A 264339-nucleotide genomic window follows, 5' to 3' on the forward strand; every position below is an offset into this window, starting at 1 on the left:
AGTTTGCGTTACACAGATCCTATACCTGAAACTAATACTACTACATTTATTGGCTCAAGAATAACATTACATTTATTGGCTCAAGAATAACATTTTAAATGTTAGAACAAATTACTCGCAATGTATACTGTGTAATTTATACTATAAAAATCATGGCAGAATCCCTTTAAAAACCTAAGCAATACAATTGTGGGGGTAAGACTGATGGAGATATTGTTTGAAGTAATAAAAAAACCTGGGTACAGACGCTGTGTCATCTTCTTTTCTTATGGACACTGCTACTGTTTCAAGTAATGCAGAGTAATGCAGTCACATTTGTAGTTGTGCTGTTGAGATCATTCTTACTGAGATGCTTTCTTTAACTGAGGTTTCCTCTGTACATCATGTTTTACTTTAGCAAAACAGCATGAAAAGTAATTGCAGATATTTGCATTCGAGAGATAAAAATGTGGGTTCTTCAATATGTTTCATAAGTAATGACTGCTGTTGGATGATTATGATAAGCTATCTCATCTCTTCAAAGACTTTTGACAGATTGTCAAGCATTACATTAAAATATTTTACAAATAGCTTCAGTGGTAGGCTATTGCACAAAATACTGTTCAACATAGATTTGTGTTCAATCATTGTATTCCCAGAGCATGCAAATACTGTAGATTATTGCATGTTCAAGAGTGATTGATCATAAACAGCATATAGAAAGAACATCTGAATTACACAGACTAGATACACTGATTATCTAAATGTAAGCTTTGCTGTTAGGTAGGCTAAACCTAACAAACAAGGAGAGAATAAGAAGAAAGGGTCAGTTTCCTCCACTAGTGACTAAAATGTCAATTACTTTATTGTTTGTTTTCCTCCCTTGAAATACTATTAATGAAAGGCAACATGTCCTCTATCAATTTCACCTATTAATTTGCAATTTTGCAAATTAATGCCCATGCCCGATGGAAGCTGGAGACTGTATGGAGAGCTGATCAGCACCATGGAGAGGCAGTATTACTGTGATCCACATTGCTGCTCAGAAAGTTTTTGTATTTGATAAAGCAGGGAGCCTCTAGCTTCCCCATACATCACTGAGCCACAGACATAGCAACGTCTGTATATGTCATTCTGATCATTTATCTGGGTTTGCTGCTTGTTAAACAGTTACAGCTTCAATTTATTTCATAAAGCATGCTATAGCAGTCACATACATTCTCTGATCGCAGCAAGGCATACAGTACATTCTGTCACTGTTCCAACAGACATTTTCTCCAAACAGGGACCTGGTTCCAAGCCTTACTGTAATTTCACAAGTAATATATATTTTAAAGTGAATTATAACTCATAATTTGTAAATATCTTCTGCAGAACTGTATTCTATGTAGACGTGTGGAGTGTTTAAAGGAGAAGGAAAGGTTAAAACTAAGTAAGCCTTATCAGAAAGGTCCATCTAAATATACCAGTAAACCCCCAAAGTAATGTTGCTCTAAGTCCCCTGTCAAAAGAAACACTGCATTTCTTTCCTTCTATTGTGTACACATGGGCTTCTGTATCAGACTTCCTGCCTTCAGCTTAAACCTCATTGCCCTGGGCAAGAGCATGCTCAGTTTGCTCCTCTCCCCCCACCCCTCCCTTCTCTGCTGTAATCTGAGCCCAGAGCAGGGAGAGACTCAGGCAGGAAGTGATGTCACACCACATTAATACTGCAGCTCCTATTCTAAACAAACAGAGAGTTTCTAGAGCTGTTTACTCAGGTATGGTAAAACATTCTACAGAATAAATATAGCATTCTAGCTTGCACTATTGCAGCTAATCTATTGGCAATAAAATGCCTCCGTATCTTTCCTTCTCCTTTAAGCTATGGCCTTGTTTGAGTGCAGGTAAACGGCATATGGTCACCCATGACTACATTGTTATTGGTAAATAAATACACATTATTATATAATATTATATGATATTATTATATTATATCATGAATGCCTAGCCTGAGGCCGTTGGGGGTGGAGGTTGCTGATGGCTGGACAGTAGCTCAAGGGCTGAACTAGAGCCTGCCTAATTTGTGCTTTTTTTTTGTTAACGTTTATCCTTCATTCTTCCAGCATAACTCTAACTCAGAAATGAAGCTGTTTAGCACAGTATAATAAGTGTGTACAGCAAATAAAAGAAACACAGCCAGGGATTTGGAATCTTGAAAGCAGCTAGAACAGTAATCAGAACAAATCTTCATTTATTATTAATGATGTGCCTTATATTAATTACCAATTCTGGTTATAGAGTCTGAAGGGTGCCTTAATAATATTTGCTATACTTTACTTCTCTTTCCTGATCACTGTCTTTGGTCCTGTTATATATTTCAGTTTTGTTCCTTGGTCCCAGCTTAGCTTCTTATTATCAGGCCCAGAGCTTTCTGGATAACAGGTTTACGTTAAACAGATCCTATACCTGAAACTATTACAACAACTATTACTACTACATTTATTGGTTCAAGAATAACATTTTAATGTTAGAACAGTATGTATACTGTGTAATTTATACTATAAAAATCATGGCAGAATCCCTTTAAAAACCTAAGCAACACAATTGTCTGGTAAGACTGATGGAGATATTGTTTGAAGTAATAAAAAACCTGGGTACAGACCCTGCGTCATCTTCTTTTCTTATGAACACTGCTACTGTTTCAAGTAATGCAGTCACATTTGTAGTTATGCTGTTGAGATCATTCTTACTGAGATGCTTTCTTAAGTTTCTTCTGTACATCATATTTTACTTTAGCAAAGCAGCATGAGAAATAATTGCAGATATTTGCATTAGAGAGATAAAAATGTCTCTTTCCTGATCACTGTCTTTGGTCCTGTTATATATTTCAGTTTGTCCCTTGGTCCCAGCTTAGCTTCTTATTATCAGGCCCAGATTTGTGGCAAGGCCCAAACCAAGGGCAGCAAATTTTTATGGGTGGCGTGCTGCACAGCCGCATCTATAATGCACACCAGGACATGCGGAGCGGAAAGCAGAGGACACTACCAGATCAGTGAAATTGCGCATGGGTTAGGGAGGAGGGGCGCAGGAGGCAAGTCCTACGGCTCATATTTTGGAAATCTGTCACTGCTTATTATAGGTTGGGGTTCTTTGTTCTTATAGTTTCTCATTCTGACCTGGTTACTGCGGTGTCTCATTCTGTCCTAGTTACTATGCTGTTTATACTCTATTCTTGTCACTGGCATTCTTATGCCTGCTGTTCTTGTCCAGTCTTGTTTCAATCCCACCTATTCTCATACCTGTATAATTGCCTTCCTGATCTCTAATTCCTATTGTAAATTATGCCTTCCCCTGTCCCATTCTTCTCCACATGGCTCACCTTTGCAACTCTGTTTACCTGTTAATTTAATTCTGCTTCCCAGCAACTTGGCTTATAATTTGACTCTGATAGTTCTGCCTGCCCTGAACTTGATTTCAGTTCTGCTCATTTTCTGACAGACCTGAAATGTAGCTTGTCAAACAAATCTGGCATTGTGTCTATCAGTGGGAAACAAAACAGCTAGTGAATAACCCAGCTGTAGCAAAATTAGGAAATAGAAAGTACAGTTTCAGTTTCCAAGGCTGGAGTAAGTCCAATATCCTTGTATTTTCCTGCATTTTAGATTTCATGTATTTGTGGATTGCTATAAGCAGTTTATGGTTGCCTGCAGCAAAATGACAGATGTCTGTGCCAGTTTACCTTGGTTACAGAATTATATATGAAGGCTCAGACTTTAATTTTAAAAACCAATCAATTTAAAATCAACTTGCAATAAGCATTCACCTGCTAAGTGAATATATTTTGCCCCTGAATTTAATTTTAATTTTGAATATAATCTAGTAACTGTGGTTTTATGGAATGTAGGTCAGCAAGGATAAACAGCATTGAAACTCTTCGCTGGGACTTTGATATCTTAACTGACACAATGAGCACGGTTGAAAGACACTACAAATACTTGAAATTGCTAACAAATCAACACTGTGTACCCATCATTCCTCTCATTTTGTGGAGTTTTACAGACGAATTGTTATGGACAAATTTGTCCCGTATCCCTTTGCTGAAAATTTGCAAAACGTGAAAATTCACCAGTTCGCAGTTGCCGTGAAACAGAAAATTGCTCCAACTGCGCATGCAGCGCCACGCCGTTCTGATTTCATTTTCACATTGTGTTTATTATTTTCCATAAACAAGACAATAATAGAGCAGTACATATACAAAATCCAAAATATTGAATATAGAAGTACCGGTATATATAATAGCAAGTAATGAACAAACTAAGAGCAATAAATTTGCCAAAATTTCCACGCCGGTTTCATTCCGAAGATTTCCAAAGAGAAGAAGATGACGCCCGTGAACTCTGATGATTGCATCTGCACCGAGGGGTAAGTAAAACATTAGGGGAATTTGCCTGGGGTAATACTTAGACTGGGGGAGTAGGGAGGGGAGTCTATGTAGGGTAGGGGGTAGGAGTTTTTTAACGTTAGAGTTGAATTTCCAAGACCTCTATTTTTTTCTGGTTGAGGTTTTTTGGGCAAAAAGACTAATTTTTAGAGAGAAAAAAAAATTAAATTTGAAGATGTCATAATCTGCACTGGGTGGTTCGTGCATCAAAATCTGAAAAATTTGTACGATTCAAGTTTTCACACGCTTTTCTTGAGTTTTTTCCTGACCCGACTTTTTTGAGTTATTTTATTGATAAATAAGATAAAATCATGGATGGGAGTTTAGTTGAGCTTGGTTTAATAAAAATATATGAGATAAATTCGAGTTTTAGTAAATAACCCCCTCAATTCTTGAATTTACCGTTCCCAGACACAATAATTTAAACAGTTGTACTTTTGTGGCTACTTCCTGCATGCAGTGCTCTTAGTATGTCACAAACTGTTCAAAAGTTCTAAAAACCTGGGAGCTCAGCATGCTGCATGGCACACTTGCACCACTGAGGGCTAACACTGTCTGTTATGGCCTAGTCTACATTTTGACTATAACTGTTGCTCTCAAGCATACAAAGCCCTCATGATGCATTATGAAACAAGTATTATATGCATGCCAGCGCTAAACTCTATACACAATTCTGATTGATACCTGATATTGATGCTGAGAGCTCTTTGTGTGGTTAAATAGCCACATGTGGGGAAGAATGTTTTTGTGTTGGTTTAATTGTATTAATTATAATTATATTAGGTGTCAGCTCAAAAGTTAATGAGTGACAGACATATGACATGGAATGCTGCAGTGCTGACAATTATTTATTACTTTTCTCATTATCTTCTACTGATACAGTATGAAAAGCAAAACATATATATATATCTTGTGGTATGGTGACAAAAAGGACCCTAGTTTCCTGGGGAAAAGTAATTGATGGCATGTAGTGTTGTTAGCAGAGAAACACTTTGGGGGCAGGTTTACTAACCCTGCGAAAATTCGCCAGCGTCCACTTCAGCACAACACTTCGCCAGGTGATAATTACTCAGACAACGCTAATTCAGTAGAATGCAAAGTTTTGTCGTGGGCGACGAACGCTGGCAACTTTTCTCTAGCTTTACTTCGGCAATACAAGTATTTGATAGTGAAGATGCGCTAGCATTCATTTCTGCCTAGCGAAACTTCACTAGGGATCTTTTGATCAGGTCAATTTGCATAGGGCAGGAAATTTAAAGTTGAATGGACGTCTTTGTGTTATATGTTGCAGCAAATACATTACATTTCCACTGTTAATTATACATGTCCAGTGATCCTTAATAAAGACAATAGAGTTGTTATAATGCCCTACACATGAGCCCACTGTAAAGTTAATGTTCCATATGGTAGAAAATGTATGGAGAAAACCAGTTACCAAAAAAAGTTTTTTAAGGACTTTTGCAGTCTATCACTCTGAAATAAGGAAAAGACGCCAGCGTTTTTTGAAATTTGATGCATTTTTCACTCACAAAATATGATGTAAGTGACAAAATATTGAGGAAGATCTATGTACTCCAATGCACTTCGCCTGGTCTGAGCTGGTGAAGGCAAGTCTGGTGAAAGAAGTAACGTTCAGTAAAATCTGCACTTTAGTAAATTTGCAGAGTAACGTCCATTCATCAGAGTGAATTGTCGCCTTGCAATAGAGTGCGAATAACCACTAGTGCCTGTCTCTTGTCACCTGTGCCCATTAGTAAATTGCTGATGTCCCTGCGGGCGGTAATGCTAGCGAATTGATGCTAGCGTTAGCCACTTCGACCTTTAGTAAATCTGCCCCATAATCTCTCTGTGGGGTAATTGGTGATCTGGAGCTGGCCTTACTGGGAATCTGCAAGAGAAGGGTGGGATGGATTGCCAAATCCATAGGCCAGGTTTTTAGGAGGCCCTAGGCCTATTTAGTAGTCCTAACGCTGAGCAGCAGGTGTGTATGAGACTGTCAGGGAACCGGGAGTTCCCTCTGGGGAGTAGTCCGGATTTAGGAGGAAGCCCCTCAGGAGGGATCAGGATCGCGGTATCCAGCGATTCAGCAGAAGGGGTAATCGAGTTCAGGCAACAGGTCACAAGGCAGGCAGAATACAAACAAAGTCCAAAGTCCAGGAAGGGGGTCAATAACAAGAGATCAATCAGGAATATCCTCAGGGATAACAAGAGCAGAAACAGGAAACCCAGGAATCTTCACAGGAACGAGATCCTATTTTCGGGCGCCATCTTGGCGCCTCAGGCGTCCTTTTAAAGGGGTTTTTTGGCGCCCTTGCGTCGGCGTCAGCACGTCTGCGACCGACGCGCTGCGCCTGCGTCCGTCGCGCCGTTGTGACGTCTTCGCGCCTGCGCACTTGCGCGCAGGCGTCTCTGCGCCGGCGCCGCTACCCACGTGGCGGCCATGGGCGCCGCCATTTTGGGAGCGGCGTCGGAAGTGATAGCTGCGCCGCCCGGAGCTCCTGGTCCTGCTCCGGGCGGCGATCGTGACAGTGACAGACTGCTAATGTGCTCAGTGTCGAAAGGAAGGAAAAGCATTTATTTTATGTTAGCCAGGAGGCTGTATGTTTCTGTTGAACTGTTATTTCTTCTACGGTTACTTTCCCCCTGCGAGGGAAATCCTGCAGCTGCTGAAAAATAAACACGGCAGGAAGCCCTACAACCAATCCTGGTGTGTGGAGTTGAGTGTACCCCCCACTATACACAGTGTAAATATATATTTAAATTATACATGGTCCCAATAAGGAAGTCAAAGTTTAACAATATTTATTTGAACTTGTCCAACAAGAAATAATAACATTATTATGTACAAGCACACTGCAAACATAGAAAAAAAGAAAGCATACTTTTTTTCTAACGCTAATATATATATATATATATATATATATATATATATATATATATATATATATATATATATATATATATATATATATATATATATATACACACACACACACACACACACACACACACACACACACACACACACACACACACACACAGGGAATGGCAATCAATCTTTTCGCACCACATGCTCTTCGGTAATTATTCCTCCTCCACCTTGACCTATATGTTAGCTGAAGGTGAATATCCTCCATAATCAGCATATGTATGAGATAATTATCCATGTCCCACAGGTACTTCTGTTGGATGATAAGCACTAAAATTCACAGAAGATTTGATAAATAAGGTCTACGGTAACATTTATTTTTGCGCTGACAGGATAAGTCTGGTTAGCTTCCATAAATCAGCTTGAGAGAGCCCTCTTGTTTCCTTCTGATTGCGCATGATGGGTTTTTATCAGTCACCTGGGTGTCATTGCTGTTACACAAGGTGAAGAAGAGACATTCTGCAAAGTGCAAATGCACAGGCTGACTGGCAGTACAGAGAATGGGCTAACAACTGATTGCACTTGCTCACATAAAGTCATAATTAGTTCCCATGCAAACTTTCATTGGACATACAGATCCCCTCCTTTTTTATAGTAGTTCATTCCTAATCAAGTATATGGACTATATATACATGTATATGGTTAAAAGGCCTCAGATCAGAAATTTAGCTGTTTGGGGACTTTTTATGTCATTAGGCCACTATTATTGACTTCAGCAAAGCTGTGAAATAACAGTAGTGATAGAAACGTGGTTCTCTCAACAATAGCAATTCTTAATTCTCCCTTAGGGAATAATAGGAGTTACCCAGGTCAAGCTAGGGAAATGCTTTTAACAAATCATGGCTGAAATGGATAGCAAAGTTCTTTAAACAGACCTCATATGATCTTTTAAAACATCTGGTAAAAACAGCAGAAAACTGCTGGATATTTAAAAAAAAAAAAAAAAAAAGTGATACCTGAAAAGTTTTTCTATGTAATTCATGACTGTTTTGGATTCAGTATGTTTATAGTAGGAAATATCCAAGGTGCCACATTTTCATGATATCACTCTGTACAGGTAATGGGCATGATTTACAGGAGAACTAAACTCTAAAAATGAATTTCACTAGAAATCAGGCGCTAGAAATTACATCATCCCCTAGTATCCGCCCCCAATATTAAGCCCAACCGCCCACTCCCCAGTTGCTTGAGCAGCGGTAGGTAGGAGAGAAGCTGGGGAAGAGGAATTTCTACTAACCATAGCGGAAGCAGACCCCTCAGCCCTACCCCCCTGGATAAAGCATAAAAACAAACGTATCCAGCATTACCAGCAGGAGCCCTGACTGGTAATGTTGAGCTTGAGCTGATGAAAATTCTGAATTTTGAATGGTTGATGTGTATGACTGGGCAATAAATACCACGTTTAGGATGGAAAAGGCTGAAGTCTTATTTAGCTGGCTCAATACTGACTTAGATATAGATATTGAAAGCAACGTTTTATTTTGAAACTATATGTAATAATAGATTTCATGCAAGATGTGCCAAATTTCCAAGCACAGAAATGGTGAACACAGGGTGGCATTGAGAAGAACAACAGCACAGCGGGAACACCTGAGACAAATGGGTGCCCATCATAATGGCAGAAGTGATTTAGTTTAGATACTGTTTCAGTTTGAATTTAAAATATGTAGGCTTGGGATACTTATAGATAAGTATTGCTGCAGCAGAATCTAGGAATACTTTGGTCAGACAAAACAATACCAGTCTGCACAGCCACAGCATGAATGAATGTAGGATATATAGCAGCTAACACTCATACTCAATTCAAATGTGCATACCAGTAAAAGAAATATACATAGAAGATAATGTTCTGTGCAAATCCTTTGTTTCTATACTTTATTTTCTATTTAAAAAAGTAAAGTACATTGAACAGATGTTTAAAGCACCAGTGACCAAGAGACAGGTATAACAAATTTGCAATACAATTTTATTATAAATATTTTCATCAATTTCAATAATTTATTATAAAGAAAGGTAAAAAAAATGCAAAATACGTTTTTGTACATCAAACTTAGTATGAGTTTAAATAACAAATTAAGAGCTTTCTACGACACACATAAATAACCTTTTACCAATTTCTGTATCCCAGGAAATGGAATTATGCTTTCCTTGCCTATGTGATAAAGGAAAACACAAATGTGTTAATGTTTCTGTACAATAACAGCTGTCTTTATGTTATTTATATTTCTTTTTGCCATGCTGCAGGCAACAATAAAAAAATACAACACTGTTAAGATAAAAATATGATTGATATGCTACCTCATCATCAGAGGCTCAAGGGGCTTCTTAGTTCCCCATACCTGGCAGTAGCTGCTGTTGCTTCTACATTTAGACAGTCTGAAACATTAATTCACTGTGAGTTTGGCTCATTCTATGAAGGTTGTGCAAAAGTCATGTTTCCAAACACATGTAATCTAAGTGTAAACTAACCCTAAAAAGTTTTTTAAATAATAATAGTAAAAAAAAGCTGGTTGAGAGTGTTGCTCCATTAAATAATGGTACCAGTATGGTTGTAACAGATACAGAAAAGGCAAATGTGTTAAATCAGTTCTTTTCTTCAGTGTATACAATAGAGGAGTCTGGGTTCACAGGCTCACTTTAAAACTGCAGTGATGGTTCAGCTCAATCTACTCAGTGGCTGACTCAGGGTATGATTCAAAAAGCTTTAATACATATTAATGTAAACAAGGCTCCAGGGTCTGAATGCATACACCCCCGGGTTCTAAGAGAGCTTAGTTCAGTTTAGACCAGCCCTTATTTCTGATTTTCTCAGATTCACTGTCATCTGGTATGGTGCCTATGGATTGGAGAAAAGCTGATGTTATTCCAATATTTAAAAAGGGATTACGATCTCAGCCTGGCAATTATAGGCCAGTAAGCTTGACATCTGTGGTGGGCAAATTATTTGAAGGCTTGTTAAGGGATCACATTCAAAATTTTGTCCTAATGAATGGCATTATGAGGAACAATCAGCATGACTTTATGAAGGATAGGTCATGTCAGACAAATTTGATTGCATTTTATGATGTAGTAAGTAAGATTCTGGACAGTAGGGGGGCAGTAGATGTGATCTATTTGGATTTTGCCAAAGCACTGTGCCCCACAAACGACTGCTTTCTAAACTAAGGTCTGTTGGGCTTAATGAAGTCGTTTGCACGTGGATAGGAAACTGGCTACAGGATCAGGTACAGAGGGTGGTTGTTAATGGGACATTCTCTACTTGGAGTACGATTCTTAGTGGGATCCTCCAGGGCTCAGTATTGGGTCCTTTTATTTAACTTGTTCATTAATGACTTAGGGGAGGGTGTTGTAAGTAATGTATCAGTGTTTGCAGATGATACAAAATTATCCAGCCCAATTAATTCCATCCAGGATGTGGCATCCTTGGAACATGATCTTGACAAACTGGCAATCTGGGCAGCTAAGTGGCAAATGTTGATAAATGTAAGGTCATGCACCTGGGATGTAAAAATATCCAATCCACTTATACCCTTAATGGGACTGCACTAGGCAAAACCATTATGGAAAAGGACCTTGGAGTCCTTGTAGATCAGTGATCCCCAACCAGTAGCTCGTGAGCAACATGTTGCTCTCCAACCCTTTGGATGTTGCTCTCTGTGTCCTCAAAGCAGATGCTTATTTTGGAATTCCAAGCTTGGAAGCAAGTTTTAATTGCATAAAAACTAAGTATAGTACCAAATAGAGCCTCTTGTAGGCTGCTAGTCCACATAGGGGCTACCAAATAGCCAATCACAGCCCTTATTTGGCACCCCAAGGGACTATTTTATGCTTGTGTTGCTCTCCAATTCTTTTTACATTTGAATGTGGCTCACGGGTAAAAAAAGGTTGGGGACCTCTGTTGTAGATGATAAACTAATCTAGAATATGCCATACAATTTTGGTCTCCATCACTCAAACAGGACATTATTGTTTTAGAGAGGGTACAGAGAAGGGCAACTAAGCTGATAAAAGGTATTGAAAATCTTAGCTATGAGGAAAGACTGGCCAAATTGGGGATGTTCACGCTGAAGAAGAGGCGCTTAAGGGGTGATATGATAACTATGTATAAATATATAAGGGGATCATATAATAATCTCTCTAATGCTTTATTTACCAGCAGGTCTTTCCAGCTGACACGAGGTCACCCATTCTGATTAGAAGAAAAGAGGTTCCGCCTAAATATTCGGAAGGGGTTTTTTACAGTGAGAGCTGTGAAGATGTGGAATTCTCTCCCTGAATCAGTTGTACAGGCTGATAAATTAGATAGCTTTAAGAAGGGGTTGGATGGCTTTTTAGCAAGTGAGGGAATACAGGGTTATGGGAAATAGCTCATAGTCCAAGTTGATCCAGGGACTAGTCCGATTGCCATTTTGGAGTCAGGAAGGAATTTTTCCCACTCTGAGGCAAATTGGAGAGGCTTCAGATGGGTTTTTTGCCTTCCTCTGGATCTACTGGCCGATAGGTAGTTTATAAAAAGAAAAAAAAAAGGTTGAACTTGATGGACATGTGTCTTTATTCAACCTTACTTACCATGTTACTTTGTTACTATGTATGTAATATTAACGTACAGACTATCAGATATGAAACTGTTAATATTGCATTGTATTAAATACAAATTACTCCTGGGTACACTTGCATATCTGTTTACTGTCTGCCTGGATATAGACAGATGGAGTAAAATGTATTGGATATATAATTATAAATATCCTATTAACACACATGTCTTGCTATTAGGGCAGTAGGAAAAGTTCTTTACGGTATATACAGCAGAGAAACAAAGTTGAATGTCACCTGTCCCCTGTATGAATATCTTCTGTATTCTGCTATATTACTTAACCTAAATATTTATAATTACATAGCAGCCCATCTTCAGTGCATTCAGGATAGCTGTCTAAAGTTATACTTATCTGTGGGATTTGCATGGCTTCCATTAAAGTACTGTATACAGGACATTTCTCAAGCTCTCTTGTTTATCTGTACTTTATCAGTACATTTGCTTTTTAGATGGGGTCAGTCACCCCTGTTTGAAAGCTGGAAAGAGTCAGAATAAAAAGGCAAAAACTATAAAAATTAAATAATGAAGACCAATTTAAAAGTTGCTTAAAATTAGCAATTCTATAAATAAATAACTCTATCTATCTATCTATCTATCTATCTATCTATCTATATATATATATATATATATATATATATATATATATATATATATATATACAAACACACACACTCTATGGGGCAAATTTACTAAATGTCGATGTGACTGACGCTGGCAAAAATTCACCATTTCGGTACTTTGCCGATTTACTAATGGTCGCTGACATAACTTTGCTAGCGAAGGAGATAGACTCTAGCAGTACTTCGCTCCCTTGCACCTGGCAAATTTGCGCTGTGGCGAATGGATGTAACTACGCAAATTCACTAAGATGCGGATTTTACTGAACGTTACCTCTTGCGCCAGACTTGCCTTCGCCACTTCAGACCAGACGAAGTGCAATAGAGCAGATAGAACTTCCTCAAAATATAGTTGAAAAAGTCCCATAAAACGCTGGCATCTTTTCCTTTTTTTCAGGGTGATAGGCTGCAAAAGAGCATAACATTTTTTTGGGGTAACTGGCTTCCCCCCCTACATTTCCTAACATATGGCACATAAACTATACACTGGGCTCATGTGTAGGGCATTATAACAACTTTATTTTCTTTTATTAAGGTTTCCCGGGCATGTGTAGTGTAATGTATTTGCTGCAACACATATGTCCATTGAACTTTAACTTCCGCTGTATGCAAATTATTCAAACTTCCCTTTGCTTGGTGATGGTAATGCTAGCGCAACTTTGCCAGCGTTCGGTGCCCTGGACGCAACTTTGAATTTTAGTGAATTTGCGTTGTCCTGGCGAATCAATACCTGGCAAAGTGTGTGTGCGCTGTTTGAGAAGCCATCTCTGAGAATTTTCGGAGGTTTGTAAATTTGCCCCTAAAAGTTAACTTAAAGGTGAACCACCCCATTAATGATATGGACTATGTAATGGAATATAAAATGGCTACAGATATACCTGTATACTTAATGATATGGAATATGGAATGGATATAGTGCTCTGCTAAGAAATATTTGTTGAAGAATATACAGTGCATTCGAAGTAAGAAAGCAATTACGGTATGTTATTGAGGAGCACATATGATGTCTGCCTCTGCAATTGCATGTAAAATTGTACATACCTGCTTTGTGCCACAGGCTCTTTAATGCCTTTATGGTTTGTGAAGCTTGTGACTGGAAAACCCCATTTACATATGTTGGTAAACCAAGTCAGTAAAACGCAAGGGTAATTCAAATCTAAGGGGCCAATTTATGCAACTTTTAGGTGCTGAACGTTTTCTTCATTTCAAAAGCCTGTTTGGGTAAAATGACAAAGACTGCCAAGGGTTTTCTGCACAAAACCCCACGTGATTTGTAAACTCATGCTGAGTTTCCGTAAAGATTGCTCATGCCAAAAGACACAAGCAATCTTAAGTTGGCCCCTAAATGTCCCACCTTATTATCAATATAATACTTTTTGTTAGAGGTTTTATTTTAAGCCTTAGACTTGGTAATTGTATGAGCTGTGCAATTCAAAATGTGCATCTGGAATGACCCAATTTGCAGGTTGACTTTGAACCTTTCAGGATAATAGGTGTTTAGTCATGGCAGTAGAATGAAAGTAATTGTACCTTCCTTTTCTTTGTTTAATATGTGTAATTGCTCGCTAGAAAATGTTCAGTTGCTTGTTGTTTTCCATTTGCTTCTTGCTTCTCTCCTCTGACAAGTACTAGGCTGTGCGTCTCTCTGGTACAGTCAGAGATCAGCCTAAATGCGCACTTAGATGATAATTAATGTAGTATACTTGGTATCTAAGCAGTTTCCGCTTCAGCTCACAGCAAGGTCTGGATGTAACCAAAATGCATTTTATTGCTATTATGATAATCTACTCTTTATTTTTACTTATATCAAGCCATGCAGAATAATTTAAAGAGCCCAGCTAAATTCCGATTTAACCCAAACTTGTATATGTTATGATCTGCAGTACTTGGCTACTATATTCATATTATGGAATTATTATTGAACTCAAACTATTATACCTGGTATGTGATCTAGTATCTAGAACTCTTGGGTCCTATGGGTTTTCTGGATAAGGGACCTTTCTCATCAGTTGTAGATATAAAATGGGTTCTGAGAGGATAAGAGAATAAAAAAGGGACTACTCCCAATTCCCTACATGAGAGTCAAAATCTTAGTTTTGGTTTAAAGTGGCAGTACAGGCCTTGTTCAACTTGAGCTCAGTGAATAGGGCTTGTGCTGAACATACCTTTTGCCTGTTGTATTAATTACAAAGTAATCTCTGGTTTTGTTATTTCTTGAGTTTAACAGGGCAATCATAGGAATCTCTGGAGTGACATCATTGATGGGGGGCTCGAATGGTGTAACTTGTGTCCTGCAGAAATAAGCAGTTATCCCTTATTGGATAGTGCCAGTAAGACTAATACAAGAAGTAGGATTGTTTGTTATGGCTTACTACTTGTGTTGCAAAACTTTTACATATAAACAGTTGGTATAGATGTTATATATGTTTATTGGGGGGTAATTGTGAAGGAACTGTCTCAGACTGAAGTCCACTGGGAGACCCTCTGGTGCTCAGTCACGCTAGTCTGACCACATATAACTCTCAATGCAAATAAGAGGCTGAGTGAAGTGAATAGAAAATAACCCCCATAATGGCTGTGTATAGTAACATGCCAGAGTGCTGCTCTAGCTGCCCGGCCTTTCTACCTCATTCAAGGGAAGCAGTTAAAGGAAAAGGCTAGAGTCGGTAAGTTACATATAGATGAGGATTCCTTGCAGCACGCGGTGTACCTGAGACTCACTGTAATAAGAAGGGAAATGGATAGCACTAGGGACAGGAAAACTGTTTTCAAGAATACCATTTGCACCAAACATTTGTGACTGCTCCTCTGAGGATTGATGCATTCTATTAGAGCGCCATTGGATTTTTTTTAAAAGCAAAATGTAACCTTTGTTAGCTTTGGAAGAATTTGGAACTTACAAAAAGATACTTTAAAATGCTTATAAATGCAATGTATGCACTTTGGCACACCAAAAATACCTATATTTAGGAGTTATGTCTGCATTACTTGAGTGTCAGAGGGAAGTCAAAGCTAATAAAGTGAAATCTGTAGGTGCAATAGATAGGACAGTGAACTTCTGAATCGTGTTTGACTGGCAAATAGTCATGTAACTATTGAGGAAGCAGGCCCTGATTTTGGTTTGGCGAGTAACTGCTAGTTATGTCTCTGCTCTGTTTTTGCGTACCAAGTGTATTCTGATAACTTCACCTCTATGCAGTGGTGTAGTACAACTATTTCTTTACCTGCCAAACTACCTTTTTCTTTACTTTTCCTGCTAACTTGGACTTAAGACAGCTAAATATACTGCAGGCCCATAATGGCAATCTGTGGATTCCGGCAAATGCCAGAGGGGCTGCTATAAAATGCCATAGACAGTCACTATTTAGTGGGCTGGTGGGGAGCTGTTTGGGCCTCTATGTACTTGAAATGGCAGGGCCTATTTTGAATCCCAGTCCAGACCTAATACACTGAGTTCTTTCATGCAATGTCACAAATCTGTGTTGGACAGTTACTTGGATAAAATAATGTGAGGTTTCATGTGGCGTTAACCATCTGGCTGAGAGTTGGCAGACTGGCATTGAATTCACTGCAGTGTTTGAAGTGATATTGTCCATCTGGCTTTGACTGCAGCTTAGCATCAAAATGTAAAAATGTGCAGGCGGCTAATAAAAAGAGACACATTGCCCCTCCCCCATCCACTAAAAATGTAGTGGGAATTTTAAGTTATGAACTTTTTTTAACTGAATCCCGATTTCACTGGGTTGTGGTTTTACATTCAATAAAATGTAAATGAATAACAGCTTTTGGGGCATACTTTATGTAAAATTAATGTAACATTTTTTTTATTAATATACTTTGTAGCCACAGGTTAGAATCAATAAGCAGAATGTGATTTGCCCAGATTTGGTATAATATGTCCATATTGGCACATTAAGTTGGGGACATTTTCATCTATCCAGAAAATGCTTGTACCGTAAATGATCCATTAAAAACTCGTTCAGCTTATGTTTTCCTCTTAAAAATTCTTTCAAATACAAGCAGAAATGTAGGACACATATTACCTTATCCAACGCTCTTTAAAAGCATTATGGTTGCAGTTGTTAATTAATTGTTGCTGTTGGGTTCTTTGGGTTAGTTAGTGTGCTTAGGGCTGTGTTGAGGCTTGTTTCGATTTTGGGCATGTCTTCGTTGGACGGTTATTTTAGTTGTAGCAGTGCTTTGACTTTGAGGTTTTGCTACTCTTTGATTGCTCCTCTTCTTTTCTATCTGTATGATGTAATTGTTATTTCCTTGGTTTTCTTTTTCATTACTGTTGCCTGGGTCACAGGTTTATGATGAGTTTTTTTATCTCTATCATTTTTGTGTCGCGTTCTCATCTATGCATGCACGATCCTTTTTTTCTTCTGCATTTCCCGATGGTTCTTCCTGCAGCTATTTTAGTTTTCTGATGTCCTGCTACTTCAGTTCAGTTTTAACGTATACACTTGGAAGTGACCTGCACATGAGCATACGCTTGATCTATATTGGCATTCAGTTCTCCTAGTTCGTGTTGAGGATCCATATTTTCTGAGAGATTGTCATATGTTGGCAGTCTTTGATCGCACTTGGATAATTCTGTTACTTATGACTTGTTGTTATAGAGCTATCTTGCGTTATTCAGAAGATCGCTGGTCTCACTTGGGAATAATTTTTTTTTTGGCATTTAAAATATTGGGAGTTGGTGCATCAAGCTATACTGTAAACCCTCGTGGATAGGCATCTGTATTTATTCTGTATTAGTAGTGGGGCTTTATACGGGTACAGGCATTTTTCCCTGGTGACTATAGGGAGAAGAATATGAGTCATACGCTCGAGAACACACATACTAGCGCTTCTGGCTCTCTCGTTCATACCCTTATGGGAGTGACCCTTATCTTCAAAATGGAACTTTTTGTGTCACTGCTGGTCTTTATCATCAATGCTCGTGCAGCATCGCAGGGCAAGTCGAACGGCACATTGAGTGTATTAAAAGGTACTATAGATTTTAGCTCGGAGGGGGGGGGTTATTCTTTCACTGTACAGAGTGCTGGTAAGGCCCCACCTAGAATATGCCATGCAGTTTTGGCCCCAGAGCTCAAATGGGATATTATGAATTAGAGTCCAAAGAAAGGCAATTAAGCTTTTAAAGGGTATAGAAAGTCTCAGTTCTTCTTAGAAGTTCAATCTTAATATTCAGAATGGGATTTTTATGGTAAAAACTTTGAAGTTGTGGAATTCTCTCCTGGAATCGTGGGGAGATTAACCTCAGAGAGGGAAAAATTCTTTCCTGACTCCAAGATCATAATCAGACCAGCCCCTGAATCAGCTTGTACTAAGAGGTATTTACAATAACACTGTATTTACTCACTTGCTAAAAACTTTTCAACAGAATACATGTTGCTGGGAGGGAGCTTGGAAGGGTGGAGGCAGTGGAGAGGGGTTAAAAATGGGCTAGGGGTTTGTTCTACTTTAAACCCAGCCTGTTATGCATCATTTTGTTTGGAGATAAAATAACCCAATTTGTGTTTAGTTACATGCTTGGGAGGAATCCATCCACCCAACACAGTTCTGTGAGATAGCCATTCTTGTTGGTTTATCTTGTGAATATCCCTTTGATGCTATAACTGAAATCTGAATCTGAAGAAGAAAATCATTGAAATATCTCAGAACAGCTACAAGGGGAAATAACTAAGATCCAATGGTGTACAAAACCTTTGAGACCACTAAAGACATAATACTAGTAAATAAAATATAACTGTAGAATGAGTGCCCTAATTAGTTTGTTTTTTTAAGGGAAGAGGGAATGAGTTTGCAAAAGAAAATAACAAATAGCACTAGAATATTTTTTCTTTAGAAAATGCACTTTCCCTGACTGAGGAAAAAAAACTTTGCATATGGATTCTATTCAATTGAGTGTGAAATTGCTTTGTGCCTGATCATTTCCAGGCAAAAGCAGCAATTCAAAAGCATCACCTCAGTGAAGCGAAACACCATCTTATTTTGTTTTAGACTGTTTAAAGTTTGGAAGGCCCTAAAATTGGTAAAGTGTTGTATTTTCTCTTTTTCATGAATATCCTTATTTAGAGATTTCATCAGTATACTAACTCCCACACAGCTTTCCCTAAGTTACAGTTTTCCTCTGTCCATTATAAAGGAAGCCCACAGCCAGTGTGATAGCAAATGCTGCTTATTTGGCAAGGGAGATGAGAATTAATAGGCAACTTGAGTCTCCTATAAATGTTTTATGTGAATGTAGAAACAAGCCAACTTATCTGTCCTATTCCACTTAACGCATGCCTTTGTACATCTATGTGTTTCACTGTTCTAGCCAGTCTCAGCCCATGTGTGGAGTTACATAGTTACATAGTTACATAGTTACATAGTTAAATTGGGTTGAAAAAAGACAAAGTCCATCAAGTTCAACCCCTCCAAATGAAAACCCAGCATCCATACACACCCTCCCTACTTTTGATTAAATTCTATATACCCATACCTATACTAACTATAGAGCTTAGTATCACAATAGCCTTTGATATTATGTCTGTCCAAAAAATCATCCAAGCCATTCTTAAAGGCATTAACTGAATCAGCCATCACAACATCACCCGGCAGTGCATTCCACAACCTCACTGTCCTGACTGTGAAGAACCCCCTACGTTGCTTCAAATGAAAGTTCTTTTCTAGTCTAAAGGGGTGGCCTCTGGTACGGTGATCCACTTTATGGGTAAAAATATTTGTCTATAATGTCCTCTAATGTACTTGTAAAATGTAATCATGTTCCCTTTGCAAGCGCCTTTTTTCCAGGGAAAATAACCCCAGCCTTGACAGTCTCCCCTACAGAGTCTACAGAGTTACCCGATAAGCAGGTGACCAGTGGCCTTAGGCTATAGCCACACCTGACTTTTTCTCTTCCTGCATTTATAAGCACAGCCATTCCACTCTTAACTGCTCACTTGTGTCTCTGCTGACAGATATTGTGTTGGCTTGCATGCAGACACACAAAGCAAATAATTGCAAAAACACGCATTTCCTTAACCCTTTAAGTGCCACAGAACGTAGAATCTACGTTCTGTGGATCAAAGGACCAAAGTGCCACAGATCGTAGATTCTACGTTCTGCAGCACTTCCGGGTTTGCGAGCGGAGGAGCGGCTGTTAGAGCCGCTCGCTCCGCTCCTTCACGATCCCCTGCCCCTAGACAACGAGCAGAGCAGGGGATCGTGTGGCCCCTGGGGCGCGATCGCCCAGGGGCCCCAAAGCAGCAGCAGGGACGCGTTTCCTATGCGTCCTGCTGCTGCCTGCGCCGCACTTCCGCCCAGCTCCGCCCCCACATGGCTGATGATCGTTGGAGCTGGAGATCTGCTGCGTGGGACCCTTTCTGATCGATCTGCAGCATCTACCCCAGGTAAGTGTAACATTTACACACACAAAAACACACAAACACACCAACACACACTTATTACAGTAATATACACTTACATTCACACTTACACACACTCACACATAGATTTTTGGGGATTGGGGGGGTCACACACACTCACAGCACCCATGTACACTTGCACACGCGCACATGCGCAAATAACATGCAATTTACCCGTTGTGCACACGCATATGTACATATATGGCTTTGTGGCTTTTTTTTTTTTTTTTCTTATCGCATCGTCTCTTTTTGGGCTAAAAAAAATGTTTTATTGCCGTTCCGAATAGCGTATTCGCTAACCGTACTGTGCAATAGCTTTTGTATGTTATTTTGGTGGTTATATTGCAATTTTGGGTATTTTGGTGCATTTTTAGCCATTTTATTGAATTTTTAGCCATTTTATTGCATTTTCAGCTCTGCATTTGTGTTGTTCACTTGTTTCTGCCCGTATAATCGATTTGGCCCAGCTAAAATATTCAAACGGTAATTCTGGTGGCCGATTACACTAGTGTGAAAAAAAAAAGCATTGATTTTTGTGGTTTTATTAGTTTTTGGTGATTTATTTGCATTTCACACTGTTCTGTGTTATTTTGTTTTGCCTATGTAAATTTTATCTACTATATATCCATTTGGGGGTCTCTGTGCGCCACATAGTTTGGTATATCTATGCATATTGGGCATCAAAGTGTTCAGTAGACCCCTGTCATTCATATTTAGGATGTTTTATGCTGATACGTTACGAAATGTGGGGCACATAATGGGGTAAAATTCAAGCTTTGTGACGATTTTCAGAAATTTGATAAAAACCGTTATGTTCAGCATTGCTTTGCAGTTTGGCAGTTTGCTGTAGAAACACTTATTTACCCATTTTGGATTCGTCAGAATGTGTACTTTCTGAAAATATATGGTTTTCTGGGGTCTCTGTACTGTTAGGGGGTCTAATGTCGCATAATACACACACCAGGTGCTTATATTGCAGCAGCCAGCGCGTCAGCTGTGAAAATGTCTATACATATTGTCATTTGGGGGTCTCTGTGCGCAACATAGTTTGGTATATCTATGCATATTGGGCATCAAAGTGTTCAGTAGACCCCTGGCGCTCATATTTAGGATGTTTTATGCTGATAAGCTACGAAATGTGGGGCATATAATGGGGTAGAATTCAAGCTTTGTGACGATTTTCAGAAATTTGATAAAAACCGTTATGTTCAGCATTGCTTTGCAGTTTGGCAGTTTGCAGTAGAAACACTTATTTACCCATATTGGATTCGTCAAAATGTGTACTTTCTGAAAATATATGGTTTTCTGGGGTCTCTGTGCTGTTAGGTGGTCTAATGTCGCATAATACACACACTGGGTGGTTATATTGCAGCAGCCAGCGCGTCAGCCGTGAAAATGTCTATACATATTGTCATTTGGGGGTCTCTGTGCGCCACATAGTTTGGTATATCTATGCATATTGGGCATCAAAGTGTTCAGTAGACCCCTGTCATTCATATTTAGGATGTTTTATGCTGATACGTTACGAAATGTGGGGCACATAATGGGGTAAAATTCAAGCTTTGTGACGATTTTCAGAAATTTGATAAAAACCGTTATGTTCAGCATTGCTTTGCAGTTTGGCAGTTTGCTGTAGAAACACTTATTTACCCATTTTGGATTCGTCAGAATGTGTACTTTCTGAAAATATATGGTTTTCTGGGGTCTCTGTACTGTTAGGGGGGTCTAATGTCGCATAATACACACACCAGGTGCTTATATTGCAGCAGCCAGCGCGTCAGCTGTGAAAATGTCTATACATATTGTCATTTGGGGGTCTCTGTGCGCAACATAGTTTGGTATATCTATGCATATTGGGCATCAAAGTGTTCAGTAGACCCCTGGCGCTCATATTTAGGATGTTTTATGCTGATAAGCTACGAAATGTGGGGCATATAATGGGGTAGAATTCAAGCTTTGTGACGATTTTCAGAAATTTGATAAAAACCGTTATGTTCAGCATTGCTTTGCAGTTTGGCAGTTTGCAGTAGAAACACTTATTTACCCATATTGGATTCGTCAAAATGTGTACTTTCTGAAAATATATGGTTTTCTGGGGTCTCTGTGCTGTTAGGTGGTCTAATGTCGCATAATACACACACTGGGTGGTTATATTGCAGCAGCCAGCGCGTCAGCCGTGAAAATGTCTATACATATTGTCATTTGGGGGTCTCTGTGCGCCACATAGTTTGGTATATCTATGCATATTGGGCATCAAAGTGTTCAGTAGACCCCATGCGCTCATATTTAGGATGTTTTATGCTGATAAGTTACGAAATGTGGGGCATATAATGGGGTAAAATTCAAGCTTTGTGACGATGTTCAGAAATTTGATAAAAACCGTTACGTTCAGCATTGCTTTGCAGTTTGACAGTTTGCAGTAGGAACACATATTTACCCATATTGGATTCGTCAAAATGTGTACTTTCTGAAAATATATGGTTTTCTGGGGTCTCTGTACTGTTAGGGGGGTCTAATGTCGCATATTACACACACCAGGTGCTTGTATTGCAGCAGCCAGCGCGCATCAGCCGTGAAAATGTATACACTATTGTCATTTGGGGGTCTCTGTGCGCCACATAGTTTGGTATATCTATGCATATTGGGCATCAAAGTGTTTAGTAGACCCCTGGCGTTCATATTCAGGATGTTTTATGCTGATAAGTTACGAAATGTGGGGCATATAATGGGGTAAAATTCAAGCTTTGGGACGATTTTCAGAAATTTGATAAAAACCGTTACGTTCAGCATTGCTTTGCAGTTTGACAGTATGCAGTAGGAACACATATTTACCCATATTGGATTCGTCAGAATGTGTACTTTCCGAAAATATATGGTTTTCTGGGGTCTCTGTACTGTTAGGGGGGTCTAATGTCGCATATTAGACACACCGGGTGCTTATATTGCAGCAGCCAGCGCGCGTCAGCCGTGAAAATGTATACACTATTGTCATTTGGGGGTCTCTGTGCGCCACATAGTTTGGTATATCTATGCATATTGGGCATCAAAGTGTTCAGTAGACCCCTGGCGTTCATATTCAGGATGTTTTATGCTGATAAGTTACGAAATGTGGGGCATATAATGGGGTAAAATTCAAGCTTTGTGACGATTTTCAGAAATTTGATAAAAACCGTTATGTTCAGCATTGCTTTGCAGTTTGGCAGTTTGCAGTAGAAACACTTATTTACCCATATTGGATTCGTCAGAATGTGTACTTTCTGAAAATATATGGTTTTCTGGGGTCTCTGTACTGTTAGGTGGTCTAATGTCGCATAATACACACACACCGGGTGGTTATATTGCTGCAGCCAGCGTGTCAGCCGTGAAAATGTCTATACATATTGTCATTTGTGGGTCTCTGTGCGCCACATAGTTTGGTATATCTATGCATTTTGGGCATCAAAGTGTTCAGTAGACCCCTGGCGCTCATATTTAGGATGTTTTATGCTGATAAGTTACGAAATGTGGGGCATATAATGGGATAAATTTCAAGCTTTGTGACGATTTTCAGAAATTTGATAAAAACTGTTACGTTCAGCATTGCTTTGCAGTTTGACAGTTTGCAGTAGGAACACATATTTACCCATTTTGGATTCGTCAGAATGTGTACTTTCTGAAAATATATGGTTTTCTGGGGTCTCTGTACTGTTAGGGGGGTCTAATGTCGCATATTACACACACCGGGTGCTTATATTGCAGCAGCCAGCGTGCGTCAGCCGTGAAAATGTATATACACTATTGTCATTTGGGGGTCTCTGTGCGCCACATAGTTTGGTATATCTATGCATATTGGGCATCAAAGTGTTCAGTAGACCCCTGGCGTTCATATTCAGGATGTTTTATGCTGATAAGTTACGAAATGTGGGGCATATAATGGGGTAAAATTCAAGCTTTGTGACGATTTTCAGAAATTTGATAAAAACCGTTACGTTCAGCATTGCTTTGCAGTTTGACAGTTTGCAGTAGGAACACATATTTACCCATATTGGATTCGTCAGAATGTGTACTTTCTGAAAATATATGGTTTTCTGGGGTCTCTGTACTGTTAGGTGGTCTAATGTCGCATAATACACACACCGGGTGGTTATATTGCAGCAGCCAGCGCGTCAGCCGTGAAAATGTCTATACATATTGTCATTTGGGGGTCTCTGTGCCCCACATAGTTTGGTATATCTATGCACATTGGGCATCAAACTGTTTAGTAGACCCCTATGTTTATATTTAGGATGCTTTATGCTGGTAATGATACATGGACAATACGATGCTGGAAAGTTGAAGCTTTGAGGCAATTTTCAGAATATTTTACCAAAACCGCCAAATTTGGCAAAGCCTTGCGACTCAGTAGTTTGGGGCAGAAAGGCATGGGTACCCATTTTAGATTCTGTATAATGTGTACTTTCCAAAAATATATGGGTTTGGGGGGTAAACATATATTTCTGTGTTTTTACCCCACAAAAATGCAGTCAATGTGTTGATTTTTCATTAGCTGAAGTTACCCACAGGACTATTTGTATGCGCTAACTTCATTTTGGGGCCTCTAACTGCCATATACTTTGGTAAACCTATGCACAGTGGGCACCAAACTGTTTGGAAGACCCCTGGCAATCATATTTAGGGTGTTTTTTTTTGGTGCGTAACGATACGTGGGTGATATGGTGCTGAGAAGTTGAAGCTTTGAGGCAATTTTCAGATATTTCACCAAAACCGACAATTGTGGGAAAGCCTTGCGACTCAGTAGTTTGGAGCAGAAAGGCATGGGTACCCATTTTAGATTCGGTAGAATGTGTACTTTCCAAAAATATATGGGTTTGGGGGGTAAACATATATTTCTGTGTTTTTACCCCACAAAAATGCAGTCAATGTGTTGATTTTTCATTAGCTGAAGTTACCCACAGGACTATTTGTATGCGCTAACTTCATTTTGGGGCCTCTAACTGCCATATACTTTGGTAAACCTATGCACAGTGGGCACCAAACTGTTTGGAGGACCCCTGGCAATCATATTTAGGGTGTTTTTTTTTGGTGCGTAACGATACATGGGTGATATGGTGCTGAGAAGTTGAAGCTTTGAGGCAATTTTCAGATATTTCACCAAAACCGACAATTGTGGGAAAGCCTTGCGACTCAGTAGTTTGGAGCAGAAAGGCATGGGTACCCATTTTAGATTCGGTAGAATGTGTACTTTCCAAAAATATATGGGTTTGGGGGTAAACATATATTTCTGTGTTTTTACCCCACAAAAATGCAGTCAATGTGTTGATTTTTCATTAGCTGAAGTTACCCACAGGACTATTTGTATGCGCTAACTTCATTTTGGGGCCTCTAACTGCCATATACTTTGGTAAACCTATGCACAGTGGGCACCAAACTGTTTGGAGGACCCCTGGCAATCATATTTAGGGTGTTTTTTTTTGGTGCGTAACGATACATGGGTGATATGGTGCTGAGAAGTTGAAGCTTTGAGGCAATTTTCAGATATTTCACCAAAACCGACAATTGTGGGAAAGCCTTGCGACTCAGTAGTTTGGAGCAGAAAGGCATGGGTACCCATTTTAGATTCGGTAGAATGTGTACTTTCCAAAAATATATGGGTTTGGGGGGTAAACATATATTTCTGTGTTTTTACCCCACAAAAATGCAGTCAATGTGTTGATTTTTCATTAGCTGAAGTTACCCACAGGACTATTTGTATGCGCTAACTTCATTTTGGGGCCTCTAACTGCCATATACTTTGGTAAACCTATGCACAGTGGGCACCAAACTGTTTGGAGGACCCCTGGCAATCATATTTAGGGTGTTTTTTTTTGGTGCGTAACGATACATGGGTGATATGGTGCTGAGAAGTTGAAGCTTTGAGGAAATTTTCAGATATTTCACCAAAACCGACAATTGTGGGAAAGCCTTGCGACTCAGTAGTTTGGAGCAGAAAGGCATGGGTACCCATTTTAGATTCGGTAGAATGTGTACTTTCCAAAAATATATGGGTTTGGGGGGTAAACATATATTTCTGTGTTTTTACCCCACAAAAATGCAGTCAATGTGTTGATTTTTCATTAGATGAAGTTACCCACAGGACTATTTGTATGCGCTAACTTCATTTTGAGGCCTCTAACTGCCAGATACTTTGGTAAACCTATGAACAATGGCCACCAAACTGTTTGGAGGAACCCTGGCAATCATATTTAGGGTGTTTTTTCTTGGTGCGTAACGATACATGGGTGATATGGTGCTGAGAAGTTGAAGCTTTGAGGCAATTTTCAGATATTTCACCAAAACCGACAATTGTGGGAAAGCCTTGCGACTCAGTAGTTTGGAACAGAAAGGCATGGGTACCCATTTTAGATTCTGTAGAATGTGAACTTTCCAAAAATATATGGGTTTTGGGGGGTAAACATATATTTCTGTGTTTTTACCCCACAAAAATGCAGTCAATGTGTTGATTTTTCATTAGCTGAAGTTACCCACGGGACTGTTTGTATGCGCTAACTTCATTTTGGGGCCTCTAAATGCCAGATACTTTGGTAAACTTATGAACAATGGCCACCAAAATGTTCAGAGGAACCCTGGCAATCATATTTAGGGTGCTTTTTCTTAGTACGTAATGATACATGGGTGATATGGTGCTGGGAAGTTGAAGTTTTGAGGCAATTTTCAGATATTTCACCAAAACCGACAATTTTGGGAAAGCCTTGCGACTCAGTAGTTTGGAGCAGAAAGGCATGGGTACCCATTTTAGATTCTGTAGAATGTGTTCTTTCCAAAAATATATGGGTTTGGGGGGTAAACATATATTTCTGTGTTTTTACCCCACAAAAAATGCAGTCAATGTGTTGATTTCTCAGTAGCTGAAGTAAAGTCCTGAACAATTTGGATGCGCTAACTTCATATTTGTGTCTCTAAATGCCAGATACTTTGGTAAACCTATGCATAATGGATATCAAACTGTTCAGTGGACCCCTGGCAATCATATTTCAGGTGCTTTTTCTTGGTACGTAATATAGTTTGGGATATGCGGAGCAGCAAAATAAAACCTTTGAAATGATTTTTCAAAATTTTGAATTTTATTTTGAAAAACCGCTATGTTCAGACAAGCTTTTCTGTTTGGTAGTTGGGAGTAGAGAGACATAGTTACCCATTTTGTAATCGGCAGAATGTGTACTTTTCAAAAATGTATGGTTTTCTGGGGTAAACCTATGGTTTCAGGATTTTTTGCCTTGGAATCTAAAGCATGCCGTTTTCTGCCTTAGTGCTTTCAAAATTCAGTAATATACTGCCGGGAGTTTTTGCTGTACAGAAATCCTAAATCTCCCTAAAACTATACATATCTGGTATTGGCACGTTCGAGAGACATAAGGCTTTCCAAATCAGTTGGATTTTCATCTGTAAAATGAAATATTTTTCTGGTATAAATTGATATACAATGAAAAATGGTAATTTTTCATTTTTTTTTGTTATTTAGCACTATAAATTTTTTTGCACAGGTGGAAATACATGAAAACTCAGGCAGATTTAGAAAGCTCAGTTTCTACCGAAAAAAACAATGTATAGTTTTCCTAGGTAAACTATAGGTTTCCCCTCAGAAAATGCCCCTAAAGTGAGAGAGCACAAAATGCTTAAAAACGGCTGGCATTTCGCGTAACCAAAATGTGAAATTCTGCTGGCACTTAAAGGGTTAAAATCTGCTCATTGTGTCTGCACCTAGTCTGTGCTGCAGTAAGGGGTGCTCCCCCAATGAGGCGAGTTGAGTAACTCGCCTCAGACGGCAAAGCCCCACTAGGTACCAGGGGTGGCAAAAATGCTGCTCCTGGTACTTTAAGCCTAATTTCCGGTTTTAAAACTGGAAATTTGGCTCTTCTTGCACAGATAGCGCAATTATGCTCTCTGCGCTAGTGTCCTGGCCCTCTCCACCGCCCTCATGGACCCCCAGACCAAAAAGGTGAGCGCACTGGGGGGGCGGCAGCAACATCTAGCTGCCTCAGGCAGCGGAACGGCCAGGATTGCGCCTAGACACAAGATAGTGTTAATGCCAGCAGATTTGCTGAATCTTGGAATAAGCCCTGTGTGGCATTAGCCTCAGAAAATAATTTTCAGAATTACATTTAATTCCATTTCATAATAATAATTTAACAAAGGAAATCTCATTTGTGTATAGATGTATTAAACCAATAAGGCAGAGAGGCTAACAGGCTATTTTAAAGCACAAATATAGTAAAACATATAATGAAGGGATATAAGGGTCAGACACTGGACAGCAGTGCAAGAGCACAAAAATGTGCCCCCTAGTGCTTATTCAAAGAAAAGTTCTATCGGAGGCCTGGCTATGCTCTGTGCCTTGCACCAGATTTGAAAAAGCAATTCACCTCATGAGTACTGCATTGCATGGCCAGGTAACACTGTAGTCATAATCAGTTTCTGCGCTCCAATTTGCAAAGAGTCTTGCAGCATCTCTTCTATGTGCAGGGCAGGGTGCAAACTGCACATAATAAATGACCCCTTATATGTATAGATCCAGCAAGTTTTTGCAGTACTGCTTTTTGCCACTAGCCAACCCTTCTTTAATCTCAGCAGCGCCATCAGTCTTGGGTATCCACTGGAATTATTACTGTTATTCTAAATCTAGGCTTTTATTTGTTCACTCTAATCCAAGTTCAGTTGGTTAGGTCACCATATAATTAATGTAAACTATACAATTACTCTATACTTTCTCAGCAGCAGCTCTAGAGAAATCCCAGCAAGTTCGTGATGCTACTGAACCTAACCCCTTAACCTAACCTGTCCTTTTCTAACTAAAACCAACCCGAGCTGTTGCACCTTCATTGCTTATATACCCAAGCTCCTCTGTGATGTCACTGAAGGGCAGGTGAGGACAGTTGAGCACAGTTTTGGTGGGGCCAATGACAGAGTTCTCTATCAGGACCTTGATAACCCATCTAAGTTTCCTTTGCTTTTAGTGCCAGCACATAGAGTTTTAGTGCTATGGGGGTATAACTGACTGAGCCATCAAATTCCATCTTTACAGCTGGATCACATCTGTATCCCTGTGCACAAATTATAATACAGAATTTGCCACCTGTGTTTTCAGTCAGCAGGAAGACAATTTGTGCACATTTCAAACCCTTTAGAAGAAGGACCTTTAAACAACAACTCGGAACTCAAAAGCAGACATAAATTCTAGGTATGCCCCTCCTGGATAAAAAATATGCCTAACTACAAAGATATACCTCAACAATCATTTAAAAGCGTCTGGCCTGCATATTACATATATAAAGTCCGGAAAAGTCCAAAAGTATATACAACATAGAAATCAAGTTATTAAAATGTGAACACCCAAAATAAGCCTCTGTTAATAAAACACGGGCATCTATGGGAAACACATAAGCCAGTGTATCATTTATTTAGATCAGCTCCAAGAAATAGAAAACAAGATTTCAAGAAATAAATACATTTACTCTGGAACTAGATAGACTTACAATTCTAAAAAACAGAACTCTTGAATAGTACACACTCAGAGTTTGTGCCCCTCTGTGTTTCACATTAAAAGATGGCATGGGCCTTGTTCGACCCCAGGTTCAATATACAGTAGCTTTAAAGTGGTTTGAGTAGCACGAATGTAATTATTACATTAGAGAATATATTATCCATTTTGTCCTTTTTGGTAAATTCAAATGGGGAAATGTAAGAAAAGGTACAAATTTTGCTGCTGGTGTAATCACCTATAGCAGTCAATCAGCAGGTAACATTTACTGGTCACCTGTTTTAAAGCAAGTATCTTATTTGATAACTGTGGGTTACTTACATTATCTAAACTTATTACCTTATTAACTTATTACAAATGGAGGTTGATGCTCCTTTCCCTGCTGTAGCACTAGTGTGGTGCAGAAATCACCCTTAGCCTACAATGGGAAGGCCATGTTTGTTCAACAAATTGGGACCTAGTTCAGTTAAGGTTAAAAACTAGCCTCCTCACATACTTCTAAGAATTTTCTTTTATCTATAGCAGGCTATTCCCTACTGAACCACCAGACTAATTGGGTTAATTATCACTGTGGCAGCACAACATAAAATTAACTTGTAAAAGAGGGAATGGGAATTAATCTGGCTTCATACTGGGTACACTTCAGGAAATCTAACTTTGTCAAAAGGCAAACTACAAAGTCCTCATGAGGTTGTAAATGGCGTCCTTTTGTATTGCCATGTATTACTTATTACTTATTTAGGGGATGTGGAGGGAGAGGGCCCATGTCTATATATAAGGTGTGCATGTCCTAATACAAACAGATTTTGAGATTCCTATTTCAAGAGATCTTATTATTAGTTCTGCTTATACTTTTGACAAAATCAAGTTTTCTAGGGGATGTTCTGTTTTTTAATAGTTTTTGTTCATTATTCTGCAAAAGTAATAGTGGCTTAATAGCCACCATACATTCCTAAATTATACATAGAAGCACAGTAGTGGAAATGGGAAAAACTACCTATACTAACAGTGTAAAATGCTTTAGTACTAGTTATTTTAAAATGCACCCATAAAAATGCATCCTCTTACCTTCCTCCTTCCTGAGCCCCTTCCTCCTTCCTGAGCCCCTTCCTAGTCACTTGTTTTGTATCTCTTGTGAAGGGGAAGGGCATTAACTTTGAAAAGTTGCAAAGAATAGAACATTTTATAATATACTGAAAGTTCCCTTAAAGGTAAATTGTCTCCAGGGGCAAAACTACCACTGGTTCAGCAGGTGCACGGTAATCATATTTTAGAGCCCACTAAGAATTGGAAGTTGGGATACTGTTTAATTTGTAATTGAATTGCAGTAAAACTGAGACTTACTTGTTTTAAAGCAGTAAACAACATGAAAATTAAGTTTTAACTTAAAATTATTTAAAATATTTAACAGAATAGACATGCTTTAATAGTGGGAATAGGGTTAATGGAATTTAATCATCTCTAAGGTTTGGTTTATACAATTTCAAGGGATTCTGTTATTTTTTATGGTATTGTTTTTTTTTATTACCAAATTACACTGTGTACATTGCACGTAATTCATTCTAACATTTAAAATGTTATTCTTGAACCAATAAATGTATTTTTTTGTTGTAATATTTGTGTGTAGGCAGCCATCTCAAGTCATTTTGCCTGGTCATGTATTTTCAGAAAGACCCATCACTTCACAATAGAACTACTTTCAGATAGGCTTTTGTTTCTCCTACTCAATCTAGTTGTAGGAGTCGCAACTTGGGTTAACTGGACTTGGGTTTTTACTACTGAGTGCTGTTCACATATCTGCCACTAAGTAGAACATTTCAAGCAATGCAGGTGTCAGGAAGCTGTTATCTTCCCATTGTTCTGCTGAAGGACTGTTGATGGTGATATCACTCCAACTTCCAGTGCAGCAAGAGTGACTGAAGTTTATCAGAGCACAAGTCACATGACTGGGGGCACCTAGAGAACTGACAACATCTATCCCCATGTCAGTTTTAAAATCAAATATTACAAAATCTGTTTGCTTTATTGAAAAATGGATGCAGGATGCAGGATTCTGCTGGAGGAGCACTATTAACTGATGCTTTTTGTAAAAAAACATGTTTTCCCATCCCTTTAAGCAGATCATACATGGGGCAATATTTCCCTACCAAACTGATAATTCTCAACAGTATTGCAAGATCACTGGTCTTGTACAAAGCCAAAGTCATTTCTTTTACCATCAGCTCTGTTTCTAATTTCATTGGCTTCAGAGCCCCTTCTCTTGTTAAGAGTTAAATGCTTAGCTCCACCTCACGTGGTTCACCAAGTAGGTGGCAGAATTAGTCCACAATCTCCTACAATGCTATGCTTGAATTTGAACCAGGAACCTCCTGGTTCCAAGCTACCTATCCCTAATACCTGAGCCAGGAAGGCATCAGAGAGATCCTGAATTTGGTATTATCTGCCTTCCCCAATGTGTTAATCAATGCCTAGCAGATTTTTTGACCATGTTTGAGCCTATTCTTCCCTATATAGACCTTCACTTTTTAAAATTTCTTTGGCATTGAAGCTGAGTCACTAGCTCTCACCACTCTAGTCTGTCCTTAGAGCTTGCTATTTCTGCCTCTGTCTTAATTTGTCTGATAATTCTAGGCTTGTTTGAGTATCCTAGCCTCTCCTGACTTTTCTTTAACTTTCTGATCCATCCGTCCTATCCTCTGCCAGCTCCACCTTCCTTATACCAATCTTTTCCCATTGGACTTCTGCTGCCCAAAGACTCACCAGCTTCCCAATCTTACTATCAGGGATTTCCTCCCAGTGCCTGGGATCCCCTTTATGAAGCCCTTATAACTGCTGACCAGCTAATGAATAAATGTCCCAGTGCTGAGCAGCATGTTTGCATTTTTCAGGCTAATATCTTATGTGTGTCAGAAACAAATGGCACCTGTTCCTTCAAAATTACAATGATTTCAAACTGCCCAATAGTTTCATATATTACCAGATAGACATTGCTGGGTTGAATTTAATAAGGATTTTTACAAAAACTGGCAAAGAAATTACTTTTAAAAGCTGGGTCTAAAAGATGTAGAAATCATAAAAAACAGATTTTTTTGTCCAACAAAAGAGAAATTGGAAATAAAATCCTATATGCATAGGATTTGCTTAAATTTGTCACTGGTTTCAAAAGGTTATTAATCAGTCAATGGGAAATAGAGGCAGTTGGCACTTCCCACTGCCAACATCCTAAATAGAGTTTGAAAGTTTTTCGGCTTGTTGGACTAAATTCCTAAAGAACAAGTGTCTATACAAGATGTTTAGTCATTTTCCTTGCAATATAGGAGTTTATCTGTATTGTATTAAAGCATTACCGATAGCTCTAGCAGTTAAGTGAAGATCAGATAAATCCACATGAAGGATTTTAGCTTGACATACAAACAGTATCTTCTAATATTATGGGTCAGGCAGCACTCATGTCACAGTAACAGTGAAGAAAACAGCAAACGAGCCACTTGTGCTCCCTTTATAAAGATTCTTCTTGTGATAAGCTGTTCAGCTTTTATGTTTAAGCATCTACTTTGTATGAATGCCATTATTGCATAATCTAGCCTGCAGTTTACTGTATATGCCATTCCCCCTGGTTAGTGCTTCCCTGAGCACTGAAGTGATGACCTGAAACATATATCAATGAAACTAAGGCTGTTAAAAATAAGGAGTTTTGTACTGTTTTTATGTCTCTTGGAGGTATCTATCAGATTTCATTTACACCAATCCAGGGATTTTTAGCAATGTTTTCCCCACTAACTTCCAGGATGAAGGTTGTATTCCTGTATGATTGCATGTTTGTTTTGAGTAGAATATTTCAGTCACAATCTTCGTTAGTCTCTGTAGACTGGGACAGTGAACCTCTTATAGTAGCTCTTGCTGAACTCTTGTTGAAGTACACCGCCCAGTGTACTTTGAGTTGGAGCTCACCAACAATGCTAGATGCAGTGTTGTCTGAAAGCTACCACATTGTGCAGTGTAATTATACTAAATGTAGAAGGCGCAACTATATTGCAATGATGTAATACAGAGAAATCTGGGAAGCCTCTAGGCAGTACAGGTGTGTAAAAATCCTTTGTACAGTTGCACCTGGCCAGCAGGCCTCCAATTCAACAGCAGTGTTCTAGAGAAATCAAACTGCTTACAGGTGTGAGATAACCCCTTTTGTTCAGCTCATTTTGCATTCCACACTGAATAAATCCTTAGGCCAGTTTAATCTCTGGGCTTCAGATGAAACGTGAATGAGCAATTAAGGCTGTACACGTCCCAACTAACCAATTTTGATATTACAGAACCCACATCTAATCTTACAAATGACTGATGCCTAAAGAGTGCTTGTGGTTTTATTGCAGTTTTCCCCACAGGACCACTTTAGGGAAACCAATTTTCAAACTCATTATATAACTGCCACAATTTCATCAGGCCAAAAATAATTTACTGCATTTCAGAATACCTTGCTTATTTTTTTCCCTTTCATGCTACGGAATCTGTGAATAATTACATTTCAGTCACTGTACTTCTGTATACAGTCCTTCAAAATGCCCACATTAGCATATAAAAAGTTATCCATTTGCTCAGGATCTACTGTTTAGCAGGACAAACTCTTTAGTCTTCTCCCTGACTATTGGAATGCATAACTTGCCTGCTCGTCTGTGACTTCAGGGACTCTCAGAAATTACCCGGGTTAATACAGCAGTGCACTCACATGCATACTTAATTTTTAAATGTTAAAATAAAAAGTCCAGTATTTAACAATCTCCTCTTTTTCTCATTAGCCAGATCATATGTAAGCCAAAAATACTTTCCCAGGTGTGTGTGTGTATGTATATATATATATATATATATATATATATATATATATATATATATATATATATATATATATATATGTGTGTGTGTGTGTATATATATATATATATATATATACATATGTATATACAGTATATATAGACAGCCATTTGATTTAAAAGTGATTTAAAAGATGTTGACATGTTTTGTAGGGAAGCTCTTCATTTAGACTAATAGTAAATATGTATGGACAACATTATTCAGCACCATGGACAAGGCTCTTTACGATTACATGAAAATACAGTGTCGGCTATGTATTCTATCATCTAGATGTCTTTAAATAAAAGGTGCATGTATATGCATAACATTAAAACTTGCACTCATACAGACTCCAAAACAATAATTAGAAATAATTATTTAACAGAAAAAATGAGTGATAGATTGAGTCTGTGATAGATTAAGAGATTTTACAAAAATCTATACATACGATTCAAAGTCTAATAATTATCAGGAATATATGTATGTTTATGCATTTGAGAGGGAACATGTGGCTTTTTCCTGTTGACATTTCAGGGCACACTGGGCCCTATCAAGCCTTGGCCTTAAACGTAATATAAGCATGGGATCTGTTATCCAGAATGCTTGGGACCTGGGGTTTTCCGGATGATGGATCTTTCTGTAATTTGGATCTTCATACCTTATGTCTACTAAAAAATCATGTAAACATTATATAAACCCAATAGGCTGGTTTTGCTTCCAATAAGGATTAATTATATCTTAGTTTGGATCAAGTACAAGGTACTGTTTTATTATTACAGAGAAAAAGGAAATCATTATTAAAAATTTGGATTATTTGGATAAAATGGAGTCTATGGGAGATGGCCATTCCATAATTTGGAGCTTTCTGGAAAATGGGTTTCTGGATAATGGGTCTCATATCTGTAACAAGTAAAATAGCTTCAATAACAAGTAAAATAGCTCCAGTAACATCTGCTATAGACTCCAATGTGATCAAATAATTGAAATGTACACAAATGTTTACCTTTTTCTTTTGTTAATAAAACAGTACCTTGTACATGATCTGGAATAATCCTTATTGGAGGTAAAACATTTATATTTTGTTTAATTACTATTTAAATTACTTTTTAGTAGGCTTGAATCGAAAATTACAGAAAGACTACTCATCCAGAAGTTCCAAGGCCCCAAGAATTCAGGATAAGAGGTCCCATACCTGAACCATACCTGAAATATAATTATACAGAAGTGTTCTAAAGCGCAAGATAAAGTTTAAATTGAATATTTCAACACAAAATGAGTTTATACAGGTATGGGATCCGTTATCCGAAAACCCGTCATCAAGAAAGTTCCAAATTATGGAAAGGCTGTCTCCCATAGACTCCATTATCAGTACATAATCCAAATTTTTAAAAATGATTTCCTTTTTCGCTGTAATAATAAAACATTACCTTGTACTTGATCAAAACTAAGATATAATTAATCCACATTAGAAGCAAAACCAGCCTATCGGGTTTATTTAATGTTTAAATTATTTTCTAATAGACTTAAGGTATGAAGATCCAAATTACAGAAAGATCCATTATCCGGAAAACCCTAGGTCCCAAGCATTCTGGATAATGGGTCCCATACCTGTAATATAGTTTGCATATACTCAACATCCTGGTTGTTTGAACCAGTCTCAGTGTCAGAGGAACAGCATAGTGTACTACTATCCAATAATTATATCTGCTTATCTAGTACCCTTTCTTACTGTACTGAATTTGGTGCACATGTGACATTTTCCCAATTTCAAAAAAATTCTGAATTATATTTAATTTTTTCATAGATCCATTGTTTTCTACGCAGAACAATACATGCATCATAGCTGGATAAATACTGGGATTAAATAATGGCTTGGTTCAGTTTTATGAGAAAATAATTAATTAATGTACAAATAAGTGATACTATTACACAACACTTGTGCCATAATAGACTTGTGTCATCAAGTGCAATGCCAAGACACTGTGTTCCGTTTGTTCCACTTTGCTGTACAGAAAAGAAATCCCATCGGTTGCAAGTGGATGATGCAAGTAGCAGATAACAGCATGGCTCACTGTTCAGGCTTTAGCTTGCCTGCCAGAGCAGCTGCCCATCCTAACACATCATTGCTTATCTTGGTGCAAGATGCTTTTATACAGCTAACATATCATTTCTTCTGCCGGATGAAACCTTAAGGAGTGAAGTAGGTTACAGTCATGTGCTATGATAGTTTGCCAGTGAGTGTAACTGTTGTGCATTATCTTATGTATGTTATGCTAATCCAGAGTATATACATTTTAAATGCATTACAGCATTTGTTCAATTTTTCTGTTTCGTTCTTTGCAACTATATAATTTTAGACTGAATATTGTACATTGGTCTTCAGTAATGTATAGAATGATTGTCATTACACAGTCATTATGAGTGTGTATTAAACACATTAAACTATTTATAAATGGTAATAATGTTCATCATTGTTAAAATATGCACTCATTATAAAGAATAATAGTTCTGCATAATAACTTGTTAACACCACCTGATTTTAACTACTTAATGAGAAGGGTATGGTATAATAACTGGGGGTGCCAAAGTGTTGGGCATCCCCACCCCTATGATTAAAATTGTTTACCTGAGGCCCTGGGCAGAATAAGATTGCTACCCTGTGCTTCTACAGAGGTATTTCAGGCCGGTGCAGTTTTCAGTGTACAGGAGCAACCAAGTGATTATACCCTTCCTTCTCCTTTAATCTGCAGGCCATCTACCTACAACAAACACAATTTGTTAGGTAGGTTTGAAATAAAGAAAATGGTACAGATATGGGACCTGTGATCAGAGTCCAAAGTGTACACCACTGTCTGTAGTAGTCCAACAGTAATTAGTAACTTGTTTCTATCAGTAGCCTTTCTGTATAGGTCTGTGATTAGTTGCTTTTGAATTGATCTCTACTGTATGGTAAGATGCATATCACATTAATATTATTTGTAATGTTGGCACCAATTTTATTATATATTTATGTGTAATGTGTTTGGCTTCAAAAGGTCGCGGGAGGGCAGTGCAGGGGTCTACTACAGACATTTCACTTGGTGTACACTTTGGACTCTGATCAAGGTGAACTTAATTGATACACAATTTGAACAATGTACATATTAAAAATTGAACTTTGAATATTTGCACACACCCAGTGACTATTACATGGACTGATTCTGGAGCATTTTGGTTGGCTAGGCTGTAGATCCTCACAGCAGTTGCTTGATAATTAATCAGAAGTTTTGTGGGTGGGGTTCTTGTATTTAAATATTGTATTGTATTGGTTGCATACTTTAATCTAAGAGGGCACAGACATTTTAGTAATACCAATATTCAGCTGGTTAAATCAGGTACACAGGAGTGTAAGTGTATGCCTAATTTCTGTCTCTCTTGCAGATGCAAATATTGTCCATGTGTGTACAGTTTACTAAGCTACACAATAATTGTGCACATCTAATTGTGGTAGGGACAAATCTGCTGAAATTCTTGAGAAACCAATGCATTGTGTATAAAAACATTGAACATTTTTCTTGTAGTTTTGCACTTTGCTAATAATAAATTAGCCCTAGAAGGGTTACATTGATGCATGATATAGCTGTTTACAGGGTACTGTTCCTTTAATTTAATTTTTTAGAATCTGCCATCTGCTACTTATTTAGAAAAAACTGTATCAATTGATTGGTATTGGGAAGGTAGTGACATCATTTTCAGTAAAAAAAAATTGGTGCCCAGAAATATATTGCATGGGTTGTGTCTCATTGTAATTTGGCTGAAAACAGGATAGGTATAATTTCCAAATAGAAAATAGAAAAGTTAGAAATCAAGTAAAGAGCATATGAGCCCTGCGTTCATAGAATTAGAATCTATGATGGATAACTCCAACCTCTTGCAATGGAAAGGGGTTTGTGTTTAGAGGAAAATGCTTACTTATTTCTGCTAGTGTCTTACAGCAAACTAGAAAATCAGTACAACAAACCAGAACTGTAACCTCATAAATCGGCATTGGGTTACTCACACTGCAAATGTGTAATTACATGACTATTAGGTTTTATTTTCCCCTTGCTTTACAGAGGGCTGTGTCTTGTTATTTGCAAAAGCTGTTAAGCACCTAACCCCACTGACATTTTGTGATGCACCTGTGGCATGCTTTCATTTTGGGCTGTCACAGGTGAGTATTACAGATCTCCAACCCTATGTTTTAAGTGCGGAGGAGCACATATTAACCTACTAGTACTAGTGCGCAGGAGTCTTACCTATAACATGAACGGTATTCAGCACTGTGGCTATCATTTCTGATTTGTAACTATGTGTTTGGTTATGATCATGGCGTTTGTTTGTTTTTCCTGTATTTTAATGCATTTTCTATCTATTAATCCTACAGTCCATAAACATGTTGGTAAGTTAATTGGCGACTGATGTAAGTGATCCTAGCGTCTTTTTGGCCCCTTAGGATTAAGCTGTGGCTTTTTAATGAACAAATTCACTATATAAAGAGCTTTGTAACCGGACTGCACAGCTTAAAGCTCAGGAGAACATTAAAATAAATTAGAAACCTCATTAAAGCGATCTTATATAAGTCTATATAAAACCTGCTTAACTGCTAGTTGATCCATATGAAGCCTCTCCAATTGCCTCAGAGGGGGAAAAAATTCCTTCCTGATTCTGATCAGACCAGTCCCTGGATCAACTTGTACTATGAGCTATCTTCCATAACCCTGTATTCCCTGCCTTGCTAAAAATCCATCCAACCCCTTCTTAAAGCTATCTAATGTATCATCCGTTGCAACTGATTCAGGGAGAGAATTCCACATCTTCACAGCTCTCACTGTAAAAAACCTCTTCTGAATATTTACATGGAACCATATTTAGACAGAAGCATGTCATTGTGCTTTACGTGAGATGGCATATAAGTGTATAACTAACAGCTGGTGTAGATTTTAGGATTGTAAACAAATCATTTTTTAATGCTATTAGAGTGCATTCCTGTGAAACAGACACAAAGGGCTAACATCTTAGTTGAGGGAGAATGTAATTAAAAATTGCAATCATTATTTGAAATGGCATCTTTGCGAATGTTTAACACTGCTTGCAATGTAAAATCATTCATTGGCGAATATTACATTGTGCATAATTGCTAATCAAAGGTTTAGCATTAACACTTGCTTTGGAGTTGTGTTAAATATTTTTGTTTGCAATTGCGAAATTTATTACATACACTGAGGATGTTTGCAAAAGCCATTTGGTCGCAAACTTTGCAATGAAGTCGTTGAGGTCTATAACCAGTCAAAAAGGATGCAAACATGGTCGCTAGCGTTTGCAATATCTTTGCACAGGTTTTTTGCGCTAGCGAAACATATTACATTCTCCCATTTGTCTTCTCTTTACTAGTGGCCTCTGTTTTTTTATATAACATTTCTTTTTATAATGACAATAAGGCTGATTTACTAACGTACTTGATAAATTCAAGCAGTGCAATTACTCATAGAAACCAATCAGAAATTTGTTTTGAACAGCCTACAACAAAATGGAAAATGAAAGGAAAGGTCTAAGGGGTTGCTATGAGTAACAGCACTATTGCAGCTGAACACCAGTAAATGTTGTTTTCTTCTTATTAAGTTCAAATTGTGGTGCTCACTGCAGAGATATAACTTATCACTCATATATGAAAACAGTTAAGTTATATTAAGACATACCCTAAAATCTATATGCCTCCTCCTACCCTGTGGATAACACAGCAGCCCACAGCACATGATTAAATACCTTAGGGCCCCCTAACAATAATTTTCAAATGCTAGCAAACCCCCAGAACTAATAGCAGGCTTATTTTCAACAGGCAGAGCAGGGCACACACAGGTAGAGCAGGGCACACATAGGCAGAGCATGGCACACAGGTAGCATAGGTAAGGCAGAGTATGGCACACACAGGGAGCATAGGGAAGCAGAGTATGGCACAGGGCAGGCAGAGTATGGCATGGGGCAGGCGGAGTATAACACGCCAAGCCAGAGTATGGCACACCAAGTCAGAATATGGCACAGGGCAGGCAGAGTATGGCACACAGGGAGCATAGGGAAGGCAGAGTATGGCACAGGGCAGGCAGAGTATGGCACACCTAGGCAGAGTATGGCACACCCAGTCAGAATATGGCACAGGGCAGGCAGAGTATGATTTAAACAATGCAGAGACACTTAAATCTCTGTATTAATACCAGAGGTTACACATGGTAAGCAGACACAGCAGGCAGATTTTCATGTGGGGGACCACACAACGGGGGGTTGCGGGTGCATGTGGCCCGCGGGCTGCCAGTTGGACAGCCCTATTGTATAGTATCAGCTGTGGCAACAAGTGGCTATCATTCTACTGCAGGCCAACTTGCGTGACTTTAAAAGAAGCATATAAGCCAGTCTTTTGTACAGCATGTTACAAGTTGCAATTTGCAGAATCTCACCTAAAGGTTTTCTGTGATTCATAAAGATCTAACTATGGGGCTAACTTTTTTGGCCATTGGGCAAGTTACTGACTATATGACTGTAGGTTGATGCTTGGCCCTGAAATACAATTTACAGCCCTGTGTGTAAATAGTACAGAATTGACAGTGGTTGAAGTTGCTCATAATAGATGGAGGAATAGAATGCTACATGCCAAAATCATGCACATGAAAATTTAACCACTGCCATTTGCAACACCACCCTCTTATAAAGCAATGTGCATAATTCTGAGAACGAAAAAAAAAAAAAAATTTTCTTGCCCATTCCATATCAGACTACAACTGCCTTTTAATCTATACATATCTCACTACAATTTCACATGTATACATAAATGTATAGAGAGACCCAGCAACCCACTGCAGAGGACAGCATTTTGAACCCCAAAGCATAGGATATGGGTTCCTCTAACACAATGGACTAAATAACCCTATGTGGTTCCAAACACAGCGTCATAAGTATTCCATAACACAGATGCCTCAGCATTTCATTATGCCATTCTCTACTATTCATGTGTCCCTTCTATCATTGGACATAGCAGATCATTTGATCAAATCTGAATTTTCTACCCTGATTACAATTTCAATGGGTACTTAGGAACTGATGATGTTTGCCAAGTATTAGCACTTACAGTAATTTAATTTAAATTTATACTGTCATAACTGGAACCTCTAAGCTATATCAATTCAATCAGAGAAGCATCAGTTTATCAAGAGTACATCTTTTTTTTTATTTGCATTTTTAATACAATACAAACTTTAAATAAAACTCTTAAAGAAGGAATATTTTTGCAAAAAAACACAATAAACTGTCTGGAATGCTGGGACTCCTGCTAAAATAGCACTTCTACCCTACTGAAGGTATGCCTCAGAGAAACAGATACTGACTGGTAGGAGTTAAGGGATAATGTTTTGAATAATTGTAACTATTATGTTTTCTTTATACCTAGATTAACATTACAATGGTATGTTCATTTCTTATTGAGATTTATTACATACATGTTCAGAATGTAAAACATATTTATTTTATTTAATTAATATAATGGTTTAAAACCACATCAAAGAATAGTACAGTTTACTGGATGTATAGTTTGTTCAAAAAAGATAGTGACTATCCTTTTATCCCTTTGGTCTGTTCTTTATTGAACTGGAAATTAAAACAATTGGATAAAATTGGGTTAACATATAACCTTTTAAAAATATACCTTATATGTATATGTTATGGATGTATATACTATAAACATTGCAGAAAACTAGAAAACATTGCAGTGACCAAACAGGGTAGAAAAAGCAGCATTACACATAATTATGGATATATATATATATATATATATATATATATATATATATATATATATATATATATATATATATATAGATATATATATATATATATAGATATATATATATATATGTATGTGTAATGCTTGTTCTACCCTGTTTGGTCACTGCAATGTTTTCTATACATTTTAGTATTACATATAATTAGAAATTTGTCTCCAACTTGCTTACATTAGGTTGCGGTAATGTTACCAAGCTACTAATAACCTAAGCAGTCATAATATTACTGGTTAGTTTTTCAGAGCTCCTGCTAGTGTTTTGCTGTACGTTTCTAATCAAACAGCTGAGTGGCCATTCACCTTGTTTGCAGGAAGGGGGTGCTCTAATTACCTTATAGACAAACCTTTCTTTTCAATGTCCAAAACGTTAGTGCAAACCAGGAGGAGAGATGTGTTATAATTAATTATTTATGGGCAGGTGGAAACTTTGTAAGTTATAAGCATAGTAAATATTTAGGTAGAAACTTAGAAGATATTATTGCATTCTAGCAGTATCAAGTAACTAAATGTTAAACTAGTCAGTTTTTTGGCTCTTGCTTTTAAACAGACAAATACTTGGCTATCTTTATGGCCCTGCACCATTCGTACACTAACATTTATCGGTTCTAGTTTAGGCTGCTTTTCAAGATTTTGACTATGGTCCCGTGGCAGTAATTTGAGGAAAGTCCATTGCTATTTTATCATGATAATGCCATAAAGCAAAGTTCATCCAGAATTGGTATGCCTAGATGGTAGTATAACAACTTGATTGACCTGCACAGAACACTAACCAACAACTAACAAAGTCCTTTAACCCAATTGAACATGTTATTGATTGAATTGCAATGCCATTGCAATTCAACTAATCAGTAGCCAATCTCACTAATGCTCTTGTAGCTCAATGGAAAAAAAGCCCTCCCTTAAAAGTAGATGTTGTCATAGTAGAAAACAGAGAATGATGTGTGAATGAGAAGCGATTGTGGTGGGAAAGCTTGTGATAGCAGTAATAGATAACTAAGTCTTAAAACAGATAAATTGTCGTTTTGTCTCTTGCTGTTCCAATTCAATAAAACTCCTAGGATGCTTGGAATTGTGTTTTTCGGCAACTGGGGTCTGGGAGGTGTAAATATCTCACATATATAGCTAAAGCAGAGATTAACTAACATTTAAGCAGCATTAAGACTGTGCACTCTGAATGAAATTGTATCAGTTACTGTATTTGACAGACTGTATAGTAATCCAACATTGTCCCTGCTACGTGAGGCACTTGCTATGTACGCATCACTTCCTGTTTTGTTTATCTCCTGCTGACCAGAGAATAATGAGCACAGACACAAACAGCCTGTGTTCAGTCATGGATATCAAGGTGTGGGAAATGATACGTGGCTCAGCCTAGGACATTTTCCAAATAGATCAATTTGAAATTTGCCCACCCAGCTGCGAAAATGACTAATATTTTCATTGTTTATTATAGGTGTGAGGTAATGAACCATTTTGTATGGTCAGATTAAATTGTTTTGCTTTTGATTTCCTCTAAATTGCCTTTTTTGGTGATGTGTTACATTTTGTTTTTCCCACATTCAGTTGTAAGATGAGAACATTTGGTTAACAATAAAAACCATAATAAATGAAACGACTCGCCAATTCATTACACCTGCCTGCCAGTTACAGCAAGTAACATAAATAATTAAGAATAGGGACTGTTATCAAATGCACACATTCTGTGTATGAACAATTAATCCCAGCATGCACAGCTAGCAGCTTCAGAGAATGCAGTGTCTGCTAGTCAGCATCCCCAGAGAATCAGATCTCTCTGTTTAAAAGAGATCATTTTTTTTCTTTTACTGTATTAATATACCTTCATTCTTTACACTATAATGATGTGTTTTGCTGTAATGCAAATGTGGGGAGTACAATGAGACATTTCCAGCATTTCAACCACAGGAATCACCTCAGCATGCCACAAGGCAGTGCATTTGTTATGTTGTGATATATGCAAGCTTCCTCATTCAGAACTGGAGGATTGCTGCAAGCGCATGTCACTTGACTGAGAGCAGCAAGCAATATGCAGCCACTGTCAGTACAGGCTGTCCTATTTATATAAGTGTTTTCAGTTGTGCTATGCATGTGTGGTCACACAGAAAGGCTCTCAAAGGGAGGAATGTTTACATCGTAGCGGAATGTAAGAAGGCATCCCATCACATTACAGATGCTAAGGATCCTTTCTCCTTTGGTAAGAGCTCGATTTCTTTGATTGTTTTAGAAAATTCAAGGGGTTTTCTTTTTACTGCTAGGCAAAGAAAAGGTCTGGCTGGAAGGAGCAGTGACATAGCGTACGAGGTATAAGCCTCCATACTGCAAACTTTAACAAAGAGGGCACTGCCGCCAAGATAAAATATTAATATAGGACAGTAATGAGAAATCATTAACACAATGCTGTGGATTTCATGGATTTCTTAAACAAAAATGTGTTCCCCGTACTCGTTGCTGTACACCACAGAGGTGAAATCATTATTGTGGGTGCTTGCTGCAGACACGACAGACATTTAATACAAGGACATTGCAAGATGTCAAAAGTTCACACAGTGTGCCATTTATTTAGTGTCGCGTGCCACAACAAATCATTTATGAGGCAGTTAATTGCTGGGAACAGTAACGTGTTTGTGTGGCTTTTTTTTTTTTTTTTTTTGAAGATCAGTGCCTCTTGAAGAAATTGCTGTAGATGAAAGGGGATGGCATATTTAATTAGACAATTTGATGGCATGTTACAAATAAAGCTAGCACAGGATGTAAAATAAACATTCCCCTCTAATTAGCAATTGTAAGAGCTGCATGAGACCAATTCTCTTGGCAGCTGATGCTGTTATAACGTCTCCCTAATAACCTAGGGAAACTGACATAGCAGGTGTAAATAGAGACTGTTCGCTAAATGGCAAGCTATAAGTCAGTGATAGGGGGCCTCCGGCAAGCCAGCTGTTACAGAACCAGGGCTCCCAGCATCCTAAAAACACTAAAGCTGGGGGTATGGGGGTGGGATGCTGGGAGTTGTAGAGCTGAAGGTCCCCTGACTGAAAGGTTGCATTCAAGGTGAAACAAGATGACAATGTGACTCCCTTATTTGTAAAAAAAAAAATAGGAAATAATAACAACATAATACACTGTTTTGACTTGCACTTTTAAACAATGCTTTTTGGGAAATAATACAAAAAGAATTATTTTACAGTAAGGTTGTATACTGTAAGTATACTGTATACTGTACAGTGTAAACTGATTGAAATACTCATATGTTGATTATTATTTAGCATTTTAACGCACATACCATCCTATGTAGAATGTGGCATTATAATACTGAAACATTAGCTTAGGGAAAAGATGAGAAAATATACAGTACTACAGTTCCATAATGATGTTCCCTTGAGTGGATCTTCAGAGTGTCCACTGCTAAGTGCTCTGCATTGATGTTTGTTTCTACAAATAAATATTGCTAACGTGTTTCCTAATTTGCTGGACAATTTAGTGCTTCTGAGATGGGGTCACTGGGTAAAAGGGAGAAAAATATCACAGTAGATTTCTTTTTCGAGAGTGCTGAGTGGGCTCAGGAAAGGAGATACACACTCATTTGTCTTATAGGGATTTGTCAATTTACCGGAGTGTACTGTATATCCTATGATCATCAAAAAATCTGCTCAGCAATGTTGTACCAAACCTTAGATTGTAAGTTCTTGTAAACAGGTGCCTCTGTGACACTTTCTAAGTTTTAAGTATACATTTTATTATTTAATACTTTTAATAAGTCTCATATGTCTTATAATATTTTTGCAAAATGCTAAGTGTCTTGCTACTGTTGTATAAATAAATGTTAATAATGTTAATATTATATATCAGTTATGGTAAGCAAAATACTAAATACGGGCATGGACCAGAATGCTTGAGACCTGTGGTATTCTGAAAAAGGAATCTTTCCGTAATTTGGATCTCCATACTTAGTCTACTAAAAAAAATATTTAAACGATAAGTAAACCCAATAGAATAGTTTTGCCTCCAATAAGGTTTAAGTACAGTACATCTTAGTTTGGATCGTTATCCAAACTAAATATTATTACAGTTAAAACAGAAATAATTTTTAAAAATGTGAATTATTTCATTAAAATGTAGTCTATGGAAGATGGCAGTCCCATCATTTGGAGCTTTCTGGAAAATAGGTTTCCACATATCCCATACCTGTATAAGCCATTAAGTCCTTATTTACATGGGTAGTTTTGTTGCAAAAGCTACCAATCATATGTAAATGAAATTTTCTTTTCTGGTAACTTTACTTTTGCTGGTAAGTGCAATGGTAATATCCTATCCAAGCATGTACAATATAATCAACATAATTTTTTGCACTGCCTTCCCTATTTTAAAGAATGTAAGCAGGTCTCTGCGGGGCAACACTAAGGGTAACATGTTTGCTTTTGCACGTCTGTCTGGGGTATAGGTAAATGACCCCTAATTTTATGTCTAAACTTCTTGTGAACATTTGTGAACATAGACAAAACAAATTGTTGAGCTTATTGGAAATTTAGGAAGAACACATACCCTTAATCATTCTGATTCAGGCAGGACCGCCCAAAATTGTAGCCCTCTTAAGTGGTGTGGTTCTGGTCTGTGTATAAGCATGGCCTGGGTGGATAGGGGATATATGGCCTAAATTGTAGTATTTTTAAAAAAGGAGGCACAGTATGTGCTTGCAATGACTCTACACAAATTTATTTTTGAATTACTTGAATTAACACAAAAGTTTTTTATTAATCCAGATCATCCTATCCAGTACGTAGCAGTAGTATAAACCAATTTAGCTTGTCCAGTTTTTCTATGGAATGGGTCAAAAGGCCAAATAGTTAGTGGTCAAATCATATTACAGCAACAGTATCACACACAAAGATGTATGAAGCTTGGGCAGTCTTGGAGAGTTGCATATAGCCCATTGGTCTACAGTTGGACAGCAGTGAATATTAATGAATGTAGCTCATTACAGATTATAAATATTTTGGTGGTAAAAGAACCGTTACTTGATAGTTGTCAATCGCTAGTCAAGAGTTGAGTTAAGGCAAAAGGACTTGTTGCCTGATTTATATGGAGTCAATATTTTTATTACACATTGTACATACAGAATAAATGTGTTAGTGATATGGCCAAGATAGCGTTTAATTAGGGTTTTTATGTGTAAAAACTGGTTATTAAGCAGTAGGGTACATACAATAATATCTGCAATATATTTTCTCCAGAATAGGAGACAAACATAAGGATTTTAGATATAAAAATACATATCATACAAGGTATGTTTCCCCTGAATTGCATCACCTCTTCTTTTAACAACTTAGCACATGCAGTGATTTCCACTACAGAATTGTGTCTGTTTTTAATGCAGTGGACCTGAAGATCACGCCATCCAATATTGGCTTTGGGCCTTGTCCCTTGCATGCAGGGATTTCAACAGAGTCTCTAACATTTTTTAATGTTATTAAAAAATTGTATGTACTGTAGATGATTTTAAAATCCTTTGCAATTTTATGTTGATTGTTATTGTTATATTGTTGTGATATTTATCCACGCACCTTTCCCTGCTGGGAACTCCGGGCGGGGGCAGACCAATTACATCATAGGGGTGGGGTGGTGACATTGTGGGTGGGGCAGTGGCCAGAGCCATGCCATTTTGATTGGCCTATCACCACGTCCATTTTAGGGAATCCTGACCGCTTTTTTAAAATTAGGATTAACGAAAACCGGGCTGGCCAGGTCAAAACTGGACAGGTGCAACCCTAGTCCGCACAGTGTTTCCCAGAGTTGTATACCCCTCCCTATCTTTACTTCCGAGAGACCCAGACTCGAATAGAAGCAATTTTTAGCATTATACAACTTTTGCAGTCCCTGCCCTAACTTTTTTGAAATGTGTTGCTGGCATGAAATTCCAAAAGAACATATATTATTCAGAAAACAACAACATTTCTCAGTTTCAATATTTGATATGCTTTGTATTATTTGCAATTATTTATAGGGGTTAGATTTATATTTTACACAATGTCCCAACTTTTTTGAAAATGGGTTGTAATGAATATAATTTATATAATATATTTTTCATTGTTTATTGAATAATAATGCACAAAAAATACATATGTTTCAGTCACATGATAGCTTAATATTATGATAACTTATAATTAACATTATCACATAAACTAGAACTGTTTTGTTGATCACCATACATCAAGGGTCAATATTATAATGATGTCAATAACAGGGCAATCCAGGAGGCAAACTTCCATTAACATGAGAAAATGATAAATGATATAGCCACAACCCCTCAATTTACCATAATGGTCACCATGCCCCCAAATTGTCGCTAAGGAGTTTATAAAGGCCCCTGAATCAATAGATGATGGATGTAAGATAGATACGGTGTCAAGAAGATCCATCCTTAAACCTCCAAAGAGGTCTCGCTTGCAACCTGAATGGGCAACTCAAACTAGGCAAAGCAGGAAGAGCCTTAAAGCACAACCCATCTCGGAGGAGGTTGACACAGACACCTGAAGACGCAATAGATGCCTGTACGAGATACAGGGCCAACCAAAAAGCCTAACTTAAGGCGAAAGAGACGTTTTAACTATCCCGTGAGCTAGAGAGCTCGACTATAACCAAGAATATTCCCAACCCCCCCCCCCAACCCCTTGAAGCTCGAAAAAGTCTATGCTTATCATTGAACATTTTGACCCGCAACAGAAGACCAACAGAGGTCAGAGAGCTTCCCCCCCACCAGGATCCAATACCTCTGCAGTATTGTTGTAAATATGTTGCATTTTACATGCTAATGTTTTTGTCTCTCGCTTATGTTTCCTATCTCTTTTCTTGCTATTTCTATAAACTCTCCCCCACCCCCAATCCCCCACTCCCTAGGGGCCAAGAAAGACCACATGATCTCAGTCCAGACTGTCAGCGGAGAAGCCTCGAAGGTCCATCCTCTAGTCTCCTGCGAGAACAGACTGCCAAGAAATGTACAATCAAGGGTGAGTCCAGTCTAATTCAGCACTACTTCTACTCATCAACATGGGGATAAAGATAGTTTCACAAAATGTAAATGGCCTCAATAGTCCACAGAAGAGACTTAAGCTGACACAATGGAGTAGACAACATAATATAGATATTCTATTACTGCAAGAGACACACCTTACGAGCCACAAACAAATGGCTATTAACCTGAAACAATTCCCTACACAAATATACGCCTCAAACGATGTGAAGAAAAATGGAGTAGCCATATGGATAAATAAAAAATTGCCGCATGTGTTAATGAATCAACACTCAGACCCACTAGGTCGCTATCTAATCCTCAACATTAAGATATATGAGCAAACTTACACCATAATCAGTGCTTACAGTCCGAATAGACGTCAATCAAGGTTTTATAATAGTCTTTTCAAAAAAATAAACAAAGAAAAGATGGGCCACATAATACTTGGAGGAGACTTCAATACCTCTCTACAATATGAGTTAGACACGAAAGCCTCAAGACAGACCACACAACCACAAGAAGCAATTAAACAAGCCAAAGCCTTGCAAAAACACTTAACACAGGGGCTGTTATATGATGTTTGGAGAGTGCAACACGGAACTGAACGGGACTACACATTTTACTCTCATCCTCATTCTAAATATTCCCGCATTGACTACTTTTTTGTGGATAAGCATCTTCTTCAAGCTATCCAACAGTCGGCTATAGGGTCAAGCACCTGGGCAGACCACTCCCCAATTGAGATATCACTAGATACTACCCAAAGGATTAGGCAACAATACCAATGGCGACTGAATGATTCATTACTTCAAAATAAAACTAACATCGAGGACTGTAGGAGGACCCTAAGTGACTACTTTCTTAGTAACACGACCCCACAAATAGAACAATCCACACTATGGTGTGCGCATAAAGCAGTCATTAGAGGGCAACTTATAAGAATTGCCTCTACTACAAAAAAGAACAGGGAAAACACCCTTAGTCAGCTGTCGGCTCAACTGCTAGACCTAGAAACCCGAAACAAACAACAACCAAACCAAGCCTCAACAAAACGAATAGTAGAATTGAGACATCAAATTCAAGGTATCGGAAACAAAAAAGTGGAATGGCAACTGCAACGATTAAAACTACACAGATATACAAAAGGCAACAAAGCAACAAAATTACTAGCTAACCAACTAAAACAGAAGCAAACTAACCAATCAATAGCACAAATAACCACCTCAGACGGCAAATCCTTTACAAATCCTAAGGACATAGCAGACCAATTTGCAGACTATTATTCTTCCTTGTATAATCTAAAACAAGATAAAACCACCCCACAACCCACCAAAGAAGCGATACAAAAGTTCCTCACAGCAGCAAACTTACCCCAAATACAGAAAGATCAACTGAACCAGATGAATGTTAACATTACTGCAGAGGAAATAAAGGAAGCTATTAGAGCCACCCCCATAGGGAAGGCTCCTGGCCCGGATGGTTTCACAGCCGCATATTACGAAACCTTTCGAGACATTCTGGTACCACACCTCACAAATCTCTTTAACCATGTCTTTCAAGGAGGCACCTTCCCGGAGGAAATGTTAGCGGCTACAATAACAACGATCCACAAGCCAGGGAAAAACCCGACAGCATGTGGAAACTACAGACCTATATCCTTACTAAACACAGACCTGAAACTATACGCCAAAGTTATTGCTAATAGAATAGCGAAAATACTGCCCTCCTTACTTCACTTGGATCAAACAGGATTTATCAAGGGCAGGCAGGGCCCAGATAACACAAGGAAAATGTTGTCACTTATTGCAGTAACGGAGAGAAGGAAGGACCCAACTATACTGTTTAGCTTAGATGCCGAAAAGGCCTTCGACAGAGTCGAATGGACTTATCTGGACTCTGCTTTACAATCTTATGGCCTACTAGGTCCAATTAAACATGCCATACTATCCCTATACACCAAACCCTCTGCGAAAGTAAATAACATGGGATTCCTATCTAAATCATTTCCAATTACTAACGGAACGAGGCAAGGCTGCCCATTATCGCCTCTCATCTTTAACCTTACGTTGGAACCCCTTGCCAGGACAATCAGAGACTCAGTGTCTGTTAAGGGCATACAGGTGGCGAGCATACAGCACAAACTCGCAATGTTTGCAGACGACATTATTTTAACACTAACAGATCCGGAGCCGTCACTAGAAGCTGTCACACAAATTCTCAGAACCTTCAGCTCTATTTCCTACTATAAACTTAATGAGTCAAAATCACATATTTTGCCGATAGGACTGACAAAAGAGAGCATACGCAAATTGCAAGCCAGATACACTTACCAATGGCAATCCCACTCCATAAACTATCTAGGTGTTGAACTAGCCAGTAACGCAACCAAAACGTATGAGGCGAACTATCCCAAACTATTAACAGAGGTACAGGAACAGTTACAGAAATGGTCTCCTCTATACACATCATGGCTGGGTAGGATCGCAACGATCAAGATGATGATATTGCCTAAATTCATCTATCTATACAGGACTTTACCGATAGCGGTTCCACAAACCTATTTTCGCAAAGCACAAAGAACCATTCAAGACTTTATCTGGGCTAACCGGAAACCTAGGATTAAACAAAAATTTATGCAACGAGGAATACAAGATGGAGGCTTCGGAGTTCCCTGTCTAGAAAAATATTACCACGCCACGGTACTGGACCAAATGAGAGCCTGGAACCTTGCAATTAAAGAACTACATTGGCTCCAACTGGAACAAGACTCCATATCTCCCCTCAAGCTTAAAGGACTCATATGGACTAAGAACATGAATGAAGCAGTAGGGCAACGCACAGCAAACCATACCACTCGAACAGCAATGAATATCTGGGCTAGGATTTCTAAAAAGGACCCACTCTTACATTATCCAGCACACCAGGCGGGAGTGGAGATGCTAGAAACAAACATCCCAAACCTTAACTTGCAAAACTGGAGAAATGCAAACCTAACCACGATAGGCCAACTATACGATGGCACCCTCATCAAAACCTATGAACAGATAACCAAGGAATACAACCTGCCAGCGCACGATTTCTACAAATACCTCCAGATAAAGCACCTATTGGGAACCACCAGAACGCCAAGCAGCACTAAACACATGCCATTTGAACCATTACTTACTCGCAACCCACGTAGCCCCAAGGGCATAGCACGAATTTACAAACTGCTCACAGAAGACGATATGGAAGTTAAACCGAAGCATTTCGAGAAATGGGAACAAGATCTCCAAATTACAATACCCACGCCACACTGGATAAAAATGCTCAACACAGCGTACAAACTCTCAAAATGCACGAATCATATTGAAAACTCGAGAAAACTGTTCTACAGATGGTACAAAACTCCAACCACTCTCAATCAATACTATCCAAATGTCCCTAAAGCTTGCTGGAGAGACTGCAAGAGAGACGGCAACCTACTACATATTTGGTGGCAGTGCCCAAAAATCAAAGATCTGTGGCTATCCAAGGAACGAATCCTGGAACAGGCAACGCACTTAAGAATGAAGCTAACTCCATCGCTTGCGTTGCTAAATTATAAACTCGACGAGTTTCCGAAACAAATACAGCACCTGATCTTTCACATATTGACGGCGACCAGACTCTTGATACCCAGATACTGGAAAACGACAGAAGTACCAAGCAAAAGGGAACTAATGATACTAATAGACTCAAACCTTACATATGAACAAATGGCGCTTGGATCCAACAGGCAATTACAACTTAGCTCAATCTCAATGCAAATGTGGAAGAGGTGGAAAGATGCATATTTCTTTCAAGACCAGACATGAGACTATTTCTTCCAGCAAGATCATGTATAGATGGACATAGGCCTATACCCTGAAAAGACAGAAGGAAGATTGGATGACCAACTGACCTCATAAATGTAGCATGGCCTAGTCTGACTCTATTTGCCCCCCCCCCTTTTTTCCCTCCCCAACCTTCCTCTTTGTTTTTCTTCTTTTTTTTTCTCTTCTCTTTTTCCCCTTCTTCTTCTGTCGACTTTCTTCTACTCTTTGCTCTTCTATCTTAACAGCCTCTGGTTGGACGTTAGTTCAGTAACGAATCAATCCTAATAACTGTTTCCTCTTTTATACCAATGCCTGACTGATGTCTACTGTGAGGTTGTTTATGAAAATGTTAAAACAATAAAAACCTTTGAATTACAAAAAAAAAAAGAAGATCCATCCTGAATGACATAAATGTCCATTACCATTATCACCACAAAACCTGCTTTTGACTGTGCATAGAACCATGCAGAGAACCCAACATTGATTAAATCCAATCCCAAAATTAAGGGAATATGTCATGTGGCTCTATGCCTTATGGGGCAGATTTATCAAGGGTCGAATTTCAAATTCATGGGAGCTCTTTAAAACTCCCATAAACTCGCATTTAATCGAAATTCAATCAATCGATATTTATCAGAAAAAATCTAAGTTTCTAAACTCAGGTGAATTGAATCGACCTGAAAACTCAAATCAAATTCGATTAGCGTTGTAAAAACTCGATTTGAGTTTTTTCACTGAAAAAAACTTGAATGTCAGGAAGGCTGCAAACAACTCCAAATTGGTCCCAGAACATCTCTCATTGACTAAAACAGCAATTCAGCAGGTTTTAGGTGGTAAATAGTCGAATTTGAGTTCTTAAAGGGCAAGAGTACGATAAATCTAGAAAATCTAATTCGAATGTTAATTTTAACAATTACCTAGTCGTATTTGACAGTTTTGCCCATAAAAAGACTCGAGAATTCGAAATTTGAAATTCGAATTTTCACTTCGACCCTTGATAAATCTGCCCATATATGTATGTCATTTGTGTAAATTGTGTCTTCTTTCAAAGCATATGCTTTTGACATTCTCCCTAAGTGATCTCTGAAATGCTTCAGGGAGTGACCCCACAGATGCTACACATACAGGGGCATATTTATTAGCATTGGAGATAAACATCACAGGTGATGTTGCTCATAGTATCCAATCTGCAATTAGATTTGAACAGTCACCTACAAGTTAAAAAAACACAAAAGCAGAGATCTGATTGGCTGCTGTTGGCAACATCAATGGTGATGTTTGTCTCCAATGTTAATAAATACGCCTCATATAACTTACAGTAAGTGAATAGTACAAGGATCTTACAGATCTTGCAAAAGTGAATGTCTGCAAAAGTATGTCTTGTTTATAGTAGGCCAACAAGCTGCTGAAATGCTTTATATATAAATATATATTTATATAGCTGTAGCCCAGCTTAAGTTTCAGTCTTGTGTATACCCTTTAGTGTGTTCCTGTAAGCTGCTGGTGAGTCTACAATTGCAATTAGAATTAATGTGCCCTTTCTGTTACATCTGTTCCTTCTTTGCAAATGCATGAAAACTAGCTGGGTTTCTAATATAGATTATTTTGTGCTCAATCATTTTCACATTACATCTGCTATTATGAATTAAAAGTAAGAAACAGAACAATGCTAAAGTCTCCCTAGTAATAACATTGCAGTTCCCTAATTAGTAGCATATTCGTCTGGGTTTCTAAAATCAGAAGGTTTTTTTAGTGCCAAAAGATTTCACTATTTGAATTTTTCTGACAAAATGTGTAATTTATATTGAGCTGGATGTGTTAGCAGAAATGTGGAATCAATCAACAAAGATAGCAGGGTGCAAAGTAGGAGCTATAGCCTAGGAGGTGTGATCAGGGGCCCATCTAGCTTTTTTTAAATTCTTCCAAAACTGTTAATATTTTTTTGCTCTGGGTTCAGTGTGCACCTGGGACTGGGAGAAGATAGAAGGCAGGCAAGGCACATGCATGCACCCAGATACGAGCAGATCCAGACATGCATGCACCCGAACATCACCGCAGTGACACCACTGGCATGCACCAAACCCGCTTTGGCATAGAGGAGCATGCGTGTTTGGATCTGCACGCATTTGTGTGTATGGGAGTAGCCTGGAAATGGGGCTCTGCAGAAAGTATAGCCTGGGGCCTCACACATTAATCCACCAACGGTGCAAAGGCTGCCTTTGATGCAGTGGTGCAGTGTAATTACAGCATTACAACAATTAACAGACTAAAACAAAACATTTTCGTTTCCTAAAAAGTTTACTTGATGCCAGTTGTGGATTTGATTAATGAATAATTGATGCTGACTTTATTAGAGGTAAAAAGGTCCTCCAGGATCCAAAATTGTCCAAAAGTAATGTAAGGGCTACTCTTAGGGGGTTATTTGCTAAACTCCGAATGCCAAAAACCAGAAAAATTTGTGTTTTTTTAGTATAAAATTTGAATCTTTAGTTGGAAAAAAACCCACAAATTTTTCGGGATTCATTATACCCCAAGGATGGAAAAATTCCCAAATATTTCTGCACTGGGTTTTGTGCAATAATCTGAAGATTTCATGGTTTTTGGGCAAAAATCTGAAAAAAATCTGAGTTTTCAGGTGATAAATCCGAAAAATTCATACAATTAATTTTTTCACAATTTCTTTTTTCCGAAACAACATTTTTCTGAAAAGTGTATTAATAAATAAGGAGAAAAAACCAGTGCGGAGTTTTTTCAGCAAATATTGAGATAAATTTGGATAAATGGGTCTCCCGTCTGCATATTTTTTGTAGGCTACTTTCGCGTTTACAGACTGAACTCCACATTGGTGGTTGGATTTATTATTAGCTGTACTTGTGTATGTAAGCTAGTAATATTCAATCTATAAATGGTACTTTTTGGTTAAACAACAACATAGTTACTTAGGGGCACATTTACAAAGCTTGAGTGAAGGATTCGAATTAAAAAAACTTCGAATTTCGAAGTGTTTTTTTGGCTACTTCGACCATCGAATGGGCTAGTTCGACCTTCGACTACTACTTCGACTTCGAATCGAACGATTCGAACTAAAAATCGTTCGACTATTCGACTATTCGATAATCGAAGTACTGTCTCTTTAAGAAAAACTTCGACCCCCTAGTTCGGCAGCTAAAAGCTACCGAACTCAATGTTAGCCTATGGGGAAGGTCCCCATAGGCTTGCCTGCGTTTTTTTGATCGAAGGATATTCGTTCGATCGTTGGATTAAAATCCTTCGAATCTTTCGATTCGAAGGATTTAATCGTTCGATCGAACGAATAATCCTTCGATCGTTCGATCGCAGGATTTGCGCTAAATCAATCGACTTCGATATTCGAAGTCGAACGATTTTAGTTCCTGGTCGAATATCGATGGTTAATTAACCCTCGATATTCGACCCTTAGTAAATCTGCCCCTTAGTGTAGTAGTAGTTACAATTGCCAGATTTTTGTGAGTTAAAAATCACAGGCAAGTTTTTAAAAAAATTGGGAACTTTCTTTCTTTCTTTCTTTCTTTCTTTCTTTCTTTCTTTCTTTCTTTCTTTCTTTCTTTCTTTCTTTCTTTCCTGTTATAATGGACAATATAGGTAAGGAGTGAAGGAGATTTGCAGGTACAGACGTGGGCAATAAATGTGATATGTCATAGGGCTCATTTATTTAAGTGTGGCAAGGTGCTGAGTTCAAAGAACAAATGCAAAGCTCCATATTTTGCCCACTATGCACCTTTGTTTTTTTGGACTCACACATGGGCTACAGATATTTGTGTCTGACTTTCAATCCATCTGGTTGCCCCTTACCTGCACATCATTCACAAAGCACTTAGAAAGTGCCTGTTAATGCAAGACATACCTGGAATGCTGTAGCTCTGCAAATGGATAGGTACAAGTGGTTTGTATATTGTTGGCTGATGGGTGCATTTTTACATGCTTTTGTAGTGCTGATGTCACTTGTGCCCATTAGTTGTAAATGGAAATGTTTTAATCTGCTTTATCTGTTAAGAAGATTTTGTTTAAGAATTTAGTGATTATTTTTCAGCCAACTGAAGACCAAAGTGTCATGTTTTCACAGACTTCATTCCAGTGTCATACAAGGACAAGAAATGAGTAGAGTAGCTGTAAGTGTCTCAAACATAATGAGATTTTACTTTCTTACTCATGAGCTAAATTTAATTTCTTTTTCACATCGGTTTCTGCTAAAATCTTCTTTTAAACTTTTCTGATTCCTTTACTTTGGTTCTTGTTATGGGTAAGAGGTGTTAATGTCTGCCCTATATAAATATTCTGCTTTATACTAAATGGGGGTCTAGAAGTTGTGCACTTTTAAATTTATGGAAATATTAGGGGGGATATAAAGAACGTGTTAGCTTGGGCTTAGAATGGCTCATCAGACATGGCTATCTCTCATAATCATTTCCCTAAATGGGATACAAGATGGTGTTTCTTCTTGGCTATGATGTAGACCAGGGGTCCCCAACCTTTTTTTACCTGTGAGACACATGTAAAAAGAGTTGGGGAGCAACATAAGATGAGGAGGTGCCAAATAAAGGCTGTGATTGGCTATTTGGTAGCCCCTATGTGGACTGGCAGCCTACAAGAGGCTCTACTTGGCACTATACTTAGGTTTTTATTGAATTAAAACTTGCTGAATTCAAAAATAAGCACCTGCTTTGAGGACACTGAGAGCAACATCCAAAAGGTTGGAGAGCAACATGTTGCTCGCGAGCTACTGGTTGGGGATCACTGATGTAGACAATGCAAAATGATGAGCTTGAATGTTTGCAGATTCCATTTCCAGGACTAAATTCAAAAACTTCCTCTTTACTGATTTTTGAAATGACCTCCACTTTACACTTATTTAAACTCCAGAAATCACCCATATAATCTTTTCCTGCAGAGCTTCTTTTTATGTTGAATGAATATATAAACCTGTCTCCTCTCAGTCTAAAAATAACATACAATCAGCTTTATAGTCTAACAGATGACAGTCAGTTAATGCAATATAAAATAGTATATTGACAGAGCATAATTCATTGTGAAATTTGCTCTGGGAAATGCAAGCAGAAGTCTCTTTCATTTGAGCGAATCAAATAAATCAGACTGTATGAAAACTACTTGCTATTAGGCCTAGTAATCATAGGAGCAATGAGTGAACTATTTCTGCACCTCTGCCAGAGAAACACTCAGTTAGAGCATTTGAATTAACCCATGTCACTTAGTGATGTACTGTCAATGTTAACTATTCATTACACTCTCTGCACTGTATTTCTTTTTATCAGTGCATATTTTAAGTCCTGAAGATGAAATGGAGCTAATGGATTGCAATCATTCTTGTTTTTGTCATCCAGCCTTGAGTACTGCAATTTTAAATTGAACCTAAAAAGTATACTGCATCATGGTCCATGGGGGAAGGGGGCTTTTTGTCCTTTATTTGTTTATTTAAAAAAAAAGTGTAGTCACTAGTCTGTTACAATGGGAATAGTCAGCAACCAGCAACTATTTACTATTTTACTATTTACTTGTTAAGAGAATAGTGACAACATTAAGTGAGAAATGGTAGGGAGGTTTGATCTAAGAGGGTTTCTGAACAGTCAGAGCAAAGTCAGACAAAAGTCTTATACTTTCACATCTTAATATTTTCATTAGGCAAAGTACAATTCAAAAGTATTTTGTTGCTATTCTGGTAATTTTATAATGTTTGGTTTTTCTTTTTCCCATGTAAAAAGGTGCAAATTCATCTATAGCAATACCTAGATAGCAACCAATCAGTAGGTAGTGTTTAACGGTACCTGTTTCAAAACAAATACTCTTATTGGTTTGTATTGTTACTGCATCTGAGCAAACATTGTGCTATTTATTACAGTCATATGACATTATGGAGTTTATTTACTGAAATCCAAATTTATGTCATATTTTATAAAAAAAAAAAAAAACACACAAGCAAACTCCCATGCTCCATTTGACCTTATTTATTAATAAAATAACCTGAATTAATTGAATTGCAGAAAAACTTGATAAAATCGAGCGAAACCCAAAACAATCCAATTTATTGTATTTTTTTTTTTTTTTTTTGAGTTTTTCCCCCAAACCCCCAGAAAAAGTCGGATTTTTGGGCTAAATCCTCCAAAGACCACAATAACTTAAATTTGGGATAGGTTCCACTCCCATCGACTTATACAGGACCTTGAAAGGTCTGAGATGGCAGATTTTCAGATTCAGGCTTTTTGCAGAATTGGGGTATAATAAATCTCAAAAACTTCAAGGTTTTTTATACCTCAAAAAATTTGAGTTTTGCCCCAAAAAGCCCGACCAGAAAAATTAGAGGTTTAATAAATAATCTCCTATAAATTTTGTTACAGTATGGTTTATCCTTTTTACCAGGATTATATTCCTCTGTGCTCTATTTGAAATTTCCCTTAGCCATTGCATGGTCAGCAATAGAAGCACATGGTCAGCAATATCAAAAATAAATTATAAATCCAGGAAGAGAAGAATAATGAAGAATAATGAAATGTCATTTGGCTTTGGCAACCTAAAGAATGTTTGTAGCTGTATGTTAGGCTATCTCAGTAGGAATTACATATGGTCCAAACAATTTGTGGGATGACCATAGTTAATAATCGGAAACTAGAAAAAGTCCAAGGAAGCAGTAAGTAAACTTAAAGGGTTCTCTGTGTTTTCCTTGCTGCCTCCTTGTTCTAATTCCATTAGAAATAATACCCAGGGCCAGATTTAAAAACTGTGCACCCGTAGGCTGCCGGGCTGCTCACACCCTCCAGCAAGCATTTCCCTCTAGCTGCTCACACCACCCTCCAACCACCACTGCCATCACCTGTTCCTACGCAATTTTCTTCACTGGGGACTGGACGGGTTGAAAATTTAAATGCCTGTCAAAATATTACGCCCAGTCCCCATGCAAGCCCCAGACTTCTGACAAATGTGTGTCTGATAATACCCCAACCTGCTCTACTACAGCAGGACTATCCCCTTGGAGCTTCTAACATGAAATGCGACAAGTGAATTTAGTCTGAAACATCGATTTAAGTGCAAGAGATCCTACAGATACATTTAGAAATGAAATAAAGGGTAAGCTTGCTAAATAAAGCAGCATAAGGTTTAATAGTAGAGTACAAACGAAAAGTTAAAGTTCTGCTTTCTTATATTGATTGTTCTTCTAGATCCCTGGCGATCCATTAGTTTTTGAAAACCCAAATTGAAAACCCAATTGCTCCCGGCACATTTATTTTTTAATTAATTACAGTCAATATCAAATATTATAGATTTACTTAAAATTCTTTTAATTAAGAGTCATATTTGACCACTGCATCAGAGATCCTTCAAGATATTCCCTACAAAGTCATTTACAAGTAGGCACATTAATAATAATGTAATTTCCTTAGAGGCTGTGATTGTCTACATCAATGGAATGGGTTACAGAAGAAGCAGTGGAGAAAGCCATTTCACTTACAGTTCAAATAAATGTGTCAATAAATGTGTTAATAGGTTATGAGAGCTTCATAAATATACCCAGCCTTGTTATGATTCAGAGGCCTTGGGATCATTTTGTAGTTAAGGGCATTGATTTTTATAAGGTTGTCAAATGAATCACTAATATTTTATCTTCACAGCTTTATCTGACGAGATTAGGCACTGTAGTTAAGAATGTAGTGCAGAGATATAGTAAAGTAAGTATATTGATCACCCAAGGTAAAATGCACTCCGTTATTTATTGAACAATGACAGAAGGAGTTCAATGTCCATGCTTTAGGATTAAAAGCACAAGTGTGGCTATATGACTTACATTTTTTTAACTGTCATAGTATAAAGTCCAAAGAACCACACTTAGATCAGTTTGTAATGGGGTACACTTCCAAAACAGGTTTGTTTCTTAAGGAATTTGGGAATGGTGTCATGGAGAATATTGTACTATTAAACACTGTCATGGAAGGAAATCAGTGGTGAATAATGCTTACAACGGGAAGCATATAAAGTTATGGGAGCTGATAGCCAGGTGTTTTTCCTGATAAGGGATCTTTTCATAATTTGGATCTTCATGCTTTAAGTCTACTAAAAATCATTGAAACTTTAACTCAATAGGATTGTTTTGCCTCCAATAAGGGGTTATTATATGTTAATTGTGATCAAGTACAAGGTACTGTTTTATTATTACAGAGAAAAAAGGAAATCATTTTAAAACTATTTTGCATTGTTTGATTAAAATGGAATCTGCAGGAGATGATCTTCCCGTAATTTGGATTAAATGTTTGCAGAAAATGGATCCCATACTTGTATTGTAAATACAGTTTTTAAAAAAGAAATCTAATGCTTGATATTAACCTCATAACTGAACGTATGCATTCAATATCTATGTGCTATTGATGGCTGATATCACTTCCAGTTGATATATCTTTTATTCTGTATCATTCTGAACTCGATTCTCAGTGACACACACACTTAAGCAGCACTGCTCTAGAAGCTTGTACAGGTATGGGATCCATTATCCAGAAACCCATTATCCAGAAAGCTCCGAATTACAGTAAGATCATCTCCCATAGACTCAATTTTATCCAAATAGTCCAACTTTTGAAAAATGAGTTCCTTTTTCTCTGTAATAATAAAACAGTACATTGTGCTTGATCCAAACTAAGATATAATTAATCCTTATTAGAAGCAACATCAGCCTTTTGGGTTTATATAATGTTCACATGATTTTCTAATAAACTTAAGATATGAAGATCTAAATTACGGAAAGATCCATTTTCGGGAAAACCCCAGGTCCGAGCATTCTTGACAACGGGTCCCATACCTGTACATATATTGATTATAAATATTTATGTTATTGAATTATGCTAGAACTTTACTAAGCCATGCAGAGAACACAGTATAAATGTCCAGTATCTGATCAGAAATTCCATATATATGGATATGTATATTATATATATATATATATATATATATATACATATAAAGCCATATACTGTGGAAAATATTGTATTTGTGGATTCTGGTAACCATTGTGTTAGCTATAGTTCTAACTATCTTTCTGTAAGGATCGAATTTCGAAGTGATAAATACTTCGAAATTCGACCATCGAATGGCTTTACTTCGACTATGAATATCGAAGTCGAAGTTTTTTTCACCAAATATGACTGTTTTGCGGTCAAAGTAAAAATCGTTTGAGATCCTTCGAATCGAACAATTTTTCTTCAACTTCAAAAAACTTAGAAAACTGCTCTAGAAGGTCCCCATATGCTAACATAGCACTTCGGCAGGTGTAATTTGGCAAAGTATTTTTTAAAGAGACCGCACTTCGATTATCGAATGGTCGAATATTCGAACGATTTTACTTCAAATCGAAGTCGTAGTATCCTATTCGATGGTCGAAGTTTTACTTTGAATTTCAAATTTTTTTACTTCGAAAATTCCCTCGAATTCACTTCGACCCTTGATAAATCTGCCCCCAGGTGTAATTTATGATAGACCAGGGGAAAAGTGCAGAGCACTAAGTGGCTCCTGCCAAAAGGAATGTGATAAGGATAGGGCCCCGTTAAGTCTGAACAGGTGGGTAGGGGGCACACCAACTTACCTCCTTTCTCGTGCCCCTCGTGAATGCAGGCAGTGTGATATTCGTCAGGTCAGCTCAGGCCTTAGAAACAGTGTAGAGACCTGCAGCAACTTTGCAATAGCACACTGCCTCAGAAATGTGTAAATTACCCTTATTATCTGTTATGTTAATACAGTTTGTTGTGTACCATTAAACAATACATTACTATTAATATTTATGCAACTATTATAGCCATATTTTCTATATAAGCACCTGAGGGCCCACACCTATAAAAAAAGGACTTGAAAAAAACTTTAGTTACTTTGGCTAAAACTAAGGTATACAGTCATATGAAAAGGTTTGGGTACCCTTCTTAATTCTTTGGAGTTATGTTTATCATTGGCTAAGCTTTCAAAGTAGCAACTTCCTTTTAATATATAACACGCCTTATGGAAACAGTAGTATTTCAGCAGTGACATAAAGTTTATTGGATTAACAGAAAATATGCAATATGCATCATAACAAAATTAGACAGGTGCATAAATTTGGGAACCTCTGAGATAGCTTTTTGTAGCCTTCCCCTAAACCCCCCTAAGGAAAGTCAAACAGAAGCACAGCTTGCAATTGGCCACCTTAAATACTTTTTCATATGATTGGACACATCTGCCTATGAAGTTCAAGGCTTAACAAGCTAATCCAACCAATTTGGTGTTGCCAGTTATCAGTATTGAGCAGTTACATGCATTCAAATTAGCAAAGTTACAAAGGTACTCACTTTTTTGCACAGCCAGTTTTTCACATTTGATTTAATTTCATACAACTGAATACTGCGTCACTAAAAATCTTTATTCAGAAAACACCCCAGTTCCTGGGAAATTATAAACATATCACTGTTGTCTTTTTTGTTGAAAGTGGAGCGGAGAGGGGTTCCCAAACTGTTTCATATGACTGTAGTCTCACTATTGCCACAGACTTGCACATGTACCAAACGCCTAGAGAAGGGGGTGGGCTGTGGTTTAATGTCTTGGGCAGCAACTGCTTACATTCAGCTATGTCAGTCTCTTTATAATGCCACTCCAGCTTTGGTCTGTTTCAGGTAGGCAATAGATCTAGCCAGGGAGCAATGTGCTTAATCTTTACCAAGTTCTTACACTGTACTGTGAAAAATATTACAACAAAGAGACCGTTGCAGAATGTTTTATGGCATGTTCAGCTGTGCAGTACTTATTCAAAATGATTGAGAGTAATAACATACATATACATTAATTGCATTAATATTATTTTATCTTTTGTAGTAGAAGAGAGGTTATTTGATTTTGATATTTGCCCCTTTTTAAATATAACTATTCCCTGATCCCATTTGTTCCTAATACAATTACAATTAAATAAAAACATAACGATAATAAACGTTCAAATATAATATTCAGGGAATTCAGTTAGCATCCATGTTAACTGGAAGTGCTTTGAGCCTGCTAATGGGACTAGGCCTATGGTTTGGGTCCTTATGTAGACAAAACGTGTGCCTTCAGTGTCAGATATGGTTTCTCTATAGTAGAATTAACTGAAAAACCAACTGTTTGGGTGCAGGGAATAATAATGAAAAATAGTAGTTCACTAATATTTTAATCATCTTTTAGCCTCCATAATGGGAAAAACAATGCTTTCTTGTGACTTCATATGGAAAAAGACATGAGCAATTCCCTCAGCTCAAGTCAGTCACAATTAAATACATACAACTGGTATATGTAAATAGTAAGTCCACCAATTAAGGCCATGTATGATTATTTGGAGACAAAGCTGTCCAGTACTTTGTTTAGTTTTTCAAATTTACAATCTGACTGACCACAAATATAGATTTGTTGTTGACAAACTTTTTTGTTTGATTGTTTGACAAATTATCACCATATTTAACATGAATCATATCTCAAATAATTGTGAGAGAAAGTACCAAAACCACTGAAGTGACAATTATTTGTTACACGCCTAGAGCAAAATATTTATTGTGCAGAATATTCATCAGGCAGTATCAATGGATACTAACAGATCAACATGATATGATATCATGTTATGTTCATTCCAGCCATATAAACAAATGCTTATACGGTTACATACTACTATAAACTGTATTCATGTAGGTTTGGTAGTGTTAAATAAGTTCATATAGAAGTTATATATTATTTTTAAACGTGGCTTATTGCTTTATTTGTATGTTATTGAGTTCCTGTTCCAGCAACTATACTGTATAATAGCGTTTATCTCAGAAAATATAAAAACAGCCAGACTGTGTGCAGATACACAGAATATTTATATTTATTGCCATGCATTAAATAAAGCTTTAAGTCTTTACTGAGGTACTCTGAGAGGACTGACATGTTTATGTACGCCATGTTTGAAAGCAGCAATAAAATCTATTTGGATACACATTAGTCTTTGTGTTACAGTAGCGTTACATTATCTCAAGTGGAAGATGCTACCCGATACTGTAGAATCAATATGTATTTCCATTTACTTTTGTAGTGGATGGCACTAGGCAGAAACCTATTTAAGCTGCACTTTAGCATTTGAACTTAATATTATTTTTCTTTTTCCATTTTAGTTCTCCTGCAGTAACTTAAATGTACCTTGTGTAACTATGAAGTTGGTAGAATACCTCTTTGTATATAATGTATTCCATTCCCAAAGTTCAAGCATTCCATTGTAAAGGTAAAGCATACTTAATCTCACTCACATACTGTCAGTTTATGCTGTCAGATTTGTACCACAACCTTTTTACTAAATACTGAATCCACTACAAAAGATTGTGCAAACTTGCACAATTATGCAAATGACAAGACTGAATCATCCATGGACAAAACATGTCTGCCTTCAGTTGGTCAGTGATTCTAAGTAATTCTATTTCAGATAAATACTTTGGGGTTAATGAAATAAAAAGTCTTACATTTTCCCATATATGGTAAACCACAACACCCAAACAGCTGATCAGTGCATGCCACTTGTTGATTGGCTCCTATGGGTTAATAGACAAGTAGCAAACTTAAGGCCATATACCAAAGTGCTGGGTATTGATAACCCTATTTTGTATTCACTTGTATGTGTTTGAGTTATCTCTGGGATTATCTGTACTCTTTATGCAATAGGAATGGAATTTCCTTGTAAATGTTTTCTCAGTGATTATTAACAATCCACTTAAATGGATACTGTCATGGGAAAAAAATGAATCAGATAATAGTGCTGCTCCAGCAGAATTCTGCACTGAAATCCATTTCTCAAAAGAGCAAACAGATTTTTTTATATATTTAATTTTGAAATCTGACATGGGGCTAGAAATTTTGTCAATTTCCCAGCTGCCCCTGGTCATGTGACTTGTGCCTGCACTTTAGGAGAGAAATGCTTTCTGGCAGGCTGCTGTTTTTCCTTCTCAATGTAACTGAATGTGTCTCAGTGAGACATGGGTTTTTACTATTAAGTGCTGTTCTTAGATCTACCAGGCAGCTGTTATCTTGTGTTAGGGAGCTGTTATCTGGTTACCTTGCCATTGTTCTTTTGTTTGGCTGCTGGGGGGGGGAAAGGGAGGGGGGTGATATCACTCCAACTTGCAGTACAGCAGTAAAGAGTGATTGAAGTTTATCAGAGCACAAGTCACATGACTTTGGGCAGCTGGGAAATTGACAATATGTCTAGCCCCATGTCAGATTTCAAAATTGAATATAAAAAAATCTGTTTGCTCTTTTGAGAAATGGATTCAGTGCAAAATTCTGCTGGAGCAGCAATATTAATTGATTCATTTTGAAAAAAAAATTTTTTCCTATGACAGTATCCCTTTAAATTAGCACGTAAATATAAATATATAGAACTTAACTATTTTCTCAAAATTCAAAGGGTATACCACTGTGGACTGATGTATGAGTAGCTATCGCTTATACATTTGTGCCTGGAACATAAATTTACAAACATGATGTGAGTGATGTAAAAGAGAGAAGTGTAACAGGGCATTTTGGCTGAAGCAAAGTAATTTATTGGACGTAGCATAAAAAGCTGCAGGAAAAGACATCCATCTCAACTCAGAGTTATGTCAGAGACTGATATCTGTTCTCAGCTTATGCCTGGAGGAAAACTCTTTAAACAAGCCTTCCGTGTATTTTATCTGTCCAAGACCTGGTCTAGTTATTGTATTTTTGTAACATGATTACATTCAATTATCCTGACAGTTGCTTCTCTGAAAAACCCTAAACCCTTAGGTGTCTGTTTATAAAGGAAAACATGCACACACACAATCTGAGATTAACGCAACTGTTATATTTCAATTAATGCCCAATTATCTAGCATTGTAATAATCCTTTTATTTCTTTTTCATAACAAGTACATTTTTTTAATGGAATTGTCCCGATCATGTTACAAGGTACAAATTCATGATCAAGTTACAAATTCATCAGTGTGTGACATCTTCTTCTAAGTGCACATAAGGGTTGAATTTCATTAGGGAAAGCAATTCATCCTCAGCAACATAACGCTGGCATCCATAAAAGCGTGCTGGAATCCATTAACACTGTATTTTTCAATCAGTCATCATTTTTATGGAGTTCTAAAATGGAACTGGCACCAATAAATTGGGGAATGAGAAGACAGAAATAACAATGGGGAGAAAAGAATCACAGTAAAAAAGAGAAATGCAATGTCGTTTATATGTCGTGCTAGTTCTGTAAATGGTAAACAGTAACTGAAATTAAGAGGCTATCAAACCTATATGTTTTGCTGTAAAACAGATTTGTGTTGCTTTGGCTTTTAAAGGGATAGTTTACTTTAAATTAACTTTTAGTGATCTAGACAGCCCTTTTTAAAGGCAATTTGCAGTTAGTCTTTATTTTTTTATTTGTGGTTTGTGAAATATTTGCATTACTCGTTTAATAGTTCCCAGGCTTCGAATTGTACATACTAGCTGGTTGCTATAGTAAAATTACCTAGCAACCAGACAGAATGGAAGCTGAATAGGGGAGGGACTGAGAAGAAATATAAGCAATGGAAAGTAACAATAGCAAGAAAATAATCCTCAAAGTCTGTTTTATTTTTTTTTGGTTGATGGGGTCAGAGCCTTTTCATTTGCAGGCTGGAAATAGGCAGACAATGACTGATAATTTAGTAAGCATATAAAATAAATAATGAAGATCAAGTTAAAAGTTCCTTAGAAGAGGCCCAAGCTCTATAATATATTAAACGTTCATTACACTGGATTACACTTCTTGAATCAGACAAATGAAAATTCCATAAAAGCTTACCAAATAACAAGCCAAATATATTTTTGAGCAATGTATTGAAATGCATGATACAATTGTAATCAGTTTAGGTCAATAAAGGGCATATTTTCTTGCTTCAATTGGACCTGTCATTAATCTTAATGTATCCTAATGTTGATGCTCACAGATCTCTTTCACAAATAGATTTCATTATTTTATTATAGTTTGTGAGACATAAATGGTTGTACTTTCTCAGCCTAACCATTTTTTATACTGAAAGTAACTCAACCATGCTGCAACATGTTGACTAATGCTGGAATCCGCCTGTTAAAGCAGCTAAAATCTATCCGTGACTTAATTAGAAATTAATAAGAAATGGAGGACAGATTTAACCTGGCATTTATGTAGACCCCACAACTGTATTCTTTCTAGCTTTGGAGACCAGACCTTGTTAATGGAGCAAAATGATTCTGTCGCTTTTACCCTTGTATGCTACTGAAGTGGTGCAAAAAACTATAAAAAAAAAATGAATTGTCCAGTATAAAATATTTCAGAAATTCTCAGGACCCTTCTTATACAAATACTTTGGTATTGTCAACTATTCTTTAAATTGTACCAGTGCAGAAAATAGTTTTGATTAGAATACTACAAGTTAGAAAATGAAAGCAAAGATCCGATTGACTAATGTTAAAAAAGTGACTATACTGCCCATTTAAGTAAAGCTTGTTCAGAAGATTTCCAGACCCTGTCTATAAGAGAAATACCCAACTCATCAAATGTTATTAAGTTACACCTCTCAAAAGTTAATAGATCAAAATACATGTGGTTAAAATTATCATCTTCTCTTTGTTCTGAATTTCAACCATGGCAAAAGCACGCAAGACATAACAAAAAGTGAGCTAGAATTCCCAGTAGTAGGAAAGCTTTTAAGCACTAGATAAGAACCATAGACATTTTACTTGTGAGTACAAAACCAAAATGGGGAATAAGCATAGATGTCAGCTATACAGTATTTGCATCTTTCAGATGACATTCAAACTAAGCATGGCATTCATCAGAGCGCATCAAAATTAAATCACGTCTTCTATAGATAGGTCACATGAGATTTCTCCCCTTCCAGCTTGCTGCTTTACTTGGATAACCTCCACATTTCCTTCCCTTATGATCACAATCACTCAGATGTGCAGCGACACAATTCATTCCCCATGCATTTTTCATGTTCAGGAGGTGCGCGTGTGTCAAATCAGTGAGAGGAAGGGATTGATTAGGGAGCAGTTTGATGACTTTGGATGATTAACAGAGATCAGAATACAAAGCACAGCTGTAAAAAATTCAGTGCTGCACATAGTTTTAACAGCACTTCAGGGAATGGAGATAAAGATTCACCACCAACAAAACATTTTAAACAACTGTTAATAATTACTCCTGAACAATCCTGTAATCTTAAATATGATTATTTTGTTAATGATGTATTTTATGTTAAATGTAACAGAATAGATTCAAATGCAATGTTTATTATGATAATTATATGTTTTGTTATTTTAATCTAAGTAGGGTTTCCATTTTTGCAGATCCTAAAAAGGCTTTGTTTTAAAAATGGTACATTTTATACAGCAGTCAGAGACACCACCGCAAATCAGAGTGCTTCAGAGATTCTGCTAGCACTTTGATTGAACTGTAATCTCTAAATGACTGTTTTTTTTTCTATTTTGCTTCTGTAACTTTGCAACCAGGGAGGTTCAGAACATGCTGATCCTGTCTAATGATTTTTATTTTGTTCCTGAAAAAATTCAATTATCTGTTCTGTGTGCTAGGAAAATACAGGAACATCCAGCGACCACAATTTGCCCTGACTGCCAGGGATGGCATTAATCAGATTCATGTTCTTACTATCTTTGCCATCTGTCTTCATTCTCTAGATTTGTAGCACTGAATTTTATACTATACTAGCTTGTGATATTGTTACCTACTTTTCTGCTTTCTTTCTGACAGTGGATATGAACAAGATAAAAATGTGCTTCGTACAAAGGACTTGGAAAGAAGGACTCAAGAAGTACAGCAAAGTGAGGCTATTTTCTCTACAAATTACCCCCTCTTCAGTCAACCCTATAAGGTAAAAGTTAATTGTTTGAAAAATGCATAGCTGTACATGCATAGCAAGCTTTTGTAGAGGTAAATTAGCATACTCTGTATCAGAATCTCCTGGAACAGTTTCAGGATTGCCTAGATTATCACAGAAGGACTACTTCAGCACTGTGGGAAGTGGACAGCTACTGGAATGACATGTTCCTTTTATTAGTTTTTCTCTATGGTGCATTTATAAAATTATTATGATTGCTATTTCTTAACCACTACTATTCCATTGATTTCAATCACTTTCTTTGAAACTCAGATATAAAATACACATTAAGCTGGCCATAGATGCAAAGATCCGATCGTACGAATCATCGTACGATCGGACTTTCCCATCTCCCGACCCGCCACTAACCATTCAGATCAAAGTTTTACCAGTCAGATTAGTAAAAGAACAGATCAGCAATGTTCTGCCCCTGACAGCAATCGTACGATATCTATGTCCAACCAAAGCTAGTGACAGTCTCCCACTGAAAATCGTACGATCGTCAATACACGCAGAGATATTATCGGCAGCCGACAGAAATTTTCTAACCTGTCTGATCGCCCAACCGACCGATCTCCGCCGGACGAAAAATGTCGGGACTCTCCACACACGTTCTGAAAATCGTACGAATCCTCGATTCGTACGAATCCTCGATTCGTACGATCAGATCTTTGTGTCTATGGCCAGCTTAAAGCTCTTTCTGCTTTTCAAAAACAAATTGTTTATACATCATGTTATAGCAGGGAAAGTAGCATCAATGTGGCTGATGGTGCATGTATGGGGTTTTGGCACTTTTAGATGTTGAAGCACTGCAACTTTTTGTATATTCCAGGTCTTCTTGGCCTCCTTCTTTAATTGTGTCACTGGTAGCTGGTTCTATGAATTTCTTTCCAGTGTAAATACAACACTAAAATGAATAAGAATTTATATATACATGGGATACACATTTAACAAACACAAATTCATTCTGTTTTGCTAAAAGCCCCGTTGTGCAGAAATGACAAATGTAACTATTTACTTAAAGTGACCCTCAAAATGAGGAGACCCCTCATGTTTTTTTGCATGCATGGCATTAAAAAAACAAGTTTGAATTTACTATATTCAGCAGTAAAAGCAAATTGTAGTAAATCCTCACACTCTCACTGTTTATATAATGAAGAAAACAGGATGTATCATGCATTCAGTATGGATGGAGCAAAAACGGTTTGCCAACTAGTATTCTAGTTCTTTATGTTCGACGGTTGTTTGGATGCTCTGTGTAGAGGATTTTTATGCTTAATTAACATTTTTGTGAAGCTTGAGATGAGCACCATAAAGGATGTTGTTTTGAGATGCACTGATTAGTAAACATAGCTTTCCTTTCTGCAAGCTCGGGTGCTTTAAAATTCAATAGATTGCTGCCTGGTAGGACAGATGGGTGCCTTAAGGTGGCCATACACGGGCCGATAAAAGCTGCCGACAGACCGAGTCGGCAGCTTATTGGCCCGTGTATGGGGGCCCCCGACGGGCTTCCCCGATCGAGATCTGGCCGAAAGTCGGCAAGATCTCGATCGGATGGGGTTAAAAATCCCGTCGGATCGCGGCCGCATCTGTTCGTTGATGCGGTCCCGCGATCCGACCGCCCGTTTGCGAACGTGAAGGATCCGATCGTTGGGCCCTAGGGCCCACGATCGGATCAGCCCGATATTGCCCACCTCAAGGTGGGCATATCGGAGGGAGATCCGCTCGTTTGGCGACATCGCCAAACGAGCGGATCTATCCGTGTATGGCCACCTTTACAGACACTCAAAAAAGTCTCTAACCAATGTACTGTACTTGACATAAGCTATAGAAGAAATATCTAGTAGAAGTAAATCTAAACAATGGGACTTGAAACGGAAAATCCTCAGCATTTAAACTCTTCCAATAATCCAATCACAATGGTGCAGTGTAACTATCCAGAGAGGTGACAACTGAAATTTACATAGGTTGGGAATGCTGTGTAGTTACTGTGATAGAATTACCAATGTATCATGTAACTCAAAAAAAACAGGTCATGAGATTTGCGTCAACAGAGGGTCAAAGTTTTTTGAAACTGCCAAGGTAAAGATGTTAGAACAGCATTGTATGTAGCAAAAAGGTGGTGTCGAAGGCCTCCGCCTCTGTTTAGGGATGGTTTCTCTACCTTAACGTGAAATAACTTTTATGCCTCATCCAGGGCCGCCATTAGAAATCATGGGGCCCGTACAACAAAATGTTCAGGGCCCCCTGGGCCCCACCCAAACCCCCAAGCCCCACCCCAGATCCCACCCACTCCACACTACAGTTAAAAGACCACACAGACATCAGTGCTAAAAAAGGTAACCCGTACACACACACAAGTTACAAAAAGCTATTGATGGTCAGGCCACCTTATAATCTAAAAAAAAACTGTAGTGCCAGGGCCCCCCATAAAATTTTTTTTTAGAAAAATTGGTGGCCAGGGCCCCCCTACAAGTTAAAAAAATAATTGGTGATCAGGGCCCCCCTACAAGTTAAAAAAAAGTTGGTGTTCAGGGCCCCCCTATAAGTTAAAAAAAAAAACATTGGCACCAGGGCCCCCCATAAAATTTTTTTTTTAAAAAAAAACATTGGTGATCAGGGGGCCCCCTGCAAGTGAAAAAAAAATTAGCCAGACCCCCCCCAAATTTTTTAAAAAATTGCTTGCCATGCTTCACTTACTTGATTAGCCGGGCCCCCCTGCTTTCAGCGTGCTGCACAGCAGCTCTGTGCATGAAGCTTTTCTCCTATTAAGATTTTCTCCTATTAAGGGGATCCAATCCCAATGCAGATTTACTGGGACTTATTCTTAAAAGACCAATGAGGTTAAAGGAAATCTTAATAGGAGAAAAGCTTTGTGCACAGAGCTGCTATGCAGCACACTGAAAGCAGGGGGGCCTGGCTAATCAAGTAAGTGAAGCATGGCCGGGCCCCCCCTTCAGGGCCGGAACTAGGGGTAGGCAGAAGAGGCACCTGCCTAGGGCACAACAAAAGGGCAGGTTCCTGACTTTTGCCTACCCCTAGTCCATGTTCGCTGCTCTCCCCGCCTCCCACCCCTCCAGCACTCCTCTCTGCCTCCCTCCCCTCAAGTGATTTACCCTGTCTCCCCTCAGTCACTTTCCCTGCCTCCCTCCCCTCCCCTCATACGATTTCCCCGCCTCTCTACTCTCCCCTCAGTCAATTTCCCCTGCCTCCATTCCCTCCGGTGCTCTTCTAACACCCACCCCTCTGGTGTTCTTCGCATGTGTGTGCACAATGTGTTCAGGAGCATGCACGTCTGCGTGAGTGCGGAGGGGAGCACGGAGGGGAGCGCGGTGTCCGGCCTGGTCGCCTAGGGCCCCTGGTCAGCTTGGCCCGGCACTGCCCCCCTTAGACACAAAACCCTGCGGGCCAACTGTCGCTATACTATACTGCATATAGCACATTGCTTTGTTTGTCTTTTGGTGGTGGATCCTCGGGTGTACCAGTTTTTGCTGAGTTTGTTGCTAGATTTCAAAAACATATCATGGTTATTTTCATCTTCTGTTCTTGTTGGGCTGTTTTTGCTGCTGTTTTGACAAAGGCCCAGTCTGGGTAGCCACAAGTTTCAGTGTTCCTCTGAAATGTTTTCGCTCCTTGTCTTTGGATCTGTATCAGCTGTCACACTTTCTTATGGTGCATAGTTCTAATGACACCTAGCTTGTGTTTCAGTGGATGGTGGAAATCGAACAACAGATATTTATCCGTAAAAGTTGGTTTTACTTCTGTTTTCAAGTTACCCCTCTCTTGGATGGATATCAAACAGTCCAAAAAAGCATGTTTGTTCTCATGGACATCCTCCTTTGTGAACTTGATGTTATTGTCCACCAAGTTAATGCTTTCTGTAAAGGCTGCCACTTTATGAGCTCTTGCTTTTTGAATTGTCGTCTATATACCTGAACCCGAGACTTGGTATAGTTCTCTTGAAAGTATGTTAGGCCCTCCTTTCCACTTCCTCCATGAACAAGTTTACCAAAATGAGAAATACAGGAGAACCCATTACACACCCATGTTTCTGTCAGTAGAAGTGGTCCTTGTATTTGAAGTATATGGTGTTAAGGCACAAGTCAAGCAACAAGCATACTTAGTTAGGACTGAACTCTGTTCTGCTGTTGAGGGTGTTATCCTGCTGCAGTTATCCAGACTGGGCCTTTGTCAAAACAACAAAACAACTCAACAAAAACACGAGAAGACACTGAGACAAAGAATAAGCGCAACATAGTAATTCTATATGTAGCTGGAATGTCAGAGATACAAACATTACATCCGTTTGTTTTTCAAAGCTAGCAACACACTGGTAAAAAAAACTGGTACGCCCAAAAGATCCAACACCAAAAGAAAAATAAAGCAATGTGGGATACGCAGTGCAGTGTAGCAAAGAGTGCACAGGTGTATACATTGGGGAGACGGAACAACTGATTCCCAAGTGGATGGATCAGCATAGGAGGGCAAACTCTACTGGGCAAGACTCAGCTGTCTTTCTACATCTAAAAGACAAGGAACACTCATTTGAAGATAGCAATGTTCATATTTAGACAGAGAAGACCATTGTTTTGAATGAGGCAAAAAAGTGGCTATTCATGTTAAGGTAGAAAAACCTTCCCCAAACAGACGAGGGGCATTTGACACTATCTGTCTGCTACATGCAATGCGGTTCTAACATCTATACCTAGGCAGTTTCACAAAACGTCACACCTCCATTGATGCAACTCTCATGACCTGTCTCTTTGATTTGCACGACACATTGGTAATTCTATCACAGTAACTACACAACATTCACAACCTATGTGAGTTTCAGTTGTCCCCTCTCTGGATAGTTACACTGCACCATTGTGAATGGATTATTGGAAGAGTTTATATGACGAGGATTTCCGATACCAGTCATTTGAACTGAAGAAGCTACTCGGGTGAGTAGTGAAATGTCTTCAATGATTACTCAGCAAGTCCAGTTGCTTTAGATTTACTACTTCTAGATAAAACATGACCTGGATGAATAAAAACCTTCACAGACATATAGAATAAATGTTTACACTATGATACTTGGTAGGGCATTCTACTGTTGTGAAGATTTTTGTGACATTAACTCTGACTCCGGAACAATGTCCAAACATGAGATAAAATAGATAGATTTCAAAAGTCTATGAGTCTATGGGGCAAATTTACTTACCTGCGAAAATTAGCCAGTGCTGGCTTTGCGCACATTACAACAATTTGCCAGGCGTAAATTCGCCTGGACAACGCTAATTCACGAAGATCAGAAGTTGTGCACAGGGTACCGAACACTTGGGAATTTGCGCTACCGAAAATACGATCAACAGTTCGAAGTTACGCTAGTGGTGGCTATTTGCATATGGCGTTCAGTTAGTACAAGTACAGAAGGTATTAATAGTACAATGGCCGTATATGCTGCAGCAAATACATTACACTACACAAAGCCAGGGAACCTTAATAAACTTATATAAAGTTATTATAATGCCCTACACATGTGCCCACTGTATAGTTTATGTAGGGTGAAGGAGGGTACCCAAAAAAAAAATTTCACTCTTTTTCAGCCTATCACCCTGTAAAAAGTAAAAGACGCCAGCGTTTTTTTGGGACTTAGAAAAAAATTGAAACTTTTTTTTTGACAAACTCCTATCTACTCTATTGCACTTCATCTGGTCTGAGCTGGCAAAGTAAACTCTGGCGCAAGAGGTAACGTTCAGTAAAATAAATTTTCACCAGCGTGACGTCATTTTGGCACTTCGCCCATTTACTAATGGTCGCTGGCGCAATTTCGCTACCAAAGGAGATAGACTCTGGCGCAACTTCGCACTCTAACGCCAGACGAATTTTTGCTCTGGCGAAAGAGCGTTACTACACAAATTCACTAACTTTTTGATTTTACTGAACGTTGCCTCTTGTGCCAGAGTTTACTTTGCCAGCTCAGACCAGACGAAGTGCAATAGAAGTGCAGTGTTTTTATGTGACAAACTCCTATCTACTCTATTGCACTTCGTCTGGTCTGAGCTGTTGAAGTAAACTCTGACGCAAGAAGTAACGTTCAGTAAAATCAAAAACTTAGCGGATTTGTGTAGTAACACTCTTTCACCAGAGTAAAAATTTGCCTGGCGTTAGAGTGCGAAGTTGCGCCAGAGTTTATCTCCTTTGCTAGCAAAAATACACCAGAGACCATTATTAAATCGGCAAAGTGCCGAAATGACGCCAAGCTAGCGAATTTTCGTCACTTCGCACTTTAATAAATTTGCCCCCATGACTCTGTTATCTTCTGTTTTAACAGGAGAATCCATTTTGTCAAAACTTCAATTGAATATTCTTATTAAAAGGAAAGAAGATGTAGTGAATATTACAACACAATTAACAGTCTGGTTCCACAAAGGATCAATGTACTGTATTTTCCTACCAATAATAACTTCATGCAGCTTACCATGTATTCCTTACTTTGTACTATTTCTATATTAGCTATCAGTATCATAAATAAAATACAGAGCAAACAGAAGAATGTGCTGAATTATTTTAGCAACTTAGCAACAGTCTGTTAGCAATAGATCAAGTTACATTAGAAACTTACAAGATGTCTGAGTGCCTACTGTCCTGTCTGATAAGGTAGAAATTGGAGCTGTCTTGTTTTCCTGTTTACTTTAAGTGCCGGAAACACAAGCTTGCTGTCTCGTATTATCTTTTGTAAATCTTATTACCGTAAGAGATAAATTGTATTTATCAATGCTTTTTCCTAAGTAAAGTAACATCCTAGGCTTCGATGTTTCCTTATACTACTAAACATTTAAAAAAAACACTAGTATTGTTTTGCCAGAAATATGGATTTTTTTATATGAAGTTAAGGTTCTGGTACTGATTTAAAGCAGAAAAAAACATAATTAGTAAATAATGAAGAGTTATTCATTTAAATTGCAATGCATAACATTGCAATATTTCATAGCTTTCTGGTTAATAGGTATCCAGATACTAAATTTCTATATCTGTACCCTATCCATCACAAGTCCCACTAGACCCTGGAGCAAAGATATTTTTAAATTAGCAAAACAGTGCTCTTTTTAGTTTTCTTATACTTCCCTCCAAGGTAATAACAATAGTGTTTTATCAGTTTTTCTTTGTACATCAATAAAGCAAATTATATATCTATATTTAATTTACAGGAGAAGTAACGTAAGCTGTTGTTTATTTCGAGGAGGTTGAAAAATGCTTTTTTTTTTATTGAGTTTTTATTTTTATTAAAAATTCAGATCTCGTACTCAAACATTGTTTATTTATTATCATTAGACAAGAAAAGAAGATGAGCTGCCAAGTTGCATCCAAAGTACTTTTGGCAGCTATGATGAAATGAAGGACCTTTTGACTGTCCAGTGTAAGCAGAGTCACCTTGTTGGTATTCTTCAACCTGATACAAAAAAGGAACATTTTCAACAAAAACTAAAAATAAACTACTGGCATCAGTCCACCTAAAGTACCTGTGCAGTTGGGCATAATAGCCACCATGAACTGGCAGGAGCCTGACCATTCATTTGCACTCCAGCAACAAGTAAAAACATCTGATCAGAAAATGGTTGGTTCTGCTACAAAAGACTGTATAGGTGGGCACCAGAAACGTGCTATGGAAAAAAATAAAAACTGCTTCTTACAATCTGTATTATCGCCATCCTCTTCTAATGACCCGCCACAAAATACTTTAGTGAGTAATAAGACCAGTTCCCACAAGAGACAACATCCACAGCTAAATAGCAGTCTAGAAATTGGCTGCAGTACACCTTGTATTCAGAACTTTTCTGCCACAAAGCTGAATGCAGTTCAACAAAAGCCTACTGCATACGTGCGCCCAATGGATGGCCAAGAACAGGCAGTAGATGAGTCTCCAAAACTAAAATCTTCCACCGAAGCGAATATCCATCTTCCTTTGTGTGAAGAACTATGCCATAAAACTGACTCTGACAAGATGAAGTCTGATGAAGCAGATTCATGCTCTGATCTGAACCAAGAAGAGGTAGGTAAAGATTGCATATGCAAAATTCTGTGTCTACTGTGTTGCAATGTTTAACATAAGTTGCACTGGATATTTTTTAGTATATGCTCTATGTGATACAGATTAGAGCTTTATAAATGTTATATAGACTTTTTTGGGTAATGGAGTATTTCTGATAGTAAGGAAAAACCATAACACTCCACTGATCACACAGACACCTCTCTTTTTGGCCACTAAACCACACTCACTGATGGCTTTTTGTATACATAGGTTATATATTGCATGGGGTTTATTTAATGTATGCAGTTTTCTGGTTGTTCTCATTGACATGAATAGGATTTGGACTTTAATTCGTGCATCATGCCCAGAAGTTTTAAAAAGTAAACGAAAGTAACTTTGACTTTTTAAGGGGGTTGTTCAGCTTTAAATTAACGTTTACTATGATGCAGAGAGGTATATTCTGAGATAATTTGCAATTGATTTTCATTTTTTATTATGTGTGGTTTTTGAGTTACTTAGCTTTTTGTTCATCAGCTTTTATGTTTGCAGTTTCAACAAGCTGGTTGCTAGGGTCCAAATTACCCTAGCAACCATGCTTTGGTTTGAATAAGCGACTGGGAAATGAACAGGAGAGGGCCTGATTAAAAAAAAATCTCAATAACAATAAATTTGCAGCCTTGCAGAACATTTGTTTTTGAATTGGGGTCAGTGATCTCCATTTGAAAACTAGAGTCAGAAGATGAAGGCAAAAATTATTAAAACATTTTAAAATGAAGGCCAATTGAAAAGTTTCTAAGAATTAGCTATTCTGTAACATACTAAAACTTAACTTAAAGGCGAACCACCCCTTTAAAGCAAGGATGATACATGTTTTGCACTTAATTTTTCTAGCTTGTTTAATCACGTTAGTGTAGGCAAGCAATGGCATTGCATTGGGGTGATTTGCTGTTGCAGAAGTGCCCGTGCTTAGAGTCCTTTAATGTTATTTGCATATTTACACAAATGTAACAAGCACCCAGGAGCAGTAGAAATGGGAAATGGTTATTGAATACAAATGCAAACTTTAATTCTTCTTTTTCACTTGCATGTGTGCTGAACATCACCTGCACTTAACTAAACTTTTCATCTATGTAAATCAATTCCATGAAAGCAGTTGCCTAGGTCTGGTTTAATTATTTTTTTATTATTCAGGGGAAGACAATGTTCTATTAGGAATCATCCAATTTTTCTCTAGTACTATTAATACCTTATGAAAATGCTAGCAAGTAGCAACTCTTCACTAGGTATACTAGATACATTACAGATACAGTATACAGTATATTCACCCTTTCTGCCCTTAAATCAATTAAAGTCTTGTGTTCATATACTCAAGCATGTGTTTGGCAGTTTTAATTTGTAGTGAGGTTACTACAATAGTTCCCAACTGATGCATAATGAAGGAAAGAAGGTGTTTAATTCTTATGCTTTGTTCTCATTAGCAAAAGTTGATATGTCATTACAGTTACAATTTTAATCCATTTGGGCAATCCAAGCTTTTCTGCCAAGCTCTTTATCTCTTTATCCCCCATATGTAATATAAGGCACTAAGTTTGCCCAGGAGCAGTAACCCATAGCAACCAATAAGATGTTTGCATTTAAACAGGTGACCAGTAAATGCTACCTGCTGATTGGTTGCTATGGGTTACTGCTCCTGGGCAATCTTAGTGCTTTTATTACATAACCCCCTTAATGTCTAATTGTAAAAGTGGATATTAGAAGATTATAGTGGTAATTTACTACCTGCTGGGCAGGGTACAAAGCGCAAAAAAATAGGCCCAATGCAGCATGTTTTTGGCACACAAAATTGCCCCAGGCCTCTGTTTTAACTGTTTAAAGAGTTAACAGACATCTAGATTTGCACCATGAATACAGTGCTGACTGCATTCAGCAGTGCTGTAGTCATGAGTGCCGGTCTAGGGCTGACTTTTTCTTTACTATATCATTCACTCTAGCTCTTGCACGTTTATCCTCAGTTTGTGTAAATGACCCCCTATATCATGAATATTTATTACAGAGGTTTCTTTAAAGTAATTGTTTATGAAAACAAGTTCCAAATAATATTCATGCTCTAGAGAACAGGTAGTAGACAGGTGCAGTAACCATTACAAGGACCACAATTAAATCTTCGCTACTATGGGTGAGAAATCTCCTGACAAAGACCCTGCATATCTTAACACGAAGATCACTATTACTCACTGAAATCTGGCTTAACCATGGGAAAATGCCTCCATCACATTTTCCCAATGTTAAATCAGATTGCCGTGAGTAATAGGTCTTATGTTATGCTATGGAAAGCCTTTGGAAATCTCCTCATGTGCTATCACCCGAAAATTCCATAATACAAGGGGCACAAAAGCTGCCGATGGAACCCTGTATTTAATGATAACATGTTCCTGCTGATGCAGATGGTTTTTGTTACATGTATATTGATAATTCTGCATGCCAGCGGAAAGTGATTTACTAGAAGAAGCAGTGGGTAGGAATTAAATACAAAATGAGTACAAAGGATTAGAAATATCAAGGTAGATGGCGGTACTTAAACCAGAAGTCATTTTAAGTTTAAACATTAAAATCATTCTAAATTGCTTCCTGCAGAAAGTCCCCTCTCCTTTTGTTTAGGAAAAGTGACCCTTATGTTATAGGTCCAACTAATGCCTGGATGCTTAGAATTTAAGTGGCCTTTCAAATCTCAGTAGATGACCCTGTTTAGGGGGAGGACACCATTTTTCTTTCTTTTTAACTATTCCAGAGCTGACATCTCTGCCATTTGATACACTGACAACCTTCTTTTTCCGTTTGTTATTTTACTTTTCTCTTCATTTTTATATGCACTGTACACTAAACATGTTTGGCTGTTTAAAAAGTCTGCTTTTATGTGTCAGTCTTAACGCTGCAATTTATTTAGTACGGCGATGGTTGTTAGATTCAGAAAGACTGCTAATAAAGGAAATTATTCTTTAAAACCTTCTAAAATGAAATGGAAATGACAGGACAGCGTTCATATTTTACAACACTTTTAAGGCACAGTTAGATGAAAATAAATTGTTGGCACTGGGCAATTACAGTGCCAGAACCCAGTAAAAGGGTGTAAGTAGATAATCGGACACTATTATTCATGTCAGACATCATATTGAAAAATAGCTCCAGTTAAATTGCTCGTTGGCGAGGTTTTGGGACTTGTGCTAGTCCTTTGTTTGTGGTGTATCATAAGTCTTTCCAATAATTTGAAAAAAGTTAGGTTTAAGGTAGGGTAGACATGGCTCTCCCTTTGGACTTCAGTTTGAGAGTTGGCCCATTGGCCAGATGCTTTACCTATAAAGTGCATATTTACACAGAACAATGTGTAATTATTGTTCTGTATTTCTGCATCTCCATCAAGGATATGCAACTTGTTGCTTTCTGGTGTTGTCACACTACCAATCACAGTATTTTCCCACCATGGAGCTACCACCACCTCCAGACCAAAAGTGTCATGTAAATCTGTAAAGTGCACTTTGAGCGCAATTGCCATGTTTTGTGCCTGATGCAATTGTAGAGGATTTGTCAAAATAAATGCAACTGTGAGAATTCCATCATAAATTCAATGCAATTGCGCTGAAGTTAACTTGGTATAATTTCCAGTATTTAACGTGCAAGAGGTGTGTGCGCTGACTAATTATATGCAACTGTGCTGCCCCTATTGATGCCGGGCACGATGAGGAGCTACGATTTGGTAAGAAGGAGTGCATCAGTAGGCACAGCAACACTCGATTCAGAACAGAAGACAGGAATGACTGAGTGGATTGAGTGCATTGAGCACAATTATAGATAAGTGCAAAGAGTGAATTTTGACAAAGTACCTTTAAAGGAGAAGGAAAGTTGTTTGACACTTGGGGGTGCCAAATGTTAGGCACCACCAAGTGAATGTATTTACTTACCTGAAACCCCAGGCTAGTGCTCCTATCAGCAGAAAACTGCACCGGCCCGGGGTTATTCCAGTGAGCACCACGGAGCGATCCTCTTACGGCTTCTTCTTGCTTCTTGCGGCTGCACATGCACATTAGAGTGAAAAGCTGAACTTTACCTAAAAAGCCAGCTGTTTCATTCTACTTCGCATCGCCCCTTCAGACCCCTGGGAAATTTGAAGAAAGAAGAAGCCGGAAGAGGATCGCTCAGTGGTGCTTGCTGGAAACCTTAATGAAAATCCGCCTATGCCCTCATTAGCTTAAGTGACCACTATTTTATGCAGCACAGATCAGCTTTCAGGAGAACTTCAATAGGTTAATTACTATTTTATTCATTCTATAAGTGAAAGTTATGGCTAACACATACAAGTTAATATAAAAAAAAATACCCTTGAAAACTTGAATTTTTCGTGGAAAAAAACAACTCAACCTTTGATAAATAATCCCCTAGATTTATTTAACACCAGAATTTCATATATGTAAGAATTAAAAGGGATCCTGGCATTTATTGCAATGTGTTTGCTGGTTACTCTTGTGTTGCAGAAATGTTTTATCAGTGACCTAAGCAAACATTGTGTCTCTGTAATCATTAGTATGTCATAAATACATTTTATTCTACTGCTGTTGAATGTAGTTTTTGTGAAATGTCATAGTTTGCATTAAAGCTCTAGCCCAGTTGGATATTTTTGATCCAGACTTGCATTCGTGAATAATCAACTGTGCATTTATTTGTTACATTTCTGCATTGGTTGTGATGTCTGCTTGTTGGGGGATTTTGGTTCCTAGTCATTGTTACTATTGATGCACCTTGGGACTTGCTATGGATAACCACTAGCAAGTAACTAGTAACAAACTGAACTTAAAACTGGAGGCTGGAGGTGGAGGTATGAAAACTGATATTTGTTGCCAGTATATGGCATATAGCACTACTGCCTGGGGACTAAATGGAAAATAGATTGGTCTCACACAGGCCCATGCCCTGGGAGTAGCAAGAAACACACCTTTTGCTAACTATAGACTAGGTACATCTCTTCCAGTTTAGTCATGCATTCAGCTGCTGAAGAGTGAGAAGTACACCCCATGCAAATAGAATCCCATGCATTTTGATTCCTTCTATTTCCTCCTTTGTATTTCTCTTGACTCGTGATGTTACTGATTCCACTAAAACGTTTTTTTAACTTTTCCTGATAGGATTTCATATTTCTTATTTTATGATTAAAAAGTGGGCTGATTAAATATAATAATGTTTGTAGGAAAATTTTGCTTGAGTCTGTAGGAATCATTTTTTAATGCCGATTAATGCTGTTTCTTTTCTACAACTTTGTGTTCGTTAAATATGTACACAGCATTTACAGTAATTAGATTGGCACCAAGGAAAATGGAATAATGCAAAGGTCTCAATGTCAGCCCTTTTCAAAGAACAGTGCTTGTAAAACCTTAGGATCAGTTGTTTTAGTATTGAGTTAAGAAATTAATTTTACCTGATCTGTTCATTGTAACATGAACCTGTCTTGTCGTATTTTCCCATGCTATTTCTTAGCTGAAGGCTGTTGGCTGTCATTAATTCCTTACACTGAGTGTAACAACTCATAAGGAGAGTTACAAGGATCAGTCCATTCCTAATTCTGTCTCACAGCACATTAGCTAAGTGATTCATCTTGGTTTTAACCATCACACATTTAATTAACATTGATTAAACTGCAGTGCAAGAGTACAGTGACATCTGCAAAACACTTGCCTTATTTTCTGACACTTTACAGCTCATGGAAGGAGGTTGTAGCCTTAGCACTGTAATGTTACAGAAAAGCAATTTTAAGGAAAGAGGGTAGAAAGGTAGATATCCTATTCCCTGTCGCTCTTGGTTACCTTTGTATGAGCTTAGATAACCTTCACATTAAATCAGGCACCAGCCTGTCTGGGAGAAGATGGGTCCAAAGTGTATTTTCTGTAATGCCGTATACTTCCAAGTGAACTAATACTCTAAATTATCTCTGAGACCATCAACACATTCATTTAGCGTGTTCAGGCTGTGAATATTAATTACCAATTTATCTGAATTCATATAATTTTTCTATTAAGATCAGAGGAGACAATTTTCTCTTTATAGCTTCTGTGTTTGGATAAAATGAGTAAAATAGAAGTCCTTTAAACACAAAAACTATCGTGGATTAATCATGTTTCATATGAAGTTATATGGGATTTTACCTGCAACTTGCTTTTTTAATGTTTTTATTCGACACTACAGAGATCACCTGATAGAAGTTGGGAATGATGGTAGCTACAACTATAAGTGAGTGTAAGATTGGCAAGACCACGGACTTTGATGTAGTTGGACAGTTTGAATATATTTCAATATTTGGTCAACCAATCTTGGTTTTGTTTATAGAAGGGGGTAGTATTTTGTTAGTAGCTTTTTGCACAATATAGGACGTTTGTAAGCATAGTGGGCAATTGTTTTTTTCCCTGCAGTGAGTTGTGCCTAAAACTGCTTTCATTAGGTACTTGCATCAAAATGCTTTCCTTGTACTACCCTATAGTTGTGCTCTGCATTCTGAATTGAGCACCTCTGTGCCATTGATGCTGCAGAACCCAGGAGCTACTGCCACCTCCGGTTTAGTCGGTACAGTTCATTTGCGCCAAAAGAATTGGGCTCACACGTTACTCACATGCACAACACCAGAAATGATGCCACACAGACTTCAAAATTATTCAATGGAGTTCTGGTAGGCACAGCACAATTACATCAAGAGAATTGCTTGTTTGCATCCACAATGATGCTGGAATTCTGGGAAATAGTGGTTCAGTGTGGGGAAAAACATGGCAATTGAGCTCATTATGTCTCTTGGGATCATTACTATGTGTAAAGGAGGAAGACATGGTGCAGTGTGCAAAACATAGTCTGCCGTTTTTGTTGTGCTTTACACCATACCTTGCACATAGACAGAGCAAAATGGAGCACAGAGACTTACATGCCACTCTCCTGTCCTGTATATCCTTTTTAGTCAGGGAGCAATGGCAAGCTGCAACAGGTCTCTGTTCTTAGCGCAAAATCACAGCAGCAATAAAATACAGTACAAGGCTGCAGTCTGCACCAAGTGCTGACATTTTTATCAAGTGAAAATTACAAGGGCTCATTTATCAACACTGGGCAAATTTACCCATGGGCAGTTACCCGTGGCAACCAATCAATGAATAGCTTTTTAAAGTCAGCTGCAAGTAGAACAATGAATGCAACAATCTCATTGGTTGCCATGGGTTACTGCCCCTGGGCGAATATGCACAGTGATGATAAATAACCCCCACAGCATGCAACCAGACCTGTATGCAAGTGCTTTTTAAATGTGCACTAAGGGACTTGCATTTGCAGAGTGTCAGTAAATAACCACTAATGTCCCTAATATATTGATATGGATGAGTTCGGAGGAGCTCTTTTTTGTCTGTATGAATTATAAGGGGACACTTCATTGTACCACTGATAAGGGCTGCTATGAAGAATCAGGTGGCTCTATACAATTAAAGCCCAATTTATTAACCCATTGGTCACATGAGCCCCTGGATAGATACTGTTAGCACATTTCAAGTACTTACTAATGGTTAGATTGTTTAAATCTTAGTTAATAAATTAATAAGCTTGCTGTAGTTTATCTGGGAAAACTGGATGCTACCTATGTCCTGTTACTTAAGTTTTCTGCAGTCAGCATAATGCATTCATGGCCATTCTAGAGTCCTTCTTTGCTGCTCATATGTAATTATTCTGACAAATTTAGCAGTCCCTGCTGAGAGCAAAAATATGATTGAACTTCACAAAATTAGAGTAAGCAGATTAGCCATTTCTTTGCTCCTTATATGAATATATGTTTGGATAATAAGTGGATTCCTATCAAAATTAATGTTCTTGTATGTCACTTTGGGTTTAACTTGAAATGGGCTAAAGTGACCTTCTTACACTATATAAATAAAGAGTTTTAGAAATTATTATTTCTGGAACTCACATTTAGGGCCAGATTCAATTCAGTGAGAAAAAGGTTTATCACGTGAAAACTCATGGATGAGATTCAATTTGAGTTGCAATTCAATTGAGAAAAACTTCTCACTTTTTATCACGTGAAAACTTTATTGAAGTCTGTGTGAAAAAACTGGAACTGAATTTGGAGAAAAGTCTTTCTCCTCGAATTGAATCATGTTCATGACTTCTCATGTGATAAACCACAAGTCAACTTTTTCTCACTGAACTTAATTTGGCCCTTAATTGGGTATGATTGGTGCTTATATGTGATAATGGCTGGTTTATTTTTATTTTTCCTCTTAAATCTATAATTCATTGATAATCTGCACATTGGAGTACGTGGCTAAATTGGGCTGTTTTCATAGTTGGGGTTGTTTGTTCTGATTGGAATATAGCTGTAATACACTTTAGCATTTTAGTCTCATTCAGTGTATGCAAGGTTTCCATCCAATTTGCAATATGCAAACCAGTAACTCAAGTTCCTTCAGAAATGAGATTTGAATTTGGAGCCATTGACTGTGAAGATGTTTAAGCCTATGGAACTTAACATTTATGCCCCAGCTAGGGATAAGCCCTTTAATGCTAATTTATGAATAAAACACACTGAAACAGAATAGTGGGTGAAAGTCGGCCACAGCTTTATTTATACTGTATATATTTATTTAATTCCCGATCCTTGCCATTTCAAAACGTATCTCGTTAACGGTCAAGTATATGACCTTATATATCTTACCCCGAATGCCGGCCACTGTGTGCAGTGGGCATGTGGTGTCGCCTTTTATACTAGGCCGAATACAGGCAAAGGATCAATAACCGCCACGCTGTGACAAGAACACTGAAATCCAACAGATATACATTAAAATGAACAACATCAGACCTCGACCCCTTTTTTTTATTATCATTCTTTTTTTTTTTTTTTTTTTTTGTAAAACATAACAACACAACAATGGAATCATTTATCACTGGGTGGGTGGGCGGGAAGTTGTACCTGTAGCTGCTATGGGCGCCAAGAGGAAGCTCAGTGGGAGGCGCTGCCTTATAAGGCCGTTCCTGTGTACAAGCGCGCATGCGCGCTGCGCGATGACGTCACCCCCGTTCTTGCGCCTGCGCAAAGACGCCAGGCGCAAAGACGCCAGGCGCAAAGACGCCAGGCGCGAACACGCTGGCGAATTTACGCCACTGTTTACTAAGGGAAACTCCCACTCCCAGTCAGTAGCGCTTTCGCTACTTGCTTCAGCGCTGCTCAGACTGTGAAGATGTTTAAGCCTATGGAACTTAACATTTATGCCCCAGCTAGGGATAAGCCCTTTAATGCTAATTTATGAATAAAACACACTGAAACAGAATAGTGGGTGAAAGTCGGCCACAGCTTTATTTATACTGTATATATTTATTTAATTCCCGATCCTTGCCATTTCAAAACGTATCTCGTTAACTGTCAAGTATATGACCTTATATATCTTACCCCGAATGCCGGCCACTGTGTGCAGTGGGCATGTGGTGTCGCCTTTTATACTAGGCCGAATACAGGCAAAGGATCAATAACCGCCACTAGGAGTTCGTGTAATCCTACACCGAACTCCGACCTCCACCCAGAAGAGAAATGGCTCTCCCTACGCCATCGCGCAAGCCCGACAAAAATATATCTAAACCGGCCTCATTAAGGTGAACCCCGTCAGCTAACAAGGGGGTATCCGTTTCCAATTGCCGGTGCCGAACCACCACCCAGCCCTGGCTACGCACAAAACGCGAGATTCTTTGATTAAGCAGGGTGCGGGATCTATCAACTGCAGCAACATTGCGGGCACCCCTACACGCCAACCTGGGCACCAACTCTGACCAAACTATAACCAAATCCATAAAAAATGGGGGGAAACGAATAATATCGGATTTCATGAGAGAAATAAGCTCAGCTACCCGAACTTGGCACAAATCATTACCCCCAGCGTGAATTACCAGTACCAGCGGGCCATCATAAGCTCGGCTAAAGCGAACCACCTCAGGGAGTACTTGCAGCCACCGCATGCCACTGATGCCTCGCCAAATCACACGTGTGCCGGAAAAACCAAGGTTTTTTCCCCCTGGACGAATCTCCGCACGCTGTGCCGCTCGACAGATGTATGAGTGCCCCACCAGAAGCACCACAGGAGATGATCCGTCTGTAAAGAAAATTCAGTTAGTAAGAAGCTGCGGTCGAATGTAACCAGCATAACATTTCGATTTCCATCTGCCTATGCACTTCAATTGATCCTCACTCATGCCCTGAACACTAGCCTCCGTGGCTGCCCCTATTCGAAAGGAATGAGTCCCAAACTCCTTGGAGTTGAGCCCCAACGCAGTCAAGCATTTCTTAAAAATAGTATCAAACTGATACCTAGTCAGAGGTGAACCATCCTCATGAGACAAAAAACACACACCCTGCTTCCGAACCGCCGCAAATGCGGTCGCAAGTCTTGCCGGGCAAGCTACGTCATCAATTGCTGAAAGAGTCACCCAAGTCCCCTGCCCATAGATGTCCGTTTTAGATTTACGGATTCGGAAGCGGATGAAGGAGTTACCAAGAATAACGTCTTCCGCCTGGAGGCCACCTGGTTTGACCTTACTCATGGGGACCAGCTCGCTGGTGCGAAGAGCACCAAAAAATGCCAAGCTAAAAGCAGTTTGAAACAGGGAAATCTCATAAGGGGAACTAACTGCCTGCTGCAGACCCAAAATTAACTGTCGTAGCAGCGCAAAAGAGACGGGCCGGCGGCTCTCCCTTTTAACTACTTCCTTCTTCCACCCTTTAAGCGCCTGCGAAATTACAAAATGTTTCGTCACGTCATGCCAACCCGCCAACTTAAAATAAAAAGCAAGCCCCGACAGACGTCTCTGAGCCACTGTGGCAGAATAGCCATCTGCCCTCACTTGTAACAAATAATCTATTGTGAGTTGCAGCCTGTCAGCGTCACTGGCTAAGGACCTGCCATGCCCCATCTGTACCCACTCAGTCCAAGCATTACCGTAACCCTTCCATGTCGCTGCCGTAACCGATGCCTGTATCAAACTCATAAATTCGTCTCCACCAGGGGCCACAGGGAAGCTGGGCATTCCGTACCCTCCTCGTCCGCCTCGGGAGCCAGCAGTCGAAACGTTGACCACTGAAAACGAGAAAGAGCATCAGCAATGGAGTTGACCTTCCCTGGTATGTGCCTAGCACGAAACCAAATGTTATGGGCTAAGCACAAATACACCAAATGTCTCAGCAAAGCCAAAACAGGAAGGGAGGAGGAAGATAACCCGTTAATGCAATGCACCACACTCATATTGTCCGTCCAAAAACAAATCCTGCAATTGGCCAGGCCGGGAGCCCAGAGCTCAAGGGCAACTACGATGGGGAATAGTTCCAATAAAGTTAGGTTCCTGCAAAGACCAAGCTCGAGCCAGGTGGCTGGCCAAGGACCCGCACACCAGGAATTCCCAAGTACGGCTCCAAAACCAGTCAAACCAGCCGCATCAGTGTATAAGGACACCTCACTGTTTTGGACCTCCTCACCCAATAAGCAAGTATGGCCGTTGTAGATGCCTAGGAAAGAGTGCCAGACACTTAAGTCCTCTCGCAACTGTTTAGTAATGCGAATGTGGTGATAGGGTTTTTCAACACCACGAGTGGCCAGAGACAGCCTTCGGCAAAACACTCTGCCCATAGGCATAATGCAGCAGGCAAAAACCAATAGCCCTAATAATGATTGCATTTGTTGAAGTGTCACCTTTTTGCAGAGTCGAGCCACCGTGATGGCGTCCTTCAATTTTTGCAATTTGTCTTGTGGCAACCTAAAAACCATCAAATTGGAGTCTATTTCTATGCCCAAAAAAGAAAGAACTGTAGTGGGGCCTTCGGTTTTATCCAGTGCCACTGGTACCCCAAATTTCTGCATGAAAAAGTGGAATGCGTTCAACAACGAACCACACACCTTGGAAGATCGGGGCCCCACAAAAAGGAAATAGTCAAGGTAGTGCAGCGCGGAATTGAACCCCATTTCAGTACGTACTACCCATTCCAAAAATGAGCTGAAAACCTCAAAGTACCTGCAGGAGATTGCGCAGCCCATAGGTAGGCACATATCATAGTAAATAGCATTGTTGAAATGACACCCCAGCAAATGAAAGCAATCATTGTGGACCGGGAGGAGCCGGAAAGCTGATTCTATGTCTGACTTAGCAAGGAGCGCCCCTGAGCCGGCTGCCCTAACCAAGGAGACAGCCCTATCAAAGGAAATATACGACACTGCTGCCGCCGCTTTGCTAATCCCATCATTCACAGATGTACCCTTTGGGTAAGACAGGTGGTGTATCAACCGGAATTTTCCGGGTTCCTTCTTGGGTACCACGCCCAAAGGAGACATCCGCAAATTGGGAAAAGGCAAATAGTCAAAAGGGCCGGCTACCCTGCCAAGCTGGACTTCTTTAGCTAGTTTCAGCACAACTACCCCCGGGTTGTCAACGGCACTTTTCAAGTTTTCAGCAAATGTAGGAAAGGGCGATTACTGAAAAGGGATGAAAAACCCATAGGTAAAGCCAACTCTAAGTAGGGCGGCTTCCTGCTTCTTGGGATAACTGTCTAACCACGGGGACATCCTTCGTACGCTCACTGGGGTCCTCTGGCTTACCGGTGCCAATACGGGTAGTAGGTTTGAATTTCTTAAAGCATCGGAGTGCCGAATGGGCTCCTCCGCAAGTGGAACACTCGTGTTTGAACTTACAAAGGCTGTAGAACCTGCAGTGTCCCTCATTAAACAACCAGCAGGAACCGGGGCGTCTAGTGGCCGCTGCACTGGGTGCCCCAAGGGTATGTTGTGCAGCGGGATATTGAAAGGGTTGTGACCTCTGTGAGGTCATCAACCGAAGCCAAACATCAGTCGCCTTGCTATCCCAACCCAGATCCGGTTTAAGCGATAACCGCCTCCTGAACTCCTCGTCATATCTCCACCACGCAGTGCCCCCATGTGTCCTGTAGGCCCCATAGATTAAATCCAAGTACACGAAAAGCTCAGAACATTTATTGGGAAATTTCTGGCCCACTACACAGGCCAGCACCGAAAAGGCTTGTAGCCAATTTCCAAAAGTCTTTGCTACTTTTACTTTTCTGTCGTCAGGCTTTTCAAAATGCCTCTCCCGGTCAACTGTGGGCTGATCTGGTGAAATTAAAGACCATATGTCAATATATTCATTGCGCCAAATTTTTTCCCTGATATCAGTGGAGATATGGCACCCTAATGGTGTAACACCACAAAAATAGGAGTCTTTCAAAGGACAAGTTAAAGAGGGTTGGGATGCTGCCGAAGCAGTTCCTAGTAAATTACCCATAATAGACCGTAAAGCATTAAGGACTTCTGAATTACCTCTCAGCTGATCCCAAGCACCCAAACAAGCATGCTCACCTGTATGCTGTTGTACGCTGCTTGGCAAAATGCCATCACTTCCAGCCTGTAACAATGGGTTGGGAACTGGTAGAGTAGCCGTTGCTGTCTGTGGTGCAGGAACTGTAGTAGCTGCCTTCCTTTTAAGGCGAACAGAGTCTCTCTCTGAGGAGGAGGTGTCTCGTGCGCGGGAGGCGGATGAGCTGTGGTCACTGTACCCCGGACCGTAGCGCCTATGCCTGGAGGCTCCCCTATTGTCCAAAAACCTATCTGGGGACCTATCAGCGCTACAATGACGTTTACACCCGCCAGAACCTTGTGATGCAAGATCCCTAACCGCTACTGACCCTCCCATCCCATGTGATCCCCGCCTGTCTAGCCTGTACTGGCTTGAAACCCTATGTGCAGGGAGTGAGGCCGGAAGCCGGGAGCCGGGATGGTATAAGGGAGGAGGGTTGAATAGGGGCGGAGGAGATTGATGAATCACAGGTGTGAGTACAGGCTGAGGCCTAATGGCCTGTGATGGTGCCGTATCAAAATTGGGCAGCTCTCTTTCCTCAGAGCTGTATGCCATGGAATCATGAAGCTCCTCAACTAAATTAGCCCCTGGGCCCCCCATCACTGTGCGAACCCCAGTTGGTATGCCACCACATGGCCGGGGGGAGGGGGGGATCATGGAAGGCGATGGGGAACGACTTTGCATATGCCCCTGACCACAACTAACATGACCTGGGGAGTGTAAACGTGACTGCAACCCAGCTACGGCTGGTTCTGCAGATGCATGAACTTGTGCAGTCACCTGTAACTGTGGGGCTGTTACTGCCGGTGTAGAAGTTACCACCGGTACTATGGCTGGCTGAGCTCTCTTACGAGCTGTAGGGGGACTGGGGCTTAATCTAGTGGGTGGGCGAGAACGGCGAACAGGGCGAGCCCTGGTGCCTCTTACCCCTTCTCTCCCAGATCTGCCTGCTGCCTTATCTTTTTCAGTGTAGAGGAGGTTCTGCAACCACTCTGTACCCTCTTGTGCCATCCTAGCCTGGATCTGCTGCAGGAGTGCGTCCTCCATTTCAGAAGTTGTACCTGTAGCTGCTATGGGCGCCAAGAGGAAACTCAGTGGGAGGCGCTGCCTTATAAGGCCGTTCCTGTGTACAAGCGCGCATGCGCGCTGCGCGATGACGTCACCCCCGTTCTTGCGCCTGCGCAAAGACGCCAGGCGCAAAGACGCCAGGCGCGAACACGCTGGCGAATTTACGCCACTGTTTACTAAGGGAAACTCCCACTCCCAGTCAGTAGCGCTTTCGCTACTTGCTTCAGCGCTGCTCAGAGCTATATAAGTTTTGTATTTATACCTCCTCCAGGTGAGTCCAGCCCTCAGCTGCATTCATAAACTTCCAGGTATCAAGGGCAGGACTATACTTTCTATAGCAAACACATGTTTGGCCCAAAGTAAACATGACAATGCATTGCTGTGTTTGTTCTACAGCAAGTTTGCTTTAAAAAAATATATACCTTGGGCCCATAAAAAGGTTTTATGAATATGATAAGGGAGAAACACTCTAGGCAGAGATGGGGAAATTGTGTGCATCTCACTCTTACAAAACATCAATAAATGTTTGAATTTATTGGTCATTATTAAATGCATTGCCATAAACAAGAAGTGAAGAACATTTAAGTATCCATCAAAAATCAGAGATTATGAAACCATATATCAAATTTCCATTTACAGATAAATATAGCGGTCAAGCTACAGTATCTACATTGATATTATCTATGATAATCATTTATGTAGGCAGGCCATCTTTGTATAGAAGCTGTGCTTCAGATACTCATGTGGGAAGAAATTGTGGCCATTTTCTTCTGGAAACAGAGCACAATTTCAATATGATAATGAAGCACATCTGTGTATTTATTTAACTTGAGACAAATTGCAGAACATGGCAGTGAAGGAAATCTGTTTGTAATTATGATAACAGCTGTTTGCATCGCTGCCATTTGTGTTGTAGTGCCCAATTTACTCAGCCGCGCTTCAGTTGCCAAGTCTTGCATTAGGACATCCGGCAAACCTTTAAACAATACTGAACGAGCTAAAATATCTTCCAATTTGCTCACTTTTTAAGGTACTGTTAATAATAATCCATCTAGTTGGCACAAATGACTTTACTGGGCTGACAAAAATGACAGGGCACTAAATAAGTAATGTAATAACACAGAAACAGTTTGCCCTGGTTCAGTAATGTGTAAAAACCATCAGATATTTGATTTCAGTGTTCTAACCCTCAATTTGTAAAAGGTAGCTGCTGGGGCCAGTGTTAATGTCTGAAATGCAATACCTATTACATTAAAGTGGAACTATCGTGAAAATGAAAAGTTTATATACGCTTCACCATATTGAAATAACAAAACTTTCTAAATACAATCAATTAAAAAATTTTGCATGGTTTCTGAAATAATCAAATCTATATTCACTATTCCTCACTTAGCATCTGTTTCTCTTCATTCTGTCTACATGCAGCAGTTTGGTGTCAGATATTCATTGAATATTGTAGAACCTGTAGGTGAAATAAAATTTATTGTCACAAACATATCTCTGCAATGGCTTTGGAGATTGGGGTAGAGGTTGGGTGGCTTAAGTCATTGCATAAAAATAATAAATATAAACTTGTGCTGATTAAAAGTGTTACACTGCTAAGGCACATCTGTGACTAGGTTTACCAACAAATCAAATACTACACCACATGAAAATTGCAGTTTGAAGAATTGTTAAAATTGAAGCAGTCCCACATCAGGTATACAGTATGTAATTAAGAATGCCTTTATTATAGGTGGTTTAGTAACGCTGCCTCTCCCAATTGTATGTGCATTAGGTATCTATATAGAGCAATATAGCTAGCTTTGGGAAAGCTTTGTTTGGTGTGCCGCATACCGCCAGTAAACCCATGGTGCCTCATGTTTCAAGAACAAGCCAGAAATTAAAATACTCACTGATATCCAATGATGTAGAGTTTATGTTCCACAGCAAGCAAGGGGTTAATCTAAATAAATGCATGCCTAAATGCACATTTTGTGCAAACCTTTTAATGCAGATATGTTCAAGAACTTAAAATCAGAATTATCTCTCGGGTTATAATTTTATTCAAGCCTGTGTTTCTCAAAAATAGATATATGGAATGAATATAGCTGATTTAGAAATGATTTAATATATTTTACATTTAGGGGTACATTTATCAAAATGTGAGGTTAGAGCTCACCTCAGAAAAAAAATCACCTACTTTCTGTTTATTCCTATGGGATTTTTAGCAGCATAAATAGTGAATTTTAACTTTCACCCATTGATAAACATGCTTCTAAAAATCCCATAGGAATGAATTGATAGTAGCTGGGTGCATGGGTGTCTGCAGGAGGGGCAGCTGCTAGTTCCAAGAAATTATATGTAAATTTAATTTGCAACAACAAAAAACATTTTTTATACTTTCCACACCAAGGCAAGCCTTAATAAGGTTAGGTTAATTAGGTTATCTACTGCATGAATAGGTTAATTTTCATGGGAAAGGATTTTCTGCAGACACCCACACTTTGATAAATCTACACCTAAAGAGTGGCATCAGAGGAGAGTTTTTAAACCTGTGCTAAAATGAAAAAAAAAAATGGTAAAAATAAACGAAATCTACAATCTGCCGTAGAACAGGGTTGTCCAACTGAAGGCATCCAGGCCAAATCCTACTTCATAGACTTCTTTTTATGCCATCAACACTTTAATACAATTCAGCTTCCAAACATATCTTATAACAGCAAACAATTGCTATATTTAGTGATTTTTTTGGGGTTCTCTGGGACTCACATACCCCAGTCCAACAATATAGGAGCCCTCTGGACAGATATAAAGAGTTTATAGCAAGCCTATAAGTGAGACAGTGGCTGCATAGGCAGCCTAAACCTGCAAGCTAAGTTAGTAATGCCTTTACAGAAGCTTTGGGCAATAACGCAAATAGAGGATACTTTCAGCCCTTAAAGGGATCCTGTTATCTGAAAACATGTTTTTTTCAAAACGCATCAGTTAATAGTGCTACTCCAGCAGAAGGAAAAACAGCAGCCTGACAGAAAGCATTTCTCTCCTAAAGTGCAGGCACAAGTCACATAACCAGGGACAGCTGGGAAATTGACAATATGTCTAGCCCCATGTCAGATTTCAAAATTGAATATAAAAAAATCTGTTTGCTTTTTTGAGAAATGGATTTCAGTGCAGAATTCTGCTGGAGCAGCACTAATAACGGATTCATTTTGAAAAAATTTTTTTCCCTTTAATGTTTTCATTAGGCAAATCCATTGGGAATACAAGAAAAACAAAACATGGCCTTTGCACGTCTGTGTAAGTAAGATGTGCTCCTTTGGACATACTACTTGTTTCACAAACATAATGTCTGTTAGTTTACATAGATTCAGTCTTATCTTTGGTGAAAGGATATTCCCTACTGCAAAGGTTTCAACTTCTAATTCTTATATGGTGTAGAGGGAATAACTGTTATTATTAATATTAATAATAGGGACATGAGTGGCAGTGGTGGGGTTTGCAATCAGAAGCACGTAGGATGTCAAGAGGTTCTTGATTTATGTACCAGTTCCTCTTGGCCCTCCTCTGTAACATATCATCAGTAGAAATTTTGCAAATCAGTAGCAATTTTCAATCCATCTTTATAAACTAGTGCATGGCCTAAAGTATTAAATAACTTGGTGAATGGTATACTTCCCCTATAAGCAATTCTATACATGTATATTAGTATGATAATGTAGAAACCAGATGACAATGAAGAAACCACAAGAACAACCATATATATATACAAAAATACATAATAACAAACCAAGCATGAAAACTTTACCATTTAGCACTAACATAACAAAAATATAATTATAAAATAATAAAAACACTATGTATGTCCTATGTGCAGGAGCCTTAACCTCATTTTATTTAAGAGTGCATTCAGTATTGCATTCTTCAAATCCTTGCTAAGGGTTGGTTCCTAGGAGAATTGCATTTGGATGATGATTAGAAATGACAGTTCATGAAATTAATGTATGTATCTGTCAGTTTGTGTGTCTCTTGTGCTCTGATTATAAGCCTGATGTGCACTCATATTAGCAAAGTGCCTCATTAATGTATTTCTTCAAGGCTGTAGAATATTTCTCAGCAGGATTCTCCTCCTCCCGGCAGCAGATCATAACACAAAACCTAAGTCTCATCCATTCGAAAAAGTACATTAAGGGAAACTACCTCATTAAAATAATACCATCACAAGCCAAGTTATCTATCCATAAAACAGAAAAGTGAATTGTTCTGAAATGGCGTATTCACTAATACATGTTTAATTGGAACATATTATGTAGTGTTAATATCTTATTAGCAAATATAAAATGAATTGCCTTTAATTGGGTTATGCAATTATTAACTAGATCTTGTATTTTCTGAATTAGTTTAAGATGTTATATTTGATATTGAATTGGAATTGTTTAGGATGGGTCCATATTATATTTTTAAATGAAACCTTGCCTATTGGTATATTCTGTTTTTTTAAATAAATAACAGTAAGTACAGCATTGTTTTACTCTTCCAGCGAAAATGTGTCTCTTATCCCTAATCAAAAAACAAGAGTTTTCAGGTGGTAGGAGCAAATCAGACATTTATCTGCTGGTGAACTCTGTGGAGAAACCACTGCATAACATTAGACTAAGGCGTCAATAAAGATTTCCATTCTTTCTTAAAAATATCATTTATTGTAAAGTCTATAAAATTAGCCATTCCAAACCATTCATTAGTGGAGCTCATGCAGATTCATTGGGGCACTGACACTTCAAGGGAAATATAAAAGGGGAAATAAGCCTCCTATTCATTTTTGACCACAGCCCATCCACTCCCCTACCACATCAAAACAACTTCTATAAAGTGCCCCCTTCCATCATAATAGACAGGCCAATGTAGAACTGCACAGTGCAGTTGGCAGCTGCCATGTTTGCATTAGTCACTTTCAGTTTCATGATCCAAGACACATCATTCTGGCTTTCTGGTGGCAAAACAACCATACTTCATTTTCAAAATATATAATAAAGATTTGGAATATATATCACTATTATATTATTAAAACTATTATATGGAATAGCAATAGCTCAGCGTAATAAACTCTGAAACACAAAGGTCAAAAGTTGTTCCCCAGCCTTAAACCCAAGAAATCTTTTTATTCTGTGCGACAAAAGGAAACTATTCTTCCTGTACCAGAACTTCAGCTCTAACAGCAGCCCCCCATGGGAAAATGTGAACATAACTGCACCAAAGGACTAACTGCTACTAATGGAAATCTCCGAATTTGCCTTTATTTTTCCCCAGATTGACTCATTTTTCTTGTACTTGCTGTTTATAAACATAATCAGCCAAACTCTCAAAGTACATAAAATATGGCTCACAGATAGATTCATATCTTTTCTTATGTTTAATTGCATATTATTTCAGGGAGAAAATGACAAATGGAACATTCTGGAAGCCAATTTAAAATTGTTAAAGAGAGAAGAATGTTTTTTTTCAGTAGCTAGAATCATATTATCTTTTATCCCAGCGAAGATGCATCATTTTTATTCAATTACTTCATGTTAAATGTGTATGGTTGGCAGTAGGTACGAAATCCCTTGAGTGCCACTGGAAGCAAAATGCAGGAGAAAGGTAAAAAATAACAAATGTGATTGATGAATCCAGGAGCAGTGCTCTTGCAAGCATTGTAATAGAGTGTTGCTTTGTTTACTGAGAGTGAACACAGTAAATTAAAAATCATTGTACTTATCTATAGCAGCTACATATCATTTGAGAAGTAGGCAGTACTCATGGGTAATTTATATTTCAGAAAACCTAATGGGTGATTAATTCAAAAAATTACCCATACAAAAACAACTTAAATGGCTATAACCTAAAGTAGGTAATTTTCAATGTAGGAAATATATACCCCCATTCAGGTCCGAACTGAGAATTAAAATAGGCCTTGGCATTTCGTAATTCATAAATAAATATAAATAAATATTTTATTCCACAGACATACATGATTCCACAGATTTAAAGGAAACCACAATACTTTGCCTGAGCTGCAGGGACCAGCCCCTCTATCACCTTGTTCCTTTGTGAGGTGATGGATTCTGGGACTTGAAGTTCCTCTGCATGTTCAGAAGAGGCACTTCAAGTCCCAGAATCTATCACTTTACAACAGAACAAGGTGAGGAAGGGGTTGCATTATAATGTGAAGCTAAGGGATTCTGGGAAATGGTAATCTGTGAAATCAGGTCTGTATGTTTGAAAAATACATAGTTACATATTTCATTTGGGTTGACAAAAGTCCATCAAGTTCAACCCCTTTAACTGAACCCCAGTACACATGTATGACACACATAAACAGACCTATCTATACACTATACACATTTATAATTTATATAGATTGATACTTATACTACCAACAGTATTTCATAATAGTCTTGGATATTATGCTTGTTTAAAAAATCACCCAAGCCACTTTTAAAGGAATTAATTGAATCTGTTATCACAACGTCACCCCGCAGGGCATTACATAACCTCACTGCCTTTACCACAAAGAACCATCTACACTGGTTAAAGTTAATTTCCTCAGGTCTAAAGTCTAAAGGGGGGCTTTTCATATTTTCTAATCACTTTTATGTTCTCCAATGCAATTGGGCACTACAGAAGGGCTGGAACTTGGATGAGACAGGCAGTAGAGATACGTGCCCAATGCTCCCACCCACCACTGTCTCCTCTGCTTACCCCTAGTTCCAGCCCTGCTGCCTAGAGTTAGCCACAAAAATCCCCTCATCCTTGCCACATCTTTGAGCCCAGCTGTCAGGGGGCCTATCGGCTCCCAAAGGGAGTAGTCCGGACCAAAGAGGAAGCCCAGAAGCAGAAGACCAAGTCGTGGTAGCCAAAGGGTTAAACAGGAGTTGTAGACAAGTCACAGGCAAGAGTTCACAAGACAGGCAGTTAAGGGTTACAAATCCAGAATGGGCAGGAGTCAGGGAACAGGAATATTCAATAGAATTAACACACAGGTTCATATAGCAGAATAAACCTATACTTTGGCAAGGATACAGCGTTTAAAGCGCCCTTTTATTCAAACTTCGGTGCCGGTTGATGACGTCATCGCACCTGCGTCACTGCGCCAGCACCACCACCACCCGCATGGCAAAGCTGGGGGGCCACCATCTTGGATTCTTCTTCGCCGCCGGGAGAAGACGCGCCGATGTGCGCTCCCGGTGGCAGTACTGACACCAGCACACTACCGTTTAGTGTATCTCACTTTTATGTTATTTCTACAAAGTGCATAAAATTGTATTTATCAACATTAAACCTTATTTGCCAGTTTGTTTCCCAGTTTTCCAATATAGTCAAATTGCTCTGCAAACTAGCAGCATCCTGCATATATTTGCATCATTTAGTGCCAAAAGCACATATAGAGACAGACACCCTGGTACTCCACTAACAACACAATAATAAATTAGAAAATGTTCCATTTAGCACCACTCTTTGTAAAATTTTAGCCAGTTCTCTCCAAGTACAAATATTAGGTTTCATGTCAATATTAACCAGTAACCTTCTGTTGTGATACTATATCAAATACTTTAGCAAAATCTAAGTCTACCACATCCGCTGCCATCCCAGGGTCTAGGTTTCTGTTCACCTCCTCATAGAAGACAATGATCTATTATGCATAAAACCATGCTAGCACAATGTATTCAAGCATATTTTCTAGGGACCCACCAAATCCAGGATTCGGTTTGGGGTTCGGCTAGGATTCGGCCTTTTTCAACATGATTCGGCTGAATCCTTCTGATAGTAAGGGTCCCGCCACTACTTGCTTAATTTTTGTGGCTATTTTACATGCAATGTTATATTTAAACTTCACTATAGAATGCCTTTTATTATCTACTACAGCTTGTCTGATTTCAGTGTTAGCAGTTTTCAGTGTTTTATTATAACTTAAATGCACATTTTTCCCACCAATCTCAACATTCATGCTTTATATAGAATCATAAGGGTTTTGCTTTGTGATGTCTTTAAGTATTTTAATAAAGAAAGAGTACCATGTTGTCAAATATTGAGTTTTGATGCTGGGTTTAGCTTGATAAAACTGGTGGGTGATAGTTAGTAACAGATTAGGTGAAAATATGTCATAAAGTGTTATTAAACTGGTGGTATACCTCAGAAAGTACTGCACTGATGAATTGAGACATTGAGATATGACCCCCTGTTATAAGGGATTACATTTGTATTATATCATATTCATATACTCAATAGACCAAAAGAATTAACTTAAAGTTTAAACTGCCCATTTAATGCCTGCTGGCAAGGACATGCTGAAGGTTGTAGCTCCTTACCAGCTAGTGCAAAAAATGTTTTCTATCTGTAGTGAAATGTAGGGAAAAGTTTCTGAAAGCCACTTTATTCTAGAGAGATTAGTATATAAATGTGCTTAGAATAATGCACACAAGACAAGTACAAAGATTTACTGTATTTGAAATTTGCCATCTGGGAAACAAATGTACTGTATTCTACACATGCTTTTGTTCTATTGATATGCTTTACTTATTAATAGTTTGATCATTTAAAAAAATATCTCAAGGTATAAGCCCAAGGCAAAACTTATTTTGCAGCATATCTACAATAAAGTACAAAATGCAAATCAAAAGATTTAAAGTCAGGAGGGATAGCGTGCTTTTGATTTTTAGGAAATGTAGATATAGACATTACACGGCATAAATTGAACATCTTTAGTTATTTATGGATTATCAAACCCTCTTTAAATCTTGAATATCCATTCTATTGAGCCCAATGCACACTGACAAAACAACTTTTCATTCCTTAACATGGGTGGCAAAAGTAAGAAAGAGATACCAAGCAACATATTAGGCAAAATCGTACTCCTGCAATTATGTCAAGAAAAAGGGTGCAGTAGTCAAGAACAAATTGGGATAGGTATCAGACACAAAATATTCTGGTTTGCACAAAGATTTTCTGCTTTGGTTAAGAGAAGCACAAAAAGATCTAATTGCTGAAAATAGAGATTTTTTTAAATTGAAGAAGAAAACAGTTAGCAATGTATTGTATCACACATTTTATCCATTATGTTAAAGGGTTATGTAATAAATGTGCCCAGGATCAGTAACCCATAGCAACTGGTAATTGCAGGGACCCCTTGTCGCCTTCTTCTTCTTGCCGCCGCTTCTGATTCTGTTGATTCCACGTTCAGGAATTTGGTGTGCCGCATGACGTCATGGCATTCGGCCTATTTCCAATTGCCCAATGTAAAGGTCTATTCCTATAGTTCCTGGGTGTGTTGCTATAAGTCTGATCCTGTTCTTGACCCTTGCTTGTCCCTGACTTTGCCATCCTGCTGCCTGTACTAACCACTAGTGATGGGCGAATAAATTTGCCGGACACAAATTTGCGGCAAATTTAAAAAATAGTTGCGTACATAAAAAGTGTCGCTCTTCAAAGTTATTTGGTCGCCCATTAACTTTAATGCATTTGGACCAAATAGTTGCGCAAATAAAAATTGTTGGTCACGTCAAAAATGACGTACATCAAAATTATTTTCATGCCCATTGCCTTCAATGCGTTTCGTGAATTTTTTGCCATTTTGCGAATTTGCTGTAAATTCGCAAATTTTCCAGCGGATCAAAATGCCACCGATTCTCCCATCACTACTGATCACTGCCTGAATTTTTGTTACTATTTGGTTTGACCTCAGCCTGTGACCTTGACTATTCTTCTGTTATCTGATTCGGTACTGCATAGCCTGTCTGGTATTGACCTTGCCTGTTCCACGTCTAAGCTGTCTGCTCCCCCATCCCTTCTGCTCACATTCAGTTCCCTCGCCTGCTCAGAATTTTCTCCTTGGTCCTCTCATCTTAAGTCCTGATGGCATCTGAGTTGCAGAAGGCTCATCCCGAAGCCAAAGGCAGCTGCTATAGACAGAAGAGTAAGCCATGACTGGGACCCTGAAGTTAGTTTTGGGTCTGGAATACCTTACATTACACATGACCTCTGATCCAGTAGCTGTCTGACCATAAGGCAGGGACTGGCTGGTGTACTACTTTACAAAGCAACGAGTGCTACTGGTGCTTTTAAATAGTCTGGTAAATTGACCAGCAGCGGCTGAATGGATGCAGGGTTAGACTGGGAGACCACTGGGGCTCTGCCTCAGGGCTCCCCCCTGCCGCGCACGCAATGTTTGCTGTGACCAGAAAAAAGAGGAAGAGGCACGTGTGCATGCGCGAAAGCACACATACACGCACTGTTTTTGCCGCAATCAGCAGAGATCAGAATAGGTGCAGGGTGTGCATCTGGGCGGGCAGGGGCCCACAAGAACCACTGGCCCACCAGGTTTTTTCTAGTGTCCTGCCAGCCCAGTCCGACACTGAATGGATGATTAATACTATTATGGTTTTGGGTGAAATTTAATTAAATCAATTGTTCACTGTAAATATAAAAAGTGGGTAAATAGATAGGCTGTGCAAAATAAAAAATGTTTCTAATATAGTTAGTTAGCCACGAATGTAATGTATAAAGGCTGAGGTGACTTGATGTCTAACATAATAGCCAGACCACTATCTCCTGCTTTGCAGCTCTCTTGGTTTACACTGATTGGTTAGCAGGCAGTAACCAATCAGTGACTTGTAGGGGGTCCATGTGGGTCATAACTGTTTGCTTTTGAATCTGAGCTGCATGCTAAGGATCAATTGCAAACTTACTGAACAGTTATGTCCCATGTGGCCCCCTTAAAGTTGCTGACTAACTCAGAGTTAAAGAGCTGAAAAGCAGGAAGTAGTGTTCTGGCTATTATGTTAGACATCCAGTCACTCCAGCCTTTATACATTACATTTTTGGCTAACTATATTAGAATCAATTTTTATTTTGCATAGCCTATATATTTACCAAGTTTTTATTTTTATACTAAACTGTTCCTTTAAGGCATTTAAAAGAAATCATTAAATGTGCATTCCTTCTACCTTTAGAGGTATATCATGCATTGACAATGACTTGTTCTTGATTCTTAATGCCCTATATCTGTATCCCTGTAGATGTAGACCGATAATGTGTAATTATTCTAATGTGCTACAGTGCATTTTTATGTTATTTATGTTTTACATAAATAACATTTGAGTTGTTACTAAAAGGGGCCAGTGATACAATTGCAGTGCCTCTATCATGCACAATGTTGGCATGGCTACAGGGTTGATAATGTGAAAATAGTTAAATTCTACAGCTATGTAGTACAGCGATAAGCACATAACTCATTATCTATACTGAGATTCCTAGGGAATTAAAGATTTTTTTTCTTCATGTCTCTACTTATGTTCTTTAATACATGGCTAGCTACGTTCAGTGTTAAGAATTTAGAGAAAGGACTTTCTGTATGTGTTCACTTTGCACTTAATTATCCAATTAACCTCAAGTAATCGTAAGGGCATAATACATGCACAGGAATGGAATTAGTTCTCTGTAAGTGATTTTTTTAGGGACTGAACTGAAGTTAAAAACAGAAACAGCATATTTCGTAAATTAATAAGAGATAAAAGTTTGATGGGATTTTCATAGTATACTTTACCAATAGGGAGGCCTGCTTCTTTTCCATTGTTCCACACAAGAAAGATTAAGCTATGATCATGGGGGCAATGACATCTACTGTATTTAAATCCCTGCATACTATTAGCCATGTAACTTACATTCCTGTTACTGTTGTGCAATGCCTACATGACTCTGCTAATAAAGCACTGTTATACTCTACTCATCCTCGGCTAACCAAAACATAACAAATATGGACAAGGATGGCTCTTCTACCTCTGCAGCAGCTTGCAGCTTTTCTTCCAAACCCTGGTGAGCCTACTATACCGTTTACTGCTTGAATCCGTATGTTTGAAAATTACATTATTGCTGCTGACCAAGGGGAGATTTCTGCTGCTAGAAAGCATGCTTTACTTGTTCACTGCCTGGGAGAAGAGGGACAGCATATATTCTATACATTACCATTACCTAATGCTACTTATGAAACTGCTCTTACTGCTATAAAGAACTTTTTTGTGCCAAGAGTAAATGTGGTTGCTGAAAGATATAAATTCCGCCAACGTGGATAACGTAATAGCGAATCCACAGAACAATTTGTAGCAACTTTGAGAGAGCTGGTTGTTACCTGTGAATTTGGGAATCTAACAGATGAAATGCTAAGAGACCAAATAGTGGAAAAAACAAACTCACCTCACATTGGAGAGAGACTGCTCCTAGAGCAGGATTTAACCCTTGCAAAGGCTATTGCAGTTGCTAGCCAAATTGAAACAGCAGTGGCAGAGGCTAAAACTCTCAGTCAGGGAACTGCTGGGAATGTACAGTTTGTGAATTCAGCCCTGTGGCCTAATAATGCACAGTCACAGGCAAAATACAGTGCTAAGGAAAGGGATTCACCTACACTGAAAATCTGTGCAGCAAATACAAATAGAAAATACTGTTTTCGCTGTGGTTCAACACAACACACTGCAAATCATGTTACATGTCCTGCAAAAGCTGGTGCAACTGCACAAAAGTAGGACATTTTGCTAAGATCTGCCGTAGTTCTGCTAAAGATGTTCATGAAGTCACTACTACAAATATTACAGTATTAAGTGTGGATAAAGCTAGTACATTTATTCCAGACAAGTTTATATGCACAGTCAGTGTCAATACTGCTTCTGCTGACAAGGGACACTCCATTAACCTGATGCTTGATACAGGTTTAGTTGTTTCTATACTACCAAAGGATATACTGAAAACTGGTCCTGAAACTGGTCAGTTACTTAAATGATCCAATCCCTGTGCTTGGTTGCTTGCCAGTGACTGTACAATTTGAATCAAATACTGCAAAATGTGACTTTTACATTGTGAATAAGGGTACTGCTATACTTGGAAGGGATCTCTTTGCTGCATTAAACCTACAATTAGTTGACAGTCTCATTACTACAGCACCAGCGCCTCCCACACAGCCAGTGTCTAAAATTTCACCACAAAGCAACACTTCACTGAGTTGTGCAAAGAACTTTGTACACAAAATTAAGTTGAGACCAGATGTAAAACCAGTACCATTCCCTGATTCAGCATGGGGAAAACTTGCTATTGATATTGTCGGTCCTTTTGCAGATGCTCCTATAGACTGCAGATTTGCTATAACCTTGATAGACTATTACAGTAAATGGCCTGACATTGCATTTGTTTCTCATATAACATCAGCTACAGTAATAACATTTCTGTCTACAGTCTTCAGCAGAGAAGGTAATCCTAAGGAGTTAATATCAGACAACGGACCACAATATGTCTCATTTGAGTTTGAATCCTTTCTGAGGGAGGAATATTGTGCATAGGAAATCTTCAGTGTATTACCCACAAGCAAATGGAGAAATCGAGCGATTCAACAGAAGTCTGAAAAAACACTACAGACAGCAAATCTTTCTGGGAAATCTTGGAAAGTATTTACAACAGAGTTCCTACATAACTACAGAGCAACGCGCCATGCAACAACCCAATTATCTCCATCTGAATTATTACATGGCAGACAGATACGCACTAAGTAACATGTTGCAGATATCAAACTTCCACAAAATACTGTGCCTACAAAATCATCTACTGCTGACATTGTGAAACGTCAACAAGCCAAATGTAAGGCTTATACTGACAGAAAACATGGTGCAAGAGAAGTGCACTTTCAGCCTGGATCTTTAGTCAGAATTAAGAAACCAGGAATACTGAAACAAGGACAATCTAAATTTACTACACCACTTGAAGTGAGACGCCAGCGAGGACCATACACATATGAACTGTCTGATGGACGCATATGGAATGCAAGTCGTCTTGCTCCTGTTAGATATGACTTTGGAGAAGCTCCATTTGATGAAGGATATTTTTCTACTCTTGATGTCAACTGCAATAGGCCTGAGGAAAGTGAATCTATAAGGCGTACTGAGAGAACCAGAAAAGTACCTGCATGGACCAAGGACTATGTGATGTGAATAATGTATATTGTTGCTTTAAAATGCATACTGTTTAATGTTGCTGTTTATTATAGTTGTCCAAATGCTTTCCTACTATAGTGGGAATATGTGGTGTTCATGCAAATAGCCTGTAGATGTCACTGTGCGCATACTTATTCTGTGCATACTTCCTGGTAGCTTAAAAGTGAAAGTGAAAGCTTACTGATGTGTTATGGCTGCATGACTCTGCTAATAAAGCACTGTTATACTCTACTCATCCTCGGCTACCAAAAACATAACAACTTGATAATGTGCAACACCTTGATGAAATGTGTGCATAATCAATACAATTCTGTTTCTCTGTTCCTCCTTGCTGTTTTGTATTAAACCAAAACAATCTAATGAGCATATTGACTAGGACATCCAGGCAGTGAGGTGCAGTGAATGTTTGCTCTACTGGTGTTAATATAAATAATGCAAGTGAAGTTATTTAATGCTACCCCACCAGTAGAGTGTGGAGACTGTAAACAGTTTCCTTAGATCCAGGGATAATTATCTGCTTCCTATGCTGTGGGTTAGGAGGGTGGTGCTTAACCTCCTTTATAGGTTTTATAATAATCAGCCTTTGTTCTCTACAAGAGAGTTCAAAAGCAGGGACTGGAATTACCTATGAACTGTTAATATTAAAGCATACTTGCAATCAAAGGACATATTTAATGGCTGTGCAGCACAGCATGGTACAACATTGATGGTATAATGCACTTACAATATGCTAATTTTCCAACTACACCGTCCAGCTTCCATCTGTATTTTATGTCTTTTTTCTCTGTAGGAGGTAGCAATGTCATCTGTCTTCCTTCCCTTAAAGCAGGCATGTCCAAAGTGCGGCCTGTTTTCAAATTTACACCGGCCCTCAGTCATGAAATAATAATAATGAGGCCCCCAGCACAGTGCGAACAGGAATCCCATAGCAGTAATACTTGGGCACATTAGTGAAATGATCTGCTACTTGGTCTATACTGCTGCCTGTGTGCTGAAGGTGTTAGCAATAGACACGTACCAACACGTAGAGACGCGCTGTTTTCACATACTTCTTTAGGGCTGAAGGTGTCAATAGACGTACTGACGTGCCAGTACTGTAAACTAAAGAAGTATGGCATCACTACGTTCCAGTACGTGTCTATTGCATGTCAAGTGTCACCTTCAGCACAAAGGCAGCAGTATAGACCAAGTGGTAGATCATTTCATTAATGTGCCCAAATATTACTGCTACGGCTACTCGATTCCTGTAATTTAATGTTAATGGTTCAAAGAATGTCGGGCTGAATGGTCGGCCCCCACACATTTTCACCTCTCCAAATCTGGCCCTTGTTGAAAAAAGTTTGGGCACCCCTGCCTTAAAGGAAAACTATACCCCAAAACAATGTAGGTCTCTATAAAAATATATTTCATAAAACAGCTCATATGTAAAACCCTGCTTCATGTAAATAATTTTCATTAATTTTCATAATAATATACTTTTTAGTAGTAATCATAAACAGATAATCATGAATAGAAAATTCCTATTTTAAGAACTAATGGTTGTCTTTATTCCAGTTTGGTAAGATTAATATGCCACTTAATAAATTATATTGCTTAAATACTCAATTTGGGAATAACGTTTTCCAACATGAATCCATGACAAATTTGCAGTAGCTTTACAGTTCTTTATAAATATAACAGCTACGTATAGCAGTATGTGTCTGTCCCTTTCTATTCATTGCCCATGGGGTTCTGATTTAGGGGTCTGTTTACTAAAGTGCGGTAAAAATATTCACACAAAATATAGACAAATTTGTCGCCAAATCTGTTTTTCGCCAGTTTACTAACTTGCGGTAAAAATAAATTCGTGAATTCGCAAAAATATGTTTTCGCCAGTTATTGCATTCACTGAAAATAACGCTACGTACACATTAACGCCTGGTTTACTAAACAGGGAAATGTGCAAAAGACTACATTTACGCAAGAATATTTGCAACATTTTACCGCCACCCATGTAGTGACGTAAAAGTATTTTTTCGCCAGAAAATTCTCTAAGGGCCGGAAATATCCCATAATACTTTTTTTTTTTTACCCATCATTCTTTGCTGACAGGAGAGAGATCTGCAGCTATTGCTTGCAGGATATTTTGGCTTCTGCTTCTATCTGCTGCAAAAGCAGCAGTTTCAGCTCAGAGGCGTATTATTTGCAGTGGGGATCACAGTCCAAGGATTCGTCAGCCTCTACGCTTTTTTGGTTTCATTGTGATTGGCTACATTAAACTGTGCATTTCTATGAAGCAAAGAGATTGACTGGTATGATTTGTTGTTCATATGATTCTCATGGGTTTATATGATGCATACATGTTTGATTGGTGTTACTCTGGTAATGTTGTTGGATGGTATAATCATCAGTCAATAAAGTTTATTGAAGATGCATTTCTGGCCATAAATGTCACAGTAAAATTTGCCATAATAACCGCCATAAAACAAGACTATTTTATAGCATATATATCCGCAAAAACGTAATTCGTTGCCAGAAAATTCGCAACTCGATAAAATTACCGCTAACGTAAGCTGGTTCCATAACATAGTTACTGCAAGTGATCGCAATGACCTCTGAGCGCATCGCTGTTTAGTAAACTTAGTCGCTGCGAATATTCTGGCGGATAAATATTCTCAGCGATAACATGCGGAAATTTAGGGGCAGATTTACTAAGGGTCGAATATCGAGGGTTAATTAACCCTCGATATTCGACTAGGAACCAAAATCGTTCGACTTCGAATATCGAAGTCGAACGATTTAGCGCTAATCCTACGATCGTACGATCGAAGGATTATTCGTTCGATCGAAGGATTTTAATACAACGATCGAAGGAATATCCTTCGATCAAAAAAACGCAGGCAAGCCTTTTAGCTGCCGAAGTAGGGGGTTGAAGTTTTTCTTAAAGAGACAGTACTTCGATTATCGAATGGTCGAATAGTCGAACGATTTTTAGTTCGAATCGTTCGATTCGAAGTCGAAGTAGTAGTCGAAGGTCGAAGTAGCCAAAAAAACACTTCGAAATTCGAAGTTTTTTTAATTCGAATCCTTCACTCGAGCTTTGTAAATGTGCCCCTTAAAGTCAGTTTTACCGCACTTTAGTAAACGGACCTCTAATGTAATTTCTATAGTAATTACATTTAGAAATAACATTTCAAGCACATTATTGGAAAGTTGCTTAGAGTTACATTTTATATTATTTAGCTAAATGTATTTTTGGATTTACAGCCGTCCCTTAAAAAAAGTACAAATAAAGGAAAATATGAAATCTGAAGTAGGTAACAATGTATTTACTACTTCTCTCTTTGGACCATTTCATCCTGTATTAAAAATAAATACGTGAGAGTTGTGCAATTGGGGAGATGAGGTCCTGCATTTGTTGAAGGTTAAACCATAACTAAATATTTAACCATAAAGCTAAAGTGCAATTAAATGTGTTTCACAGACAGTTCTATTTTTTAAATGTTCTACTAAAATGGCGAGAGTTTCAGAAAAGGTATAATAAACTAAGGCTTCAATAAAATAATTAAATTTTTCATTTTCTTGTGTAACCACAAGCTTAAGATTGCTCCTAACTGTGGTGAACATAAATCCAGTGTACTAATTGTGTCTAATTTCTATTTTAAGGTGCCTTTTCATCCAGTGTTATGTGTATAAACACACAGGGATTAGACATCATTATTCAATCAGTTTTGCCTTTGTATAAATCTTTCTCATTACATTTATGGAATTATCATCAAATTACACATTGAAGGTTGAAGTTGCACACTTTGCCAATGCATCCAACCACAGAAATGTCATTTTTCTAATGTGAATGTCTAGGCCAGGTTTATTTAAATCATATTGGTCGGTGTTGGTTCTTTTCATATCAGTGCAGTTTTTTTGGCATCATTAAGTGGTCAGAAAGAAATTAATACATAAGTGAAACATGATAGGCACAAATATATAGGGAAAGCAAACAGAAACTCATATATTCTTATTCATATTAAAAGAAAAGAAAATCAAAATATTAATTGAAAAAAGCTAGATGGGCCAATGATCACACTCTGCATTAATGCACCCCTGCTAATCAGACAGTAAAGTGTGACACTGTACTATACTGCTGTCCTAGGACAGTGATGCACACCATTAATCCATTAAAGAAAATGGCTAAAAATGATGCATAAGGCTCAAGGGAAGAACTGTACTTAACATCTCCATTGGTGGTAAGTACAGGGCTCATTTTGCATGGTGTGCCTACAGGGCTCAGTTTGTGTTTTGTTGTTCAAGCTGGTCAGCCACTTTATAATGCATCCAGTAAGATAAATGATTGTATATAAATGTGTGAACAATTTCTTTATATTATATTGTGCAAAACTTTTGTTTTGATACAAATGTTAACATGGTTAAGTTCCTCCCAGCATGTTCCCCATTCTTTGTACCATCTAAACTTTCAGTATATTGAATTTCGCACAATTAAAGGACGTGTAAGTGTACATCCTTCTCCTGCTAGGATGTCGCTCCTTTCCTCAAAGACATGTTTGATCATGTTCATTTGAACACAATTTACTAACTGGGGCAATTTTTATCTACCCAGAATAAGGCACAATTTTTTGCACCTCTGCAAAGCTAGCAATCTGGCTAAATAATATGTACCTAATATTGGTGGGTTTAATTACACTGAAACTATGTGAAGAAATGATGCATTGTGGGCTGAAAACATGCCAAATTTTGATTGCCCTTAGTAAATGAGCTCTCAAATTTGCACTGTACAAATGACTCATAAAAAAATGCAGTATAGTTTTGTAAACACAAAGCCTGAGTGCGTTGAAACCCTCTACCTTATTCCCTCTGAGAAGAAAGCATATGCAGGACAGCTAGCATCAGTACATTATTAGTCACATGAAAGATGCCTGGACAGGTACCAGCTAAGGAGGTATATACTGTATATTACACAGATTTTGGAAAAGAATTTCATCACTGCATAAGCCATTTAGTGGGTTACTTGTATGTGACAGTCCTTTATTCCTTCCACAAAGTTACATGGATTATCGATTGATTCTTCTAATTCTTCTTCCATCTGTGAAAATAGGCATTGGAAGCATTTATGGCATCATGGGGATAATTAATCAATAAAAAAGATTAGAGCTGCAAATGTAATTGCTGCATCTACAACATAATATAATATAGATTGTACGTTGTATATCCAACCACAGGCCAACTTCATCAAAACAAATTTTGTAAAAATAAGACGCAAAACTTGGCCTTCATTTATGCAGTATGTCATTTATACACATATAAGTAGGAGTATTTATTTACATTAATAATTGTACTATTATTTGAGCTGTGACAAATATTATTGACCTATTCAACACAGATGAGCCCAAAGGAACATTTAACTTTTGTGTTGCCATTCCATTGAACCCAAAGGAACATTTAAAGTGATACTGTCGTGGGAAAACATGTTTTTTTCAAAACGCATCAGTTAATAGTGCTGCTCCAGCAGAATTCTGCACTGAAATCCATTTTTCAAAAGAGCAAACAGAATTTTTTATATTCTAACATGGGGCTAGATATATTGTAATACCTTACTGCCCTGGTGGTCCAGCGGTGCGGGAGGGACGCCCACCACGCCGCTCCTCTTCAGTACGCGCCGTTGACTAGGGCACACGCGGCTCGCCTCTTCTGTATTTAAAGGCGCATCCGTGCTGGCATAATGACGAAGTGTTGGTAGAAGGTCAGCCTAAGTTTGTAGTCCAAGAACTCCTTGATTCTCGCCTTGTGCAGGGTAAGTTGCAATATCTTGTACAATGGAAGGGTTACGGCCCTGAGGAGAATTCTTGGGTTCCTGTTTGTGACATTAGGGCTGATCGTCTCAGGAAACAATTCCATCTTAAGTTACCTGAGAAACCTGGGGGTCCGATGGCCCCTCCTCGAGGGGGGGGGTAATGTAATACCTTACTGCCCTGGTGGTCCAGCGGTGAGGCGGGGACACCCGTCAATTCGCTCCTCTTCAGTACACGCTGGTGACTAGGACACGCGTGGCGCGCCTCATCTATATTTAGAGGTGCATGTGCGCTGGCGTAATGATGCCAGCGCGCAATGGTGCGAAAGTAAATGTATTTAAAGAGACATTTTTGATTTTTTTCACTGCTCGTTATAAGTTTCCTCATTCTGAGTTTCTGGTGCCTCTGTGCTGTTTAAAGCTTCTGTATTCTGTGATCTGATTACCTGTTTTGACCCCTGCCTGCTACTGACAATCCTGGCTTCTTAAATCCTGACCCTGCCTGGTAACTGACTCTTCTGTATCCGATTCCCTTCTGATTGATCTCCTGGTTTGACCCTTGCCTGTCTGATTCCGCTTGTACTCTGCCTGCCCCGACCCGGCCTGATTGACTACGCTTTCTGCCTACGCCTTGTACTGTGACCTTCTGCCCAAAAGACTTGTGCTTTACCGTCGTGCCCCTTTGCTCGTCCAGAACCTTTTGCTTGGCACCTCTCTTAATAAGACCTGGTGGCATCCAATTAGCTGAGGGCTCCTCCTAAGGTGAAAGATAGCTGTTTAAGGCAGAAGCAAGAGCCGAGAACAGGGTGCTTAGCAATGGTTCTGGATTTAGGGTGCCGACCGTGACACATATCAGTTGTCAGTTTCCCAGCTGCCCCCAGTCATGTGACTTGTGCTCTGATAAACGTTAGTCACTCTTTACTGCTGTACTGCAAGTTGGAGTGATATCACCCCCCACCAGCAGCCTAACAAAAGAACAATGGGAAGGTAACCAGATAGCAGCTCCCTAACATAAGATAACAGCTCCCTGGTAGATCTAAAAACAACACTAAATAGTAAAAGCCAAGTCCCACTGAGTGATTCAGTTACATTAAGTAGGAGAAATAACAGCCTGCCAGAAAGTAGTTCCATCTTAAAGTGCAGGCACAAGTCACATGACTGAGGCAGCTGGGAAACTGACAATATCTATTTGCTTTTTTGAGAATAGGATTTCAGTGCAGAAGTCTGCTGGAGTGCAACTATTAACTGATGTGTTTTGAAAAAAACATGTTTTCCCATGACAGTATCCCTTTAACATTTGTGTTGCCATTCCATGCATTATAAGAATAACCTCAGTAGTGCAATAGACAAATCATGTGCACACATCAGCCAAGATTTCCCCCAAGATCAGCTTCAACAACAAGGGTTTCTCAAGTCTTCTTATCAGCATTTTCTCACCCGACCATTTCAGAATATCCATTCAAACCAATAGAAGCATTAAAATGGGCTTATTATGAAATATTTTTATTACTCCACTTACTTATTATAAAGGGATTCTCAAGAAAAGTTTACTAGGGTCTTTTCGCGATCAAGAAACTTAAATGTGAAAAATTAAGGCATTAATGAAAAAATGCAAGAAACAGAATCCTTCTCTTGTTATAAATTTATAGTCATTGCCTTAATGGGAATAGTGGCATGTTCCCCCAAAATCATGTCAGACTTATATCTAGTCTGTTCATTTAAACAATGTTTCTTTAAAAATTAGACCATATCATTAAGGAAGGATAATACATGTAACACCTGTAGATCCCTAAAGGTTTCAGTTCAGGAAAGCTAATTTCCCTGTTCTGAACTGGGACCTTTACAAATGACCAGACTCTATATCTAAGTTATTACCATGCCTCATGGGCAGAGTGGCCCTAGTTCTGGATTTTTAACAAACTTGAAAAGCATTGGGCAAAGCAAAAACTTATGTTTATACAGTGACTTATGCATCTTTAATTTTTGGCAATCTTAAAGGCCTTAATCGATGGCTATTTACGATTGTAGTTGTAGTTCAACATCAGTGGTAGGAAGAAACTCACAGGACTCACAGGATTTGGAAAAAATTGCAAAAAATGAAAACAAATTATTGTGAAGTGTAATTTTCTCCTTTTTTCAAATCCTGTGAGTGTTGGTTTCTTCCTATGATATATATATACCGTATATATATTCTTTGTCCGTGTCAATCACTGCTAGAACTTTAGAGGTTTGTCATTCCTGCACAAAGATGACTCTTGACATTTATGACATTCATGATGTAAAGAAATCCAATGAAAAACTGTAACATTGAATGACTAGTATCAAATGATAAGATTACTAATTATAACAAAAGTCATAGATTTATACTATCTGCAAAATTACCCCAAGAGTGTGCCATTTATTCTTCTAAAATTCTTAAAAAATATCCCTTTTACAGATTGGGAAAAAATTGCCAGTCTAAGGCAATTTTCCACTTTTACATACACTGTGATTATATATTTATCACGGTAGTGTTAAATCAGCAAAGTTTAATTTGCTTTGTTTCTTTTTTTCCTCGTAAATTGTCAGAGAAGATTAATGGATCAATTGACCCCAAGAGCAGTTTATTTATCTTTTTAGTCACACCTCAGTTGCAAAATCGATATCCTCCAGAAATATCTGATTCTCTGGTGGCTTATGGTAAATACTAACAACACAGAGCTTTGTGCAAACTGAACAGGAATTCATTATCAGCTTAGATTTTCACTCTATCGATTATACTGTACACTGGGCTTGCCTGTGGATTTGTGTTTATTTGCTGTGAAACCAGTGACCTTTGATTTTGAATACTGTGGTTTAAACCACACACATGCATAAACACAATTATATTCACATAGGGGTATTTCTGAATCTGAATTTTGTATAAATCCGATTTCCAAGGTTACATGGGATATGAATGAAAACATGAAGAACTTTACAAGTGTAATGTTAATATTTTATATATTTTTATTGCAGTTATATTTTTATTGCAGACATCTCAGTAACAACTGAGATGTCTGCTATCAAACAGCTTACCAGTAAATGCACCTGTTACGGGTTACTAAACAAGTAACAAACCATTTATTACATTAAACTTTTATGCATGTTTCATAGCTGTTATTGACTGAGTAGTATGGGTAATCCAGTGGAAAATCCAGCTGGACAGATAAATTACTTTGTTGTGAGACACACTGCAGGTCCAGCATGTTCCCTTACCTTTGGGCACACAGGATGATGGGCATGCTCTGGTCTTAATGGCAATTCACGTGCATGTGCGCAGCAGTAGGTCCAAAGCCAAAATTGCCATCCTTGAGTCTGGGCTTTAATATTTCCAGTTGGAAGTAGTTTCCACACCTTTGCCCAAGCTGGCTTCTGATTACACAGTCTGATTTCTGAACTGATCAGTAAAGACTGGGACAGTTTTAAGGAAGACACTTGTGCCAGCAGTCATTGGTCTGGGTTCCTGCCTGCTAAAACGTCACACCCCACCAATGATACCTGCTTAATATTGGGAGAATTTATCAACAAATATAAATTAATTTAACAATTTCAGTGATTTTAAAATTATTTGTAAATGTAATTGCTATTGGAAGCAGTTTCTGTATGTTCGTTACATACACATACTCAAACACATACTATTGCAACAATATATTGATAGTCAGCTCTCCTCCAGCCAAGATTTCAAATCCCCCAATGCCTTGTGTGTTTTCTGATTAACAGACCTTAAGGAAGAGAATAACACAAGAAAGCAAGGTATTGTGGGAACTGGAGTTTTGTCTAGAAGAAAGTTGATTATTGATATATTGTTTCTGCAGGCATGCAAACTAAGCAAGTGCAAGTGACAACAATAGCAAGTGACAAAGAAGCTTTTAAGTTGTAATTTAATTTACAAATACATTGAAAATCATTTAATGTTTTAATTGGAAACTGGTTGCATTTTCTTTCATTATGAAAAGTAAATGTGGGCATATATTGTCTTTAAATAATGTTGTATAACTAATGTTCATAATTTTGCTGGTCTAATATAATGGTTTAACATACTGTGACCTTGCCTGATTTGCCTTTGTTCAGATTTGCAATCGCTCTTACCCTGCTTTTTAGTTTAAAGAGCAAACCTGACCTAATTCCTGTCAGTATAAAAGCTCTTGTCATCTGTCATGAAACCTGACTGGGATCAGGAGTGAAATGAATAGTTATGTGATTACTGGAATTAATCTCCTCCATGCATGCAGTATGGCTTGTAATAAGGAAAGAAAGGAAGAAGCAATAGGTGTGGGGCTTAAATACTCTTTTCCAATCCATAACTGCAATCCCAGTCATTAGATATTTAGTTATGTGACTGAAATGCTTCTTTACTTGCTCTCTGATGCTCGCTGAATATGGGTCACCACTACACGGAATACCTGCAATTCAGTCAGGATTTGGGCAGAATAGACCACATGTAATGAATTGGGGAGTGGGCCTGAGGGGGACCCATCTGGAAAGTTGCAGGCAGCTTTAAAACCTAATTAACAGGTTACTAACCTCCTACCCACAGAACCCTATATAGGGACAAATTGTTGTTTGACATCTGAGCTGTAAGTTTAAAGTGTTATTACTGTTATAATTAAGATATAACAACGTAGATACATAATGTTATTGGAACGGCACACACATATACTACCTAGTCGTGATTGTAATAACTATTATGTAAAGATCTTTAAAAACAAGTTGAAAAAAAAAAAAAAACTAAAAATCTCCAAGCTCTCCGGTGTTCTTGGCAATTTGTAATGACACTGCTGGTCACAAGTCTGTTCTGCCCCAAAATACTGATGTCTACAGATGCATTTAGCAGGAGCGGGGTGAGTTCAGAAAGGAACTTCTTCAGACGGGTTCAGGTAGGAAGAAACACCAGAATCAATGCGGGTGAGTGGGTTTGGTTTGGATTACAGAACAGACCTACGCAGGACTCTACCACAGGTTTCATTGACCCAAACCCTCCAAATGTCATTTGTGAGGTGGGATGTCCCAAATATATGAGTCCATCCTTACTCTTAAAGGGATGTTACCCTTTTTCAAAATATTACATTTTTATGCATCTTTGATTAGTGTTGGCATTTTCTTAAATACAACTTGCTAGGCTTTGTTATGTAAATCACTCTGTTGATTAATCCTGCATACAATTATGCTGTTGGGTTTCAGATAGCATATTTGAGCACTGTGGTCTACTGCTCAGTATAAAGATATCTAGAGCCATGACAGAAGTATAACAGAACAGTTGTTTGTGAGATAAATGAATCCTTGTACAGGTAGAAACATGGGAAAAGCACCTCTACAACTTAAACAACATCAGCAGTAGGAGACTCCAAAGATGTTCATTTGGATCAACATTTTTGGTTCATTGTAATGTAAAATAATCTCTTGTGCTCCTCCACCATGTTCAATGACAACATAGTTTTGAAAAACTTCCCCAAGTATCAACATTCTGCTCAAAGGTAAATAAACACTGAGCTTCCTGCAGACTGAATGACAGCATGTACATCTTGCACATTGGACAGAGCTTCATATCCTGTGGATAATTTTTTATTGCAAGTTTTAGGTACTAGAATAAATTTAATTGCATGTGAGTTTTGTTATGATTGACTCACCATGAGAGCATCTGCTGATAGCGTGTAAAATTCCCTCTATTACCTGCACTTATGCAGCAACCATAATTTGGCATGCATCAAGAAGGTAAAGAAGCCTATGTTTTAAATAAATAATGTAGTATATTTCCAATAAAAGGCAAAATAGTAGAAAAGTAGCCTTTCCAATTACTGTTTTAGAGACATTCTTCAGCACAACGGTGCTTGTTGTAGGAATGGCTGATAGCCTGCAGGTTTGTTGAGTTGCCTTTAATTCCTCTTATTATTTTTTCTTGGTCCACTGCTGCCTCTGCCCTATTGGATTACAACCAGAAATTAAAGTTACAACTCAACTAAAGCAAGACAAAAGACAGCCAAGTGGTTGCTGCTTTTTTTTTTTAGTCAAATATCTTTACGAATGACTGGCATGTGGAACATATCTCAAATCTCCAAAGATGATTTTTGCTGCAGAATAATAACATTAAGTTGATTTAGTATTCTAGACCCTGGACATTTGCTTTATAAGGTTTGGCAATACTTACTGTGCTATGTTGTAAAGGATTCATTTTGTCTGCCATTGGCTTGTAGAATACTCTGAATATTTATTATTTTTTCTATTGTTCTGGAAGGTGCCACAAACAAATTTCTTTAGTGTCAACAATCATTTTTACATATCTATCTAAAAATACTTAGGGGACACTTTTAAGTGCCAATCTTTGGCATGGGGAAAAATACCTCAATTACAGTAGCAAGGTTCTTTTCACTGAAACCCTCCGTGAGTTCCTTAACTCATGTGGGGTTTCCTTTATGATTTCTAAAACCAAATCAAGTTTCAAGCAATCATAAAGGAAATTGAGGATTGTTAAATCAGCTCCTTACTGTATGTGTACCCAATGCTCCCTGATAATACAAGTAATAGGAGAGGCTGTGTTTACTTGGTTTTCAGTGTTTATTTGTACCACCAGATTTACTTGAGAACCTTTACAGTTAAGTCAAAATCAAATAAGTCATATAGATGTCTAAAAACAGTAGTTTTTGGATACTTGGATATGTTTAGTCAACATTTAAGTAGTTCTTTATAGGAAGCAGTGTGGCTTGAGGGTGTAACTTAGACAAATGCTGTTCCACAGAGTATTTTGAGCTGACAACTGGCTCAGTGGTAGAAAACATTTTCCATGGGGGCTATAGTAAAATGCTGGGCATCAAAGGCACTGTTTTTGCCTGAATAAACCTGCATACAGAGTGATATAAATATTATTTTCATTTCTTTTTATAGTGTTGACATATTCCACAGCACTTTACAGACTATATATATATATATATATATATATATATATATATATATATATATATATATATATATATATATATATTATAGTCTGTAAAGTGCTGTGGAATATATATATTATTCACATCAGTCCCTATCCCAGTGGTGCTTACAATGTAAGGTCTCTATTATATTCACAAACAGAATAGGCAATTAGCCAATTAACCAATTAACTTGCCTATATGTTTTTGATGGGAGGAAACTAGGGTTGCCACCTTTTGCAATATTTTTACCTGCTGGCCTGGGGCAGTGATGGAAGAGACAAGGTCGTGATATAAATGGGGGCATGGCAAGGGCCTGTTGTCATCATTGTGGTGGAGTAATGGCACGAGAGCTAGAAGGTAGATTGGGAGGAGATCGGGGAAAGGAAAGATATGGGTCAGTCAAAAGGCATAGGTAGGAGGACCAGGGGCTACATTTAAGAATATTTCAAAAATACCAGCAATGTAGTTCATAAAACTGGCCCCGGCCTGGGCAGGTGTTTTACCGGCTAGGCTGGTAAAATACTGGCCGGGTGGTGACCCTAGAACCGGAGTACTTGGAGGAAAATCCATGCAAACAGAGTGATAACAAGTACACTGCAAACTATTGCATTACTGTGCTGTCTAAAGAGCAAGAATGCGTCTACAAATTGTTTAATTAAACAATGTATTGTTAAACAATAACGAGCAGGGAGTTGTTTAATCAGATCCCTCCTTTATTCAACTCCCTGTGTAGGGAACGGCTCTTTGCTTTTAGGACTGAAACAAAACAATGCATTATAAATAAAGAAAATATGTTTTTGTGTAGAATAATTGGCAAAACAGATATTGATCACATTTTCAATGCAAACCATATTTATTTTGCTTATTTTAAATACAGGTATGAGTTTCCATTTTAATAGCCCGAAAGGTAGAAAAGAAAGATGTTCTCTATTCTTACAGATTACAGCAGACTATGCAAAGCTGTTAAATTCGCACACTAAAGCAATACTTGAATGCTATAATGGAGCGAGCAGGAAAATGACTGTGTGAATAAGTGCAAGGTCATGTACCTAATGCCACAGTAACATGCAAGCTAATTATAGATTAAATGAAATCAATGTAGATAAATGCATTGTAAAAAAACGATTGGAATAATAATAAGGTAGCAGCATTCAGTGACTGACAATGGATGCAGACATTCATAAACCATTAGCATGCATAAAAAAGAGGTTTGATTAGAGTGCAGCCTCCTTGGTGGACACCTATCTACAAGCCTTATGGCACATGGTGCATTTCTACTCCCATGTTCCTTATACAGCAGCAAGCCAAATACACTGTACTTCCCACTAACAGAAGAATATAAAAGACACAGCTTTAGCAGAGATGCTGGATCCAGACTATAGAGCTAGGGACTGAGCAGTCTTGGTTTTGACAGTTTCATGATTGAAAAATAAATTGTTAAGTGCAAGTAAAGCTTTACCATCACTCAGTAAAGTCTAAATCTACACTTAATAAATCATCCATCAAATAATCATTGGTGTAATGTTATATTTCTTATCACTTCATTTTTATTCAGAATTCACAGCAATTGTCTTCTTAACATTATTGCGGCATACCTTCTATCACATAAGTGCATCCATTTATTAAAGTTCTTTTCAATATCATGTGTAGTGTCAATTCTGCACAGTTACTGTGGAGGGTTTATAATATATTAAGGTAACAGGTTGTATAAAGACCATAGATTTAATTTTGAATACATTTCTGAAGTTAATTTACCTTCAGATTTGAAATGTGTTCCCTTGAGAGGCTCATCTTTTTAACCAGGTTGCTTTTAAAATCTGTTGTAATTTCATTAGTAACAGAAATACACACAAATTATCCAAGCAAACTGCTCATAATTCCTTTTTAAATTGTGCATTTTATGGCTTGTTTTATGGCAAACTAATTACAGTCAAGAACAATAGAGAGGGTTGGATTTAAATAACGTAAACAGGAATGTAATAGATTTTTGGTCAAATTATTTTATTGTTTTATTGCTAATTAAAAACGTTGGTCCCTGAGGTGTCTAATCCATAGCATATTCAATTTTATGGCTCTGACCAAGCTTTACGAACAGAAAACTGTTGCAGACCAGTAAGGAGGGATGTGAATATAAATACACAGAAAATATTCCCAAGGTATTTGTTTCAATACATTTTCGAAAATAGATTTAATAGGCTTTAAAGGGCACCATGCCCCTTAAAACGTGTTTCAGCCTCTCCCATAATTATAGAAAATGCTAGAGGCACTGGTAGGACAGTGCCCTTCTGCAGCATTGGTGAAGAGCTTGCTATTATATGGGACAAGGCTGGTGCAGGCTTTGAGGTGCATCAGAGCTGCACGGCTATCAAAAAATGCAATATAGAGACCCTGGCTAAACCAGCCTTGGTAGAACACTATGGCAGTTTTTAAAAAATGCCCCATCCCTGAATTACCTGCTATCACCACTATCAATAGTACAAAGATATTGTCTGGTATTGACAGTCAACCATATTGAACATTATTAAAGTTATTAACTATAGTCGTTAAACTTTTAATAAAGTGGCAGTGTGGCAGTTAAATGACCTAACAATTTTGAACTGCAAAGCAGCATATCTTCAATAGCCTGGAATAAGTTCATAATAATCTATATTCCCATTTGGAAAATGGTAAAACAGCTTGAAAAATGGACCTGGTTTGAAAAGATTTACTCTTAATTTAACTATGTATACTGTTTTAGATGCTATATATAAAATACCAGAAAAACTCTTACATGGTGAAGTCCCCTAACTTTATTTGGGGGTCTTGGGCATCCTAGAATAACCAAAAAAATAATGTACACTAATCGGCTATGGGGTTGCCTAGCCACAACATTATGTTGCAGCCCAATCTGTCTGTTAATTACATGCAGTTAACCATCCTAAATGGGTGATGAGCTCTGGCCTGTTCCCCCTTGTGCACCCCATGCTGAAACATTCCCTTTCTATTTGGGTTACATTCTACTTAAAGGTTATTCTGCTACTACCGATAGCCCCTATAACGAGAAATCCTTTGTCCTTCCAATGGTGGATACAGACAGGATTCAGATTTATATGCCCCTTCTACCGCCTATCCTGCTCTAAAGTCTGGAAAACTATGGAAAAGTCTGGAAAACGAAATCAGGATTCCGATAACCCTCCAATCTCTGAATCTTTTCGCTTACGACAATTGCATTAATCACATTAATTACCACAGGATTATCCTGTTTTCATACATATTCCTGGCAGTCAAAATCAACATATTCAAACATTGATAAACCACCAACTTGCACAATTATAATTTAATAAAATATTTCTAAAATTGGGATCTGGCCTCCCTATTGCTTTAGAGCCACTTGGTTCCTACATGAAAATTCTAATATTATTATTGTTATTAACCAGTATTTTTAAAATGCCAATATATTCCCCAGCAATGTAAAATAAATGGGTATATACATTCAGCATACAGAAAAACATACTAAACAGCTATTAACCATTACAAGAGATAACAAAATAATATTTTCTTCATACAAATAGAATAGTTGAGGTAAAAACAAGGAGAAACCCTCAAAATATCTGAAGATATTTGCAATGGGTTAAAATGTTAAATATTACCGGCTGCACTACTTTCTTGGGTTGTCATATTTATTAATAGCATTTTGCCTTCAGCTAAATGTTCTGTTCATCTAGAGATTGCTGTTGGAGACTGTAACCCTGAACTGTAATTCAGCACAAATTTGCTTATATGGTGTGTGAAGAAAAGGTTATATTGGGTTTAAAGAAAAAAAAGTGATTACTTATTTATAAGTTTCATTTACTTATTTATCGGAGTAAGGAAGAAAATACAATTACCGTGTTTACTTTCCATTACGACCTCACATTACCATATTTCAAGGCATTATTTTGGAAGGTAATCACATCAAAAACTATTGTCTAAGAAGAAAAAGATCATTAGCATGGCTCTAATGTAATCCGCAATGAATGATTACCAGCAACAGTAGGGTCTTTATAGCAAACGCTCGAATGCCATTAGCCTCTATTCAGATAGAAATGCCTTTCTTTCTCCATGATAAAAACTTATTGCTGTTTGAAACAGGTGGTTATAAGCTTCCCTAAAGGTGTGGTATTGTACAGTTTGTAGATTTCAAAGGTAACACTACACTTTGTTTATTGTATCTTATAATATTATTTTTCATAACATTTTGATACACATTGCAGTCTTGACAGTATTTATACACAGATGGTGTTGCCTCTACTGATTTGTTGCATGAGAAGCAGAGGCATGCCGATCCACTGACGGGCCCAGCTGCAGGACCCTATACAAAACCACGTGGCTGCACGTGCCAAAAAGTCCCCCCCTGCCCTGCCAGCAGCTATAAGACCCCAAGGGAGTATGGACCCTGGTGCAGTTGCACCCCTAGTCATTACGTTACTAAGATGCACCTTAAAAGGAATGCATACAGACACCTTTGGAAAATTGCAGGCATTTAAATTTGTATTTTATATTAGTTTTGACGCCCTCATTGCATGCAATGTCATGATAGTATTATCCATTTCATAAGCATGATAAATTAGATACTGCTAAGCATGATACATTAGATACTCATAAGCATGATACATTAGATCCTATTTATTTTAAATTTGCAAAAATACACAAATATTCAAAAATTCTAAAAAAAAAAATAAAAAAATCCTAGTTTGTTATAACTTTATTTACAGGCTTTTCTATGATGACTCTGTAGCCCTATGTAAGGCTAAAGGGTAGTGTTAATTCTCAATTGACTGGGGGGTTGTTTACATTTATTATTAACCAGTTGGATCATAGGCTGTCCTCCAAATGCAATGCCATTTACTGAGACATTGGGGCCTATTTATCATGCTGTGTTCAGGGGCGATCCTGGCCCCTCTGCCGCCTAAGGCAGCATCAGTTGCTGCTGCCCCCCTCCCCCGGAAATTCACTCTTAAAGTACCAGGAGCAGCATTTTTGCTGCCCCTGGTACCTAGTGGGGTGCTGCTGCCTGAGGCAACAGCCTCAACTTGCCTCATTGGCGAAGCACCCCTGGCTGTGTTTAAAAAAACGGTGACCAAATATACAATGCATTGTCAGGCACTGCAGCGTTTGTGTACTGATTTTCAGAAACCCAGCACCTCTGTATAAAAATACCAGCTTGATAGATTTGTCATTTATTTTACACCATGTCATTTATTTAATTTATATTAGCTATGAATTTCTTTTAGAATTGATTTAATCAATAATTGAATAATTAATTATAACGCACTAAGCACTTTCTTCATTAAGTTTATGAAAGAACAATAATACCTTTTATTAGAATAATTAATTTAATTCAAATGTGGTGATTACACATGTAATGAAATTGGTGAATTGATTTGGAATTAATTAATTGCTCTATCTGGAAAATATTAATTGAGGTTTACATTTAAACTGCAATTAGGGAATATATGGGGTATTTTTTTCTTTTATGGTTTCTATATACCGGGTTTTTTTTGCCATTAATCGTTTTAAACAGTATGATAAATAGGTCCCCATTGTGAAATGTTGTCGGAAACTGTGTGGAGGCAGAAAAGATAAAATATCTGTGGGGTGGCAGATGAAGAGCTTATAAAGGGTATAGTGACATTTCTCTGATTAATGTGGAAAGTACTAAATTTGACTGGATAATGATAAATGAAAAACTGTGTAGCATTTTACATGCTCCCTAAAATATGTCAAACTTACAACTATTCTTCCCCAAAAATTGGGATCTGGCCTCCCTGTTGCCTTAGAGCCACTTGGTTCCTGTACATGAAAATTCTAATATTATTATTGTCATTAACCTGTATTTTTAAAATTCCAACATATTACACAGCAATGTAAAATAAATGGGTATATACATTTAGCATACAAGAAAACATACAAAACAGCCATTAACCATTACAAGAGGATGGTAACAAAATAATATTGTCTTCGTACAAATATTCATACTTTATTTACAGGCTTGTTTTACTTAACTTACAGAAATGAATGATATAAATTTGAATAAAACAGAATGAAGTATTTATGCAAATTCTCTTGAAAATAAAACTCTCTTGTAAGAACTTGTCAGACAGCAGCCAGTGATTACCTGCTGTTTGTGCTAGAATGTTGTGTTGCTCTCTGGAATTCTGCCCCAATGGTACAATGCAAAACAAAACTGTTCAGTTCCTATTAAATGCAGGTATAGCTGTCTAATGTTGTGATTGATTGCTTTATATTTGTCACATAGGTTTTTTTATCATTGTATTTGTGATTTTACTTTGCATACACAGATAAACCTTGAAAAAATTAATAAACTTACTTCCTACTACAGAACATTACAGCCACCCATTACTTAGTTAAAGCGGTTGTTTACCTTCCAACACTTTTTTCAGATTATTTGTTTCTAGATAGTTGACTTGAAATAAATACTTTTTTCAATTACTTTCTGTTTTCTATTTATTACCGTTTTTCTAATATTTAAACCTAAATTTTTCTCCTTATGTCTTTCTGAAATAGCTCTGGGTGGGGGGGGGCACCAACTCTGTAAACTGTTCTAAATAGATACATTACTTGATACAATTCTTGTTTTTGGCCCTGCACCTTTAGTTGGGGATAATAGTAGTTTTTTTTAAAAAAAAAATGCTCCCTGCCAGTGCTAACAACATGATCGATCGCACCAGGAGCTCCCTCCTGGTGTGGGTAGCTTACTGTTACATTCAAACGGGGTACGGGCTCTATCTATCCTCGCACCTTTGGTTGGGGATAATATTTTTTGGCAGGTGCACTTTAATAATTAAAACAGTTGTTCCTAATATTCCAAAGATGTGCTGAGAAATGAATCAACTAAATGTAGCAAACAGGTTCAAAATCTGCACCCAGATTACTGAGCTGCCAGACTGAAACATCAGAAACATGAACATTAAAATTTAAACTTTAATTTTGGAAAAATGATCAAATAAAAAACTGACAGCAACTGAAAAAAAGTCTTTATTTCTGGTGAACAATCTGAAAACAACTGAACTGAAAAAAGGGTTTAGCAACCTTTTAAGGTGAAGATTAATGGAGTTGAGAAAATAAGATGGAAAAATTATGTGAAACAAATATATTCAGATCTCCTGATGCAGCAATTAATTACATACATTATATAGAACTATATAATACAGAGTTATTCACAGGGTCAGACTGGTGGGCCCGGGCCCACTGGGACTAATGTCCCATGGGTAGAAATGCTGTTAAATGTAAAAATACAGAATGTTTCACGCTGCCTAAGTCTCATATAGTACTCTCCCCCCTTCAAATGGGGGGGGGGGCCTGTTCCAGACCCATATACACCATACCTGTAGGGTCACCCCATAGAATTCACTAAAATGGGGAACAATATGGTTGGTCTTGTTGGCTTTGATGTTGCCGGCATGTTGAGCTATCCTTGTGCCAACTGCCCTGATGGTCCTGCCTACATAGAACTTATTACATGGACATATCCGTAAATAAACAACATATATAGACCAGCAATTCATGAACAGATTGACCTCTGGTAGACCCCTACAGCTATGGCAGCAGGAGATACATACCTCATATTGGTGCATCTACCTGTGCCTCATTATATCTAGTGTAAAAAGTAGGGTAACCAACCTGATGGATTTCACTGAAAGCAATTCAAACCTATTCTTGCTCATAACTAGATCTCTAGCCTCATCTATCTACCTTGTGGTATTCCCCTTCTCCCTAAATCTAGACTCAAGGGTCCTAACTGCATTAATAAAATCATTATTCTAGGTACATTTCCTTCTTGCTCTTAAAACATACTCTTTGGATATGTTTCTACTGCAGTTTATAAGGTGGCCAGTGGATGCACGTAAAAACCCATTCCTGTCAATGGGTTTACAGTAAAGTTTACTCAGTGTTTTACCTTGTTCCACAAACAGGATGACATCCAAATAATTGATCTCTCTGTTTACATCAGATTAAAATTATTTACATTCATGTACTCAATAAAAGCATCTATGGAGTTACGGTCACCATCCTAGATGAAAAGCAGATCATCTATGAATCTTAAATATGTGATTATCTGCCTAAAGCAGTTGTTGGGCTAATTTGCTACCCATTGACGTGCCCCATTTTTTTGTAAAAATAACTGATCATTAAACATAAAGTAATTATGATTAAGAATAAAATCTATACCCAAAGTTTAACATTCTTGTAAAGAATGAGCATAATTGCTTAGTGTGCGTAATGCATGTATAAAGTGATGATACATCACATGTAAACCACCAGTAAGATGCCCTCCATTCAATATCTTCAACCTTATTTAATAGATCCATGGTGTCCTGTAAATAGGATTTTTGTTTACACAGCAGGCACTGCACTGGTGAGGGAATCTATACCTGAAATAATAGGTCTTACTGGTGGGTTTGAAGTGCTTTTGTGTATATTTGGCAAACGGTAAAAAGTAGATATTCTTGGATAATGATTACTCAAATAATTGTAATCTTTCTCTGAGATAACCACATTGCGTTATCCTGAAATAAAACCACATTAAGTTCTTTAATGAACTTCCCTGTGGGGTCAACCTTCAATGTCTCATGTGTCTATCATCATTTAATAACATCAGTCTAACATCATTTAATATCCTCCAGGCCTCCTTGATGTACTCAGATTTATCATGTACCACTATTCCTCCCACCTCCTTGTCTGCTTGCCTAATAACAAGAGACTGATCACCCATCAAAGTGGTACTGGTCTATATCTGGATAGTAGTCTGACTCACTGGGTGCAGTAAAGGAGAGATTACACAAGTGCCCAAGTCACTTTAAGTGGCTTTTATTGGTAATTTTTCACACATCTTTTTGTATATACAAAATTGTTATTAATTAACTACTAGTGATGGGTGAAGCTGACCCGCAAAATGGTGAAAATTCGCCAAAATGCATTAAAGTCTATAGGCGTCAATTTTTTTGTCATGCAATGCTACGCATCAAATTTTTTTTTGGTGCGTGACAATTTTTTTCACCCACTGAAGTCTATGGGAGTCATTTTTGTAGCGAAACTCTACAAAAAAATTTTGCTAGTCACTACTTACTACACAATATAGTCTTTATATGCGCTTCCTTGTAGTTGTACTACTTCTATATCGGTTCTATAGTTAACACCTCTGTATAGCACCAAGTATTAAAACACATTTGTTTCTATAAAGATGTTTAAGGCATGTAGGGCATTTGTGACTCCATATGACCAGCAGTCACTAACCCAGAAGGCAGATGGCGTTGTTGCAGCTTTGCAAACTGCAGTTGTAAATGACCCATAATATATCTAGTGTGTTATTGTCAGATAACATAATGCAAGATAATACAATTGCATTTGGTAACTGAAAGCAACAGAAGCTGGTTTCAAACATGCAGACTAGATTAATAGTAGCAGTGATAAAAAGCTTGAACAAATAATTTACCATTGAAAGGAAAAACGATACAATTTTTAAGAGTAACGGGCCAATTTGAAAACATGAAATTATAATGGCAGAATGTCACGGAAGAAAAAAATATAAATGAAATGAGTCACCCTTAGGGGAAAAGCAAGAAAACAGAAAATTATGAACATTGTTATTCTACCATCCTTTCTGTTACGCTTGACTGAGAAAATTCGAAAGAAATACTTAAAGAACCATTCTCCTATTTAATTCGGTGGCATGCTATGTTAGGGACTTGAATATTGTGTTTTTGCACACTGTGATGGTAGGTGCTTCAAGAAGTCCAGAAACTGTTTGAAAATCTTACAAAAACAAAAATGATACATAGGTTTGTAGTGAACACAAAACTTGAATTTCATCAGCATAAGTACATTGGAAATGTTGGCAAAATCATAAAAACAGTAAAAACAAACACAATATGTGAGTTGGAGGGTACTGTAAGAAAACTGGTTCATGAATTGTGAAAATATGTAGTGGTAAGTAATAGTAGATGAAGTAAATAGAGAAGATAAGCTGCAGAAGAAGAAAGAACAGGGAAGATATAGGAAGGAAAGTAAACAAGAGTAAATGGCAAGTACAACATACGTACAGCAGGGATGGGATAGTGAGGTAGATGTTTACTTGTTATAAATGTTCTGTTTAAATCTTTTCTTCTTTTCAAGAGAAACAATTTACCCCAGCAGTAGTGCTGCCACTTGTCTGTTATTTGAACGGCCTGTCTGGGTGAAAACTACTGTCTGGATTTCCAAATTAGGAAATCTAGACAGGGCTCTGAAATAAATAATGTGATGATCATACGATCAACAATTGCCACAGTATAGCCCTACCCTCTGATGTTGCAGCACCACCCCAATCCATCACTGACCTACCCTCTGATTTCACTGGCCATCCCGAATATGTCATGAGGTCAGCACTCAATAGGTTTTGTGCAAACAAAAGTAAGATGTTTTTCTTTTAAATAAATTAAATATAAAATACCTTATTTTTGCTTGCACAAGACCTGTTGAGTGCTGTACTTCATTGAACCCTCACTTCGACCCCCAGTGAGGGTCGAAACGTTGATCTAAATAAAGTTCTTTTTATTTGCAAGATATATATATATATATATATATATATATATATATATATATATATATATATATATATATATATATATATATATATATTACACAAAAGCCATGAATATCTTGTAAATTATATCTTTATGAACTGAGGGTACTGATGTCATCTGTTATAAACGGTGAGTAGTGTCACATGACTCGCTAACAATTGTGTATTATAATAAAGTACCCCCTTTGCAAAATATGAGGATATCAGAAGTAACCTCGGAGATCCATGACCTGTATGATGGTCATGAAACTCCTTGGTAACTTATAATATCTTTATAATTTACAAGAGGGGGTACTTTATTCACTATATATACAGTGATGGCACTACAGGATTTACACAGCAAAATCGACTGTAGTTAAAAAAGAAAAGGTTTATTAATCCAACATTTCGGTCCCACGCAGGAACCTATTTCACCTATTCATAATAGGTGACACTGACACTCTGGGGCAGATACCTTATAAAATAAATATGTCCCAGAGTGTTGCACTCTGATGCTGCACCCATGTCGAGGCCTAGCGGCTCTTCTAAAGTCGAGACCAAGGAGGAAGCTGTATACAGAAAGTCCAATTTGCGGTTACCCAAGGTTTAAGAAATTCAGAAGTCAGAGCAAGAAAGTCAGGATCCAGTAATCAATCAATAAAGAATTATAATGCACCTAGGAACACTCAGGAGTAGAGCCTATATTCAGGCATTGAACCCAGGATCATCAGCATCTTTTATTTTTAATTTGGCACCAAACTGTGGTGCTATGATGTCACTCGCCAGAGCAATGATTTCACTACACCATGACACACATGCAGAACATGGGCATCCCCATATTGGAGGTGACAGCAGGGAGAGGAACACTATTGGGGCACTTCTTACAACCTAAATATGTTTTATTCTCATAATACATAGCTTTCTCTCACTCCACATCAGTCTCTGTGGGAAGTTTCCCTTCTGCCATGTTGCAAGGTGATAGCCTTGCCTTGATTGATGAGTTTCTAAAAAGTTTAGAATGCAAATGTTTCTGTTTTGAGGAGGAAGTTCAGCTTTTTGATTGTAGGAGAGGACAATATGACTCTCTACACTAGTGATGTGCATCCCTAAAGAGGGAGGGTGGTGCCGTGGCCCAAGGCACCTGTTTGTTGGCATAAATGCCAGAAATGTGCACACCATTTCAACCATGACATCTGTGATGTTAAGAAACCGTATTCTCTCATTTGGCAAGGTAACCAAATAAGCACAACACGATCTGGTTTGGCATTGAAGGTACTGTAGGTGATCCCATCGCTGGTCTGGGGGAATATACATAGAAATATACATTTGGGTGTATGGAGACCCATAAGATGAAGACTGCATCACAAGCCTATGTGGTCTGACCAACAGGATTTTCCTGCTTCATAAAAAAAATAACATCCCTGTAAAAACTAAACAAAAAACATTTCCTGTATTTGTATATGTAAATGCAGTTACAATCAGTGTTTGTTTATCCTCTTCTATTTGTTCTTCCATGTGAACAGTGGCCCTGATATAAAAACCTGGTGTGTAAATTACATGGAAAATTTGCCAACCAACACAACATGCCTTTTGGAAGGGAACACTGCTGCATTTAAGACTTTTCTCCCTCTCTTTTTGAAGTACATGACTGTCAGTTGTAGAAGCATAAACAAAACACACCATCTGACTTTATCTGATCTGACTTACATTGCATCAGATGGGATCAGATGTTGTATCCCACAAAATGTTGTGTTGTTACTATAATATAATATAGATAAATTCTGACCCACAGTACCTGATCGAATTCTCTTGTGTAGTTTAGTACTAAGTCTACTAAATACACTGCATTGTGCTTGTCTGAGCATTAGAGAACAGAGAAGTTGTTTAAACGCAACCAGCAAACAGCTTAACCTCTGCCATGGTTTTAGAACATTTAAAAATGTATTTGTTCATGTTAGAAAAGCATTTTATCTTGGACCTTTTTCAGTTCAGCCTATTAAGTAGAATTGTTATAGAAAATCCTCTGATGAGAAAGGCACAAAGCTTGATGTCAGGTTGGTTTATATTTTGTTCAGGAGCTTCCTTCTGATGAACAAGACTATGTAATCAGAGCCGCTGGGTATAGCTAAATACTGTCATGTTTTCTCCATACACTAGTGGTAACTAACTTATGATTATGTTCTAAATGATTGTCACATTAACCAAATATTCCAAATGTTGAAAACTATCATTATGAGGCCAAGTACAACCCACAGATTGAATTTTCACTGTATTAACAGCAAACTGAAAGGAATTATATTTAATTTAGGATATATTTTTTACTTTGTGGTATATATTGTGCAGTTTGGCACAAAGCTTTGGCCACATACAAGAGGCACAAATGTACTCCTGACAATGCATGTTACAGTATTCAAACACTGAACATTCTTATCCGAGGAAATCTATCCATATGTCTGTGTTCTTTGTATTTATCTAGGCACTAAGTCATTGAACTTGTTCCTACTTGCTCTCATAAATACTAGCACCAATTTGCCAGTTACACCTATTTTAATGCATGAGATACAAGACCAGCAGCACACTTCTATAGGAACACAATTGATGTAAGTGTACACATAGGTCTTATCCACATCCTTCCCTTGCAGGAACAGGTTTAGGCAATTTTTGCACAAATTAGTATTTACTAAGTACTGGAATTCTAAGAAGGAAAATAAAAATATTCACTTTTTTTGCTACATCATTGGTGGGATGAATTTCAATATATACGTGTGAAAAATAATCTAGGACCACATGATTCCATCAAGAATCATACAGTTTCAAAATGGCTAGATTTCAACCACTTGCTGGTTTTCATATTTTTAGTATAAGGGGTTAATTTATTAAACCTTTATTTTATTTTTTTCTGGTCAAGGTTTTTAGAGGAAAAATAAAAACTCGAATTGTTAGAGATTTAATAGCTGTTAAAAATCTGAATCCGAAAATACTCCATCTCAAACCTGTCAAGGTCATGTAGAAGTCAATAGCAGATGTCCCATTTACAATTTGAATATATGGTGATCTGCGCTGGGTTTAGCCCTATAATCTAAAAAATGCAGGGTTTTAGGCTGAATACTCCAAAAATTTAGAGTGATTTGGGTGTCACATCTGAAAAAATCAAGCAATTTGTTTTTTCGCTTGATTTTGTCAAGGCTTTTTCGAACCCGACTTTTTCCAGCTGATTATTCGAAAAATGAGTTAAAATCAAGGAAGGGGGTTTGGTTGGATTTGTTTTCATAAAAAAATTTGATTGAGTTCTAGTAAATCAGACCCTAAACGTCAGATTGATATTCCTGGTTTCAATCTTGGTAAAACATACTTTTTAAGGACATGGGGAAGCAAGAATTAATCAGTGCTGCTGGGTCCATATTGTTTACACAACTGTGCCATATATAAATAAGTAGATGGCCAAAAATGGCGTAGTGTTTAGAAAGCATATATATATATTTACCATTTTTGACTAAATGCAAACAATCTCTTGGTTAACGAATGACTGCAAAAGTAATCCTCATATGTAATAAAAGGCAAAAAGTTTGCCCAGGTTTAGAAATATAAATAGGCTGTGTGTTTTTAAAGAGGTGATCAGTAATGCTACCTGCTCATTGGTTGCTGTAGGTGTTTAGACCTGTAGTAAAATTTGTACATTGTAAAAAGGTGCAATGAGATTATTAAAATGAGACACTTGAAGACACCGGTAATAATGACAGTGGCCTTTTATACTGCAAAAATCTGAAGAATACCTTTAGTTCACATAAAAAGTGCAATATACAGTACATCCTGTGAATAATGAGTTTTCCATTGTTATACAGAAGCTAATAAATTGAGCGTATTCACGCTTTCGCTCAGATTCACCATAACAAAATTATACTGTGGCTTTTGCAATCTGATTCTATTGCTACACAAGAAGATACACTGTAAAATGTCTCTAATCTAAAAATTACTTTGTGGACCAAGAAAGCGTAGAATTGTCAAGCTCACTTGATCCATTTGTTTCATCCAGCTGCACCACTTAATCAAGATGATTCATTTATAGGTGGAATCAATAAATTCCTGCCTAGAAAGTAATTTTAAGATCATGCAGTTCCAAAGCACCCCAGAATAAGTCTAAAACCTCAAGTGGTTTTTAAATAAATTCATTGCCCTGAAGTACTAAGCCCTGTATATAACCTTAATTTTAGAGAGCTATGGAGTAGGTTATATCCTTTGTTTATCTCATGGGATTCTATTTCCACAATGGCAATGTTCTAACTGGGCAGCCACTGCCAGTATATATATATATATATATATATATATATATATATATATATATATATATATATATATATATATATATATATATATATATATACTGTATATGTAAAGGCAAGACCAGTGCTATTAATCCCCATCTACTGTTGCTAAGCAACACATGAGAGCTAATATATTACAAAAGTGTTTGCTCTATCCTTAAGAGGTACATATTGCTTTTGGATTGTATTAAATTAGCTGAGGTATTGATTTTCCCATTGCTACTTGTGTGTTTATTGACTGAGCTTTGTGTCAATAGTTGAAAAGGAAATAAACAGTTACTTATGAAGTGAGTCAGTGCTGGCAACAAAGAACATTAGCTGCCATCATTAGTTTGTGCCTGGCTCATCACACTTTGTTTAGTGACTGTAAAGTGTTTGCTAAAGGGACATTCTCTCATAAAATACAGTGTGCTGTTAAAGCTAGAACAGGTCCTAGGTCAGAGGAAATAGGAGCTTGAGGTGCAGTAGCAAATTACAATATATCTGAAGCTGATGCTTTTTTAAATGAGGCTGTAAATGACAAAAGAATTGCTCCCTTCATTTAAAAGCATTCAAATGCTCATTAAGACTTTCAGTGAACAGTAGTTTAGTTTAATGATACCCTCCAGACCTGACACAGGTATTTGGCTGTGTTACTACTGCTGTATGCAGAGTTCCAATAAATAATGCCTTGGATAAATCGAAGGCTAATTAGGAGAGGCACCAGTTCCAGCAGCTTTTTCTAATATGTGACTCTTGTCAAAGTGAAGTATTTCCCTCTACTCACTTGTGGAACTGTATCGAAACACACAGGTCTCTCTCAGCTTTAACTTTACAGATGAGTTTATGTGCATCTGTAAATTAGCCCTTGTGTTGCACACCTTACTGTTTTACAAAGCTAATTTACCATGCTGCAGTCGGGATGGAACCAACAAGGTCATACATAACATGCCACTGCTCTGGGGGATGTGTAATACATATAAAAGAAGGAGGTTACAGTGACCTTCATTATGAATTACTCAAGGGGATTGCTACAAAGCAGCTAGGAAGAAATGAGAAATAATGTCCATGGTCTGCATGATTGAAGAAATTAAGCATGTGTGAGTTGTTTTAAATAATTTCAGTGCCTTAAAAAAATAAACATAAAATGACAAGATGATTGAGTACAAGTACACAATTTATTGTATTGTATTGTATTTATTTATTGATTCTCCTAGTCAGTTATATCCTCTTAGACAAGAAAGGACTTGGAACAAGAATCTCTTTTCAAAATTATTTTATTGTACTTGGCACATTACTCTGTATTTCATAATTCACACCAGTGAAGCTTACACACACAATGGTAAGTTTATTTGTGAGTAGGAAGGAAACACTGGCATACAAGGCATATAGTTGCAGGGCTAACCCTTGCAGTTTTATTAATGGCCAATGTTTTGAGGCCTAGCCCCTTTATCACGCATACGAAAACCATTGTGGAGACGTTATATAAAGGGTGACCAATCATGACAATTAGCATTCATAATTGGTTAATGAAACAACCCACCCCCCAATACAAGGTGCAAAGTCCAATGCAAAAAAAGTCCAATGTGAAAGAATTTAAATGGCAATGACCTGGTATTGAATCACTAGCAAAAGTCTATGTAGAATCAGGTTAAGTAATGCTTAATACGGGAAGGAAAAAATAATATTGATACAAAATAGCCAGGCCGAAACCTGTTATGTATATTACCAAAAAAGTGTCAGATTGAAAAGTTACAAAGTAGCAAACTAACCCTAATAAAGAAAGCAGAAATTACCTGTCCCTGGAGTGTAATCAAGGTACGGTAGTTTTCTTATCTGTAGAAGAAGGGGAGGTATAGTTAGCACATAGGAAAAAAATAAATGAATCCTCTTACACTGAGCACCAGACTACTCAGCAGAGGGTGTGTTAAGGGTTTGCGTAAGCTTCAAGGCAACAAGTGTCGATTCTTGCCCAAACTTTCAATCCTTGACACCTTCTAGTCCCTATATAACAAAAAAAACACTATAAACAACTTTGGATCATTAGAGGCTACAGTATTTATATGCATACCATAGTAATATTTTTTAAAAAGTAATTCTGTAAACTATCAGAGAACTTCTCAACATGTGTAAATGGCAAGTTCTCTGTCATCGCCTGTTCCACCTGAAGAGTGACCCCCCCCAATACAAAATGGAAATTCACAAACTGTGAATCCTCCTCATTTGGGTGACAACACATAATCATTGCCTCAGTGTTCATCTGAGTGTTATGTGGATGTTGGTGTGTGTTAAGAATTTTGATGTAATTCTGCATTTTAAATGTTCTATGGACTTTTGGCGGCAGTCTCTTTTGACCTTGTTGCCTTTTAGGGCTATGGCACAAGATGATATGGCATGTTTTCATAAGAGTAATGCAATAGTTAAGGTACTCTTGGTTCAAACTGCCAAGGCAATAGTTAACAATAGTTAAGGTACTCTTGGTTCAAGCTGCATCATAAAATTCAGAATTTTCATAATATCAGAATTTACATCAGTGTCCTGAAGTTTGGAACCAGTTTGGAAACATTAATGTTTCATTTATAGTCAACACACTACAAATGTAACTTGATGTAACTGTTCTCTTTATCACACAGTACATTCATGAAATAATTGTCCATTTGCAGCTATTCTGGCTTTTGCAGATCCCTGGCATTCTAGCTTTCTGGTTTAAACATTTTCAGGGGAAGTTTCAATCCATACAATTTTTATTTATACTGTAGGTGTAACTGGCTTGTTGGGCATATTTCTCATCTTATGGTAATTATGCCAGTCAGGGATATTAGGAATTTGCAAACTTTTGAGCACTGGTGTAAAAGATAATGTTCTTATTCACGTGCAACTTGTATCTGACAGCCCTCTCTATTCTGTAGTGGGCTACTCTCCCAGAATGCCAATGTTCACAAGGCTATACTGTACTTTCATAAAAATCAGTTATAGGGCCACAGTGTCTATGGAAAGTCCCTACCAAAAATGTTGAATATAATGCATTCACACACAACATTAGCTATTGCCCTATTGTCAGTCAATTTTGTATTTTCTGGTACAAATGGCTGGTGATTGACAGTTATGGGTTACTAGAACATCACCCATGTTATCTATTACAAACACCTACGGCAAAGAAAAATATAACATATGAAATGTAAAAAGGTATTTGGACATTGTAACCAGTACACACTAAATAATACACACAATCAGGACAGCAATATTTGATGTGTTGGTACTTTAGATTCTAATTTACTATTTTTTAGAGTATGCCAATTTTCCTGCCTCAGAATCTAAAGTGCATGTATATTTTTATTTGCAGGAGAGTCATCTGATCAACATAGGATTTTCCAGTGAAAGTAAGAGCATTTATATGTTCATTATACCTGTTTAAAAAGACGTTTATAAAGAGAGAGAAAACAGATGTGAACATACTACTCCATAGATACAATGCAAAACAAATGGACTGTCATTCATAGTTCTAATATACTGTATGCAAATAGATATATGATTATTATAACTGCATAATGTATACAACTGCCATACTGCTTTTGCTTAAAAAAAAACTGAAAGCTTTCATTACGCTTAAGTAATTTCTACATGCAGCTCCATGCAAAAAAAATGTTGCTTCTTTTCTGCATTTTATATGTATTTGCATTGTACTTTGTATTATGAGAGTTTTATCTGGGTTCTAGTGATGTATACAAGACAACAGATAACAAATAATCCTTTAAGGAGAAGGAAAGGTGAAAATTAAGTAAGCTTTATCAGAAAGGTCTATATAAATATACAAGTAAACCCTCAAAGTAATGCTGCTCTGAGTCCTCTGTTGAAAGAATCACTGCATTTCTTTCCTTCTATTGTGTACACATGGGCTTCTGTATCAGACTTCCTGTTTTCATCTTAAACCTCCAGGGCTAGGGCTTCAGCATGCTCAGTCTGCTCCTCTCTCCCTCTCCCTCTCCCCCTCCCTTTCCCTTTCTCCCTTTCTACCTGCTGTAATCTGAACCAAGAGCTATAAGTGAACAGAAAGAAACTCAGGCAGGAAGTGATATCACACCAAGCTAATATGGCAGCTGCTATCTTAAACAGAGAGCGTTTCTAGAACTGTTTACTCAGGCATGGTAAAGCATTCTAAAGAATAAATATAGGGTTTTAACTTGCACAATTGTGGCTAATCTATTGGCAATAAACTTCCTCTGTAGCTCTCCTTCTTCTTTAACGGTGGTAGCACATGAGCTTAGTATGGCCCTGTTTGTCAGGAGGCGGGGTCAAAATGCTCAGAAGGGAAGGATGTCCCTGCAGGAAAACAAACACTGGATTGCTCCTAATGTGAGACAGTAGTATATAACCATTCCTAACCCAATTACTCAAAATTGTATCTTTTATAGAGTGATACACTAATCTGTATTGTAGGTTAATCTGGGATTGCCCTAATACCATCAGTAAGGGGGTTATTTATCGAAAGTCGAATTTTAGACTTGTGTGAATTTTTTTTACTCGAATAAAGTCAAATCTACTCACAACTCGAATGGGAATTTATTTCTGAAAAATCTCAAACGTCTGAAATTCGATCGAATGTTAACGACCCGTTCAAATCGAGTTTTCCTCCAAAAAAATCTCGAATGTGAGGAAGGCTATAAACATCTTCAAAAGGGTCAACAGACCTCTGCCATTGACTTCTACATGAACTCGGCAGGTTTTAGGTGGTGAACTATCGAGTTTGAGTTGTTTCCAGGGTAGGGGGATGGAATTTGTGTGGGTGGGTTTAAAATCAAAATTATGAGTTTTTACCAAAAAAAACAACTAATAAATTTGAATTCAAATTCAATTTAACCATTCCAACTTAAATAAAGGACTGCAATTATCTATTTGACATGTATCAAAATAAAATTATGGGAATTAGCTTCAGTCATGTTTTTGCATCTGGAATATAAATAGTAAAAGTTAACATCCCTTCACATACAGCAATATCATATCCAAATAAAATATCTTAACATATTTACTGCATGTTTCCTGCTGTCTGTCCAGACCTTTGACCTGTGTCTACAAAAATGATTTTGACCACCATAGTCCTATAAGTATATTCACAGTATTTAAAACCCTTCCAGCCGTACTGCTTCCTTCTCAGATACTGTAAATGGAAAACACTTAAGGATCACCCAATCTAATGTTTCTATTAAACCCTGCCTGACAGAACCACAGGCAGTGCGTTTTTAATTAATTTGAATGGGGATTAGCAATAGAAAAGAGTTTTGTTTCTCTACTGACCCAGTTTTACCTCTAGCAGGTGGCAAAGCTCAACAAAGAATTATTCTTAGAATACTGCACCTTATATACTGGGTTCTGTACCAATTCAAGGCCATGATAACTCTGTAGCTTTTAACATTTGTGGCTCCAGAGATACCCCATCTGCTTCCTGCTGATTCACATTTACATGTTACCTGATCTAAAGGGCCAACGCATTATATACAATATGCATACAATATAAAATGTATGATACATGGCTTATTAGTAATTTACTCAGACTGACATTATATGGCAGTTCAGAAACCAGTGAATTCTGCATGCACTGAAAAATAATCTGTTCTGCAGCACCAGCTACTATGACAGATGGAACTCAAACTTTCTGATTGGGTTTTGGTGAATTCCTAATACACCTAAGCTTTGCTCAACAGCAGCCCGGAGCAAACTCAACATGTGCAGTGCCACTGGCACTCAAAAGATGGCCTAACAAAATCAGAAGACGGGCAGCTTCTGTGGACAATTTAAAGGCCAGGATTATTTCTGATATAGGGATTATGAACCGATGATATGATACAGTAAGTTTAGTATATTAAAAACAGCATTTCTAGTCATGATTTGGTCCTCCTTTAACTGTTCATGGAAAAGTTCAAGTGTATAACTGACCAAATACAAGGTGGCTAGAACATAAGGAGTTAACTCATTCTTCAGATTACTTTGTTCTCAAGATAACTTTGTTCTCAAGAAATAAGTTTATTTTGTAAACAGTAATAAAGAGAAGAGAATAAAGCAATCATTTTCTGGAATGAAGATGCATTTTACTTTCAGTGGATATTAAAAAGTGAAGAGTAATGTAACAATCCCATCCATAACACATTCACATTTTAGGGCCAATTTAAAGTTTGTTTATGGGTAACGTAAAAGTTGAAATTTAGTTGTAAATATAAAGGCCTCTTGTGCAGTGTAGAAATAATGACTAATTTAAAATTCAGCGTGTTGTAAAAGCAGATTTACAGCTAGGGCAGTAATTTCATGTACACAATCATTTAAGTGTGGTGTAGCCTGCCGAGTGTTGCTGTGACTGAGGACCAGAGCAAAAGGATCAGCTTTGTATAAGACAAACTCCCTGGGTTGTATCATTTATTCATCTCCATTCAGCTGTGTGCCTGTGTGAGGTGCTCAACTATACTACTAAAGCAACATAACATATTACTTGTTGCTTAGGGCCATATTTACTAAAGGCTGAAAGTTAAAATTTTTAATAATTTTGCCAAAAATGAAAATAACAGCAAGGAGAGTACAACAAGTTTTGGTGAATTGAATTTGTATTGGCAAATATTGGTGAAAGTACAAAATATTCACCAATTTATCAAGGCACAAGAAAGAATTTTCTTGAAGAGACAGTTCTCCATGTTCAGGCTGGCAAACTACCATTCTAAAGATAGAGAAGCTACTATTACACCTCATTGTGTGTTTGTGTGTTCGCAAAGTCTGCACACGCTCTCTGAGTGCTGATTAATGTTGGGTGCTGTGCTCTGGTTGAAGTGTGCACAGAAACCAGGGATAGCACGCACTCCGATCGTATTTTCTTCCAAAATGTATTAAATTATATGTTAAAACATCTGTTTTACATTGACGTTTCGGTTGTGTTTTACAACCTTTCTCAAGATGTGTTAGCTTGGTAACACATCTTGAGAAAGGTAGTAGAACACAACCGAAATGTCGATGTTAAACAGATGTTTTAACATGTAGTTTAATAAATTTTGGAAGAAAAGACGATCGGAGTGCGTACTATCCCTTGTTTCTATATAGATAGATAGATAGATAGATAGATAGATAGATAGATACCAATTATTTTCAGACCAGCACTCCCTGTTATAAAAACTCAATTATTTATTGTTGCATAGTATCAATGCCCGACGTTTCGGTCCCCAAAAGGTCCTAATGGGGACGGAAACATCTGGCATTGATACTATGCAACAATAAATAATTGAGTTTTTATAACAGGGAGTGCTGGTCTGAAAATAATTGGTGTAAACAAAATTACCGTGCACCCCTCCCTTTGCTGAAACTATTAGCCTTGGAGTTCGGACACTCATTTGGAAGTATAAGAAGAAGTATAAGTATAAGAAGTATAATAAGCATGAGTCACTTGTTTTGATACACACTTATACTTTACCTGCAATCAGAAGTTAATTTTCTATAGTCATTGCATTAATACAGCGTAAAGGAGAGGTGTGGGTCTAAAAATAGATAAAATATGTAAGAGTACAAATAACAATGTTGAAGCTATTTTTTTTAAATTATGCAGTGTTTTTTCCCTTGTGCACATCACAAATGTGTCCAATGCGTCACAATGTGAGTTTGCTAGTGGTATATAAATGGTTAAAAACAGTCACATAGGACTATATCAAGAATGCTAGGCAAAAAAAAAATAGATAGCAAGGTATTAATTCAGCCTCAAACCTGATGTGGACTGTGTGTAACTCTTGGTGAAGGGAGTATGTTGACAGGAAAGGTATGAGGTTTTATTAGTAAAGGTTTATTTTATTCTTTATTTTATACACATGTAATGGCCAATGTTCTAACCCTAAATAAATATTGTATGAAAAGGGTGAAAAATATTGAGGTGTTTTCTTATGCTGCTGAGTGTACTATAGATAATACAAGAGCACCTAAGGCTTTAACCGCATATTTTGTTTATTCTTTTTAAAGGGAATGCTGATTTCAAGGACAGGAGCCCGACAAAGTGTGCACCTCGGATATCGTGAGTAATCTCTAAATGAGTTGACACCATATACTGTACATACAGGAATGAATCTCTTAGTGGCATATTTATTAACAGCTGAAATATGCCTTCCTGTTCAAATTATGATGAAACTGACATTTTCAATTTTTTCCCCCTTTTTTAAAAAATATTGCATTTTCTTAAGTGTGGTTATTATTTTCTGAAGCAGCGTGTTTTTGCTCTTTTTTAAGCATTTCTCATTGAAAAAGTAAAAATATTAAAACAGTGGAACTTCAATTTTACAACACCTGAAAAATTGGCAGTGCACGGTTTGCCTTTAAAAATTATTTTTACAAAAAATGAGGTGTTAGTGTGGCCAAAATATGTAAGCTCACATGCCACATCAAGGCCCCTGTTATTTTTAGAGGTTTTAGAGATTTTTTTGTCTATTATTTTTGGATTGATCTGCACTTTTTTCCATTAGTACTTTTTAGATTTGGATCTTTTCATAACTTTCATGGCATGCATGATTTTAGAGAAATAAGGGGGAATGTAATAAAAATCGCTAACAGAAAAACTATTCGCAATGCGAAAAGTTATGCCTTTGCGCGAACAAATTTAGCTTTGTGCGAATTTAATATAGCTTTTGCGAGCCCGGAAACTGTTTAGCGACCACTTCCGACAGTGAAAGACTGTTTGCGAATTTTAGAGTTTGCGCCAATGCGCAGTCAATGTAATAAAACTTCTTACTGAAAAAGTCGTTATGTTTGCTCCAAAAGATTACGACACCTTCAAGCACTTCTTATGAGTGCGCAATTAAAATTCGCAATGCGCAATTAAAATTCGCAATGCAATAACAGTTTAAGGAACAATATTACATTGCGAGATGTGGATTTTTAGTCTTATTGGTGCGAATTGTTTTGCTCTTTGCGACTTTTATTACATTCCCCTGATAGAGTTTAATAGTGGTTTGAAAAACCTTTAAAACCACACAAATTTACTTCTGAACAGGCCTCTAAGCTTTCCTGCATTTTACACAGTTTTTTGTGGTCCAGCCAATTTATGATTCTTTTCAAATTGGTGCTTTTTGCTGATTTTGCATCATGTTTTCCTGAATTTTACACCAACATTTTGTTCTGACATTTACAAAAAATGGATGGTCTGATGACAATGACAATGTTTCAAAACACTTAACTGAGTAAAAATCATTAATTACCAATGTGTTATATAATTTGTCCAGAGTTAAACTTGTTTGCACAACATCACATAATGTGCAGATAGTAAAAGTGCTATATATTACTGGTTCTATTTCATTATGTATTTGCTTTAAGAATCTTTGTATAATTTATTCTGCAGATAATTCCTTGAGTGAGAGCTTTATGGCACTGAAGGCATTCAGCACAGATTCAGCATTTGTCATGTAGCCAAGAGAAGACATTGAACAAGATATAACAAGCATAGTACAGTGCCAACTGCTTTGATATCTGCAATAAATTGGTAGTGCAATGGCCTAGTACAAACCGTACTATAAAGATCATCCAGTTTTTTTTATGGTGATTTAGTCAAAGAGCTAATTATATCCTGGCTCAATCTGAATGAGTTATCAGAAAACCTGGCAGTCAGTCAGCAATATAATTTTCTACTGTATTGTAGTTCACTGCCATAGTGTTTAAAAAGTGTCACATAATTGCTCTTTAAAACAGGTAATCACTTGAATGCATAAACTGATAGAGAACTTCATTGCCACCTGGAGGCATTAAGTGGAACAGATTTATGTCAGAGGCCAAAAGACACGTCTTTAATCTTTAAAAAAGTGTTTGGTGCTTCACGATTCTATGCAGACGTGATGCATGAAATCACTCCCTCAATTTGTCATCATTTTATTCATTTTGCAATCTGCAAGTTAAAGGAACTGTTAAATGTAACAACACTAACAACACTAAATGATTTAATTGCTGATAAAACTGAACATAATTAGCAATTAATTAGAAGTTGTAATTGCCAACGAAAAAGAAGGTAAATGTAAATATTATTCTTACTATAATCCTATCTGAATGCAAAGAGATTAGGCTATTTTAGCACACAAGGCAGCCTTTGCAGCCTAAAGTTGTAGTAATCAAAACCTTGGCCATTCAACAGTGGGAAGCAACATACAGTAAGTAGACCCAGATTTGTAGTTATTAACTGAAAATGTGCAGTGCAATTGTTTTGTGGGTACAATAAAGGAGCAGTTCACCATGATATAGACAGTGATATTTTGAGAAAATTTGCACCAATTATATAGAATTCTTGACACTTGGGCTTTTCCAGATAAGGGGTCATTCAGTAATTTGGTCTCCATATCTTAATTCTACTAAACAAATCATTAAAACATTTAATAAACCCAATAGAATTATTTTGCCTTGAATATGGATTAAATATATCTTAGTTGGGATCATGTACAAGGTACTGTTTTAATATTCTAGACAAAAAAAAAATCACTTTTAACATTTTGAATAATTTGGTTATGATTGAGTCTAGGGATGACCTTCCCATATTTCAGAGCTTTCTGGATAACAGGTTTCCGGATAATGGATCCTATATTAGTATTTCCGTAATTTAGCATTTTCTTCAGCAGCTCTCCAATTTCATCTTGCTAAGTTATCTAGTTCTAAGGGCATTTTATCCCTGTAACCAGTTCATGGTTTCAATCTGAGACTGGAAAATGAATAAAGATGGCCTTAATAAAATGATTATCAATAAAATTTGACCATAATTTTACAATTGTCGTATCACCAAGTCAGATTTTTTTGGCTGCCAGGGTCAGTGACCCCCCCCACACACACACACATGCACGTATGTAAGAGGAAAAAAATCAAAACCAACTGAAATTTGCTAGGAATAAGACACTCTACAACATACTAAAATTACTGTAATGTCAAGGTTATCTGCCCCTTTTTTGGTTCTGAACTGCTCACAGTCCTTCCTGTTGTTGACAGTGAGAAGAGTTCTGGATGCATCCACAGAAGTAGTGATGGGCTAGGGGCAGCTTAAAGCCAATTTGGCTAAAAAGCATAACCATGGTTTATTACAATACTGACATGAGCCTATCTGTTATGGGTCTGTATCAGTATCACTTTCATGAGTTTGCATTTGTTAGCAGCTCTAGTGGGCTACTTACTCTTGGCTTTTATTAATGTTTATTATTAGTCATCCTCCTTTTATAAAGAATTTATACACAGAATGCTATGTTTCACTAGCAGTAAAATTGAGTAATCATTCCTATATTTTAGATATATTGAATATAAACATTTCAGAGTTACCTTTGTAGCATTTGAATTTGTTGCAGAAGTTTTATGGGAACATTTATTTTTCTTTAATGTTAGTGTCTTCAAAAGCAGTGGGACTTGTACGTCGCTAGAAGCTAAAGCCTGGCAATTTAATCTCATACTATCTAACTGACAGCAGACAAATTATGTCATATATATGTATATATCTGTTTACCTTAGTTCAGCCTTGGATAGCTACACAGCTGCTTGAGCCAAAGCATGATTCACTCAAAGAGTAAATTCACTTGAACCAAGCCAAGGTCTGAAATATCCTAAACAAACATATGTGATATCTTGCTCCATGAAGGCAATTTTATTTTTTTTGCACACTGCAGTGTATCAGCAAAAATTATTAATTTTTTGTTCAGAATGGGTTGAAAAATAGATGAGGGTAGACAGTCATTTTTCTTTTTTTTCTTTTTAATCATTGCCACCATTTTACTAGTGTAGTTTGAATAGAAACCTGTAATTTCAGCCTTAGCGTGGTGATGCATTTTTTAATATTCTGTAGGTTAGATTTTATTCTTGTTAAGGGTCAGATATTTATTATACAGTACACATGTATTTATTATTATGAATATATAAGTGCAAGTGTGCCAGTGGATTGCTAGAAAGTAGGTTTTAAAAAAAAAAAAGACACCTGAAAATATACACCTGTAAATGTTATTAAGGAGGAATGTGTATGGATGTTTAGCAGTCAGGGATAGCTCAATAATAGCAACATCAGTATGTGACATATCAGTAGGACTGCAAATTTTTCTGGAAAAAAAAATCAGCCTGGTTATTTTTGTTTCCTTCTACCCTATTAATTACATTGGCATCAAGTAATTTTGTGTTACAGGTATAGAGGGATTTGTTATCCAGAATGCATGGGACTTGGGGTTTCTGGATAAGGGATCTTTTTGAAATGTGTATCTCCTTGCCTTAAATCTACTAAAAAACATGTAAATTTTAAATAAACCCACCCAATAGGATTCTATTACCTTCAATAAAGATTAAAGATATCTTAGTTGAGATGAAGCACAAGGTACTGTTTTATCATTACAGAAAAAAAGGAAATCATTTTTAATTATTTTATTAAAATGGAGTCTGTGGGAGATGGCCTTGCCTTAATTCAGAGCTCTCTGGATAACGGGTTTATGGATAACAGATCGCATACCTGTATTTTTTCTAGTAAAATAGCAGGCTGGTGGCAACTCTACAAGGTTGTGCCAAACAAATCAATTTACATATATTAAAAGGTTGGGCAGAGGAAATGCTGTCATTGCTGCTAATGCTAATCATTTGCACAAGGCATTAAACTGAACAGTGCAATAGTTAGAAATGCTGAAAGTTCTGAATTAGCCAGTTGGCTGAAAGACCTTATTCAGAGTGTAGTTATCAGCAGTTCACTAGGCATATGTCCAGTTTTTATTAACTCCAAATTTAGTGTTTTTATTAAGAATGATACATAAATACTTTGTAGGGCAATACAGAGTGGCCTCAGGATACATCTTTGCAGGGGTTATCCTAGTTAGACTGGGTCTGAGGCACCAAAGTGTAATTGTGCATAATGTAAAATTTTGATTATGTGACTTTAAAATGCATACTAAGGGGGTTATTTACTAAGCTCCGAATACCCGAAATTCCCCGAAATCCGAAAAATTTGTAATTCTTTTTTATAAAATATGACTTTTAAAAAAATCACAAATTTTTCGTAATTTGTTGATCCCCGAGGGCTAAAATGCCATAATATAAAAACACGGCATCTCAAACCTGTCGAGGTTGAATAAAAGTCAATGGGAACAGTCCCTTTGATTTCTGGTTGTGTCAGGGGTCTCGGGCAATTTCACAATGTTTTCGGAGCTTTGGGTGAAAAAGCCGAAAAAAAACGTGAAAATCTGAGCTTTTCCCGCAAAGGTAATTTTTGGGAAAATGTAATAATAAATAATCGTTCAAAACCCAAGCGGGTTAGATTGGAGTTTGTAGCAGCCGATATTGAGATAAATTCGGACCTTAATAAGTAACCCCATAAGTGTATTATCGACACATGGTGAGGAAAGCACCACAAGATCAATGATCCTTTTCACAGGCATTTACAATAGCACCAGATAAGTAATAACAGTACAGTTTTTGAATACTTTCATACAGGTCAAACCCATCCTATTTGTTTTAAGAAAGTATAGCAGTGAAGGGCAATAGAATGAAAAATAAATACAGCAGTATCCTTCAAGAACTTTAGATTGAGCATAGCTACCATTGAGGAAATGAGAAAAGTCAAACCATGTGTTTGAGAAATTCAAGCATAACAAACGGCACTATCGAGTTGATGAGATGGTGCTGCAGCATTCAGTGAGATAAGGTGCTGAATTGAAACATAAAACATCCCAAAGCAATTTTGTCCAGGGGAAGACAGACAGACACTCTGTATTCAGTGTATTGCATGTTTAGAGCAAATTATACTACTAGGATCATTTACTTGCTTGTCTTTTTTATAAATGCAAAAAATAAATACTGTACATATGTCTTGATTGCCATATGGCAATATTTCCACTACTCTGATGAAGGAGCCGAAATATTAGGTAAGAGATGCTAAAACAATGGTAGGGATGAGTTTTCTAAGTTAAAAAAGGGGGTGTTCATTTTAATTTGGGTTTCTAGATCGAGTAGAGATGGCAGTAGCATAAGCAGAGAAATTTAGGAAAGCCACAGCTTGTATATGGTGGTCTTCCCTGTTCTGCCTTTGTGCATTTTTGGTGGTGCCTTAGTTCCCTGCATGTCTAGCTGGCCATCACCATTTACCAAAATGTAAAAATATAGGAATACAAAACTTCCCTCCCTGTTATGGTCATGCCTCTTGTGACTCTGGTTGTTGTGCCAATTGGTGATGGTCTGGCCTTAGAAATTTTAAATTGCAGAATCTCAGAGGATACCACAAACATGTTCCAATACCCAAAATATGTTGTTGGATCAATAAATTCCTTTGCAGGTAACTATGCTTTGACCATTACGCTATTTCATCAAGAATGGACTGGGGAAACACTGGTGATTTTGCTGGCAGATTACTTTTTCTTGTTAGGAAAATGAGGGGAATAGATGAATGGAAAATAAAGGACAATGCTATAATTTGGTTATAAGCAACTAAGGACATGAAAATTAATTACAGTGAAAAATAACAAAAGCAACAACAGAGCAAACTGCAGGATTCCAAGTGGGATGAGACCCATTACTAGTAAAGCAGTAGCCCAAGTATTATTAAATTAAAAATACTTTATTAGGACATACATAAGCCTAACACATTTGTGCCTAAGTGGGCACTTACTCATAGGCTGATGGTCCCCCCTAAGTACAATCTTTTAAAGGGGTGTCGACCAATTAAAATGCATTACATCACAGAGAACCTTAACCAATAAATGAAAAGCTCATTACAAAGTAAATGTTGCACAAACTGCATTGTACAGAGCTGTATCCAATAGAAATCACATTATATAAAACATATGGAAAAAATATATAGAAACAAATGCAAAAAATATATTTTTTATATATATTTATTTTTCTATATGTTTTCCTTTAAAAGGATTGTACCTTGGGGGACCAACAGTCTATTAGTAAGTGGCCACTAAGGCACAAAATGTGTTAGGCTTACGTATGTCCTAATAAAGTATTTTTAACTTAATAATACTTGGGCTACTACTTTACTAGTAATTGGTCTCACCCCACTTGGAATCCTCCATATTGAAAAAATTGACTGGCAGCTCTTCGACTGGGGGTTGTCCTGGTACATGCTTTAATACAGATATGAAATATCCATATTGCAATCCTAGTTTATAGCCAGACAACATCACCATCTGTAATACTTTTCTTTTTTTTTTTTGTAGGATGTTGGAAGATGACTTGAAGCTAAGCAGCGATGAGGAGGACATTGATCAGGTAATGGCATAAATGTAAATAAGATTTGAACTTATTCAAATATGTTATGTATATATAGATATGTATATAGTGCAGGGTATTCAACTGTAAAGAATCTGTGAGAGTCAATATACAAAATATTGAAGTAATATATATATATATATATATATATATATATATATATATATATAAAATAAAGTACCCCCTATTGTAAAATATAAAGATATCATAAGTTACAGAGGAGTATCCATGACCATTTAAAAGCACAAGGTCCGAAGGCCGAGTGTTTATATGCAGGTCATGGAACTCTGAGGTGACTTTTAATATCATCATGTTTTGTAACAGGGGGTTCTTTATTTATTTTAATACGCAAGTTTCAGTAAGTCATGTGACAGAAATTACATAATTAAGCTTTGATTATAACCAATTACATCACTAAGCACCATTTATAAGGATATAATTTACTGGATATTCATGTATTATAACAACAATATAAAATGTTATTGTGATACTAAACTCTATAGTTTATAGAGATATAATATATAGTACAGATATGGGTATATATAATTTATGTGAAAGTAGGGAGGGGTGTGTGTATGGATACTGGGATTTACTTTGGAGGGGTTGAACTTGATGGACTTTGTTGTTTTTTTCAAACCAATTTAACTATGTAACTATGTAACTATGCCATACAAAGAGTTCCATAGCCAAGTTTGGGACAAGCAGATTCTTTTGAAATGCCACAAGCAGCCCCCAGGCCAACAGTTGAATGTTCGTGTTTTAGAAGGACACCCTTGCATGTTAAAACTAAAGTCATTACATATATATATGAAATATATTTCCACTGTGTGAGTGTGAAGTCAGGAAACGGCTATGCCAGTGAAATACATTAAAACTGTGTCCCGGGTTTTCATCGATGATCTTCCCAGCACCAGTGTGCATAAGACAATCTATCATTTTAACAGCTATACTATAGTTCAGGGTGATCTGGATTTTCTTTACTCCTTTAAGTAGACTCATTTAATTATCCTGCTAGTAATCAATCAGATGAAATGCTCTTTTCAGGAAATTTTGTTACTACCATTTATTTTATACACGCATTGAAAAGGACGGAACAGCTAATTGCCATTTGAGAACCAGAGACCATGTACCTGGCTTGACAGCTTGAAAGGTACTTAAAAATATAGACTGAAAAGGATAAAGCTCTGTGCAGTCTTATACCCTTGGCAATAACGTAGTCATGCTTTCCTGTGGAAAAGCCTTATGAGTTGTGTAAAATTACCCAAGATGTGTCTGTTCCGTTGTTCAGCTCTGTGCTTCGCTAGAAGCCCTGTGTCTTGGAGTATGCAACAACCTAGTTTGTTTTTAAAGGTAGGAAAATAACTAATTTGGGTGCTATACTTTTTATTTTGGTTTTTTTCATGCATTAGTTTAGCACTGACCCCAGCAGCCAAAACCATTCCTCCGTGAGGCTACAATTTTATTATTATTGTTGTTACTTTTTATTACTTATCTTTCTATTTAGGATCTCCTCTATCCATACTCCTGTCTCTATTTCAAACCACAGCTTGGTGCCAGTATTACATTAAATAATTTTGACTTTTCTCTGGTTCTGACCGAGCGCTGACTAGGAGTCTGTAACATGGTGCCAGGTTAGCATGGTAATATTCGGTCCCTGTGGTGCTTGCAAACAGCTTGCTGTGCTACTCAGGGCTTAACCATTACACTGGTATAGGGTCACAAGATGTTCTTGTTGAAATCCTATGAAACAAGGAAATTCCTTCTAAAAAATCTTTGAAAAACAAATCATTCTATGCAGAAATTGTTCTGTTGTTTATTCTGTGTGGCTTTGTATGCTTACAGCATAAAATATCATATAGCTTAATTATGGTGAAAAGTTTCCAAATTCTGTGCAGATAACTGTATACATTACGTACGTAAGAAAAAAAAAGTTTGCTGGCTGTGCAAATAAATTCAAAGTTTCTCTAACGTACCGTTTTCACTGTTTCATGACAAACATTCTTCTGGATTAGGTTTCTGTGTTTAAAACTATGTGAAAATGTATAGCCAGGACAGTCAATCTGTATTCCTGCTGCCAAGACTGTATAAAAAGGCCTTTGTGCTTGCCTGTGTGAGTAGACCATGTTCATCCACAAGGCCCAACTTGTGCTGTTGAGCCCTGCTGAGACTGAAGAAATGCATAAATTATAGCTGGAATGATATTGCATTTCAATGCTGAGCAGCGAGGTCTAGCATTAAACATGTAAATAACCAACTAGCAGAACTGTAATGTAATAATGAAATGAGGTATAATTCCACCAGGTCATGTGAAAAATGACTACATTGATGTTCAAAATCTTTGATGGGGCTGACATGCAATTACAGTTATTCAGGACAAGGCAAGAATATACCGAATGAAAAATAATATCTCCCTTAGGAAAATGCATTCATTTAACATCTTTTGTAAAGTTTGATGTCTTCGATCAACAAAAAATTTAGCACTGAACTTCAGCAACCCCTTCTGTCTCATAGGGGCATATTTATCAAAGGTCGCAGTTAGAAAAAACTTCGAACTTCGAATTCAAAAAGATCAACCGAATGGAGGTCGAAGATTTTTGGGGTCAAAGTGGGCCGAATTCATACTACGATGATACTTAGATCTACTTTGATTCGAAGTTTTTTTAACTTCGACCTTCGATCTCCCAAACTCTCCCAATTGCCTCCATACAGGTACTAGGAGGTCCCCCATAGGCTAAAACAGCACTTCGGCAGCTTTTAGGTGGCCAATGGTCGAAGTCGAAGATTTAAAGAGACAGTACTTCAAAAAAAATTCTCTGGCGAATGGACGTTACTCCAGAAATTCACTAAGATGCGGATTTTACCTCTTTTGCCAGACTTGCCTTCGCCAGCTCAGAACAGGTGAAGTGGAGTGCATAGATCTTCCGCAATCTTCTGTTACTTACATCATATTTTCAGTGGAAAAGTTTCTAAGTCCCAAAAAATGCTGGTGTCTTTTCCTTTTTTCAGAGTGATAGCCTGCAAAATTCCTTACATTTTTTGGGGGTAACAGGGTTCCCCCTTACATTTTCTAACATATGGAACATAAACTATACAGTGGGCTCATGTGTAGGGCATTATAACAACTCTATTTTATTTATTAAGGTTCCCTGGATTTGTGTAATGTATTTGCTGCAACATATACGTCCATTGAACTTTAAATTTCCCGCTGTATGCAAATTAGCCTGAGTGAAGACCACTAATGAAGTTGCGCTAGGCAGAATTGATCGCAATCGCATTTTGACTTTGATTGCAGAAGTAACGCTAGAGAATTTGCCAGCGTTGGGGGACCTGGACGCATTTTAGTAAATTAGCGTTGTCTAGCGAATTTACACCTGATGAAGTGCTGCGATGGCTGCAAACTGCATCTGAAATACATCTTACAACTGAACCCCAGACATGCTAATTAAAGACTGGAATATTATATTAATGTTAATCTCATGACCACAGATAAAATTACCTTACTCTCTGTACCACTTGGGCTTGGGACTATCTAAGTTCCAAAGTTCCACAATTCATTGTTCAGTTTATTTTTATGTGGCTGCCTTCGGTTTTCCTAAAGTATTCTTGGAAAGAATAGAAAGCCTGTTGGGTAACAAGTTAGTTTAGTAAAGTAATTGGCTTTTTTAAAACTTTACTTTAAAGGAAAAAAGGGAAAATAAGCACAATAGAAATATATAAATACCGAGGTACAAGTTTACATAAAGTCACTTTAATCTGGGTTCAGGTCTGAAGAGTCAACTAACACATTTTGGTTATAAAATATTTAAAAGAGGGAAACATTTACCATTTCTATAGCAGAATGTACTGTACTTAAATATTTAATAGTATTTTGTGGAATGTATTGCAGAACATTCTGGTTAATGGTTTCCATATGAAAAAGTTTACCACCAGAAAGAAAAAAACAGCTTTAAGTATACAGAAATTCTTGAACTAAAATAACTGATGTTAATACAGGGTATGTTTTTGGATCACTCTAAGCAATAGATAATTTGCTTCAATTGCCAATTATGGAAAATTGCCAAGAAAAAAATCATGAAATGATCCAACAAATATTCGAAAAGATTGTTTCATTTTATTACCTCATTAACTTTTGATGAATATGCTTCTTGCAGAGTCTTTCATTAACAGTCTACTGTTTGGAGTATTTATAAAATGACTCCTGGTGGGCATATTTACTATATATCATATCCTTTTAAAAAATAACTGCTGCAAAAACCATGAATGATTTTGTAAAGAACTTTCTCTGTGTACCTATGCTCCTATATCTAAGCTACAAAATAAATGGAAACAGAATTGTGTGTGCTCTCTCTAACACACCCATGTGCCATTTTTAAAAACATTTTTTTTCAATATTTTACACTTTTCAGATAGATTAAGGTGTACATAAATAGGCAAACTTTGTGACCCTGCACCAGCCAGAGAGTTTTGAGCAATTATTTTTCCATCAAAGGGTTTTAGCATGATGGAGTCTCTAGAGAGTAGCAAAGCTTACAATGATTGCTTTTGCCAGAAACTTGTTTTCTATGGACTTGAAGTAGAGCTGTGTTGTTTTATGGACTCAATGGGAATCAATGAGGCTTGTAGGCTAGTTGGTTTCTTTTTTTGTGGGAACAGGACAGTCTATTCAGTGTTGCTGTGCTTCACTGAAATAATACTTCACCATATGTGAATTATGAAAACATTTCCTTCTGCCTCTAGAAAAAAAATAACATGAATATCCCTATGAAGTAGATTTATCAACAATGGCGATTCTGAGAAAAAACGTGAACTTGAATATACGGGAGAATATTTTTTGAGTCGAGAGTTATTAAAGAGAAAATGCCAAAAATGTGCTACCAAGTCTCTGTAGACAGCAATGGAAATTATTTTGAAAGATTTCAAGTAACTTTTTGAAAATAAATGGAACAATGCAGTTTTCTTTTGTTTGTTTTTTTCATTTTTGTGTGCAACCTTTTTTCCAGTAGAAAACGTAAGCATGCTTGTTGTGTCTTGTGCTCCACAATGAAAAGCACAGTTGCAGAAAAAAAAGTGTGAGCTTTGTTTCTTTTTTTCCTGCAATTGTGTTTTCTTCCCCTCTAACTTGATAATTGATAAATCTATCCACATGTGTACTTGTATGTAGGCATGTGCCTAACTCATAAAGATAAAACATACATGTACCTTGTAAATATTGACATTGTAGATCAAATGGACATTTATTAATTGAAAATGTTATACTATCTTATAATAATACATAGATACATAAGCATAGGGACTAGGTGAATGGAAATGCATGATGACCATAAAACTTGGGATCAGGTAGATAAAGTCAAAGAGTGATGAGTAATATAAAGAGAAAAAATTGATCCATAAAGCAATATTATATTATCTCATGACTTGGGCTTTGTAGACATTCCTGAATTCTGAAGAAGCATGAGTAAATTCCTTGTTCTTCATACTTCTTCACAGAGTTTAAAGTGCTTGTCCCTTGAAGACTTCACTGAACAGGCTTCTGGCTCAAGAATTTATATTGGATTGCGTTTATTATGTATTTATGTGATTCTTTATATTTAGTCTATTGACTAAATAAATGTTTGTTATAATAAAGATAACTGGACTGCCTGTGTTGCATCTAGATCTGATTAAGTTATAATCAAAAGGAAAAGTACCCATTATATTTAAAAATATTCTCATCCTTATAAAACACATCAGCTGTACTGCATAGCTCCAGCAAGGCTTCAATTCCAATTTACCAATGTCTTCACTGTAAGCTTCTATGTTCCCATAATGCCCCATAATTAGCATCAACTGGTCTAATATTGTATTTGTCTTAGCTGAAGAACTGGGGTTCCCTAAGGTCCTGTCACTAATGGACCCTGTTACTCCAACAAAACTGGACAGAGACAGATTCTGATTTTGTTGTTCTGTGCCAAAAATAATATAGCAATGCCCTACATTGTCCCTCCCCCTTCCCACTGTATATTCTTGGAAGAAACTAGTTAATGCTGTTGTTCCTCTGATTAAGTTGACTTTTGAGATTCAGGGAACATGTTGAAAACTTGGTCTTGGGCTTGGTCACCCTGGTTGGACTTGGGATATAGAGTCATTTAGAGAATTTTGTCTACGTTTGATTTAAATGTGAGTATGCGTCACCTTTATAAAAAAAAAAATCTTTAACCCCCTATTTGTGGCAAGATAACGTATGGGTTTTACCAGTGAAACATAAAACTGCTGGAAATTTCAGATAAACTGACCAATACAATACAAAATCTTGAGCTTTCTTCTGATGTTTTGTTTTATTTTCTGCTCAGTATTTATATCCAGCATTGGCTACAGAATGCAAGACTCCTGTCTTTCAGTCTCTTGCTAATAGGAAGAGACAGCACTGTTTGTTACAATGACGTGGCGAAGTTCAGAATGTATCTTTACATCCAGTCTTGCATTACAAATTAAATTGACAGTCCACCTTTCAGCTTCTTCTGGAGTCATATTCAGCTTGTCAGCCAACATGCTGGTGCTTTGACACTGATGGATGTGACAGAAAGTCTCAAATATAAAGAGCGTGGTCTTTTCAATTTAGTCTTCTAGGCAGGCCATAAGGAAAAAATCATTTACAAGCACCACATTCTCTTCGTTTTTCCAGTGCCCAAAAGTCAAAGTTGATGTATAAGCATTTCACAAACTCAGTAATGGGGTCTTTGAAAGTATAGGATTCCTGCCGGATGACCTTAGCCAAATCTTTTACAACTTCTCTTCTTTTCTGCACCTCTTTGTTGGTGATTACAACAGTTATTGTGCATTGTAGAATATGTGGTCACATACTCTGAATAGCATTCAAATGATGAAGCTGATAGAGAAACAAGTGACTGATATTATCTCTTTCTATTGGGTGGTTGAATATAAACCAAGACCAAAGTATGGGTCATGGTCTTTTTTGAACAGACTATAGCAGAGAGTCAAATAATTATTGTATACAAGCTCTGCAGCTTCACAATAGTTGTTTTTATTTATTGTAAAACATGAACAGGCATTGCTATGACAATAGAGGACTGATCATACAATTCCATATTCTGTCATTGAAGCAATGACAAAGTACAGCATTTCAAGAACTGATCATACACAATTTAAAAACACATAAGAGAGTCAGCACATTGTACGTAGGTGGTAAATATGCCAGTCTGTTTTTAGTCATGTCTCTGGGCAGGCTTCCAGTCATGGGTCCCATACAATTTTGGGGGGCAACATCTGCAAATTTACATTCTTTTAATGAATGGGAGTCTGATATTCACTAGCTGTGTCCATTGCTGAACAGGAGGTGGTTGTGGACTCGTCCATTTCATTACTACCAATTTTTTAGCAGTTGTTCCATTTATACTGATAGTTTGCCTATTTGTAAAGAGTATCCAAGCACTCCTGTGTAAAACCATATTTTTCAGCAAGGTGGTTTAAATTGTGAAGTGATTTTGGCCCACATATTCCTCAAAGTTTGAATAAAGGTTTTTGTACACATCTATGGTGATATCAATAAGCATCACTAGAAGTATTTTCTTCTTACTATAAATAATTTTTGATGGGTGGAATTTTAGAAGAACGAATACCCCGTGCTGATAACATGTTGAGAATGTTTTACAGTTTGTCAGAATTCTCACTTTTCCATTCATACCTACAATGTAATATTATACATATCTAAGGGGCAGATGTATCAAAGAGTGAAATTAGTGCTCTCCACAGAAAAACGCACCAACTTTCTATTCATTCCTGTGGCATTTTTAGAAACTTATTTAATAAGGGGTAAAAGCTAATATTCACCACTTGATAATCGTGCTTCTAAAAATCCCAAAGAATAAATAGAAAGGGGGTACATTTTTCTGTGGTGAGCTCTAATTTCACACTTTGATAAATCTGGCCCTAAATCTTCACCAACACAAAACTGCTGTAAAATTATAGAGAAATTGTCTGCCACTTTGTAAAATTGTATTGTGCATTTTTGTCAGCTGAAAAAAGCATTTATAGTGGTGCAAAGCCTTTGTAACTGCTCTTAGAATATTGCAGTAAATTCTGGGCAAAGCATTTAGAGAGGTACAGGACAGTACATATAACAGAGATAGAAATAAATCTTCCCGTGCAGAATACATCACAAAAACTAAGTATAATGGCACTGTCTCAGTCACTAGCAATTGCCTTTAATTTTTTTTTTTGTTTGGGTTGTTATACCCCCTAATTCTTCATTATAAATATATGTGTATAAATAGTGTAAAATATTTTGCAATAAATGCAGCCCTGTGCTAGGTCAAATCGAGCAGATTCAATACTTTATGGCAGTGCCGACATGGTCTAGACAGGCCAAGTTGGCAATTTTTATCACCCTCTGTAAGAAATTGTTTTCTGGATATTTTTCTCTTCAGTTAGTCATATAAAAAAACATTTCCAGTGACAAATAGTAGCTTTAATCAAAACCAAGGACTGTCTCAGCGCAGCTACAGTATGTATATCACTTAAAGACAAAAAATGTGCTTTGGTACATCCTATTTAAGAGAGCAGAAATGTGGCAGTTCACACAAAATTTGGCTAACAAGAAACAATCATCTTTTAATTTGGTTTGCAATATAAAATAAACATATTTGGTCTTTTTTCTCAACAGACAGTTCAGGAAGAAAACATTGGAGTCCAAAGTGACAGGTACATTTTATGACTTTTACGAACTATAAATTGCTTTGTAAAATATGGAGTCTTGTATAGTGTGGAGTATTAGTCATCATGAGATCTGGCACACTGAAAGCCATTTTCACTAAGCAGTTGTTATCTACAGTATAAGACAACTACCAGAAGGCCTCCTTTAGGCCTTTTGTGAATACCCATAGCTGTTACTGGATAGAAGTGCTTCTTCCCTGAACGCTTTCAGTTCAAGAATAGCTTTTGCAGAAATATATACATGAAAGATAATGCCTTGCAAAATAAAAAAGTTTTCTGAAAATAGAAAACTTTAACTTCAAGGAGTAAATTTATACAGGTGTGTTTTATATCAAGTGCAGTGGGCAAAGTGGAATTTCAGATGCAATTCACTATGTTGTTTTACCCAGAATGCAGTGTGTTTTCTCACAATGCCAGCATAATTGTGGCTGCAAGGGGAAGTTGCATCCAAAACCACTGTGCCCAATGCATCCAAGTTGGAGCACTGTCATTTCTGGTTCTCTGCATCAAAGTGACTCTGTTTGTGATTCTGTAGGCACAAGTCAATAACATCATTGTGCTGCCTCCATTTTCGCGTGACCATAACTGCAGTGGCAGTTGTAAAAAAGTAGTTTTTATGTTTAAATTAGCACTATGCATCACAAACACACAATTTATGTTTTTGCTAAGAGCTAATTTGTGTATTTATAAAATATGTAATTACTTTCACACCTAAAATTACATTATTGCTATAAGGCATTCTAGTTGTGGTGTAACCTGGGAGTCCTGATTGCGATAAGGACCAAAATACTGTTTTTTGTAAGCCTGAAATGCACCCAGATATCAACATCCCCCCCTTCCCAGTTCCCAGTAAAAATTATCTTGCTTGAAACTGGTCTGTGGTGCAAAAAAGGTTGGGGACCACTGGTGTGACCTATTGTATTTAATGGGGCAAATTCCCATGGCATAACTTTATTAATGTAAAATGTTGAGTAAACAGTATGGGAACTCATTTTTTTATGCAGCTATGTTCAAACAAACCCTTCTTTTTATGCATTTATGTACAGTTTTATAATTTTGCATGATTTTACACATCATACTATGACATTAAAAGAAACCCCAACCCTAATTGAAAAAGTAGCCACTTCTCACAGGACACTCTCCCCAACTACATCTAGGGGCCGATTCACTAAGGGTCGAATTTCGAAGTTAAAAATACTTCGAAATTCGACCCTCGGATTGAAATCCTTCGACTTCGAATATCGAAGTCGAAGGATTTAGCGCTAATCCTGCGATCGATCGATCGAAGGATTTTCCGTTCGATCGAACGATTAAATCCTTCGAATCGAACGATTCGAAGGATTTTAATCCAACGATCGAAGGAAAATCCTTCGATCAAAAAATCACAGGCAAGCCTATGGGGACCTTCCCCATAGGCTAACATTGACTTCGGTAGCTTTTAGCTGCCGAAGTAGGGGGTCGAAGTTTTTTTTAAAGGGGAAGTACTTCGACTATCGAATGGTCGAATAGTCGAACGATTTTTCGTTCGATTCGTTCGATTTCGTTCGAATTCGAACGAATTTAACCAATTCGATGGTCGAAGTACCCAAAAAATACTTCGAAATTCGAAGTATTTTTCATTCGAATCCTTCACTCGAGCTTAGTGAATCAGCCCCCTAGTGTTCCCCTGTCTGTCCCTTTACCCCATACTTGGCCTTAAAACTCCAAGCACCACAGTGGGTAAGGGGTTTCCTTGAACTATGTTCCTTGTTTGAATATTAAAATATTTACACATTTTGGCAGATGTTTCTGCCCTGCTTGATAGTCGATATGGGGGTTAGTGCTTATTAAATATCTTGAATATATGTGTTTATATATTATATATCTATAACCTTGTTATAAGTGACAGGGGAACCAACCAGATGTTGTAGCACAAATTGGGTCTTAACACAAAATGTATGAAAAAATCTGCTATAGACTTTACAATATGCATTCAGCAAGATCATGACAGTTTAGGGATATCGTCACAGAGGAGGCATGAAACACTACTCAGTAATGCCATGTTCATATCAAAAAGTGTGATTTCTGGAAAAAAAATTGAAACTGTTGCTCTAAGCAAATAATAATGTTGCATAAAAAGAGGTATTACCTAGGCTTTATGTATGCAATTATTTTGAGCAGCCCATGCATAACAGATCTATTGACACGCTGAGCTGTTTTGCTGACAGTAAACTGCTCAGCTGTGTGTTTGCAGAATCTGAGACTTCCACACTTTCTCTCATGCATCATAATTATCCAAAGGCTACAGAAAAGCACACTGGCAACATATTTTTAGTGCTGCGGAAAACTGGAAAATCATCCATATTTATAATAACTTGTAGAATTTTTCAGCTAATTGATTGCTTTTCTCCCCTGGAGAGCACATTTAAGTCATTTAGAGCTGATATAAAAAAATGCAGAAACCATAAACTGCTAGTTAAATCATTGAACCCTTTCAAATGCAGAGTATCAAGCATATTCCATTCTGCATAGAGGAAATCCAAGCTTGAAAATATGTTTCTAGATACAATTTTCTTTTATTTGTATGCATCATTTTAGACCACATTTATAAATGTGCAAAAAGAGGTACAGCTATACACTTCTCTGTTGTACATTTTACACACTATTGCCATGCAAATGTCAGCTTTAAAAAAAAAAGAAAAAGAAAAGCTTTCAGGCAAATTTTAAACCATAAGTAAAATATTTGCATACATAATAAGACAAGTGCCTAGGGAATTTTAATAACCAAGCGAGTTTCTTTGCAATTTTTCTACACTAGTACTGGTTCTTCCCATAAATTTCTATGAACTTTACTAGGCTTATTTGGGGTTTTGTTGTCAATTCACATAAAAATGTTCACTCTTTATACTGGAGTTTACAGCAAAAGAGGAAGCTTGGCGTTAAACCAACTTTGGATCTTCAAAAAAAGGTGTAAGAGATGTGGTTGAAATGATCATGTTTACATATGAGGAAAATGTATAGTGTTGCAGCAAGCAACACTATGTTATTGTTTATTTTGCTGGCTTAGGAAAAGTCAGATAAATGGGTTCTGGAGTAAATGGAGGAGAGGAGGGTGGGCCCTCCAATCCATACTCTATTTAGAGTTTTGCAGCTGCCCCAGCTACAGGTAGCTCTCTGATAATGCTGCAGGTGAGTAGCAAATGAAGGAGGTGTGTGATTATACCTCATTGCTCCCTGGAGACCTCCTGGTGCTGGAGGAGGGTGTGAGGCTCCCTGGATATTGCCTTGTGCTGCATGAGGGTTGTGGTGCTGCCAGAAGGTGCGCCATGGCAGAGACTGTTGAATTGGTATCCCTGGAGGGGAGAGTGAAAAGGGCTTAGTGAGAAGCCTGTATGTTTCAAAGTCAGAAGCACTTGGTGAGAAGCCTGCACGTTCCAGAGTGTGGAAGCCACCCTGAATGTTGAAACCCCAAAGAGAGGGGAAAGTTTTGAATGTGTGATGCTGAAACGCTAATGAGCTGTGTTCCTGTGACTTTATGTTGGAAAAGGCTTGGTGAAATACACGTGTTTTGCTTGGGAGAGAGTCTGTATGCCAAGTGTGGTAAAGATGCCAGTGGGGAAGAGAGTGATGAAAGCCCCACAGGAGAAAAATGAGCTTTGCAGAGTGCTGCAGGATTTGAGAGAATGGCATCAAAAGTTTAGTGCTACGTTTCAGCAACTGCTGCAAAAGTTGACAAAGGGAAGGCCAGCAGTTGCTGAGTATGGTGAGATGCCAGGAGCAAAGTCTTCAGAGAGGGAGACTATTTGTTTTTTGTGTGCCACAGAGAGCATTGTACACACAGGATACCTTAAAGGTACAGCAAGGTAAAGTGCAACTGATGAAGCGGGATGGTCCAAGCAAGATGGAGTGTCATGCTGGCGATGCCACAGTGTTGGTGAGTGTGTTCCATCCTGTCCAATGGTAAAGTGGCCATGAGATGAAAAGGCCAACTAAAGAGAATTTCTGTTGGGGCTTCAATGTGTTCTGCCCCTGGGTCTAAACAAGGATGGGGGATATGTAAGAGATGTGCTTGAAATGATTGTGCCTGTGTTGAACTGGTAAAACTTTAACTACAGGGAAAAATGTATAGTGTTGTAGCAAGTAAGGCTGTATTTATTTTGCTGGCTTAGGAAAATCTGGATATATGGGTCCGTGGAGTGAACAGAGGAGAGCAGGGTGGGCCCTCCATTCCATACTCCATTTAATGTTGAAACCCCAAAGAGAGGGGAAAGTTTTGAATGTGTGATGCTGAAACGCTAATGAGCTGTGTTCCTGTGACTTTATGTTGGAAAAGGCTTGGTGAAATACACGTGTTTTGCTTGGGAGAGAGTCTGTATGCCAAGTGTGGTAAAGATGCCAGTGGGGAAGAGAGTGATGAAAGCCCCACAGGAGAAAAATGAGCTTTGCAGAGGGCTGCAGGATTTGAGAGAATGGCATCAAAAGTTTAGTGCTACGTTTCAGCAACTGCTGCAAAAGTTGACAAAGGGAAGGCCAGCAGTTGCTGAGTATGGTGAGATGCCAGGAGCAAAGTCTTCAGAGAGGGAGACTATTTGTTTTTTGTGTGCCACAGAGAGCATTGTACACACAGGATGCCTTAAAGGTACAGCAAGGTAAAGTGCAACTGATGAAGCGGGATGGTCCAAGCAAGATGGAGTGCCATGCTGGCGATGCCACAGTGTTGGTGAGTGTGTTCCATCCTGTCCAATGGTAAAGTGGCCATGAGATGAAAAGGCCAACTAAAGAGAATTTCTGTTGGGGTTTCAATGTGTTCTGCCCCTGGGTCTAAACAAGGATGGGGGATATGTAAGAGATGTGCTTGAAATGATTGTGCCTGTGTTGAACTGGTAAAACTTTAACTACAGGGAAAAATGTATAGTGTTGTAGCAAGTAAGGCTGTATTTATTTTGCTGGCTTAGGAAAATCTGGATATATGGGTCCGTGGAGTGAACAGAGGAGAGCAGGGTGGGCCCTCCATTCCATACTCCATTTAGTGTTTTGCAACTGCCCCAACTACAGGTAGCTGTCTAATTACACTGCAGTTGAGCAGCAAATAAAATAGGTGTGGGATTACCCTTATTGCTCCCTAGAGACCTCCTTGTGCTGGAGCAGGGTGTGAGGCTCCCTGTTTACCTTCTTGTGCTGGATGAGGGTTATAGTGCTGCCAGAATGTGAGCCAAGGCAGATGCTGTTGAATTTGTATCCCTGGAGGAGAAAGTGAATAGGACAAAGTCAGAAGGGCTTGGTGAGAAGCCTGAATATTCCAGAGTATGGAAGCTACCCTGAATGATAAGAACCCCAAAGAGAGGGGGAAAGTTTGAATGTGTGATGCTGAAATGCTAATTAACTGTATTCCTGTTACTTCATGTTTGGAAAGGCTTGGTGAAATAAACCTGTGTTTTGCTTGAAGACGCTGTGTCCCTATCTTTTTGTTCCTGATCCTCTGCTAAACTTGCCTACCATTGCTTACTTCTCCCCAAAACTACATGTACAGGCAGCCAGCTTCTCACAAAGGGAATTCATTTCCACCAGATTTGACAGCTTTTTGGTGTACATTTTAATAATCCTTCTATAATATGGAGAGTAAGTGCTCATAATAGATATGTCCAGCAATTAAACAACAGAAGAGAATCTAGCTAGTTAAAACAAAAACATCAAATGTGGTAATTATCCTGCAGATATATCTAGCAATATTAAAGGTGCAATTAACAGCATTACATTTGTCTGATTGCTTTTTGCAAAAGCTTCCAAAGCCTCTATTGCATGATGGCTTCAAGTGGTTATTTATTTAACCAATACAGGACAACATGAGATGATGATGATAATGAGAACCATCAGAAAGGGAAATTGCAATGTACAGGGCAGATAAGTGTAATGCATCACCAAAAGACATCTGTAGAGTAGCTACATGGTCATGCCTACATACATTTGCCATCGGCATAAACTAAACATCTTGTCCACTTAGTGTATAGTGTTTGGCAGTAATGTATTACAGGCAGTGCTTACAGAAGTGACAGTTTCCTCCCCTATTGTTTAGACCAGCTAGCAGATTCCATTAGTGTGCTGTTTGTACAGCAAAATGGATGTTGAAAGGTCTTACCTTTCGCACCTTGAAGACTTTCAATCAACCGATCTAGTAAGGACCCAAGCAATACTTCTGGTTCAAAGGTCAATGAGCAAAGTCTATTCTTTGAAGACAGATGCTGCTTTCCATGCCTTCATCCATACTGTACTTCTACCAAAGCCATGAGTCTGGGTGACAATTTAACAGTCTCTATTGCTGTGCCAAATAGGAAATCATTAGTGAACTTGACATACTTAAGAGACTTTAATAAAACATTTCTAGATACTCCTGTATTGATATCCTCTTCTAAATTGTTGGCTCCAGACACAAGACCTTCTGCTGTCATGAAAAATCTTCTAATTGATGTATCTGCCCTTCAATCCATTAGTTCTTTGAGACCCTCTTCTGGGATAGTAATTCTGGGCATTCTAGCTATGGGAATATCAACCTTTGTAGGTTCCTCCTAGGTGTCCAGTCAGTCAAATATCCTGTAATAATCTTCAAAGACAAAGTGGTTGGTGGGGCTTCTTAGTGGGCAGACATGACCTGTCATTGGATATTCCTAGAACAGAAGAAAGTATTTATGGAATAGGGCAACGATAAAACAGAAAAATCTGCTGGTACTGAGACAAAACATTAAGATATTGTATAGCTTTTCTAATTGCCATTCCTGAAAGTAAGTTAAGGACTAAACACAGTAATACCTTAGCTTATTGTACTACAGATGCATTTGGGATCATATTGTAGGCTTGACCAGACACTTCATGCAGATAAATGTATACATCGCAGAAATCAATAGTTGTGGCTCTCCTCTTCTAGAGTCTTTAGTCTGTCACATCATGTTCCAGTATTAACAGTTTCCCTTCTCTTACATAGAGGCATCGGCAGAATATGAAGGGCCTGGATCATTCCTCATTGGTGATATTTTTCCTAACATATGCATTCCCCTGTACCAGGGTCAGAAGTTCATGTGATGCCCTGTTTATTCTGGGACCCTATAAATATATCTCAGCACACCATGCTTGTATTGGGTAGACAGAGTACAAGAAGTAAATATAGTCTCAGTTAATTAAAATAGCTTGCTAGGTGCTTGTACAATCTGTCTTCATACTGTGCGGATGCTTAAATGCTGAGAGCATCTTTTTATATATATCATGCTGAAGAACAGAGATTTTTATCTTGGCCACCTGCCGACATTTCTCTCCTATCCCTGATCATAGACCCTGCTCTGTCGATTAAGCAGCGCAAGCTGCATATTTTATCTTTAAATGACAGTACACAAGAAGCTATAAGAGGGACTGAAGATATTTATGCATACACTGAGCAATAAAATATCACCTCATTGTCATATTATGTAACATGATTTTATTTTCCCATCTCTTAGTCTGTTTCCTACCATTCCAGGCACAGGTACACATTCATATATGTTTTATGTCAGTATATCTTGCAGAGGAAGCTTTCAGTCTTTCAGCTTTTGTAGTCTGCTTAGATATTTTCACTCGTTAAAATGCTAGAAATGAATTATAACTACAGTGTTCCAGATACAGTAGCCTCTCACACTTACAAATCCATTGGATATGACCCACCCATATTTATTTTATAGCTTAGCCACTTGGCCAAAAAATTGAACATTAGTTGTTTGTGGTGGTGTCTAGTCTTCAGCCTTGTGCAGTCAAAATCAAGGTTTTGGGCAAACAAACCCCTTCCTGATGAAGCAATGTTATATCCCCCCCCCCCAAAAAAAACAAAAAAACATTGATTATCACTGCACAAGTCTGTGGATTGAAATTAAAGTCAAAGTGCTAGAATATCTGAGTTCTGTTGCTGTTGTACCTTTGTGCTATATGGTGATATCCAGCCAAGAAATTCAGGAAACCAAGACACCACAGAAAAGTGATTAAGAAGAACTGTGGGTTTGTTTGCTATATACATGTCTAGCCTTCAGCTCTTTAGATGTTGTTCAACTCTATTGACTGGCACAGGCTGCCAGTTGTACTTCAAGCAAAATAAAAATGTGAATCATTGTAATCAATACATGGAGCGAGAGTCTCATGCACTGATGGAGTTGAGTTGTCTAGTTAAGCCTGAGTGGACATTTTAGCAAACATCTAAAAGGGCCCACATGAACATTTAGGGACTTTTTTAAAAGTAGATTTTGATTGAAATGAAAATTCTGATGACACGGAGCACTCACGGGCTAAAATCACTTGTTTATTAGTAATTCATATTAAAATCATGGTGCGCACAGACAATACACGCTTGACGCACACCATGGGCCCACGCATTTGAGTGGTTTGGCCCACAAAACGTATCAAGCGTGTATTGTCTGTGCGCTCCATGATTTTAATAGGAATTACTAATAAACAAGTGATTTTAGCCCCGTGAGTAGGGTTGCCACCTGGCCAGTATTTTACCGGCCTGGCCGGTAAAAATGATGGTTGATGAGAATGTTATTAATAAGGAAAAAAGATAAATATATAGGAAGGCCGGTATTTTTCTCCAGAAAAGGTGGCAACCCTACCCGTGAGTGCTCCGTGTCATCTGAATTTTCATTTGGATCTTACGTTACGAGGCGTGTCCCACACGTTGCAGCACAGCGTGAAGGCACGTAGAACAGTGAGCGCTCCCTTACTCTTTTTCTTCAGTATGTTGATTGGCCCACAATGTCATGCAGACTTGGCCTGGTACAAATTAACATGCATGTTTTACCTGCTTTGCTACATTCCAGTCCAAAAGTCCAAAAAATCAAGGTGTGATCTACGTGCCAGATACTGGAGATGCACAAATTAGCACCGATTAATATGTTCCTTACTAATGTGTGCATCCTGGATTTCTCAAATTTCTCATGCTTTATACAAAGATAGTGAAGGGGCAGAGGCATAAATTAATATAAGGGGTGTTTGGACGAATAATATAACAAATAGCTGCAGTGCACCAAATGCTGCATCTTTTTTGCCCAAGAACTAAGGTTGCATAGCTTACACTAATGAAATACAGACAGCAGTTTTTAAACAAATAATAGTCCTTGCACATTTTCTCATGAATACAATAAAGGAAGCCCTTTCAAGTTCACTTTGTCCTTAAATAGAGGCTTGTTACTGCCCAGAAGAAGTTAAGCCAAAATAAATAACAATAAAAAAATAATATTAAATGAAAGCCAGAGTCACTTTATTTTTCTTGCAAGCAGGTAAAAAATAAAAACATTGCTGATGCCCATTTATATGGTGAGACAATCAAAGACTTGACAGCTAGGATGAGCATACATTGAAATTTGACTCTTTTTCCCACACAGCTGTCAGTCTGCTGAATAATCACTTCATACCCAATTTAATGCTACTGTGTTTTATACTCTCCAAATGGAAACCCAGTTGATGCTAAATTGCAAAATCATTCTTGTGAATTTAAAGATTCTACTGAAAATGTCATGCGCAGCAGCTCTTATATAGAGTCTATAGAGTTCATTCATGAACAGAGGCTTAACTTAAAAATTGCGTATATTGCAGCGCTATTCACAAAGATACTTGCATCTATACATGCTCCTTTATACTTATGCTAAAACAGCATAAGGGTCATGTATGAACACAGTAAGTAAGCAAAGCATAGTTTTTGGACTCAAATTGGCATGTTTTTTTTACAGACAATTCAGTTTTCCCTGAATTCCCGTATAATTGCAGCCATGTGGAGGGTTGTGCCTTCCTCAGTTGAGATTGATGCCTCAATAATAGAAAATAGAATAATAGAAGTGCTCACTGCACGTGCAGTTAAAATATTTTTTAATTCCTAAGGATTCAGATTTATTTCGACAAGGTACTTGGATTTGATCGAATTCGAATCCTGCTAAAAAAAAAGTCCTGGCCGAATCCTGAACCGAATCCTTGATTCAGCACATCCCTACTCCCATTGTATGTTGTCTAGTGCCTACACATGCAACACATTTGCACCAAATAAATCAGATGTTTCCATGGCAGCACTGCCATGCTAGAAGTGACAGTGATTGGTACCAGCAAAACACCAACTTGCACTTGCATTTGCCTTGGTAAACAGCACTTAAGTTGTGGTGCATGTAACTGAATTAAGGAAAACAAATTTTAAACTGTGGTTTAAAAATGTAATTTGCATCCACTGGCATCAGGGAAGTTCAGAGATGAAAGTTCAGTTTGTGCACATGATTGATTTTAGCATGCTTCTGTCAGTGGTCAGCTCGTGAACAGATTCTTACCATGAGTACAATGAGTAAAGTCAACCTTGCAGCTGATATTCATAAATGTATTGTTAGATTAAACTGTGTTTCTAAAGTAAACCTTAAAAGACTGTCACACAGCTTAATTAACAGTATTAATTAATAACCACTAGAGATGTTTCATGTATAACATTGTCATGTTCTTGAGGAGTTGGTTATATTGTGTCTGACAGAGTGCTGGCTTGAGGGATAAATTGTGATTGAAAAGTCTGAGGTTGTGCATTGTCAGAAGACCTTGTTACTGGAAATGATTGACACTAGATAGAAGTGTGGTCATGACACTAGAAACCATAATAGATAGTCTATTTGTCTTTCTCCATAGCACTATAGAATTAAAAGTACATTCCCTCCCAATGAAAGTGAGCTTGCAACAGCAGCCATGCCTCTGTGGTAGGCTTTATCAATCCTATTTAGGTGCAAATGACCAAAGCAGTATGAAGTCTTTCAAGATCCTTTTCTTATTCATTTGCTTTGTCTTGTGAATATTCTGTACTCTTAAAGTGAATTAAAGGAGTGAATTTTTAAACAGGTTGTCAACAGCATCTGTCACTAATATAATAAAATCTTCTAAAATTCTCTATAATAAATCTATTTGTTGAGTTTTTTTCAAATATTTTTTCTAACAAATACATTGCTAAATATAGAAATAACTCTGACATATTTTCCAGCTGCAAGAAACACATGTTGTGAGTCACAGTTTTCACCTGCTCTAATTGACTGATTCCAGCACGAGTAGTAGAAAAAAACCCTCCCCAGCCACTCTCCTGAAAGCACTGCGGGCAGCGTGAGATGGCGGAGGGAGAGGGACAAGAGAGACGCAAGGCTCGCGGGTGGAAGGACATGCTGGGATTGGGTAAAAGCAGGGCCCTGCAGATTTTTTGGCAGGGGGACTAGAGGGCGGTAGTTATGCTGATGTGTCAAAAGGTACGTTTTTCCTTACAGCATTACGTACTGGGAGATGTAAGCTTCAAGGAAGGTGTTGCTTATATTTTCCTGGAAGCTGAAGTGTTCTGGAAGGAAAAGGCAGGCTAGAAAATTAATTCCAGTGGTCCAGATCACATATAGGTATTTACCTGTAGTGAGAATATTAGGAAGGTCTGAGCAGGACACAGGGCAAGAAGGCTACCTGCCTGTATAAGGAACTCCCAGAGGGTCTGTGGGTGCCATCTGTAGGAAGTACAACTCTCTAGTTCTTTCCCCAAAAACATCAGATTCTGCACAATCCCCATAAATTGTATTGCACGCATTCTCCCCAATAAACCCTCTTCATTGTTTCCTCCTCCAGTATATAAGGTTTTTCTCGTTCTCCCCCAGGTCCGTCCGGCAGTAACCACAATTTCAACCTGCACAAAGCTCTCTGTGAACACCAGGGCTGGATTTACATAGCACACACCCCTGCTGCCATTTGTCACCCCCGTCCCCTCACTTTTATTCAAGCAAATTTTCATTTTGGCCAAAGCAATGGAGATTGGCGCACACTAAATTAAACTATTGTATCTCCTGTGTATCCCCAGTGTTTCTGAACCAATGTGGGTGTGGTTGGGCAGCATGCTGCGCCCTAAAATTCTGCCACCCTAGGCCAGGGTGGCCTTTCCACATATCCAGGCCTGATGATTGCTCTCTTTGTTGTCACAATGCCTCTTCTCTTTCCCCAGTATATAATCCTTCAAGCAGATATAAAAGAATGAAAAAGAACCTCCACACAGTTTGGATGGTTCTTCTCTGGTTGAACTCTGGGCTGTCTTCATAAAGGGGAACTTGTCTCTTTTTAAGTTGTTGTTTCTGTTCCTTTCTCAACAAGGTTCCTCTTGACTGCCTTGAGGAAAGTTCCCTGGTGTAACTAAAATATTTAAATAAATGTTTTGTTTATTTTCACAAGCCCATTAAGTGCTGGGGATGCACATTGAAAATGTCTCTACCTTTGTGTCATAATTTTTTGTGTAAAAAAACAAAGAGACTTGTAGAGAAATTAGCTGGAAGAGTTGCACTGAATGCAGCCCAACAAGCTGCATCTCTTATAAGTGTGCTTTATATTTTTTTAATCAATTCAGTAACTTAAATTCCATGCTGCTTATAGAAAATCAAGTTTAGTAAAAATCAAAAGGGTTGCAAAAGGGTTAAAAAGGTTTTGTTAAGCAGGGAAAGGGATGTAAAAATGTAATAACATATATAATATATATATATATATATATATATATATATATATATATATATATATATATATATATATATATTATTATATATATATATAAGCTGAGTTAGTGAGATTTCTTAACACCTGTTCTCCTGGTATAGCCTTTTTTGGGGGGGGGGGAGTAATAATGCCATTGTGGATTGTCAATGGGCACAACAACTACTGTGGGAAAGTGAGAGAAGGGGAATGTATGAGTTAAAGGTAAGAGTATGTGTTAATATGATGAGTTAAAGGTAAGACAACAACATAAAACTGAATTAATAGCCAATTAAATGTGGTAGATAATCAAGTAAGTAATATAAATAAAATATACAGTATGTTCTCCAATAAGAAGTTGTACCTTTGTAAACTGTCTTAGTGATTTTTTTTTCCCACTGCATTTTTACCATCATTTGTTCAAACGTACCTGTCAGAGCTTTTTGGATGATCCAGCAAAACGCTACTTTTCATGCAACAGATTTCAGTGTACATTATACATATGTAAGGGTATAATGAAAGTGTGGGTGCTTCATCTAGCATGGGAAGCTGCTTAATCCATTTGTGGGGCTGTCTGACAGAAATGTAATGAAAACCAGCATGAAAAAGAGCTTGCTGGCTTGAAACACCTTGAAGTGAATGAATAAGGCACAGAGAAAATGTCACACAAAGTATAGGTCAGAACATGAGATTAGAGAAAAGCGTGTATATTTTACTAAAGGTATGTGTCAGCGTCACTGCATCTTAACTGCAGTTCAGGCAGGAGTCAGTATGATCTACAGACAGAATCCCTACCATTATTTATTTTCTGCCTGGTTCTGTTTTTTTCTCTCATTCGGTGTCAGCGATGACTAAAGCTTCTTCAAAAGAAGCCATTTCTAATTTTCAAAATGTCCCTTGTTCATTTTTTAATTACATTAGCAAGTTCTACTGTTAAAAATCCTAAGATCAGAATACCTATATAAACAAAATGATGCCCCTTACTGTTTAATAGGGTGGGTGTCCTAACCACTTGGAGGTGGGACTTTGGGACCATTGTGAGCTAAATAACAATACTTAGTTAAAAGTTAGTTTATTCACCTGGTAACACACCTACCTAGACATGTAAAGTCCTTTATTTTCTCGTTCTGTCTAATGCTCCTTTAGGATTGGCTTCAAGTTTATTAAGCCATTTACAGAAGGGAACCTTTTGGGGAAAATTCTCCTTTCCTTTTCACACTATGAACTTTTACTCCAGGGCTCGAAGTCCCTCCTTGGATTCTAGTTTGCCTCAGTGGATTTTAGTATGATATAGGGAGTGATATTCTGAGACAATTTGTAATTGTTTTTCATTTTTTATTATCTGTGTTATTTAGCTTTTTATTCAGCTGCTCTCCAGTTTGCAATCCCAGCAATCTGGTTGCTAGCTTCCAAATTACCCTAGCAACCATGCACTGATTTCAGTAAGAGACTGGAATATGAATAGGTGAGGACCTGACTAGAATGGAGTAATAAAAAGTAGCAGTAACAATAAGGGGGTTATTTATCAAAGTCCGAATTTATCTCAAAATTTTCTTTAAAAAACTCCGACCAAATCCGCACGGGTTTTTTGGGTTTATTTATTAAAACACTTTCCTGAAAAAATTTTTGCGGGAAAAAATCGAGAAAAATATGATTTTCACAATTTTTTCGGATCTTTCATCCAATTTTCACAATTTTTTTCTGATTTTTCACCCGAAAACCCGAAAACTTTGAGGTATTGCCAAAAACCAGCGCACATCAAAAAATCATTGGGACTTCTCCCATTGACTTATATGCAACCTTGACAGATCTGTTGGCAGGATTTTCAGATTCAGACTTTTCCATCCTCTGAGTTTAATCAATTCCGAAAAATTTGTGATTTTTTTAAAAGTCCGATTTTATAAAAAAAAAATCACAAATGTTTTTGTGATTTTTGCATTTGGAGTTTAGTAAATAACCCCCTAAATGTGTAGCCTTACAGAACATTTGTTTTTAGATGGAGCCAGTAACCCCCATTTGAAAGCTGAACAGAGTTAGAAGGCAAATAATTATAAATCTATATATATAAAAAAAAAGCGAAGGCCAGTTAAAAAATTGTTTAGAATTAGCCATTCTGTAACATACTAAAAGCTAACTTGGTGAACCACCCCTTTTATTATTATTATTGATAATAATAATACTGTATATACTCTAGTATAAGCAGAGTTTTTCAGCATCCTCTGTCACCATCAACTTTGCAAAGAAGTCCGGTTGATCGCTGGGGGGGGGGTCGCTTTGGCGGAATGTGCTCTGCTGAGAGATAGGGCTTTAGTTGTGTCTAGGCTTATACTCGAGTCAATACGTTTTCCCAGTTTTCGTAGGTAAAATTAGGTACCTCGGCTTATACTCGGGTCGGCTTATACTCGAGTATATACAGAAATATAATCTGAAACGTATGGGGGACTGAATGATTAAAAAATCACAAAAATCCTTTGTGCCCTTATGCCATCAATAATATTTATTTAGTGTTTTGGGTCATTTTACAATGTAGGCAAAATATAGCCTGTTTTCTAGAAATTATATAGAATGTATCTGCAATACTGACAAAAAGGTATATTTTTAAAGCTGTTTTTATAACACTTTAACATCATGGGAAACAGAAAAAATCATAAGCAGGTCCTGACTGAGATTGAAAAAAGGCCCTAACATTTATACAAATATACAGAGGCTCAAACAGCCAATAAATAATAACTGTCTATGGTATTTGCCAAAACCTACCGATTGCCAGTCCAGGCCTGACTATATGTATTATAAAGCTACTGGAATTGTGTTCCACTCCTTTTTACACAGAATTTATTGATTTTGCCATGTCTAGAGTGGCATCATTTAAAGCTTTAGCCTTAAATAAACATTATACACACCAGTATAAATATACTGATTAGCTGTTTATATACTGTAGTTAATAAAGTACCCCCTATTGTAAATTATAAGGATATTATAAGTTACTGAGAAGTTCCATGACCATGTTTTTATACTGGTGACCATAAATGTCACAGAGTAGGAAGTACATCTGTAATCTGATGCCTGTTGGTTATTTTAAATAGCACCAAATAAAGTCCTTTTGATTTTAACTTCAGCCTGTGGGACACTTTCCTCATCAACCAAACCATGTATTTATACAGGTCACGGAACACCAAGATGACGTCCAATATCCTCATATTTTGCAACAGGGGGTACTTTATTTATATCACAAGTTTCAGTGAGTCATGTGACAGAAGTGACATCACTAAGCTCCGATTATAACCAAGGACATCACTATGCATCATTTATAAGGATATAATTTACAGGATATTCATAATGCATTATTTCCACAATCACACAGCATGGTTTTAATTGACACATAAGGAATATGGCACGGCTTTGAAACATATACCATTTATTTTAAACCAACATTTGGGGTAAAAAAAAGGCAAGAAAAGTGAAGAACAAAGTGCTGAACCGGTGGTGCTGTGGAGTCGTCACGATGCCCGTCTGTGAGGATCCCTCATCCGTAGGATGTCTCAGGGCTTGGCGTTGCGGGAGTCGAGCCAGTCGTTCAGATCCTTGGGTGAGATAAAGAAGTGGTTGGAGCCTTCAGCGGTAACACGGAGCCTCGCCGGGTACATCATGGCGTACTGTAGGTTCTCTGCTCTCAGCCTCCGCTTGGCATCCTGGAATTTGGCCCTCATCTTCTGAACTTCCGATGGGAAGTCTGCATAAATAAATATCCTGGAGTCCTGGTATTGTAGGTTGTTCTTTTCCCGGGCCAGCCTTAATATGGTGTCTCTGTCCATGGCATTTAACAAGCGTGCCAGGAGGGGCCTCGGGGGAGCCCCAGGCTGGGGGGGTCTTGTGGGGACCCTGTGCGATCGTTCCACCACAAAGGTCGCCGACAGTTTGTTTTTATCGAAGGTAGTCACCAGCCAGTTGGTCACGAACTCCTCAGAGGAATTGCCCTCCGCTCTTTCTGGAAACCCGACCATTCTTATGTTGTTTCTGCGGAGGCGGTTTTCCAAGTCATCCGTCTTTTGTATGCAGGTAGCCATTTCTTTATTCAGGTTCTGCAGGGCCTGGGGGAGCGGGGCACACGTGTCTTCAAGATCGCTGATCCTTTGTTCTGCCACGGTCGTGCACTCGCGCAGCTTCTGGAGGTCTTGCCTAATAATGGATAGATCCAGCCTGATCTTGTCTGTTTTTGTGTTGATTAATGCAGTGCAGGCCTCCTTTGTGCTCTTAATCTCAGTTATAATATCAAAGAGGGTCACCTGTTGCACTTGCTCTTGATCCAGCTCGTCATCCTCGTGGTTAGAGGTTGTGATGCCATCTTGGTTTGCTTTACCGTCCCGAGCGTATTTTTCCAGGCGAGTTGCAGCCTCAGAGGCGCGCTTTTGAGCCCGGTTCTGCCCCATGAGTAGTCTCTGCGGTAAGGACTCCCAGTTGGGTTATTGGTGGTCCGTGTTTGCGGGTTTGCGTCAGGGGTTTTTCAGGGTTATTGTGCCCCAGGTACGGAGCTGAGCCGATACACGTCCTCTCACATGTAGCAGTTGGCCACGCCCCCTTAAACCAACATTTACATAATTTTTTGTATAATATGCCACATTGTATCAGAGACATTACAACCCAGCAGTGTAGAGGTGCCATCAGGGTCCTTACCGATGTGTCTTTTTCCTTTTCTGTTTGCAAAACTGACCTTTTTAGCAAATGTTTACTTTATACTGTTGGCCCAGAAACTTCTAGATATGCTACTGTAAACGATACACTATGTTCATATATGGAGAGCATTTTTATTAACATCACTGGCCCTTTAAATGGGTGGTCTTGTAACCTTATACACAGAATATGAAGTTGTAACATTGTTTCTTTTCCTCTTGCTGGCAGTGGGAAAGTTCAGGATCACAGTAAAAGAGCTTCAGGAGTCTCCACACTGACAAGCAGCAGCTCCAGTGAATCTGACACCAGCTCTGAGTCGGACTCTGAAAGCGAAAGCAGTTCCAGCGAGGTAGATCGCAGCAAGCCTTCAGGCTACATTAGCCCAGAGGTAAGGGCTACACAGCAACAAAATGTCAGCTTGTACAACCCCATAGGTAAGGGATACACATCAGCAAAACCTTCTGCTGTACAAACCCCTAGGGATGGGCTGAACATCAGTCAAATATGAGGTTGTACAAATCCAAGTCATCAGGCTCCACAAACTCCTAGCTAGGGGACACACAGAAGTAAACCTTCAGGCTCAACAAACTCCCAGCTAAGGAACAGCTAGGCTCAACTAAATCTTAGCTAGGGGCATACAGATTTCAGTTAGCACACCCCAGGGCTAAAAATGTAAGGTCCCCTACAACTGCACCCTTCTAATTGCTGCTCTGTTCCTATATTAGGGACACACAGAACAAAGCATTATGGGCCATGGAAAACTGATTTCATTTATAAATCTGCAATCACAGCTGATATGATTTGCCAGATGCTGTACCCTTGGGTTGGGCAAAAACTGGCAGGAAATAGTAAGGAAAGCAAGAGGATGAGCTTTATTGAAAACTTGGATATGATGGGTGCTCAGTGTGTAAACCATGCCTGTATCTCAGTTGTGAATTGTTTGTTGCCCTTTTTATTGTTGATAAAGCATTGTTTTTCCCACAGAGGTGTTATTCGTCTTCAGCCCCACATACCCTTAATTCACGTCTCTAGAAAAAAAAACTAGTACACTGAAATACAGAACCACAAATAACCTGTAAAATAGATGTTTTTAAGCAATTTTCAGTGGCCACACTCAAACTTGTGTATTATATAAATGAAAAATAATTATTAGCTACTTATTTTAAAATGTAGGTGTAAGGATATTAGAAGTCAGGGATCTATGACTTGGATAAAATCACTTAGACAGCACAGCAGTCTCTAATCTGTCTTATATGTCTATGGAACTTCTTGATGGCTTTTAATATATTTCTATTTTTCAATAATGGGATGGGAACTTACATTAGAACAAGATGTGTGTTATTGGATTCACGTGTTTTGTTAGTTATGAACTTGTACCTGGTCCATATACTGTGTACCTAGTTTTTATGATTATACAGTATGTAGGTAATAGGCATTGATCGCATTGTTGTCTTTGAAGAAGAGTATTTGAAGAGCGTGACAGAAAGAGCGAAAGAGGGAAATATATTTAAGGAAATATTTTATGCACAAAGAAATATCCACACTTTCATTTATTTATACAGTATATAACATTTACAGGAAATTTACCATCCAGACTGTTATCTTTTTCGACTGAGTAGCATAACAAACCCCTTTATAGTTTCCATCCCCAGATTGTGAATCATGAATCACTGCTCTGTCTTAGTTGTCTGAAACTCCTTGGAGATCATTGCACAGATGTGAAAGATATAATTAGAAACAGTGATTTCCCTGAGACAGTAAAGACGTGTAAGTAGCTGTGCAATACAATCCACAAGTCCCAGATGGTTTCAATGAAGGGGTTAAAGGAGCAGTAAATGGTGAGGGGAAAGTTGTGAAAATTACGTAAAAGTTAGGAGAACATAAAAAAGCATAAATTATCCAGAGCTGAAAAGTAGTTTTGTACGATCCTGAAAAAACTTGGCAGCAAACAAGCTTAAGGGTTACATTTGAAAAGAAAAAATGCTTATAACTGAGACTATACTGACTTTTTTTTTTTACCTTACTTCTCTAACCTCAAACATCTCATCTAGCATCTCTAACCTTTTCTTACTTAATTACTTGACGTAGGATTATTTTCATTAGTAGTGATTTCCTAGAGGCATGAACAACCTATCGAGATGACTCATTCCAGATGTCTGTACATATATTTCAAAAAAAGAAACGGATGCTGCCCACTTGTGCACCATTCCTTTTTAAATTAAAACTCTTTCATTAAATAACAAGTTTATTTCTTTAGGGTTTATTCTAGAGATGTGCCACTTAACTATTAAGTCTGTCTGTTTGGCCATATGTGCTTTTTCCAGTAACGTAATATGATTTTATAACAACCTGTCATGAGATATAATTGTTTAATGTACATTCCTTTACTGCCTCACGTCATTACACTTCATCTAAATGAGTAGGACTTTTCTTTAGTTGAAAAAGCCTTTCTGTACCTTCAGGGGGCTATAGCGCTAAGAAGGCAATGTAGAGTCTCAGTAAGGTTTGGGATTCTTGCACAGTGTTGTGATTGAGCAAGATTCTGGATATATAGAGAACTGGAAGGAATGTAAGAAATGCAGCTGTTGTTTGTTACAGTAGGAGGGATTTTACACACCTCATTGACTCTGTCCAACATTAGATTAAGTTCCACAGGCACAACCAGGGAAATTTTTCCTCTTTTATATTAACAGAATAGAACTAAATAGACATGCAGGATGGGCTACACTTGTGATTTGTATGGTAGGACTGCTAATCCTGCCTTAAAGAGGTGATTTAAGTTAACTTTCAATATGTTATAGAATGAATAACTGGGACTGCAAAAAAAGGTTCATTCCCCAGTCTGTTGAAAAGGGACACTAACTATTTCCCAAACCGTTCTATCAGTTTCTGGAATTATTTTGTTATATTCCCATGAGTGGCTTTACAAGTAAGTAGAAGTTTAGTCTTACTATTTTTATATAATACAGTATTTTAACCCTGCACATTGCTTTTTCAGCCTGAGCAACCAACATCAAATAAATGGCAACTGGATAAGTGGCTCAACAAGGTTCATCCCAACAAAGCCGTGATCCTCAGCAATATACACTGCCCGTCGTATGGTGGTTCAAAGGAGAATGCTGGAAACAGTGAGAATTTGTCACAAATATTCCAATCTAACCATAACAATACTAAGGATACCAAGGACGACAAAAGACATTGGAGTATTTGCACAGGCCATGGGAATAATAAAGACACAGGATTAAAATCATCAGCTTCCATTGAAATAGCTGCTTCAATAGCTGTTGCAGTTCCTACAACAGAAAGCACTTTTCAGAGGCAACCTGCTTGCAGAAAACTAACAAAGAGGACAGAACGGACATCTACTGGAGATAAGCTGAACTGCTATAGGTATGAGGATCCTTCCTTAAACCAAGCAACTGTAGGTGATAAAATAACAGAACAGCCTAAAAACAGATTGTTGTGCACAAGTAGAGGTTTCCACAGAAGAGAACCCAGTACATCTAAACTAGGGGGTGAAATTAGGAGGACTCGAGGGCTAAACAAATCAGTTTCCAAAGCCAAAGAATGTATCCCGTTTTCATCTCAGCCTTCAGATCTTGGCATTGAAACAGACCTGGAAATCTCAACTTTTTCCACAAACACATCAGTCACTCCAGCCACTGAAAACAACCATAGACTTAAGGAGCTGGGAGGCAATAATATTAGTAGGGCCAGTCCATGCATTGCCAATACAACTGACTTAGCCAAGGAGCTGGTACTGGTTCCTTTTGGCAGGAATGAGAATATCTTTTCAATAAAGGGCAATGATGAGGTCAAGTCACTTTGGGTTAGGATTGATTTAACTCTTTTATCAAGAATCCCAGTGGAACTTCCCCAGGAGACTCTTATCATGAATAACAGTATGAAAGAAACACACAGGTCTTCATCTCATAAATGCTTCACTTCAGTAGCAGAGAAAGCTTTGGAGAAAACCAGAAAGAAACGCAAGGTATTTATTTTTCTGTACAAATTCATCCTACAGAAATAAACAGCAGTTGTTAACAGACTGTTGTTATGAAACATATTCATATTTTTATATAAAGGGGTTGTTCAAAAATAGACGTTAAAACATAAATGTGTCTCTCTGGTGTTTCTGTCTGTCAGCTCAGTAATACAGGTGCAGATTCTCAACTGTTACAATTTGCTCCATTAGTTGATACATTTCCAAGCAGCATTTGTGGAATATTAGCAACTATTGGATCAATTATAACAACAGAGTGTAATGAAATCTGAAAATAACTGAATAAAACAACTGAACTGAAAAAGGCATTTACAGGGTTATTGTAATAAAAACTCACCCTGGTGGTCCAGTGGGCTGGCGGGGACGCCCGACTCGCCTCAGGCAGGGACGCACATCGTGTAGTTCTTCCTCCTCTGCCGCTGGGTCCTAGGGCGCGTGCGACGCGCACTCCTGGGTTATATGTGCGCATTGACGCTGGCGTTGTTGCGTCAACGCACAGTGGCGCGAATTTCAAAAGGATTTAAAGGGACCTTGGCGTTGTGATCGTTGCCCCTTTGTTAGGTTCATCTTGTGAGAGTTCCTGGGTGCTATCCTGAGTAATCCTGTATTCTGATTCCTGTTTTGACCCTGCCTGCCTGACTTTCCTGATTTCTGTGATCCCGACCTCTACCTGGTAAACCGACTATTCTGATATCCGTATTCCAACCCATGCCTGTCTTGACCATTCTGATTGTACTCCCGGCTTTGACCCTTGCCTGTCTGACTTTGCTTGAATTCTACCCGCACCGACCCGGACTATTTGACTACGCTTTACGTCTATTCCTTGAACTGTGACCTTCTGCCCAAAGACTTTTGTTTAACGATTGTGCCCCTCTGCTCGTTCAGCACCCTTAGCTTGGCTCCTCTCTTTATAAGACCTGGTGGCATCCAATTAGCCGAGAGCTCCTCCCGAGGTGAAAGGCGGCTTTTAAAGGCAGAAGTAAGAGCCGAAACCAGGGAGCCTAGCATTGGTTCTGGATTCTGGGTGCCGACCGTGAAAGTTATGTAATAAAAGGCACAAAGTTTGCCCAGGAGCAGTAACCTATAGCAACCAATCAGCAGGTAGGATTTACTAGTCACCTGTTTAAATCTTATTGGTTTCTACTTGCTGTTGGTTACTACTCCTGGGCAAACTTTGAATCCAAGATGTGGTTAGGGATTTGGAATAATGCTATGTTCCATAGAACAAAATTTATACCCTAATAACCCTAATAAATTAACATTTTAGTAACATTTTGTTCACAGGTAAACATTAGTGATTAGCAGCTCTGTTGGCCATCTCTTCCCCAGATTTTTTTCCCCCAGATTCAGAATTTTTATGTGGGCAGAATTCAGCATACGTACTCCCCTGAAATGATTTTCTCCCTTCCTATAGTGCACATCTGTGGCAGACACGTCCTTCTTACACAAGGGAGTGTGAGATACTTTAGTCTCTTCCCTCAGACATTCCCTTCTTACACAAGGGAGGGTATTAAGAATTTTCTACTTAGATTGGAAATTTTAACAGGTTCAGCATTTATTCATATAGCATTTCTCAGTTTCTTGCTATAAAGGAAGCTATGCATTATTGTAATGCACTACATGTCATTGAGATGTCTCTGTGAAAGATACATTATTCCTAATATGCTCATTTGTCCAGTGTGAATAATGTCTTGACTGAGTGAGCAGCAGTTGAATATACAGGTGTTCGTATAATGAGAAAATGTCGATACTGCTCTCTCAAGGGCAGCCTTTTGGTTTGATCATTTGAATACAACTAGATTAACATGCACTTTCGTATGCTAGCTGATATGTTCATCCATAGTAACCCTTTTCCCAGGGGATTTCTTGAGCTCTAAGTGTGTTTGTCACTTTCTTTTAGTTCATAAACAAGTGTGTCTACCGCATGCAAGGATGGTATTGTCGGCAATATTAATCTAATTTTATAACCTTACACATCATTGCTTAATGTGTGGAGCAAAAATATTGGATTGTTGGCATTTAATGGCTTATTTGGTCTTCCACCTATCCTGCAAAATGTGCCATAGATCAGTCATTTGGTGATTTAGTTGAACTGACTGATCTGCATGAAATATATATATAAAACCCAGAATCCAGATGGGGGTGCTGGGAGCTATAGTCAACAATAGGTGGAAATCCCAACATTACAACGAGTTAAGGCCATTGCAGAGCTTATTTTCTGTATAGTCTAGGACTCTATCTGCATTGGAGTGATTATCTATTTACTTGACTTTATTCTGTTGAGAAGTCGTTTAAAAAAAAGTCACATTAGTGTGTTTTATATTATGTAGCTGAAATACCAGCACCACACCAATATATATGAAGCTCTGGAACATGAACTTTCTTTTTCATGTATAAAATCGAGTGTGATTAATTTAATAGTGTTTTGGTAAACGTGAAATTAAGGGGGTTATTAATTAAAGGTCGAGTTGTGGTTTTCTAGGGTAGTTTAAGTAAAAACTAGAAATTTTGGGGGATTTTTCATGCCCCAAAGCTGCAAAAAGCCAGAATCAGAAAATACTCCAGGTAAAACCTGTCGAGGTCATATAGAAGCCAATGGCAGAGGTCCCTTGAACCATTTAAAGATGTTTTTAGCCTTTGTGATTTTCAGGTTTTATTCAGTGGTTTTCACTCGAAAGATTGAGCAATTTGAGGTATTCACTGTTTTTTTTCGCTGATAACTCAATCAATTTGAATATTTGAGCCCCCCACACACACAATTGCATTCATTCGAGTTTTTTATAATCTGTTTTTTTCATAAATAAGCAAAAAAAAACTCACAAACCTCACAAATTTGACATTTGATAATAACCCCATAAGTGTTATATTTATCGGTAAACTTGTGTAATGTGCATCTAACATAACCATAATATTTGCTCTGTGCAGTCTGAAAATGAAGCATCTCGAGAAGTAAAGAAAAACCATTTAGAAAAGGACAACTGTTTGCAAGAAACTGTTACATCCGAAAGCTGTGATAGGACCAATTTACACAGCACCAACCCCATCAGGTACCCCATTTTGCTCTTTCAGTGCATAAGAACAAAGAGAAAAGAATGATGATATTTTTTTTAGTAATTATAATTACTCATGCAGCAACATGCCTGGCCATAAAAAAAATCAAAGTATAATTGGTACTTCTTACAACATACTTTAAACTTTCAATACTTTACCTGTACAAAATAACAGGTAAAAACAACACGTGACCTGTATAAGGTAATTTCCAGAGCTTATAGTTATATACACTGAGCGACTCTGTCTGTACCCTGGGCTATGGCTATGGGAAATATGACATACTATTACACTGTGCAGTAACTAAATTATATTTCAATATTTAAGACGATCCTGATTTATCCTAGTAGCTGTTAAACTGTATTGCCTAAATGTGCCCACTGCGCACTGTTCTAATGGGGAATAGTGCCTTTTTAGAGGACACCTTAAGCCTCCAAATAAAAGTTAGCCAAGCATTGATGTTGCTTAAGTGGTAGTCGAGGGGAATGAACAGTGAATATTTATGATTTATTTATTATATATGTTTATATCAGCACACTTAGTATGTGGGGGTTACATTTTTCCTTAACAGGTTCTTGTTCTTTTGTGTTAAAATTAACTTTTACTATGATGTGGGCAATGATATTCCTAGACAGTTTGCACATGTGCTTCATAATGTATGCTGTTGTTTGTTAAAGGAAAAGTAAAGCTACCAAAGCAGCTTATTGCAAATAGTTTAGCCACAATAGTGCAAGTTATAACACTATGTTTATTCTGCAGAATGCTTTGCCATACCTAAGTAAACAGAAGCTCTCTGTTTGTTTAGGATAGCAGCTGCCGTATTAGCTTTCTGCCTGAGACTCTCCCTGCACACTCATAGCTCTGGGCTCAGATTACAGCAGAGAGGAGGAAAAGGGAGGGAGAGAGAAGCAAACTGAGCATGCTCAAGCCCTAGCCCTGGAGGTTTAAGCTGAAAACAGGAAGTCTGATACAAAAGGCCATGTATACACCATAGAAGAAAAGAAAAGCTGTGTTTCTTTTGACAGAGCAACATTACTTTGAGGGTTTACTGGTGTATTTATATAGACACTTCTGATAAAGCTAACTTAATTTTAGCCTTTCCTTCTTCTTTAAAGTATACCTTTTCTTTCTAGCTCTTTCCCATTTGGAATTTTTATTCTAGTTGCAAAATGATTATATAGCTGCTAGATATGTTATAAAAGAGCGATAAATGGTATCACTGGTGCCACTCTTCTGGTACTGCCAAACAGATTATAGGCTGTGATTTTCAATCACAGCCCATAATTGGCACCTCAGGAACTTTTTGCATGCTTGTGTTGCTCCCCAATTTTTTTACATTTGAATGTGCCTCTTTGTTAAAAAAAATAGTTAGGGAACCCTGGTCTTGTGGATTGTCATTCAAATCTTTAACTAGTCAAGTTGCCTGGTTGTTCATATGGAAATGCTTTTGTGAGGGTACAATGTTTTAACCAAATTCTCATCAGCTTGATGCCATTTTTAACTTTCTCTTAAAGAAGTGCCCAGATATTACAAAGTTGATGGTTTTGGGGTATTTTGACTATACTGCATGACATCCTGTTACAATTTGCTGCATAAAGTCTAGTTTGTATGTTACTTTTTTCACCCAAAGCATCCGCCAGCAGATTTCGGCATTGAAAAGTCATCTGCAGTTCAAAGGTCATAGCAGCAGGGCAGCAGTTTATCTGCCTGCAGAGAATCCACAATGTTATACTTTGTCTGGCCCAGGCTAAGTGTATACAATATCTTAGGTAGAACAATCCATCTGCTGTTTTTTGGCACTGGGGGCAATAAAGGAAATTACAGCTGAAGATTTTGGCAGAGCTCTCTTTATGTACACCATTTTTCAGTTAAATACCCCTATACCTGTGTAATATCACCAACAAACTAGAGGGTGTCGTTTCTGAAGAAACCACGGGATGTTGGCTATGAAACGCTATAGGTGTCTTGCCCAGTCGCCCCCGGTGCCTAGAGAGTACACAAAGTCGGTAGAATCCGGATTAAAACGGTGAAATTTAAAGCCAATTTTACCATTGAAATCCATTCAAACAAACTGGCTATTTTTGGCTCCGCCCACTTTTAAAAATTTGCATCCCAGTCACCCCTTCACCAAATGGACCAAGTTTGAGCACTCTTACATTAACAGTGTAAGATTGACAGGAATTTAAATATTCCCATTGAATAGCGTTTGGTAAAATGTGATTGGCTGTCTTAAGCTCCGCCCAGTTTTCTGAATTTTAACCCCAGTTACCTAGTCATGGTCAGTGCCAAGTTTGGGGCCTCCGGTTTTAAAACTGTGAGAACGGCGGTAATACAAAATTTTACATTAAAGTCAAGAGGTGAAAACTGATTGGCTGTTTTTGGCTCCACCCACTTTTCCTAAATTTTGACCGCAGTCACCCAGTGAGTAATTGAGTCAAGTTTGGTACACCTAGCATTTAAACTGTGATAATAGCAGCAGTTTATCATTTTTCTTTAAGGTCAATGGCTGAAATCTGATTGGTTGTTGTTGCCCCGCCCCTTTTTTTCCTAATTATGAACCACAGTCACTCAGTGACTAACATTTCAAAGTTTGTGAATGCTGTGATTTAATGTGTAAAAATGGCAGCATTTTTATTTTTTTCTAGTGAAAATCAATGAATGAAATTTGATTGGTTGTTGGTGGCTCCGCCCACTTTTTCTAAACTTGAAGTGGAAACCCCCAGCGGCCACATTTGTGATATTCAAGGTCCCTGACATCAATACTGTGAGAATGGCAGCCTTCTTAATTGTTCCCATTAAAATCAATCAAAGAAATCTGATTGGCTGTCTTAAGCTCCGCCCAGTTTTCTGAATTTTAACCCCAGTTACCTAATCATGGTCAGTGCTAAGTTTGGGACCTCTGGTTTTAAAACTGTGAGAACGGCAGTAATCAAAAATTTTACATTGAAGTCAATAGGTGAAAACTGATTGGCCGTTTTTGGCTCCACCCACTTTTCCTAAATTTTGACCGCAGTCACCCAGTGAGTAATTGAGCCAAGTTTGGTACACCTAGCATTTAAACCGTGATAATAGCAGCAGTTTATCATTTTTAATTAAGGTCAATGGCTGAAATCTGATTGGCTGTTGTTGCCCCGCCCCTTTTTTTTCCTAATTGTGAACCACAGTCACTCAGTGACTAACATTCCAAAGTTTGGGAATGCTGTCATTTATTGTGTAAAAATGGCAGCATTTTTATTTTTTTCTATTGAAAATCAATGAATGAAATTCGATTGGTTGTTGGTGGCTCCGCCCACTTTTTCTAAACTTGAAGTGGAAACCCCCAGCGACCACATTTGTGATATTCAAGGTCCCTGACATCAATACTGAGAGAATGGCAGCCTTCTTAATTGTTCTCATTAAAATCAATCAAAGAAATCTGATTGGTTGGTTTTGGCTCCACCCACTTTTCTTAATTTTAATCCCAGTCCCCCAGTGACCAACTGTGCCAAGTTTGAGGACCCTGCCATTAACCGTCTAAGAGCGGCAGCAGTTTAACATTTTCCTATTTATTTGAATGGCTGAAATTTGATTGGCTGTTGTAGACTCCGCCCACTTTAGGTAAATTTTAGCCGAGTCACCCAGTGACCCACGGTGCCAAGTTTGGGAGAGCTCTAGCTTTAATACTGTGAGAATTACAGCTGTTTACATTTTCTCATTGAAGTCAATAGGGAAAATCTGATTGGTTGTTTGCGGCTCCGCCCACTTTTTTGGGTCCCCAAAATAGGACAGAATTTTTCAGTTTCACCCCATGACTAAATGAGCCAAGTTTGGTGAGTGTAACTTCAAAGCTGTACAAGTGGCAAAAGTTTCAAGTTTTCCAATGAAAGTCTATGGGGAAAAAAGGGGTCGTCGGGGGGTCGCCACAGGGGCACGGAGGTTGGGATCGCTTAACAAAGCACAAGCAACCTATTCGAGTATGAGTCGAACAAGTGTGCAAAGTTTCATAATTGTACTCCTAAAACTCTGGGAGGAGTAGCGTTTAGAAAATTGCTCAATTTTCATTGGGCGTTGGTAGCTCCACCCACTTTGGGGTGCCCCCCCAAAATACTTATTTTTATTCGGGGTGACATCAACTATATGTGGTCCGAGTTTGGGGACTGTATCTTCAAAACTGTACAAGTGGCAGCGATTTGAAATTTTTCCCTGTCAATCTCAATGGGAAAAAAGGGGTCGTCGGGGGGTCGCCACAGGGGCGGGGTGGGTCCCCAAAATAGGACAGAATTTTTCAGCTTCACCCCATGACTAAATGACCCAAGTTTGGTGAGTGTAACTTCAAAGCTGTACAAGTGGCAAAAGTTTCAAGTTTTCCAATGAAAGTCTATGGGGAAAAATGGGGTCGTCGGGGGTCGCCACAGGGGCACGGAGGGTGGGATCGCTTAACAAAGCACAAGCAACCTATTCGGGTATGAGCCGAACAAGTGTGCAAAGTATCATAATTGTACTCCTAAACCTCTGGGAGGAGTAGCGTATAGAAAATTGCTAAATTTTCATTGGGCGTTGGTAGCTCCGCCCACTTTGGGGTGCCCCCCCAAAATACTTATTTTTATTCGGGGTGACATCAACAATATGTGGTCCGAGTTTGGGGACTGTATCTTCAAAACTGTACGAGTGGCGGCGATTTGAAATTTTTCCCTGTCAAAGTCAATGGGAAAAAAGGGGTCGTCGGGGGGTCGCCACAGGGGCGGGGTGGGTGGGATCGCTTATTAAAGCACAAGCAACGTACTTTGCTATAAGAGGAATAAGTGTGGAAAGTTTGGCGCTTGGACCCCTAAAACTGTAGGAGGAGTAGCGTTTAGAAAATGGGGTTCGCCAATAATAATAAGAAGAACGAGCTGAACTCGAAGAACAGTATGTTGGCTATTTCATAGCCAACATAACAATATATTTCTAAAAAGTACATACCTTCAGCTATTTAGACGGACATGATTCTTCATGGAAATCAATGAAAAAAAAGATTTCAGGTCCATACCAAAATGACATAAAAAAAAAAAACTTCCTAGCAATTTGCTATGTCTTCTGAATAAGACAGTACCCCCACAAATGATATATCAGGATATAGGGAACATATTCACCTTTTAAAATTGGTGTTGTTGCTTTTCTACATGCAGAATTCTGAAAACATATAATTCAGTGGTTTAGAAGATTTGATAAAAAAATTAAGAATAAATAAGATATAACTTCAGTGCCTATAGCTACAAGAGAAGGAAATGCTGAATATAGTGAATAAAGTACCCCCTCTTGTAAAATATAAGGATATTATAAGTTACCGAGGAGTTTCATGACCATATAAAAACTCGAGGCCGAAGGCCGAGTGTTTTTATACAGGTCATGGAACTCCGAGTCATGTCATGTGACAGAAATGACATCACTACTCACCGTTTATAACTGATGACATCACTACTCACCGTTTATAAGGATATAATTTACAGGATATTCATGGCTTTTTATGTATTATATATTATGTAAGAATGACACTCCCCTATGCATATATTAAGGTAGTGGTAATTATTTAGTACACGTATGTTCTTTAAATCCACCAAAGGCCAGATTTACAGCTACCAGCAGTATCACCAGGCTCACTTTGCATGAAGTCCCACATGACCCTAATCTAAAAGAATACTGTATTATTAATAACCTAATAAATAGCTATGCCTTGATACAGCCAAATGACTGCATTTATAAAAGTACAGCTAGGAAAGTTTCTAAAACTCAGCATTTTATGGAGAAAGTGACAACATCTGTGCAAATTAATATCAAAAATAATGGTCTGAAGGGCTGAAACCAGAATTTTCCATGTAGATGACAAATTATCTTTACAAAATATGTGTATGTAATTGGTGTAGTTAATCATCAACAAGACGTTTACTGCGCCAGCATTTACATAGTTTGTAAAAATAGGATAAAATACTGTGATATTATCACTGTTGTTAATCAGCACAAAAGAAACAATGGATTTCTTTGATCAATATTTACTTTTTTTTTATACAGCAACTGTTGCTGTGAATCTTAATAACAAAAATGTAGAATATCACTGTATACACCATACTTAATTTTCATGTGCATTTTTTCTTATGCCGCTTTATTTCCTCCTTATATATCATTATTATAATCTACCTTCTAAACCACAATTGTACAGGCCATGTCCATAAAAACTAGACGTAAGCTACCTTAGGGTTAAGCTACCTTCAGTCACATAATCGTCAGAAATTGTAATTCGAATTGTACGATTTTTTCTGGGTTTTTTCCTGAATCTCTCAATTTTTTCGGGCTATTTCCCTAAAAGTGAGAACTAAAAAGCCCGAAATAGTTCGATTTTCTGACTAAATCCAGTGCAGACCACAAAAACGTCCTCTAGAAGGATAGAGAACTCTCCCTTTGACTTATATACAACCTCGGCAGATCTGAGATGGAGGATTTTCACATTCTGACTTTTTCCATCCTTGTGGTATAATAAATCTCGCAAAATCCAAGTTTTTTTTTCAGTCAAGTTACCAGGCTGCTTTCTAAAAGTCCAATATCCAGATTATTTTATGGCCTCTTCATCTGCAAGCCTGAGTTTTATATCATACATTTCTAAAAGAAAACACAATACTTGCTTTGTGCAGATGTTTAATTGCTGATGTCTGCTTTGGCCATCATCAGTTTTAAATGTAATTCTTTCTATTGATGAGGTTCTTCTTGATAGGTTCAGTTGTGTATTTCTTCCTATGAAGGGTAAATGGAATACACCAATTTATTAGTACAGGTATGAGACCTGTTATCCAGAATGCCTGGGACCTGAGGGTTTCCAGATAACAGATCTTTCTGTAATTTGGATCTCCATCTACTAGAAAATCATGTAAACATTAAATAAACCCAATAGGCTGGTTTTGCTTCCAATAAGGATTAATTATATCTTAGTTGAGATAAAGTATAAGGCACTGTTTTATTATTATACAGAAAAAGAAAATCAGTTTTAAAAAATTGGATTATATGGACAAAATAGAGTCTATGAGAGATGGCCTTCCTGTAGGGTTGCAGAATATTGTAGCCCGCTCGCACACCCTGGCCTTTGAAAGTTCAGCACCTGGTGCACGGTGTTGGAGGGATCAGCACCCTCCTCAACAAACGATCCAAGAAAACACTGGCACTCAAAGGCAAGCAAATGCAGGGTTATACCCTTGCGTATTTTATTCTGCAAACGTGCAACGTTTCGGGGTCTGAGGGGTCTGTTGCACGTTTGCAGAATAAAATACGCAAGGGTATAACCCTGCATTTGCTTGCCTTTGAGTGCCAGTGTTTTCTTGGATCTTCCCATAGGGTTGCCACCTTGCTGGTATTTTAACGGCCTGGCCGGTAAAAATGATGGTTGATCCCAATGTTATTAATAGGGAAAAAAAGATAAATATATAGGAAGGCCGGTATTTTTTTCTGGAAAAGGTGGCAACCCTACCTTCCCGTAATCCAGAGCTTTCTGGATAATGTGTTTCTGGATAACAGATCCTTTCCCTGTATCAAGTTTCTCCATTCTCAGATAATCAGGTTCTCTGTTTTTGGCCAAAGAGTAGAGTCATGTGGGATCTGTTCACAAATATGTGTAGGCCCTCTCCCCTAATCTGCCAGGCCCCAAGAAAAAAGTGTGCGGCGCAGTACGCACCAGCGTTTGTGTCGTGGTCGCGCATGCGCTCCTGGGTTTCAGCTTATGTTCGCCCATGTGCACGGGGGGCCTAAAGTGTGGAACCTAGTGGCCCCCATGCTCCAGTCTGACCCTGTCAGGCAAACAAGACAGAATGATTGAATTGCAGAATGTGTAGTTGGAAATCACTGGCCAAAAGGGATTTCAGTTCTGATAGGCTAACAGATTGGATCAGAAAGCTGAGAGACCAATGTGTACAGGAATGATTGAACAGTTTAGTAAAATCTTCAAAGCATGTGGTTTTCTTCACAAACCATATGGACTAATTCTGAGTATTGAAGAGGTATCTAAATCATTAGGTTATATGGGGAATTCTATTTCATTACAAGCATATGGCTGCTGGGTTGTTTTTTGTGTAGGTCAGCCCTATGCAGCACAAGATCTTACAACCATGCCACAAATTTCCCACTCTCCTCCCAGGTTCTGTCTCCCAACCAGATGCTGGTGAAATTGATTGAAAGGCACTCAAGCCTGATCATGAGCATGGGAAATTCCTTGATTTCTGAGTATTAGCTTCTTTGTCTTTAAGGTCAATATCATCGTGGATAGTTTTCAACTATAAGTAAAGGGAGTTGCTCAAAATGTGCTTAGATATCTTCTTTGGTAACAGGTACACAGCAGTGTCTTGGTGGACTCCACTGTACAAAATCTAGCTGGATCTCTAGTAACACATGTTTAAAACTGGTAAGATCACTATATGACTATTGGCTATAGGGCAACTAAACAGGCATTGAATCACAGACATTTATTTGCAGTAAGCCCCTCCTGACCATCTGCAGTTTCAGTTTGTGCTCCAAGCTTTTGGAACTACAAAAAGCTACAAACCAAACATACTGTGTTATTAGGAAAAGTGACCACAGACTAGTGGTAGAAACTGGCTGATCCATTGAAATAAAGGGATGATTTATTTCATATATATATATGGAGTAATGAATTTGCATAAAAATTTCTACCTCTCTAACCGAGTTATCTCAGTTCCAGTAATCAGCAAGGACCAACCATTTGGTTCAGCAGAACTTCAGCTTCACTGTTGAGTCCTTCCAGGCATAATTTTACTAAAAGCACATCAGTACTCCATCCTGCTATCAATACACAAGTGTATTACACACAAGTCTCATGGGGAGTGCTGGATACTGATATACCACAGAAGACTAGTTCACAGCAAATCACAGTACTGATTTACCGAACCCATGGAACCATGGAGGACAAAAGTTTGGGTACTTCTTGTCTAGCTCTTAGGATTCTAGAGAGATATTAATGCATAGATAAGAGTATAATGCCACTTTCTTAGGTACACTTATTCACAGTTCAACAGATATTTAACCAACACTCTGGTATTTATCCAGCTGCTTTTAGACACACTTGTTTTTTTGTTTTTTTTTATTGCTGCCTTACTTTGACCTCATGAGGCTCTCTTATTTGTATGCAAGAGCAGTTAGTATGACTGTTTGTATATAAAGTTCGAGCAGAATGCTTGACGAGACACTTGGATATCATATTGTTTGAATTCTGTAGAAATCAGATGCAGAGTGTTTACTCCCAAGGTTGAAGCATACAGTACATCTAATATATCTACTTTTAGTTACATTTTGCAGACACTGCATGGCGTAGCAAAGTGACGATTCTGACACATATGACTAAACCCAATTGGATTGTTTTGCTACCAACATAAAGTTATGCTAGCATAATTACCATCAAATAAAAGTTAGTGGTTTATTATTACAGTTAAATATGGAATTAGTCATATGATCAGAATTGTCTGCTTAAAATGGACTCTATGGAAAGTGACATTTTCATAATTCTGGATAATAGCTAATACATATACATTTAGCTACAATTTGAAGACACTACATGAAGGAGAAATATCCAGGCACCCTGAAAAACCAATTCTGATGTAGAATTTGCTTGACCCATAAGTGCAGGTGCCCACAAGCATTTCCTCCCCACATGTGTTATTTGCAACAGTCATTCCTAAGGGATAAAGGCTAAAGCTGAATACATCAAAACTAGGCCTTGATCTGTGTTTTTCAGCATTCAGCATTGCTTTCTGCCTCTGTATAGACCCACAGGAGTGAGCCTAGTAACTAATAATTTATTTCATGAACAGACGCTTCTAAATGAGGTTTACTTTGCCAGCCAAAATCACCTTGCATATTCTAGTCATGTTATTATAGAAGCACGCCTAGAAATGGGAATGTAAAACTTTTTTACATTATCTTCCTGCAGGACCAGCACAACTGAAAAATCTCATGTTTATCAGGTAAGGGAATTTTTAACCTGGATTATTCATTGAGGAATCATAAAAATGCATTTTAAGTATAAGCAAGTCATCAAGCTTACCTGCATTATGGCTATTCAGTTTTTGAAGCTATTTATGTGTGACCATTTCTATTTGTGTGATGTGTTTGTTTAATATTTATCAAAAAGAAAAACCGAGGAAGTTAATGATGAGGAATACCCAGCGTTATTTTTACAGCATTGTAGAGAGGGAGTGTCTGGCTAACAAGTAGGTCTTGTATTATCTATTAGGGTGGCACTTTATTTTCATTATAGACCATGCCCCATTCACTTGGATAAACAAAGCTAAAGAGAGGCACACAAGAAAAGCGGTTCCTTTCATTACAGAATTTAAGCTTCATTGATGTTTTGTGATCAGCTCTGACTTTGCTAATAGGGATTAAGATTTGGTTTGAATCTGCAACTGATGGTTGGTTTTTCCATACTGCAAAACGTCAAAAATCAGCCATCATTTATATCTTTATAAGGTATTTAACTCTATGCTGCATTGTCATTGTAGTCTTTTCTGACAAATGACTTTAAAGGTATAACGCTTTTGAACCATAAAGAAAACTTCTGCTTATTTTCCTACTTCCATTCCAAAAAGAATTGAAGGGGAAGATTTATCAAGGGGCGAATTTCGAAGTGAAAAAACTTCGAAATTCGCCCATCGAATAGGTGTAGTATGATCAAAGTCGAAGGTTTTTTCCTTAAAATTAAAATCGTACGGTTGCCTGATAAAATCCTTCGAATCGTTTGATTTGTACGTTTTTACAAAAAAACCTTAGACTTCTCAAAACTTGGCTAACAGCTCAGATAGGTTATAGGAGGTTCCCTCATAGGCTGAACAGCAATTCGGCAGGTTTAAGGTTGCAAAGTGTCAAAGTTTTTTAAAGAGACAATATTTTGGCCTATTCGATGGTCGAAGTACCGTATATACTCGAGTATAAGCCGACCCGAGTATAAGCCGAGGTACCTAATTTTACCTACAAAAACTTGTAACACTTATTGACTCGAGTATAAGCCTAGGGGTGAGAAATGCATCACAGGGTGAACAGCGCAAAGCAGGGTGCCGAGACGCACATGGGCAGAGAGTGCAGCCTCATACCCCCTTAATGGACACACAAGTTGTAGTGACTATAGAATGAGAATTGAGGGGACAATGGTGATAATGTGTTTTTCTGGGCTGCTCTGCAGGACTGTACTTTTATATGTAAAACTACAGGTCAAGTAATGGCAATTAGTAAGGAGCCCATTCACATGCCAGCCACTGGCACAGCATAAATGCAGGCACATGAGCTTGCCCAGTCAGCTTGCAATCCTGCAACATGTGTAGCCCATTATTAGAGGGATGCTCTCTCCCAGCATCCTCCCTCCTGCTCGTCTCTTCTACCTCCCTCCTGCTTGTCTCTTCTCCCTTCCTCCTTCTCTTTTCCCTCCCTCCCTGCTGCTCTTCTCCCTTTCTCCTGCTCGTCTCTTCTCCCTCCAGCTCATAATCTTTTAGTTGGGCAGGAGCCAGGGCTTACCCCACCCCCAGTACCTGATTGTGTAGTTAGGCATGGTGCCAGACGCACAGACAGGGAGGCGGACTTGTCGAACACTGCTGTACTCCATCTCCAGCTCGAACTGCAGCTCATCAGGGGCTCCCCGGGGGCGTTGAGGAGCCACAAGTAGCAGAACACGGGCAGTGCCTCCTCCAGCAGGCGGCCCACCGTGCGGTTCTGCAGCAACTCTTCTTAGTGAGCCACCGCTGGAACAGTGCCGTGTCCCGCAGTTTGCCGAACAGCATAAGTAATACGGAACTGGAAACTCTCCTGTGCTGCAGCCGTCGGCTCTGATTTCAGGTAGTCCCGCAGGGAGGCATCGGGCTCCATGGGCCAGAGGGGGGTGAGAGAGCGGTTCGGGACAGCAGCGGTATAGCAGGAGAACACCGGAAGGAAGTTGTCATCTGTTCTGCACTTCCGCCTCCAGCAACGCGGCACCTGGCTGGCCCTTTTGGAAGTTCGTTACTCCAATGGGAAGCGATAGCAGGTATTTTTCAAATGCGTTAGCACTGCGTGCTGCCCTTGTTTCGTCCTGGGCACCCGACGTAGACACTTTTATTGAGGGGAGTGATGGTGGACTTTGTGGGAGGTCCTCAGCAACTTCGACTCCAACAAAATATATTTTCCCGGTGCCCTTGCAGCGCTGCAAGCCATTGACTCGAGTATAAGCCGAGGTAGAATTTTTCAGCACATTTTGGGTGCTGAAAAACTCGGCTTATACTTGAGTATATACGGTACCCAAAAATTACTTCGAAATTCAAAGTTTTTGAGTTAGAAATTTTACTTCGACCCTTAGTAAATGGGCCCCTAAATCTCTGATGAAACAAATATATATGAACCAAAATAATCAATTATAATGTCTAAATTATGTTATTTGACATATGCAAGAATTGTTTATTTTTAGAGATACAACCATGTTCCTTCAGACAACAACCCTTTGGGTCATAGAGAGGATATGCACTTAATGTCCCATGAACGCAAAGATTTAAGAAGGCAGGTGTTGTTTGACAATAGGTAAGTATGTTTGTATATCTGTGTTTGTGTACAGTTTATACAGAATATTCTGCATGCATCAGCTAAAGGACCAAGTTAAGAGACTACCTTCAGTGTCACGCTTAGTTTATGTTTTACTACCTCTCTATACATGATGCCTAATGATTTGTGCATGCCATTACATAACTTGCACGTTTAATTTCAGTTTGCATATGATTGTCTTTTTAATGAAAGCTCAATCTTTAGTAATATTTTTAAGACTGAAAGAAAGCACAAAGTTGGGCTTACTTTAAGGGCTGCATTGTATGTGAACATATTATAGTTTATATTTTTTGCAATAATGAATGCAGACCCATGGTCGTAGCTGATAAATGAGTTTGTATTCTCATCGTGTAGGCCTTGCAGTGCCGATTATTTTATGCAAGAAGCTAAACAGATGAAGCATAAAGCAGATGCAATGGTGAGAACATTTTCTTCCCAGTTACATTATGCTAAACTAATTTTGTCCTGGTATTTTATGTGCATGAAGTTTTCATCAGTACAACCCCTAAAACATAATTATAAAAGCTATTACAAGCATGACTGGCTTTGTTAAATTAAGAAATGCTTGTATTATTGAGCTTCTCTGTCACACAATGACTTTAAAATAGCTAATTAAATAGTTTTTTTGTAAGAGGCTCCTTTAAAACTGGATTAAGATTGCTTTTTAGCAGCTCTCCTCGAAAAAGGTTAGGATGTAAACCTGCCCCACGCTGAGAATCCTGTCCTGTGTAGTAAATCAGGTGCAACCTCTTTATAGCACATTCCATGTAAATACATGCCATCCACTTTCATTACTTAGCCCTTAGATGCTACAGAACATGATGGCATCATTAATACTGGACAGATGGCTGATTAAAAGTTAGTCTATGAGAGAATTTATAGCCTGCTGCTATTCTAAATTTCAACTTCTGTTTACTTCAACCAACTGGTTTTATGAGAATGATGGCATCTTTACTTTACTCTTTACTTGCCATTTTTTTGTAATGCCACTGATCACAAATTAGCTAGTCAAGGCATTCACACAGGGGTGGTTACTGGTTACATGATACCATGATGTGATCTGGCAGCATGTGAGTAGCCATTCCCACCAGGAATTGTATAGGGATTTATCCTAATGAAATAATGCAAAAATCACATTTCAATCATTTTCAGTACACCAGTCTGTTATGATTTTATTCTGGATAGTGCATTTCTTAGCATGAAAAATTGTAAGCAATCACATGGTGTGTTTAAATATCCAGAGCTAGAATTTTTAAAAAAAGTAAATCAGTATTTTTCACAACTGTTATTCACTAAACCATGCATACTTCTTCAGGCAAAAGCCAACCATTTTTAATGAAAGTGTTCCTTTCGTACTAACTAACCCATGTCACTTCCCTACAACATCACTTATCAATGCACTTGTAAGAACAAATTAGCAACGGATTTAATGTAGCTGTAGATTTCATAATGATATCATTATTATTTCTCTTTTACAAGAAATAATAATGACATTGTAAAATATGTCCATGGATAATGTTATTTGTCAAATGGACAAATAGTATTTCATTAAGCCTGAGCTTATGAAATCTAGGTGATGATTTACTGTGGTTTTGAACATTTCCATTTGTTTTCTTGCCAAGATGGACAAATTTGACAAAGTTCTGAATTATACGGAAGCAGCCCTATTGTTCATTGAGTGTGGGAATGCAATGGAGCATGGCCCCATTGAGTCAAAATCTCCATATACAATGTATGCTGAAACAGTAGAGCTAATAAGGTAGGTATTGACTTCAAAAGTTACCTCTACATCAGTGATCCCCAACCAGTAGCTCGTGAGCAACATGTTGCTCTCTAACCCCTTGGATTTTGCTCCCAGTGGCCTCAAAGCAGGTGCTTATTTTTGAATTCCTGGCTTAGAGGCAAGTTTTGGCTGCATAAAAACCAGGTGCACTGCCAGAGCCTCAATGTAGGTTGACAATCCACATAGGGGTTACTAAATGGCCAATCACAGCCCTTATTTGGCATCCCAGGAACATTTTTCATGCTAGTGTTGCTCCCCAATTCCTTTTACTTCTGAATGTTGCTCACGGATTCTAAAGGTTGGGGATCCCTGCTCTACATACTTCTATCACTTTTCCTCCTGTAGTGTGATTAGACTGACACCAGAGGATAAACAAGGTAATTTACAGAAATAAAAGTCCAGAGGTTGTAATTGGGTACATTGAAAAGTCAGCAGAAGGGTAAATGGAGTACATAAGTGAGCACATGAAAGCGGATCCACTTTCTTCCTCATTTGTACAAAACCCTACATGTGCCCTTACCCTTAGTTAGAATATAATATACGCTTTTACATTTTTGCAACATCAATTGAATGCAGAATTTCTTAAATCAGTTAGTAGTATAAACACTGTGCAGATATGTTATGAAACAGTATCACCCCAAGTCTAAGCCCACAGCTCATCTGGGGCAACCTGCCAACTAATCAGAATAGGGCCACAAGTTAAACAATAGGTTCACTTAAATGTTATTTTTGGGGCAGACTTGCCCCTGCTGCTGTGTAAACTTTATTATTTCTTTTTCAATATTCTCTTTTGTATGCATTAAATACATAGTCTTTGTAATCTGAACTGAAAGGTATAAATACATATTTCAGGCCTGTTTCTTTACCTGCCTCCAATAGGTCATTTATCAGTGATTAACACAAAACACCTATATGTAGGCATGATATGGGACATTATAAATTAATTGGAAACTTCACCTATGACATGACTCACATTTCAGAAATATTTTCTTTATTGTTTTGAAGGTATGCCTTGAGGTTAAAATCACACTCTGGCCCCAATGCAACAAGCCGGGACAAGAAAATAACAGCATTATGGTTTGTCATTTTTCCTATATTTAATTTAGATGAAAAGTGGTAAAAAAAGTGGTGACATTTTTCAGAACAATTGGGTCAATTCACATTGAAGTGCAAGCACATGTGCTAAAATTTGGACACATTTGAAGCCAATAAACATTTGAGTTAATAAATATTGCAAAGCTGCTTATGGAGAAGTTCCCTATTAATGGCAGATAGCTGTTTCCAACCACATAGAATATAAAGAACTGTGCTATTTTGAGACCTGTTTTTGAGGGTTAAAAAAAGCTGTAATGAAGAGTCTTAGTTACGCTTTATCTATATATTAATATTAAGTTGAAATGTTATATTTTCACGTCACTTTCCTCTAATGGTTGACAAACAGTTTTTAACTGTTTTATAGCTATCGATGTTTGGCTCTTCTCTACTGGAGAATGTTTAGACTCAAAAGGGATCATGCTGTGAAGTACTCAAAAGCTCTTATTGACTATTTCAAGGTAGGTCAGTTAAGATATATTAAAGCTACTTATTGGTTGCTGTGGGTTACTAGAACTGGTACAAACTTTGCCCTTTTATTAAATTACCCATACTGGCACATCAGCAGAACACAGTTGGTAACACCAGACCACACACATACACTTCAAACTGTGGAGTAAATAGATGAATAAACTACTTACTGCCATATCAGATCAAACATGAATTCAGTGTGCAGTGAGGTTCCATATTATATATGTCACAGGGAAGCCATAATAAATCATAATGGAAAAGTTACCACTAGTTGTCCTTGTCAAAATACATAAACCACACACAGTTGTAATAACAAAATATAGTGACGTTAATTATTAAATTCTTCAATTATTCGTCATATGTTTCAGTGTTTTCTATTGTATGTGAAGCACCAAGTTTCTTTCCTGTGTTATGTTTTACTATTCCGGGTTAATGTCTTCCTTTTAATGGCTCAAGGTAAAATATTTAAACGGGCAATATTTAATAATATATTTATTTCAGTTTGGTAAGTTTCTTGAAAAGGTGCTTAATATGATATAGTCATCAGTACTGTCCAACTTCTGTGGTACTGAGGGCTGGAATTTTTATGGCCTACGTGGTGGAGTCAGTGTTGATCACTCCCCCTTTTAAACTACACCCACTTTTAACCACAACCATTTAAACTTTTAAGATCATATCCACATTAATGGTGGTAGCACACCAAAAACCCAAATGTTTGGTGCTTACTGCAGGGATATCACATATCACTCATATATGTAAAATGTCATATTAAGACATACCCTTAAATCCATATGCTTCATCCTCCCCTGGGGATAACACAGCACCCCAGCACATCATTAAACACCTTAGGTGCCCCTAGCAATAATTTTTAAATCCTAACAAACCCCCAGAACAAACTCTGCCAGTTTTCAAATTGGAGTCGCTGACCCCATCTAAAAACAAATGTTCTGTAAAGCTACAAATGTATTGTTATTGCTACCTTTTATTACTCATCTTTTTATTCAGGTCCTCTCCTATTCATATTCCAGTCTCTTATTCAAATCAGTGTATGGTTGCTAGGTTAATATGGAGTGCTGAAATAGCAATCAGAGCTGCTGAATAAAAAAGCTAAATAACTCAAATAATAAAAAAATAAAACCAATTGCAAATTGTCTCCGAATATCACTCCCTACATCATATTAAAAGTTAATTTAAAGGTGAACAACCCCTTTAAGTATTCATTCTGAGGGTATAGTTTTCCTATTAATAAAAGGTGTAACAAAACAAGCTAATGTTCTATGATGCTTTGTCCAAGTAAACTCTTTTCTGATTATAATGTGTATGTTTTTGTTAACAAGTGAAAGAGAGGTAACCACGAAGAAGAAAACTTCATGTACAGTATATATACCAGTAGACAATATAAGGTGTAACATTTCATTGTAGCCTTGTGTTTTACAGAGCTCATCTAAAACCTCTCAAGCTTCATCTTCACAGAGTTCCAATGGAAAGTAAGTACAAGGCACACAATGTCTATTTGTTTTAGTAGTTATTTCTATGTGTATTATATAACAAAAATAGCATAGCAAACATGTTTGTATAGCAATATTGGTGTTGCAGAGTTTGCTATTGTTATTGCAAATGTGTTTCTAACTTTGCTTGATGATAATCCAGTGCTTCTTGCTGTGTCCATGATCCTGCTTACCTCCCACATTTAATTCCTATTATTATTATTAATAATAATAATAATAATAATAAACTTTAGTTGTATTAGTTTAACATTCACATTTTGTGCATAACCATATCTATATTTTGTAGAACCACTGGTGCTCCATCCCCCACATCCCCCAGTCCTTCTTCAGTGAGTTCTGTTGGGTCACAAGGAAGTACCTCCAACAGCTCTATCATTAGCATTCCCCAGCGAATCCACCAGATGGCAGCAAACCATGTCAGTATTACTAACAGCATTCTGCACAGCTATGACTACTGGGAGATTGCTGATAATCTCACCAAAGACAACCAAGGTTAGTATGTTGAATTCATCTACATCCTGTTGCTTTCTGTTGTCATATTTCATATTTTTCAAACTTTTAATGTACCTATTTTACATTGCATTTAATGCAATTAATCATATTGGTATGTAGCCACAGGAAAACATAGGAATGTTATTTTTCTGTGTGCAATGAAGAACCTAGTGGTTACAGTATAATGTTGCATACATCTATTTCAGTTACTCAAAGCATACAAATCACATGAGAGCAGCCAGACATTAAAGTATTGATGATAATTAACATGGTGTATTTAGGGTTGCCATCTGGCTGGTATTTCACTGGCCTAGAGGGTAAAATACCATCCATGGTATTACAAATTTACAATTAGTGTACTTGCCAATACATTTTTCATAACTAGTCCTTCACCCCAATATGGCTTCAATCCACCTCCAAGCTCCCCTTCTCCGTGCTCAATTAATGAATATGCCATTATGTTGCTTGCTAATAAAAATAGAAATATGCAATGGTCCCGAGTTATACACATTTTTGTACATTCAATTTTTTTTTAATTCTTTTTTTCAGAGTTCTTTAATGAGCTTGATGCACTAATGGGAGGGATCACGCTGCACAGTTCGATGGAGCACTTGGTACAGTACACACGTCAAGGACTTCACTGGGTACGGCAAAGTGCACACATGCTTTAGCCTATCTTAAGACCTAAGAACTGTGGCATCATTTTCTACTGGACTTTTCTCTTTCAAGGCCCTGTGCTGTGCAAGAGCAAAGTCAAAATATTTTTTTTTAAAAAAGAATGGTGATTCTTTCCTCAGCATTGGACAGTACTACTCATATTTACATTTTGCTTTTATTATCTTGCTGGGATAGATTGTAGAAAGGTCTCTTTTGGCACTGGATTAGAGAAATCAGTTGCAAGATGATATATTTTTCATTAAGGGCAGAATGTGATTATTGTGTGTTCCTGTCAAGGAACTGGTGATAATGCAAGAAGCAATCACAACATAAATTCACCTTAGGTCTACATTGTTGTTTATAATAGAACAGCACAGTTTGGTGAGCCAGCAAAATTCAGATATTCAGCTACCATGCAGTCATGTATGGTGCCTGCCACACCAATGCCCTCTGTTATATATACTGTAGACACATGCTGAGTCTGCCTTTGGGAATATCCGGCTGTGTATGTGAAAAGCACCCTTATTCTGTGTCTTGTGCAGAATCAAAAATTCTGTAATTCCTGAGAAGGCTGCACACGAAAACTATTCTATTCAGAATTCATCGAATTTGATGCAGTTCAGGCCTTTTGGCAACGGTACAACTAATCTGGTTATATTTGCATTGGATGCAGTTGGATCTGAATGTCCAGACTACATAGTGCTTGTTGCGCTGCAACTAGATACTCTTTCTGCCTATGCAAACCATTTACTAAAACTCAACCAAAGTTACAGTATACTGCATGTTTGGTGTGAAAACTAATGCCTTGTTGCATAGTCAGAAAATGTAACTGAAAGCAATTTGTCAATATCTTCCATCCAGTCAAGGCCCCCATATCAGTTTGCAGCTAGAATCAGGTCAAATTCTGAGTGTCCATTTTGCCAGGAAGCAGAATAATTGCCAACGTTTTTATAACATGTGAAAAATCAGGGACGCTTCTCTGTAGTCACATTGCATTCATTGCATCCCAGACACATGCATAGCAAGTGTTCATGATTTTTCAAGTCATCTTGGTAATCTTTATCCAAAGCAACATAAGCAGTTTTGTGCATACTGGAGTTTTTTAATAGCTATGTGTATTGTTGTTTTCCCATGTACTTGTAATAGTACATTGTACATTCTCTTGTACATTCTCTTGTAATAGTGCACTACAGGGAAATGTAGCCATCATTTCTGACATAAATCCCCACAGTGAATAAGCCCTAGTAATAACTCTTCTAAAGCAATGTGATGATTTTACAGAGGATGGCATAATAATAAAGATGGCACTTTGTGTCCCTATGAATAAAATCAGTTTTTTCTTATTCTATTTTGCTGAATGATGTAATATATCTATAAGGGTTACCTTGGTTTCTGATTACCCATCCTACAAACAAAGGCCATGCTGGAAAGCAGATGAAGAACCAAAAGTCCCTGATGAACAGCCTCATTTAAAGAAAACAATTTGCATATGCCACCATACCTATATCTATTATAGGTAAATCTAAATACAACTGGACTTGCTGTGTAATCAATGAAGACGTTTCACTATTCATCCGAGCAGCTTCTTCAGTTCAACTGACTGGTGTGGGAAGTTCTCGGCATATAAACTCTTCCACTAATCCAATCACAATGGCACATTGTAACTCTTCAAAGAGGTGACATCTGAGGAAATTCACAGAGGTGTAGATTCTATGTAGTTACTGTGATAGGATTATCCAATGTGTCATGCAACTCCTAGAAAGAGGTGTTACTTGTGAGAGTTGCATGAATGGATGTGTGAAGTGTTCTGAATCCGCCGGGGTACAGACGTTAGAACAGCATTGTATGTAGCAGACAAGTGGTGTCGAAGCCCCCGCCTCTGTTCAGAGATGGTCTCTCCACCTTGACATGAATCGCCTCTTTCACGCCTCGTTCAAACCAGCGGTCTTCTTTATTCAAGATTTGGACCTTGCTGTCTTCAAAGGAGTGTCCCTTGTCTTTTAGGTGTAGAAAGACAGCTGAGTTTTGCCCTGTAGAGTTCGCCTTCCTATGCTGAGCCATTCGCTTGGTGAGCAGTTGTTTTGTCTCCCCAGTGTATAGATCTGTGCACTCCTCGCTACACTGGACTCCGTATACCACATTGCTTTGTTTTTCTTTAGGGGTTGAATCCTTTGGGTGTACCAGTTTTTGTCTCAGTGTGTTGCTAGGTTTGAAAAACACACGGACATGGTGTTTGTTGAAAATCCTCCTGAGTTTCTCTGACACTCCAGCTACATATGGGATGACTATGTTTCGCATACAATGTGTATCCGGGCGGTTATTTCTATTTGGTGTTCCTGTTGGGTTTGGTTGCTGTTGCTTTGACAGAGGCGATTCATGTCAAGGTGGAGAAACCATCCCTGAACAGAGGCGGGGGTCTAGTGAGTAGTGAAACGTCTTCATTGATTACTCAGCAAGTCCAGTTGTTTTTAGATTTACCTATCATCATCATTTATTTATATAGCGCTGTCAAGATACGCAGTGCTTTACCTATACTAGATATACCATGACCTGGATGAATGAAAATCTTCATAGTCACCATACTGTACCTATAGTGTACATTAAGAATTTTTAAGGATGGAAAATAACTAGATTTTAAAAATCTTAAAAATGTAAAATCTATCTACTGGCAGGAAAATGGCACAGTAGTAATGTACATGTTCAAAATCGGAATCACTTTGGGTTCGAAATGGCAGACGTCTTCAGATACATAAATTTACATGTAATCCTCGTTCTCATGAGACTAATAATCCTAATTGGATAACTACTAGTTATATCATATGTACAAAAGCAATACAGATCGACTTCACCATCAGGCTAATAATTTCATTGTAAATTGAATTGTGGAGTGAATGGATACAACATTTTAAACAGGACATCTTTTGCATTCAGATTGGCCAGATGTTCCAATGGGGAACATCCACATTCCTCTGCCAGAGGACCTGTTACTGCTACTGCCTGTAGCTATCTCTGTATCTTAGACTTGAATATTCTTAACTATACAATCACATAGACTCACATCTTCCATATTATGGAACAATGCATAATAAATCACGCTGCAAGTTTGAAGGGGGGGGGTGGATTCTTCTCTGTGTTAATTGCAGGGTCTGCTTCCTTGGTAGTTACAACACTGAGTATTTCATGCATTTACATGCATTTTGCTTGGTAGGGTATGGGACCTGTTATCCAGAATGCTCAGTACCAGGAGTTTTACAGACAACCGATCTTTCCATAATTTGGATCTACATACCTTAAAGGGCATATAAAGCCAAAAAAAAATCAAATTTTTACTTTCTTTAATGAAAAAGAAAACCTATCTTCAATATACTTTAATTAAAAAATGTGTACTGTTTTTATAAGAAACCTGACCGTATGCAGTGAAATTCTCCCTTCACTCTTTACTGCTGTGGATAGGAATTATCAGACAGTCCCTAACTATCCAAGTTTCCTCTGTGGCAACTTCGGGCGACTTCGGAAAACGAAGTGATCCGAGTGCCATCCGGCCGGTGATTTACATTGTAGCCGGTGGGAAGATAGTTCAGGGAGATTAGTCAAAGTCAAAGTAAACTTTATTGTCATCTCAGCAGTATACGAATACACAGTGAGACGAGACAACGTGGCTCCAGCTAGTACATATCACAAAAAGGCACTTAAAATACACAATAAATACAGTATGTAAACATGAAATGTGCAATATGTTGGCAGAAATTGGATATATACATGGGTAAACCTTTAGAATTGTGCAACTAAATTAACAGTTCACAAAGTCGCCCGAAGAAGAAGCAATTTGTTGCTGGGCGGCTAATCTCCCGAAATAGCAGCATTGGTCTCTGCCCTTACAGTTTCCAACTCCAGCTGCAGGGACAAAGATCATGGAGCCAAGTTTAAACAGATAAACTGGGATTCTATTTGGAGGATTATTTTGCTGCAGTCACTGGTTCTGCAGAGTTGGAGAAAGTTCGTATTAAACAATACAAAAAACAATACAATACAAAAAGTATAAACTCCATATTAGATTACATTACAACACAGGACCCAGTGCAGTCTGCATATTCTGATTATTAATCAGTCTTGCTGTATCAGCTTCTGGCAGATATTATTTGTGCTGTTTTGATAATTTATGACAATCCCTAAGCAGCCCAGACCACACTGACTATGTGCACAGTCTTGGTCTTGCAAAGATGTTTTACAAAGTTACAAGATGGTGACCCCCTGTAGCCAACTTTGAAAGCATAAATCATTTGTTTGATTAGGCTTGTGGTGCAGCAAGTTCATGTTTATGTTTGTATACAAAATACAGCATTTCTAGCCTTATTCTATTTTAGACTTTACTTCCCCTTTAAGTCTACTAGAAAATCATGTAAACATTAAATAAGCCCAATAGTCTGATTCGTCTTCCAATAAGGATTAATTATATCTTAGTTTGGATCAAGTACAAGGCACTGTTTTATTATTGCAGAGAAAAAGGAAATCATTTTTAAAAACTTATTTGGATAAAATGGATTCTATGGAAGACAGCCTTTCCATAATTCGGAGCTTTCTGGATAACAGGTTTCCAGATAATGGATCCCATACCTGTAGTTGTATTTCAGCAAAATCTGAAGGGCTGCAGGGAGTTTCCAGAGCAATATATGCATCCTCTTTCACTTTCCATGGAATAGCTAACCATTTCTAACCATTATACTGAATCCAGGCAGTTCTGTTATTCCTTTTATCAAACATTTAAGTGAAATCACAAAATGAAATGAAATAGACCTAAAAAGAATATATAGCAGCAGATAGGAAATTGCCTACATAAAACATAACTTAAGTATAAAACACACAGACAAGTATATTTTTGTATTTTAATTTGCATGACTTTATAATGTAAATATATCTTTCCTGAGATATATTGAAAACAATTTACTGTGCTTAAGATGCAAAGACTGACAGTTTAACCATGAAAAACATAATCATTTGATTTCTTGCTTTATAATTCCACACTTACTCTTGAAAATATTTTGTCCATTCCTCGCCGTTCTGGTTTTTATACAGATTAGTGTAGAAGATACATTTTCATTTCCTTCTAGTATTTGGTAAAACTATCATTGTATCCCTACTTGTAAAACTATAGCTGGCAATATATACAAGGGCCTCTCAGTCTGAGAAAATCAAATCGTTCAGCCTCTGAACAGAACTAAACGTACATGTTTCTAATCAGATTTAATTGTTTTTAGTCACACACATCAATCAGGATCTGGGTGTTTACCTTTAAGACTACAGTTTGATTTTTCTGTGATGAACAAATAGATGAATGGTACCCAGGCTGTCCTGGTTCTAGGGCAAAAATAGAAACCTAGCCTTTCAAAGTGGGTTCTTTTTTATACAATCATTGTTCAAAAGCTTTTTCATCCAACTATTGTGTTTGGTGGGGGGGGGGGTTACAATGATACATAGCAGTGCAGTTTATAGACTGAAAAACCTCAACAACTGAACCAAAAGCCGTATCACTAGTAAAGAACATTTAAATCTAAACAGTACCTAAAACGTCCATTAGGTGTCATAGCAGTGACAGTAATTCATAAGGAATTGCTTTCCCTGAATTTGTTGTTGTAGCGCTGAATCAAAATGTTGCAATGCATTTTGGGAACCCGATTACCATTATACATTTGTATTGTCTCTTTATAAGGAAATAACACCATCAGTTGCTAAATGTCACATGTTCTACTGCCTCTTACCGGTTACATTATTCTACAACTGAGAAATTGTAATCTATAAAAAAACATTTGAGTGTCAGCTAATCATTTGGAGCAACTGAGTTAAATCCAATTAATTTCACTTCCCAAACCATACGTAACCCAAAATGCTGTTCTGATGCAATCTATTTTATTTTACGTTTCTATGTTAGTAAGCGTATATTGCAAAAGTGCATGATAATAGCAAGTTTATTCTCATCTTTATATTGGTGTCTATATCCCCTTGAATTTTTCAGGGTTGACGTTTGCATCACATGGTTGTGTACAAATCCATGCAGCCCTGTAGTAGCAATATATCATAAACATCTGTAATAAAAGGCATTTTAAGCAGATATTATTTGCATAGTTGCATATACATCATTGCAGTCTACAGCACACTCCTAAATACATAAGTAATTAGCCATGCAGCTTGTGGTTTGTAAATATTTGATCTGCCAGACTTACATACAAGCCAGCTTTCCTTACTTAGCCCTTTCCAACTACCTCCTTCTACTGCCTCCACCCAAAAAAAAGTGTTTTAAGGTTTTTTTTGCATATTTAAAGAAATATAATTCTAAGCAACTATTCAATATTCATCCATTAAAGATTTTCAATGATTTATTTGTAAATGCAGGTGAAAGGGATGTTTGTTCATCCCTATCTGTTCTCGTGGTTTGATTCTCTAACAGGAGTCAGTTCTCCGCTAGGGCTTTTATTCAGCTTTAATCAGCAAGCTTGAAAAGTCATTTCGGTATATTGAAAAGTCACTCAGAATAATGCATTTTTATTCACTGTGCAAAAAACGGGGGGGGGGGGCTTTTGGTGTTGATCCCTTTAAGATATTGCTGTTAATTTCAATCGCCCCTTTACTGTCATCAGAAATCATAAACCCCATAATACTTAGTTGCCAGTTCTTTTTGTGCCCTCCACTATGACCATTGTGCCCAGATGTAGTCCCTGTACTAAAGGCATGCAATATATAGTGAATATGTGTTTCCCCTATTGTAATATATGAGGGTATTATAAGTCACAGAGGAGTTCCACGACCATATAAAAGTACGAGGCCGAAGGCCGAGTGCTTTTATACAGGTCATGGAACTCCGAGGTTACTTCTAATATCCTCATATTTTCCAACAAGGGTTACTTTATTTATTATAATACACAAGTTTTAGTGAGTCATGTGACAGAAATGACATCACTGCTCACCGTTTATAAGAATATAATTTACAAGATATTCATAGCTTCTGTGTATTAGAACTAGTCCCCTTTATCTCCAGGTTACTTGAATTGCTAGTGTATGAAAAGATTTCACTGTTATGTATCTTAATGCAACAAATATCAAAGAACTGCCTATCCACTATCCCATGTGCTCCTCACTGCCAATCCAAGCACTATTGTGACCACCTGCTATAGCCTTGTCCTTGTGCTCTGCTACTGATCAGCTACTCAGACCTCTCTCATTAGCTTTTTTTTTTTTTAGTAATCTCTACAGATTTTAATGTTTAGGAAAAGTTCACAAAAGCCTGCTTTAGTTAGCTGGATTAGGACTTTATCTGATTTTCTTGGCCTGCAAAATAAGAGTTGGCTAATTTTAACATGGATATTATTTGTTAACAATGCTGGTTCTGGAAATGATGATTGTTATTTTATTTTGATAATTGGGGTTGTTTGCCTAAATACTTTGTGCAATGTTATCCAAGTAATCCAAACTTTTTAAAATGATTTCCTTTTTCTCTGTAATAATAAAACAGTATCTTGTACTTGATCCAAACTAAGATATTATTAATCCTTATTGGAAACAAATTGGGTGCATTTAAAGGGATCCTGTCATCGGAAAACATGTTTAAACGCATCAGCTAATAGTGCTACTCCAGCAGAATTCTGCACTGATTTCTCAAAAGAGCAAATAGATTTTTTTATATTCAATTTTGAAATCTGACATGGGGCTAGACATTTTGTCAATTTCCCAGCTGCCCCTGGTCATGTGACTTGTGTCTGCACTTTAGGAGAGAAATGCTTTCTGGCAGGCTGCTGTTTTTCCTTCTCAATGTAACTGAATGTGTCTCAGTGAGACATGGGTTTTTACTATTGAGTGTTGTTCTTAGATCTACCAGGCAGCTGTTATCTTGTGTTAGGGAGCTGCTATCTGGTTACCTTCCCATTGTTCTTTTGTTTGGCTGCTGGGGGGGGGAAAGGGAGGGGGTGATATCACTCCAACTTGCAGTACAGCAGTAAAGAGTGATTGAAGTTTATCAGAGCACAAATCACATGACTTGGGGCGGCTGGGAAATTGACAATATGTCTAGCCCCATGTCGGATTTTAAAATTGAATATAAAAAAATCTGTTTGCTCTTTTGAGAAATGGATTTCAGTGCAGAATTCTGCTGGAGCAGCACTATTAACTGATTCATTTTGAAAAAATCTTTTTTTTCCCATGACAGTATCCCTTTAATATTTATATGATTTTTTAAACTTAAGGTATTAAGATCCAAATTACGGAAAGATCTGTTATCCAGAAAGCACCAGGTCCCGAGCATTCTGAATAAAAGGTCCCATACCTGTACACACAGGGTGACACTTATTGCAGGGAATCAGGAAATTCATTTTTAGGGCCCCACTGCTGGGAGAAGACCTATCAAACTTATCGGGTCAACAGCATTGTTCTTACAAACTAAAAGAAAAAGGAAAAAGAAAGCAACTTTTTTTTTTTGTTTCTTTTTAACTTCATGAAATAAAACAGTTCCAGTCGTTGTGACAGACCTACTGCAAACGTTGCTCCTGCATGATTATCCCATGCATGATTCCATCTTTTCCAAATCATTTTTATATATTTTCATCACTTTTCTATTTGTTTGGTTTAAAGGCATGCATAGACTTTCATTCTTCCAACACTATTAGGCCAATGGCACAAGCACCATTTTCTCTGCCGGCTGCGTGCATTTCCAGTCCAGTCAATGGCAAACAGTAGGAGTCTCTCCACCAGCAGAAACACATTGGGGCTCATTTATAAATTCAGCTAGCTGCAGGTTGAACAGTGAAAGCAATCATCTGATTGGTTGCCATGGATTACTGCCCATGTGAAAATGTGCCCAGTGTTTATAAATGACCCCCAGTGGGAGAGCAAATGCCTGGTGTACCATAATAGGTTTACAAAGGTTTTTCATGTAATCACTCTTCTCTTTTGTCCCTGTGCTGGTACCAGTTGCACTACAATGGTGTAGTTATCTGAACTCTTATCCAGTGCCATGGCCTCACAGATAACCTAATGTAATTGGGGTTTTGATATGGTAATAAAACAGACTGGGCCTTAGAAGCACTTTTATATATTTAAAAATACATCATTTGTCTGTAACAATACTTTTTTTTAAAATGTAATTAGCAAACAATAAAACAAATATCATATGATCACAAAATTGACTCCTGTCTTTTATCTGCATACTGTTTTAGTTTTACCGTTTTATTCTTCTTGATCTTGGTAAGTTCTAAGGATATTGACACACAGAGCTGTTATGGGCAATTTAAGCAATTCAATTTTAAAAAGCTCAGAAACACAGAATTTGTGAGCCCACCATAGACTAACATTACAATTGGCTGACTAGAGCTTGCACCAGCACTTGTTTGTCTATGGGCTGATGTTTCAGGCTCATTTGGGCTTCTTAAAAATGTGGAGCTTAAAGTATCCCAAAAAAACCCTTATGCCCCTACCCTAAAGCCTATGGCACACAGGACATGTTGTCCACCACAATCCTCAGCTCTGAATTCTACTATTGTCACCTATTGTTCCTTGTGTCAGGCCACTCCATGAATGTCAGTTGGGCCTCCATTAGAACCTGTGGTTGGTCACTGTCCAGATATCCAGAAATGATATTCTCATTGGATGGTTAAATTAAGGAGAACTGTGGGATTTAGAGGCTTTTGAGTCTCTTCGTCAGTGTAGTGGTTGTAATGAAGTCCCTTACCACTAGATGTCTGTGTGTTACTGTACTATTTTCATGCTACAACCAATGCTCTGTATAACCAGGAGAAACAATTTGTACTTGCTTTTGTTCAGCACTCACGTTCACCTGCCCTCAGCTCTGCACCATAGGCTGCTAATTTAAAAACAACAATACTAAATTGCAAAATTATTAAATATTAATTTGGATTGAAAAAAGATGACCCTCAGTACATACATATACACATACCTATACAAGCATATCAATACACTAATATATATATACATATACCTATATTAAACTAACTGTAGACCTCAAGATCACTATATGTATATTAAACTTGTCCAATAAACCATCTTTAAAGACATTAATAGGATCTGCTATCATAACATCACATACAAGGCTATTACACAACCTCACCATGAAGAATGATTAGTGTGGTATTAATTGAAAGTTGAGTTGTTACTGACAACTGTACTTGTGCATTTTATCTTCTATGTTTGTAAATCAGCCATTAAAAGGGCATACAACAGATCATTTTAATGCACCTGACAAACCACATATTTGAAGAAACACTAAATACATGCACTCAGCCATGCACTCAGGGTCAGATTTAATGGTGGGGTACCACTAGGCACAACAGCACTATATCCCCTACTTGCACCTTGCTTCTAACAATGGACACTGCATAAGTGGCTGTACACATGATGAGCCATCTTCTATTGGGTGGACAGCCAGAACAATTGTTCAGAGGACAGAAGGAACTGCACCATGCACTCGTGAATACAGTCTTTGACTAGGGGGCCCAGGGCCCACCAGGCCTGCTGCCTTAGGGCCCCCCACACCAACCCCAGCCGCAAAGCACTCTCTGGCCCCCATCCCAGCTACATCGTCCCTCTGGCCCCCCTGCTCTTACCTATTCCGTCAAGCGGCATTGACCAGTGCCAACGAGGAGGTCAGGGCAGCATCCGGAGCCAGGGAGAGAGGTAGGTAGAGCCGTGGTGCTTCAAGTAGGGAGCAGGTCTGGGTCAGCCGACACAGTCCGACCCTGTGCAAATATGATGCATTGTCAAAGAAAATTTTCAAACTAAGATCCAAAGACTGCAGGGAAGAACACCAATCCCCCCCCCTATCTTTTTTTAAACTTGAATTGCCCAAATAAAGAACTCGGAGGCTAACTTGTGGATGAAGGTCGGACACAGCTTTTATTGATCATGTTTTATATAAAGAGCCTTGCACCTTTATAAACACATATTTCTTAAACCGACTTAACCCTTTATTCAACTCAAAGAACACCGATGCCGGCCATTGCAAGAGCAATGGGCATGTGAGAACAATTATTTTTTTTATAAAGTGCAAAGGCAAGGATCAAAACCATTTTTCCGCTGTGATAATTTCTCTGCAGAATAGTAAAAAACGAAACATACAGATACAAAGTAAAAGAACTGCTTAGCATTTCTAAATGAAAAACAAGAAAACAGAGGGGTGGGTGGGATGCTGCTGACCCCCTAATCTTACCCAGAACACGCTCGTTGCATAGGGGAGGGAGCAGGCACAAAGAGACTGCGCACTTGCGCGCAGCACTAATAAATGATTGCGGCGCCGAGCGATGACATCATCGCTGCAACGCGCGGGGGGTGGGTGAGCGCTCCCCTCTCCCTGACAGTCACGGCGCGCCTCGCTAGGCGCTGCGCCACACTAGAAGTAACGCAGAATGGTCTATCAAAACCAACCCCTGACCTGGCATATATGCCTATCTGATCAGGCATTAGCAGGCCCAGACTGGTAATCTGTCGATTCTGGTAAATTCCAGGGGGGCTGCTGTTAGATGTCACAGACTTTGGGGGACTGTATGAGACTCTGTGTATTTGAAATGCCAGGGACTATTTTGAATCCCCATCCAGACCTGGGCAGTATGCTCCAGTTTCAGCAATCTGGTTGCTAGGGTCCAAATTACCCTAGCAACCATGCATTGATTTGAATAAGAGAATGGAATATGAGTAGGTGTAGGCCTGAATAGAAAGATGAGTAATAAAAACTAGCATTAACAATAAATGTTTAGCCTCACAGAGCATTTGCTTTTAGATCGGGTCAGTGACCCCCATTTGAAAACTGGAAAGAGCCAGAAGAAGAAGGCAAATAATTCAAAAATTATAAAAAATAAATAATGAAGACCAATTGAAAAGTTGTTTAGAATTGCCAGTTCTATAACATACTAAAAATTAACTCAAAGGTGAACCACCCCTTTAAAGTGGACCTACACATAAAAAGCTGCATAATGAAAGTCCTTTGCAAATTAAACATTAAAACTTTCGTACCTGTTATAAAGGTATTTAAATATCTGAGCTGTCAATCAAATATTATCTGCCCCGCCCCTATGCCTAAGGCATAGAGGTGGGGCAGTTAATTACTTTCGCTTTCCATTCAGCCCTTCCTACATGTCACTGCACTTCTAACATTGCCCCTTTCTTCCACATGTCCTATAATTATGTAGGGCATTGTGTATGGGCATTAGGTTCCCCATTCTCATGCTTACAGAAGATTTTAGGATGATACACAATTTATCTTAATAACAGTGCCCACAAAATGGCTGCTGCGTGTTTGCTGTGATAGTAGTAATTCATTTAATGTTGCAACATATTTAAACATGTGTAATTAGCATTTATTCAATACTGTCTGTTAAAGGAGAACTAAAGCTTAACAAAGAAGGAGGGTAGAAATGCTACACTTTATGTTTTGGGGTTCTGTATAAACACAAGGCAACCACACAGGGCCGCCATCAGAAATCACGGGGCCCCGCATAGCAAAATTTTCTGGGCCCCCTGGCTCCGCCCACCCCAGATCCCGCCCCCACCCCACATTAAAAAGTCCACACAGACACCAGCGCTATAAACATCATCTTTCTATTCAGGTCCTCCCTTATACATATTCCAGTCTCTTATTTAAATCAGTGCATGGTTGCTAGGGAAATTTAGACCCTGGCAACCAGATTATATAAATGGCAAACTGGAGAGCTGCTGAATAAAAAGCTAAATAAGTCAAAAACCACAAAAAATAAAAACCCAATTACAAATTGTCTCAGAATATCCCTCTCTACATCATACTAACAGTTAATGTAAAGGTGAACAACCCCTTTAACTGACCTTCAAGCTAGGCTTTTTATTTCTTTAGTAATGGCTGCTTACGGTTCTATTAGAAAAATTTTACTTTTTTTTAACTGATAGAATAAGCAAGCAACATGATCACTAGAAAGATCTGCCAAATAATAAGTACAAAAGACATACTAGGATAGAATGACAGCAACACACTAGGCTGGTGCTAAAATAATTACACAAATACAGGCTGGAAAGAGAGGCTTCCAGTGCCAATGTTACAATACCTGACTCTTGCTCAGTTTGGAGTTACAGGGTTAAACGTTTCTGCTCCTTTCCCCCTCCCTCCTTCTCTCCACGCCCACATCAGCCTCAGCCTGTCAGCAGCAGCAGCACGGAAGAGCAGGGGAATGTACTTGCCGCACGGAACTTAGTGAGTGACAATTCAGCAGCGTGAGCAGCAGCAGGTCTTTGGCGTGGCTTTGGATCTTCAGCTGCACCGTGACCTTCGGCGCTGTTAAGGGGGGCCCGGCTAATTTGAAAAGTGTAACACCGCCGAGCCGGGCCCCCCTTCAGCCCCGGTACAGCTGTACCCCCAGTGCCCCCCTGATGGCGGCCCTGCAACCACAGCACTATAGTTGTGAAGATTTGTGCCTCTGAAAATGTTCCAGTAGTTGATCATCTTCTTCTCTGCTGATTACAATGTTTTGGTGGTGTGACCATTCATCATGTGACTCTTCATCAGGCTAGCCCCCAAAATGTTGTTTGACACAATAAAGCACAGCCGTATCTGTTTTTTAACTTCCGTTGCCAAGTTTGTCTTGTATCAAATACAAAGGGGGTTCTGTTCAAGGTTTTTCACCAATAACCAGAAGATGCCAAAGATGTTAAGGGGATCACATTAGGACAGGGGTGCCCAAAAGGTAGACCTTTAGCTGGTGATCAGTAAAACTCAAGACACTGTCAACAAAGTCAATTCTGTATATATAACTGGTTCCATCACTTGATAAAGGGCTTTGCCCTAAACATGTTGTGATATAAAACATGTTACAGTAAATCTGCAAGTGCCTGGCTCTACTTCACTTATACTAACACTGTCAACAAACAGCTTGTCTAAATCACTGTCCTATTACATGCTTTTCATTCAGATATTTATCATGTTACAGTTAGATAGAAATAGTTGTTTGTTAAATATAGCAATATCAATTCTCTCAAATCAATATGATATTTAAGTAATATTTTCCATGGAACAGGATGCTAACAATGCTTATATGGATGCAGAAGATCATAATGGGACAATATCACTAAAAGTAGATCTCGCATTAATAAAGTATGGGCACTCCTGCATTAGGATGTCTGATACTCTTTCTGCTGTAAAGGGCATATTTATTATGTGGTGTAAAAAAACAGAGTAATAATACACCATCGTCAGGCGCCGCATCGCTGTGTAAAAACTGGCAGAAAAATGGCATAATTTTGAGCAACTTTGGCCAGAACTTACTATATAGATCTGAAGATGTGTAAAATAATGGAGTAAAATCATGGCGTAAAATAAGGCACACCTTGATAAATATGACATTTCTTTTACACAGCTTTTTACACCATTGTTTCACTGAATTTCTTTTTACACAGAATAATATATATGCCGCTTAGTGTGAAAGAAAGGATATAACATTACAATAACTAGAAGTTACAGGGCCTCAGGACAAAACTATTTTAGGGCATCATTTTTTAAATAAACGTATATTGACAATTTATAAGTTAGTGCCCTGTTAGGCATCATGTGGATTCTGCACTGTTTGTAAAGCCTTGTAATCAGTGTATGGAATAAGCAACATGAACGTGTTTTGATTGTTCGGAGCCCAGGCCTCTCAGCCATGCCAATCACAACCAGGCCTAAGAGTAAGTAAAGCAGTCTGGAACCACTAGGCTTTTGGCACAAAACCTAACTTTGACAGTGTTCTGTTCATTGTATTTATGTTAATAAAGATGCGAGAAAAAAAAAAAAGTCTAGTGACAGGGTTAGAGGAGAAGGAGGGGCAGACAGACGGCGGGAGTGAGACCTCTGGGGAGAGAGGAAAGCAGCAGGAGTAAGAGGTTTAGGGGGGCAGGGTGAGATAGGGACCCCACAGGCGTGCCATGGCAGCGCGTCCCCCTCACAAGGACTGCCAGGGCCACGATACACAGGCGGAGCCAGTAACCATACACTGACCATACAGACAGGGGGGCGGAGACCTTGCGGGAGGCACAGTCACTGACAGCTACACATAGCCCGGCACGGACGGAGGAGTGGGGAAGAGAAGGACGCGGCTGTCACACCGGGAATGCTGCTCCGGCTTTGGGAGAAAGGTGAGACGTCAGCTTCTGATACCGAGTCTTGACTATGTCTGGCACAACTGCGGCCCTCCAGCTGTTCAATAACTACAATGCTCCCTAGTGGCTTTCTACTCTCAGGCGCTTCTGGGAATTGTAGTTCATTTGCTGGAGGAAAGGCGGTAGCACTTCACTGACTGTACTCTCTCTCTCTATTTATATTTGTAGTTCCATGTTTGTCTCTTAGTAAGAAGTGCAGTGCTGATATGTGCATGACATGTAGGGGACACACTTGCCTCAGAGGAGATGGTATTTTCATGCAGGCTCATATTACTCTATGTATAAAACAGGAGAAAGGAAAGTGCTTTACTGCAAGGAATGCATTGTGCAAAAAAACACATTTCTAGGATATGATTTTTACCTTATAAGGGCAATAAACAGGCACAATGAGTGGCAGTTGTATGTAGCATTTGTTGTGTGTAGGATTTATTGTGTGTAGCATTTGTGGTGTGTAGCATTTATTGTGTGTACCGTTTATTGTGTGTAGCATTTATTGTGTGTACCTCAGTTCCCTACATTCCCCCAGTGGTGAGGCCGCTGGATGTGACTGCGCATTTTGTGCACGTAGCACGTTCCACTGCTGCTGGTGTCTATGAGCGCTGGCCTGGGATGACCCATTGTTGGATGCATGGAGAAGTAAGAGGGGGGGAGCAGTTTTGTTATTGGGGGAAACCCCAGCTCCACCTCCTCCCCCTCCCCCTGCAGGGCTTTACATAACAGCAATAGCAATGGGGAATATTCAGTATGTGAGGCCTCTTATCAGCATTCCAACTGTGTCAGTGTGTATTTGATATCTGCATTCACCGCACGCACATGCTGATGGGATAATGGGCTCTCTGCATTCACAAAAACCTTGCAATTGCTGCTGCTGCTGTGAAGGCCATTTGACATTATGTTTTGGACCTTTGCAACATGACCTTTTTAATTCCTCCCCAGGAAATATCCTTTTCACACTGACAAGCAGCCATTCCTGACAAGCAGTAGGATGCTGCTAAAAATATACCGTGTAATGCTCCTGCTCTTGAACTATTATTAGGTGTCACTTTGTACCTGGGCACCGTAGTTCTTTTTGGGTTCAGTGTTGCCTTATTATGTATCTGTAGGGTTGCAGAGGAATTCACAGGCTGCCTGTTTATGTCTGTCTGAGTTTGGTTTATTGTGGGCTTGTTCAGGTCAAACTCCCGCCCCTTACTATTTTTTAGTATCACATGGGAGCTTCCAAGCAGACACAACAGTGCTCAGCAGAACAGCCAGGGATTCAGCAAAACTGCAGGATTAAAATCCTTCTGTATATCTCTGAGGATTTCTAGTGCACAAGGAGTTTAATCAGGCTGGAGGGATTTCCCTATAAAGCTGCTGTGAGACAGATTTTCTATTCACAGGCCAGAGATCCCAAGATTAAGTGCAGCAGACGTTTGTGCTACGGTGGATTCCATACAGTGGCGTAACTAGACTCCTAAGGGCCCTGGTATGTAAATGTACAACTAGGCCCCCCTGCGCGACCCCGCCCCCCCCCCCCCCCCCCCCGTGCATTGGATTGGAACACAGTCTCCCATAGACTCCATTATAATCAAATAATTCAGCTTTTTAAAAACAATTTCCTTTTTCTGTGTAATAATAAAACAGAAGATTGTACTTGATCCCAACTAAGATATAATTAATCCTTATTGGAAGCAAAACCAGCCTATTGAATTTATTTAATGTATATGTGATTTTCTAGTAGACTTAAGGTATGAAGATTGAAATTACGGAAATCCATTATCTGGAAACCCCCAGGTCCTGAGTATTCTGGATAGCAGGTCCCATACCTGTACTCAAAGGATATAAGCAAAGGAGTCTGAAATACATTTTTTTCTGTGTTAATGACAAGGGTTAATCAGTGCAGCATTAAAGGGGTTGTTCACCTTTACATTAACTTTAATATGGTGCACAGAGGGATTTTCTTAGAAAATTTGCAATTGGTTTTTTAATGTTTTTTATTTGCGGTTTGCGTTATCTAGCTTTTTATTCAGCAGCTGTCCAGTTTGCAATTTCAGCAGTCTGGTTGCTAGGGACCAAATTACCCTAGCAACTATGAATTGATTTGAATGAAATATTACAATATGAATTGCAGAGAGCCAGAATAAAAAAAAAAACAAGTACCAATAACAATAAATGTATAGCCTTACAAGTCATTGTTGTTCAGATGGGGTCAAAAATCCCTCATATTGGCCCCAGTAATCTGTGTACCTGTGCCAGCAGCAGCAGCCAAGGTATTGCCCCAAAATCTGTACCTGCACCAGCAACAACCAATCCATATTGCCCCAAATCTGTACCTGTGCCAGCAGCCACCATATTGCCCCAATGTGCCTGTGCCAGCAGCCACCATATTGCCCCAATGTGCCTGTGCCAGCAGCCACCATATTGCCCCAATGTACCTGTGCCAGCAGCCATTATATTGCCCCAATGCGCCTGTGCCAGCAGCCATTATATTGCCCCAATGTACCTGTGCCAGCAGCCACCATATTGCCCCAATGCGCCTGTGCCAGCAGCCATTATATTGCCCCAATGTACCTGTGCTTGCAGCCACCATATTGCCCCAATATACCTGTGCCAGCAGCCACCATATTGCCCCAATGTGCCTGTGCCAGCAGTCATTATATTGCCCCAATGTACCTGTGCCAGCAGCCACCATATTGCCCCAATGTGCCTGTGCCAGCAGCCACCATATTGCCCCAATATACCTGTGCCAGCAGTCATTATATTGCCCCAATATACCTGTGCCAGCAGCCACCATATTACCCCAATGTACCTGTGCCAGCAGCCACCATATTGCCCCAATGTACCTGTGCCAGCAGCCATTATATTGCCCCAATGTACCTGTGCCAGCAAGCCCAACAGCTATAATATTGCCCCCTGTACTTGTGCCAACAAGCCCATATTGATCCTAATCTTTACCTGTGCCAGCAGCAGCCCAAAATACATCAGATCATATTGCCCCCAATATGTACATTTGCCTTCAGTAGCAGCATAAAATATACAGTATCCCCCAGCCAGATCTGTACCTGTGCCAGCAGGAAGCATCATAGAACAAGCCCTGTTCAAATGTCTTTGGTGCGAGGCACACTAACGCGCCAGAACTCTGCCTCTCTCTGCCTTGCAGCCATGTAAATGACGTCATTGATGCATGCACGCACGCAAAGCCGCATCGTGTTGGGGCAGTTAGATTATTAGATACTATTTAAGGCATGGCCCCTGGCCCCCCCTTCCTCTCTACGATGCAATTCAAAAGCTCTGCGATAAGAGCCAGGCCAGAGCTGCCAGAGAGCCGAGGGGGAAGGGCAGGGGCTGCCAAAACCAAGATGAATATTGGCGCCGCAACCCTGCGCCGCCGGTGACGTCATACATAGTGCGCCACTGGAGGAGCGTGCATTTGAAAATCTGGAAACAATTTTATCCCTCTGTTGGGTTGCGGGCCCCATCGGGGGTGCAGGGGCCAGGGCCCTGGTACCGCCGCACCCCCTGCACCCCCGGTAGTTCCGCCACTGATTCCATATTGAAATCAGTAATTCACTGTAAACATGAAAAGAGAGGCAGCTGATCAGTGCCATGAAGTTCCTAACCATATAGGTACTTTTCAGTGCTTGTGTATGAACAATGGTCTGTTAGGCTAAGGCCACACTAGGCGATAGCGCCGCGATTTGACTCGCGGCGACTTTTCGCCGCGACTTTTAAGCCGCAATCGCTGGGGAAACTTTTGCGCTGGCGTCTATGGGGAATCGCGAAAAATCGCCAGCGTAAAAACACACGCGGCGATCTTTTTTCTATTGTCGCTCGAAATCGCCTAGCGAGGCGATTTCGAGCGACAATAGAAAAAAGATCGCCGCGTGTGTTTTTACGCTGGCGATTTTTCGCGATTCCCCATAGACGCCAGCGCAAAAGTTTCCCCAGCGATTGCGGCTTAAAAGTCGCGGCGAAAAGTCGCCGCGAGTCAAATCGCGGCGCTATCGCCTAGTGTGGCCTTAGCCTTAGGGGGCCTTTTTCATCGAATGCCACAAAGTTTATCCAATATGTAACACAGTTGCCACAGCATGCATCTAATCTATATAAATATATGCAAGCGTATGGCACTCTTTCTTCCTCATTTGTTACCCTTCTGGGTTGATACAAGAAATGATTTTCCATTTCCTCTTCAGGACTGGAGGTTGCTTTAGTTTATTTTGCCTGCTTACACAGGATCAGCTGGAACTAGAAGGAAGATAGTTTGAACAATGGCACGCAAGGTGTTTTGTCACCCTCATCAAATGCTTCAATTGAAGAGGACACTCGCACACCCGTTGTATAAATATTAGGGTTCACTCGGTGCACAGTGATTGGAGGATATGGCAACCAACCAGTGAACTGGATAGAGAATAACCACACTAGCACACAAGACTTGTGTCTGCAGGGCAAGCCCTTGCAAGAGTTTTATTTTTTCATTTAAGTTACTCTGCTACTCACCTAGAGCACCACAGTTGTCAGAACATCTTGTCAGACCAGGAGGCTTACCTAAAATGTTAATTATTTGTCTAAAGAACAAACTTGCCTCTTTTTTCTCTCACTCTCATAGTTAAATTCAACAAATGACTCCTCCAGCACAAGTGCATTACTACTAAAATAATGTATTTGATGCAAGGGTAATTTTGGGAAAAAAACACACTTGTTGCCAACATTTGCATCAATCACTGACCTGTGGTGGAGACTTTTTGTTTTGGAGGAAACCACAATAAAAATCCACACCTACATGGAGAGTATATACAGACTAGTTGCAGATACTGCTAGGGTTGCCACCTTTCTACGTGGGGGAATCTGGGCAGGAGGCGGGCGGTGATGTCACGGGGCGATGAGAGATGATGTCATAGGGACAGGGATATGATGTGGCGATTGGCCAATCACACATCAATCTTGAAGAGTGCTGTCCGGTTTTCCTAATTTGGAAAACTTGCAAGGCAGTTCTGATCCAGACAGTCCAAAACCGGACAGGTGACGGCTCTATCTAGATACTGCCCAGGTCAGGACTCAACCCTGCTTCCTAGTGCTACCGTTAAGGCACAAGATGTCAACCTTGGAGTTCCATGATCTATGTAAAAGCTTTGTACTTTTATATGGTCATAGACCTCCTCTGTGACTTATAATATCATTATATTTTATAATATGCGGTAAATTATGCTCTGTATCATTTCTTATTCTCCCACTATAGCCGTTCCCATTGGCAAAAGTGATTTTTTTTTTAAGTTAGTATCTATGACCTTTAGTGACAGTGCTGTGCTGTTACTTCTTAAATCATGATGGATGCTTCTGCTCCTCAGCTTTTGTCTGCATTCCCACAATGCTTCAGGTAGGCGTTGCTCCCTGCACAGTTATCTGGTAGCACTGTATCTTTCAAAATGAGCTGCTAGAGATTTTCTTTATTGAAAAAGCCTCCCGAGTGCATTCATACTGTATGGATCACTATTGATTGCACAGGAGTCGCTTGCCCTCTGCAGAATCAAATCTGTTGCCTTGGACATAAATAGTGTAGAGATTAAACCGACTATGTAATTTAATGCTTAGACCAGTCTCCACTTTAATGTTTTTTTTTATTTATATGTAATTGCCAGACCTAAAGTGTTGTTGAGCATTATAGTGGGTTAAGGGAGGAGAGTAAATAGCCAGTAAACTGGGGGTTTTGCCAAAGCATTTGATACAGTGCCCTACAAACGACTGCTTTCTAAACAAAGGTCTGTTGGGCTTAATGAAGTCATTTCTACATGGATAGGAAACTGCCTACAGGATCGGGTACAGAGGGTGGTTGTTAATAGTACATTCTCTACTTGGAGTAAGGTTCTTAGTGTGGTCCCTCGGGACACTGTATTGGGTCCACTTTTATTTAATTTGTTTATTAATGACTTAGGGGAGGATATTGTAAGTAATGTATCCATGTTTGCAGATGACACAAAACTATCCAGCCCAAATAATTCCAACCAAGATGTGACATCTTTGGAGCAGGATCTTGGCAAACTGGCATCTGGGCAGCTAAGTGGCAGATGAGACTCAATGTTGATAAATGTAAAGTCCTGCACCTGGGATGAAAAAATATGCAAGCCACTTATACCCTTAATGGGACTGCACTAGGCAAATCTATAATGGAAAAGGACCTTGGAGTCCTTACAGATAATAAACTTGGCTGTATCAAGCAATGCCAGTCAGCAGCTTCAAGGGCATATAAGGTCTTGAGCTGTATTAAAAGGGGCATAGATTTTATGGGAGGAGGGGTTTATTCTTCCAGTGTACAGAGCACTGCTAAGGCTAGAATATATGTACAGTTTTTGTCTCCGGTGCTCAAACCGGACATTATTGTATTAGAGAGGGTACAGAGAAGGGCAACTAAGCTTAGTAAAAGGTATGGAAAATCTCTGCTATGAGAAAATGCTGACCATGTTGGGGTTGTTCAAAGGCTGCTGCAAGCAAGGAACCCCTTGCACGTTTATTGCGGAAGTGAGGGTTGGGGTTGTTCACACTGGAGGATATAATAACTACAGTAAGTATAAATATATCGTACAAAAGAGATCGTACCATAACTTATCTAATGCTTTATTTACCAGTGGGTCTTTCCAGCTGACAAGAGGGCACCCATTCTGATTAGAAAAAAGGAGGTTCCGTCTAAATATTCGGAAGGGTTTTTTACAGTGATATATGTGAAGATGTGGAATTCTCGTACACTCTTATACATTAGATAACTTTAAAAAGGGATTGGATGGCTTTTTAGCAAGTGAGGGAATACAGGGTTATGGAAGATGCAAATTGGAGAGGCTTCAGATGGGTTTTTTTGCCGTCCTCTGGATCAACTAACAGTTAGGCAGGTTATATATGGACTTAAAAGGCTGAACTTGATAGACGTGTCTTCTTTCAACCTAACTTACTATGTTACTATGATAAGCAAAGTTACAATTGTAACTATTTTTAACATAAGCAGGTCTCTTGGGACATATGAGAATGCAGCTTAAAGGGCCATTCGCCTTCATTAGCAAAACTGTAATAACACATAAAACATGGCCTTAACATCCCAGAAATGTGTTCAGACTTTCCATAACCTGCCAAATTTTGTAAAATGAACGTGGCATTTAATGGGTGTGGCCAATACATTTTTGCTGTGCTGCACACGGCAGAACTTTTTGTCCCTCTTTCGAGTTTTAAAATGTTGGGAGGTATGATGTTGTATACTGCAACATAGCAACTTTAAATACTACAATTTTGTGCTTAAGGATGCACCTGCTCCACCTGCTCCAGCAATAAAAATAAGTTAAATCTCAAATTCCACTGGATTGAACAGGAAGCTGGATACATCTAGAGTATGTATGCGCCCCTGGAATGCACTGGATAGCAGTAGATGCTTATCAAAGTTTTCTATTATTCCTATATTGTACTTGCTTTTGTTACCATTTTTAAAAGAGCCGATTGGAGTTGAGTCCTATCAAGGAAGACTGTTTTTGAAGTCTCTGAAATAAAGTTGATGTTCATGTTTTTCATAAATAAAGTTTGATGAGCCTGTGGATGTTGCTCCTCTGCAGTTTGCCATTTGTCCCTTTTACTTCATGTGCATGTTTTATTGAGTCCGCTCAGCTGCTGTAGTCCTATTCTTATAGCTGCAGATTGTTGTACCCAGGGTTGAACAGTGGAGCCCTTGAAAAATCCCTAAACCTGCTCTCATGGAGCACATTTTCTGAAGATGGATTCCCTCACATTAGAGTGCCTTTTATGTTCTCACAATCTCATTATAATATAGTGCAAATGTTCTTCTGTTGAGGTGGGATCAGTGTAGGCAGTGTAGTTTGTTATACCAATGCTCTGTGCAGCATTATTGATTTGTGAGACATTACATGATTTATAATGCAGCACATAGCTGTTGCTGTGCAAAAACCGAATCTTTTACATTATTGCCTTTTCATTGGTTGGAAAGGTTGGGTCACTTACCGAGCTGATAATGAACAACAGATCTGCCCTACCTGCCACTGTTGGGTTACCTTTATAAATCACCTAATCAAGGAATCTTTCATTACAAATCAGTGTTTAATTTTGGTGAAAAAAAGTGCCAATGGTTTAATATTTTCATAGGTAGGTTTGATTGAATGTTCATTTTATAACAGAACAAAAAATTAGGGAAAACATTCCGCAAATCACTGGTGGAATAAGCAGATGCTAGCTACAATGTACATTTTAATCAGTGATCAAAAAGGTTCCACACTTACATATAGTATAGCAGTTTACGCTATAGAAGACCTATTTTCCAATTAGATACTTACTCGGACATTTGGTCCTCTTTGGTGAAGTGGTCACAGTATTATCACCATCTTAGATCACTTTTGCATCTGTCCATATTAACATGTAATGGTAAATGATAATAAAGCATGAAGATTACCTTTCTGGTGTGTTTTGGTAAATGCTGCATAAACCTTATACTTCCTACCATTTTCAAACCCCCATTCAGAATTTTAGAGGAAGGTAAATTACAGTAAGTGCCTTCTTACTGTGTGTATCTCTCTGCCTAAATTCTTCTTAAATGTTATACACGTGTTATTTGGATAAGTTCTGTACCCTATGAATGCTTTGGGATACACCCAAATCCATCAAAGATTTTGCAGAATCCCAAAATCTGAATCTTTCAGGGACAAGGCTTGGATTCAGCCGAATCAAAGATTTGTTGCTTTTCAAAAATGCAAGATTACCAAACCCCAGCACTGTGTGCCAGGAAAATACTCCTTTGAATGAGATTGGAAATAGGGTTTAATATAAATACAAGGTCATCCACAAAAGCAATCCAGATGGGAGTTGCACAGTGTGGATAATGTCACTATAGTCTGTTATACAAAACTTCTCCTGATGCAGTTATGAAGTAAGGCTGGCCAAATTGGGATATATTTAAAATTGAGAATTGGTGATTAAAGGACAAGGACACCCAGAAAATAAATGGTGTTTACCTGAAAGAGCAAATGAAAGATAGATTTGTGTCCTTACTAATCAATTACTGTGTACATGCATTCTACCGCATCTTAGTATTTAACCATAACATGTTAAAGGGTAGGGCTAGGTAATTTCCAAGTCTAAGTTCCCAAGTTCAGACTTAGACCTGATGCACGTGCATAAGCTTTGCCATAGAATAGCCAGAATGATGATGTGGGATGAGTGGAACTTAGTGATGTATTTGGTTGCACAGGTGGAAACAAAATGGTGACTGCATAGTACTGAACAGGGGGTGTTTTTTTAACTTTGTAAGCTATGATGAAAGTGGCTGGTTTAGGGGATGGATGCTGGCGACATCACTTGGAGGGTAGCACATCAGGCCAGGTACAAAGTCAGGCCAGTTAAAAATGCAGACTATAGATTCCAGTTTTGGTTTTGTGTGCGGGGTTCAACTACATAGACCTGTATAGGTTTCTACACAGTAGAAGAGTACTCCATTTTCTGGTCACTGAACCCCATGCTGGCTTGTCGTTCACTAAGTAACTACTGAAATTCCAACTGGGTAAACCGTGAAATAGCCCCAGTACTGAATGTCCTTCCTGCAGATGCTTAACTACTATCGTTACTCCTAATAACGTTCTACATAGACCTGCAACCAATTCAAGAGTTTCCAATGAGAGAATGAAATGCTTGTAGGGAAAATACTCCCCAAAAAAGCACAAGAGAAGGGGATGCTAAAATAAGAGAGGAAACGGGGTAGATTATAGTACAGTATAGTTTGCTGCAAGCAAATAATTAAACCCCAACACAGTAGTTTTGTCATCACTTGCATTGTTGTACAGTAACATTACCAAATAGTTTGCTTTTGATTCACAAGTTGAGAAAAAGTGCTTTCATAATTATATTTTCATGTATTTTACAGAAACTGAACAATGCGTCGAGGAGGATGGCGAAATCGAGCCAGCGAGAAAGATGGCTGGGGCGCCTGGGTAAATGCAGTGTAAAAGTTCATTATATGTTTCTTATTTTGTATGATTATTAAAGGCTTTTGTGAGAGCTGCTCATTTAGTTGAATATGAAGCACCAGATTGATCTGGCCAAAATCCTAATTCAGCAACAGGGTTCTGACCTGAGCTAGACTGGTACAGAAAGCTGGACATGTGTCTCCAAAAAGCTACTACCACATAAATCACAGCAGTTGCAGATGAAAAGTGTAGATTGTAGCTACTTTCTGCAAAAGGATTAAGACTTTTTAAACTGATTATTTTCAAAGAAATTATTAAAAATACCTCAGTACCTACACTTCAACAATTTAGTTTCATGATAGTTCCTCTTATGTAATAGATCCTGTCTGCAAATGAAGTCTTAGAGCACCTTGTTGAATGTTAAAGGGCATATAAAGTTTTTTTCCAAACGTTTAGGCATTCTTAGAATCAATGTAAAGAAGGTACTTCTTAGATGCCTGATTTTACTGTATGTACCATTTTGGAGATATTATTCTAGACATGTGTACTCCTATATCCAGTTGGCTTGCAATACAGTCACTAGAGAGCATGGCTGCTGATTGTGCTTGCTTAAAGAGTATTATCGCTGTTGTGGAACAGCCCCAGCATCCATACATCAAATTTGGTGGTTCTGGATTGTTGGGAGACTATAACTGTTGCAGTAGATGTTTAGGCTGCAAGGATTCTTAATGTTCCTTTCTCACCAGGGTGGCTACATGGCAGCTAAGGTACAGAAATTAGATGAGCAGTTTCGAGCAGATGCTCCATTGCAACAACAGAATGATGGAACCTCATCGAAGATCTTTAATGGGGTTTCCATATATGTCAATGGATATACTGGTAGGTTACTTATTTGGGCCTAAAAACATCTCTTCACATATAGCTTTTTAAAAGTGTTCTTGGCAAGGTCATGTTAGTACACATGGCCTAAAGGAAACTAGAGGGTACCTGCAAACAGAATTGTGATAACACCTTGCTCTAACCCATTACAGAATGTATTTTAGGGGATGCATCTGATACATTATTTCAATTGTAAAACCACCAGTGCAGAAAATAGCAATGGAAGCCAGATTTTGCTTTCAGTAGCCATTACATTTACAAATAAATCTTTAAGGGGCAGATTTATCAAGGGTCAAAGTGAATTTTCAAAGTAAAAAAACGTAGAATTTCGAAGTAATTTTTGGGTACTTCGACCATAGAATAGTCCAACTTCGATTCGAATTTGAAAAAAGTACTGTCTCTTTAAAACTTCGACCATTCGCCACCTAAAAGCTGCCGAAGTGCTGTTTTAGCCTATGCGGGACCTCCTAGAACCTGTATGGAGGCAATTGGGTGAGTTTGGGAGATCAAAGGTCGAAGTTAAAAAAACTTCGAATTGTAGTAGATCAAAGTAGCGCTACTTTGAAACGTACGATTCGAAGTAGGCCGAATTCGGGCCACTTTGACCCCAAAAAACTTCAACCTCCATTTGATTGGTGTTTTTGAATTCGAAGTTCGAAGTTTTTTTAACTTCGACCTTTGATAAATATGCCCCTAAGTGTACTGACAGACGGGTAGATTTGTTACTGCAACAAATCTCCCCAAAAAGCTTTCCCACAGGCAATAAAGTAAATCATCAGTGGGAAAACATGTGGCGCTTTGTTTTCTTAAGTAACCCAAAGTTTCCTTGCGAGACTTTTCGAGGAGAATAGTCATCTGCGGTAGTACAGATTTTAAAGCGGGAAACAAATCTCCCCATCTGCCAGTGCCCTTGAAGCAATTATGAATTATGAATGTAAATTGGAAATTTGCGTCACATTTCATTAGACAACATTTTATTTATTTTTTTATATACATCCTCTTTCAGTGCTGAAGGCCACATACTGTCACCTACTGGTTTGCATTCCATATATATATATATATATATATATATATATATATATATATATATATATATATATATATATATATATATATATATATATATATATATATATATATATATATATAAACACACACATACACACGGTATTTATTTATCAGATTTTTTATAAAAAAAACACCATATCGAACAGGGTTTATGATACGCAACATATATACGTATTTATATATATATTTTTTCTAATATATATATATATATATATATATATATATATATATATATATATATATATATATATATATATATATATATATATATCCAGTAAATGGACCCGCACTCGTTCATATTAGTGAAATAAATGTGTCTTTATTCACAGGTTCATTTCCAACGTTTCGGTCCTCTCTGGGACCTTTTTCAAGGAAAAAGGTCCCAGAGAGGTCCGAAACATTGGAAATGAACCTGTGAATAAAGACACATTTATTTCACAAATATGAACAAGTGCGGGTCCATTTACTGGATTGTATTATCAAACTTTGACCAACGCACCACCATCGACAGAAATATATCCGGGAGGAGTGTGTTCACTGTACCGACATAATAAATATATATATATATATAGATATAGATATAGATATATTTATTTTTGTCCTAACGAAGAACCATGTGTGGGGTCGAAATGTTGAGTTCAATAAAGTATTTTTTGCTTGCATATAAAATAACCCTGTGAGTGCCGCTATTCTCTCCTATTCTCTGCTATTCTCTGCCACTATATATATATATATATATATATATATATATATATATATATATATATATATATATATATATATATATATATATATATATATATATATATATATATATATATATATATATATATATAAATAATGTCCAGTCCATATAATATCAGCACTTACAATTAAATGCTCCACGTTGCCTGGGTGCACGCCACCAACTGCTCATTCGATACTGCCCTGAAGAAGCTGCACTCACAGGTCTTATGAACTGGAAAACGTTCCCTACTGGAAAACATAAGTCTCATCCATCAGTAGTTGGGTAAGTGCTTCAATAGACTTGGGGGTATTCGTTCAAAAGCACTTTACACTCTGAAAATATATATATATATATATATATATATATATATATATATATATATATATATATATATATATATATATATATATATATATATATATAGCATCATATTACCATATTACGCTACACTCATAGGTCTTTAGTATATTTTTATTGAACCAACATTTTGGTCATGCAATTTCAGATCCTACTGCTGATCAACTGCGTCATCTAATGATGCTGCATGGAGGACAATACCACGTTTATTATTCCCGATCTAAAACAACACACATTATTGCAACAAACCTCCCAAATAACAAGATCAAGGAGTTAAAAGATGAGAAAGTTGTCCGACCAGAGTGGATAACAGAAAGGTAATTCCACAAATAATTTAACAATTCTGGTTTAATTACAAAGGTGCAAAATTGCATAAGTGCAGTTACCAGTGGCAACAAATCAGATTTGATTAAAACTATTTGCTTGATTGCTATGGACAAGTGCATTTGTGCTGTTTAGTAAATCAGGTGTAAGGTTTTAAGTTTTGTGAACTTCTCTCCCCTGTGGCAGCAGCAACATGTAGAGAGAAGTTTCTATACTCCAGATGGCTATCAATATTCTTCTTAAATATCTTTATAAAAACAACTAATTGCATGCCTGTTTTCATTATTTCAATGACCTTTATATTTAAGTTGTATTTTCTTTCTGGAAACAAAATATATTTTTAACAAAGGACTTTCATCTTAAGCACAAGCTTCAGTTCACTAAACAAATGTGCTTTACATTATATCATGAAATACTAGTATTAGTGGCACCATACTCTTCTTTATAGATATTTTTGCCCATGTTTCAGGCAAGCAGCATACCCCAAGGTATTATTGTAGTTCCAAAGTATGCAAGTAGTAGGAGAACAAAGGTCTACTGACAACCTCAGACCCCATCCAAATGCTTCCATCCCCGCATCCGAAACTGTACTACACGGGAGACCTTGTACAGGGTTGGCAGGTGCCATCTCAAGCCTTTTCAGGCTTCATGCTACTTCGCCAGTACCGGGCCAAAGCACAGAGGTGACTAAGGCAATGAGCTCTTGATCACACTCATGAAGCATTGTCCCACTGTGATGAGCAGGGCCTTGATGCATGTGTTGAAGAGTTCATTGCCTTGGGATCTACGTTAGGGTCCGAACTATGGGTAGGCAGACAGTAGAGGCATGTGTCTAGTGTCCACCCTACCATTGTGACTCTTCTACCTACCCCTAGCCCCCCCTCTGCATGCAACTGAAATTAGTAGTGACAGATAAAATAGAAACCTCATGCTACGTATTGGCCTACATTGCTTCACAGGAGTTTACTACAATGAATGATTGGAGCTTTACAAGCAAATGTTAATGATATATAATAGTAGCTACTTTACTTTAAGTTTTTCATCAATTCTTTTTTTCCCAACAGCATAAAAGCTGGTCGTCTACTTTCTTATGTTCCCTACCAGCTTTATTCAAAGCAGTCCAGTGTTCAAAAAGGCCTAAATTTTACCTCCATGTGCAAGAGAGATGATGCTTTGCCAGGGACTAGCAATATAAGTAGAGATTTCATCCAAAGAGAGTAAGTATAATTTTGGATTAGGACAGAACTGTGTTTGCCTAAACAGTGGATATTTAAGACCTAATGTAATCGTTTTTGTATTGTTTTTAAGGATGCATTTGGCTTCTGTCAACGTATTTTAATAAGTATTACAGTTCAATTTCTCTCTCTGCCTTAAACATTTTTTTACTTCCATGTTAAAAGTGTTATCACTTTGCCATTAGAGCAACCCATGTTCATTTATTAAACATGTGCATTTTCTGGTAATTTTAAGATACTGTATGGTTACTTATATCTTAGACCAATTGCAGTGTCATTAATAAGATACTTGGAAGACCGGACCTAGTGATTATTTTGCAATGTGCTCCATTTAAATATCTGTTCTCTCCTACACATTGTTTTCTAATCAAATACAAAGCAGTTACCTAGTTAATGTGTACTTTATCTCGATTCCCCAAATGAATTTTCTCATTTGTGCTTGTTTCACTGTAGAAACTGTACAAGAAATGATTTCTCTGCAATGCCAAGCAGCATTCTGCCAAATGGGGTAGATGGACTGGAAGAAGAAGAGCACAAAAATGGTGATTTCGAAATGTTGGATTTGGAGCAAATCTTTTCTGATCATAAGCCTAATGGACTACAGAACCACATAGGCAATACTGTTGTGTGTATTAAACACATCCCCAGCCCTAATGGTGCCTTAAAGCCACTGGATAGCACAGTGCATTTCGATAGCTCTTTTGCAAGTAGACTTGATTTGTTGCAGCAGCAGGAAAAGCCTGATCAAGGTTGTGTTAAAAATATAGACTGCACTGTGGAGCATTTGCAACCAAACAGCAGACAAACAGATGTTTCCTGCAATCCTCAGAGGACTGTGTCAACGTCACCCTTACCCTCATCCTCATGTTTGCACACAAACTCAAAAATTAATGGTGCTCACCACTCACTTCCGGGGCCTTCAAGCACAAGCACTACTGCACTCTCTCCTGCCAAGCTGCCTAAAACAGCTGACCCCAATTTTATTTCAGATTTCTATTCTCACTCCAGACTTCATCATATAGCCACATGGAAGTGTGAGTTCACTGAGTTTGTACGCAACCTACAGACTCAAAGTAACAGAGGCTTCCCTGGTCGAGAGAGGTTAAAAAAGTTAAAGCCGGGTATGTATGTAATGAAATATTGTTTCACATTTACATTTTCAGGGCTGCCATCATCATGTAAATGTGGGATTTGTGGATCGTGAAGGACTTGTTGTTGAGTGGGAAGGAGTTGGATTATGCAAGGGATTTTTTTATATTATATTTGTGACTGGGTGGAACAGGGGCATGGTGATATGTTAGTGATTTTTTTTTACATTGGGGCACCATTGGAACCTGTAGAGTTTTACTCTAAGCACTGTGCAGCTTTTACATGTGGACTGATTTTTATGGGTTGGATTAATGTTAAATAACAAAGATTTTACTTTATGAACACATTTTGTAGTTTGAATGCCCCATTTTTTCAGGCTAAAAAAGCACTACTACTGATAGTATCAGACTTTCCAGTTCAAAATCAATGAATGCATCTGGGGCAGTTTTTGGAGCAAATGGATCAATTCCCATTATTCAGACACCACTAAATAGAGGGGTTGGTTCTGCTTTAAAAGTATATATTAATTTACCCCCAGCTGCCTTACTCTATTCATAGGCACTGTGCTACTTCGTAGATGCAGAAATGTGGTAAAAATGGCAGAATAATATACAGTAATAATTACTTCCAAGCATAGTAATCTATGGAAAACAATGTACCTACAGCACTTGAGTATATCTGATATAGTAAACACATTTCTGAACAGCCTTCAATTTTCCAAACATAGCTCCACCTTGCACTGCTACATGTGCTTCAGGCAGAGAGGGTTGTTTTGACCACTGCTTTATACCACAGCTACATCAAAATGGTCCTTGTGCTAGTAGTTTTTATAAAGAAATGTTGAATCTGCCACACTGCTAACTATAAAGTGTGCCTGAAAAATCCAAAATCCCAAGTTGCTGTTGCCCCAATAGTCCATTGAAAACAGAGCTGTGAATAGTTGCACTTTTGTTTTATTAACAGATTAAACATGTCTGTGGAAACCAGAAGAAAGAGGCAGATAAATCACAATGTCTGATTTTTACCCTAAATGTATTGCTGCCTATAATAAGGTCACATGCTGTGCTTGGTTATGATAAAATAAGTTTACATGGTTATGCATACCATTATTACCATTATTTGCAGAACCATGTAAAAGTTGTATTCTATCTTAACGAATATAGGAATTTCAATTTTATTTATAATGTGAGAAAAATGTAATTGAAATGTTGTGAATTTCATGGGTAAACCCCACATTATTTACATAATTAATTGTTCATGTTCAAGAAGCTACTACTATTTCTACAATTAAACATCTTACTTTTTATGCTCAGATAACAAATAAGTCTAGGGTGTTTTAGACAATGGAAATGTTATTATTTGAACGAACGTAATTTTCTAAATAGACAGAGATGCACAGCATTTTTGTTTTTCTGTAATGTGTAAAGTACATTTTATTCCAGGAGTTAAGATTGTTGTACTGTATTTAATTAGGTTACATGCCTCCTTCCACATTACCGAAGTGCCAGAACTGTATAATACACGTAGATATGGACTGCTTCTTTGTATCTGTGGCTATTCGTAACCGAGCGGACCTCAAAGGTAACTGTTGAGCTTTGTCAAGTTTACAAATCCTTGTTCAACATATCGTGTGCAGTGTCTGACATTTTGTATCCAATGCTGTATCCAATGCATAACAGTTGTCAGTACTACAGTTTGACAGTGACTTGGAGATTTATCAATATGTAAGATTAAAACTCACCCACTTTCTATTCATTCCTATGGGATTTTTAGAGACTTATTTATCAAATGGTGAACTCTAACTTTCATCCGTTGATAGATAGGCTTCTAAAAATCCCATAGGAATGAATAGAGTGTGGGTGAATTTTTCGGTGGTGGACTCTGATCTCACACTTTGAAAATTTGGCCCGTAATGTTAAATCTATACAAAAAGATAATTCTAATCCAGTTCAAAGTTACTGTGCAAAAAAACATTTATCTCATTTTGAAAAAAAATATAACTTTTTTTTCTGGAAAGGAAAACCAGTCGCTGTTACAAGCAATAGAGGTGCTGGAACAACGACAACCCGGGAAGGAGCTAATCCTCAGATAGAGTTTCAATATTACCAAAACAGGATACTAAAGGGAAAAGCTGGTATGTATGGGTACTAAGTGCACTGTAGTCTGTCTGTAGCCAGGGATACTGGCATCTCTTTTTAACAACACATATGTGCAAAGAGCCAACATGTTATACAGTACTGTACAATGGAATGGTGTAAACATCAAACATACAAATATTGACTGATACATGAAGTAAAGTGGGCCCTGCTCATTAGAGATTACAATCTAAAAATTAGCTATTATTATGATGTATTTTTGGAGCACCAACATATTGCACAGTGCTATAGATGTCTCTTCGGTTTACTTAAAAGCACTTAATGCATAATGATATGTAAATAACCCAAATAATATTCACAGATTATTTGCTTAATTTTGTGATGCTCCACTTGCAGTGGTTTTTTTTTAAAGTTCAGAAATCGTATGTTATTCTGTAGTTGACTGCAAATAGCTGTATAGGATTAAAAGGACAATCTTGTTCACTGGTATCCATGCGCAAGTCTGGATGTCTAGAAATAGTGGAAAGATTGCAGCACTTAGAAATAAAGTTAGCAATTTAATTAATTCGGTCATGGATTAGACTTTACTCATCCTTTACATACAGATTATTTATTGCAGTTTTCTGTTGTTGATCAAAGTATTTTATGATGGGGCATTAATTCAAATATGATACATAATCATATAATTTTCTTTGTGTAGAGATTCCTAATGAACAAGATCAGCCTATGTCGGTCAGTTTAGGTTCTGCACAACAAAGTGGACGTGAACAGGATATTTTGCATCCATCCATGGCAGAAATTGCCTCTTGCAGTTATGAAGCAAGGTATTGCATAAAAAATGGCAATAAAATGTGCACAACAGTTGTTGCCCTTCATGTAAGCTAATATAAACCACATTAGCTCGCCATGGGGATGGTACATCCATTACACCCTTGATTCAAAGTTCCTTTTTAGTCAATACCACATGTATTAGGGAAGTTCTAGCTCATGTCTTTCTATATTAAAAGGTGTTTTGTTTTTTAAGTTGGGTTAATTCATTTTTAGTTTACAATGGGCCTGTACCATTTAGTTTGTTTACACCTCTCAGTAAGCTGTATAGATGGGGTTGGCTATTCCTTGTTAGTGTCAAGAGAGAGAACCTAAGATTCCTCAAAGAGTAAGTGGTGGTAAAACCTGTTGTGAGTGATACAAATGATGTGGGCAAAGCATCCCTGGAAGACAACAAACATTAACTGAACCAAATAGGATTGTTTTGACTCTATAAGGATTAATTATATCTCAGTTAGGATCAAGTACAAGGTACTGCTTTTACAATTTTAAAAGTTTGAATTATTCTATTAAAATGGATTCTATGGGAGATTGCCTTTCCTTAATTCAGAGCTTTTTGGGTAATAGGTGCCCAAAACAAAGCCCCAAGAGAAAAGAAACAGGTATAATTTTAAATGAAAATATAATGCTTTCTGAGGAAGGGTGATTTGTCAGGTGTCTGTAGACTAAGCCTATCCCCGATTTATTTTCTGCAAATTATGACTAGCTGATTTAATGACATTGTGGCAGTTAATTGTCTGCCTTAATATTTACTTAAGGCAAATGAACCCCTTGTTAGTGTTGACGAGAATAACTATACTTTACGCATTTCTGTTAATGAAACTGAATTCTAATCTCTCTTTGGAGATTTATTCAAATATGTTTTACTTTATTATCTTGTAGGCAAGCTGGAGTGAAGAATGGAATGTTCTTTGGTAAAGCTAAGCAGCTGTGTCCAGAACTCCAAGCTGTTCCCTATGATTTTGAAGCATACAAAGAGGTTGCCATGACCATGTACAAAATTTTAGCAAGGTAAAGTGCTCTTTTCTTATTCAGTATGAATGCATTCTACTTTGTCCTTTCCGGCAAGAACAGCTATAACCCATACTGAAATCACTAGTTAGTATTCTGGTTCCTTTTATGAATGTTCTAAAAACTCGGAACACAAGGATTTCAACACGAACAGCTGAAGATAATATGTGTTCTTATGCCTGCTTCTTATGCCAGCTACGCAGTTTTGGATAGTACAGAAAAAACATTTATATGGAATTTCTGTTATTTCAGATCTATGTACCAAAAAAAAGACAGAGATTGTTCAAGATATATTGGGGCTCATAAACACTGAGGAAATTTTCACCTGGACAGTAACTCATGTCAACCAATACAAGGTTTGCTTTTATTTTTTAACCTGCTATTGGCTGAAAAAAGTCAGTAACTGATGGTTGCTGTTAGTTACTGCCCAGGTACAAATTTGCCCAGTGTTTATAAATTATATATATAATAATAAAGAGACAGTCAGCAAAAAAAAAGAAAGAAAGGTCTGTATTCTTGGTGCTAGTGAACCTTTTTTTTTTTTTTGTAATATTTAATAAATATGTATTAGATTATTTATACTTACTAGAGTTAAATAAAAAAAAATGTAGATTTAATACATTGTAGACATGCTCTACATTAGTTAGTCTACATAAATTTTGGATTTGGCCCAATACCAAAAATGCTGGGGAAGATTGTGTTTTCTGTAGAATTGTCCCTCCCCCCAATCCAATAAAAAAGTAGTCTTTCTCCTTTATGTTACTAATTGTTTTATTTTAAACTGTTAGCTACACTCATGATATAGAGGCAGTCAGCTGCGATGAAGCATTAGCCGATATTACTGGAATCCTTACCGAGACAAGACTTATACCTGATGAAGCGTCAAATGCTATTCGAAAAGAGATTAAAGAAAAAACTGGTTGTGCTGCATCCATTGGCATAGGTTAGTATGTTTTTCATATTTATGCCTAATTTTTTTCTGCCATTCAAATAACCCTGGCGTTTTTCTATGCACCTACCTAAAGCAGCTTTGCATGAATCATCTGAATGTGAATCATTCCTGTTAATGCAGGACAATACATGTAGTTTGCCTCTTTCCCTTTGCTACTCTTATTCGTTATGATACATGCTACTCAAAAGATTTTTTTAAAGTGATAAATCAGCTGTGAGGATGCTGTATACATTCATACTTTAGGATTGTTGTCAGTGCTTTGTCTCCTTGCTCAAGCAACAATCAAGACACCGAAGGGTTGGGGGGAGTTGTTAATTACTTAATATGTACATATTACGGGATTGTTAAACATATAGGTAAACTCTCCGCTAATACATTTTCTTTTATGAAGACACCATGTTCGAATGCAGGGAATCTATTATTGTTTGTATGCCAGATTAATGATATCCCCCAGATGTAATAAAAGGCACATGTTTGCCTGGTAGCAGTAACTCATCGCAACCTATAAGATTTTTGCTTTTAAACAGGTGTCCAGTAAATTCTACATGATGATTGGTTGCTATGGGTTACTTGACCTGGGCAAACTTAGTGCCTTTTATTACATACCCCTTATATGTCTTAACGTGAACTTAACCAATATAAGTTATAATTAGTTATGCTGCAATAACAATTATTCACCATTTAAAGGGGAACATTTACCCAGACATAAAATCCCCTTTCATATTAAACACAAAAGCTAAATTGTTTTTTGAACTAATTATTAACTTATTTGAAGATCTCCGCAGTCAGTCACAGATTGCTTGACTCCCTCTATGCCACTGGCATAGCAGTCTGTTTCACTTTCCATACTGCACTTCTACAATGTCACCACACTCCTCAAATTGTCCATCCCTCTGTATTGACTACAATTTTGCATACTATGTGCTTGGATGCATGCATGAGGTCCTCTTTCCTGGACATAAAGATTGTTTCCACAAAATGTTACATCTTTCTGTGACCCAAAGGAAATAAGATTTAACTTAATACAAGTAAAGTTGGTTTTGCTTGATTAACATGAATTTTACTTATTTCATAGGGTGACCGGTCCCTTTAAATAAAAAATAGATATAGTAACATTATAACTCATAGTAATGTAAGTCATGTTCATCAGGCTTCTTTTTAAAAACAATTACTTTGTATTTGCTAACAAGCTAAAAAGGCATCCAGTGCTCTTGTAGAAGTCTCTTGTATTTTCTCAAGCTGCTCAAGACGAGAATTGCAATGCATAGCTGTGCCAATTTTTACTATAACAATCCATTCTGCATTCTGTTAGCCAGTAACAAAAATAACAAATAATAAAAAAAAAAAAAACAAATCCAAAAAGTATTGTAGAAGTGATACCTATATTAGCCAACAATAAAAATACATTGCAAGCTTTGGGAGCACCAAGGCCCCTTCGTCAGGCAAAATACAAATGAAAGCTGGAAAGGGACAGCAAATTAGATCAGTGAATGGTATTCATGGGCAATAACACTGACCTAACAGTATATATGCTGTGCCTTTCCAGCTTTCATTTGTATTTTGCCTGACGAAGGGCCCTTGGTGCTCCCAAGGCCCCTTTGTTATTTTAGTAAGCATTGGGAGACTTCAACTTTTTTGTTTTGTTTCAAACACTTTTATTATTTACAAGGTTTAACACTGAGATGGCATAGACATACATTTCTTTCTGAAAAGATAACATCTTTGTTTACATACAAGTTATTAATGATTAAAGAACACCATTTTCCATTTTGGATTGGCACTTTAACATCTTATACATTATAATATCCAAAGCTAGATGCAGGACACCACGCTCGCACAGAGATGCACATATTGATTGTTTTATGTCATGAAATCGTTCAACCTGGGCATATTATAGGTTGGGGGCTTTCTAACCAGGGGTTCCATATCCGTTCGTATTTATCAGGGCACCCTCTGTTTTTGTAGGTTACTGCTCTGTATGGGAGTGCCTGGTTTACTAAAGTAATCCAACCACCTAGTGTTGGGCACTGTGGTGACAGCCACTTGCTGGTAATATGTTTCCTTGCACAGTATAGTAATTCTGCCTTTTTTTTTTTTTTTAAAGGTATTTATTTTGTAGAGCAACTTACAGAGGCATACAAAATGTAGTACTGACCGGAGAAAAATTATTACAGGTATATTGCATTTAGCTACTCTGTAAGCCATTTTTAATTAACAACCATGGGATCCCCAACATAGAATTAAGTGACAAGAGCAAAGAAAGAGAGAAAAAGTAAGGAAGAGAGAGCAGAGTAATTCTGCCTTTGCTGTTCTCAGGTAATTGCTATGGTATAGATCTTCTATAATTGCCAGTAGGCAGACTTAAGGGTCCAGGGGGACTGGGGATCCCATGATATCATGTATAAACTTGGTAATTTGTACCCAGTATCTGGCAATCACTGGGCCAGGCCTATATTAAGTGGAAAAAGTTAGGCCGATTGTAGCCACATTTGGGGCAGTTTGGATTCGTGTTTCTACGAAAGTGTCTAAGGGTTAAGGGGGTAAGGTATGCTCTGTGCAAAATATAGGTTTGTATCATACGCTCATGTACATATGGGGAGGTGTATTTGGGGGCCTCAAGGGCCTCTTCCCACTCCTCTTGGTCCAGCTGGCCTACATTATCTTGCCATGCAGATTTGGAATGTTGGGTGTGTGTTTTGGATGTGCTTGTTAATAGGATACCATATAGTTTTGATAATAAGCCCTTAGAGTATCCAGCTTGGATACAGCGAATATATACTTTAGTTTCCAGGATGGGGTACCCCTGAGGGTATTGTGTAGCTATGGTTTAATCAAAGCTGTAGGTATATAAAGAGAAAGTGATTGGGGAGGCTGTATTCTAGTTTAAGTTGTTCAAAGGACATAATTCTGCCATTGTCTAGAACCTGTATGTACCATAAGTGTATTGTTGGGTTTTGGGGCGGGATATGCCCGATATCCTTTAAATAGTAGGTACACTCTATCCCTAGTAGGGATGGGGCCTATCTGTCCCATTCTCCTAGCACTGTGTTGGCTTTGTGAGTGGAACCAGTGTGAAAGTTGCATTAATTGTGAAGAGATATAATATAGATAAAAATGGGGAAGCGCTAATCCTCCATTAGCAGTTGAGTTTTGTATGAGAGCTAATCTAAGTCTAGGTCTAGAGCCTTTCCACAAAAGCGTAAGTACATTGGATGTAAGGGTTCTGAAGAACCGTTGTTCCAAGAATATCGGGGAGTGTATTACCGTATATAGCATTTTAGGGAGAGGTACCGTTTTTACCAGGTTAATTCTATCGGCAACCTTAAGCGGTGGCTTCCCCCATGCCCGTGTTTTCTCTCTTGTGTACTTCAATAAAGGATATAAATTTTCATGTAGATAACCTAATGCGTCTCTTGTAACATAAATGCCTAAATATTTGAGGTTATACAGACCTACTTTATCATTACAGTTGGCAAGTGAGAGCCCTAAAATAAGTATATCTTGTCGTATTTTAGCTGCTAGGGGTTCAAAAGCAAGGGTGTATAGTAAGGGTGATAATGGGCATCCCTGCCTTGTTCCTCTGCAGAGTGAGAAGGGTCTAGTTGTCCAGCCATTTGTTATCACTCTGGCCTGGGGAAGGGAATATAGCACCCAAGCTAGTGCAACCAAGGCCCTGTCTTCCACTTGTTCGTATTGGACTTGTATGACCTCATAGACTCTGCGTATATTTAAAGCAGTGGATTTCCCTGGCATAAAACCAGTTTGGTCCGGATGTATCATATGCAGTATTACTGAGGAGAGCCTGGTTGCCAATATTTTGGCTAGAATTTTAACATCTGTTGTGAGCAGAGATATAGGGCGGTAGGAGCTACAGTCTAACCTGTCCTTCCCAGGCTTAGGGATAAGCACTATTGACGCCTCCGCCATGGAGGGTGACAGGGAGCCCTGTAACTTTGCATCTTTATATAGCGTTCGTAACTTAGGAGCCAAGTAGTCTGTATGCCGTTTATAAATTTCAGACGGGAGCCCATCTAGACCAGGGGCTTTACGATTGGGAAGTGTGGAGATAGCTGTCTTAATTTCCTCCAAGGTTATTGTAGAGTTTAAAATATCTCTATGTTCAGATGTGAATTTAGGCATATTAATCTCATTTAGATATATTTGAGCATCTGTTTGGGAAAAGGGGGAAGTGGACGAATACAATTTCTGGTAGTAATGAAAAAAGCATTAATTTATTTGTAAGGGATCTCTAATTTGAGTTATCACTGGGGGTGTGTTTTGAGCTTTGGCCATATGTGCTAACAGGGTACCAGTATGCTCTCCATGCTAAGTAGTTATGTTTTGTAAAGAATAGTTTACGCTTAGCCTTGACATGTAAATAGTTACTTAACTCTCTTTCACACAGTTTCAAATGGTCATAGTTGGTACCTGAGGGGGTCAAACTGTGCACGGCCTCGGCCTGTGTGACATTGTCACAAAGTTGGAGTTCGGTGGCTTTACTCTCACGTTTAATGGCAGTGACCTGTGCAATCAGTGATCCCCTGATGTATGCTTTAAATATGTCCCATACAAATCGACAGTTAACATTAAAACACAGTTAACTTAAAAAACATTTCACATTGTTGTTCCAATATTTCTTGTTCAGGGAATAGGGTTAACCCAACGCCGGTTGGGGTTTCATATCATACCATTGTAACAGGGCTAATAGAGGGGATTGATCAGAAATGTCTCTCGGCAAATGCTCAATTTTAAGGATAAGTGGGTGTGCCAAGTTATTCACAATCACATAGTCTAGCCTGGATAGAGTTCTGTGTGTAGCAGAGTGACAGGTAAATAAGCGCTTTGTTAAAGTTCCCAAGCCAGGTAGCAGGGATGTTTGGAAACTGAGACATAAACATCGCCCCTTTTTTAATCACTTCGGGGTGAAATGGAGGTGGTATATACACATTCAGAATTAACAAAGGGTGAGCATTTACTACACAATTAAAGAATACATATCTGCCTTGTGGGTCTTGTATTGGAGGACAAATGAAATTGTACTCCGGACTAGAATCGTGACAACCTTTGAATACTGCGAAAAGGTAGCACTGTATGCCCATCCCACCCAGGGGCCCTTAAGGGCAAGACTCTTATCGCCCGTAGCGTGTGTCTCTTGAAGACATAATATGTCTGGAGAGTGTTGTTTGGAAAATTTAAATACTGCAGCCCTTTTAATCCTGTCAATTATGCCTCTGACATTCCATCCCATAATACACAATTGTTAAGAAGTTACTTTCTTTGTTTCACACGCCATTGTGCCAGCAAGGAAGTCTATTTACTGGTATGTCTCGTTGTTGGTATCTGTGTATCGCCATCTCAGCATAGCCGTTTAACTGGTAACAATATGTGGGGGGTAGGGGTGCTGGCGCAAAAGGCTGCCAATCAGTTTCCAACTGGGGGTTTCCATACCTGTTTCCCTGCTGCGCATCAAAAACTAGTGCAGCCTTATACCCTAACAGAGGTAACTGTCAACCAATAAAACTAGTGCAGCTGAACTGAGTTGAGGCTAAGTTAGTATTTATTCATTTTGACCATGCATACTGATGAACCCCTTGAAGATAGGTGGTCTCCAGCCAGTTGTGGACATCTGGGAGACTTCAACTTTATGTAAGATATTTTTCTTAAGAGATTTTCTCTTGCCTCTCCATGCAAAACCTATATATTCTGAATGGTTAAAGGGCAAGTAAAGGCTTACTTTCAAGAATGCATAGTTAAATAGATAAGCCCTTCCTCTCCCCAATCCTTAATTTTAAATGCTGAAACACCACTTGTCATAATGGCTACCCCAATCGTCAGATATTCTATGCGGGCATTGGTCATGGCCGCCATCTTTATTAAGCCTACTTCATGCAGAGCGGCTTGATAGACAAATGTGCGGTAATGTATGAGAGAGATGCAGCTCCCTATGGGGAAAGTGCACAAACAAGAAGGATTTATTGCGCATGTGTCAACTCGAAAGCCTGTTCATTGCTCATGCGTTTGGTCTTGGTCTTGCTGATAGAGTGCATTGGGAGTTTTTTTTTCTGTACTCAGCGTTTTCTGAGTTAAGGATTGTGATCTCATGAATGGCTTAGAAGTAGACAGAAACAGGAGCACTGGTAGCACTGGTATGCCTTTCCATAGACCTTATATTCAGCCTTTACTTGTCTTTTAAGTGAACAATTCTCCATAAAAGGGTTGAAGAATACAGGTTGCATGAGGTGGGTGAAACTGGTAGCTGTGGATATTTCAGTAAGACAAAGTTCTGGGCATATTTTGCACCATTGCTCATGAGCGAGTAGCTATACTTTGCACAACTTCTCTGAACTTTACAAAATAAACATATTTCAGCATGTATCCCATAGCTTTTTTACAAAGGAAGTATTATTAGTTTATTCTGCTGTAAATTAATTTTGTAATTTTCACCTGTCAGTCATGGGTACTTACACTTTCAGGTGATTTTCGTATTGACTAGTGGAGGGCAACTTTAGTCATTGTGGACTGCTAAAAAAAAATACAACCATGCCATAAGACATCTGTTAATACAGTTTTTGGGTGCCTTTACCAAACTTTTCACAAACTGCTTATTTGTCTCGTCATACTATGTGGCCCATATATGTCTCCATGATAGTAAAACTCACCAAGCTGTGATGATACAGTATATTGCTTTTTAGGTTTTAGCATGTTTTAGTTTATTGCATTTTTAAATGCCTGTTTCCCTATTTTGAAATCTATTTTAAGTTTAATTGAATCAGATTTTTTTTTACTTAATAGAATACAGTATATGGGTTACACTTGTAATAATCTTAATGTAAACACTTTACTCTCTCATCTCAGGGGGACACAGGCACTGGAGGGTTAACTTTACCTTCCGGGAGGAAAGGACACTAAAACAAGAACTTCAACAGCCCTCCCAGGGAGCCAGCCCACCTATTCCAGCTGGCTAAACCCCCTCTGGGAGGCTCACTCCTCAGTTCTTTTAGTGTCCTCATGGGAGGAGATCACTCTCCCCGTAGGGGAGTTTTTTCTTTATATTATTTGATTATTTTCTTTTTAATTTTTCTTTTTAATTTTTTCCAACCCCCAGTCCAGCAGTGGTTCCACCACCACACGTTGCAACCCTGCCACCCTCCCATGTCTTTTCGGAGGGGGGGCGGCAGGTTCCTTCTTCCCCCGGGCCATTTTTAAAATTGGCGCCATTCTGCGGTGACGTCATCCCGCCGTGCTGCAGCGCATGTTTCTCTGTTCTTTTCACGCCGTTTCTTCTTACAGACGCAGCCATTACCTGACCCTTCCACAAGAGGACTTGGCTGCCACAAGCCTCCGCTGAGCCCTTTCTCCGCACTGGCACCAGCAGGATTAGCTCTTCTCTTCGGGGCAGGCAAGGACCGAAGAATCTACAGGCTTCTGCTACAGCACTGGGTTCTGCTACTTCAGGCTACATCCCAAGGGATGGCTGACATCTTCTTTCAGGCCTGTATTCTACCTTGCTCCTCGGGTTGACTTGATTATTATATATTTTTACCTACATATAAAAAAAAGGCTAACTTTCTTCATGGTACTATGGCTGATCCCACCAGGGAAGGTCCCAAACTGCGACTGCCAAGGCTCCTTCAACTTTCAAAGTTTCCTTTTTGGCATGCGCCCGTTGTCACGACAGGCTCCCCCATGGTCATTCTGGGCCTACCTGTACTGCCTGCTCGCAGCCTTCCCAAGCCCCTGTTCCCACAAACACTCAGGGTGCTTCAACTTTAGTACCTGAACCTCCCTGGTCAAGGGAATTAGCAAATCTTTTTCTTTCCTTAAGGGGCTTGCGCGGCTTCATGAATCCCTAGACAAGTTCCTTGCCCAGCTTGCTTCCCAGCCCCCCCCCCCCCCCGGGGAAGCAGGGAAATGCAAAGTACAAGAGACTCTATTGCTTCTGGACTCCGACGCGGAGCCAGAACTTGCAGAGGTATGGGCAGATTTCAGACTGAGCTTCTGACGATGATTCCTATCTGGAGTCGGACGCTCCTCCTGCCATCTCAGACAAAGACAGCTTGAATCTGTCCTTGAGACTTTTAATGTCTCCGCATCCGTTTTGTCGGATCCTTCTAAGGATCTTTTTAAGAGACAGAAGAAGACTGCAAAGCTGTTCTCTTCACATGATCAGCTTTTTCCTGTATTCAAGGACGAATGGGCCTCTCCAGAGTGCAAGATTAATCTTTCCCGTTTCTTTTTCCCTTCTTTATCATTTATCCAAAGATGACACTGATCTATGGTGCCTTTCTCCTACAGTTGATCACCCAATCGCTCACCTGGCCAAGGCCACCACCTTCCCAGTTCCTGATGCCGCGAGCTTCAAGGACCCTATCGACAAAAGGCTGGAGGGGTTCTGCATATCCATATTTTTTGCCTCAGGTGCGACCATCCATTTGCTACGGCTTGGGTCAGCCCTGCTTCAGAGGTTTGGGCGGATCAGCGTTGTCAGGCGGTCATAGACAGATCCACTGGCGGAGCAGCTCAAATAGGCATCTCAGTTCCTCTGCTAGTCATCCTTAGACTCTGCCAGGGCTTCTGCCACTTCCATAGCTGCCAGATGTTTCCTCCGGCTCAAACATTGGTCAGCGGATTGAACATCCAAGAAGTCACTGGTCTTTATTCCCTTTGCAGGGTTAGGTTCTCTGGCACTGAGCTGGAAAAAATCATCAGCCAAGCTACGGGGGGTGAGTACCCTGCTTCCGCAGAACAAGCCAAAGCATCAATCATCGAATCGCCGTTTCTCTCGATTTTGTTCCTTTCGTTACAGACACGCAAAGACTCCACCCATGGAAAAGACTTCTTCCTTTAGAGGAAAGTGGAAGAGACCTGCCTGGTCCGCTGGAAGACAAATTCAGAAACCTTCCAGCGACAAAACATCCACTCCCTGAAGGTTTTCCCACCTCCCAAATCGAGAGGGTGGGCGGGCGTCTTCTCTTTTTTCGTCAGGTCTGGTCTCACTCTTTCGTAAATGCTTTGATCCAAGAGGTTCTCTGTCACGGTTACTCCATCGAGTTTCTTCTCCTCCCCCATACAATCTCATACGCAGAGTGGCCTTTTGAAAGGCCATTTCCTCCCTCCAACAAGCGGGAGTCATGGTTCTTTTACCCAAGGAAGAGGAAAGACAGGGTTTCTTTTCCATCTTCTTCTGCGTCCCAAAGAAGGACGGAGGAATTTGTCCCATCCTAGATCTTTCGAGTCTTCGCCAAAATCCTGGCTCCAATTCTGGCCCTATTTTGTTCCCAGGGGGTATCAATTACCCCCTACCTGGTCAATCTCTTCATCAAGGCTCCAACAGCCCAAAGGAACCTTTCTGACCTCTCCCTTGTGATCCAGACTCTGCAACGACATGCATGGATCATCAACTTCAAGAAGTCATTCCTGACGCCCGGGCAGAGAATGACATGCCTTGGGGCCCTCTTCGAAACCAAGCTCTGCACCTTTCTTCCATCTGACTTCTGCATTCAGTCCTTAGCTGACCTTCTATGCACCCCTCTCAGATCCTGCATGAAGGTGCTGGGTTCGGTGTTCTTGGCAATAGACACCATTCCCTATGCTCCGCTTCGCACACGCCCCCTTCAGCGAGATATTCGGACACACTGGAAGCCAGAGACAACATCTCTGGACTCTCAAATCACTCTTTCCACCCATACAAGGAGGTCTCTTGGGTGGTGGCTACAACCAGTCAACCTCAATCAGGACAAGCCATTTGCGATACACCACTTTATCATCCTCACCACGGATGCCAATCTCTGGGGTTGGGGCGCTTTGTGTCAGGGCCAGACAGCACAGGGCAGATGGCTCCCCTCAGAGACATCACTTCCGATCAATGTTTTGGAGCTCCGAGCCATACATCTAGCTCTCCTTCACTAGACAGCCTTCGTCAAGGGCAAGATCCAGATAGAAAACACCACGGCAGTGGAATATACCAATCACCAAGAAGGTACCCGCAGCAGGGGTGCCATTCAGATGCAGCAGTCCACATCCCAGGGGTGGACAATTGGATTGCGGACTTCGTCAGCAGGGAAACTCTCGACCAGTGGGAATCGGCCCTGGGCATGCCGGAGGTCGACCTAAAGGCCTCGAGGACCAATCTGAAGGTTCCACTCTTCATGTCTCGGTCAAGAGACCCAATCGCCGTAGGGTAGGCACGCTCACGGTTCAGCTACATGGCCGTTCAGCTTTGTTTACGTCTCCCCGCCCCCCCGCCTCTCCTTCCCAGGATATTCAAGAGGATCAAGCGAAAAGGATTTTACAGGTAAGACAAAAATCCCTCTTTTGCATATAAGTGCAAAATGGTATACTTTCATTGTTACTGGTATTGTGGTTGAGAGAATCACTCCAGTACCTTGTTGTTGGTATAAATATATATTATATCGAAATGTAACAACACTCCATTTTTATCTAAAGACTTTTTTTTTTATAGACCAAAGCATTCCATCCCCATACCTGGTGCTATCTACACACAAATACACATTTATTCTTGTGGCAGATATTGCAGATGTGGAAAGGGAGGAAGAAATAATAGCAAATGGATATAGAATGGATAGTGGGTGTTGGCCATGGAAGAGAAAGTAAGGAGGGGGTCACATTTTAACTGTTATGATTATGATAAGATCAATGTGGAAGCAAACAATTTACATTGTTAAGATGTTGTTTAGCAGTGCTGGCTGCTATTGGTGATTACATATTGACAGGAATATATGTCAGGCAGTCCAATAAAATATATATTTAGGAAGGAATTAAGGAGGAAAAGAAGTCAGATAGGAGCAGCTGATGCAAAATGAAAAAAAGATTCCAAGTTTGTTATTAGACCATACCCAGCCCTAGTCACCTGTCCTCATTATGCTATTCTAGGCTCTATTGGTGTGACAGAACATACATTTTCAGCATTACTTTGCTAGTGTAGTTAATGGAGGAATCTTGGATAGTTTTGCAAAATTTAGAGTGCCTGAATTTACTAGTTATGGTAGATAAAAGGGAGATATTCGCAGATAGTTGGCACTAGTCACCTCAACAGCCACAGGGGTAAAGCAGAATAAACTTTACAGCAAATGTGAGAATTTACAAGTATTTGAAAGGTAAAAACCTTTATTTATTTATATAAAAGTTAAAGGAACAGTAACGTCAAAAAATAAAAGTGTTTTAAAGTAATGAAAATATAATGCAGTGTTGCCCTGCACTGGTAAAACTGATGTGTTTGCTTCAGAAACACTACTATTGTTTATATAAACAAGCTGCTGTGTAGCAATGGGGGCAGCCATTCAAAGGAGAAAAGGCTCAGGTTACACAGCAGATAGCAAATAAGCTCTGTCTGTCTAATGGTGTTATCTGTCATCCATTCGTTAACCTGTGCCATTTAGCCGTTTTTCAATTTCCGCCATTGCTCCACAGCAGCTTGTTTATATGAACTATAGTAGTGTTTCTGAAGCAAACACATCAGTTTTACCAGTGCAGGGCAACACTGCATTATATTTTCATTACTTTAAAGCACTTACATTTTTTGGTGTTATTGTTCCTTTAAAGCGTGTTACTTTTATTATAACAAGTATATGAATAATTCTATCCCCCCGTAATCTATTTGTGAATATTAATACTATAGTGAATAAAGAACCCTCTATTGTAAAATATAAGGATATTATAAGTTACCAAGGAGTTCCAGGACCATATAAAAACACAAGTTTGATGGCGGAGTGCTTTTATACAGGTCATGGAATGCAGAAGTTACGTCTATTATCCTCATATTTTCCAACAAGGGGTACTTTATTTATTATAATACGCACGTTTTAGTGAGTCATGTGACAAAAATTACATCACTACTCACCATTTATTAAACATGACATCACTAGTCACATTTATAAGGATTTACAAGAAATTCATGGCTTTTGTGTATTATATGGTCATAAACCTTTGTGTGATGGACAACCTGTTTCATGTATCTATAGAGAGGGATGTTTTTTTGTAGAAACATTAAAAAACTGTTCTATTTTCCTCTTAACACATGTCTGTTTCATTTTGGGGGTTTAGGCGTCCTGTAAAAAACAGTAAATTTTTACACGTTCTTTCTTAGTCTGAAGTCCGCCAGAAGCAATGTAAGATAAGGGCGACAAATCCGACGTTGGCATGGCAGATTTTAAAACACACCTTGATAAATTCGCCATTTATTTTACACAGCTTTTACAGCGTTTTTTTTTTTAAATATTTAAATTTTTTTGGCAGATTCCAAAGCATAGTAAATATGCCCCTAAGTGTTTTCCCAACATTGTCTTGTTTGCAATGTGGGACCCCATAAACCGCATGTGTAATGCAGGTAGGAAACATTGATTCTCTGGGTAGGCATAAGGCAGCATGTACAGAAATACTGTACATGAAAAGTTGTATTGACTGGCAATGAAAATACATTTAGTTAAGAATTGTTTGGAACAAAGAATTGTGCATTTAAAGTGGACCTGTCACCCAGACATGAAAAGCTGTATAATAAATGAACCCCAAATGATTTATATTTAAGCATTTATAGCTGTTGGAAACAAATTTAAAAATCTCAGCTGTCAATCAAATATTGCCTGCCCCTCCTCTATGACTTAGGCGCAGGCAATTACTTTCACTTTCTATTCAGGACTTACTAGATGTCTCTGCACTCCACACATTCCTCCTGTTCTCTTCACCATTTCATTGTGTAGCCAGTGCATGGGGATAGACATCGGGTCTCCCATTCTGGTGCACAAACAAGATTCTGAGATGATGCAAGACTTGTCTTTATAACAGTGTCCACAAAATGGCTCCTGCCTGCTTGCTATAATTGTAAATTCCCAGACGGAAAGAAACAAGATTTAAACAATTTATATAGTGTAATTAAAGTTCATTTTGCTTGACTAACATGATAAAATAGGATTTGGAATACTTTTTTTGGGTGAAAAGTCCCCTTTAAAACAAATACAAAATAAGACTTCCACATAAAGCCAATACTGAGCAAGCTTGTAAGTTGTGGGTATGTTTAAAGTCATTCAATAAACAGAAATAAACCTCAGGGTCTAAAAAGTGATGTATTTTTTGTGTAGGATTTTTTTTTTTTTTTTTACGTGATCTAAATTATGTAAATTCTGAGATCTCGTACTAGAGCATTTTTGCATCCCAACGTGACTCTTCCTTTTTTTCTGCTTCCCTATACAGTTTATTTTGTCCTTGCTAGATTGTCTGCAGCTCATCAGGGATGACTTTAGTGCTGTAGTAGATGCTTAATTGGATAAATCTAGTAAGCCACAGCTGCTGGAAAATGCACAGGTAAGTATTGTATGTAGATGGCTGTTTGGCAGGGTTATGTGTTTTAAAGAAAGGAATTGGCAGGATTAAAATATAATAATCACACTTCAAAAAAAAAAAAAACCTATAAAATTTGAGTAGTGGGTGTTTGAAGCACTACAAAATAAGTTTAGTCATAAACATCTGATTGTTATTTGATTTAAGATCATATTGGAATACATCCGCCCTGGTGTTCGTTGGCATTGATTATCTTATTTTATTATAAATATGGCATATTGGAACATCACAAAGGAACAGTGTCTGTGACTTAGGGTACAATTGGTTCTGTAAAATGGACTCGTATTCTTTGGCTTTTATATAAGCATGAAGAGCTGTTATCTGACTAATAACACCCATGCATATCAGTTTTTTTGTCCCTTTTCCCCAAAAAGCACACATTTTTGTAATTTTTGCCTGAAATGTTTGGATTTTTGGGCTAATTCCAGCGCAGACCACAGAACCGTCAAAATATTGATTTATACACAACCTCGGCAGGTCTGTGATGGCGGATTTTCAGATTCTGGCTTTTTTTTTTTTTTTAAATTAGTTTTGCCCAAAAAAGCCAGACCTGAGTATAGTAAATAATCTCCTTAATAAGTATGCTGGTTTGTGAACAATGTTTATGCAGTTCAGTTTAGGTGTGTGAACTATTTGGCCTCTTGAGCACCCTCATAGTTGTCTCACTTTGCTTTGATATCTTTTGTGGATGAGACTTAGTGGTAATTGGCAATCAGCCTAATTGGACTCACCACTACAGCTGCCTTTGTAATTGTGATTAGCTACTGCAAGCGCAAAATCCTTTTTTATGCAGTTTTTGGTGTTTTGTCCACCCTCCTGTGCGTCTGGACACAGACAAAATCATATTTTACCTACTGATACATTGGTTCAATCGTTTTTTTCACGTATTGTTCCCCACTGCTTTTAAGTTGTTGTATTTTCTCACTGTTTCTGTAAAGGAGTGCTTCCTAATGTTCAGTTTCAGCCCCCTCCACCTTTTGAAAATCCTTCACTCTGAACTCTGTTAATACCATTACTATATTATCATATAACTCCATTCTTTGCTGTACATGTTGAGTCTTTCCTGTATTTTTTACTTACTTGTGTTTTATTCAGTATATTTAAATAATATGTGTATATTAACTCATACATTTTTTTTTTAAACATTTCATTTTTTTTAATCAAAAGTAAGGTTTTAACAGCGTCCTAGAATGTAATAGCATGTTGGAGGATCTTTGGTGCAGTTTTTTCTTTATTTAAGCCACAGTGTCAAAACATCCCAGATTGCCAAACATCGCCTTCTACAAGGATTGCTTGAAAACACCAGCACCAGTGTTTTTGTCAGACACTTTCTGATGTAAAATGTGCACATCCCATTTTGAAACTATGTACTTAGCAGAGTGAAAATTCCTATACATTTACAAATAACTCTAAAATCATTGAGCAATTGAAAACCATTGCAGAGATGTTAGTTCATTGGGTGTGGACAACCACATGCTCTTGTGTAAAGACACACGTAGTAAAACTCCTCAAGGCTTATCCACTGGTTTGTAAAGTTGTTTGGATTGTATCAGAACTTGCCCTGGCTGTGCTTTAAAACCCAGTGGGTAAGCTTTAGCCTATGGTGTATTCTATTCTTTAAGAGTGAAAACTGTATTTCCTTCTGGTGATTTGTAGATTTGTACTTCCCTGTGGTCTCAAGGGGTGGTGGAAGTTATCTGATGGTAGTAGTGGTTTATCTGTGTTTGTTTTTTCAATTGCTTTTCCTTAGTTAATCAGTCATGGATCAGGGTTTATGTTTTAGTAATGGCCGCTTACTTGTCATGCCCTATACTCCATTATTGAGTCCCATCTATGCTCTCTTCTTTGCTTGCAATTGCCACATTTACTGCTACCTCATCCCTTAAATGCCAGCTGGGTACTTTCTGCCTGCAGTATGATTGGTTCAACACTTACGTTATGTTATATGTGGCTTTTTCTACAGTAGGGTAAAACCATCTGCAGAGAAAATGGCTACACCTGCCCATTGACTCAAATTCACAGAGGTATACATTACAGTACAGGATTTTTGGCAACCCTATTAAATTTATCTCCGTTCTTTAGATTTGTGGACAGAAAATAGAATTTTGTATAATTGTACACCCATGAAAAATACAGGCGAGGCACCTCACCCAAAGTAACTTTTAAGTCTTAAGTGATAGAGATTTCTCCACACACAGAGAGGAAATTTACATTGCATCTTTAGTTTCTTTATACTTTCCAGGCAGATGGGCAGAGCAGTTACAGAGACACAAACGGACCATGTGCATATTTGTATTAAAAATGCTGCATTTCTTTTACAGAAAAGGGGAAATAAGTTAAATCTCCTTACTTCATATTTTATCTTTTTTTTTCTTTTGCTTACATTCTAGGATCCAATATTCTGCTGGCTAGAATGGCAACCCGTCATGCTAAACCAGATGGACAATATCATTTAAAACCAGAGGAAGTGGATGATTTCATCAGAGGCCAGCTGGTTAATAACTTGCCAGGTAAAATATAAATAATTTGCCTCGTCAGGAGCTCAATTGTTGTACCCAAAGCTACAATGATAGGTTTCAGAACTGATAACCATTGTGACAAATAGTTTTTTAATAAACATCTGTATTCATATATATAATTCATTCATTAATGATTTTTCCATCAACAAAGATATACCTGTTCACTCCTCTCCATTGATGGAGATTTAAGAATATATCGGCATATGAAAGAGGTTTCTCTACTTTTTCTCATTTACTTGATCTGTCATTGTTGATAATCCTAATTTCCTGCTTCTGTGTCTATGAATTATTGGGTACTTTTTTCCACTTTGAATTAATCAGGAGTTGGCAGGACTATGGAATACAAACTGTCATCCCTTGGAGTTAAAACCTGTGGTGACCTTCAAAATATTACAATGGCAAAACTCCAGAAAGAGTTTGGACCAAAAACAGGACAAATGTTATACCGATTTTGTCGTGGCCTAGATGATCGTCCCATTCGAAAAGAGAAGGAAAGAAAATCAGTGTCTGCTGAAATTAACTATGGCATCCGCTTTACTCAGGTACACCTTTATGAAAGGGAATTATAGGTCTCTGCTTTATAATGCTTTTGATCTTTGCTGTTAGTTAAGAGCTTGTGTACTGTATTCTTGCAGCAGTGTGGTCTTGAGTTTGACCCTCCGAAAATAGTTTGTATGTTTATCCCATGTTTGTGAAGGTGTCCACTGGGTACTTCGGTTTTCTTTGTTTTTTTCTGGGTACTCTTGTCTCCTCAATCCATAAACATACTGTCAAGTTAATGCCTATAAAATTGACCCTAGTGTGGGGACTTGTGTGAATGATGATCTTTAAAGGGGATCTAAAATATAGAATAGCATTTTAGCCTACTGTAAATGTTCTATAGCTATTTGAAAATGTCAATGCATTTGAAAGCAGTAATGGTTTATTTCTTCACTGCTGGTTCTATCTCTTGACAGTGAAATCCATTTGTACTCCATAATACATCACATTTAGAGAAAGTTGTCATTAGGCCTAATGAAAAAAACAATTTTCCATGATTAGCTAACACTTTTGTGTTTTCTAATAACCCGTGACAACCATCCGTACATTGCCTTTTATTTAATTTACCCTGATGGCTTATTGGTTGCTATGGGCCTTAACAGTAATAAAACATTTATTTATTTTATAGACAAGTGAAGCAGACGTTTTTCTTATGAATCTTTCTGAAGAGATCCAGAGAAGACTTGAAGTTGTAGGTATGAAAGGCAAGAAATTAACTCTGAAAATTATGGTGAGAAAAGCTGGTGCGCCGATAGAGCCTGCAAAATATGGAGGCCATGGAATCTGTGACAACATTGCAAGGTGAGAGCTTATAGCCAAACATAACTGTTAATGGGTAGTGTAAGAAGCTTTATTTTTCTTGAGAAATTTTATTTATTAGATATCACAGGCTTACAATCATGGGCAAAAATACTGGCACCTTTTGCACTTTTATCAGCTACGGTAACTCACAAATGACCCTAAAATATATTAGTTAAACTAGTGCAAAATAAGTTTGAATTTGACAAAAGGAGGATTCCACATTTCCTTATTTCACTATTAATTTAATTTAGAACTTTACATATCTTTTCAGATTTGAAACAAAATGACCGTGTCAAGATTATTGACCTTCTTGACTTAATATTTGATCGCACACCCTTATGTGCTGTGTTTGTTATGTTTTTCTATGTGTTAATTCTATGCATTTTGGTTAGGACTGTAACCCTTCACCAAGCAACAGCCAGCGCCATGGTTATTGGAAAAGAAGCTGTGGATATGTTTCACACAATGAAACTGAACATCTCTGATATGAGAGGAGTGAGTAGCTTGAAGCGTGTTTTGAATCTGAATGCAACTGCTCTCTGTCTTTGCCGAGGAACGAAGACTTTTGCAACATTGTTTAAAAAGGAACAACCAGGAGTTTAGCTGCTTTCAATAGCAACTGGTTTTACAAATAACTTGAAAAGCACTGACCTTTTTTAATAAATGTTTATTGGAAAGTTGCTTAGAATGATGTTTTTTTTTTATTGGGCCAATTTTTATTTTGGATTTGACTTGCCCTTTAAGTACATATTACAGTACATTTATTTATCTTTTTTGTTTTCTCATGGTTGGTACGATTATTAATCCTAATGTGGTTCTGAGTGACATGTGAAGAGAGGGCTAGAGAGAGAGAGAGAATGGTTTTAAGTAGGGATGCACCGAATCCAGGATTCGGTTCAGGATTCGGCCTTTTTCGCCAGGATTCTGCCAGCCGAATGCAAAAATAGGGGCAGGAGGGAAATTTGTGACTTTTTGTCACAAAACAAGGAAGTAAAGGATGTGCAATTTAGGATTCGGTTCGGTATTCGGCCAAATCTTTTACAAAGGATTTGGGGGTTCGGCCGAATCCAAAACAGTGGATTCGGTGCATCCCTAGTATACCCACAAAAGGCAATACAACTTTGCCCACTGCTACCTCTTTGTCAATTAGATCGGTGACTGTTAAATCTGTCCTCAAAAGGTTTTTTCTGTCTCTATGTATTTATGTCATCAGGTTGGACTCCAGATGCACCAGCTTGTTCCAGTGCATGGACTGTCCAGCTTTGGATCCACATTAGTGAAGTCTGGTCCCTTGCCTGGTGGGTCACGTTCACTAATGGATATGTTTCAAGGGCAAAAGATGAAGAGCATCTATGAAACAGATGATGGCAAAAAGGGCAAGTTTTAATTTCCTTATGTGTAAACATAAAATGTAATAGTAACTGTTTTGAAGAGTTAAAGTATTTTCCAGTGGTAGAAATACATATTGGTGAGCAGTGGAACGGGGACCATATAGGGTTGAAAAAGTTCACGTTGGCAAATCATGTTACCTCTTTGGTCTAGAGGGTGATGCATCTGTATTCAGGGAAAGTTTTAGTCTATAATGCTAAGCACATATTCCACTCACAATGAAAAAGGGCTCCTCGCTCAGACTGCTATTGATACAGGCTGTGAACTGTGGGTTAAACTGGCCATTCACTGGGACTGGATGGCAACCTGGCCTCTCTTATCGGCAACTTCTTTGCACAGGTATGGAGCCAAAAGTACAGTCTGCACAAAAGATGTTTGGTCATATACAGTATGATACACCAGATTAAACTGGACTCAATCCTGTCTTGATTAAGTGCTCTTGCCATAACTCGCTTTGCATGTTAGATCTTAACAACAAACTTGCAAAGAAACAAACAAACAAAACTTGCACCTATTGAATTGAGCACCTTGCCCTTTCTGCTTGCCAGAAATGATAGTATTGGTACCCAAATTTAATTAAAAACAGTGCTGAATGCATCTGCTACTTAACATCCATATTAGTAAATTGTAAATGGCACAAGCTATTTTCTGGTTGCCAGCTGTTATATTAGAATTTTGAGAAGAAATGCTGCATTGTGAGCCAAACCATGCACACACTGTTAATGAGCAATACAGCAAAACTATAGAGAAATATATAATTCCTGGAGGAGCAGCCCACTGCAGGCACAACATCGGCAATTGTAATGCAAAATATTGTCTGGCGTGGTAAAAAAAATGTCAGTGGGCTCTGCAGCTTTGGAATTGATTTCTCTTGAGTGAAGATTAATGCTTTATCTATCAGTTTTATGGATAGGCACACAAAGGTACTTGTTTTTATTAGGAAAATCAGTGATTTTAAATTACTTTTTTAAAAAATTCATTCTAGCTTTAAACAGAGCAAACAGGGAATTTAAACATGCATTCATTTTTCAACTTGAGATAATTGTGGGAGAATAGTTTATCAAATTGCTTGTCTGCAGATAAACACTCTGTACAATGAACTCCTCCCTATATGTAAGTCTTTAGTTGGGTGAACCCAAGAGGTTTGTTCATGCAGAGCCCAAGCTTAAAATCCTATGAATGGTGCTTATGTTACACTGCCCCTTTAAAATTAGAAACAAAATTGAACGAGAAAAGAGTTATTTTTTCTTTCTTTTTCTTTACATCTACATATCTTTGTAGATATTGTTGCTGCTGCAGACTATGAAATAGCGTCCGCATCTGGAACTTGTTCTTACATCCCAACTTATAATAAATTCAGCCAAGCCCCAAGTACTAGCAAAGAAGCAACTGCTGGGCAGAAGAATGGCTTTCACTCTCCAATTAATGGCAAATCAGGGCTCAGTTTTGCCATTGAAGTTCCATCTCCTTCACAGGTAAGTTTAGTTGTGTCCATCATGTATACAGTTATTTGTCTAAAGCTGCTGTTGGATGTCTACAATGCACATGATCATACACACATGCATATTTAAGAGACACACCAGGAATCAAACCTTTTTGTAAAACTATAATAGCATTGTCTTTGCATGCACTTTATAATTTTGCTGTAAAAGTATAGCTTTTATGTTGCCTATCTGATCTCCATGTTCCTCTGTGAGGTCTGAAGTCTTCCCTCAGACCATCAACATATCAGCAAGATTATTTTAGTGTCTGAAAATAGTTTGTTAGTAAATATCCATAAGTGACCCTCAAGTAGTAATGTAAGTTGGAGTCTTGCTACATGCATACAGATACATTATGTGCCTACATATTGCAAAATTCTCCTGAGCAGAAATCAAAAGTACAGCTGCAAAAGGGCCATGATGAAGATTGTGGCGCCCCCTTTAGCACTGTCGTACTTTCTTTGTGACTGTAGAAATAGGAGGAAAGGCTGCTAAGGCATGAAAGAGGGGAGCCTCTTTTGCTTTGGTTTACAGTCCACTGCTATAAAGAGGGAACCATTTATATAGTACCTATATAGTGCTTTTCTTCTGCGGGATAGCACTTTACAGTAAGGAATTCATTATAGGCACTGTAAGTATGCTGGGACAACAGGAGATTAAGTGATCTGTCTAGGGTTACAAGTGATCTGTCTAGGGTTACAAGGAGTTGCCATAGGGAGTCAAACTAGGGCCTCTACCATAGAATACCTGATCCTGAGCATTTAGCCTCTAGTAGGCCATCTTCTCTTCTCCTCCAACCAAAAGCTTTGCAACTTACATTTTTTTCCCTAGGTTGATCTTTCCGTCTTGGAAGCACTGCCTCCTGACATAAGGGAACAAGTGGAGCAAACTTTTGGTTACCAGCAGAGGGCCCTGCCCTCAGAGAGCAAAGATTATCCAGCACAGGAGGGCAGAAGTGAGCAAAAACTCCAACCCGTTGCAACCGTGCTTCTGCAGATACCAAATCTATCAGATGAAGGGGAGGAACAAGGCATTAATGTAATTGCTCTCCCAGCCTTTTCACAGGTGAGGAAATATTTATCGCCATTTTTTCCCCCACTGATAGTATCAAAGCAAAACTATTCCCCTAGACATAGACAGTCTCCATAAAAATATATTGCATAAAACATATGTAAAACATCGATCTAAATAAACTGTTTTCATAATAATATACATTTCTGGTAGAACAGTATGTGTGTTAGATAAGTAGGGATGCAACGAATCCAAGATTCGGTTCGGGATTCAGCCTTTTTCAGCAGGATTCTGCCAAATCCTTCTGCCTGGCTGAACCGAATCCTAATTAGTATTCGGATTCAGTTAGTTGTTCTGCCGAATCTTTCGCAAAGGATTCGGGGGTTCGGCCGAATCCAAAATAGTGGATTTGGTGCATCCCTATAGATGAACTTAAATAGAAAGTGCTACGGGCCTCTCCTTCACTGTGCTCACACACAAACCAAGGCCACACAAACATGCTTGCTTAAATCAGCCAAAGAATGGTTCCTGTCAGGTAATATTTAAGGGGGCAAATAGACCATCAGACTGGTGACTCACGGCAAAATATGTACAAGGACAATATTTATTAATATAAATATATCTGAAGATGAGATATATATATATATATATATATATCATGATAAAGACCCAGTGAGGGTCAAAACGTTGATCTAAATAAAGTTTTTTTCATAAAGTCCCTTGAGTGCAACAGCTTCTTTGCATTTTTATATACGGTATATTCTTTTAGCACGGTGTGAGTAGTAGTTAAGTATTCATTTTGAAGGTATTCTTTTCCTTTAAGTATTGTGTTACTTTGAGAAGTCACGGCGTTGCTGCTGAATGAACAGAACATTGTTAATTGAGTATTATGACTTACCTTGTTTTGTGCTTCATCAGGTCGATCCAGAAGTATTTGCTGCTTTGCCTGCTGATCTCCAGGAGGAACTCAGAGCTGCTTATGGCCAAAGGAACAAACAGACTAATAGTATTAATATCAATCCAACATTTGGTAAGCAGAAGGGAGGTTGCAGAGAAAAGCAGTTTATATTGTTCTTTCTGTCTATTTTTAGATGTGTGGGGAATGCTGTCTACATAACACCCTGCTGTAAGGAGAATTGTAGTGTTCCAACCACACCACCTTGTCAAGTCTTTATTTACAAGAACCTAATATGGCTTTCCTATCCATGTGTTATAATATAATTTCCATATGTTTGAATCCAAATATTACTATGAATTTGAATTTGAAGGGTAACTCTGGCTTCCAAACCAAAATTTGATAAAGATTCCCTCTTAACACAGAAACCCCTAATATACCCATCACAGTTACCCAGTTTCTTCAAAAAGTATGAATAAATGGCATTTTCTATGCTGAAATCCAGCTGTTTAACAGTTCTTCTCTTTCTGCATCATTTGAAATCCTGGCAGGGAAGGAGGGAATAAACACTGATGTTACAAATTTTAGACAAATATTAGACAAAAGTTGTATTTTTACTCTACCTATGTAGAGAGAGAATTGCAAACACGTATTAGGTTGTCCTGTCGACTACTGATGTACAATGTTTTTTTTTCTTGTAGTTTCAAAAAATCCATTGCTACAGTTGAGAAAGCCTTTGGAAAAATCAAAGAAAAGGAGCAGAAAGAAAAATAAAGGCAGCCCAACCAAAAAGGTTCACAGCCCTTTCAAAACCAAGCTCTTCAGCAGTCCCATCAAAAACTGCTTTTCTGCTGGCAGCCCTCAGAAGTTAAATGATAGTCCCCTAAAACAAGAAGCCAAACCTTCTGGGCAGTCTCAGGTAAATATCACCGCACTGCATTGGGTGTTTCAATACTCCATTATATATAAATACTAGTTAGGGGTGCAGTGGATTTAACTGCAGGATTAGACTGAATTCTCTACTAAAGATTTGGCGGGTTCCAAACCCTAATTTGTATATTCAAATTTGACCAAAACGAATCCAGGGTAATCCTTGAATTTTAGTAAAAGGCTGCTTTAAACAGTTGACATATTCCTACATTTTTAATTGCCATTTCTTGACAACAAAGCAAAACATATAGTGATGAAAATAAAAGATGATTTTTACAACTTTACTGGTATATTTGTATTCAATGAATAGGTTGAACTAGGTCCTTCAACTTCAAATGATGCAAAATCATTGGCTCAAAACCACAGTTCCTTCAAGCCAAAACCTCCTAATCTCGCTGGTGCAGTGGAATTCAGTGATGTAAAAACATTATTAAGAGAGTGGATTACAACCATTTCTGGTAAGTGTTGAGTAACACATTTAAAGAAATAGAATGTCCAATATCTGAATATCCTGCAGAGCAAAATGTGTCCTATTTTGCAATAAACTATTTTAATAAGTGATTCAGTTGTAATTTGCTTTGTAATGAAAGACTTGGCTATTGAGAACATGTTTTTTCTCATCGTTTTTGTATTTAAATTAGGGATGCACCGAATCCTTCTGCCCAGCCGAACCGAATGCTAATTTGTATATGCAAATTAGGGCGGGGAGGGACATTGCGTGACTTTTTTGTCAGAAAACAAGGAAGTAAAAAATGGTTTCCCCTTCCCACCCCTAATTTGCATATGCAAATAAGGGTTCGGATTTGGTTCGGCCGAATCTTTAGCAAAGGATTCAGGGGTTCGGCCAAATCCAAAATAGTGGATTCAGTGCATCCCTAATTTAAATGCATTTAACTTGTAGGGAACTTCAGATTTTCCACCTCGGACCAGAGGATTTTTGTAGGTTTCATTTCAATGTAGCATTTATTTTAGGTATGGTGGAGGGGTTACTCTGCTTAACTAGGGGCTAATTTACTGCCAATGAACTTGGAAATCTAAACCCTCAAAACAAATGAGGAGTGCACTTTTACGCACATGTGCAGCTCATGCACATGCTAGGCACATGTGCCCTGACCTTTGTTTCTTTGTATGTATGTATGTATGTATGTATATTTTTATTTGTGAAGAGCTCCTTGAGGGCAAAGCACTGTACAGCAAAACAATAAATTAGTAGTAACAAACAAGGGGTCATTGAAATAAAAAGTAACAATAAGTACATTATTAGAAATACAATACACATAAATATAAAATGTAATTACAATAGAGATTAAGTGCTCAGTGTGAAGGAAACAAAAGGCTAGAGGACCCTACCCCGTAGGGCTTACAGTCTAAATGGGAGGGTAACATACAGACACAATTCAGAGGGGTATTAAGGTGCTGTAGGTGACATTTTGTTACACTGTTATATAAGTGCCAGTTCAGGTGTTATCCAGGTGTTGCCAGAGGTAGTCTTTGAGTTTTGTTTTAAAAACACTGAAAGAGGATTCTCTCCTGAGAGATTCAGGAATGGCATTCCAAATATAAGGAGTCGCAAGAGAGAAGGGTTTAATACGGGAAACAGCAGTAGTAGTGGGAGGTAAAACCAAGCGGTTGCTTTGAGTGGAGCGGAGGTTTCGGCCAGGAACATATAGAGAAACAAGAGATGAGATGTAGTTAGGTGCAGAGGAATGAAGGGCTTTGAAGGTTATGAGGAGGAGGAGTTTATAAGTTATTCTTTGTTTTATAGGAAGCCATGATAAGGACTTCAGCAGCAGAGGGGCCTGTACCCCTTTGGATGAGAGGAGGCTAATTCTGGCAGCAGTGTTTAATACAGACTGTAGTGGGGGAGATGGGGGTTAGTAGTAGTAGGGTGGCCAGTTAGTAGAAGGTTACAGTAATCTAGTCGGGATAGGATGAGAGCATGCATGAGTGTCTTGGATGTATCAGGTGAAAGGAAGGGACGGATTTTGGCAATATTGCGTAAAATAGCTATAATGATAGGCTTACTTCCCCTTGGCTTTTTTCAAATCTTCAGCTTGAATATGACATGCAAAGTGCCCCATAGGAGAAAAAGTGACAGGTTTTCACAGTGGTGTTAATATGATCAGAGAAGGAGAGAGAGGAGTCAAAGATTACCCCCAGACAGCGAGCTGAGTTGACAGGAATAGAAACATAAATTTAAGCTGCAGACACTGAAAAAAAGCTTAGGTACTTTAGGTTATCGGTATAAAGCGGACTTCCAGTTCAGCCACAGAGGAATTCAAGCTGCTGTCACCTTTCTCCTATGGGGCACTTTGCATGTCATATTCAAGCTGAAGATTTGAAAAAAGCCAAGGGGAAGTAAGCCTATCATTATAGCTATTTTTGGGGGAAATAAGTATTGAAAAAAATGTGATGTTACTGGTCCTTTAATAAAGCAAAATGCACACCAGTTAGGTTTTGATAGACAACTGATAAAGCAGCAAGCTGGCCTGCCCAGACCCTGGCACTTTAGGAAAGCTGTGCTGTGACTTGAGATGGTTTGGAGTCTTCTCAGGCCACATCAGGAGTGTAGCATATATCCCACTAACCAAACGGTAACTTTCTTTCCAATGTTATGAACTTTTTATGCTTTCATGAGTTTCTTTTCTAGATCCCATGGAAGAAGACATACTGCAGGTAGTCAAATACTGTACTGATCTAATAGAAGAAAAAGACCTGGAGAAACTAGATTTGGTCATAAAGTACATGAAAAGGTATTGCGATTTCTAAATGAAATATTACATTCTAAAATGAATTATTCAGCATTTGTACTATGTCAGCTGTCCCCACCACTCCCCAGACCCCCTTCTACATAAACAGATGGAAAACAAAAACATGCTCCATTAGTCAGACCCACCAGATGCTGCTGTGATTTGCTCATGAACCTAGGAGCTTAGACTGGCTAGCAGCAAGGCAAGTGGAAATGTTAGGGTCCAATTTACCCTAGCAACCAGGCAATGAGAGACTAGAAAATAAATAGCAGAGGCTCTGGCTAGAAAGATAAGTAATAAAAAGTAACAATAACAAACAAATTGTAGCCTCACAGTGTAGTTGTTTTTTGGCTGCCGGGGTGAGTGACCTCAATTTGAAGCCTCGGCAGAGGCAGACGAAGCTGCTGAATCATTTTAAAACTATCAAATTGAAGACCAATTGAAAATCTTTTTAGACTAGGCCTTCTATAACATACTAAAAGTTAAAATTAAGTATTAAAACAATACTTAAAGGTGAACAACTCCTTAAACAGACACCGGAACTAGATTTTATCAGGAGCCAGTTAACCTTCCTGTAAGATTTGGAGTGTGGGAGGAAACGTACACAAGACGGCTTTATTTGTGCAGGGTAACAGTGCAGAGTAAACGAATTCAGCTATGGCCGCCCAGATCTTCAGCTGTTGTCTACTAGATGTTTTGATCAAAGTAATGCTGAATGCTGAGAATAATCCTAGGTGCCCTCTTTTTTTTTCTTTTCTTTCAGGTTAATGCAACAATCTGTGGAGTCAGTATGGAACATGGCGTTTGACTTCATTCTGGACAATGTTCAGGTTGTTCTACAACAAACGTATGGAAGCACATTGAAAGTTGTTTAGCTTTTGTTTAACATGAGGCCGAGGGGGGCCTGGAGCTCCCTGCTAGTTGTGCCATAAGTGCTTGTGAGGTATTTGAAAAGTGCATGATGTGCTCCAAGTTCCATCTCATTTTATATTTCTTTTTAAAGTACCTTTTGTACATTCTTACTGTTTGTTTTCAGAAGTGCCAAATCTGTCAGTATTGCATGTAAATATTTGTGTTTTAAGATGCTTTTATTGTAGTATAGGCTCTCTTTGCAAACTGTTGTTTATAAAGGTTTTACGGATTTTTACAGTGAAGTGTTCACAGTTGTTTAATAAAGAACTCAAAGTATATTTTGCACTTAAGTACTTTATTACAGTCCTGCTATAAACTGTTAATACAAAGAGTAGAATGCAAAATTCACTTGTGAAACAGAAAATGAAAAGAATTCATATTCCCAGTTTAAAGGGGTGGTGTTCACCTTTAAATTAACTGTTAGTATGATGTAGAGTGATATTTTGCAATTGGTTTTCATTTGTTGTTATTTGTGGTTTTTCAGTTATTTAGGTATATATTCAGCAGCTCTCCAGTTTGCAATTTCAGCAATCTGGTCACTAGGATGCAAATTACCCTAGCAACCATGCATTGATTTGAATAAGAGACTGCAATATGAATAGGAGAGGCCCTGAATGGAAAGAGGAGGAATAAAAAGTAGCAATAACAATACATTTGGAGCCTTTATGGTTGCCACCTTTTCTGAAAAAGATTACTGGCTGTTGGGGGGGTGGGCACAAAAGAGGGTGGTCAGTGACTCAAAAGGGGTGGAGCCACACACAGTGCCGCAAAAAGGGGCGGAGCAACATTGTGCGATGTCCAGAAGACTGAAAAAACTAAGTTCTGGGCGAATTGGGGGCGGGCCAAGGGCATTGCAAATTAATGGCAACTACATTACCGGTAAATTTGTAATACCGGCCCCAGCCTTGGCAGGTGTTTTACCGGCTAGGCTGGTAAAATACCAGCTAGGTGGCAACTCTAGTAGCCTTACAGAACATTTGTTTTTTAGATGGGATCAGTGACGCCCATTTGAAAGCTGGAATGAGTTGGAAGAAGGCAAATCATTTAAAAACTAAAGAAAAAATTAAGACCAATTGAAAAGTTGCTTAGAATTAGCCATTCTATAACATACTAAAAGTTAATGTAAAGGTGAACCACCCCTTTAATGTACATTCAGTGCTACAATGGCTTCCTTAGCAATAGCTTTTTTTCCAAGACTCTTTCATCCATTTCACATTTACTTACTGACAGTCTTCTGTTCTCACCCGTACAAAACATTGGTGTTGAAATGACAGTTTGAAACATGGGTATGTTCTGATATTACTGAATAAATTACCATTTGACATTTAAAAAAAAGTTCTTAAATTTCTATTTTCAAATTAGTTTTTGGGTTTGTTTTGGTATTGGGCCAAGC

General features: G+C 38.2%; 2 protein-coding genes across 2 annotated transcripts; both read left to right on the forward strand.

Annotated features, from left to right (window-relative positions):
• The first annotated feature begins 44065 nt into the window (after nt 1–44065).
• LOC108708421 (AF4/FMR2 family member 3) lies at nt 44066–202071 on the forward strand. The gene is made up of 19 exons (XM_018247096.2): nt 44066–44380; nt 69826–69946; nt 77270–77987; nt 137367–137403; nt 142004–142055; nt 149182–149233; nt 157893–157930; nt 175328–175487; nt 178098–179090; nt 182028–182149; nt 192091–192124; nt 194590–194699; nt 195075–195138; nt 196343–196479; nt 197509–197580; nt 197963–198056; nt 199504–199553; nt 199861–200066; nt 200616–202071. The coding sequence occupies exons 3-19, from the start codon at nt 77484–77486 to the stop codon at nt 200735–200737; spliced, it is 2847 nt and encodes a 948-aa protein (XP_018102585.1). The 5' UTR covers nt 44066–44380; nt 69826–69946; nt 77270–77483; the 3' UTR covers nt 200738–202071.
• Nucleotides 202072–215514: 13443 nt separating this feature from the next.
• Nucleotides 215515–263224, forward strand: rev1.L (REV1, DNA directed polymerase L homeolog). The gene is made up of 23 exons (XM_018247097.2): nt 215515–215852; nt 225757–225823; nt 226546–226678; nt 228979–229147; nt 230219–230371; nt 230843–231510; nt 232952–233059; nt 233496–233612; nt 234275–234398; nt 235285–235413; nt 236202–236356; nt 252109–252228; nt 252559–252779; nt 253406–253578; nt 253971–254073; nt 254792–254954; nt 256249–256442; nt 257280–257513; nt 258378–258489; nt 259056–259273; nt 259595–259742; nt 261935–262037; nt 262798–263224. The coding sequence occupies exons 2-23, from the start codon at nt 225767–225769 to the stop codon at nt 262907–262909; spliced, it is 3714 nt and encodes a 1237-aa protein (XP_018102586.1). The 5' UTR covers nt 215515–215852; nt 225757–225766; the 3' UTR covers nt 262910–263224.
• Nucleotides 263225–264339: the final 1115 nt, after the last annotated feature.

Source organism: Xenopus laevis, chromosome 2L, assembly GCF_017654675.1.
Source record: "Xenopus laevis strain J_2021 chromosome 2L, Xenopus_laevis_v10.1, whole genome shotgun sequence".
NCBI lineage: Eukaryota > Metazoa > Chordata > Amphibia > Anura > Pipidae > Xenopus > Xenopus laevis.

Coding starts and splice junctions, on each gene's coding strand:
- LOC108708421 (XM_018247096.2), top strand. CDS start 77,484: ATGAACTGGCAGGAGCCTGACCATTCATTTGCACTCCAGCAACAAGTA. Junction 192,125..194,589: donor AAAAATCTCATGTTTATCAG/GTAAGGGAATTT, acceptor GTTTATTTTTAG/AGATACAACCATGTTCCTTC. Junction 198,057..199,503: donor CTCTTATTGACTATTTCAAG/GTAGGTCAGTTA, acceptor TGTGTTTTACAG/AGCTCATCTAAAACCTCTCA.
- rev1.L (XM_018247097.2), top strand. CDS start 225,767: ATGCGTCGAGGAGGATGGCGAAATCGAGCCAGCGAGAAAGATGGCTGG. Junction 235,414..236,201: donor ATGTACAAAATTTTAGCAAG/GTAAAGTGCTCT, acceptor TTAAACTGTTAG/CTACACTCATGATATAGAGG. Junction 259,274..259,594: donor AACCTTCTGGGCAGTCTCAG/GTAAATATCACC, acceptor TTCAATGAATAG/GTTGAACTAGGTCCTTCAAC.